This window comes from Carassius gibelio, chromosome B7 (genome assembly GCF_023724105.1).
Source record: "Carassius gibelio isolate Cgi1373 ecotype wild population from Czech Republic chromosome B7, carGib1.2-hapl.c, whole genome shotgun sequence".
Lineage (NCBI taxonomy): Eukaryota > Metazoa > Chordata > Actinopteri > Cypriniformes > Cyprinidae > Carassius > Carassius gibelio.
Window position 1 is genome coordinate 27086537 of NC_068402.1, and position 256249 is coordinate 27342785.

The 256249-nt window shown below is 37.2% G+C and overlaps 10 protein-coding genes across 15 annotated transcripts in view; 6 read left to right on the forward strand and 4 right to left on the reverse strand.

Annotated features, from left to right (window-relative positions):
* The window catches only part of m1ap (meiosis 1 associated protein), a 103324-nt gene extending 94535 nt beyond the window's left edge, over positions 1-8789 (forward strand). The window contains exons 5-10 of one of the 2 annotated variants that reach the window (XM_052560948.1): positions 1849-2037; positions 2211-2370; positions 3441-3582; positions 3711-3908; positions 4627-4812; positions 6328-8789. In XM_052560948.1, the coding sequence (XP_052416908.1) occupies positions 1849-2037; positions 2211-2370; positions 3441-3582; positions 3711-3908; positions 4627-4812; positions 6328-6495 (1043 nt within the window). In that variant the 3' untranslated portion in view covers positions 6496-8789. The remainder of the gene's footprint in view (positions 1-1848; positions 2038-2210; positions 2371-3440; positions 3583-3710; positions 3909-4626; positions 4813-6327) is intronic. The other variant, XM_052560949.1, reaches the window with a different exon arrangement.
* Positions 8790-9608: 819 nt separating this feature from the next.
* On the reverse strand, positions 9609-29960 carry dok1b (docking protein 1b). The gene is made up of 5 exons (XM_052560947.1): positions 29525-29960; positions 22344-22637; positions 21700-21790; positions 13979-14151; positions 9609-11300 (listed from the first exon to the last, which is right to left on the reverse strand). The coding sequence occupies exons 1-5, from the start codon at positions 29579-29581 to the stop codon at positions 10191-10193; spliced, it is 1725 nt and encodes a 574-aa protein (XP_052416907.1). The 5' UTR covers positions 29582-29960; the 3' UTR covers positions 9609-10190.
* Positions 29961-31495: 1535 nt separating this feature from the next.
* nagk (N-acetylglucosamine kinase) lies at positions 31496-36170 on the forward strand. Its single transcript, XM_052560951.1, has 10 exons — positions 31496-31585; positions 31775-31859; positions 31941-32039; positions 32124-32265; positions 32360-32470; positions 32711-32823; positions 32917-33004; positions 33081-33178; positions 33261-33339; positions 34012-36170. The coding sequence occupies exons 1-10, from the start codon at positions 31557-31559 to the stop codon at positions 34200-34202; spliced, it is 1035 nt and encodes a 344-aa protein (XP_052416911.1). The 5' UTR covers positions 31496-31556; the 3' UTR covers positions 34203-36170.
* On the reverse strand, positions 35626-43428 carry LOC127961723 (polyadenylate-binding protein-interacting protein 2B). Of its 2 annotated transcripts, none has more exons than XM_052560960.1 (4): positions 43267-43428; positions 38307-38467; positions 37030-37200; positions 35626-36351 (listed from the first exon to the last, which is right to left on the reverse strand). In XM_052560960.1, the coding sequence occupies exons 2-4, from the start codon at positions 38454-38456 to the stop codon at positions 36295-36297; spliced, it is 378 nt and encodes a 125-aa protein (XP_052416920.1). In that variant the 5' UTR covers positions 38457-38467; positions 43267-43428; the 3' UTR covers positions 35626-36294. The 2 variants fall into 2 exon arrangements, with proteins under 2 accessions (XP_052416920.1, XP_052416919.1); XM_052560959.1 differs by lacking the exon at positions 43267-43428 and adding an exon at positions 41941-42108.
* Positions 43429-46732: 3304 nt separating this feature from the next.
* Positions 46733-67211, forward strand: hspa12b (heat shock protein 12B). Its single transcript, XM_052560946.1, has 13 exons — positions 46733-47085; positions 49046-49117; positions 50078-50172; positions 51498-51622; positions 51726-51912; positions 52098-52202; positions 54308-54424; positions 59574-59751; positions 61211-61297; positions 63802-63906; positions 64910-65168; positions 65247-65350; positions 65440-67211. The coding sequence occupies exons 2-13, from the start codon at positions 49072-49074 to the stop codon at positions 66105-66107; spliced, it is 2076 nt and encodes a 691-aa protein (XP_052416906.1). The 5' UTR covers positions 46733-47085; positions 49046-49071; the 3' UTR covers positions 66108-67211.
* A 95-nt stretch (positions 67212-67306) lies between these two features.
* cct7 (chaperonin containing TCP1, subunit 7 (eta)) lies at positions 67307-75932 on the reverse strand. The gene is made up of 11 exons (XM_052560950.1): positions 75783-75932; positions 74804-74957; positions 74585-74691; positions 73982-74160; positions 73712-73883; positions 72825-72989; positions 71562-71750; positions 71237-71334; positions 69636-69768; positions 68052-68258; positions 67307-67953 (listed from the first exon to the last, which is right to left on the reverse strand). The coding sequence occupies exons 1-11, from the start codon at positions 75786-75788 to the stop codon at positions 67720-67722; spliced, it is 1644 nt and encodes a 547-aa protein (XP_052416910.1). The 5' UTR covers positions 75789-75932; the 3' UTR covers positions 67307-67719.
* A 2990-nt stretch (positions 75933-78922) lies between these two features.
* Positions 78923-143206, forward strand: slc8a4b (solute carrier family 8 member 4b). Of its 2 annotated transcripts, XM_052560942.1 has the most exons (10): positions 78924-79460; positions 80441-80615; positions 100829-101923; positions 103582-103845; positions 104013-104497; positions 132810-132916; positions 134268-134392; positions 134708-134807; positions 135649-135921; positions 139648-143206. In XM_052560942.1, the coding sequence occupies exons 3-10, from the start codon at positions 100877-100879 to the stop codon at positions 140025-140027; spliced, it is 2781 nt and encodes a 926-aa protein (XP_052416902.1). In that variant the 5' UTR covers positions 78924-79460; positions 80441-80615; positions 100829-100876; the 3' UTR covers positions 140028-143206. The 2 variants fall into 2 exon arrangements, with proteins under 2 accessions (XP_052416903.1, XP_052416902.1); XM_052560943.1 differs by lacking the exon at positions 80441-80615 and having other exon boundaries at positions 78923-79460.
* Positions 143207-147911: 4705 nt separating this feature from the next.
* On the reverse strand, positions 147912-204100 carry plcb3 (phospholipase C, beta 3 (phosphatidylinositol-specific)). 2 transcript variants are annotated; one of them, XM_052560496.1, is made up of 34 exons: positions 203526-204100; positions 188753-188836; positions 170248-170316; positions 170015-170155; positions 169665-169744; positions 168778-168831; positions 168569-168641; positions 167634-167734; positions 167029-167195; positions 166776-166922; positions 166532-166689; positions 166090-166172; positions 165920-166004; positions 165231-165378; positions 164017-164118; positions 163792-163871; positions 163610-163706; positions 163370-163454; positions 162601-162725; positions 162356-162510; positions 162073-162234; positions 161856-161955; positions 161646-161750; positions 160801-160895; positions 159132-159261; positions 158290-158325; positions 158067-158176; positions 156460-156569; positions 154693-154849; positions 154535-154611; positions 154357-154446; positions 153497-153557; positions 152098-152184; positions 147912-151220 (listed from the first exon to the last, which is right to left on the reverse strand). In XM_052560496.1, exons 1-34 carry the CDS (start codon positions 203622-203624, stop codon positions 150999-151001), a joined length of 3675 nt encoding a protein of 1224 aa, XP_052416456.1. In that variant the 5' UTR covers positions 203625-204100; the 3' UTR covers positions 147912-150998. The 2 variants fall into 2 exon arrangements, with proteins under 2 accessions (XP_052416456.1, XP_052416457.1); XM_052560497.1 differs by having other exon boundaries at positions 153497-153554; positions 203526-203971.
* A 7304-nt stretch (positions 204101-211404) lies between these two features.
* On the forward strand, positions 211405-231436 carry ppp1r14bb (protein phosphatase 1, regulatory (inhibitor) subunit 14Bb). The gene is made up of 4 exons (XM_052561336.1): positions 211405-212189; positions 228609-228692; positions 228806-228838; positions 229551-231436. Exons 1-4 carry the CDS (start codon positions 211983-211985, stop codon positions 229617-229619), a joined length of 393 nt encoding a protein of 130 aa, XP_052417296.1. The 5' UTR covers positions 211405-211982; the 3' UTR covers positions 229620-231436.
* Positions 231437-231703: 267 nt separating this feature from the next.
* brms1 (BRMS1 transcriptional repressor and anoikis regulator) lies at positions 231704-242536 on the forward strand. 2 transcript variants are annotated; one of them, XM_052561870.1, is made up of 11 exons: positions 231704-231833; positions 232827-233053; positions 233343-233433; positions 233627-233754; positions 235013-235092; positions 235566-235662; positions 238945-239037; positions 239439-239503; positions 239582-239621; positions 241350-241458; positions 241566-242536. In XM_052561870.1, exons 2-11 carry the CDS (start codon positions 232846-232848, stop codon positions 241681-241683), a joined length of 1029 nt encoding a protein of 342 aa, XP_052417830.1. In that variant the 5' UTR covers positions 231704-231833; positions 232827-232845; the 3' UTR covers positions 241684-242536. The 2 variants fall into 2 exon arrangements, with proteins under 2 accessions (XP_052417830.1, XP_052417831.1); XM_052561871.1 differs by lacking the exon at positions 241350-241458.
* Positions 242537-256249: the final 13713 nt, after the last annotated feature.

Consider the following 256249-nt stretch of genomic DNA (forward strand, 5'->3'; position numbering starts at 1 on the left):
AGGATACTCATGGGAAGTGATGTCTAGCCCATCTCGTTTGATCACACAGAAGAGCTGCTATAGCTCAAATTGCTGGAAATGTAATGCTGGCTGTGATAGAAAGGTGTTAGATTACACATTGCATCACAGTTTGCTGTGTAAGGGACTACATAGCCACTGACCAGTCAGAGTGCCCTTGCCTACAGTGGGCTTCAGAACTAGACCAAGGAGCAGTGGAAGAAGGTTGCTTGGTCTGATGAGTTTTCTTTTAGATCAAGTGGATGGTCGAGTGTTTATCTGGGGAAGAGAGAGCAGCAGGATGCGTGCAGGTAGTGTTATGCTCTACACAGTGTTCTGCTGGGAAACCTTGGGTGCTGGCATTTATGTTACTTTGACATGTACCACCTAGCAAAAATTATTGCAGACCATTTACCCCTATTCATGCCAATGGTGTTCCCTGATAAATTGTGTCCTCCCTCCGCAAGATAATGCACCCTGCCACATTGCAAAAATTGTTCAGGAATGGTTGAGGAACATGACAAAAAATTAAAGGCATTGCCTTGACGTCCAGATTTCCCAAGATCTCTATGCGAGCCAGATTCCACAGTACGCATTCAGAGGTCTTGTGGATTCAATGCCTTGATGCATCAGGGATGTCTTGGCAGCATGAATGGGACTTACTTGATATTAGGCAGGTTGTTTTAATGTTGTGGCTAATCAGTATGAAGCTGTTTTGATACACTATACTTTCATCCTTTTGTTGCTTGAAAGCTGTAAGTTCCATCTGGGGTGACTTTACAGCAGAGTGGCACAGGCAAATAAACCCAGAGGTCGATGGATGGAAAACATCCTCTGCTAAAGCTTTTTGGGGCAGCTGTGGCCTAATGGTTAGAGAGTTGGACTTGTAACCTGAAAGTCGCAGGTTCGAGTCTCAGAGGGGGAGTGAATGAACAGCGCTCTCTTCCACCCTCAATACCTATAGCTGAAGTGCCCTTCAGCAAGGCACTGAACCCCCAGTTGCTCCCCGGTGCTAGATATACTGTAAAGCTGCCCACTGCTCCCGGGTGTGTGTGCACTTGGATGGGTTAAATGCAGAGCACAAATTCTGAGTATGGGTTAACATACTTGGCAAATGTCACGACTTCACTTTTCCAAACTTTGGTTCCTGTTCTTTGCCACTGGATGGAAAATAGCATACAGCACAGTCTTCATTTCTCCTTTCATATTTCACCGAAGAAAGTTGAAAAGAGTGAATGTGTAATTCCATAATTTTATGCAAGACATTTAAAAGCATTAACTTACATTTATGCTAATGTCGGAAATATAAATATTTGTATTATGAGACATTAAATAATCAATAATTTACTGTCATAATTTCACTTTAATTTTAATTGGACCACTATATACAGTGAAACTGGATTCTGGTTCACATAAATCACAAATTTAGATTACTGAGCCTAAAAAAACATATTCGCAAAAATACATATCACATAAGCACAAGCACATCTTGAGATTTGAACCTTTTTTTTTTTTTTCTTTTTTTTTGGAAATGGTTAACCTTGATGGGATACAGAATTGATTTGACAGCATCCTCTACTGGTTGTTTTAAGTACCACAACCTTCGTCTGACAGGAAATAGGTTTACATAAATTGCTGTTCGCCAGATGTTTTCATCTGTAGAATGAAGCTGAGTTCAGAGGTTAAACATCTCAAAAGGGCCATAATAATAAAGACACAGGAGGAAGGTCAAGGTTTATCACTGTTTGGATTCAAACTGCCTTTTTATTATGAACTGATGAAGAATTATGTTGCCAGGAAACAGGAATGTGATATTTGTCCAAATCAATTTTATTTCTCTTCCTCGTGTAGAGAGCCTGATGCTGGGTACAGAGATGGACCTGCAGCTGGTGGAGGGCACCGTTGTGGCCTTGGAGAACTCTCTGAAAATGTGGCTGCATGATCAGGGTGGAGACAGAGAACACCTGCACTTGTTGTTACCCCCTTCTCTCACATCACAGGGTTCTACTCCACACCCTGCCAACAACAGGCCAAGCCCAGGTAGAAACGCACACATGGATTCTGCACCCACTAAAATATTCATTCGGAAATCATTTTTTTCTGTACACAGCTCCAAAATTTCATGTTTTAGTTAAGCATGTGTTCTGTTTTTTGTGTCTGCTTTTCAATGGATGGGTGGGTGATGTTGCTTATGCTCATGTGCCCCAATGCAGTCTGTTTGAAGTGTGACATGCAGGAGAGACTTCTCAGCCCAGCCCTACTTCCCAGCACACCTGACCTGGGAGTGAAGACTGAGAGCATGCAAGATTTCCAGCCCCTTAACAAAAGTCTGGCCAATCAGAACCCCTCGCCACAGTGTCTGCGAGTTGTCAAGTACAGTTATATCTGTAGTTCTATTTTGTTTAAGCAAATGACAATAGATTAGCCTTAAGCATCACTTTGACATTTTTTTTTTATGATTTAAGGTTTAATCACAGAGTCCCCAGACTGCTGTGATGTCTGTTTTTTTTAGCATCTGTTGCTAAAAAAATGCTGTTTTCACTCCACCGCTATTTACACTTAATAGATATAATAGTCGCTGCCATGTTTTTAATATATCACAGATCTAGGGAAGTCTACAATAGTGGTTTTGATAACTATGTTCATATACAGTATATTCAACAGGAACACAGTTTAACTGTGGCTTAACTGAAATATAGTTAATGTACAATTTATGCTGTGTGAAGGGAAGAAGAAAAAAACGGACTATGCAAAAGTCAATATGATGGAGTCAGGTTTCTATCAAACAGACAGCTCTGTGTTTGAGTCTTCTGTCTCCCAGACACAGTCATACATTGTATTCCCCTTGAGAGTTTTGCATATGATTTTCATGCACATGAGGTCATTCTTCCGGGCACTGTGATACTACTTGTCCCCACTTAGTCATTATGGGCCAATATGACATATACTTGCATAATTCCCTTTCAAGCATGTGCATCTTTTTATCAGTTTTACTCAAACAGGATTTGTGTGACGTTAACCTCTTTTAAAGAAATTAACTCTTGTTCAACAGGGATGCATTCTATTGATTAAAAGTGGCAGAAGTTAAAATGATTTCGGATTTGATGACATGCTGTTCTTTTCCAAACATTCAATTCTTAAAATAATCAGTGTATCATGGCTTAGACAAAAAATATTAAGCAGGACAACTGTTTTCAATGTTGAAATAATAATAAGAAATGTCACTTTCTTATTGTACCAAATCAACATACCTGTATAAGAATGATTTCTGAAGGATGGTGTGACACTGAAGACTGGAGTAAAGGCTTTTGAAAATTCATTTTTTTAAACATAGTAAAATAGATAGTAAATAGAAAACAACTGTTTTATTTTATTATTAATAGTACTCTGGGATTAATCTAAAAAATAAACATTCAGATCTACCTGTTGTGTGTGTTATGTAGAGTTCTTCATGCCGGTGGTGTGTGTCAGTCTGTGCTGTATGGATTACCACTCATCATCAGACCAACCTCATGCTGGCAGCTGGACTGGGATGAAATGGAAACAAACCAACAGACATTTCATGCTCTCTGCCACATACTAAAAGTCAGTGTCTTGACTGCATGTGTGTGTGTGTGTGTGTTTGTGTGTTCATAGAGCACAGCTGTGCGATAATCTGTTATGTTAGAGATCTGAAAATGTTGTTAAAAACCTGAACATTTTTGTTTAATTAGAACCGTGACTGGTTCCTTTTGGTGCGCTCAGAGTCGGGGTCAGGTTCAGGTTCTGCTATGTTCTCCTACTATATACTTCAGTCCTCTGGTTCACTCTCTCTGCTTTTGAAACCTGTGCTGACACGAGAACTTACACTACCCTGCTGCCTACCTGTCTCAGTGGAGGAGCCACCACTTCCTGCACTCGCCACTGTGGAGGTACCATTACATTATAGACTGATATTATAGACTAGAAATGCATGTCTCTGACATACAAACTTGGTGTAAAATTCACTGAATGGCTAAAACACAACTCAATTCTAATATTTAGCATCAACGAATGGATCTCTGTAATGAGAATAATGTTTTTATAGGCATAGTTCCTCCTAAAATGACATTTGTTTCATCATTTACTAATCTTCATGTCACGCTAAGCCCTGTTCACACCAAAACTTGTCTGTAAGTGCATGCTCTTATTTAATTTATTGATCTTGTTATATCAGCATGCTGTCTGATTGGCTGTCGATATTTTTTTCATTCATCAGCTGAAAAAAAATCATTCTGAAATTGGTTAAAACGATATTGTTTCTCTGTGCCTTTATCGTTATAGCTGTGGTGTGGATTCTCCTATTCTTTAATACTGAGAACTATTTTTAGTACTATATCTTAATTGTTATCGTTATAGTTATCATACTTCGTGTGAACGGGCCTTTAAACCTGTATGACTTGTTTTTCTTGATATGAAGAATGTTCAAGAAGGTTAAGTTCCAGTAACTTGAATGATATATTTTCATCTTCTACAGAAAAAAGTAAGTCATACAGGTTTGGAATGACTTGAGGGGAAATTAAGTAAATAAGATCACTTGCACTTTACAAACTTATCGTAATTATTTTTGATAAAACACCTCTATGATGATCATGTGACCACTGTTTCCAGAGCTCCCTGGATCAGCTTGAGAAAGACCCTGTCTTTAACCCTCTCTGTCTGGACTCCAACCTTTACCCACACCTTAGAATTAGAGGTTTGCTCACCCGTTCATCACAACCATTTGGAGCACAAGGCCAGGGCCGCGGCCATCGCAGGGGCACCAGTCGACCACCAGAGGGCTCCACACAGCGTCAGGTTAGAGGAGTACAATTGAACAATATGTCTTAAGATAGTAGAATAGAACAGAAGATGTGTGTTTGCTATAATTGGAGGTGATAGCTGTAGAATTATTGGTATTATAATGACTTTTGATTAACTTCTTAATGCTCTAGGGGAAACTTAAGAAATAATGCGGTTTTATTATACCATCATTATTAAAAACTGAGATATGATAAACCTCTCTGATATGGTTGTCAGTGGTGTTGACATACCATAAGTTGACCTAAATAGATTAGATTTAATCAGTTGAGATGTCAAGCTTTAGAAATGTTCAAACACTACTCTTCACATTGTGCCATTTTAGTTGGCCTCTAAATCTGAATACAAATTTTAGAAAAACTAAACTGCAAATAAATAGAGAGGAAGTGTGTGTGTGTGTGTGTGTGCGTGAGTGCTCTTGTTTTTGTGACGTATCAGGAAACAACTCTGTATAATGACATGGGTATGACACAGATATTACAAGGAGAGGGTGACTTATGAGGACATAACCCATGTCCCCATTTTTCAAAACGGTTATAAATCATACAGAATTAGTTTTTTTAAGAAAGTAAAAATGCACAAAGTTTCCTGTGAGGGTTAGGGTTGGTGAAGGGTGATAGAATATACAGTTTGTACAGTATAAAAACCAACAGTATAAAAACTTTTCACAAAAACAAACATGTGAGTTTGTGTGTGTGTGCGTGTGTGTGATGTTGAAAGGGGGAAATTATTGCCCCAGAGAGCAAAAACGAAACCAAGCACTGGCCTAATATTGAAACACCCACGCAAGGGGAAGACAAAAAGAGCGAAAGGGAGAATGAAAATGATAAAGAGCAGTTAAAATAAATGGGTCCCTATTTTGGAACTCTCCACAATCAGACTCGGCATGACCGATTTTCCAGCCACAAGCACTTTGTGATGTCAAACTATCATCATAAATATATTTGTGATCAATAGAACGATATGCTACAAAAAATATTGAGAGTGATTATGCTAGTGCACTGAGGAACAAAAGTGACATGACGTATTTATATTTTATTTAAAGCATGCAAGTTTCACCAGTTGATAAGGAGTTTGTCAAACCTGTTCTCCAGCATGATTTTTACGATGATTCAAAGAGCATTCTGTGCTTCAGTGGAAATGGAACATCTGATCATCAGTACAGTGTCACATGATCACGTGTAAATTTACTCATTTGATTAGTGTCCTAAAAATAGTGCAAGAACTTATCTTATGAACATTTATTTATAGATTTATACGTTGTTCTTTGTTTCAAAATGAGATTTTAACCAATTTTAGAAAATCTTGCCTAAAGGGGCTAAAGCTGCATACGCAATGACACTTACAGTTAGGCATGGAGGAGGAGCTAAACAGACATTCAATTCATTCAAGACTTTGGTTCCAGTCAAAAACAAAGCACACCAAACAAATCCTGTAATAGTTGTTGTTGTTGTTTTATGTTTTGCTGTTCCTTACTCTCTCCTTTTTCTCTTGTCATTTTTAATATGGAAGGTTCGGCAGTCTCAGAGTCGCGTGCGAGCCACAGTGGCCCCGCTGCCTTCCATCCCTTCAAACAAGATGCCTCGCCGTTTACTAACCCTCAGCCACTCTCGACCCTGTGCTCCTGCCCTCTTTTTCCAGGACAATTATGAGGAGGAGGACCCTTTGATGATCCAGTAAGGATAAAGAGAGAAAGCATAAAACTTTCACTATAAGAGGAAATTGCACATTCACATTCACACTCACACTCACACTGACTAAAAGCAACGGTTTCTAAACTCCCACAGACAGGATGTTACTTTCTTGCACATGACCAGATATACACTTATACGTACAGCTAATTTGAAAAATATATTTGCTATACAAATTTGGTTTACTATTCAGAGAAGACTGTACTGTGTAATGGAGAACAGTACTGAATTTAGATTAGTAACACAGAGCAAATATTAAACACTCAATATACAATATATAGCTAGCTTAATATATAATATTAAGCTAGCTATAGAGACCATTCCTTATTTCTAACAAGACGAGGGCTGGCTAGGTTAAGTTAATTATTCGGTTTTCAGAATACAGTTTAGTAGTGCAACATCACAGCTCAATTTATCTTCTTAAATCTGAAAACTATTACAGCACAGATTAAATAACTTTATTACTTCTCCAAATAAAAACTTCAGCAACTTTGAGACTGACACTGCAAAATCAACCCTCATATACAACCCTCATATTCCCAGACAAGCTGTTTTGTTACCCTGATGTTTGCAATTAAACCAGTCCTCATAGTAACTAGCATGATTTCACTCTTGGAGACGTAATTAAACTAACTGTTGTTCCATACGGTTTAACAAAGCCTGCAACGCAACTGGGGAAAAAATATAATTGTAAACTGCTGAGGCTGCTAAAAGAAATCAAACACAAAACCACAGAACTGTAAAAGGACAAGAAGAAAGGCTGTTTAAAGAGAGATAACTGCCTTCTCAGTTTAACTGCTGTGGCTAGAAGGCTCTGTAGAGAGTTGAGGAGGAAGAAGGCCGAAGTTGTGGAAAAGTAGAGCCATTGTCTTCCTTTATGGAAGCCTCCAGTGCAGCCCCAAGGGGGACACACTGTACTCATCTGAGCAGGAATTCAAGGCCTTCAATGAGTTACAGAAAGCGAAGAGAGGGGAAAAGAAAGAAAGAGGTCGCCCTGTGACCTCTGAGAACAAGGTTCTGCATTGGAGGCGCTGGTTTAGAGTTGCGAGAGCTGTGGGACGTGACTCTGAATGCATACTGAGGTCAGAGCTGTAATATTACTCAATGGGCCTCTCTTACTAGACCCCATCAGTATTGCCTCATTAAGTTTTCCGCCATTCCACCCACCTGGCACCGCCTACGCCTTGTCTTTATGACATCATGCTGAGGTTTGGCATTGTGCAAACGGTACAAAAAGCAGACATAGAGTGAGGATCTCACGTCATTTTCCCCTCCTTTTTTCATATTTTACGTTCACGATGTCCTAACTTTTTCAGCTGTTATGAAAGAGATTCAGTAGGGAGTTTTTCTCTTATTTTTAAATCGTTTTCCAAATGTGTCTCTACTTCTGGTTAACTAATGTTTTAAGCCTGCATTAAGAATATTCATTGTTATCAATTTTTAGTCCTGTTAATCTTTGTAAACTCTTTATTTAAATTTTACTTCTATATTTTTATTAACACTATATTGTAAATGGTTATAAAATTATTAATCAATGTTGTGTTTTGCTGTTGCCCTTTTAAAAATAAAACACCTTAACAAACTGACATTTTACATGAGAATGAAATCAAACAGACAAGCCTAAACATTGTAAAAACTGTTTGGAGAATTTTTTTTTCTTCTTTTTTTGTTAATAATCCATTAAAAAGAACTGGTAAAATTTGACCTTTTTTTTTTTTTTTTAAAGGGAACTGTTAGGAATCTGAGTTTTTCAAAATCACTATATAACTACATAACACATACATTAGAATAACAGTAAAATGTCTATATCAATTATATTATTAATTACACCAAGAATCAGTCAAAAGATGTTCAATTAAATGTTAAATAATATAATATATTATTTTCTATTGTGCATACTACAGCCTTTTTGTTAAAAGTTCATTTTATGTATTTAATAATACACATAGGTGATTAATGCAAAAATGTTCAATGGTGTGTACTTCAAGTACAGTACAGATTTTACTTTAACCTATGAGATTCTTGTATTTAAATTTTTGTTGAAAGATGTAACGAATGCACTTCCCCATCATTTGCTTCATACTTCAGAATACAACAGCTCAGTTCTGTTTTCCGTTTGGTTATCCAAGCATCAAGTGGCCAGCGGAACGAAAACATAAACGGAACATTCAAGAAAACAGGAACTAGTACAACATGAGAAGTGCATTCAAACTGAACCAATATATACCTTTTTTTTTATTCACATGTACACTATTTAAAGCTCAAGTGGAAACATAGGTCTCTAAATAGAAAGCATCTGTTGATGAACCAAGTGTACAACATTTTTTGCTTGTCTCAAATATTTATTCAGTATGTTTGTATTATATCCAACAACAAGTAACTAAATAAACAAATAACTGTCAAACTAAATTTAAAAAATACCATCTGCTAATGATAAGAAAAGAGGGGAAAAAAGTTGTCAATCCACTTCCTTTTTTAATACCTATGAGTTAATCCGCTCTTAAAATTAAACACTGCAACCCAGTATGATGGTAAACTATGCTTTTTAAACAAGTCAGACCTTGGACCAAATGAATGCATTCTTTTTAGATGAAGGACTCTGCTCTGTCAACACATTCACTGCTTTTCTGCTTAAGAGCACTAAACGTTGAGAAAATAAAGCAGAATGTGATGAATAGATCAGATTTTGGCGGTCCGCTCAAAAGAAAAAAAAAGCTGAAAGAAAAGACTTGGGGAGACTGGAGAGAGGACAAAAGGAAATGAGTGAGAGGGCGAATGAGAAAGAAAACAGGACAGGGAACAGTCTGTACCTTCACACACTGCCAGGCAGACACATTAACTCAGCCAACATTTAACTCCCATTTGAAGTAAGGCCCCTATTTTACACAGATGGTTAATATTCACTTTGCATCAGGATTATCCCTCAGATGTCGGACACCGTTCAAGACAACAGAGGACTAGATGAATAAGGGACTAAGAGTGAAGGCTCGGTCATTCAGGGTGATTTTATGCCCTCACAACAAACCAAGTCCAGATTTTTCCTTTGATATGTACATGTATTTGTACATTTTTGGAAATGGAAAAGTAAGAATAACTAGAGAATTCTCTTGTACTATCATTTTTATCATCATCATCATGTTAAACAACAGCACAGCTGCTGACTCATTCACATACATATAAAACACACACACACACACACACAGAGCAGTGGATTAGTATCCTTTTGCTACAATCCCCATGCAAAACAATTCAAGGTTTGTGCGTACAAAAACCAACCTTTTTGTCTTTGCACTTTAACCATTAAATTGGATCTGGCAGATAACATTCACACACGAACACTCAGATTCTTCAGGGAGCTAAGTATTATGACAAGTGCTTTATAATTTCTTCCGATACAAAAGTCACAGACTCAAATATGCAAAACAGGATTACTTTGCCCAAGAAGTGCAAAAATCTGGCATGTGCCAGTACAAGCCCTTTCAGAGGGCTTTATACATTTAAAGTGTTACAGTCTTAGCTCTCAGTCATTTTGACGGTCAGTGACTACATGACTGAGGTTTCAATCCGAGCACTACGCTCCACACTCACTGAACACTCCCTTGTTAACCATAAATGAATTTCCTTTAATGAAATGTCTAAGGGTTAAGAAAAAGGAGACCAGGATGCCTGAATTGAAAGGTTAGGTCAAATGTCACCTAAGTTGTCATAGATGATGTCTGGAGCCTGCATGGTAGGATGCCACGCATTGGGAGGCGGCTGATTTCTAGATACTTTACTGTAAAGCTCCATATTGTTTCCTGCACCAGCACCTCTTCTGCCACCTTCCATGTTGTTATGGCTGTTGCTACTGTTATTGTTGTTCTGGTTAGCACTGCCTTTAATTTGAGGCAGTGGAGGAAGGTCTTTCTTGGGCAGTGCTACTTTGCCTGGTTTGGGTGCTGTGACAGGTTTGGGGCCTTTTGGTCTGGGCACTGGCAGTGGTTGTTGAGCCACCTCGTAACCTTGAGGCTCCTCCATTCCTCTGGTTCTCCAGGGATGCATTTCCAACCGTGCTTCATCATAAAGCGTAATAATAGGCTGCGCAGATACGGCACGTCCCTCTGGCTCATCGTAGATGTGCTCTGTGGCACTTCCATCTGCAGGGTGCCTGCTTCGCCCATCGAGTCCCAATCCCACTGTTCTCTGCACCAAGTCCAGACTGATCTGATCATAGACGTCTGAATAGAATGGATCAGACTTGATGCCTGGGTGGCGGCTACCCCCATCGTCGCCAGTCGGTCTAAGACGTGGGTTAGGAGTGGGCATGACTTTGATGCTGTCCACCGGGTCTGAGTACAAACAGTCCCCTGGACTGGGCGGCGGACGGACCGAGTCAGCAGGCTCCGAGTATAGGCTCCCTTGGTCCTCTAACAGATTTTTGGACCCACGTGGCATGGGAGATCTTGGCGGGGTCCCACCAACAGGAGGTGGCGGCTCTGGAAGGCTTCGGCCCTTTAAATTTTTCCCATCATTTTCCTTTCTACCAAAGACACCGTCCGCAGACCCAGGCTTGCTACCACCAGAATCTCCATCTGGTTCACGACTGTTTGCTTCGGAGATGGCAGCACGGATTTGCTGGAGAGCTGGGCAGTCAGAGTCTAATGAATAACTTTGGTGTTGTTCTTCAGCTTGGGCTTTCTGCTCCCGAATGGATTCCTCAACAATGTGGAATATTTCATTTCCCTGCTTTGTCTCGAAGGTGAAGTTCCCCGGCCCAGATTCACATCTTCGTCCAGCTTCAAAAGAGAACATAACCTGCAGAGAATGTGACAAAGTTTTGGGATATTTCATTAGTTTTGTTTTATTCACTTATGGACATGGACAATAAAATTGCTTTTTGTATGAACCTTCTTTAAATAAATGTCATCAAGTTATCAATATTATTTTAGCATTATTTATATACTATTATAGATTTAATTATATAGATTGTTTTTTATATTTTCAGTTTTTATATTAATTTTAGTAGTTGCATTAAGTGATTTTGTTTCAGTTTTTATTTCTTATAAAATTTTTCACAACTGGGGAAAAAAAGGTCTCATTAATCGTTCCTGTCACATTTTATCTTGGGGACAAATTCTCACTATTGACTAACTATTAACTACAAATTTTGCCTCAAACTCTTAATTTTCTACTAATTAATAGTTAGTAAGGTAGTTACATTTAGGTGTGGGGTAGTATTAAGGGATCTAAAATATGGCCATGCAGAATAAGGAATTAATATATGCTTTACAAGTACTAATAAAAAGTATAGTAATAAAAAAGTACTACTAAGCCATTATTTGGGGTGCTCCAATGAGGATTTTTAAAGCCAATCACAGAAAGCAGTGTCTGCTAATATGATCACTGAAACAGATGTTTAAAGCCTTCTTTTTAACATGTAGAATTATTTATAGTGGTAATCCAATCAAGATTTGTATACATTTATTCAGGGCCTGAATTTCATTTTTGAAAATGAATTCCCCTTTTAAGTGACTCTTGTGTGAGGGATTTTTTTTTTTAATTTGAGGAGTGGGGGGGGTGGGTGTGAAGGTTGTTGACATTTTTTCAAAAATATATATCTATCTCACCAAAATGTTTGATCATGCACTGCTTTTGTGTTTTGACAACCGTGCAGTTGTGGCAAAATAGCTTACACACAGCACAAGCCTTATTTTGTGAGCTGTATGACCTGTATGTATACCAGGTTCACACATACTCCGTTTGCAGTGCACATGCAGTCCAGGTGCAGTACATAAGCAGTGCAGAAGCAGCAGGTGCTCACTGTGCTTTCACACAGGAGTCTGCAACTGAACCAGGGCTGTTTACAAACACAACATTTATCCATTATTTTGACTGTCAAATCCAAAAGCATTCTGATAATTATTTTTTTTTACACAGTATACTAATACAATCTTTCACAGACTTGTTTAAACACAATAAATATAAGAAACTAATTCTTCATTGCTTTTTACTTTTGCATTTAGGCTTCTAGATTGATATATTAAGTTGGTCAAGCAAGTGGCTTACATTATCATAGAAATCCAAAATAAAACTAACCATTGACAGAAACAGTCAATTCTACTGCCTTTTGCATTACATTTTTTTATTACAAGCAATCCGGCGCTTAAAAATTAACTCTTTTACTACCTCCACGTTTATTACTGCCTTATCTAAAAGTGGTCTGCTCTTTTCCTTTAAACCTTGCAAAAAAACATAGCCTGAGTGCTGACTGTGAAACACAGGAAACTTTAATTATAAGCATTTATTATGTAATTACAAAAATTTCATGTCAATCGATGTTCATATTTACTGCAAATAATGCGTTCTTACTTTAAAGCAGCGCTTGCAGCACAGCAAAAATAGACTCTGTGAGGAAACGATCTCTGCACTGCTGCAAACGCCCTGCTCCTGGAACACACTGCCAGACCACAACCATGTGCAGTGTGAACGCTTTAATCCGTTAACATGAACAAGGAACAACACAAACTGCAAATGGAGTAATGTGAACCTAGCCTTGTGTGTGTGTGCATGCTGCGAGTGTGCATGAGCACGCACTCTCCAGGAGAGCATGCGAGCGCTAAATAGTTTAAATACTAGCAAAAATTAAAAAGAAATGCGATTTATAAAATTAAGTGTCGATGCGACACTGCCTCGATTGTGCAAGTGACAATTCTTGTGTCAACTGTGCAGTGTGCAGCTCACTTAGTGCAGACGAAATGTTTTTTGTCGCCATTTGCGCAAAATTTTTTCAATTTAAATTATTTGTAATATATCTCTGGACAGAGATTGTACTGGTGCTGCTTTTTCGAGATCCGCCATTATAGAGACCGGTGATCAAACATCCCAAAGCGATTATCGGCCAGTAGTCAATCAGAGCACCCCTAGCCATTATGCAAGTAATATGCATGCTAATAATCAACTAGTTAATAGTGAAAATTGGTCCCTTAAATGTTACAATCTTTTCACACCATCATAACCTGCATTCAGTAGTTATTCACCGCATTAGCTCTGCCTTCCACCCACTCATAAAGGAGAGAGGAAGGCCAGCTTCCTGTACCAAGGCAGTTTCTATAGTAATGACAGGAAGCTGAGTTGGAAACAACAGTGGCTTAAGTTCCTACTTTATATGTCAACTGTAGTATGGGGCCAGCTGTCTGCAACTATGTTGGGTTAATGCAAACAGCTTTTAGATTAATTTAGATACACTGTAAGCAGTCTATATTGTAAGGAGTGAGTGTCTGCAAGCTACGCATTTTCAAAGTCAAGGCTAAGACTGAATGCAGTCAGTGTTGAAGGTCATCCATCACATTTTATCATCCCAAAAAAGAGATTTAGTGGTATTAAATGTCATCCAATTGATCATTGTTAGCAATTCACATTGAATCATTTCTAAATTTTGAAATGTCCTCAGTTAAAGCATAGAAAGGTTTCAAACCAATAAAAATCTAACTCACCCGGTCTCTTCCATAGCGCCGGAGAAGCTTGTAGGGCCATATGAGTAAATCCTTTTTAGTCTTGGGGTCCTTCAGGATAAGGTTGTCTATATTAGCCCTAAGCCAGTAATTACCAGAGAGACCACAGCGCTCTGATGCTTCTGTCCTCTGGACACTCACCCAAAACTCATTAACTGCAAAACAGAACAGATTCAAGTTAGTGTGTATATGAAATTCCTTGTTCTGAATTTGGTTCAAGTTAGAATTAATACCACAGGTCAGGTATAATTTGTATGTGGCTCAAGGACAAAAAGGACAAACCATGATAAAGAACTATTTAATTATAAAATCAACTTTACAGCTGCAGTCTGTAAGTCTTGCCTCTTTGTCGCCGTCTCTATTTGAAAGCTCCAATTGCAGATGTTTGCGGAATTATCATCTTTATGTGTATTGTGCATCAGTACAAATCCTCAGTATGGATGAATCTAATGTTTTGTGGAATATGTGGGACTGTCAGTCACCGCACCAGTTTGTATATTCACTGTATACAGAGTCACAGATTGTAGGTCTTGGAAGTATGATCAAAATAATTTTGTTCTGACCAACTGAGGTTCTGGTGTTATTCTGGTGATTAATTCTAACAATTGCTTAGCTCATATCACATCAGAATATGCAGATTATTGTTATACTTTGTTCTTAAAATGTTAATGTTTACTACATCAGCATTGTGTGACTACGTGTATTTAGTTTGTAGTAGGGTTACCTGTAGACTACTGGAGACTATGGGTGAATTCTCACAGATGATTGTTGCATGGACCTTTCTGGATTACAATCCACCATCAAAATTATAAATTCTATTATTCCAGCTGCTGTGAGAAAAGACTATAAATGATCCACCCCCAGCCGCATTCTCATGTGTGAAATAGTCTACTGCCAAGACCAGTGTTAACTTTGACAACAAATTTTGATTTAGTTTTAGTCATAGCCTTTTGACCATATTCCTTATTCTTTTCAAGCAGACTTCTGAGGAGATTTCTGTCTTTTGTTGCTTGATTAACATCAATGATTCAGACAATAGCAACTAAAACACACTGCTATACCTTTAAAACAAATGCACAGTTGCAATGGATGCAATGTACTGATACAAGTTCTCCCTACTGTTTACGTTTACTTTAGACCTATTCAACTGTGTTTATGAGAATACTCATCAAAACAGACAATTTGACATCATTTTGTGTGCAATTCTCCATTCATGCGACACGAGTACTCTGACTGAAGTTCTATCTCTTTTCTTACTCCCACATGTTGACATTTTATTTTTTATGTTTTATGCGACGTGCAGCAAGTGTATGTTTGTTAGCTTATGTCCCGCTAGTTCATATGTGCGCATCTAACCTCCGAACCACGCAGCAGATTTGTTCTGAATAAGCCTCTTCCCAAATCCTAATAATGTCAATAGATTTACATCATAGATTTTGTCATTCAAAAATAGTTTAAGTTCATTATCATCTCATTGTCAGAGAAAAAAATTTTGTTGATAAATTGTGATAAATTATTCATCAATTAAATTAACACTAGCCGGGACTCTTTCCTAATGTTTACGTACAGATGACAGGTAATGACGCAGAGACGAAAGGGACTCTGTATTTATAATGTACTTATATTCCCACCAAAAACCTACCAGTACCAGAAATTAGAGAACATTACAAGCTTGCCATTGTTAATTTGGCTATGGTAAGATGATTTAAACATTGGCTGATTATCTACTTGGGGCAAAAAAAAAAAAAAAAAGTAATAATAATAATTTGGGGTATAATTTTTAACCAAAAAACATTATGGACTGCAGCTTTAAAATACACACCAACAATTTAAATAATTTACATTTTTGGATGAATCTCCCTTTAAGAACTTTATTATTTGTAAATAAAAACACCTTATTTATATAAGACCATAATATTTATCTTTAATCAGGCCCTCATCAAATTAACATTTTACTTAAATTAAAATTAATTAGATCTAAACATCAAAAAAGAAAGAAGTTATTGCATAGAGTTTAGCTGACTAGTATAAGTAGGATGGTAGTCATAAGACAAAAAACCATGGTCCTCATTATGTTAAAAAAAGAAAAAGAAAAAAGTAATAATAAACTATAAAATTTGTAGTTAAAATAAACATCAAGAAACTACACCTATAACACCTATAAAATTAAAATATTCCCCAATATGTAATAACAGTAACAATTTTAATAAATTGTTTTATTTATATTATTGTAGAAGGTAAACATTGTTAAATTACTATGGTGCTGAATTGATAAGCCTAGTGCCGTATTCCAATATACCTCATTATTGTGGCTGTTTTCAGCCAGCATCACTACAGAACCTTTAATGTTCTCATATCACACAACTGTATTAAATCTGTGTCTCATCCGAGCGGAAACCTCCCGCTCTCTCTCCTAAAGCCAACAAGGAAGTGACTAAAAATGCAATTCACTGCCTGGCCACTGGAGGTTGGCTGCAAAAGGCAGCCAGTCCCATAGACTCCCCATTTTAAAATTCCCAAATTTACAAAAAAAAAAAAAAAAAAAACGTTTACAGCTTGGTTAAAAAAAATTATTTTGGTCTATCTCGCTAATTTTGCCCTTCATGACAACTGTGAGGGGGGTGACTTTTTTGTATAATTCATTTGTGTAAATTATATTAGGCCTTAAAGATCTGCATAATTAAGGGCATGGCCACTTGAGAGACAGGTGGATTGCCGCTGCTGACAATGCCATCGAGCTAGATGGGCGTGGCTTCAGCAACCAGCTCCCGCCTTTTTGCCCATTTTCGATTGTCTGGGAGAGTCGCGCGGTGATGCGCTGCCAAGATGGCGACAGACTGCTCTGCACACTTTGAGCTTCAAAAACGCTCCTCAGGAGTCTACAGGTGACGTCACAGACACTTTGTCCATGTTTTTCATTCAGTCTATGGTCACATCTAAATGGATCAAGCAACTTGCGCTGTTTATCACTTCTTATATATCGTGGCAAAATAATTTTCCTGCTCTGCTTTTACAGGTTGCTGGTGGATGCATCGGGTAGTGCCACTTTGCAGTTTCGCATGCGCTGTAATTTAAAAATGCCTAATATCTGGGAGATCTCCCTCATTTCGATGATCGGGCCACTACTGATATTAGAATGTCCCAGTGCTCCTGATGGCCAGTAGGCCTTTGCAGGCCCCTCTGTCACCCTTTTCCCCCAACTAGCGAGGCCCCTGACTACGGTACATTACATACTATATTTAAAAATATATATATAGACCTATAAATTATAAAAGTACAAATAAATAAACAATTATAAACATACACATGGCTAACCTACTTAAATAAGTAATCTAACTATACATATTCTTGACTTTATGATTTGGACTTATCTTTTGGGTTTTGCATGTAAAAACTAAAACTTTGTGGTACAAAGAACACACTAAATTTAATCATTCTGTAAAAAAGATCAATACACAATTTCAAAGCGTCTTTATAGAGTTTCATCATTGTCCACATTTAGCAGTTTAGACCAGGACGGTAATATAGTTTAAATTTTTGGTAACACTTTAGTATAGGGTCCAATTCACACCAATAAATAGTTGCTTATTAGCATGTCTATTATTAACATATTGGCTGTTTATTAGTGCTTATAAAGAACATATAATGCATGACATCCCTAATCCTACCCAATACCCTAAACTTAACAACTACCTTATAAACTATTAATAAGCAGCAAATAAGGAGTTAATTGAGGCAAAAGTCATAGTTAATGGTTAGTTAATAGTGAGAATTGGACCCTAAAATAAAGTGTGACCAAATTTTTCAATAATAACAAGCTACCAAGATGTTTTCTATACAATTTTACATGAGGCTTATAAGTAAAACTGAAAGTTCTTTGAATCTTAGGAAATTAGCCAACACTGGTCTTTTTTATATCACATAGGAACATCCACAATGTAAAAACAAAACTACAACCAGGATGTTTTTTTATTTGATGGGACTCATATGCTATTTCCCTGCTAAGTTCAGCAAGTTCAGATATGCTTCTGCTTATCAGAGACTACAGGCCGTGAGTGCCGATTACCCTATTTTCCTCTGCCTCTATAAATGCTCCCATGCAAACTGATAACATACAAAATGAGTTGCTCCACTCTAATCTTCTTTTATTTTCTTGTCTACCTCTGGATTGGCTTTCAAACAAAATACCAACAGACACTGGACATGGCTCAAACAACCATTATCCATGCGTTATACTCTAATATCCACTGTCATGCCAGAAAATGTCTATGCAAAGGAGATAATTGAGTGCCAAGACCGTATCATTGCAAGCCTTTTAAATGTCAACTCTCACACTCTTTGAGGAAGTCAGTGCTGCCCTTACTTAAAACAGAAGTGATCGCAAACTATTTCCCCAGAAACACTGGAGAATGCACAGCAGGAGCAGGAGGTAGTTTGCGAACTGAGTGGACTTAACAGTGACCCCTTGACTGTTGACCAAGCATAGCACTGGTCGAAGTGAGTGCCAGCCTTGAAGGAGGGGGCAAGGGAAATGGCTGAGATTTTGCACTCCATTTAATTTTTTAGCCCTTTTTGTTTTTTACTCAGGGACTATTCAAATAAAATTAGTGTGACACAGCCAGCTATGTCTTTTTGAAAACAGCCAAGTGTAACCACATTCAAGAGCTCTAAAATTTCAGTCAGTGTAACTAACATGAGCAGGGAATTTGCATGCGATCCATTTGCATCTAACAGAATATTTCTGTATATTCACTGAGAGCAGTTATGCTGATCTAGGTGTGCATATAAATTAAGTCTAGCAACCAAAAAGCAACAAAACTGATTAAGAGGTCGACCGATAGTGGATTTGACTGTTTTCGATAGCTAGGTTAGACCACACTGGCTGATACCGATTAATTAATCGATAGATGTTCAAATGGATACTGAACAAAAACTAAAAATAGTAGTAGAATAATAATAAAAGTAACAATAATAATAGTAATAATAATAATAGTAATAGTAAATGTGGAAATTACCACACTCTAATACGGCCCTATGAAATCAGTTTTTTATTTATTTTTTCTAAATTCCATTATTTCCATTTAATTTTTTCTGGATTATGTTTTTTCCATTTTTATTTTGTCCACTCCTTTTTAATAGTTAGTTTATTGTCATAAAGCAAGTCTTATTAATTAAAATAAAAAATGTACATGTTTCGGGCTCTATGAAATGTTTTATTTATTTATTTATTTATTTATTTATTTTTTATTGTTACCAAATTATGTGTTTTAATTTAATTATTTGAATGCATAAAATAACTTTTTTATTCTTAAAGAAGCCTAATGATTTTTTTCCCCACAATAATTGTGTGTGTATTAACATTTTTATTGTTATCAAATCAAGGCATGAAACATTAATTTATCTTTTAATTACTGAAAATTAAGCAAACTTTTTTTTGGCAAACAAAGGGGAATTACTATTCAAATTAAATCATGGAAGAAATTTTTTGTGATTATTCCTTTAAAAATAGTAGTAGACAACACGTAGTAGTAGTAGTAGGCTATTTACATTCTACTGAAAAACAGACTCCAAAACAAACTGGAATTTTATTTTGATGGGTTGCTGCGAGCAAACGGAAAGGGTGATCTATATTGCTGAAAATGCTCCATATACAATTCATTATGTACATTAACAACGTTTTGGGCGAATATAATGTAATTTAACCTGTTAACCTGAACCCCCCATTTCACAGCTGAAAGTGCTCTACCTAACTTAAAATTTTAACAGTTTCCTACTTCAGTGTGTTACAAACATAAATTCTTTGGAAAGAAGACACTTTGGGCTTTACTTTTTATCTACCAGATTTGATAATGATCGAAAATATTAAAAGTTATAGACACTGAAGTGCCTTGTATTTTTTTTACCACACTTATATATTTCTTATTTGATATAAAAATATGAAATCAGTCCTGGAACAATCTAGAAAAGTAATGGGTTGAAAGTCACATGTCTGTCTCATGAGTTTCTATTTCAAAGCTGAATAAGATATCATGAAAAATTAGACTCTAATTCAAATTAAATATTTACCAACTGTATTGAAGGCTTCTACAAACTATTTAGTCATTAAACATAACACTGCATAGAGTTTTTTTCAACTATAAAACACTAGACAGAAACGTAGACATCATATAAATAATTTATTTGAGCACTAGAAAAATACAATAAGAATAATTTGAGTAAGAAAAATAAGAATAAGAAAAATAAAAAAAGATTTAACTTTGTATTCCAATTACAGAAAATCCTGAGATTGCTAGAAATTCAGCATTTACAATGAATTACGATGCAAATAAGTGCTGATGTGCTTATGGCCACTTATACAAATGGTAATAACACAAATGCGCAATAAAGGAAATAATCCACTTCTCTATTCATATAGATGCGTTCACTTTGATAGCCGTGATCTTACAGTAATAGCGAGCTGATTTGTGCTGACTTGCATTCAAACAGAAGGTAATCATGCAGATACATTCACATTTAACATAAAAAACACTCTCACATATATAAAAACTGTTGAAAGATATAACAAATAAAGAAAAAGGCGATCGCTATAAGTTCCGCCTCCATCAGCTGACAGGTGCATCAGAGTGCGTCACGAGAGAGTGCCAGAATTCAAATATACTATCTTTCGCCTATCTTTCATTCATTCTCTTTCCCAGTGGATCATCTCATTCTGTTTGTGACACTGTATGCTGCAAAACCATGCTGTTTTTTTTTACTACAAAGACACAGTTTCTGAGCGTGAGTTATTCCATAACAGACACAAACAGTTCTGACACTGAAGAACTGAAACGTAAACAAAGGAATTATGATCCAATTACAACATTATTGCTTTATTGGACCAAACATGCTCCATGAGATGTCGTTCAGTGGACCCCAACCTTCCTGACTTAACCGGGATTTACAGCTGTGTTTATGACTCGTTATTACGACGAATTTGGTATGAACTGCATTACCATTTTGATGTGTTACACAAATGCAGCAAATACAGTCTTTATAAGCTTTCCATTGAAAAACAGCGATCTGTCGTCGATGCTTGAGGCTTAGATCTTTATAATGATATATAGTTTGTCAAGATTACATTTGTGCCATTTCATTTAATCTATTCGTAAACACTAACACGTGCGAGATAAGGGGCAATCAGGATGCCTGCGTCGGGGTGCTGGCTAACAGGTTAATGTAAAACAATGTGAATGGCGCTCTGTGGCAGGGCAGGATTTTCTGTCAGCTGCATTTAAATCTGGGTCTGAAGTTTCTCGCTCTGTTCAGCGTGCAGCATCATGTGCCTAAACGAATGGCACATGCTGTCAGTGATTTCAGCCACTAGAGGCCACTATAGCACTGTATAATGAAAACAGAGTCTTCTCAGCCGCTCTAGCAATTGACGCAATCCGGAAAACTATCAGCATGGATTTTTGCCGATAACCGATTGTTCCAGCAATCGACTATCGGTGCCAATTAATCGGTAAAACCGATAAATTGGTCGACCTCTAGAACTGATAGTGGATGTGACGTCAAGTCCTACGCTTTAAAAAAACACTCTGTTTATTATGAAAAGAGCATTTGGAGCCCCAAAAAAAATAAAAAATTGCTTTCATAATTTTAACCAGTTGGTTGGTAACACTTTAAACATGGGTAAATTAATAATGTCACACGTTGCTTCTTACCTTCCTCTCTGGAGAAATAAATGAGATTCTCTGCCATTTGAAGCTTTTGCTGTCCATTTGCGTCAATACTACCAAGAGAACCACTTCCTCCCTTAGAGCGATACAGACAGAGAAAGAAAGTAAGATCGAAAGAGAGAGATGCAGATTTAGTACAGAGGCAGCTGTGTCCTTCCCTTTGAAAATTATCAACAGATCTGAAATGGATTTCCATGTTTAAGAGCACCTTAAGACATGGTTAAAAGGTTATTATGCCTGTAAAATATTTTTTGTTGTTGTTTTCTTCTTATAAGTAAAAAGGCTCTGAGCTTTCAGGGGTATAAAAGCCTTAAAAGGTTGAATCACAAGAAGAAATGTCCTGGGCATATAAAACAATAATTAAAAGGCTATTATAAGGATTATTCATACAGTATTTTTTATAAAATAGTAATATTTAGTTATTGTCTTACATTATGCCTTCAAAATTAGCACTGCTGGACAATTTTATTCCCATTATTTATTTATTTATTTATTATTTTGTTATTTATTAAAATATTGTTAGGACCAAATACTAATATAATTTCTTCGAAAAACGTAACTCTCATTCTTCTCAGTCACAAGTGTTGACCACATTGAACTATTAAGAGGTCTCCATGATGTCATCTTACCTGAAAAGCAATCTCGCACATCTTCTCCACCCACTCGTTGGTCATATTTTTCTCAGCTGCAAAGACGTACGTCTTGTCATTGGTCTCCACACAGAAGGCAGCCATGTTTTCTTTGGGGCAAGTTTCAGTGACAGCAGGAAGTATGCTGATGCATTCGGACAGACGAATGATCTTCTTGTCCATTTTTTTAGTGCTAGGTTTATCACTAGCGCTGCCCGAGCAATCATAAAACTCAAGTCGTGCAATGCCGTTTTGACTCGCTGGGTAGAGTACAAACCAGTTCTTCTTCCATTTCTAAAAAGAAGAGGGGGACAAGAGGAAGTTTTTACTCTTCGATGAAGAACCAGCAGTGTCATGGGGGAATTCAACTATTATTCACTTATGGGTCTAAAAATATCTGAAAATGCATGCACACAGAACTATTTTTGTTATAGAAATATACACAGAATACAGGCTATGTCAAGCCATGTTGCCTCAGGTTGCTTCATAAGTCTTCATAAACTGAAAAATCAGTCCGTCCAAAAATCTTTTTTTTTATGTTTTTGAGTCGTCATTTTTCATCAAAATGTCAATTACACAATGGCAGACTTCTCCCTGCTAATGTATGTTGGACTTCTCCAATTGGTTACCTCAAAATGGATTTCATGATCACTGTCAAATCTGCCATCCAATCAACAACCAAAGGACAAAACCAAATCCCCACTCAATTTTTGTTTCGTTTTTCAATAATTTGTTTCACTTTGATATACTGTATGTCACAATATGGAAGAAAACTTGTTAAATTGTGACTTTTTAAAAATGGGAGTTGTAAATAATTGTTGATGTCAACACCCCTTAAAAAGGCCATAAAATCTTTGTGCAAGATGAGTACCAAAATCATGTCACTTTCTTTATTTAGCATCTGGATCATAATGCTGAGGTCAATGAAAGGAACTTGACAATGACTTTCAAACCCCTTCCTCCAGATGGACAACGAAAAGCAAATTCTGCAGCAAACAAGACATCTATGTGTATATGGGTGTGTGTATGAGAAAATGGGTTTGTGTCAGTTCCTCACATTGTTTGTAACACAACGAAAAAATTATGACCTTAAAAAATGTTTTAAGTTGATTTATTATTGAGATGCAGATTGTTGTTGTATTTACTAATGGCATGTACTAGTGCTGTGTATCAATGTATCGTCACAGAGATTTGGCGATACGAGTATCGATACAGCTGTCCCGTATTTGTGTGTGTGCTTGTGTTTGTGTGTACAGTGCCTTGCGAAAGTATTCATATCCATTATTTTTTGAAGCCTCATGTTAAACTGCTTTAAATTACTTTTTCCCCACATCAGTCTACACTCCATACATCATTATGGTAAAGCAAAATATTTTGCAGATTTATTAAAAATAACTTAAAAAAAACTTAAATGATTCTATTGCATAAGTATTAATTATCTGGGACAGTTTAAATTTAGCTCAAGAGCTTACATATTGCATGTAGATGTCACTACACTTTGAGTGAAGTTAACCTGTTGGCAAATTCAATTGAATGAGTATGATTTGGCACACACATACACACATCTTAATAAAAGGTCTAACAGCTGATAATGCATGTCTGAGATGAATGCATAAAATGACAGTCTGTACAGCTCAGAAACAGGTTTGTGTCAAGCCACATATTTTTGGAGTTCAGAAAAAAAATCTGCTTCACTGAAGGGTCACAGAAGCATGTAGTCTCGGTTACCCTTATGGAAAAAGTTTGAAACAACCAGGACTCTTCCTAGAGCTGGACATCTGTTCAAACGGAGCAACTGATGGAGAAGGGCTTTGGTTAGTGTGGTGACACCTGGTCATTCTAGTTCATATCATATGTGCAAATGGAAAAATCTACAAAAGGACAAACATAACTGCAACGGCGGTGTGGCAAGACTCAATCCTCTCTTCGGTTAAGACACATGACAACAATTAGCAAAAAAAGCACCTAAAGGACCCTCAAACTGTGAGAAACAAGATTCTCTGGTCTGATGAACCTCAATTCTAAGCATCATGTTTGAAGGAAACCAGCTCTGCTCATCACCTGCACAGTGCCATCCCAAAAGTAAAGTGTGCTGGTAGCAGCCTAATTTCGGTGGCAGGGACTGAGTCAGACTAATTGAAAAGCTCAATGTAGCAAAATATTGAGATAGCCTTAATGAAAACCCAGTCCAGAGCATTCAGAACCTCAGACTGGGCAGAAGGTTCACCTTTCAAGTTGTGACAGTTCTGTTTTTGCTTTGTCATATGGTGTATGGAGCGTATATTGATGTGGAAAAAAGTAATTTAACATTAGGCAGCAATATAAAATATGAAGAAAAAAAACGAAGCATTGTATATATGATTGACAGCTCAAGTGTTTAAAGGGAGAATTCTTTGATCACTGTTTTTACTTCGAATAACAATGTGAACGTTTTTCATTCTAAAAAACAATATGAAGTTGAGCATTCAGACGATGACTTCATTAACTGACACATAACGGAATTAAATTATTTTGCAATAGAACAGCAGATGATTCCTTAAATATAAGAACAATAATTTATCACAGATCAGGCTTTAGATTTAACCTGGTTACTGACATGTTATGGCATTATAGTTATTATATTCCACATCTAAAAACTGCACATTTGGACAACTTAGCATCTATATTTATTTTTATTCCAAGTTGTTGTTGGCAGCTTGGTTTCAATAAAAACTGTTTTTTGGACTAACAAGGAAGTTTTCATAGTACAGTGACTCTTATATTTCAAAAGATCAAGTAAGATTTCTCAATTCTCAATCTGAAGGTTTAGTTCACCCCACAAATATATAAATCACCATTTACTCATCCTCATATTATATAACCGCTAGATTCATATAGATTCACTTTATGAGCATAAAAGTTTGGGTGGAATGGACTGTTATCTGAAGAACATGAGTTTACAGTAAGTAATTTGCTATGAAACTCTGTTACACTTTCACTTTAATTACAATCCTACCTCACCACAATTCTATTCACAAGTCTACATTCCTCAGTAGTACATTTCAATGTTGTTGGATCATTCAAGCATCCATCTGCCTTAATTAACCCCTTGTACATAACAAGACAGTCATAATAGTGCACCCATCGAGTGAAGGGCTAATGTTCAGCTAATTACCAATTCCAAGGAGAAGATTAAGACGATACAATACAATAAATCGCAAATATTAGACAGAATCCAACACCTGACCATTGCACAATGACAAAAGCTACTGCAGAGACAGCAGATGTCAATGTGGTATAGAAGGTGCATGATATTGCCCAGCATGCGCTGTTTCCTCCACACTCTGCAGGTGTTTGTGTATTTATGTTCCTCTTAAAAACTGCCCCTTTTATCGAACTTCAGTGAGGACTGTACGAACAAGACTAAACCAACACTGATGGATACAAATACAAACCTTGTTTTAACTAAACGCTACATAAAATAAAATCACATTAGATCCTTAAATCAATGCCAAAATTAAACGAATCGATAATAAAATAGGGCCGTGTTATTTAATTGCAGAGCACCTTGTATAGCCATATAAGGCAACACTTGAGGAATATACTGTGCAGGATGGAAATTATGCAAATGATCAGAATGAAAGAGAGTGACTGATAACTTCCTAAAATCTGCATCCAAAAGTAATCTGATGAAAACAGAGTCTGCTTCTACTGCACTTTTTAAGAGGCTTCATATGTAAAAATTAAAAAAAATAAATTAAATTCAGCGACTTACAGTGCATTCAGGCTAACATTTTTACCTATCATGTGTTCCCGGGGAATCGAACCCCCAACATTGCGCTTGATAGCACAATGCTCTTCCAGTTGAGCTACAGGAACACTAAAAAAGAATATAATATACAGCTTATATATTCAAACAGGAAAATACCTTTAACCTGAAAATACTAGCAATTAAAAAATTGTTTATTGTTGGTAATGGTCCACTTCTTGCAAAGAATACATATGTAAAACAGTTTAACAGTTTCTAAACAGTGACTATCCTGTTAATATGTAGCCAATGTCACAATAAATGTGAATGATTCAGTAACTTCGCAGTTCATCGATCTGAGACTAGAGTCGTGTTCTGTCAGTGGATGTTAAGACGCTGCAGCTCTAAAAACTTTACACAGCCTTCCTTTCATGCATATCATTGTTTCATTGTTGCTAATAAAATCAGTACATACCTGTGTACATGCAGCATCTTTCATAACAAGGCAAGTAATAACAGTGTATGCTATTAAAAAACTATTAAATATAAAAACTATATATATTTTATTATATATAAAAACTATTCCCACTCTGAAACCCTGCATTATACAATAGAGCAGCATGCAAGACACATTTCACAAAGAACGAAGCCAAGAAGTGACTACAGTTCGCCCTGTTAAGGAAAGATCAGAAATGTGTAAAGTGCTTCTATTAATGCATCCATTAGGGCTTTACATTTCTTGGACAGTATGTCTTTGATTCTTTATTGAGAATCTCCTTGAGCTGTAGGAAAAAGTAAGAGCAAACGCCAAAGCTTTATGTCATCCGTCTTCTCTATACACAAACAAGGACTGGGACAGGGTTTGTCATGATATGTCTCACGCCAAGCAGTAGAGGCCATGTTTCAAACATGCAGTAATAGCCTACTGTTTATGTGAATGTGTATATACTCAATTCAATTTAGTTACGGTTTTAACTTTTGGGTTATAGAATGGCTCACACCTTTTCTTGGTTATTTCTCACCTTTTAACACGCAGTGCTTAAGGTGTATGGTATGAAACAGTGCATCATTAGAATGTTACAGAAACTTGTTTAGCAAAATTGGTTAACCCATTAAAAGTTGAAAAAAGTTTGAACGTGTTAAACAAAGTGAAAAAGTGACACTATGTTAAGAAGACTTATCTACGACTCATCTACTTAACAGACCTATGCTGCAGCATTTCCATATATGGACAAGCAGTTGTTGAAACAGGTTACATGGCAATGTTAAAGACCTTAAAAATATGAAAATACAAATTATTTTATGCAGGGTTGAATTTGAAATACTGAAACATGACTCCACTAGATAAAGAAAAAAGAGAAAATGTTTATTCATGTTTTACATAAAACAACATTTTCATGTTATTTTTTCCTATCCATCCTAATCTTTCCGACTTGTTTTGACAGTGTAAGTCACGAGCCTACAGCTGTAAAAGTGACATGCTTGTTCCAGCCTCCAGCAAAATGATCCAAACTCATTTGACTTTCATTACCAAACAAAAGCACTACATCAACGACAAAGAGCATGAGGTTTTAGGTTCCTCTAAAGTACTATCTTGTTTTCACGATGCCAGGGACTCACACTTGAATGCTTGTGCACAATACAACATCTCTTCTACATTTATTATTGACCCCGTCTCATTTGCTATGTTGGTCATACTTTTATCGGTTTCAGATGCATGTATAGATGGCACATTTGACTTTTAGACCTTCGGCGTATCAGTTCTCACAGCAGTATGATCCAGTGTGATTCAGTCATCACACTATGAATCTATCACCACCCTCTAAGCCTCCAAAAGAAGCATCACCATGCACACAAGATTATTTTTAGTAATGTGTTATTGTTGACAAGATATCTTGTACTTGCTATTAAACTTTGCTAAAAACCTTCATACAAGCTTACTGTGCTCCTGATGAATGAATGGCAGCATTAAAGTCCATCAGTGCTCAATTTGAATTTCTGCTGTTGCCTGAGGGTAAAGATATGTAGCTGTGCTCAGAATTTGCTTACTTCCACATAACAAAGAAGTTTCAGACAGAGGAAGTGAACAATAAATTAACGACAAACCATTGCTCCAGCAAATGTTTTTGATCCAGCAAAGGTCGGACTGAAGACATGTGACTCATATAAATGTCTAAAGAATGACAAAAATACATGCCTCACATTCATTCAGAGAGAAAACAAACAGAACCTTTTGTGGTCATGCGTCTGTGATGTAGCATTTTCCACTGCACTTGGACAGTCAAGAGAGTGGAAATTATTTAGACACAGCTGGCCATGTGTATGTGTATTCTCTTGGTTAGTGGTTAGATATCACTCACAAGAAAGAAAAGGTTGTTTGTCTAGCCTTAAATCTGTTAAATCGTATGTAGTTAGTGGCGTAAAAAACACAGAATATCCATGCTGAGAGCTGAAATACTCATTCATGTGACCACCTCATGCTGCACAAGAGGAATAGTCACTCCTTATTTAATGTTACATTTATATTTAGAAACATTAGCATATAAAATTGGGGTCTTTTCTGGTAGATGTTGTAGGTCCTCTTTCTTCCACTCTCTATATGCTTGGATCAATTTGAATTTGTAGATGTAAAAACATAAGTTTACAGCTCAGTGACGTGGTGCTCATTTTTTGCCTGGGCCTATAAAGTTACTTAAAATGCATTTAAAACATTTAGCTATAATTAGTTCTTAATGAAAAATCTTAAAAAAAAGTATATATATATATATATATATATATATATATATATATATATATATATATATATATATATTATATGCAGAATTTTTTGGAAAGAAAATGTTACCTTATGCCATTTAGCATACTTTGTAATTGTATTTCTAATTTAAAATCGATAAATAAACAGCCATGCAGGTAAGTTTTCAAATATTAGTGAAATTTGTTTTGTTGATGATAAGCATAAACACAGAGGACATGATTAGACCCTAATGACTGGTCAAGGTTTTTTATTTATTGCCACATATTAGTCTAATCATACATACTAATCATAAAAAACTACAAATCTTCTTGATAGTGATGTTTCAGACATATTAACAGATTTAAAAAAAAAAATAATATGTTAAATTTGTTAAAACAATTCTTTGAGCTTGAAAAAAAATGACATTTGCAACTTTGCATATTGACGTGCCTATTAAAGGTAGAAGAAACGTTTTGTATATTTATTTATTTATTTATTCAATGCTTACACCATATGACATTTTTGACTCACTGAATTAAATAAGTGAAAAAGTATAGAACCTTTTTCAAACGTGAATACAAATATTACATATTTAACAACTTGCACAAGTGTTTAAACTAACGTTAGTGTTTTGTAATGTTCTTCGGTTTATCATGTCAGAACAGACATCGGCATCTGTCAGTGCCTTTTCAATCAAACTCTGCGACAAGCTCTTACCTTTCCAAACTTCTGATGCTGGACGTACAGTTGTCCCTCCTTAACGTGAGTGTCCATTTTCAAAATACTCTCTCGCTGCACAGCAAGATAAACGATTATGAGATATTTCTCACTCTTTCGACTTTTTCCGATTTCCTACAGCGCGAACTTCCGCTTGGCAAACGTTTACATCAGGGCTGTTTCGACGTGAATTCATTAAAATTATTCTAGAAGTTAAATAAATGTTCGGATGGGGTTAATCTAAATGTTAAAACGAAATGTTTTCATGCTGCTGGTCCTGGATTTTTAGACGCTGCTCTGCTGCTGATCTCTCTCTCTCTCTCTCTCTCTCTCTCTCTCTCTCTCTCTCTCTCTCTCTCTCTCTCTCTCTCTCTCTCTCCTCGCGATAGAGGAAGCACGCGCCCACGGCCTTTCCTCCCACCTACTCCTCAGCCCAAACACAGGCAAAGCCTGACGTCTGAAACCCTTTCATTTGAAATGTTAAACATTTTTCAAAATATGTTTTCATCTCTGTTATAATGTTGTCACTGAGAAATCACAAGATAGGTGAAGTTACTGTGTTTACACCCATGAATTAATTCTGTAATTGCTTCAACTATTACCATTCATTTAGCATTGCAATAATTATGGATCTGTGATTGGCAAATACAGGGTGTCTTGCTGACTTCCATGACTGGTCCTTTTATTTTTAGAGGGGAATGCGCTGTTTGGTCTAAGACTTTGATCCATGACCTTCATTGGGCTGCTTCTCATAGTTTGCATACTGGTTTGTTTTTTCTATAATTCTCAATCTTGTACTGTACATGTCATGCAAACATTAACATTTGGTTTTCTGTTCTAAATTAAACACTGCATTACATAGCACCACATGCAAATTGTGGTGTTAATGTCACTGTGATAAAAATGTTGATAGTTACGGGAGTATGTATAGGCCTAATGGGTTGAAGCAGTAATAGGAGGCTAAAACCATCGGCAACAAAATGTTTTTATGATGTATAGCTGTCATAAAGATATTAAACCAGAAATCAGAATAAAAAGTAAAACGAAATCAAATGCGTCAATAACTTGCGAGACGTGGATAATTCGAAGAGAATCAAAAGCATCTGTACTACCACGGTAAAGCTGATCTCTGTGATTCACAGATTTCTGTAATTTAGTTCTTTACACAAGTACATGTCAGCAACTGTGGGTAGATAGTGTGTTTGGATTGTAAAATATTATTTCATCTTCACTGGATAGTAGAGAGACAGAATGTGGGACGACAGCAAAGAGTGAGTCACAGACGCAGTGGGAAGCATAAAGTAACACTGCTCACAATGACACATAAAGCCAGCTTGACACATTCGACTTTCCTCATTTAAACTGTATAAAATTGTTATTATCGTTACTTTTATATCTACTTTGAAAAATAATTCAATATATTCTGTAACTGTATTTGTATTTTTATTAATGTCTTGTATCAGTCAGCATCAAGGATGCATTTGTAAGTTTATAATAAAAATTATGTAAATGGTGAATAAAGTAAAAAAAAAAAAGTATTTAATGAATTGAAAAATCAACGTCACGTGATGATGGGACAGAAAGATTCGTTCATTCATGCTGCCATCTGTCGGTCTGATTGTGTCATCTAAGTTTATATATATATATATATATATATATATATATATATATATATATATATATATATATATATATATATATATATATATATATATATATATATATATATATATATATATATATATATATATATATATTTATTCTTTAAATATGTTTCTATCTATTTGCATTACTCCAAACAAATAGTTATTCTTACTTATTGTAAGAATGTGGGGGGGGGGGGTCAAAAAAACGAATCACAATCACGAATCTTATCTTATCTTTTTTAAATATAGACAGATAATAAAAATGGGTGTGAATCGAGATTTAGGTAGTAAAAATGGCTTTCTGTCAAAGTCCGAGTGTTCTAAACTGAAAGTCAACTCTAAGCAGCTGACTGAGTGGTCACGTGACTAAAGAGGAAGCAGGCGAGATGAGCGCAGTGTACGGAGGAGTGGAAGGGTGAGTTTACGACAAAAACATGATTATTTAAGAAAATATAATACATAATTTAATGACATTTTAACATATACACGCTTATTAAAATCCGTACTTAAAAGCTTCGCTCTAAGCGCGTGCATCATGCCAGTTGTTTGAGAGAAAGTGTCAGTAGCTTCAGATGAATGAGACACATTTTGTCTACATTGACAGCGGTGGGACACACTCTAAAGCAGTACTGGTTTCTGCTGAGGGACACATCCTCGCTGAGACAGATGGACCATGTACCAATCACTGGGTGAGATCAGAGAATGTGCTTTAATAAGTCAGCTTGTGTACTTGAGTGTGTATATTTGACTTTTTTTCTATTCATTTATAGTTGGTCGGTGTTGATAATTGTATTAATGGTATCAATGACATGGTCCAGAGGGCTAAAATCAAGGCAGGGCTCGACCCGGACACACCAGTTCGTTCATTGGTGAGACGATGCATCAGTCAATCATCCTCAACACATTCACCTTCATCGTGTTGCTTTAAAGTTGTATACATTGTGTGTTGAAAGGGTATGTCTTTGAGTGGTGGAGAGCAGAAAGCTGCTATCCAGAAGCTGATTGATGACATGAGGGAGCGATACCCCAAGCTGAGCCAAAGTTATTTTATTACCACCGACGCCATTGGCGCTATGGCCACTGCCAGTGACTATGGTTTGTGCAGGGTTTTTGCAACTGGCAGTAGAAGCTAATGGATTTCAGGGCATAACTGTCATCTTAACCCTTTCTGTCTGTCTTTTTGTCATAGGAGGTATAGTGGTGATATCAGGCACTGGTTCCAACTGTAAGCTGGTCAATCCAGATGGCACACAGGTTGGCTGTGGGGGTTGGGGTCACATGATGGGAGACGAGGGCTCAGGTAACCATATGGAAAGACAAACCCATTGACATAACAGCAATCTGATCAAACACACCCAGTCTTATCTTAGAGAAAGATGTTATCTTATCTAACAAATGAATTCCTTCATCTAACGTCAAACCAGGTATAAACGGCCGTCTGTATTGGCCATTTTTTATTTGATCACCTGAGATAGGTGTTATTACTAAATGTGAATGGGGCCTAAGCTTTTTCTTTCTCTCTGTCCTTATCTTCCTGTAGCGTATTGGATTTCTCACTTGGCTATTAAAACGGTTTTTGATGCCAGAGATAACCTCGTCACATCCCCTCATGATATCACCTATGTTAAGAAGGCCATGGAAGAATATTTCCAGGTTGGGACTCGCTGTTCTTTTGATTTAATCTTGTGCTTAATTTGATACCTAAATAGAAGTGATGGCGCTTTCTTGTTGTTTTTTCATCCCTAGGTGTCGGACTTGATGGGGATGCTTCCTCATTTGTACAGAAACTTTCAGAAGTCACATTTTGCAGGGTTCTGTAGGAAACTAGCTGAAGGTATGCTGCCGATGTGTGGTGTGAGGTTGTGTGCGCGATATGTCACACATTATGACTCTTTGTGATTGTGCATCAGGTGGCAACGCTGGTGATGCTTTGTGCCAGCACGTGTTCACAGAAGCTGGAAAAGCACTTGCAAGCCACATTGTAGCAGTCCTTCCTAAAGTACATCAGGTAAAATAAACTCACAGCAACACAGCCAGACTCACTCTGTTTCTTTTTCTTATTTGATCATTTGCGTCTCTTTTTCATTCAGGATCTGTTTTCTGGTGAGCTTGGCTTGCCTGTCCTTTGTGTCGGTTCTGTGTGGCACAGCTGGGAACTGCTGAAATCTGGTGCGTAATGTCTTTATACAGCTTTTTATATATAATTTTTATGGTAATATCATATGCCGATATGTTCCCCCATATATTGTGCATTCCTATTTCAAATAAAATAATTTTGATAAGAAATGTCACGTACACAGGTCTTGCTTGTTTTTGGACCAAAAAAGACAGATGTGTTAAGACCATATTAACATTAGGGCTTTGGCCAACATCATAATCTTGGTTGTGTCAATAATGAGATCACGAATATGTAACACAATTGTTAATTAACAGAACTTAAAATATAATTCAGCCAAAAAACAAAGTGATTAATGTAATCATATAAATTATACAAAAACAATTAATCAAAATATGGTCAATCAATTACATCGAGATACATATTAAATAAGATATAAAAAATTCTAAATGTCAAATATATTGTTGCAGCACACTCCCAAAACACACGGAAAAACTACTAAACCAGTAAAGAGTGAAAGTTGAGAAAGGTGCGCTGGATTTATAACAAAAGACAAAATGAGAGCATCATTGTGAAACAGAACGAGGCACAATCGTATTTTTATCATCTTGTATTCATAATCACTGGAAGCCAAAATCTTAATTGCAAACAGTATTTGATTACGGTAATCACCCAGCACTAATTCACTTTAACTAAACTTTGTGATGTGGTATTCTGTGCTGCAGGTTTCACTCAGGTCCTCTCAGAGGCTCAGGCTCATGGTTACGGTCACTTCCAGAAGTACAGTCTGCTGACTCTTCATCAGTCCTCCGCTCTGGGTGGTGCCAAAATGGGGGCACAGAACGCAGGAGCCAGCCTCCCTCTAAACTACTCGGCCAATGTCAACGTGTTTTTCAGCCATACCTTCAATCAGTGATCCAGAAGCAGCAGACCTTTGAGACGCGGCTGAAGAACTGAATTAGGAACATCCTGTTTTTAAACTGAAAGAGAAATGTGTTTCCAGGTTCTCCTCTTGTTGGGGCTGTTTCTCAAACACCCACATCATATTAAAAAAAGATTTGGAAAATGTTTTTTTACTTTGGTTAAGTTTTAATGTTCAAACAATGCAAATCAATATCATTTAAAAATAGAGTTTTGATATATACTTTTGAAAATAAAATTAGCAATGACATTTCAGTTTCTTTGTGTCGTGTTAGTCTTCTGGATGAAGAAAGATTATTTAAATAGCTTAAGACACCCCCCTTTCTTCTCTTCCTTGTGTGAACAGTTGTAAAAGACCGCCTCTAATTGTCCTCATTAGCGGAGGACTGACAGCAAGACAGTGCTAAATGTCCTGACACTTATTTAGAGAAGTATTTTAGGAAGGTCCATCTAATCTCTATTTAGTTATTATATCACATATCTGTATACATTTATCCGTTTTAGTTCAGACAATCAGAAGAAAATGTTCAAGGACCTTCGTATCAGTTTATTTAAATCCACCTTTTATTGAACCCTTTGAAATGACACACCACTGTTAGTTAATATGATGCCCATTTAAAACTGTCCCTTGACATGGCAGGAGAAACTGTGGAAGAATTAGCAATGACTTTTTTTTTTTTTTTTAATCTGTGTGGTGCTCACATGATACAAACACCTATGTTTTTTCATACCACTTAATTTCATCTTTCAAATACAATGTATCTAGCAGCACATAAAACAATTTAAACTAATGGATGTACTGGCCATATATTGGATGGCTGGCAGGGAATGTTATGTGAACAATTTTGTGCATCTTTGACCTCGGGCTAATGATCACATGAGCTGATGAGTTATATATATATAAATTGCTGATGCAAATGATGTAATTGCTGAACATTTAGTGCTGCTACCAGCAAGCAGTTATTTCTCAGTACCATTTGTGCCTGTCTTATAACCTTACAGGATAAAACAATTCTGTATGCCAAGGATAAAAACAAAGAAATAAAGTAGAATAGATGCAGTGCTGGTTGTAGTCTAATTAAACTCCCTACATAAAAACAGTTGAATCACTTTCATGAGCATTAAAAAGCAATTATGGCCTTTCCCATTCACTTTAGCAATTAAAAAGAAATCAAAACAGTTTTGTGGATGAGAAATCAGATATTTCCGAGTGAATCTCCTGCAAATAATAATGGATGAGGTTACATGACTGGCTGATTACTGAAGAGGCAGAGTAGTTCAGTCCTCACCCAAAAAATATGCACAATATATGAATCGATTCATCCATATGCATGTTAAATTGTTAATTTTTAACTGTACTGCTGTTAAATGTGACAATTGATAGATTTAAGATACAGCCATACACAAGAAATGGTCCATTTAATACAAACTTTTCTTCTTTATTTTGCCATCCTTCCATATTTTTTTTAAATGAAATTCAGTCCTGCATGTTACTAATTCAATTCAAAATCAAAAGTTGAATTCATGTGAATTCCCCAACACACTTTCCTTAGCATTCAACTCAAACCAAGGGGCTCACACCCCAGTCATTTATGACCACACCACTTTAAAATCGCAGGAATATGAACTGATGCATCGAAAAGAACAATAACAAAAATAAAAGGAAAAAAACAACAACAACAAAAAAAAAAAAAACCCACAACAACAACGGGAGGAGAAGCAAAGACCTGATCAGGCACAAACTCTGAAACAATGAAAGCTGACAAGAACAGCCCTTTCAACAAGGGTAGAGAAAATAAAACAGCCTGGTAATGAGTATGATATTATCTAGTCACAGCACCTCCTAGAGGTCATGTTTAAACTTAATACCCTTGGTTTATACACAACAGAAATATAAAGCTTATAGACAATCACACCCCACCTCCCTCCCATTAAAAAAAAAGCAAAAAAAAAAAAAAAATAACGCACTCATGCCCCTTCAAAAATGTGGTAAAGAGCACATTTATGTGACCATCCTAAACATGGGCACAAGAGTCTCTGCATATATGATCAGATGCGTATTTGAGAGAGGAGGGCAATGATGATCTCTAATATTTCACCCCTGGCACAAACTCCTTGGCTTCAGGGTTTAGGATGCTCTTTCGCTGAAAAAAAAAAAAGTTAAAAATCAATGAAAAAATATCTGTCATAACAATGAGCATCTCTCCATACAATGAAAGTCAATAGACTCTTGTGTGTTGTTTTGGACTACAATAAGGATTATAAAAAAGAAAAAAGTCCTTGTTTATAAACCATCCAGTTACAAGGTTAAATAATACAACACTACAAACAGCTTTCCCCATGTTTTCGCAGTGCTTCATGGGAGTGGGCGGGGCTACACAGCTCATTTGTCATGATTTACTTGTTGTGGTTCTGATTGGTGGAGAATCCTTTTCAAAATCATGGGTAATGTGGTTTTTAACCAAAAATTTCTACTGTTAAACATGATTTTGAAAAGTTTAAATAATGCAGGCTGATGGTTTCAACAAAAGCAGGTAACATCCATTACCAACTTTGTAGCTTATAGTAGGTCTGTTTTTAAGGGTTTGTACGTTATTGCAAAAAAATTGTTTATACTTCTGTAACACACCCGTTGCACTCTTTGACTTTCATTGTTTAAACAAAGACAGCTCAAAATATCTACTTATGTGTTTCACAGAACAAAAGGTCTTACAGGTTTAGCAAGATGTGGAGGTGAGTAAATTATAATAGTTCTCAGTTTTGGCTGATAAGTGGATTTTCCTAGTTTATAAACTGAATGTCTGCGAGTACTAAAAGCTTACCAAGATTTCCTCTGCATTGCCATCACTGACAGAAAGTCCATTGAGCTGCTGCTGTATCTGTCCGACTGAGGGGAGGTCCCTCTCTGGAATGAACCAATCCTGATCCTCCTCATCCAACATCTCTTGGAAACAGCGCTCCAAGAACTCCTGCTCAAGCAGTTCCTCCTCCACCTAGGATATAAACAAATAAGACAAAAGTTCTTGTGCAACAAATAAATAGTGTAAAACAATACATTCTACAATTTAACATCTCAAGAGCCATAGAGTGATATCCAATCAAACTTAGTTCACCCAAAAGTGAAAATTATGTCATTAACGACACACCATTAATGATTCCAAACCCGTTAGACCTCCGTTCATCTTCGGAACACAGTGTAAGATATTTTAGATTTAGTCCAAAAGCTTTCTGACCCTCCACTGAAAATGTATGTACGGTATACTGTCCATGTTCAAAGTAGTCCATGTGACATCAGAGGGTCAGTTAGAATTTGTTGAAGCAATGAAAATACATTTTGGTCCAAAAATAACAAAAATTACTACTTTATTCAGCATTGACTTCTCTTCCGGGTCTGTTGTGAGACCGTTCAACACACTGCAGTTTAGTGGTGTCTGGTTCGCAAACGAACCATTCGATGTAACTGGTTCTTCCTAGTGAACCGGTTGAACCAGTTCACCAAATCGAACTGAATCGTTTTAAACGGTCCATGTGTTCAATAAGCATTAATCCACAAATGACTTAAGCTGTTAACTTTAACGTGGCTGACACTCCCTCTGAGTTAAAATAAACCAATATCTTAGAGTAATTCATTTACCCAAACAGTACACTGACTGAACTGCTGTGAAGAGAGAACTGAAGATGAACACAGAGCCGAGCCAGGTAACAAACAAATGATTGATTCGTTCTCGAGTCAAGAACCGGTTGCATCGGTTTGGCCCTCTGATGTGACATGGACTACTTTGGTGATGTTTTTATTACATTTCTGGACATTGACAGTATACCATACATACACTTTCAGGGAGGGACAGAAAGCTCTCGGACTAAATCTAAAATATCATAAACTGTGTTCCGAAGATGAACGAAGGTCTTATGGGTTTGGAACGACATGAGGGTGAGTCATTAATGCCAATTTTCATTTTTGGGTGAACTAACCCTTTAACTGTGCTGAACACTAACACACACCTCAGATGAAAGTATAAAACCCATCCTGATCAACTGCTGATTTGTGTTTTTATGGTGTGGGCTTGAAAAGGCTGTAAGTGGGTTGGTGTGTACAGACCTGCCGATTGTATTCCTCCTCGTTCTCCATCCACATGTACTCTGCAAAGGGGTTGGACTCATTCTCTGCATGCCCATTGGCTACTGGGTCTTTTCCCTCACTCCCTGGAACACCGCTGCCCGTCTTCTTTCCTATGTCAGCCCCGTTCATTTCGGCTGGCTCTTAAAAAGATAGACACATATTATAGGGATTAATAATATAGAAATAAGTTCTGATTTTGATAGCAATAACAAAATTTAAAAAAAAATGTTTTTTTTTTTGGATAACCAATATATGCAACATTAGCATTCTGTAAATTAAGACGTAAAAAAAAGGGGTACTTTTGAGGGTACAAATTCAGCAACCTGTGATCTATACAACCAGTCTAATACAACTTTACTAAAGACACACACTAAAACTGGACAAAACCTATATATGATGCAATGTGAACACACATTGAGTACAATTAAGTCATACACATCTACACTTCTGTTTAATGATTTGGTATAATTAAAAAAAAGTCATGCTTTTGAACATTAAAAGTCTCTATACAACATTGCTGCATATATTTTATCAAAATACAGCAACATCAGTACTATTGTGAAAGTCACAATTTAAAATAACTTCATTTAAAATAATATTTTTTTATTTTATTGCTATTTATTCCAGTGATGTGAATGAATGGTAAATATAAAATGAAGAATAGGAGTATTCTTAATGAAGGACTGTTCCACAATACTTTGTTAGGATTAGAATTGAGCTGAGAAACCTGTTATGACAGAAAAATAAAACCAAGGCTGCTGAAAGAAATCACAATGTGTGTAGTTATTTATATACTGTAACACTTGACACAATAGCATGAAGCATGTCATAACCCTTAAACACAACCACACCTATTCGCTGTGTACATGAACTATTGGTGCCGATACAAGATCACTATTGACATGCAACAGATCGTTTAAGACTAAATTAATAAGAATAAACAAAACACACCAACAATACATGTAATGCACTTTTCCAAATATATAAACTAATAGTCTTTTGGGTATGAATTCCTCTGATTTTGAGTTTTTGGCAATAAACTATACATTCTTGCATGATTTAAACCCTGTACCCTGCCCCCTGCAAAAAAAAAAAAAAAAAAAAAAAAAAAAAAAAAAAAAAAAACACCAAACAACTCAAACCATATGCATGTTTGCTATCAGTTGCAAATGTTTACATTAATACCTGCTGTAAACACTAGAGGGAACAGTGATCCTGATGCTTAAGGACAACGGATTAATATAATACTTAAAAAGATTACTTGGTTATGTTTTATTGATGTGCAATAGATATACACTAGTAGCCTGGTAATACCAGACTCTGCTACTTCGCTTTGCTTCGTAGACAGAGTCTGGAATGGCATAATAGAGGAGTGTTTTCTCTCTCGCTAGGGGGCGTATGTCTGAAGTTTAAAATCATTGGTTACCCGTAAGCCAATCAGATACGTTTAGTTATGACGTATGTTATGCGCCTGTACAGCCGTATCTAAGCACAGACATCATGCATTGAACTCAAATCTATGATTGAACTTCCACTGTAAACCTGTTGTTAAACACTCTTCTTGTTCTGGCTTCAGTTTGAAAAAGAGTTGAATGTTCTCCATAACAGAGCGAATTGCATCCTGTGTCTCGTTTCCCATTTCCGCGGTCGTTTTGGTTTTCGATTTCTCTAACCTACAATGTAAAACTCGGCGCTTAGCATCTACGTCACGGCTCTCAGCCCGCCCTCTGTTCGTTGATTGGCCCGGCTGTTTCCAGACCGGTGGCAAACAGAAAGCTCGGACGCTGTATCAGACTGAGTACAGAAGCGAAATGAAATTGAGCGGAAGTAGGAAGTCTGACGTAGTCAGGCTAATACACTAGCCTGCTGCATGGCAAAAATCAGTCATGATTCTAAACATTTATTTTTTGACCAATAATTTAATGATCATTACTCTTATATATTTACTGCCAAATTTTACAGCTGATTTAGGGTAAATCTGCAAAAATAGCTGTTTTGACCAAAATTATAAGAGTCATGATGATAATTAAATACCAAGATGCCCTTTGCTGAATTAAACATACACGTAATTGTTAGAAGACTAGTATACATAGAAGAATACTAATGTTAAATTTGTGCGATAATGCCTTCCATTAAAATTTAACAGGCAGTATGCAGTGTACACAGTTGGTAGCAATTTCATTTGCAACCATCACAGAACATTTGTGGCTGCCTGGCTCATGTGTGTTACATTGGTGTATGACAGATCAGAGATTTAAAGCTTTAGCAGTGACATCACTGGAGGAAATGAGCTCATCTGTGAGTGATGACATGAGAGGATGAGCTACTGAGAGATCTACAGGAGCTTTAATCGCTCTATCACACACACACGACAGGTAACAGCTAACAGAGTCCATAACTTAAACAAGTCCATATGAGGTTTCAGACAAAACATTCATCTGCAATGCTGGACCCACTGTTATTTGTTATTTTGTAACTTGCAAGATACTTTTTGGGTTAATCCATTTAGATTTTGCAGCTTAAAAACAAATTAATAATACAAATAATAAAATCACAATCTGCCACCTGTCCAATTACTGGTTCAGACAGACAAGTAGGCCTTTACACTAGTAGGCAGATCTAGTGATCATGGCTGTTCTGAGCATTTACAAATGCAGGCATTGCTTCACAGTGTGTGAAGGCAAAACTAATCAATCCTGCAATCTCTAATGTCTAACTTAATCTCTAACATACAAGAAAACAAACGGTTGCAATGGATAACATACAAATACAGTTACTAATAAACTCATTAAAAAATAAATGTCCCTTTTATCTGCATATTGTAATATGAACAATTAGTTTAGTAAAATCCAAATAAGTTTATGCAACAACATGCTACGGCATGTTTTTATAGAGACACGACTGTCAGAAATATCAAAACAAGACTAGACACAGTTAACCTTCCTTCCAAACAAGTATTCGGATATTGCACTGGCTAATAAACAGGAAATGTAAACACACGCACATACACACACGAGCACATTCAACATAATAAATGAGTTTAAACAAAAACATCAAAACGCAACGAAGGTCCCTGAAACACAAAGATATAAGCTAACTATCCCGTTACACCGTTTCCTGCACGCGATTTATAAACACTCTCAAGCCAATTACGTAATCCACTTTTGCAGTATTACACCGAGAAAAGAGGGATAATTTAGAGGACAAACAGCTCTTCCTTCACGGCAGGCCAAAAGCACGTAACAATGAGAGTTAACTGACACGAAAGGTCGTGTTGAGAAATGCAATGACAGACCAAGAGGGCCACAACAACCCGCTGATATGACGGAGTTGTATCGGTTTATCTAAAACAACTTCAGACTCAGAGTCGCAAAATAACGCATTGTGAAACACGTAGGAGTAAAGCAATCCAAATTCACGTGAAACCAAAAAAAAACAGTTTGCACGACCATATTTGCAGTCGGAACCGCTTTTTAGACATTAAGACGGCGTCCAGTCGATAACGACAGGGACACGGAGAAGTCTGGTCGAGACGAGCAAATACACACACACACACACCGAGAGAGAAACAGTGCAAGCAAAAGACCGATCGATAACCGTGCAAACATCATACCTGGCATTGCTTGCGCTTATAAATGTCCGAGATCTCGTGGAAAGCTTCAGTTAACACTGTATGGAATGATTAAGCCCTAATTTGCAAGGTAGCTGAGCTGAGATGAGATGGCTGACTGCCATTAGAGAAACAACACATTACGCGCAAGATGGTCATGTGGTTCCTGCTTTAAACAAACATGCATCAGCCCTCCTCCCTCTCCGTTTGTCGCTTTCCAACACAAACGCATACATTAAAAGATGCAGTTAACCGATCATTTGATCATTCGGTATATTTATGAAAATATGCACGAACAGTGTCTGGAACATATTTTAAAAACATGCTTATTATTTGTTTAGAAACAACAACAACAATTCTGACATATTCAGTAAAAAGCTAACGCAAGTTACTTCTCAGAACAATGTGCGAAACGCGCTTAAAAATCACATTTAGTTTATTTGATTAAAGTGCAGGAAAACACATGCTTGATAAAGTACTAACGTTAATAGTAAACCAGAGTCATTCCAGCGAATCGGTTCCTTCGAGTAGTTTGTTTTCAAAGAGCTGGTTAAAAACAACAATTCATCTATATGTAGTTACGTGATTGCGTCATAACCTCCTGACACTGGGATGTACAATTTACTGCGGTTTTACTACTTCTACCACTACTATTATTATTATTATTATTATTATTATTATTATTAAGTTATGCTGCATTAAAAAGTGATTTTAGTCTTTCAGGGGTTTTTTTTGTACCCCAAAACAATTATAATAGCAAATTATTTTTGTTTTATGAACTCCGAACAAACGATATAATCAAATCGTACTCAACTTCAAATCAAATGTTGTTTCCTCTCATTATGAATCATGAACGAATCGTTTTGTGAAGGTTCATCGAAAAGATTCGAAACAACAGAAAGATTCAATCTTTTATGGGACATCGAAAACCTACACACAAACACAGGCATATTCAAATAATTTTCATTGTATTGAACTGAGAGTATGTGATAATTTTGCCATATTTATTAAATAAGTAAATAATGCTTTCTGGAATAGCTTATGGTGTGTCATTGTTAAAAAAAAAAAATGATTGAAACGAGTTTATGCAGGAAAACGAAATGTTTGTGGCTGCACATGACAGATTTATTTATTTTCCAAAATATCAATATGAAGCTAAGCAAGGAAAATTTGCATTCTCCATTCTCAGCAACTGTCATACGCAAATCCCACTATAAAACTGAGTATTTTAACACAAAACTGGTTTATAATGTGGTTTATACTGGCCCATATTCACATATCTAATGGTGTAATGTTTTAATTCTGTTATTATTCTCTAACGTTACTTACTTTTAGTCAAATCCTCCGTTGACCGATTGTAATAACTACATCAAACAACCACACCTGAGGAAATATTTCAGTAGAAAAGACAGCCAGGACGCGGGCCAGTCTCTGGTCGGATGTTGGCTTGTGAAAATGTGAGGACACAGTGGAAGAGTCGTGACAGTTGAACCGTATCGCTTTGTCTTGATGTTTTCAGTCAGTGTGCGGCGTAAATCATCAAATGTGCTCGTCACGTGACCGCAGCTGATCACACTCACAGCTCATTGATTGGAGATGTTTGCGCTTTGTTGCATTTTATAACTTTGCATTTTTATAAGTAGGCTACCGTTGTTTGCATATTGGACGTGGACTTTTTAGCATAACAGGCACCATTTATTAACTGTAAGATCATTTTACGGCGTCATTTGCTGAGCCAGTGGATTTATTTGTTTAACTTTCTGGAATGTTGCACTTCTTTTGTGAAGTGTTACGTTTTTTCGTCAACATTTTTTTTTTTTTTTGGTGTTTTGGTGTGTAACATACAACTTGACCAAGATTTCATATCTCACAAGGTTAATATTTTGCTGTCCAGCAGGTGGCGAAATGAAGTTGTTTACACTCATACTCCTCTGTCTTGTTTAACACGTAAAAGTAAAGTATAACTACTGGGGGAAAAGGCTTGTAGTTTCATTAATACTTTATTTCACCTTAGTAACATAGAGGACCGTTTTTTCTATGATCATACATTTAAAATTGCATAATTTTAAACCTTACCTGTGACCACTGCTCAATGCTGATTTGTTGGAAGAAGGCTTAAAGTTTACATAGACAAGACTCTCATTGCACAAACAAACTTCTCTGATTTATTTTGTTCTCCAAAACTCTCGACAGCCAAAAAGCAGTATGTTCACCAAATGCTGCTTCTCCCAGGGATTTGTTCCCATAGTACTTCTTATTTTCTGACTGTATCAGATGGTCGTTATTTATGAGAACCACCCTAATATTGGGTTTCCATGTATAAAGGTCCTCCGGCCTTTTCCAGTCTGGTCTATACAGTCTCATATGGGTGGGTGGATTTTGATAGGGTGACTGTAGTCATCTAGTAAAATCAGCTATTACAATAGAGTTAACATGGGAGTCTCACTGAAAATAGCAGTGTGTGTGTTACTGAGGTCAGCAGGGTGGACCCACCTTTTCCTCAAGTACAGACAACAGTCACAGGAAAGCCGAGGGTGGAAGGCATATATTCATGTGCACATAGTACTTACACACACATGGCCTTTATGCATTTATGCTAATATCACGGTAGGTCTGTTCATAAATATTACAGTTTATGAGTGACAGAACTAAAATCAATCGAAATCTTTCAACAGGGGAAATAAGCTAGAAAATTATATTTTGTCATTCTAATTGCTAAAGAAATGTTGACGCTCAGCAAGGTTATGAGCAGCCCTTTTGAAAGCGGAAGGGTGGTGTATAAAAGAGGAAGCTTTAGGGTGTGTTCGTGATCAGAGCCAAAGCACTTCCTGGTTCAGTGTGCAGCACGACTAGCTTAGTCGGGGGTTGTTCACTTCCTCTCCACTCACTTGGTTGCTTCCTGTCTGACAAAGAAAGCAATGTGTGGTCTGGAGTGTTTATACGTAGCCTGGCCAGAATATGCTGGAGTGGGTCAGCTGATAGTTATGAATGGATACTCCAACTTACAGTCAATTATGGAATGGAGAACGTGTGTCTCTGTCAGTAAAAAAAAAAATAGGAAAGAGAAAAAGTAGGTCTGTTGGCCCCTCACTTTTCTGAGAGATTGGCCCTGGTGGCTTAGGGAGGCAAATGCCATTGGTAATGTGGTCCAGACTCAGGGAAATTAAATTTGAGAAAAACAGAAAAATATGGATCCATAGAAAGTTTTCTTGTTAAATAAAAATGGATAGAGGGAGTGTATTTGTGAGCACATTTGAGCAATTCTGCCTTCCACCATTCAACTACTACATGAGCTCCACTGAAATGTACTAAATTTCACAAACGTATTGATAACAGGAATTATATATTTTGCTTTAGGTGTAGTATGCTATTTGTGTGCCTGTAGAACATCTGTTTGGGAAATCACTGTATAATGAATAACTACAACCAGAAACATTTCATTTCTGATATGCACAGTTTTATTTGAGTATTTGACTTACAATGCTACCCTAGTGAAAAGCAAATGTACTAAAATGTCTTTGAAATATGTATATTTTGTGCTAAGTATGCTACAAATATATTTACATGGTTCATAAAAATACCCTGCAATTGTACTTATGGTATAGTAAACTGCTATACTTAACGTCTGCTAAACTGGAACAGTTAATTTTGTACTAAATTTACTTTATTTGTGCAGATGCTGAAGTCCAACTAAAGATATGCTGAAGTATATTTGATTGTGCTAAACTGGAACTATTGCAAGTATACATTTTAGGAACACTTGAAATATCCTGCATTTAAATATTAGTCAAGATCATACAACCCTCATCTATAGTGACATTAAAACACATTTTAGGCTTAATAACAAGAAGTGTGCTTTTTGTACAGGTAATCTCAGTAAAGTGGTATTACAATTTTTATATCAGTAAATCTCGAGCAATATGTTAGCAATTTTTTAATAGATTTGAACTATACATAGGATGACATAAATGTATTTTAAATATATTACTTTTTACTAGGGCAGTAATGGTGCTTGCTTTCACTTTTATAAGTAAATGGTATGAATTTATAAATTACAAATTTAATCCCCTTAAATGTATAAATTGTCTCATATTTAAAGAGAAAAATTCATATTTAATAAGGAAATACATATACTTTTATAGTAAAATATGTTTTTAAGTAAAATACTCGATCACATAAAGAAAGAGGCATTCCTCCTAGAATTTTATTTTTATGTACAAAAGCTGTTTTTGTTGTTGTTGTTTCTTATTTTTTAGATTTCATGTATGTACAAAGCATAATGCAGTCTGTGTCGTGACCATGACTTTTTCATGAGCAATAGGCCTACTGTTCTGATTATGCATGTGTGAATGTCTTCTTAGAATAGCGGCCTTGAGTGTGCATTCAAGAACATTTACAATGAGAAGGTCAGACTAATGGAACACAGATGAGCTGGATTCATGCAAGGTTTTTTCGTATATTGAACTATTTTAAATTGGCCGAGAACATTTTTTTAAAGAGTGAAAAGGGAGTACAGCAAGAAATGAAACAGAGAGTGAGAGAAGACAGAAAGGAAAGAAAAAGGACTGAGCTGGAAGAGAAGCTGAGGAAAAAGAAAGAGTTGGATGCAGGGGGTGGGCAGGAGGAAAAGAGGGGGAACAGGACAAGGGGGGTCGGATGACTTAATCAGTGCACGCTGCCACTCCAAATACTCCCCACCCTCTCTCTCTCTCTCTTTCTCAGTCCAACAAACACACACCGATACACAGTGATTGAATCTGTGTCAGTATGAAGTCAGATCCCCCTCCCTCCCTTTCCCCCTGCACTACAGCAACCTTCATATCCAGTCCCTGTACATGTGTGTGCGTGCGGCTCTCGCAACCATTCCTCCCTGACATTCCACAGCAGATGTGGGATTGACTGCTGGGATACAGACACAAAGAAAGTCGCAGGAATATTCTTTGGATCTATGCAGTTTTTAAAACTACTCCGGACCAAACATACAGTGCTTTTCTTTGAAGTATTTAGCTGAATCGTCTGTTGAAACATCATTTCAACAGCATCATTACACGGACTCTGCTACTTAAACATCCCATTTCTTTGGGGATTCTGGACTTTGGGGACTGAACAACCCCTGGCAGTGTACAATAGAACGTCCTAAACAAAAGGGTGAGTAGGAATTTGACATGCTGAAACAGAGTGAAAACTATAAATGGGATTCGCATCAGGTGCAGTGCTTTATCTTGACTGGCGGGAGTGGAGTGGGATTGATGGGGGCTTTCCAGAGAGGTAACTTAAGAATGTTTGAGTATGACATAAAAAGACAAATGGGAGTTTAGTTGACAGTTTACCTGACAGACTTTAAATATGACTTTGCACATCCTTTAAAATGACTATAATTATAATGTCGTAGGAAAGGGGTGAGTCATACTTGACCTCAGCTTCTGCAAATATTACTGTTGCAGTGTCTCAAGGGTGGAAATTAATAGGAAGATTTCCCTAGAAAGCTTTTTGAGGAAGCAGGTGGTGTGTTTGTGTCCAACAAACGGAGATACAAGGTGAAATCATTTTAGGTGGCAGTCGACAATATGCCACAGATGCTGATGGATGGTGGAATATAAAGAGTTTTTATAAATATTTGATCATTTCGAATGTTTACGCTTTTAATATCTCTGTATAGTTTTAGTTTATAGTTTTACTCCAGTTTTAGTACTTTTAGTTTTTTTACTAACTAAACTTTTTTTTTTTTTTTTGTATTTCGTTTTATTGTAATGAAAATGTTTTTGTTGTTTAATTTTAGTTAATGGTAATAACTATGACTTTACAGTATTTAACAGTGACTGGGATGGATTGTATATATTATGTTTCTTTGTTCAAACGACTCAGACTCAGTGCCAGAAAGCCTCTTTGATGTCATTTGTAATCTATATGAAGTGTGTCTGAAACCATATGGAGAGGCACTGATAAGTCATTATCATCTGAAATCAATCAAGTTCAATCGGCTTGTATCATTTTAAAGCTTTTACTTTTTAAGTTTGCAAATGTGTTTATATTTCTACCTTTTCTGCCAAAGCCACTAAATATTGTTTGTAGCAAAGAGTGAAGTGCTATGATGTGCTCAAAATGTGGTACCATTTTCTTTGCTGCACTAGTGCAAGAACAGTGCAGATAGCATCTGGAGAGTATATTTCAGTCAGATCCATTTACTAAACAAGCATTGTGGGAGGCCTCTTACCTCTCCCCCTCCACCTTTTCTGCTTTTCCAAAACCATTTTTCTCTTCTGAGCAACATGCAAGCATACACACACACACACACACACACACTGTCAAGGGAATTCTGCTTCCCTCTTACCCTGCATCTACAAGCACTGAAAAGGTTTGAAATGAACAGTGGAAGAAAAAGAAAACGGGAAAGAGTCCAAAGAAAAGATTATGGCAAGTGAGATGGAGAAAATAAGGGGGAATGGAACACTTTGGGGGGTAGGGGGCATGAGGTTGAATTTCAGAAAGTACCACATTTCTTCTACTTCTGTGTTCATCAGTTAAAAGAAATAACTGTAAATCCAATATGTTGTTACTTAGCACAGAATTAAAGTACTTCTATTATCTCAGACTATAGTTTAACAACATTTACTTAACACATTTCAGTGTTTATTGTGTTTCTCTCCAGTTTCAGATCATTTGGTCAGGAAAACAGAACCCAACAAGAGCTTTGGGAAACTTAAAATCTAGTGAGACGGCATGACTAATACACACCCACCAGTATCATGTCATGATGTTGTTGTTGCAGCTGGGACCGAGCTATTATGATGTTTGAAAAAGAGAAAACATACATAAAAAAAAAAAACATAATACGGATATATAGTCAAATATGTTTATACTGCATGTGTAATATGTCTGTACCGTTCTAAGTCTTTTCAATTTAGTTCAAAATGCGTACATTCTTAGATCTAAGGTGTTGATTTCTTATGGTTCTTTTAAAAATGTCTTTAAAAAATGTAAAGTTCTCTAGTTTATACTATTGGACATCATAAAAGAACATTATTTCCATTGTAATAAAAAAGTTAATTTAAGAGAAAAAACTGTTTTACATGTCAGTTTTATTTATTTATTTTTTTCTCTCTCCTAGGCTGTAGAAGCCCTGTGACCTCTACAATGGCAGATGTCCTTCAGCTTGATACCAACAGTCTACAAGTGCCAGGTAACATTTCATTAAACATTTTCATTGGGATTTGATGCTTTAATTAAGACTTGAGGAAATCATATCTGAAGAGACCATGGAAGCTAATATATTAACAAGTACTTGCACAATATATAAGCAAAATTTATATACAGAAGACATGTAGAACAATGGACAGCTGAACAGAAACCTGTGGTCTTCCACATTTATTTTCACAGGAATTTTGCCTGTAATTCCTGTCTGTTCCATCAACAATACTGGACAGGGGTGTGACCCTCTCTTATCTATGCTCTGCACTCTTGAGAATATCTGTACGTGTCGATAACATTCCTGTCAGACCCTTGAGTAAATTCCACCCATGTTTGAGTATGTGCTCATTTGCAGGCATATTCAAGCGACCTTGATGGAGGGGTCACTACATCAGTATTCACCATGCATTTCATTCTCTTCTGGAAAATATACGTAAATTTTATCTTCCAGTGACATAAGCCAAAAAGTAACTGCAAACTGGCATTCAGAACTACCGCTATTGTTAAATGTAATGCCCATATTTCAAAATCAAATTAATATTCACATGCCTTTTAGATAAGCCATTGTGCACATCACAAAAGAGGGGAAAAGAGCTGTGGCTGCTTCTACTTGTTTTATCATGATTTTAAATACTTCTGAAAAGTAAGCTAGATGTATTTCCATTTCTTTTATGAAGGTATTAGGTCAATCAGCAAATACTGCCTCTATAAAATCTAATGTGATCCACAGTGCAGTTTTTTCCCAAGGAAAACCATCCATTGGAAATTCTGTTACTGGTAAACACATGCCAGTTGGGCTTAAATGCCTAGCCACCCACTATGGAATTTTCCAGAAATTCTTGATTTCTCTTCATTTCTCAACCACAATTACAAGCTCCAAACTTACATTTTCCAACAATGCATGAGTAACATAGCAAGTTAAAGACTTCTTCTCTCATGCATTCTCTTTCAGGTGAAGATAGATCGGCCTCTACATCTCCATCTGGTTCTCCATCTCCTTCCAGAAATGAATGCAGTATCACTCCTCTTACTCCATCCCCCTCTCCAGTAAGATCTCAACAGACACAGTGCACTACCATGCAACCTCTGTAGTGCTTTATGAAAGTGAAAGTCATGACATTTGCCAAGTATGGTAACCCATACTTGGAATTGGTGCTCTGTATTTAACCCATCCAGGTGCACACACACAGCAGTAAGTAGTGAACACATACACTGTGAACACACACTCAAAGCAGTGGACAGCTACAGTATTTGCTCCAGCGCCCGGGAACAATTGGGGGTTCAGTGCCTTGCTCAAGGGCACTTCAGCCATGGGTATGGAGGGTGGAAAAGAGTGCTGTTCATTCACTCCCCCAACCTACAATTCCTTACGGCACTGAGACTCGAACCTGTGACCTTCAGGTTACGAATCTCTAACCATTAGGCCACAGCTGCAAACATTGTCTTCAGAACTGGATTAAGTTCCAAAATCAGATGCTTTAAACTGCAGTAAAGTTGAAAGAGGATGTGGTACCACAAGAAATATGCAATTATGCTTCTTTACTTAGGACTCAGTCAGTTGGTTTAAAGTAGCACTATCATTAGCTAATCCTCCAGTCAAACTGCACTGCAATCTGTGCAGCACAAAACTGTTTTGTTTGAAAGCTTGAAAGTATCACTAAAGGTGAAGTATGTCATATCTGTGCAACTAGTGACACGAAAGGAATTGTAAAAAATAATTTCAAACAGTTCTCTTAAAAACTCACACGGTCTGCCATTGGTTGGACATCACATGGTCACAATTCAAACTCATGCCAGAGGTTGAGCAAATAACACTGTCCCAGTTGCTGTCCACATGGAACATCTCTTTGTTGTCAAAGTGCTGCTTTTTCGTTGTTTTTAATGTCTTTAAAAAACCTTGCTTTTCTTTCCAATTCCAATGTCATCACCATCACCTGTGCTACTTTGTCCATTATTTTATGATGTAAACATGAAGTAGACATGTTTGACTATCTTTTGCAGCTTCTTGTGCAAGATACAGTGTTCTAAAGTGTACTAGTAGAAGTAGTAGTAGTAAAAAAACAAAAAACAAAATGAAGTTACATTTTTCTTCTAGAGCTTGCATTTAATTTATTCATTACACTGCCCTGTATTTCACATTTTTAAACACAAATCAGCTTTACATGATTGATCCAATAGTCAAATGACCTGAAAAAAATACATTTAACACTCCCCTCTGAAGTTTTTGGTCAATGTAACACTCAGGTCAGGGAACTTATCTAGAGATAAGAGACGGGAGGGACAAGGTAGGTTTCAACCCATTTGAAAAGGTGATAAGGCAATAGATTTATTTTCTTTCTGTCTGCCTTGTTTTTCTTCGTTTCCCTCTGTAGCGGACAGAGGTTAGACCGCGTGTGGCTCGTCCGTTTTCTGTGGTTGTTGCTATAGATTTTGGAACCACCTCCAGTGGCTATGCATTCAGTTTCACAGAAGATCCTGAGACCATTCACATGATGAGGTATTATGACATAAGCACAAAAACACGGTCTAACTTGAAGTTATTACAACGCCCCAATCCACTTCTTACCCTACATTTCTCCTTACGTTTTATTTTTTAACAGACGGTGGGAGGGTGGCGACCCTGGTGTAGCCAATCAGAAGAGTCCAACTTGCCTTCTGCTGACCCCTGACCTCCGGTTCCACAGTTTTGGTTTTGCAGCTCGAGACAGCTATCATGACCTTGACCCCGAGGAAGCCAGGCATTGGCTCTACTTTGACAAATTCAAAATGAAAATCCACAGCACCAGTGTAAGCAGAGCATCTGTAATATCTTGACTATGTTTTTGATGTAAATGTTTGTTCAGGTAGAGTAATTGCTCAGCTTAGGGTGATCAAGCTTTTGTCATAAGATTGTCTAAATACTTAAGGAGCATAAGGAGAGTGTATTATTTATGTCACATCTTTGTAAGAAAGATCTCTCTTACTTTCTATAGGATCTCACTATGGAGACCGAGCTGGAGACTGTTAGTGGAAGAAGAGTCCGGGCTATTGAGGTGTTTGCTCATGCCTTGAGGTTCTTCAGAGAACATGCTTTAAAGGTGAACATAAACACACAAAACAGAGGCAAAGTAGTACAAAGACAGTCATCTAAACAAGTTCTCAACAAAAGTTCATGAGGATATGTTCAAGCCCTAAAGGAGCCAACTACACTAAGGACTCATATTAGTATCTAAAGTGTACTTCCCCATTGATAAGTGGTTGCACCACAAAAGGTATGATTTTTGTCAAATTGTAGGGGTAAACTGTTGTTCCACCACCACCACGACTATACTTTTATTTCTAATTATTTTAAGTGTAAAATAAACAGCATATTATTTTTACTAAGTAATTCATGTTGAGCCATCGATCATGGACATACATAAATATATATATATATATATATATATATATATATATATATATATATATATATATATAATTTAAATAAAATTACATTTATGCATTTAGCAGACGCTTTTATCCAAAGCGACTTACAGTGCATTCAGGCTATCAATTTTTACATATTTTACATATATATATATATATATATATATATATATATGTATATATATATATATATATATATATATATATATATATATATATATACATATATATATATATATATATATATATATATATATATATATATATATATATATATATATATATATATATATATATATATATACACACACACACACATACAAACCCAATTCCAAAAATGTTGTTACACTGTACAAATCTGTACAAATCTGTACAAGACTGTACAAATCTCATAACCTTATATTTTATACACAATAGAATATAGATAACATATCAAATGTTGAAAGTGATCATTTTTAGATTTTTAGAACATTTTAGATTTCATGAGAGCTATACATTTCAAAAAGTTGGGACAGGTAGCAATAAGAGGCCGGAAAAGTTAAATGTACATATAAGGAACAGCTGGAGGACCCATTTGCAACTTATTAGGTCAATTGGCAACATGATTGGGTATGAAAAGAGCCTCTCGGAGTGGCAGTGCCTCTCAGAAGTCAAGTTGGGCAGAGGATCACCAATTCCCCGAATGCTGCGGCAAAAAATAGAGGAGCAATATTAGAAAAAAGTTTCTCAGAGAAATATTGAAAAGAGTTAAAAGTTATCATCATCTACAGTGCATAATATCATCTAAAGATTCAGAGAATCTGGAACAATCTCCTCCCACCAACATGTGATTGGGGTAAAAGATGCCCATCAGTTATCAGCAAATAGTAAAATGCGTATCCTAGTATTTTGATTTTGAATCTGCTTTTTTCAGGCCAGAGCCCTGCAGGAATTGAGTTTGATACCCCTGGTGTAAATATAATATATTTGCACTTTGCGTAAATAGCATATCGCAAAAAAAATACTGATATTTTCACTTTGTGTAAATAGAAACCATTGATATTTGCACTTAGTGTAAATCGCATCTGTCGCTGTTTACACTACGTGTAAATAGACTCTATCGCTATTTACATTTAGTGCAAATAGCCACTGCTATGTTAAATACAGACTTTGGCTCAACAAGCTGGTATGGACTCCAGCATATATCAACAACATATACAGAATTTCCAATATGTATAAAATGTATTTTATTAGAAATATATATAATATATTTATAATTGTACTGTACTTACTCAATAACTATTTGAACATTTGTGAAACTTTTTTAAAGTGCTGTTAATGTCTTGGATAAACTTTTATTTATTTAGGCATTTGTTGCCTTTTTTAGTTGTGCAACTCAAATCTCCCCCCAGGGCCAGACTGAACATGAACCAACAGTATAATGTAGAACAGTAGTGCGCTGTGGCTTTGGTCCAAATCTTTCAGGATGCACTTTTCCTTCACTCATACAAGAACACATCCAGTCTCTGTGAAGAGTGGGGGTTGGGGGTCATTCTTGGCTGGACCCAAACCTTCTTCCTCCTTCTTCCTGGAGCCCCTGAAGGATGGGGGGAACATTAACATGGAGATTTTGCCCAAACCTCTGGCCATGCATGGGGGTCATGAGTGCGACACTGTATTTTTTCAAGTGGAACGGAAATAAGGATATCAATAACTAATAGACGTATGAAAATGTTATCTGTGGAATGTAGCTTAGATAAGAGTAGGAAAAGTAGTAATGTTTGTGTGTGTTTTTCAGGAGGTGAAGGACCAGTCTTCCTCTGTGCTGGAAGGTAATGAAGTACGATGGGTCATCACTGTTCCAGCGGTGTGGCGGCAACCAGCCAAGCAGTTCATGCGAGAAGCTGCATATTTGGTAATGTAGGATAACTGATCTGAGAAAATTGAAAAATTACACATTCAAATTTCTTTCTCTTTCTTGCTCTTTCTGTTTTTCTTCTCTTTCTCTCTTTCTTTTCTCATGCACACATACAGTACACAAATGCATACTCCCATACTGAACATGGCGTCCTGCAGCCCCCCAGTGAAGTTCAGGAAATGTGTGTATATTAAAAAGAATGCAAAAGTCACTGTACACATACAGTAAATGGGAATACTAAATTACTTTTGTATGAGCGTGAGAGGTATAGTGTGCCATGAAGGAACAATAACCTGATATCCAGTTTATATAAGTGTGTTTGCCCTTGTGAAATATACTGTTTTGCAGAGCCGTACATTTCCCTATGAGAAAAACATTAAGAAATCCATCACAGAGATTATTTTTGGCACAATATAAACATCTCGGGCCATACAACAATCAACAGTGCAGGAATTGCCATAAAAGAACAAATACTCTTGATTCGATCATTACCAGCTGCTCAAACACTAAGACCACTGAAATCTCCCTGAATTTATACCCAATCCATCCAACAGCTCTACATATCAAACAGGCTCATGTTAGAATAGGATTTGTTCTAGTAGCCTAAGATCTTTATTTCTATATACTGTACCTTATTGGAGGTAAGGCAGGTTAATTTCCTCTTTGCAGTGTCAAAGAGGTCAAACAACGCAAAAGACCAGCATACAAACACAGGAAACCACGCCTGTCCTAGCCAAGCAAGAGAGGGGGAATGAGGCAGCCCACCATCTCCCATCATAACTCCAACACCAATTGGGGCAGTTAACTGATACTTTCACAATGTGTGGATACTTTTTGTTCTGTTACTTTGGTTACCTTGCTACCAGTTTTTCTCATTGCTTACAGGTTTTCTGATAAAAATGTAAGCAGTACTTGCTCATATAAATTGCCAGTTGATGCTAGAGTGTCGTTTGTGGGTTCCAGGGTACTGTTATGCAGTTTCAAGGTGTTCTGAATGCTTTTAGCAAATTGTTACTTAGTTGCTAAAATGTTGTGGGTGGCTGCTAAGGCATTGCTATGGCATTTAATAAATGTCCCAAGTCCAAAGAACCCAATAGTGCTTGCATCATCTAGTATGAACTTATATCAGTTGATGTATTGGTGATGAGGATTTTTCAGTAACGCTTTGCGCAGGTTACATCATCACACCAGTAGGTGGCAATTTCAGTGTCTTTATGAGTGACTCAGTAAAACATTCAGCTACCTGATTTGTTCAAAAACTGATTCATTCAGAAAATAATAATGTGTGTCTGTCGTTGAACCACTCACTGAACCAATTTGTTCAAAACACTGATTCATTCGGAAAAGAAACACGTGACTCGTGGCATTACCCCTTCTAAGGCCGTCTTGACCTTCGACTCGACCTCCCATACGAGTGCTGAGACTACTAATCTCTCAGTCAAAATACACTCGGGAGTAACGGGACGGGCGGAGGGATCAAAAAGACGTGACAAAGAATCGGGTTTAACATTCTTGGAACCCGGGCGGTACGATAGGGTAAATTCAAAAAAAGTGCCCACCGAGCTGCCTGGAATTGAGTCTTTTGGCAGTTCTAATGTACTCTAAATTCTTATGATCGGTCCAAACAATAAAGGGAACCCCTGAACCCTCTAACCAGTGGCGCCACTCCTCCAACGCTAATTTGACCACCAACAAATCTCTATTGCCAATGTCATAATTACGTTTGGCAGGAGATAATCGATGAGAGAAAAACGCGCAAGGGTGGACCTTATCGTCTGAAGCAGCACGTTGGGACAACACTGCTCCTACCCCCACCTCTGATGCGTCGACCTCCACCACGAACTGCCGTGTGGGATCAGGGGCGACAAGGATGGGAGCCGAAACAAAGCGGTTCTTCATGTTAGAGAATGCAGCCTCAGCTGCATCAGACCACCTGAATGGAGTTCTGGGGGAGGTCAAGGCTGTCAGAGGTGAGGCTAGTTGGCTGTAATTATGAATAAAACGCCGATAGAAGTTGGCGAACCCCAGAAACCGCTGTAGGGCCTTACGGGAATCTGGAGATGGCCAATCTATCACAGCCTTTACCTTGTCAGGGTCCATTCGTATTCCCTCAGACGACACGATAAACCCTAGGAAGGGGACCGACTGTGCATGGAATACGCACTTCTCCGCCTTGACAAAAAGCCCATTCTCTAATAGCCTCTGGAGCACTCGTCTGACGTGTTGAACATGTTCCTGGAGAGGTGAAGAAAAAATCAGTATGTCATCCAGGTAAACATATATAAACTGATCTACCATATCTCTCAACACATCATTCACGAGTGCTTGAAAGACCCCGGGCGAGTTGGAGAGCCCGAACGGCATAACCAAATACTCAAAGTGCCCTCTAGGGGTATTAAAGGCAGTTTTCCATTCATCCCCCTTCCTGATGCGGACCAAATGATAAGCATTACGTAAATCCAGTTTTGTGAATACAGATGCTCCCTGCAACCTCTCGAAAGCTGAAGACATGAGTGGTAATGGATAAGTATTCTTAATAGTAATGTTGTTCAGCTCTAGGTAATCAATACAAGGTCGCAGAGAACCATCCTTCTTACCCACAAAAAAGAACCCCACCCCCGCTGGAGATGAGGAAAGACGGATGAACCCAGAGGCTAAGGAATCAGAAATATATTTCTCCATGGCCCTCTCAGGAATAGAAAGAGAGTATAACTTGCTTTTAGGCGGAGATTTACCTGACACTAAGTCTATGGCACAGTCGTAGGGACGATGCGGAGGAAGAGAAGCAGCCCGGGACTTACTGAACACTTCCTTCAGGTCCAGATACTCAACGGGCAAGTTTGGCAAAGCCATGGTCTCCTTCTGAAAAACAGAAACAGGAACAACAGGACAGGCAGAAACCAGACAAGACTCATGACAACTTTCATTCCACAATGTGATAGTGTTAGAACCCCATTCCACTCGTGGATTATGTTTGAACAACCAGGGGTGACCTAAAACAATGGGAGCAACAGGGGAGTCCATGAGAAAAAAGGATATGGTTTCTTGATGGTTGCCAGATGTGATGAGTGTGATGGGTTCAGTATGGTGGGTGACATGAGGCAGTTCCTGGCCGTTGAGTGCGGTGACATGGATGGGGAGAGACACAGGAAGGACAGGAATGTTCAGGTGATGTGCCAGTGAAGAATCAATGAAATTACCTTCGGCTCCGGAGTCCAGAAGAGCTTGGCATTCATGATGGTGATTCTTCTACCACAGTTTCACCGGAAGGAGGGTCGATGATGTGGGTGAGGACTTCTCGGCGGAGATCCCACCCGATAGTAGCCTCAGGTTTACTATCCGGCTGACTCTTTTACCGGGCAAGAGTAGTTGTTATGATCAGAGCCTCCACAGTATAAACATAGTCCTTGGGACCTCAGCCGTTCCCTCTCCCTCCGGGACAGCCGAGCTCGACCCACCTGCATGGGCTCGTGATCGTCGGCAGAACCGACCGTGTTCTCTCGACTCAAGCGCCCCCTACTGGGAGAGAATGGAGGTCTGGAAGGACTGTGTTGGCGGCCTAGGCGATTAAACCTGGCCTCCACCCGCAACGCCAGGTCGATGAGTTCGTTGAGAGTAGGGGGCAGCTCGAGGAGGTAGATCTCCTGCTGAACACGGTCGGATAACCCATGCAGGAATCTATCCCACTGCGCCGCCTCGTTCCACTGGCACGCGGCCGCCAGGGTACGGAACTTGATGAAAGTGCGGGGCTGCAGAGCAAAATGCATTGAGCACTTGTTAAGGAATGTTCTGCAAAAAGTTGGCTCACCAGCGTAGTTCTCCGGCGCCGGAAGTCGCGGCTCTGGCCGGAAGTGGTCCTGGGGAATCCCCGGGGGAACGGTCGGTGCAGGCGGCGCGATGGGCGCAGTGGGAGACGTGAGCTGATGGATCTGCTGGATCTGCTGGGTGAGCTCGGACACCTGTGCCACCAGCGCTTGGATGGCGCGTCCGGTGTTCGAGATGCTCTCATGCTGCTGATCCATTCTCTTGACGCTGTGGTGCATGAAATCGGTGAGGGTGTTGGTGCTCGCTGCTTCCATGTTTGGGTGAGATCGTTCTGTGAAGGCTGGTGAAAGGACAGTCTGGAAACAATAGCGAGTTAACGTATTTAATGAGATGATGAGATAAAGTTACAAAGACACACAAAGACGATGATACAGGAACACTCCAGAGGGATGATTAAGGCGGTGAGAGTCCAGACGGTAATGGAGTGCAGGTGAGGAGTCCGGGTGTTGACGGCGTGAGGCAGCAGGAGAGAGTGGCACAGGAACTGCGGGGAACAGAGCCGAAGGTAAGTGTCCATGGCTGAGTGATCGTGCGGAGAGTGGATGAGGTTCTGGGGAAACACAGACATCCAACGCAAACTACACAGAAGCCAGACGGGGGTAAACACAACGACATGAAACAACGATCTCACAAACACAAGACGTGAGACAAGCCATTATATAGGAGATGGGTAATGAGTGGCAGCTGTTGCTGATACAATTAACGGAGACGCCCACAACTAATCAGTGCAGACCCAGAACATACAGAATCCACCACAAAGTGTAAACAACCTGAGATCATGGTTTACCAACCGTGACACAAAACCAATTACTGTCTATATGAGTGAGTGAGTGAATAATTTACTCAACCAATTCATTGAAAATACGGATTCATTCAGGAACCAATAAAGTGACTGTATCATTTAATCATTCAGGTAGCTGATTTGTGATCCTCTCTGTGAAATCCAGGCTAAAGTGTCAAATCTAATTATGATATAACAAATATCAGAGTTTGATTTCAACCATTAATTACACTATGATTTCAATCTTAGACATTGTCTCAGTCAATATTATAGATATCAATGTTACATTTTCACAGAATGCTCTTTACCTTATGAAGGATGGTTTTACAGTAAACAGTAAATTAAAAATAAATGAATAAATAAAATAAAAACTTTAAAAAAAGAAAAGACTTTAGCTGGGTTTCACAGCCAGGGTCGCATTTATTCAAAACACTAATTCATTGAGGAACTAAACTCACCCTTGGAAACACTTGATAATAAGTGACGCAATGTTACCTCAAACACTATTAATTAAGGCTCATGTTTTTTATCTTATTATAGGCAGGTTTGGTGACTCCAGATTCTCCTGAGCAGCTCCTCATAGCTCTCGAACCAGAGGCTGCATCCATCTATTGCAGGAAGCTCCGTCTACACCAGGTCATTGACCTCAGTCAAAAACCAATAACTAATGGTTTAGATTTGGATGGGTCCCGATCATTTGATTCCAGTTTTAGGCAAGGTAAGTATTTTCTTATTCTCAACCAATTAGCATTATACAGTATCATAGCTTTTAGATTGATCCGGTGAAGCAGTCCAAATCTCTTGCTTTGAGTGTATAACATTTATCTGTAAACAATAAATGGGAACAATGCCTAAAGCATAAGGAATACGGGATTGTTTTTCATCCTTTGAAAACAGATTACTTTTTTTGTTTCCTGTGGGTATGTGCGGGTTTATGCCAGATTAGAGTAAGACTCAGAACCAAGCGGGTCTTAGTGAACATGAAAGCATGTGGTTTAGGTTAAGACAGAAAGAGAGAGATGACCTTTTCTTGAAAGTGTGAGTGTCCCCCAATGTCACAGAACTGAAAAAGCCTCTTTGAAGGGGTGACACTGTGTTTCTTATTGAGGCTTTACAAAAGAAGAAATGGTACTCGTTTACATACACTCTTTACTGTACAAAAAAAGAAAAACAAATTCTGTAGACATTATTCATTCTTGTTTTACACTCAGACAAAATATACTTACACTCATACACACACATTTCACATCATAATTGGAACAAGGTGCTGCAGACCATGATCTCACCCTCGTCTTGACTGCTTACATTAGTTGTCCTGGATTGATTTCTTTTGTTCTTTCATTCTTTCTTGCATTTTTGCTTGCTTACTTATTCAGAAGTATGCGAAAATATGTACGTTCCAAAAATGAAAATGTTTTACAATTGGACAATGTTCACTGCCAAAGGAAATCAAGGGACACAAACACACTTAAGCTGCTTCTTTTCTTTTCTGTACACTTTAGCATTTTCTATGGAGAGAAAAAATAGTTTTTTTTTTTGTTTGTTTTTTTTTTGCAGTGGGTGCATTATTATTAAATCTGCTGTATCAAATCACATGGGTTTTAGAGTAATTATAGTTAAAATTGGTTTGTTTCTCTCTTTGTCTTGTTTCACATGCTGTTTCATATTGTAATGGGTTCCAGATTGTCCCAAAAGTGTGGTTAGGTTTTCTCTTTGTGTGTTTGGTGCAGGAATGTAAGTGTTCACAGACTGTACCTGAAAGGAAATATTAGAAGTAACGCAGTCCATAAAAAGAGTTCTTCAGGAAACATAGCAACCAGTATAGCCTCAAAAGTGAAGCAGAGATCATTCTTAGTTTAGCAGGTCATTATTCACTAAAAGCACCCCCTATAAAACTACAGCCATGAAACACAGCCGGTTTTATTAGGTATAAGAGCAATACTTAAAAGTAAATTGTGCTCACATCTCAAAGATCATGTTTTATAAACAAAGGCTTTAAGTTCATTAAATCAGGGTCTTTTTAGCAGGCAGTTTTATTATTGATCCAGGTAACTGCAGTATCTCCCTCTCTCTTTCGCTCAAGTTCGAGTTTATTGCCTCTAATATGATAAGGTTTTGATTAATGCTGCCCATGTGTGAGTGATTCACAGATTAAAGGAAATCAATCTGTCTTTCAGCACGCGAGCAGCTTCGCAGAGCCAGGCATAGCAGGACTTTTCTGGTGGAGAGTGGTACTGGAGAATTATGGTCTGAGATGCAGACAGGTGAGCAGCACCTCCACTCTCTACACGCAGAGTACGCAGTTTGCATAGGACACCAACTCCGAGGGGGACACCATCACAGCTGCAAAAAAAAAAAAAACCCCATTCCCCCATCCGCCCTCGCCCCTCATGTTTGCGTTGAATGCTCATAATTGATGGATGGACATCCGGTGCAGAGAAATTTGCTCTAAAGTTACATGTGTGATATTGCTTTACACTTTGTATTTTCTAACGTCAATAGCATTTGAGGAGAATGACTTACAGTCATAAAAACAACTGTAAACTTTCATATAGGTGTCAACTATAATGGACACCTTTTACAGTTTTTATATTTCTTAAAATTAACTGTAAATGATATGTAAATTCTGCTACTTTTTTCGAATGTTTTGGAATGTTAAAGCTCAGTAACATTTGAGGATGAATGTACACCTTATAATTTTTTTAAATATATATTTATTAAAATAAATTGTAAATTATTTGTTAAAGGTAAAAATTAAGCCTGAGCATCACTTCCAGGCACATTCCTGTCAAACATTTTTGGCTGTTGATGTTAATAATGTGTTTTAATGTCGGAAAATAGTCTATTCTCTCACCAAACATCATCGTTCTTGTAGCCATGCTAACTGCAAAGTAGCCATGGTTTTGTTTCTTCAAATTAGAATTTACAAAGAAGTATTAAGATAATTTACTTTGGTTATAAAAACAGACCTAAGCCCATCAATAGCTTTTAAAATGACTTAAAATGCATTATAAACAATGAGGCAATAATTATTGGTTAATAATACTGTTAAAATAAATAATGCAGGCTAAGAAAAAATAAACAATTTATGTACATAACATATTATTACAAATGCATATGGGAGCCATAGGGTAATTGCTGCTGTTACATTTACAGGAGGATCTAATTCTTGTTTAGGCTATTGGCCAAACTTTTAATTCAAATATTCATTTAATCTTTAATTTTTGGATGGATGACACAGCACCTATAATTTCTTCCATGAAAAAATATGTGTACATCATAACCCTTGCAAAAATAAACCATGGTTTTATCATAGTAAAACTGCTTATTATTATTATTTTTTGCCAGATTTCTGAATGCTTGAGACTACAAAATAAATTAGACAACTGTATTAATAAAGTCGTGGCCATAGGTAACTGTCGAGAGCTACAATTGTAACTTGTAAATAATAAAATTCCTATTTTGACCCTTATAGTAGGTGTTTTTTTTTCTTCATATTATTTAAGGAAGGGCGGTACAGCAATAAAATCCTTAGGGAACACATTTGGCCAACAGAGGCCCTGCAGGTGAGAGATGGAGACAGACATCAAGCTATCATCATCATCACTTCTGTTATATATATATATATATATATATATATATATATATATATATATATATATATATATATATATATATATATATATATCAAGATCTGTTTCAAACAAACTATGTCTGAGGACAAAATTACTATCCATAGAAATTAGCTGAATACATATATATATATATATATATATATATATATATATATATATATATATATATATATATATATATATATATATATATATATATATATATATATATATATATATAGAAATTAGCTGAATACATACATACATATATATATATATACAGAGTGTTGATACTGTGACAAATTAAACATGAGGATGCTTTAATAAAGACAATTATTTTTTATCTGTGATTCTTGGAAAGTAACCACAAATAGACCGGCAAAAAGATTTCAAACAGGGAAGCAAAACTGAAAAGTCAAATCCCAAAGTAATAATTTCCAGCATTGTATTGTAATTAGCTACTTTATATGAGAAGTTAGATGAAATCTTCCATTCTTAAAATATGATTCCCCCCCATCACACTTTCTTGTTCCTTATGTGTATATAATATTGTTTATATGACTCTAATTGCTTTGCATATAAAGAGACGCTCATTATGGAGCAATCACTGGTATGTTATTACTGGCTGCACAGTCTGAGTGGATGGCTGCAGTGTGTGTGCGTGCAGTGCTCTCTGCATGACTGGCACAATGACAAGGTGCAGGGTCAAAATAATCTTCTTTAGCTCCAGATGTTTCCTGGAGAGAGAGAAGGATCGAGTTTATTACAATCTAACTCACACAATACTCAAAAACAGATCTCTTTTGCGTTCTCATAATGTCTTGCAGTTCTTAGTGGTGCACACATGTTTATCGACACACACAGAGGAGGCGATTTGCCATGAAACTGAGTTTCCACTGTAAACAAACAAGAAACACACTTTCCTCTCTTTTTAGTCCTGTGTAGTTGAGTAAAGTCAGTTGGCATGAGCCAAGCTAAGCCACTCTTATCTCAGACTGTATCATAAATGTCTGAAGGCTGTTTGGTAAAAGATCTTCCTGACTGCAGCAGGTCAGAGAGAGAGAAGAACAAGATTGTTGTTTAAACAAGTCTGGTAACAGTTACTAAGCAGGAAACCAATGACTGAATAAGTTTAACTGTGTGTATTCTCAAAGGTGACCGGTACATTGTGGCAGACTGTGGTGGTGGGACAGTGGATCTGACGGTGCATCAGATTGAGCAGCCACAGGGCACTCTGAAGGAGCTTTACAAAGCCTCAGGTTAGTTGAGAACCAAATCTGTTTCGCACTACCACCAATAAGACTTCCACCTCACAGATCTTCAGGACTAGAGTGAAATAATGCATGGCTAAAGTGAAGAGTCATGAATAACCAAGTTAAACTCATTACATGATTTTGCCAAGTAGGACATGTTCCTGGATCAACTGCCATCAAGCTGTCGCTCCTCCTTCAAGCAAACACTTAGGTGATGTAATGTAACATAGACTGCCATGTAGTGTTTGCTATGATGTGTTTGTGTGGGCTTAGCAAAAAGACACACCAAGGGCACATATAAGCATCCATCTGAAACCTAAGATCTCAGGTTTCAGGGCACCCCAGTCTTGTGGACTTCACACACACACACACACACACACACACCCAATGACATCTCAAGTACACATCATTGGGACAACAAACATCAACCTATTGTATTCTACAGGTTTAGGACAGGGTTGTCCAAACCTGCTCCAAGAAGGTCACCTTCCAGCAGAGTTTGGCTCCAGCCCTAATTAAACACACTTGGACCAGCCAATCAAAGTCTTCAGGATCACTAGAAATTTCCAAGATGGATTGTTGTAGCTAATCTCTACATAAAATTGACCCTCCAGGATCAGGATTGGATACCTCTTGTTTAGGGATAATGTTAGGCTGTGTGCCTCTGATTGGGGGTTCAACCAATGTTCTTATTATTCTATCATTTCCCCTTGATTGTAGAGATAGTTAATGGTTAGAGTTGGTGTCAGGGTTAAGATTGGTTATTTCAAGAACTGTTGATCCAGGAGCACATCCAAATCAAAATGATTACCATTAAATCAAATCTGGTAAATCTTCAGTGATGATGAGAGCCATACCCTGTTATTTCATCCTGACTGATCGGGTTGGCTGATCGTCAATCACTTATTCCAAAGGATTTGGTTAAGGCCTTGAAACAAACTGAGATGAGCATGCAAATCTAGTGGCATGTAGTTCTATCCAAAATGGTATATACATGTTTCTCTTTCAGGGGGTCCTTATGGAGCAGTTGGCGTTGATCTTGCCTTCGAGTCTATGTTGTGCAAGATCTTTGGGGCTGACTTCATTGAGAGTTTTAAAGCCAAACGTCCAGCAGCTTGGGTGGACCTTACAATTGCATTTGAAGCTCGCAAGCGCACAGCAGCTCCTGGCCGGGCCAATTCATTAAACATCTCCCTACCCTTTTCCTTCATTGACTTCTACAAGCAACACCGGGGGCAGAGTGTGGAGACTGCCCTGCGCAAGAGCAAGTACGTCTGACTGATTGAGAGCTTTATTATATCTTTGAAAATGTGTGTGTCTATAACAATGTGTGATGTTTCTGTCAGTATGAATTTTATAAAGTGGTCATCTCAAGGGATGCTGAGGCTATCAGCGGAAGCCATGAATGAGCTTTTCCAGCCGACTATCAACAACGTTATAAAACATATTGGTAAGACACACTGTCTTTCAAACAAACACAAAACCGCAGATTGATGGTCAATTCTCTAAAAGTCTTATTGTTTTCTCTCACTCTAACAGAGAACTTAATGCAAAGGGAGGAAGTAAAGGGTGTGCGTTTTCTCTTCTTGGTTGGAGGATTTGCAGAGTCGCCCATGCTTCAACGCGCTGCACAAAATACACTAGGGCGAAACTGCCGTATCATAATTCCACATGACGTAGGTCTAACCATCCTCAAGGGTGCAGTCCTGTTTGGTCTAGACCCCACTGTTGTCCGTGTACGGCGATGCCCATTAACTTACGGTGTTGGGGTTTTAAACCGCTTCGTGGAAGGCAGACACCCTCGTGATAAGCTTCTCATTAAAGATGGCCGAGAATGGTGCACTGACATCCTGGACCGCTTTGTAAGTATTGATCAATCGGTGGCCTTGGGAGAGGTGGTGAGGCGGAGCTACACTCCAGCAAGAATGGGACAAAGGAAGATCATCATCAACATCTACTGCAGTGACACTGATGACATAACCTACATTACCGACCCCGGGGTGAGGAAGTGTGGTGCCATCACACTAGACCTGCTTGAGTCAGGGGCAGTGGCAGCTAGCGCTGGTGATAACGATAAAGGATCAGAATTTGAACGCAGGGAGATTCGCACGACGATGCAGTTTGGAGACACTGAGATCAAAGTCACAGCTGTTGATGTTACAACCGGCAAACTGGTGCGGGCATCAATTGACTTCCTGTCCAACTGATCCTATTGTGCCGTTTCTGGAGAGAACTGGAATGCGAATGTGAAGGACATTTAACAACAGCTAATCTCATCAGTTAATGGCTTAAGTAATAGTTTTGAGGATGAAGATCTGAATTATAAACTGGAACATTACTGGGATTCCCTGTAATTGTGTGAAGCACTAGCTATGAGGACTGTCTCTGAATTAAGCGTACTGCAAGCTTTGGATAAGAAATATTCTAAATTATAAGCAATGAAAGTTTCAGTTACACGAGCCACTGACAATACAAACAAACAAACAAAACAAAAAAACACATGGACGGGAACCACATTTACTAGAATTATCAAAGAAGCATACATTTTTATTTTATTCCTATTAGTTTATTAGCAGAGGAGCTAGTATTAGTTCAGTTACTCCTTGTGGTGAGCATCACACATGCAGTAAGTAGACATTATATTCCTTCTAAATTAGCAGACACTTAGTATTTTATTTATCAGATAAAGCCACTTGACTTTTTTGTCTTTTTTTATATACATTCTCTAGAACTATACACTAATCATTTAAAAACTTGTATCAGGACACTCTTTTAAGTTTAATTAATAGTTGCGCCACCTGGAGGTAAGAAATTAAGTTAAAAATATCTGATTTCCTACAGAGGTACAAAAGAGGTAGCTACATTATCCAATGCAATTTGCAAACATTTTCCCTACCTGATTGTAATTGTAGTTTATTTGTTCTGTGCCGGATTTTTTTAGGGCACCATTAGATTAGCTAAAGCTTATGAAACACTACCTCTCAAGATGTTAAATTATTCCAGGTCTAAACTAAAATTATGACATTTAAACTTTTAGTCTTTCATCTGCCTTATATGAGCAATGTTGATGGCTTTTCACCCATCCAGAAGGAAAGAAAATATTTTTAACAAAAACCTGCTTCAAAGATTTTGGTAATATTACTATTTAGTATGCTAGACATCAGTCTGACATATGGGGATTCAGCTAGGGTTTAAATCACATCATATTGTTAGCATATAGTCCTATAATTTTGACTTTAGTTTAATAAATACCATGAAGCTGTTTGTATACTCAAAACAATACCTGAAAATAAAATGTATTTTCCTTTTAATGTTATGTTTACGATATTAATTCTTACGTCTGAAGTCTCTTACCACTCATGACTAAAAGGTTAAATCACAAATAAAGAAAGAAATCACACAAAAGTTGAGAAGGAAAAACACTGCTTTTAATGGTCCAATAAATAGTTCCACCGAATGACCAACACATGAACGTATATCAGCAGAGTGACTGCATATCAGTGCTTATACAGATCTACAAACTGATCACTCTTTATTTGAGTGTCTGTAAGGTTTGTGTGTGTTCTAAAGACTTTCACAAAACAACATTCAAATCTCCAACTATCCAACAGATGACTCAATACCTGGAACAATTAGCAAACATGACATTTTTATTCTGCTTTAGTCTTTGTAAACACATGGAAATGCTTGGATTTAATGGGACCAGAAAGTAACAAAATGGGTCAAGGAAACAAATCAAGGCTTATAAGTGGCCAGCATTTGTTTTGACCTCCTAAGTCCAGAGGCTCTGCCCAAGACACTACTGGGGATGGGTGTGGATTAGTGAGCGTGTGGGGGTCTACCGCGACCTCTTCCTCTGCCAGCAGATGGTGCTGGGCCATCAGCAGAAGAGCGAGGGTTCTTGATGGTCTCATCCACTGAGAGGATGAGACACGCAGCTTCAGAGGCAGCGGTCAGGGCATTGATACGCACAATAGAGGGCTCCCATACACAAGCCTGGAAGTTGTCGGCTATATCTTCATTATTCACGTCCACTCCATACCACATACCACCCTAAGGAAAAGATGATCATGCAAATGGCTTAATTTTAACACTGACATTTAATTTAGATGATTTAATGAAAAAGAAATAGGCATGACTTGTCTAAGTACCTGTGCATGCTTGGCCCTCAGTTTGTTCAGGATATTGGTAGCATCAAAGCCTGCGTTGTCACACAGCTGTCTGGGAATAATCTCCAGGGCTTTGGCATAGGCTCCGATCAGCAGCTGCTGCTTCCCTGGAATTGTTCTAGAATAATCCCTCAGATACTTTGACAGCTCCATCTCAATAGCGCCACCTCCAGCAACAATAGAGTCATTCTGTCATGGGGAAATACATGTTCAGTACATGAGTATTTTTGTAGCCTTCAGCAAGGACTATATTTGTTTTATTTTTAAAGGGGTCCTAATATGCTTTTTCACTTATAGTCAGTGTGTATGTTTGGGCATAAAAAAGATCCACAAAGTTACAAATATCAAAGTCCACTCCAAACTGTGATATTTAGTAAAAAAAATTGAATAAAAAAATCCCCTTTTCAATAACTACAAGGAACCTGTTTGGACTACACCGTTGTTTTCCGGGTTTTGTGATTTCACAAACCGGCCAATTAGAATATTATTAAAATAAATACCACCAACACAAATTCAAATGTTTGGGGGATGGGGAGGGGTGAGGTGTTGTTTAGAACGCTTGCTTGGTTGAGAGCACTGAATAAACATAAGCGATGCACGTTTTCAAAAGCGAAACCTGGTGCGGGTGTTCTTCATATCTTCAATGGAGGGACAGAAAGCTCTCGGACTAAATCTAAAATATCTTAAACTGAGGTCTTACGGGTTTGGAACGACATGACGGTGATTCATTAATGACAATTTTAATATTTGGGTTAACTAACCCTTTAAGATATGTTTTTTTCTTTATACATGTTATCTCAAGGAAACAATTTTTTCATTGTTTTAGTTCAACATTATAATACCATTCATAATTTTTATGTTGTATAATTTAAAGAAAAAAAAAAAAAAAACAACCCGATGTATAAGCACTAAATGTTTTTCAGAGTTTTTTCTTAGCTTGTTTATTTTCATATAAAAATACGGCATGCAGTTGCATTAAACAATAGTATAAACATCACTAAATGTAAATTGTGATAATCATAAGTCGCAATTACAATTTCAAGGGAATAATCAACAATTTTTGTCGTGCGGCCCTAGTATCCGCCATGGACCAATAAAAGCTTGAAGGTTTTTAGGAACCAAAACAAACTTCGCCATTTCTAACAGCCAAAATTAACTTGGTTTCGGCCTGAAATTGTTTGAATTGAAGTCATATCAGTTTGTTCTTTGATTCTGTTTGAAGTATATAGGGGCCTTAAGCTAACCAATCACATTTCGTTTTTTTGGGAGGTGGGCATGTTCTAGTAACCCCTAAAACAAAATCAAGACTTTGTAAAAGAGCATAATAGGACCCCTTTAATAGCTAAAGAAAATTGTATCCCCTTGCAAGCAGTTTTTAAAACATTCAGAAACTCCAGTGCATCATGCTTATTCAGGACTAGAGTACTATTTCTTTCATGTTATTCAACTTACTATACAATGTTAACACAAAGTTTTCAGTCTCTGCCCACAAGAAATACTAGAAATCAAAAATAAAATAAACCTGTATTTGTAGTCATTTATAGCAAGAGATAAAGTTTTCCCCACCTTGATTGCTCTGCGCACAATCATGATGGCATCGTGCAGTGAGCGATCAGTTTCCTCCATGAACTGCTCTGCACCACCCCTCAGGATGATGGTGCAGGTCTTGGCCTTCGGGCAGCCTTTGAAGAAGTTGTATCTGTAATGCAATACACATAGTTACATTGTATGTATGGAAAATATTTACATGAAATCACTTATTAAAATCTCCAGTTACATGGACAATTACATATTGTAGTTACTTTAGGGATGCACCGAAATTTCGGCCACCGAAAATTTTCGGCCGAAAATGGCCTTTTCGGTTTTCGGCCGATAGACTTTTATCACCGAAACAACACGGCCGAAATGTTGTGATGACGCAAACAGAAACCGCGACCTGCACGTGCACCTGCATAGCAAAGACCACGAGCTCCCCGCGACATTCACTTAACACCAGTGAGAACATTCTCGTATTCTTCGTATTCCTTTATTCGCAGCAGTAAAGCGTCTCCTAACAAAGAGATTAAGACGGACCACGAAGTAAAAACAAAGAAAAGTACAGTATTATTGAGTCTGTTAGCACACGTCTCACTGAGATCTTTTCGGATCCTCTGCACTTCATCGCGAATGTGCTTGATCCGCGTTATAAAGACCATTACTTGTATGCGGAAATAAGGCAGCGCGCACGAGAAATGATCCAGGCCGCGCTGTATGCGGAGAACCCGCGTGGAGACGGAGAAGCGCCAAGCGCAGGAGACAGATCAGAGCGCAGAAAAAAAGACTCGTCTCTGCACCAGATGAGTGGCATGCACCATCGTTGTCTGATATGTTCAGTGAAATTCTGCAAGAAAGTGCCTCAAATAATAATAATACGTTGGCTATTTTGTTCTTATACACACACACAAACATATATACATACATAATATCAGATTGTAGCCATATTTATGCTAGATTTTCTGCTAGATTTCTGCTTTAATTTGATAAAAATGTTTATTTATGCCCTGGCCCTATTTAAATACACTCTCTCAAATATGTCTCAAATGTCAGGCAGATGACAAGCTCAACTGCTCAACAGCTAGATGGTTATCTGTCTGAAGTCCCCATCCACAGAAGTGATAACAGTCTTGCCAACTGGAGAAGTAATGCACTTTCTAGTCCTACATAGAAAAATTTCAAATGCACTTCACCTAAATGCACTTTGTTTTTATGAGAGAACTGTTCATTTTAAAACCTTTCTGCAGGCCAGTAGGCCTGTACATTATTATTAAATATACACATGAGTGGGATACATTTTTGGTTTGAATTTTATTTTATACTGTGCATTGTTGCAATGTGCTTAATAAATATTTACATCATTTGTAATTATGTTTTTTTATGTTTTTTTTTTAAATAAGTTATGTAATTGTAATTATCTTTGAAACTTTAATATTAATTTATGCAATTGCAATGTCTTAATTTTAGTAAAGTTAGTACACGGTCATAGCAATAAATGCAATGGTACTAATAATTGGCATAATTTCTTTCGGTGTTTCGGTTTCGGTTTTCGGCCTTGGTTTTCTCTTTTTCGGTTTTCGGTTTCGGCCAAGAATTTTCATTTCGGTGCATCCCTAATAAAAAAACAAACATACCTTTCTCCTCCAACCTGCACTTCTTCAAACAGCTCACACTGTCCAAGCACATCATCAGTCAGGGCACCGACACTGGTCTGAATAGAGCCACCACAGGCCTGGAGGAGACATTACAGATGCTTCAACTGCTACATGGTCAACAACACATAACCACATACAAAACATTATTTTGTGTGCGTAAGTGATGATATATGGCATTCATTTAGTCGTCTGATTGAAATTGGACTATATTTACCCCAATATAAAAACAGATTGGAATCGAATCATAAAAGCACTGTACAAAGCCAAAACTAACTGACAGCATAAAGACAGGAAATCATCACACCATCATAGTTCTCTTAAGATCTTCCTCCACAACACGGCCTGCACAGAACAGATCTCTGTCTGCAAAGAATTGTGTAGCAACATCTCCAATGGGCAGCTTTGACAGCACCACTTTAGCACCAGATTTGTAGATCTTCTCCAACTTATCGTACAGGATGTTCCATTCAGCATCAACAATGGCCTGATAGTCCTGCAAACAGCCACAGAAACATGTGGAAAAACAACGGAGTTTGGCCATGATGGATTATTGACATGACAATCTCTGCAGGGTTTGTACAGAAAATGTAAAATGAAATTCCAGGACATTCAAACACTTTGAGCACTACCCTTTTGGTTTTCAAGGACTAAAATCAAGGATCTTATCAAACTATTTCGTTATTATGTATTAAATAATAATAATAATAATTTTTTTATTGAGCAGCCTATAATGATTCGGCTATCAAACTGCCCAGCAATTTCACTTCAGCACCGCATTTCACACACACACACACACACACACACACACAAATGAAGATTAGAGCCTGTAGAAAAAGTCTCCATCCATAAACAGACGCACATTGTCTGCAGATATTTACAAGGTATTTCATTGCACTTTAACAAGTAATCTGAAAGCCTATGTGTGTGCAATATTTTAAATGAGCCCTAACTGAGTTTAATGCCACAGTTATGTTAGAACGCATCTCATTCTTGTTTCTGTGGGGGTGCATCGGGCTCATCATGGGGCACGCTCTATGACGGATGCAGCAGTTCAATTCAACTTTACTCCAAATATATGAACTTACCTGTTTTTAAATACTTTATATTTAATGTGTTCGTTTACGTCCAACATTAGTGTTAAACTGTTGGGACTTCAAATGAAAGCTACTATCGATTTTCACAGTTGACTGATTTTGGAGAACATTTAGACTTGTCACAGGACCCGCGATATGACAGTTGCGTCCGACTATAAATGAACTAGCTCTTCTAAATACAGTATTTTTATTTAGATTATTGGTGATTCTATAGGCTCTCTCTTTATCGCACCTGCGCGGTTTAAAAAACCAAATAGTTATGCTATGACGAGAACAAAGAGTCTCTCAGCAAAATGGCTCTGAATTTATATCAAATGTGTTGCCTTGTTAATTTTGCGTTAAAGGATAAAAATGTTAAAAGAAAAAAAAAAAAAAAACATTATTTCACATATATACTGCACTTTAAAAATTCAGGTACTTTTCAAGTACCTTCCCAAAAATATACCCGTTAAAGTGTTAAAAACTGTACTGACCTCCACAGAGTTGACACGGACTTCTGCATTATCCTTCTCTGCCTTTAACTCCAACTCAATGTTGAGCAGTGCGATTTTCGGGTTCACATAGCGCTTGGGCTGCATCTCAAAGCCAGCGTAGGAGAAGGTCTTCTTGAATGCCACACCAGCTACAAGCTGAGAGTCCTGACAGACAGAAACAAAAACAAAGGGATGTAATGTTAAAGTCTACATCTGTTTATTTTGCTGCAATTCACTAGAGACCTTCTTCACCAATACTGCATCTCTGAGAGATTACTCTGGGTAAATTCACACTGTTCAGCTAATCCACAACAATGACCTTTATATGTAAAGGCTTTGTACAGACTGGCAACAAAAATTAGTTTTGTCTTATTGAGTACAGGCTGGAATGGCTTTTCCTCTGATATGCCATCTGGAGTAAGTCAATGCTGGTTGGAAAAGGTCAGAAGGTCTGCATATTCTCAGTAGTAAGATTAGACATTTCATCAAAAAACGTATAGTACACAAAGGACAGAATCTGATTTTCTAGCTTCAGACGAAGATTCCATCTAGTCAGAGATTATTAAACATGTTGAAGCCCATTTTTAACAAATCTCTCAGCATCAAGCTATACTTTGCATGAGTTTGTTTCAATATTTAAATAACCTGCCCAGTTGTTCTCCATTTACAAAAGTATGGCTGGCACATAGTGTTTTAAAATCTAATTTAAAAGATGTGAGGTGTACTAATAAAGATAAAGTAGATTTTGACTACAATATTTACTGTACAAACAGATCTGTAAATACAGAAAGTGATAGTCAGTCCAAATGATTTGTTCTCAGTGTGAACAAAAGTCTAAAAGAAATTAAATCAAATTCCCTGGAATCCAGAACCCAGCTCCCTCTCACCTCCAGAGCGCCGCCCTGCACCTTCTTCACTCCAATCATCTTCAGAGGAAGTAGATCATCCAGCATCATCACTGCATCCACCACCATCTTGGAGAAGAAATCCTTCTGTCCTGCAATCAGCTTGGAGTTCAGAGCCGTAGCAGCACACTTCTCCAACAACCCCCTCTGCTCACTGTGGTAGCAACAGACCACAGATGTTCACCACTGTGACATTTATGCAATAATAACACATGCATATAATTCACGACAGCACACAGGGCTGGGACTCACTGCTTGTCATCCTTCTTGATGGTAACAGCGATTTCTTTGATCTTTTTGACAGCGAGCTGTGTGGCGATGCGGAACGCTCTGATGATGGTCTGGGGGTGAAGACCCTCCTCTACGTATGGCTTTAACTGCTTCAGAAACTCAGCAGCAAGCAGAGTCACTGAGGTGGTGCCATCACCAACCTATACAAACAGACAATGTAGATGATACACTCTAGCACATTTAAAGAACCATAACATATTTATGCAAATTGAGCCCATCTTGTTAAAATTAAAACTTATAATTAAGAAACAGACATAACAGGCTCCTTCAGTCATGCTGACATTCACAATACTGTCTTTTAAGCACACAAAAGCTTTTGTGTTATAAAACAGGAAGTGTATCATTAAAACATTTAAAATGCTATTCTTCTGCTAAAGAATATAGAATCTGAGGATAAACAACAGAACATTTTATAAATATGTGCCCTGTAGTAAATAATGTTGAATAGGTGTTTCATTGCATATCTATAATGTTTTCAATCAATCAATAACAACTAAAACGATCTACCTAACTAACTACCCTTTAAGGCAGTATAAATATAGCCACAGAACGTGTCAAACCTACCTCAGCATCCTGAGATCTGGCAATGTCTACCAGAGTCTTGGCTGCAGGGTGTACAACATCCAAAAGCTTCAGGATTGTGGCTCCATCATTAGAAATAGTGGCTTTGCCTGCAAGAATAAATACGTCGTGTAAATCACAGCATGAAAAATCAGAACATGATGTTAATATGATACCAAGAAATATACCAGTCTGAGTTCTTCCCAAACAAACAAGACTTACCTCTGTTATCTACCACAAGCTTGTCCATGCCACGGGGGCCGAGGGTGGTCCGCACAGCCTCTGCCACAACCTGGCAGGCATTGATGTTACTGATGAGCTGTGGGATCCCCTGAGAGGAGTCTGTGCCCTCCTTCAGGAGGATGACTGGAGTGGGCTGAGGGGAGAGTTTTAGGTATCACTAGAATATCATAACTACACCATCTTTTGAATTCAAATAAAAGTGATAGATATTTTTTAAGAGCAGATCAAACAGCCAGTGTATTGACCATTTAAGGGTATATACGTTAATTAATAAAGTACTGTGATATTTACTTATACAACTTGTGCATACATACGTCCATTATCTCATTATATACACACACAGCACAGAGACATATTATAAGGCTGACTGTTATAGATAATAGAAATACCCGCTCTTGTTTTAGTTCTTTTCATTTGCTGTCATGCACAAAAGATGTGTCATGAATAACCCTTATATCTCTCCGTGTTTGTCTCTACGTGCTAAAAATAACGGTCTTTATTCTGATAAATAAAAACAATTGTTTCATCAAGGCACAGGTTTATCATGGCAACTAAAGAGACGAACAGTTTTGAAGGGTGTAACCGGTTCATTAGCTCTTTCTCCGTTACCGAAATGATGCTCAACTAAAGCCTCTGGCATCATTTAGCAACCACACAGATTAAAACTACGGAATGAAATATAAAACATTGTGTACACGACGTACAAACTCGACTTTCGCACGTGGCGTCGTAATTATGCCTGCAAATCTCATACATAAGAATGAATCATTAGCCACCAAGCTAACTAGCATCAATGTAAACCTTTAGCCGTATTATCTAATCTAAAACAGAAATATTCTCACAGACATGTTCTTTATGCTTTATTCTCCCTGGAAGTTTATCTCCCAGCACTAGGAAATGCGACAATAATTCAGATGATGGTGGATTTGAAGACAAACCAGGCATGAAAGTGACTCACCATCATGTTTGCAGGAAAGAAGAGGACGACGGTGTCGGGTGAGGTACCCACAATGCACCTAGAACTCTCTAGAACACGAGACGCGTTTGTTGTTAAACTGATGATGACCACCAGAGGGCGCTATTACTACAGTTTTCACGTGTTGCTGCTCTGCATCCTAAACAGAGTTTTTAAAAAGATTTATTTTCCCCAATATATCAAGCTATTAATTAGTTGTTAAATAAATAAATAAACAAACAGATGTTGCATTATGGAAGGTATATTTACATTTCCAACAGGAAATACACTTCGTAGTGGAAAGTAAGTGGTTTGTTTAAACACGAATAAATGAATGTAAACAAACAACAAACAATTAATAATACATAATAACCAATTTAAATAAATTAAGTAGCCTTGCACGCCACAATATGCAAAATGCCTGCTTAGCTGTCTAATGTAAAATGGTCATTAAAATGTTTCAAATATCCATAAGTTAACTATTTGATATTTCTATCTTATCCTAAACATTGAGTGACCAGTTTTCTTGCATCTGTTTAAACAAAAAACAAACAAACAAATAAATTAATAGTTTGGAATCACATTAGAGAGGAATGACATTGAATAGAGTTTATCTGAATTGTATGCAGATTACAGATCTCACTCTTTCTTTTAGTCCACCATTCCTCTACTTTGACATCATTATTTAAATCCTATATAGACCCATATGTATGTGTTTTTTTATTTTATTTTTTATTGAAATTTTGCATGGCTCTGTCTTATCACCACATAAGCTGTTACATAATGTTAACCTCCTTTAACATTTTTTTTCTCTCAGTGGCTGAACCACAGAGAGATTATCCTATTATGTTTCGATGTAAATTAAATCAAATAGACAAACATTAAAATAAAGTGTTTAAGACAAACAAATAACAACACTCAGACTTCAATAATTTATCTCTGTTTCCGACACACACACACACACACACACACACACACACACACACACACACACACACACACATCATGCTCAATAGCCTGGTTAATGCACTGTATTCTTCTCTGTATATTTAAGATGTCTTCGATGTAACAGTATATGTATACTTATTTTTTTTTTTAACCCAGTGTAACTACAGGCTTAGGCTGCTGTGGTTTACCAGTGGTTCTGCATAGTGAGGGTGGCGCATGTTTCTTTCTGTGATGTGTCTGCAGTCTGTGGCTGAACTCGAAGCTCTCAGGGTTCCCTGTTTTAGACACATGTAATTATCAGACGTTATATATACGCACCCTGCCTCGCCCTTATGGAGGGTACCTTTTAACTGGGATATTTCTGGCATCTATGGCAGCTGAGCCACCCATCTGTAAAACTGCACAAGATGAAGATCCAGCGCTATGTAAAATGTTCTAGGTCTCATCCAGATACACAGAGATGTATATTTTATATGTAAAATATAAAGAATATAACCTGCCTTGCTCCAGACCAAAAACACGACTGGTCAAGCAAAGCTCTCTGAATGTGATTGAACTGTCAGTCAAAGTCTTAAGAGCTGAGCCCTCACTAACAACCTTTACAAATTGAACTAGATCTCAGACACCCCGCCTTGCCATCAAAAGAGACCTACCACAGATCTCATTCGGCCTTTATGCCCTCTCTCTTTCTCCCCCTGTTTTTCTGTCCCTCTGTCATTATCAACCCTCTTTCCAATCTCTCCTCCTGTACTGTACCCTTTAATGTGGCCATGCCACTCCATATGTGTTCTCTGTGTGATAGAGTTCAGGCTGTAATCACAAACACCAGTGATGAATGGAGGTTGCTGGCAGCTTTTGGCACCGACAATCTTTTCCTCCTCTCATCTTTCCAGTCTATTATATGGACCACCAAGCACAGGGTGCTTCATGTTGACTTGATAATTCCTACTAGCACAGAAATGCAGCTATAGATTGGTGAGATAAGGCTGGGTAGTTCCGAATAGTTCCATTCTAAGAATACTGCAAACCGTAATTTAAACATGACACATTCAGGGACAACATTCAAGGAGATGGATGTGTATAGGGATCACACATCTTTAGACATTAATGCGATGTGCAGTGATTTGAATCCAAGAACTAGCATGGCAGGACTGAATCAGTTTATATGGCTCGATATTTAATTTAATTTAAGTGTGTGTGTGTGTGTGTGTGTGTGTGCATTCATACGTTAGTGTTTTTCGGACCCTTTTTAACTAATTTTCATGTAAATATCTGCACTTAAACAAGCAAATCCTTGGTCACTGAAAGTGTTGTGAATGTGCAGTACTAGGTAAGCCATTAATCTGAATGCTTGCATCATGCTTGACAATTAAAAAGCCAATCCATCACAGTTTAATCAATACCTTCTCACTCGGTAGGGAGGGAGTGTTTGTCCTAATAACTGTTTTGGGACCTGCCATTAATCTTTCGACAAACAAAATGTGTGAGTTAGTTTGCTGTATCGAGAAATCATGGCTGAAAGGGCTTTGTTGTATTAATGACATAGTACCTGATTTAGTTTAAACGGGAAAAAAATATGCTAACTGCTGCCAAAATAACCACTTCCAGTTACTGGAGCAATAGACTGGTTTGGACTCTCTGCAGAACAAAAATAACCACATTAAGGCTCTATTAATTAGAGGAACACATTTTATTATTATGTTTTATAAATTTTTGTCCTTATAGTAACAGCTGTTTTGGGCTTTATAGTGACACCTGTTGGCCTGGATGCATGAAGTTTATAATTATTGGTTACAGTTTGTCTGGTTTGTCTAACAGCCAAACACATTTAGTTTGTACTATATAGGCCTAAATACGTCCCTGCTTTGTAAGCGCCCTGAGCACAGAGAAGTGACTAAAAGTGTTATGTTAAAGACCCAATTATTATTATTAATATTATTATTATTTTAGCACATCATGTGTTGTCAACATGGCAGCACCCATGAGAGGGCGAATACTGGCATGACTGGCGGTATTTAATGGGAGTGTAATGGAGGTCATTTGATTTTAATTAATGTTATTGCACCGATGTTATTGCACAGATGAACGGACTCATTTTTAAAATAAGAACACTGCACCTTTAATTGTGTTACTCATTAACATCAGCTGTAGAAACGCACAAGCCTAAGCATTTTTTACGAATGATGTAGACCAAGTCATGTATGTGGCACTGGCACTCTCTCTTTCTCTCTCTCTCCCCACCCTCGACACAGCGGCTGATGCTGATGCTGATGCGAGGACGCTCATTCTGACTCTCACATCCTGAGCGGCGACACACCGTCACCTGCTCCTCCTGTATTCTCTTCAGTGAACTTTGAGCAGCGCATTCATTCACAGTCAGCAGCGGTCAGTGGAGAGGTGACAAGAACAACCATTCACGAGAGGGATTCCTTACAATGACGGTCATCAACGGAGGAGACGTACGTGGAAACTAGATCAGTTTGAACAGAGCAGGATACGGTTTCTGAGTCTTAGGAGGAAGCGAGAGCTATTTCCATTCCCTAACAGCTCAAACCATTGACAAACGGGAACTGGCTGATTATTGAAAACAGATGGTGAGGGCGACTATTTTATTTAGTCAATACAGCAGCATCGAACGGAGAGAACACTGTGCTGCAGGAGCCAGAGAAGACACTGAAAGTCCGTCTGAACAAAAGACTTCAACTAACGGAGAGCTACACTGAAATTTGGAAGGTCAGTTCATGCTGAAGTGAACAAATGTGTTATATTAAGTTTATTTCTTTCTTGTCTTCTTTCTTTCTTTCTTTCTTTCTTTCTTTCTTTCTTTCTTTCTTTCTTTCTTTCTTTCTTTCTTTCTTTTTAAGAAGAAGGCGCACGCTGTGGAAATGTAAAAGAAATGTGACCAAGTTACCAAGGCAAAAAAGGGTGAATTCCTTGATAAGTTAAGGCGAAAATGTATTGTTTATAAAGAAAATATGTGTATATTATGGTACAGTGTTGTTAAAATTATGCTTATTTAAGTAGCCTTGAATGGAATTATAAATTGAAATAACTGTAGGCTTAAAGTTATAACACCAAGGTGGGTTTTATTCTCAAGAACAGGCATCAAATTTATAGTTCATGCAATTAACGTAAATTTAACGTGCGCTAATTTAGCCTAATGACACTGAGAAGTGTCGCCAAACGGTCATACCATTCACTGTGTTTTTATAGTAGGCTTAAAGTTATAGTTTTAAAATATAGTTAAAATATAGCTAGGTAAGGCTTAGCTCAATCCTAAATTGTTATTGTTGACGAATTTACGACTTTTGATATATGTATAGGCCTTTATGATGGACGCATATGATAAAATATGTAGGCTTTGTAGCCTATACAAGCCACATACAAGCCCATCACCACCACATTCTCTGCTCTTCTGCCTATGCTAACCTTGATTGCTTTGTTTCACGTGATTTCAGTTTATATGCGAGCATTCAATTAAAACAAAGAACTTGAATATGAAATTCTTGAATATTGTATAAAGACATGGATAAGTAGCCTAGCCTTTACTGTATGCAAAACGCGCATGGTGACTCATTCATTAAGGTTAGGCGACACAACTTGTCTGAGGCGCACCGCATAACACGCAACCATCAGCGAAATGACCGTCTCAGTTCTGTCAAGCCAAGGTGATTAAGTTGTTTATTTGCGTTTTACTTTGGTTACACTACCAGGTCTCCGCATACTAGAAAGCTAGTTGTCTGGTTGGAAACCTCCTTGGCTCGCACGCGCTGGGGAATAGATTCCTGACATGAGCGACTAACATCATCGACAAACAACAACACACACCGGCGGATAAACCACACTGATCCCTGCGAGCGACCACCTGTCTCCAGAGCAGACCAACCGGTAAGCGCTTCACTTTACCGAGGGGCAATCCAGATAGAACAGAATCCTGTTTGAATAGGCTACAAAATACAACACAAGAATACAAAATGTTCATCTGATGGCTCTTCATTTAATTATTGCAGTTTGAGCGCCCGCTATGCGTAAATGCGCTTTAGATATTAAAGTGCTGCATGCTGGGATCTTGAATATCTCCTTGTCATAGTTCTCGTGCTTTGTTATGCAATCACTTTGAAATGTAGTTTAACCACTGAATTGGTTAAATACATATGAATTGTTAATTAAGGTCAAAGAATCACACATAAACGGTGTATTTTGAGGATCCAAATCCACTTTTGTTTCCATGTGCTCGCTGATCCCTTTCTTCTTCTCATCCTTTCACTCAGACTCTATATCAGTCACCAATTCCTGTCTCTCGCTCAGATTATTCTCCTGTAATCCAACTGAAGTCTAATTTGAACCTGCGTAATGCAACTGGCAATACTGGTCAGGACATAGTTGTGAGCAAAATGTGTGTTTCCTTTGTAGCAAATCCCTCTAAAATGGCATATATTGTAACAGGGAGAATTATTCACAATTTTGTGTGTGTTTTTGTTTATGCTACATTGTGGGGATCAAATATCCCTACAAGGATAGTAAAACCTGAAAATGTTGCTTTGTGGGGACAGGCCTGTGGTCCCCTTGGAGGGGGAAAAAAAATAGTAAATTATGTTTATCTGTAAGGGTAACAATTCAAACAGGTTTTCTGTAAGGGTAGGTGGCAGTGCTTTTCAAACCGGTCCTGCAAGCACCCCTAGCACCTCACATTTTATATGTCTCCCTATTTCTGACACACACATTTCAGGTCTTGCAGTCTTGAGCGGATGAGTTGAATCTGGTGTGATAGATAAGGGACACACAGAAAATGTGAAGTTTTGGGGGTGCTCGCAGGTTAGGGTTAGGGGATATAAAATGTTGTTTGGTCAGTATAAAAGTAATAGAAGTCCCCACAATTTACCAAAACAAATGTGTGTGTGTGTGCTCCCGCGCATATGTGTTTTTTATTTTATTGTCACAAGGGAATAATTGATTTGCATCATACCTATAAATGTCTCACTTAGAATACCTTATTAGTCACAGAAATTTTTCCAGTTTTGCTAGATATTTTGTCCTTTGCGTGTCCTTACTAGTACACTGCCAGCAATCCACAAACACAAAGCAAAATGATTTGACCAACACACCCAAACAGGCAGGGAGAGACATTCTGTTTTAATAAACAATTATACTGCCAGATGCCCTTCTGACCCTAGTTTGGTTTGAAGGAACTACATCAACCCTCGGAAATCTATGCATTTGCTGTGATGTAAAAGGTAAGAGGTTGAAGCAAAAAAATAAGTTTGTTTCTTAAAAGCCCCCCCTAGAAAAATATCGTCACTGGCTTTGGTATCATCTTTGTGCTATTTTATACGTTCTTAAATGCAATTCAGTCTTTAGGAAAGTGTCTTCATAAGCAATGAACCAACCCAGCCAGCTACAAGGTGAATCACAGTGTTACAAACTTTGATCAGAAGGAGAATATATTTGAAAATCATACAAAAAGATAAAGATACAAGACTGTCTACTTAATAGAATTAATGAGGGAATAAACTACAATCCCATGCATCATCACAAATGAAACAAATTAAAATGATGGATAAATATAAAAAATATGCATTTAAAGATATTGATTAGAAATTATATATGTTACATTTATTGTACACAAACAGGATTTTTAAATAAATAACATTAAATAAGTTTCCACATAGCGACAACTGTCGGATTTAGGGAACTGAGATTATGTTGAGTAACCAAAGTAATTTTAGCAGGAACTATGTGAATACAGGAAAGGAATCTTTGCTTGTCATTAATGCTCCAAAAACATACCTATATCTACAATTTACAGCAATTCTATCGGGATCGACCACTACTGGTATAGTGAAACACCAACAAATTTGATTCATGTTCACGCAAATTATGATTACTGCTGAAGACTAGACTAAATAAAGCCTTGCAAATAAAGGCTAATTTTCACATTTCAGTTTGAAAGTGTTGCTAAATGTGCAAAAAGCACATAATATCATTTTTCGTGAAATGTCACCACAGATAGGGTTTTCCAATGAGCTAGGGTAGCATGCAGTGGGTTGAGATACATTTTGCAAATGAGCATAGGCTAAAAGTTTCTCAAGTCACTTTACTATTTATTTGAGACTGGGCAAGCTTTTTCTAGACCAGGTCACATTTTTTATTAATATAGAGCGTAAGTGTGCCAGGAAATGTGTCTTATTTGACCTGCGGGATTGGTGGCTGGAGTGAGTGAGGAGAAGAGGTAATTAAAATAGATGGGTTGAGGAAATTGAGATAGGCTAAGAGAGGCTAACGTTATGAAATCACTTGTCAAAACCAGCGCTGCCATTAGTCACAGAGCAGGCCTACCTATTTGTGCGATAAAAGAGTCACCAGCAGGTTATGTGTGGTGACAATCATAATAATGTTGGTGAATGTTACGTTAATGAAAGAAACAGAAAGCACTCAGGTTTACAGTTGTGCTAAAATCATAAAAATGTCCAACACTCTCTTCTTTTTGTCAGGTGGTACCATATCTTAAAAGCCTTTAAATGGGGTATCTGGCATAGTTCAAAATCAATTAGTCTAATGAGATACAGTGAGAAACAGAGCTTAATAATACATGTATAATCCATATCTGGTAATGACAATTAATGACAAACAGGCCTTTCCAGAGGTATTTGTTTGTCTGGTGTGTAATTAAAAAATTACTACAAACTATTTACAAACTATTGACAATTCAATTGCTTGTTCTACTCAAACCCCTAAATCCAAAAGTTAAATGAGCATTTACTGAAGATGTGCCAGTTTCACGATAGGAAGTTTTTTTTGTGTGTGTGTGTGTGTGTTGTATCAGTTTTAAAATCAATGACTAAATTTATTTTGTACACACTCTCTGCAAAATAAGGTACAAGAGCTGTCACTGGGGCGGTACCCTTTCAAAAGGTACACCTTAGGACCCTTTTTTATCCCAAAGGGTGCATATGAATACAATAAAGGTACATATTAGTACCTACAGTAAAATATGTGTATTAGTACCTTTTAAAAATGTACTGCCCCAGTGACAGTTGTTGTACCTTTATTTCTAAATTGGTGGTTCATCTCTTTAGATCACTGATGTCAGTGTCACGTGGAAGGGACATAATGAGGTCAAAGATGAAAGAGTGGCAAATGTAAAAGTGTGGGACGATCTATGATTATCTAAGGGGAGACAGTCTCTCACATACATGTCAGCTGATTAAAAAGTGATGTGAAACGTCTGGCTAAAGATGGGGAGAACATGAGAGAAGCATAGAAGAGTGTGAATGACAAGTGTGAGGAAGAAATCTATGTGAAGATGTGAGAAGAAAGAGAAAGAAGGGGATAAGGGAGAAGGCATGGCTGGGGAGGCTTTTTTTTTTAGGTCAGATTTCTCCCACAGGCTGGTAATGTTAGATACCACTCTTAGACACTCTTGAGAGGAAAATCTTTTGAATTAGGGACCTACATCTCTTTGAGAACTCTTAAACAGCAACACATAAACCACAACAGAAACTATAGAGGTGCATGCCGTGGCCCCAAAAATAATTTGAACACTTAAAAATGTATGCATGTTATTGCAACTTTTTCGCTCACCAGTCAGTTTGGCTACTCAGTTTTTAAATTTAGGCCTCACACATCATGTCTTAGATTTAAATATATTTATTATAAAATCTGTTTATGAATTATTGAACTGATTTAAATTTGATCACAGTCAGTCTTGTTTGCAGATAGAATAGAAATGAGTGTAGAGTCTAAATCCTAAATCCTACCCATCACAAAATTGTCCGTCACTTCTCTATTGAAGCTTCTCTTCCACTGACATGCAATCAAAAATCCATCAGATAATGATCAGATCATGCCCCAAAATAAAATAAAGACATTTTTGGGCACTTCTGGCATCTGCACAGAGACAGGTAAAAGTCTTGAATAGCCAACATTTATCAGATACTTATGTAGTGAGAACGGGTTGAAAAGGTGCTCTTCTTCCCAGGGAATTAGTGTTATGCAATGTTATTGTTTTTGCTAGTGTTTTTAGTTTGTTAATTTTTTTAGATATTTATTTTTGTCATTTGGCCTTCATTTAGACAGTATAGCTGGAGAGAGGACATGAAGCAAAGAGGTATAGAGAGGGGCACAGGACCGCGACCCTGTCAGACCCTGCCAATCAGCTCCGGGATGTTTTCCTGAAATTGGCGGTTCTGATAGTGATGCCATGCAAAGCATAATAATCATAACTTTCCAAAGTGGCTAGTTCATAGCATTACAATCCATGGTTGATTTTCAACAATATTTGGCGGGTTGGCAGTTCATTTCAAAACATGATTACATTACATACAAAATATTAAGACAAGTGACATCTTCTAACAAGTTGCGTTAGAGCTTTTCTTTGAACCTATTTTACTTTTTTTTTTTTTTTTTTCATTCTTGCAATTTAGCTGGTGCCAGTCTTATTTTTACTGGATCTATGAAGTCAGTTCCTCACAAATTCACACATAATAACCTATTTACTTGATCCACTACTGTTAGACTTTTGCTCAGTATATCTTTTGATTGAACATTTGATATAAATATTTTTTTTTGAAATACTGTCTGAATATTTATTTGAGGCTACTTTATATGTCTCTTTTAATGAACATGTCAGATAACCCCTTCTGCTTCCTGTGTCATATTATTCATATACACATTTATAAAAAAAATTACTCTACCAGATGCTGTCTGTCACACCACCAGATGTTTTTTTGTTTTGTTTGTTTTTTTTGCATCATTTTCTTTATCTTAATGAAACATGATGTTCACAGACCTTTCCACAGCGAGCCCAGATGTTAAAGGACAGAAAAAAGCATGTCTTTAAAACTCTTGAGTGAAATGGAGAGATTAAGTGTAAGAAATATCAAGAGGAAGATCTAAGGGAGGTATGGAAGAGACAACAGTGTAATTTTAGGTGATGTTAAGGGTTCAGAGCTTGTAGCCACTGTCCCCTCGAGGGCATTTCATTTGACACTAGCAAGCTGTGACTCTGAGCATGTAACTCAGCATGCAGACAAATATGTGGGACCATAGGGATGTAAATTGCTCATGGTTAGATGCCACTTCACAAACCATGCATGTGTGTGTGTGAGTGAAGTATACCCTCCTACTGTCTGCTAATGTCACGCTGGCTGTTTGGCTGACGATGCTCAGCATGGCACAGGGCGGCTCTGCCTCAGCTCTACAGGAACCGTCCAACAGTGACGGCAGTTCCAGCGCTTTTACTCACTGAACTCAAAAGCCTCTGAGAGCTCTGAGGGGTTTTTAGGAACTCAGACGACTCACTTCCGTGGAAAGGTTTTGAAAGTTGATCTGAAGTGACAGAGTTTTAAAGCTGAGGCTGACATCTCTTTCCCTGCTGGATTCTGAATGAGTATTTTTAGATCTCGTTTGTAGATTTAATGTTTACTTTCTTGGAAGTAAAATCAACAATGTTTCTGAATATATTAAATGAGAGTATAGAATTGGCCCATTGATAGCGGTAAATAGCCTTTAAATAGATAAACAGACCTTAACAAGCTGATCAATGTCTTCAGGGTTACTAGAAAGTCACTGGCAGTTTGATCATGAGTTTGATCAAGGTTAGAGGTAAACTCTGCAGGAAAGGGGACCTCGAGTGCTAGGTCTAAAATGTGCCTATTCTTGTACATTCTAAATCATAAAAGCACTTCTGAAAACAGAAATGGAACAGGGCTTGACATTTTGAAACATCATTGCACCTTGACAAGCCAACCACAGTGCATATATTAAAGGTAGTCTTGTCTCATGACAAGAATGCAGTGACATTTTTGTTACACTAGATTTTGTCGCTTCTTTAACATTGCAAGGCAGTTTTAAAGTCACATTTCTAGTTAGTGCTTAAATTGTGTTGATATTTATCTGAAACATATTTTATATTTTATTAATTTAATTGTTTCACATATTGCAGAGTTCAGAAATTAAATGTCACCAAATCCTTCCCTAAACCGTAACAAAAATGAGATGAAATATATTTGCTGAAGCAACCTCAACATTTGAGATTGCTTCTATAAGGCTTTGAGCACTTCTGTTGAATGTGGTGATCTGTGATTTCATGGTACTTATGCCAGAGTGGTTGGCATTGCAAGTGATTATTGTAGTGATATAAACTTCTGGGTAAGTTTATGGAGTGATTATAATGTGTTAATAGCCAAACATTAAAATGTATCTGTTTACAAACCATCCAATATGGTAAAAGTGTTTTGAGGTCATAACATTATTGCTCAAGGACAATGCATTATAAACATCACAGACAGACATACACATCATTTTTAATATCAGCCAGTTAAGTTCAGAGATAAAAATGTCACCGTTGCGAGCAGACAACAGTCAACATTGGTTTTATCTTTTTGTTATATTTGTTTTGTATGAGGCCACATTGACCAGAAAATCTCTTAGGAGTTTTATGTTCTGCTTCACAACAGGACATATTTTTAATCAGTGAATTCATTTTTATCAGCAATATTAGAACATGTAATTCTGTTTTTCCTTTTGTTTCTTCTTCTCTCATCCACCCCCCACCCCATTCTTCCCAGAGGTTGTGTTGATACAGTTGTTAATTAGAAGCAGTGAGGTTTAATTATTTAGGCTCAGTAATTAGATCCTTCCCTGTATATCAGCATACTTGGTTTTTACTCATGTACATTGTTGGTCTTGAGTGTTCAGGTGTCATCTGTTACCTTAGAGGCTTTCTGAACAGATGCAGTGTGCTGGATGTGCTCTATATGAGTTTACATTTGGCGAGAGAGTGCTGCTCTGCTCCTTTTTTTTTTTAGGCTGGCAGCCTATATGTGTGTGAGTGTATATGAAAGTTGTTGAGATGTGTGTGTAATGAGGTGAAATGGAACAGTGCATGATTAATTTATTAAGGGACAAGAAGCTGTGCAGTTCTGTGTAATCTCATTTGATCATCTGAGAGATTCATGGAGGAAATAAGTAAGGGACAATGTTATAAAAGAAACATTAGTGTGATCGTGACACAAGCTACACACCAAATAAGTATTTACACTTACATTTTGTTTATTTATTTATTTTATTTTGTAGGAAAGAAATCAACTTTAAACATTTGACCGGATTTGTAAAAGGACATGAAATATTGATTTGTGATGGAATTGTTTAGCTGGAATTATTATCATGTGAGAAGAAAGAGATACTGGAGTGATACAGCACAGTGTAGTGATTTCTGTAGTGTAAAAATAATTTTCCTTTAGTCAGGTTCATTAAACACCACTGTAAATAGCTGTGCGTAAGCAGGAGGAATTCATCAAACCCATTTGATTGGTTTTTCTCAGAAGGTTCCTGTGGACCCCATTTTCACAGCTCATCTCAGAGGTTTATGGGATCTTAGAAGGATGTTTCCTTAGAAGGATGGGACATAAGAAGGTCAGCGTTGGTATAGAAAAATTATACTGCACCTTTAATTGATTTCTTCTACCCACAATAACATTGGTCCAGCTTACATTCTTTTATGCAGTAGAACAAATTAAATTAATCGATGAGACAGCCAGTTAAAGACAAGAAGAATAAAATATGGGACATGCTCTGACTGAAATCATAGCTGTTTTTTAGCCTATGGGCTGGTGATAATGACATCAGGTTGAAGAACATGTATGTTCGGTGAATCGAAGATGAATCCTGTCAAATAAACCTCAAGTAAATCAAACGCTTAGTGTCCACTGGAGAGGTGACATGATCATTGAATCAAAGACAGAGCAAAAACAGAGCAACAGCTTGTCTCCTTTAGCTCGCTCTGAAACTATTCACAATATCAGTGGGATTAGTATTAAAGTAATGATTGAATGAGAGGACGAGGTTAAGCCTAGTTTTGTGATTGCTGTTTTGGGATTGATTTACCGAATTAGGTCACTGAGCCAGTCATTTCATTTTTGAGACCCTGCCCTTTTTGTTCATGCACAGAAAAACTGGGATGAGGAGGCAGTGCTTTGAGACAGACAGAGAGAAAGAGTTATAATGTGTACACTCTTAAAATAAAGGTGCTTCACGATGCCATAGAAGAACCTTTTACAACTAAAGAACCTTTCTGTTTCACAACAGAAGTTTTTTTTTAAAATATATATTATAAAAAGGTTAGAAAGAGATATTTCTTTAAAGAACCTTTGACTAAATGGTTGTTTGTGTAACCAAAAATGGTTTGTAATCGCTGTGAAGAACCTTTTAAACACCTTTATTTTTAAGAGCGTATGAATACTGAAGGGCACTGGGAAGCCATCACCTTTACCTTTTCTTAACAGATTAATCAGGGAAAACAGACAAGGCTATAAACTTGTGACATCTCAGAGCTGTCAGTTGCCCTGCAGCTGCTAATTGATGAGCTCGTGTCCGTGTGGAAGTTTGGCCATCTGTGATCTCCTGTGAGCCAACACAGACCATACACTTCATCAGCCAGAGCACTCTTGAATTACTGCTATTCAGGGTGAGAGGCTGAGAATACAGTCCAGATTTACTAGATATTACCACACATGGCCCTCTGGAGCACTTAATTCTGGTTAATTGTGACTTTTTGTGGTTTTGTGTGTATATACAAGGGCTGTGCAGAAAAAATCCATCCATGTGATATTATTAGAATATAGAAACATTTATTTATCTAAGAAGATACAAGAAGCATGCCACAGTCCCCTTCAAATGTGATTTTAGTTTCAGACCGCCAAATTTGAGCTGGAGGCTAAGTCACCTGTCGTTTTTATGTTTTGTCAAAAAAAAAAAAAAAGATTCGAAAATGTTCATCGTTATGCTTTATTTTTAAAAATTTATTATAACAGAATAGTATAGAATTTTGGCTATAATACTAATTGTAATATTAGACTATATCTAATTAACTTTCTCCCAGACAACATATTTTCCTAATTGTATTAGCTTCATGTTTCTTGTATCACTCTGCAATGTTTTTCTCACATAAAAAAAAAAAAAATTGTTGCAATTCAAATGAATATTTATTGTCAATTTATTTATTTATTTGGTCAGTGTAACATGTGGCTTATTAAGCTTCAAGAAAGATTATCTAGAAAAGGGTTCCTCAAATCTTGCCCTGGAGGTCCAATGTGCTGAAGAGTTTGGCTCCAACCCTGATCAGGGTCACCTGCCTGTGATTTTCTAATAATCCCAAAGACATTGATTGGCATTGATTGGCATGCTCAGGTGTTTGATTGGGGTTGGAGCTAGACTCCACAGGAAAGTGGATCTTGAGGTCCAGATCTGAGGATCCCTCAGATTTGATGAGAAATCAGGTTTGGAGCTCTCTGAGTAGGACTAGATTAAAATGAATCGAGGCTGCTTTATCTCCTCTAAATTTGGCACCTTCTCTTTCACTCTCATTCTATGTTATTTTCCGCATCACTTTCATTTTTACACCCCATGTCTCCTTTTTAGCGCTGACTCTCTCACATTTCTTTCTTTTTCAACTATCGGTGTCATCTCACCACCCTCAGCTCCTGACTTCATCTCTCAACCTTCCTCTTCTGGTACATTTTAGGACACCTTTCTTCACACTACCATATCATTCTCACCACTCACTAATCCTTCACTTCTTAGTGATCCCGTGTGTTGAAATCTACAAGGACAATTACTTATTGTGATATGCCTTATGGACTGTTCTGGCACCTGTTGTTAGCTGGACCATCAAGACTACGACAGATCAATTGTCCTATCGGCCATGAACGGTGCAGACCGCCACAAGAATAATGAGGTTTCAGCAGTAGTGGTTAGATGACTGGTCCCAATGCAATCAATTTAACACTGTAGTGTGAGATACTCTGTGTTTAATACCATTGAATCTGACTCTGTGTTTATCGACACTGATTCAGTATTGACCTATTCTGTTTTTAATCTTGGCAGTCTGACAAGTATTGGGTAAAATATAAAAATGTCTGAATGATTATAAATTCAAATTTCACTTTCCCACTATGCATAGATAATTTGAACATAAAATGGATTGTACTGTGTAAACGGAGGCTTTTGATATAAATATTGGTTTTCAATTTCAAGGGCACACGCACACACTTGCGGAACGGTCTCCTGCTGAGCGGCCAGCTGCTTGTTTTGTTCGTAGTTGGCTGTCTAGTTCAGAGCTTGCTGTTCCTGTCCGACAGGCTCAGGATTCTGCTGCTGCTGAAGGTCACCATGCATAAATTGACTGTATTTACTCTATTTACTAAGATCAGTCTGTGTAGAGGTCAGAGAACTCGAGCTGCTCTGACCGCTGATGTGTACCCTGCTGGGATCCAAATGACTGTGAGCATCATTTACTTACTGCAGATATAGTCAAGATCCACTGAGTTATTCTGAGCAAATTAAGTTATGTAATATGTGAAAATAAGGGGGAAACAATAAGACCGAACCAAAAATGCTTGTATAGTTTTGCACAGATCCCTCCTAGAAATCATAAGATTTCAAAACAACAACATAGTGTACAAATAGCCATAAAAGAAAAACTGAAATGTTATGATTGGGTGACAGGGTCAGTGTTTCATACAATGGGTCAAAGACTGACCTTTCTGGTAAATGTCACATTTACACTATATGGCATTTTAATCTGATTTCCTTGAAACACTGCATTGAATTGCTTTTTAAAATGCTCTCAAAACTGGATTTTTTTTATTCCCAACAGTCCCAAGCTGGCTGATAACTGGCCACTGTTTGTTTCCAAGTGAAGGAAATCCTTTTTTTTTTTCTTTTTTTTTTTTTTTCTTTTTTTTTTTTCTTTTTTTTTATGTTCAACAGCTGTGCATTTTGAAGGTGCTTTCATTACTTAAATAGTACACCTACATATCACATAATTGTTGTTGTATAGTCATACTAAACTGACAAAGAAACAGGTTTTCCTTCTTTTTTCCCTTCATTTTCCCTTTTTCTTTCATAGATGATCACATGCTTACTGTCCTCAATAGATTATGATGCATTATTTTTTGTTTTGTGAGCACATTATGTAGTAGCCAGTTTTGTCATTATTTCACTGTAAACATAAGTCAGTTAGAGGTTCAAAAAATCCACTGACAGAGGACTAGCTATGCACTGGAGCCAACAATAAATCTCTCTCTCTCTCTCTCTCTCTCTCTCTCTCGTTTACCCTCTTGTTCTCTGTCTGTCTATCCACTTTTCTTCCATGTCTCACGTCCTATGGTGACCTTTCTTCTCCTGTTGCTCTTCTCACACACACAGTCTTTCTCTGTGTGTTTGTGTGTTGGTTGATCTAGTATGCACTGCAGTGCTTTCATCCATGAGTGAACATGTTCTGATAGAGCTTCGTCAGTGTACTACACACAAGTGTATCCACACACACACCACAGGCCAGTCCTTTTTACGATCCTTGTGGAAACATCATAGACAAATACACACATACACACACACACACACATACATAGAAACTTCCATTCACAGTTAAAGCTGATCTTCTGAGCTCTCATTTTCAGTGAGAATGCAATTCATGATCATGAAGACATTTATCTTCCGTCTTATTTTATGTTAAAGCATTTCCCACAACAATTACCACAAGCATTTACATCTGTTTAGCATGCACGGCCATGGCACCCACACAAGACACCACTTGGCCATCATCATTAGCTGCCAAGCATGCAATTAGCTAATTATGAAATATAATAGCCTGCTTCTTTCAGCACATCTGACTGTGAGACTGATGGGCTGAGTCCTTTATCTTGAGTTTAGAGGGATATATTATGAGCTACACAGTGGTTACATTTGGTCTCCATCACCCATACATCCCTATTATGGATGTACTTCTCTCCGCCCCATTGGTTTTGCCTTCAGAAGACAGCAGGGATCACAGTCAGTAACGGTGCGTCTGTGCCTGTAAAACAATTGAGAGAACAATGAAATATGCATATTTTGGTGTGTTTTTCAGGTTTGAAGGAAAATCAAACATTTGACTCCTTTGTTGTTTAAAATAGCAGATGTTTCCTGCTCCTGAGAATGTGAATTTGAGCACTGTTCACTCTGAAGAGATGTTGCATAGCAAATTTCAAGCACTCAAAATGATCGGCAGCCAGTAAAGATAATTTAACTTTAGAACTGCCTGGCTGACATGATGGCATTAATGCCAACAAATATGAATACATCACACAGAGGGTTGTCAAAGTTTTTTAAGGGCAGCAGTGACAGTCTTGGCTCTCATGGTGCCCTAGGTGTGATAGGATACGTACAAATAAAAAAAGCACTTTTAACTACTCACTCATTCGTTTGTGTTTAGAATATAAGGAGACCAGGTTTTAAAATGCATATAATTATCACACAGCTCAATTTTCAAAGATAGGCTACTGTTGATACACTAAAGTTTTTCTATGCTTTTTGTGCAAGGATGCAGCTATTTTATACAAAATTACAGTAAAAAAAAGTAATAGTATTTAATTTTTATGATAAATATTATTACACTATTCTTTGCAATTTATATCTGTATACATTTTTTGATTTTATAAAATGTATATTACGATTAAATATAGATTACAAATATATATTTTTTGGAAGTTAAGAAAAGAAAAGCTTCTTATAACAGTATTGAATTTAAAATCTTAAAACATTTCAGTTAGCACAAGGTAATGTCTTTTATAAGATTTATCATTTACTTATCCTCACTGTCATTCTAAACCTGCATGACTTACTTTCATCTGCAGAACACAAAATAAGGTATTTTGATTTTAAGAATGATGGTAACCAAACAGTCTTGGTTACCATTCACTTTAATGTGGGTAAAACAAAGATATTTCTTAAAATATATTCTCTTATGTTCCTCAGAAGAAAGCAAATCAGATGATGGTGAGTAAATGATGACAGAATTTTCAGTTTTCAGAGTGAACTATCCCTTTAAAAACTCAATGTAGTAATTCAAAAGTCTTGTATCCTGTATAGAAAGAAACAGGTGCTGTGGCTGTCCGGCAGGTCCTGAATCTGAATGTGAGCCAGCTGGTTAGAGACAGGTTCAATGAGAGGCTGTTCCTGGGTCAGACCAGACTGTGCTGGCGTAGAACAGGTGTAACCTCTGAAGCCTCTGACTGTGATTAGGCTTTTAAAGAGGAAAATGTGGGAAATACAGGTGATGAAGAATGGAGAATGGTAGAAAGGATCACAGGGCAAACATAATGGGGGAAAAAATGAAAAGGATGAGTGGAGAATAAGCCACACCATGATGAATGCCTTTTAAAAACAGCTTATAAATTATTAGCTATTGAACCTAAAACCAGATATGCATCAGTAGGTCTTCACTTCATCTTATCTCTCCCTTTTATTTCCTCCAAACTGTGTCTGATTAATATTACACACCTATTGATTACCGCTAATAGAGTAACCGAGATAAGAATCAGTCGGCGCACTCCCAGTGAAACTCATGCTAGTCAAAACTTGATAGTAGCAGGTGTGCAGATACAAAGTTTAAAAATACAGATAAAACCATTTTTAACAATGTTTATTTTGTTTTGAATTTTGACTTTTCTTTATGGGCCCAGACTCTGACACACATGTTAAGTTTGAACAATGTAGAGTCATGTATAGTCACGTTTATGAAATTCAGTGTTCATGGTGGCTGTGTACAGGAAAAATACACAAGGAGGTTGATGGCAAAATAACAGAAATGTAAGCAGACAAAGTGGTCACTGATTTGAAAACTAATGTTAATGGTTCCTGATTTGAAACAGCATTGTTTGCAAAAATGATGTTTCCCTTTCTAAACTGCCTTTTTCATGATGGAAACATGTGGAACAGGGCCAAATAAGACATTTGGAAAAGTGTTATTCTTATGTCTTCAATAACTTTAAATGAAAAGATTAAAAAGGTGGGTTTTTTAAAGAAAACCAGTCATTAGTTGAAACAAGATAAAAGCAATTCATCCCAAAATGTTTCTTACAGAACTTTATTCTAATAGAATCTTTGCTATGGTGGTTTTCTGTCTCCTCATTAAACTCAGACCTCATTACACTCTCATCCCTACTGGAGTTCTTGTCAACAAAAGATACTCCTGATTGCCAATTCGAGTCTATTACTTATTGACAAGAGCTCATGTCAAGCTCATTTTGATCAATAAAAATTCCCATCTGTTTGAACCTCTAACAATTACTTCAGGGCAAAACACACACACACACACACACACACACATACGCGCACACACGCACACATCTCTGGTCAGCTATCGTTGTGGGGACTCTCCATAGGCGTAATGGTATTTATACTGTACAGACCATATTTTCTATCGCCCTACACCAACCCTACCCCTAAACCTAACCCTCACAGGAAACTTTCTGCATTTTTAGATTTAGGGTTAGGGTTAGAAACTTCATTCTGTGTAATTTATTAGCTTGTTTACCCGTGGGGACCTCAATTTAGGTCCCCACCATGACACAAATCCCCATCGGTCTGTGTGTATTCAGGTTTAAGTCCCCACCAGAATAGAAAAACAAGTACACACACACACACATTACTGTGCAAAAGTCTTGGGCCACTAGTATTTTTTCACCAACAAGAAATGGTTTTAAGTCAGTTATTTATATATGTTTTTTTTTTGTTTTTTTTTTGCTGTAGTGTATCAGTAGGAAATATAAGTTTACATTTCCAAACATTATTTTTGCCATTAATTGTAATAATCCAGTGAGATTTTTGTTTGCACAAGGAGTCTGAAAGCAGCCAGTGCTCCACACAGAGATCTGATCTCACCATCATTCAGTCTGTCTGGAATAACATGAAGAAACTGAGAGAGACTCAATCCAGAAGACCACTGTGACAATGTCTCCAAAAAACTTCAAGAAACCTACAAAGCTACAGTACTGTGCAAAGTTTTAGGCACTTGTGTAAAAATGTTGTAAAGTGATGATGCAGACATTTGTAGGAATTCTAGAGGCCCTTGCTATGAATAATTTCAACACATCTTCAACACAACACATCACTAGTCTTTCACACTGCTCTAGTGTGATCTTGATCCACTCTTCTTCCAGTTTCTTCCATATGTAGTGGATTTCTTTGCCAGAGATTTCAGAGAGAAGTCGGGTTCAGATCAGGACTCTGGCCCTGCCATTTAATTATTTTAATATTCTAAGCTTCACTATTCTTATTTTGTTGTCTTATGTGGGCATGCATAAAAATTTCTGGCTGATTGGACAATGAATGCAGGGGAAGGTAGTGCATGTTCCTGAAGGAGGCTTTGCTAAACATTTGCATTCACTCTGCCAGGTAGCTGTATAAGAGTCCCAATTCCTGCTGTAGAAAACATCCCCCTAACCATGACATTTCCTCCTTCATCATTCACTGAATGCTTGGGAATGTCTTTCCCCAGTTTGAAGCCATGATGTTTCCCATCAGACCTAAATAAATTAAACTTGCTCTCATCACTAAAGTGAACTTTAGACCAGATCTCTCTCCACACAGCATGCTCCTCAGCAAAGGTTAGTCTATGAGGCAGATTGCATCAGTATATCAACTGGGCAAGTCTTTCTTTCAAAGATGATTTAAAATTCATCTGTAGATCAAAACAGAACTAGTAACATATTTCAGTATCCTCTTTTGTGTTCAGCAGAAGAAATAAATTCATACTGGCTTGGAAAAACATGAGGGTGATTACACAATGACAGTTTTATTTTTGGGGTAACTATCCTAAATGGAAGTTTTTGAAACTGAGTCCATAAGGTCAGAGAGGGTGAGTGTGATGACGAACCTTTGGGCAGTCTCAAGGGCAGTCCTTTGCCTCCTTGTTAGTGCGTCCGCCTCCCATGCCGGAGACCCGGGTTCGAGCAGTCGTTGCTGCTGCTGCTCTCGTTCAGTTTCAGCCTCGGGATCTGATTCTGGATCATAAATAAACGGCTGAATCTGACTGTAAGCCATGGTTTGTTTTGGATGATGGGTTTTCCCTCACGGTAATGTCACAGCATCCACATGCTCCCAACGCAAAGGCCTACTGGCGCTCGTGATTCTTTAGCTCCGCCCACACGTCACGCCTCCAGCCGGTCGTGTTTTTCCGGGAAAAATCGGTACAGACTATCTTTCTCTTATGAATATAATAAAACTAAAGACTTGTTGGAGTTATGAAGGATGCAGTACTACTCTATAGGTACTCAAGATTAACAGGATATTGAGTGAAAACGAGCATTTCACCCCCCCCCCCCCCCTTTAAAGGTCGTGCTATAAGCCCTTTGTAATTATAGTGTGAAATGTTGGTTAATGCAGGGATAAAAAAAAAAAAACTGAACTAAAAAATACATGAACATTCATGCAATATTGCTATCTGTTTATAGATTTAATAAATTCATGCGTTCCCTTAGAATCCGACCCATGACCTTGGCATTGCTATCAGCAGCTATGTTGATATTTTAGCTAATATTTGTATACAAACACTTCATACAGGTAAAACGTTGAATGATTTCTAATTACCTTGTACATTAGCTTACTATAATGTTCACAACCGTTCGGCTTGGGGCACATTATTCCAAAAGCATTGTTAGTTGAAAGTGAACTCCTTTGTTACCAACATACAGTAGTTACAATATGATTATTTAATTAATTAATTAAATTGATTTTATTTTATTTATTTACAAACACTGTTTACATTCAGTTTGGTTGCTAAGCAACTTAAGCATTAAAAATGAAATCAAATAAAATGTAAACATTTATTTATATGTAATATTTCAATGCAAAAAATGTCATAATTTAAACCAAAGTTAAACCAAACTTTATTGTAGTGAAGACCTTTGGCATTGTGTGTGTATTTGACAATAGTTTTATGAATTCTCAGAGAGTTCTTTGATTTTTGGAATGTCCTCATAGTAAGATGACATTGAAAGCATCACAAACTGAGTATATTTATTTTGCAATCAATTAAATACATAAAATTCAATGACTTGCCACTTACATTGTAGCATGCAAAAAGAATAAATGAAAAATTCTCATTACTAATACAATGTTCTGCTGTGTGTGTGCAATATTCTGAGTATACAACATTTGTATAATATTAGATGGAATGCGACTGTTGTGTTTTAACAGTTCCCAGTGGTGTATCGGTACAATAAACAGTGTTTGCCACTTTTTATCTTACTGGCACTTTACCCTGTGTAAACATAAAATGAAACATTTCAAATCACCACTGAATAAGTGGTGTGAAAAACACTTTTAGTAGGATGTAATTCCGGGTAAGCGCCAGCCAAAGAATCACTATTATTTTCATATCCTCATTACAGTGTTTTGACTTTCAAATATAAAACAGTTTTCAAAATAGAATGCAATTATCAGTGAACCAAAAAGATGTCTCAAGGCAAAGTACATATTTTTTTTCTAATCTTGGTGGCTTGTTTAAACACTGTAAAAATACACCAGATGAGCCTGTTTCAAATGGGAAAGAATGCCACATAGTATAATCTTTTTGTACAAGCCTACACTATAACCCACACTCCACCCTTCTGTGCTCATCATCACTATTTAGCCTGTGCCTCCCTGCTTTGGTTCAACCTCAGCCCTTTCATTGGGGTGGATTCCTTAATAGGGAACTCTGAACCAAACCACACTGGGTTCTAAATACAGCCGCAGCAGAAACTAGAACACCCATGGATAGGCCGGGAAGATCATACTTGCAGATGTAAGCCCGAAACTGACTAGTACTGAAAACACCAGCTGCTATATTTGGTCTCCTCAGCTTTGCATGGTTGCTTGCTTCTTCTTCAAGGAAAAGAGGGCAAGATATGACTGCATTTTCAGAGTCTGTCTGCGTGTGTCTGCATATTCTAGAAGATTGAATAGATTTTTGGATGGAATCAACAGTGTGTTCAACTCCCCAGTGTGTCTAGCAGAGGTGTTAAAATGGGAGGGTGCACGGCCTCCAGCACCCATGTGTGTGTGAGTCTGTGTTTGTGTGTGTCAAGGGCAGACAGGACATGTGGTGGGATGGTAATGAGGCATACGCTGAGAAGATGTCAACCCTCTCATAGTGAGGGCACAGTAAAAATCATCTACACACACAGAAAATCTCACACTCATACTACACACTCGTCAGAAAATATCATGGCTGAGCAGGGTTTTTTTTTTATGGCATCAGCTTTACCTATAGTGATGAACCTGGGATATTGGTTGTTCCTAATGGGATCTTGGTTGGTTTTAGCCCACTGGTTACCTATGGTTGCTATATTCCATCTATGATCTCAGGAAAAATGGAAATCTTTGGTTGTGAGAACATTGATCTGTACCAGTGAATTTCATTATTAAAAGTCATTATTAACTGTCATTATTAACTGATGAGAAACTGAAAATAGAGTACAAAACAAACACTAGGAGGCATCTGCTGAAGCCAATAATACTCCAACAGGGTTGTTGACCCTGACAAAATGGAATGTAATATGACAGTACCAGGATTTCCTGAAGCACTAAAGATACAGTTAAATTGAAGGTTAGTTGCACAAAAGTAGTATCTAATCTCTAGGAAACAAAACACATGGTCATTTAAGTCAGATAAGCTGAAACTATTTTTTTTACAAATGCTTTTTTTATATATATTATAATTCAATATCATTGTCATCAATGCCATTTACAGAACTGTGTATTTTCCACCACAGAATATTATTTAACATAATACATGTATATAATTTGAGATGTGGTGCAAATATTCATGCTACAACCATATTCCTACTTGAGAATGAAAAAAAAATAATAAAAAGATTTCCTGTGCTGCACATACTGTATATCCATTGTTGGACAATACTATTGAACAACTAGTAAAAATTTGAAAGTGTATTTTAAGAGTTTATTTTCTGAAAGTCTAGAGAGCCAACAGTGCCTGTGGTCAAAGAAACACCCCCTCAGCGATGACCTAACCAACTAATCTTCTTTAAGGTTCTATTTCCTTTCTGTTCAAGTACACTCAGCCTGTAAGATCTCCTTAATTTATCTCATGTGTCAGTGTGTGTTTTGTGTGTGTGTGTGTGTCTCCTGAGTCAGCACAGTGCTCTCTGCATTAGAAAGCTCAGGAACACCAGCAATCTCCACTCATGCTGTGTCTATTACAAACATACATTACAAATCATAATGATTTCATTCTACAAGCCTGTAAAAATGCTCAGATATCCCCACCTGCCTACACACTCATCAGCCAGTCCAACTGGTTACTAACACAATGATCATAACTTACTGATGACATTACAGCACATTTCTCTATGTTTATGTGTGGTTTGTTTGTGTTGGTTTTGAAGAATTGATTTATTGATTTTGCTGGTGGTTAAAATGTTCATTATTTATTTATAATCCATGAAGACTGAACACTGTTGTATGCCAATATGTTTACTTAGCAATGGTAAAACGTTAGATAAATGGTCAAAGAAATCTTAATATTGTTAGACTTTGGGTGTGTTGGTATGTTTTTATGTTCAACCAAAGTAATTGATTTGATAAAGGGTGTCAAGAAAGGTAGAGAAATAATAAAAATAAAATAAGATAAATTCATAGGATGATGAAAAAAAAATATAATCTGGAGCAAAAAAATAAGTCAGCTCTGCAAAAGGTAGAGATGAAAAGAGTAAGCTAACAAAATGTGTATGAAGGGCAGAAAGAGGAGGGATGTATAGTACTATAGTGTAGGTGTGTTGAGATGAAGGGGAATTAATGTGCTGCGACAAAACTACAGAGAAAGCTGGAACAAACACAAATGAAGCAAGAGAAAGATGGATTTTCACACCAAAGGTCTCGTAGAGATGGTAAAAACCGCAGCCTATACAGCAAATTTCTGGATTCTTTACTGCAGTGGATTTGTTTTTAAGTATATCTATATATTTACAAGGTAAATATTTTTTTTTAAATTATTTCTCTTGAATAGTGAAGAGTAATATCATTTCCTACACACACACACACACACACACACACACAAAGGTGGATCAAAACAGAACTACTGACCATTTATGAGCTACAACCTACTAGCTGTAGGGGACTTTTCTGTGCAGCAAGGTGCTGCATATTTTAATGTCCTTTTTCTTACAGCATCTCGTTTTCTTTTCCAATGTCTTTATATGAATAAAATCTATGCCAGACTGTAAAACCAACTTACATTCACTCACCCAGTGTCTCTTTGTCTCTCTATTTTTCCTCAGGTGGTGTAAAGTTTTAGGAATCCACAAACAGACCGTCCAGACCTTACCATGCCTTTGTCCTTCAGTTCATATCGCCGCTTCCCCTTCTCCTTCATTTCCTTGATCCTCCCCGTCCTCCTCCTGTCTTTCTCCATCCCTTCTCAAGCTGACTCCCAAGATGTAGGCCAATCTAAATCTAACTGTTCTCAAAATGACATGTGTGAAGACGGGGTCCTTTTACCAGTGTGGAATCCCCAGAATCCCTCAGTTGGTGACAAAGTGGCCCGTGCCATTGTGTACCTAGTGGCACTAGTCTACATGTTCTTAGGTATGTCAATCATTGCTGACCGCTTCATGACTGCCATCGAAGTTATAACTTCTCAAGAAAAGGAGATCACTACAAAGAGGCCTAATGGCGAAACGGTCACCACGACAGTTCGCATATGGAATGAGACTGTCTCCAATCTGACCCTCATGGCTCTGGGTTCATCGGCCCCTGAGATTTTGCTTTCTGTCATTGAGGTCTGTGGGCATAATTTTGAGGCCGGTACTCTTGGTCCCAGCACCATTGTGGGAAGTGCCGCTTTCAACATGTTTGTGATCATTGGCATCTGTGTCTATGTGGTACCTGAAGGTGAAAGACGGAAGGTCAAACACCTTCGGGTGTTTTTCGTGACTGCGGCTTGGAGCATGTTTGCTTATATCTGGCTGTATCTTATCCTCTCCGTGTTCTCCCCTGGTGAGGTGGAAGTGTGGGAAGCAGTGCTGACATTCCTCTTCTTCCCTCTCTGCGTGGTCCAGGCCTGGGTTGCTGATCGACGATTGCTCTTTTACAAGTATGCCCAAAAGCGGTACCGAACTGAAAAAGGCCGTGGAATTATTGTGTCCGAGGGCGGCGAAGAAGTTGGCAAGGAGGCAGGATTCACAAAGATGGACATGCTGGAAATTGATGGAATCACAACACATCTGGACGGAATGCTGGGAGGGGAAAGTGGGATTGGTGGACGTGATCAAGAGGAGGAGGCCAGGAGAGACATGGCCAGAACTCTAAAGGAACTGAAGCAAAGACATCCTGACAAAGACATGGAGCAGCTCATAGAGATGGCCAACTATCAGGTAACACATTTCGTTTCTAAATTTACTTAAATAAATTTAATGATGTATAACATATTAATAAAATTTCTTGTCTAAAATTATAAATGGTATAAAATTATATAGTTATTGTAATAAAGACAAAAACTCCATGATCACAGGAAGAAGGAGGCGGGAACCGTGGACATTCAAATTAAGACTTTAATACCAAAATAAACACAAACAGTGCGACAGCCCCTCACGGATGACTGTCGCATACAAACAAAAACCAAACACAAAACAAATCCCAGGCCTGGTCCTCTCTCGTCCTTCACTGTCGTCGCTCCTCTTTTTTATCCTTCGGATCTCCTCCGTGGGACTCAAGACCGGTGGATCCAGCAGGTGTCGCTCATTTCCCAATCACTCCACCGGCCTCGCTCTGTTCCCACGTTTCTTTGGCCCCGCCCCACTCGTCACGGTTATAAATATTATAAACATTTATTGTTTTAAATATTATTGGTTTCTAAATTTCTCTGGAATGTTAAGGAGTCACATACTCAATGGTTGATCAAAACAGCTTGTTTTTCATTTATGACCTACTAATTGAGAAGCACTGATCAATGGAGTTTTGTCTATTTACGCTGAAAGAATGGAAGTGAAATGTGACAACATGCCCCATAGGCAATGAGCACATTGTCACAACTTTACAAAAACGTAAGATTTTACCTGATATAATAAAAAGGGACAAACTAAGATATCTACAAAATAGTTTGATGATAAACACAAATACCCCGTAGTACGATGTGAGCAGATTTAGAAAGACATTCAGAAAATCACAGAACTGAACACAACACACTCTTCCTGCCTCCACACACAGCTTTTAGAACAGGAGACATATAAATGAGCCAGTAAGAATGTTTAAAATGTCTTGAAATAATAATCACATTTTTTTATTCACGTTTATCATGTTTTCTCAATAGAATTCATAAAAATTCTTTATGAATTACATTGCTAATGTCATGGAATAACAATAATGTAGGTAAAATATTTCCTTTTGCTATGAATGTTTAGTGATATCTTCTAAAGACGTTTGTTTAGTGTTAATGTGGCAAGTAGTAAAATACACAAATTTTCGTTATTCTAGCACGAGTGGAAACTTTCCGACCATCTGTCTTATGTGTGTTGCAACTAGCCCAGTATTAGGTTGTGCCCCCCTGTCCCCTGCTCTCCCAGTTTAGTATGCAGAGACATTTGTAAGATATCCATAGACCCCCCCCCCCCAAATACTTACTGTCTTTGAACTGCTTTAAACATGGTTTGTTATCTTTGTTTGAGTATGGTATATGTACATACACTTTTAAAGTTAGATTTTAGCAAGACTGCAAAAATGGTCTTGTTTTAAATGTTGTGTAAATCACACAAGTACTTTTGTTAAAAAAAGTTGTAACTTGTAGCATTATACACAATAGTCAGACTGTAGCTTATTGTGCTCTATACACATTGACTCCTGTTTATTCAAACAGCTGAAGACAGAGGAATTTTTTGGGAAACCTATTGGAAAATTCTATTTAATGCCTAGTCTGGTTCAGAATGTACATGTAGCAAATATTAAATAGCTATTTTACGACTTAAGAAATTGATCTGCAACTAAACTGCAAACTAAAGAAAGAAATAAAAAACCCTTCTCAACCTTAACTCTGCAGGTTCTAATACAGCAGCAGAAGAGCAGAGCTTTCTACCGCATTCAGGCGACAAGGATGATGATTGGTGCTGGGAACGTCTTAAAGAAACACGCAGCGGATCAGGCCCGCAAAGTGGTCAGCAGTGGGGAACCTCGGGAGCAGGAGGATGACCCTCTTGTCACAAGAATAGACTTTGAACCTGCCCTCTACCAGTGCTTTGAGAACTGTGGGTCCTTAAAACTTACTGTGCAAAGGCATGGAGGAGATGCTGGGTGCACTGTTAAGGTGAGTTTAAAGTAAAACACTCATTAGTTCAGTCATTTTATGAGGGGAATAGGATATTCCTTAATTCATCGTCTGATTTTGTCTATTAAATTTATCAGTTCTGTTTATTTAATGGAAACAAGGAAGATCTTTGATCTTTCTAAATGTTTATTTATGCCCAACTCTAGGTGGACTACCGAACAGAAGATGGCACAGCCAATGCCGGTTCTGACTATGAATTTGCTGAGGGCACACTCGTCTTCAAACCTGGCGAGAACATTAAAGAGATCTCCGTAGGCATTATTGATGATGACATCTTTGAGGAAGATGAATACTTCTATGTGCGCCTGAACAATCCCCGTATTGTCGGGTGGGCTGATGGACATCCTATTAGTATGGAGACTGGTGCACCTGCTCCTAGCGCAGCCCTTGGTGAGGCGCACACGGCGACCGTGACGATCTACGATGACGACCACGCAGGAATTTTCACATTCGAAAGCGAGTCGATGCGAGTTAGCGAAAGTATTGGCATCATGCAGGTGAAGGTCATGAGGACATCAGGAGCACGTGGTCTGGTGGCTGTACCGTACCATACAGTGGATGCCACAGCTTGTGGAGGGGAAGACTATGAGGAAGTGTCGGGAAAACTGGAGTTCCAGAACGACGAGACAATGTAAGAGGTTTCTGTCAGCTAATGTGTTTCTGTGTGGGAGAATGTGTGTATCTGTGTGTTACTACCTGTGTGTTATTTAGCTCTTTCTGTCCAAAGATTGTCCCGCTTGAGTAAACCTTCACAATGAAATGCTTTTAGTCCCGCAGTAAAGTTATTAGATTGTGTGTTTCTCAGGCATGTCAGACGGCTTATTTCACGGCTAAGGGAAGAGCTACAAGAATTTAATTTGAAAGAACACATTGTCACAAAAATGTGAAGACTTAGTAATTTTTTTTTCCTCTTATACATTTTAGTACATCTTAATGCATCTTATACATTTTTACATTCCATGTATTTCTTGCCATATGGAGAAAATGAATATGGTAGACATCCTTCCATAATCGGATTGTAAATTTTCCAGTGAGGTAAAGACGAGCAAGTAAAGACAGATGTTATCTTTAGTATACAGATTGTTTGTCTTTATCCTGTTTCACACATACTGCACTTTTGTCACATTAATGGCACCAATTTTTAGGGGGTTACAGCGTTGTACAGTGAACCTGCTGTTGCAGTTATATTCATGACTTTGGTAATGATTGAATGTACAGTACGTGCGCAACCATGCATGAAGTATAAGACTGAAGAACTCAAATTCTTTTTTGTAGTATGATATATACAGTGGGTTTGCGAGTTTGATATGATTCAGGCTTATGAGGCTTATATATACTGTATAAAATAGTGGGTGAAATGCAAATTAAAGTACTCAGGTAATGGCTGTGAAAGTTTAGCTGCCAAAATGGTTATGCTATGTCCTTGTAAATTGACCTCTTTCTGTGTGTCCATTTATTGTTGGTAAATAACTTAAGGGTGTGTGTAATGGTTGGCTTCACAGCTAGAAATCTTGGGATAGTGTGTAATGCAGTTTCAACTGTGTCTGTGTTTAACGTTTGTGTCATTCAAGCCACAGGTAACTGCAGTAGTTGTCTGAGTTGTCACAGAGATCAGCTGTGAGAGGACAAAGCAAATGGCTTCTATCATTTGTGTTTCAGTTGGTCTCTGTTGATTTACTATCCAATAAGTCTTCACAACAGGGGCACACAGCAAGTAGACCTACAAAAATGAAACAGAAAGCACTGCCAAAAAATGAAATACACACACACACATAGAGCCGACTCACACTCACACATCATGGGGTCTTTGATGGACATAGGCTGGAGATAATCAGCAATATTCTGTATTTCAGCAGTGAAACAGTCCCCTCTCGCCGTATCTCTGCTTTTCTGGCTCCTGTCTCACTCTGTCTCCCTTCTCTCAGTCCACAATCTTCCCTTGCTCTTCTCCTTTTCAATTCACCTCACTCTTACTCTTGTTCCTGCTGGAAAAACCAGGTCATACCAGCTTAACCCTCATAAAAGTAATGAAAATAATTTTTAAAAAGAACCTCTTATTTTACCGTTACATTTTAATGTTCATCTGATCTATCAAAACCCAGAAGAGTGTTTTTTTTTTACCTGACCAAAAACACATAGTAAAAGAATTCAATAAAATAAATTAAAATAAGGACATAGTGCCGTAGTATATACATCATTCAGAGGATTTGAGAATATTAACATTAATTACATGTAATGATCACAATGTAAATAAAATGTAAATAATAAGTACATCATCAAGTTTATAATCATTTTAAGATGTTCTTTTTGTATTACGGTGTCTCATATTAAGGTGTTAAATGGATTAAATTCTTTATTTGTAAACATTTAGAATTTTAATTTTTTTTTTTTGAATTTTAAGTTTTGGGGTGAACTAACCCTTTAACAACGTTTTACAAGATATTAAATGGCTAGAAACAGAACATTGTCTCATGTTCTCATTCTTTCCCCCTTTTATCCTTATTTCTCCACATTTTTGTGAACAAATGTGCTCTTTGAAAGCAAAATACTAATGCCTTTAGTACTTTTATTCATTCTAAACATCTTCTGTTTACTCCCCTTTCTCAGTTCTGTCTTCCAGCCTTCAATGAATCTATCACCACTCACTTAATGCATCTCTTTGACTATATCACATTTCATGCATTGTATACCGCTACACTCCAGCTTAATATAAAATAAGTGTCTGTGTGTGTTTGAGAGAGAGGTTCTGGTAGGTTAATATTCGTATAGCCCCAGTGAAACTCTGCAGCGCCCTTAGATTGTCATAGAAACAGAAACCATTGAATGAGTGTAGAGGTGGTAACACATAATAATTGAAATACAGAGAGGGGTCAGCACTGAGGCGCGGATGAGATGAAGACAGACAAGGAGGTCTGGCGGATTAGTTTGTGTGTGTCTGAATGTGTCTTTGCCTGTTACCTTCATGCTACGATTTACTGAGGGCTGTGCCTTGATGTCATTCTACCGTTTCACACTGATTTATTGCTCATATTTCATGAAGAATTTATAAGGTACAGAGAAGCATTCTCACATATTTGTGCTCACATATGAACTGTTTTGCCATCCTGTCTCTTTGTATTCCTATAATTTTATGCTCAATCTGTTTTTTTTTAATAGGAGTTTCTTTAGGTGTGATTGCACACATTCCATATTTCATGTACAAAATTAATTCTGTCCTTTCAATTCACAGTTTCAGATTTTTTGTTTTCATTGCTGACTTTTTCTAACTAATTCAACCCCTCTGTTTTCCTTGCCATACCAAATGTTCTTTCTGGCCTCTCTCTTGTGACGTGGAGTTTTTCATTAGGCCTTTCCCTAGGGTGACCCAGAATCTACTGTGAGTACTAGAAATGTGTTCCAAGTGGACCACAGCGTGAAATCTCAGTCAGTGCTCATCTTTGAGTATGTTTGTGCAAAGCAAAAGTAGATCACTCACCCATGAGCAATGTTTTTGGATGGGCAGATTCCTCCTGTATCAGACTCAAAAACCTGCTCATCATGTACACTTTCTTCCAAGACTGTAAACTACAGGAACACAGAACACACAAATCTAGATATACTCTAAGAGATAAAATGTTCAAATGTATTTTAAAGAGATAGTTTACTTAGAAATGGAAATTATGTCATATCTACTAAGTGTCATGTTAAACACAAAAGGAGATGTTTAGAAGAATCTTCACACTGCTGTTTTACACACAGTGATGTGTTGTATGAAATGGTGCAATGTTGGGCTTGTCAAGCTCTAAGCACCATTCAAGTCAAGTTCATTTGACTTGTGCACTATATACCAAGTAGTTTAAAGTCATATGGTAGCTTTGTGTGAGGAAAATAAGTTTAATTTCTGTTTAACGTTCATCTCAAATCGCATTTGTCTGAGTTCAATATGAGTTGTTTGAAACAATCATTTATGAAACACATTCTGAATCTCTGATATCACTTTAACTTGTTCTTAAATTTAACATTCACAACTTAAATGTTGGTTTGTTGAAACCAAAATTATAGCATGACATCCGAAAACGTAAATTTTTAAATGAACTATCATTTTAAGTCTCAGATTTCATGGGATGATTTCATGTGATTTTTTTTTTTAACTGCACAAATAACAATTTTCCTCATACTCTCAGATATCTTTGTAGTTTTCTTTTATTATTTGCTCTGTTCCTCCTGTGATGTTTCAGAATATTCTGGGTTTGACATGGATGTGGCCTTGGGCTTACCAGAGCAACCTCTGATTGTACCTTTTGGTAAATATAACAGGGAAAGACAAAAGAGAAAAACAATCCCAACTCACTCTCAATGTCTGTCTCTCAGTGTCAGGTCTCGTATCTCTGGAGCTCTGAGTCTGTCTGTGTCTGTATTTGTGTGAAAGACAGAATAGCATCACATTTTTAATTTGACTGCTTTATAGCAAGTCATCATAGAAGATTGTTAAAAACAAAACATTGGCATACATAGACTCAGATGCACACTATGCTATATTTTAATTTGCAATTATACAGGAGCTGAATAATTGTTAACATGTATTTCTGTCTCTCAGATGATAATTTTATGGCATCGCTTAACTTTTACACTGTGACAGAGCCTTATCATCAGCGTGCCTGCCATGTCACTAATTTCAACATGTGTGTTCCCTGCCCTAACCTCATTCTACCACCGGCAATCTATGTAAAACCACATTACTGGACAAATACAGAGGTCTACTGTGTTTCCTCCAGTTGTGCTCTGTAGATAGTTTGGATTTAGATGCAGGAGTTGTAATTGACTTAACTTGAAAGAAAGTTGTGTTTATAATTTAGGAAAATAGCAGAGGACTGCATAGCATAATAATGTCTGTGCATGAGTGTGTTTACAGTTGATATAGTCAGAGAAACAGCAAAATGGTTTGACTTATGAAAAACCTGCCGTAAGCTTCTTGAATTTTGCAGAATAATTCCTCTTCACTTCAAGGTGTAGTGTGAGATAAGCAGTGTACTGCAGATAAGAGCCACATTGTCCTTAAAAAAAAAAATGTCTGAATTTTTTTAGGGAGCAATTTATTTTAATTGAAATCTTGTAATCTTGACAAGCACATTCTTTCTCTATAAATTAGTAAAAAAAAAAAAAAAAAAAAAAAAAAAAAAAAACATTTTCTGTGACAGGTTGATTTGCTTGTTTGCTCAAAATTTTATGCAACTTCTTTGTGTTTTTTTATAGACAGTTGACTGTTTCTGCCATGAAAAAGTGCTTTAAATTAGCGTTGAACGATTAGTTGATATTATCGACAACATCATCAATAAAAGATTGTCAACAAATATTTTTGTTGTACAGTAGTCGTTTGATCTCATATGACCTAATGAAAGAGCCTGCAATAATGTGGTTTGACCAATGTGGCACTGTAAAGCAAGACTGTAATTCAGACGTCCTGGATGCAATTCAAGAGACTGATTCAAGATACAGTGTTTCAGTTATGATAGGAAGTTCGTTTCTTTTCTGCGAACCGCCTCTTTCGAACAGTTTGTTTCAATGAACCGGTTCAAAAATCCAGTTCATAAGTTCTTTTACGCCCTAAAGTAATGATGTCATTTGCGATGATGTACTGTTATCTAGTCCATTGTCCCAAACATAACTTCAGTCAGTTAAAACATCATAATCATGATCTGAAAAGTTTACAATTAAGTTTTGCAACTAAGCACCTAAATACAGAAACAGGCAGTGATGTTCACACCAGGATTTAAGCCTTGAAGATATAAAGTAAATAAATTAGTTGTCATCAGCACAGAGACCATAATCCATTTACTGTACATAATCCATTGCGATACGTTTCACCAGATTGCCATTCATTCAACTCTTCGGATCCCACACTGATAACATTGGCACAGTTGTCCAAAAGAACCAGTTCGGTTCAGATGTGCTGTGTCAGTCATAGGAGGCAATTTGCTAGGTAGCTTCACGCTGAATCTTACATGTGTAGTGTCATCAGCTCATCAGTTCTCAAATCGGACGTGTTAGAAAGAAACGGTTCTCAGTTTAGTGTAGGTATCGATTGGGTTTTATCCGATACCGGTGCCATTTCGATACTGTTAAAACAGGACCAGTGCCTAAACGGTGCCTGAACCGATACTTCTGGGTCATTATTTAATACAAAAGCACACATAATGTTTCTACTGTAGGATCTCTGTCAGTCAATCTGATATTAAGTTAAAATGAGTGCCTTTAATCAGTTCTGTGAATGACTGTATGGTCATTCTTTATAAAGTAGCAACAACGTAGTTTGTAAAGTACAGTCTTAGGCATATCGTATTTTCACCCCCCAAAAAGTTTTTAAGCCAGTTATTTCTATCTTTTGCTGTAGTATGATAGTAGGAAATATCAGTTTACATTTCCAAACATTAAGACAAGATGGGGAGGAGACAGGTCGGCCGCCGTTTTCATATGAAATTTAAGGGGACTGGCTCTGAGGCGATTGCAAATTTGTGTACAGTTTATGAAGCTAAATGCTATAGCCCCGCTAAACAAGCCTAGCGACGCCCATGGTTCGTGTATACATTTTGGAGAACCAGGACAAATATTTCAATCGATCGCTCAGGCATTTAAGAGGCACCGAATTGAGGCACCAAAATCTGCATTCTTATTTGGTTCAGTGCATACCTGTTCCACTCTAACCGGCATGCTGCAGTTCAATATATCATCAGCTGCTTTACTCGTGTTCATGTTCATGTTCTGTAATAATTACAGTAAAGGGATTTCATAAATCATCCCTTATTCCTATTAAACAGAGTCTTAATTATTGTCCAACTTCCCTTTGGCCTATAACCTAACATAATCTTCAACTGAACAAAGTACCCAGATTAGATACATTCATCTTTTTTTAAAAAGTAAAATAAAATATGTGAAAATTATCACACTTTCTGATGTTTAACAAAATCATGCTTTTCGTCCTCTAGAAAAATTACACACATGAGTAGTATTATCAGCTCGTCAGTTCTAAAAAAAAAGAGGGAGTGTCAGCCACATTAAAAAAGTGAATAACTTAAGTAATTTGTGGATTATTGCTTACTGGAGACGCGAACCGTTTCAAACGATTCAGTCTGATTTGGTGAACTGCTTCAACCGGTTCACTAAGAAGAACTGGTTAAATCAAATTATTAGTTTGCGATGTGGACATCAGAGCAAATGCATCCTGCTGAAACGGAAGCTCCTGAGAGGCGTTTATATACGTTTTTTTAAGTCAGTTATTTCTCTTTTTTTGTAGTAGGTCAGTAGGAAATATCAGTTTACATTTCCAAAATTCACTTTGCCTTTAATTGTAATAATCTAGTGAGATATTTATTTGCACAAGGAGTCTGACAGCAGGCAGTGCCCCACACAGAGATCTGATCTCATCATCATCCAGTCTGTCTGGAATAACATGAAGAAGCAGAGCAAACTGAGACAGACTTAATCCAGAAGAACTGTGGCAATTTGATGATTATATTTAAACTGTTTGTTGTTTTTGTGCTTTTACTTGCCAACTATTTCGTTTTTTATTTTAAATTAAGTCCATGAGCATTCAAATGGCTTTAGACTTGGTTTTATACTTTGTTAACTCAGACTGTGTATGGCACAGCAATGGGATGAAACTTGATCATGTATTGTCAGAGTGCGCTGCTTACTAAATTTAGCTTTAAGCATCTGCATGTCATATATTGTAATCTACTCATTTGCTCTGGACCATTTCACAGGAATCTTCCAAGCATCCCAGGGCCCTGGGCGACTGGCTACATCACCTATAGCCAGCCCAGCCTGCACGCATCCACATACAGTACATTCTTCGCACACTAACGTACACAAACACACATGAACACACACATGAACACACACACAAACACACACACACACACTATGAAGCCCTTTAATTAAAGGGCAGATGTCCAGGCAGAGGGAGACTGCAGGCCTGTTGTCCCAGCCATGATTAGAGCCTTCACAGCTGCCTCATTGCTCTATCAGACCCCTGGAGCCACTGCAGAGGGCCAAGGCCTTCTCCCCAACTCAGCATCTCTTAATATGCATGACACCAGCACACATGCCAGTAAAGTCCTCAATGCATTAAGTTTATGAGTAAAGCTGGCATACAATACAATAAAACTTTGATTGAACTGTATTAAAATGCATCTAAATTAAAGTGCATACTGATTTGATCCATTGTGTACTTTTAAGTGATGGAGACAAGACAACCACGCCCCGTTGCCATAGCAATGTTTCCTGTGCCAATTTGTTAAAGTAAATGCAAAAACTAATTTGGTTTATGTTGAGATGGAAACTCGGATTGAAATACATTTAGATATATACGCCGATAATGGTGAGTGTACTTGGAATATGAAAAGAAATGCTGCCAGTTGAAAGAGCTCCTTCTGTTCCTGACACTATCTTTCACTATCCCTGTTTAGTCTAAATTTAAGTTAACACAAAGACATGTTTTTAAAAATGGTAATGACAATGAAATGAAACAATGAAAGTCTGTTTTTTATAGGAAATTAATCATTTTATTCAGGGACTATCCTTTAAAGTAAAGCAGTGGCACAGTAGAAAGTGTTTTTTTTTTTTTTTTTTTTGTTTTAGTGTTTTCCCTTTTATTTATACAGGTCAGTACAATGAGCAGAAAGGAATCAAAGTGACAGGGAAAATGAGGAATGGTTTGGAAAGAACCAAATTGCAAGCACACTCTGACACGTCTTATTAAAACGTATCACACCCTTGTGTAATTAAACACTAATACAGTCTGTCCATCTGTAATTATACGCCAGATCAGACCTAAAGTGGTTAACTTCAAGCTTTGTCAGTGATTTATATCGTATCTTATTTTCTTCCTTCCTTTTATTTCTTTCTGCTTTCTTTTTTGAATTCTCTTTCTGCTTATCCACACACTGAAAATTGATCGACATTCTTATACTTCGAGATAAAAATGCTTGATTATTGAGGGAATATTTAATTGCATGCTTAAAAAAAGCTTTTAACACTGTGTATATCATACACACCAAAGAATGCTGAACGTTATTGTTCCTTCACTACCACTGCTCTCATCTAACAACTCATTCGGTGACCTCTTTTGTATTTTAGTTTTTTTTAAGTATTCTCTCTGCCTTGAGAGTCTCATCCAGAGCATTTATTATCTCTAATCTGGAGCCTTGTTAGCTGAATTCATGTTGCAAGTATGGTTTGGGATTAGTCTCATTACTCAGTTTGCATTGTTTTTTTATTTTGATATTGGTTAGTGATTATGAAACCCTCTCTGTATGCACTGTTTAACTTTGCCCTGTTTGTGTTTAGAAGATGACCTACCCTCACTTAGTTTTCCCCCTTTTCTGTTTGTCATCTAAATCCTCCACTCCGAAATTGGAAGTGGCTTAATTAGCACTGCAAAGACAACAAGTTGTTGAGGCGTTCCCTGGCGATTAACTTGAAGTGACAGTGGATTGAAGAGTTATTTATCAGTATGCTAAGTACCAGTCAAACTGTTTAAAAAAAGATGCTGAGAGAATGTTTAGGACAGTTATAGGCCAATTGTAATGTAGAGATATAGTATGAAAGACAATATACTGAAAAAAACCCCAATAAAGATACAACCCCCAATAAAGATACACAACCTCTAGCTTTTGGGTGCCTCAGTGATCAGTTCTTGGACCACTTCTTTTCTCTGTCTACATGGCATCACTAAAATGAATCAGAAACAAAGGCACAGATGTAGGAAAACAGCTGCTAATGCCAAATGTTGGCTCCATGAGCTAGTGTGTTTCTAGCATGATGTGCTGACAGACTGGCAGCAGCTGGCATGTCATCCCATATACCTCAGCCAATCACACAATCACCTTCAACTTCTAAAAAGTGCCAGCGGTCCACTGTGGCACATGGGTGGGTAATGAGCCATAACGTTCAAAGTACGCTAAATAGATAATGATGACATGAAAGAAGAGGAGAATGACTGATGTGAGGATGTTAAAACATACATGAGAGGAAAGAAAAAGAACCAGGAGATGATAGATGGCAAATTAGGGGGTGGGAAACTAATTTTTCAGAAAAAAGATAGAAAGTTTAATGAAATGGGGGTGGGGGTTGGGGTTTGGGCTGACATTTAAGCCAGTTCATCTCTTTCTCTTTGTTTCTCTTGATATGGGTTTGAAATAAGCATGATTTTTCAATTTCCACATTGCATAGGCTGAGATAATGAAAGAGTCAGACTGTCTGTCCTTGTGTTTTTGTTTGTGAGAGAGAAACAGTCAAAGATGTGATTATATGGTTATCAAACCTGTTAGAGCTTTCACAGGTTTGACTTGACAAGAAGATCTAAGAAAATAAGTGAGAAAGAGAGATTTTTGGCTGATACATAAGGAAAGACGTGACACTTCCCAATCTTTCTATAACACGTTCAGATGGGATTTTTTTTTTAATTATGTTAGAATTATATATATATATATATATATATATATATCACATCAATGATTTCAGGGAATAATTCAGATGGGATTTGGATGTAGTTTTTAGGAAGGTTGGCATCGTGAAATTCATTGCCAGTGAGTTTGACAAAAAGTTAAGATATAATTGTAAGATTATGTGAATAATTACAGGTGGTGATCACAGCTGATTTTGATATAGTTTCTGTTCTAATCAGATGTTACCTTTTTTTTTAATTATACATTTTTTGAGAATTCTCCATTCTCAAATTTTTTTTTCGATTTCTAATTTTAATATCATATGGGATTCCAGCAGTACTTTAACTGATTTTGCACAGAGAGCTGGCACAAAGGTCTAAATGTATAATAAAAGTGCACCAGGCAATTTAACAATAGCTTTAATTATGTTGTTTGACCAAGGTCAGACACCCCTGACATCACTGAAAAAAGGCCTATGACATTGGTGAGCAAAATTTGCAAAGCTGGCTATGCCCCGACACCCTGGTATAAATAGGCCAGTGTGGCATTTGTTCTGTTCATAAAAACATATCAACATACTCAGAGGCAGGGCCGTTTGAAGGAATTTGGGGGCCCCAAGCAAAATGGACATAGAGGCCCCCCGACAACCCCCCCCCCACACACACACGCAAAGCCTATAGGAACCACAGCATAGCCATACAGTTTAAGTTCACCCGCACTTTATATAAATTAAATTAAATTAAAAAGTTTACAGTGCAAATACTGCTTGAAAAAATAGTTTGGTGGGAATTCAATAGTGATTTGCACTGTTTTTTTTTTTTTTTTCTTCTAATAATATGACAGCACATACTTAGTTTAAACTCTGGGCTGTGCAGGATCTCAGCTATAATTATAGAGCTTGTGGTACCTTGTGCTTTATAGAGGAAAAATCAGCACTGAGAAGTGATGCATCTGTTGATGTTGAGGACGAAGTTGATGGTGTAGCTGGGAAATAATTGAAACAAAAATCTGAAATTACCTGTGAAGTACGTTTTACAATTTCACTGTTTCCTTTTTTTTAAATGCATAGAATGCAATGCATACATAAAAAAAAGACATTTAATTATTAATAATTGTTTCTCTGTCTGTACTACTTGTACTTTGAACAATTGAATTAAGTGCATTTAAGTGCCATTCAGGTGGGTTTTTAAATAAAGCATTTTCTGAGATGCACATTAAACACCAAACATTAATTTATCTTTTAATTATTGAAAATTAAGCAAACTAAAGTTTTTGTTAAGAGCAGTTCTGTAGATGTTGTTCATGCGTTCACATTCTTATTTAGTGAGACATCAGACGCGAGACTGAAATCACCGCGAGCGTCACGCGCGCTTCAGTGCGTCTTCAAGGAAGACGCGCTTCTGCTCCTTTCATAACAGAGACACACAGAACATGCAGGATTCATATTTAAACAGACTGTTCCTGCTTAATATTTACAGATATTAGTCCGTATCGTGGTTTGATGTAAGCGCAATGACCTATTTTTAATCGGTCAGCTCAGGGCCCCAAGCAATTGCTTGGTTTGCCTGCCTTGTTGCGACGGGCCTGCTCAGAGGCAGTTTAAGTTGTGGCATAAGGTACAGCATGTCTCTGTTTCCTCCATCCGGGAGTTAGGCTAACAATACTTGACCAAAAAAATCCCATTCATTTGACGTTGTATCAAAGTTTACACTAGGGGTCCCTATACTAAATGCCACAGCTTCTGAACTGAAAGTAAGAAAAAGTAACTATTGAAAAGTCCTGGATCTTAACATTGGGAAAGCATCCTATTCTTGAGGGGAAAGGGTGCTACAAAGACCACATCCTAACCGAAAGTTCCATTTGCAGAGTGCAGAATCTTGCAAATGTATTAGGTGTAGCCCAACCTGCAGCTCTACATGTCTGCTAGTAAAGCATCTTTCGCTAAAGCTGACGAAGCAACAATGCCCTCACACCCAATGGGCTTGATAAGCCTGTGGCCTGATTGGCCATAAGGATCACATCCATAATCCAGTTGGAGATCCTTTGTTTGAGACAGCATTCCCCTTTTGCTGACCTCCAAAGCAATGAGCTGTTCAGACAGGGGGCGATTTCTGGACGTTTCTTTTGGACCATTCCATACAATAATTGCAATTTTATACGGCTAGTTCGTGACCTCAAAAAGCCTGTCCTTTGAAGACAAATCAAAGAAACGGCCTGTATCTTTAAAGGATCATGCCATGAAAGTACACCTCCTTCAGGTCTTTTGTTGCAAACTAATCTCGGTGCCTGACACATGTTAACGTGCTCGAGGGTCAACATTCTGAACAGGAGCTTGTGAAGGGCCCGGTTCAGCACCCTCATGTCCAACATTGGTCTGAGCCCCCCACCCTTCTTGGGTACAATGATGTAAGGGCTGTAAAACACTTTTTTTATCTCAACCAATGGACAGGCTCTATTGCACCACTTCCACACAGCAGCATTTGCCTCACATGGAGATAAACAGAATGCCACTAAACTTTGGCAGACTCCTGATGAACTAGACCATATAGCCCAGCCGAACGATCCTGAGGAGCCACCAGGAAGGATTGGGGAGCTTTAACCAAATATCCAGATACCTTGCCAATGGCCTCAGTGGAACTATGTTCAATGTACCTGGGGGCAGGGTTCCTGTGGCTTTGAGATGTGATAGGCCCAGTGGCAGAGCACATTATATCCTTCAGACACAGAGTGTGTTGTCTGCTAGGTCTGTCAAAGGAGCCCACGACAAATATGGGAAGTGCATTTTGCCTACATGCAGCATACTTGCTAGATGACTGATCTATTGCATTAGCGCATGAGGAGGCAAAGAACCGGCATCCAAACAGGCTCTGATGCGCAATCGTAGTCCCTGGCCATCATACATGGGAGGGCCAGAAAGTGAGTATGAACCAGGGAAGTAGGAAATAGCTTTTGGTGGCTATCTGCCAAGTGGAAGTCGGAGTGAAGCTGGTGATGGTGATCCACTATGATACAGCATCCACTAATTGAAACAAAAGACACTGCTTACATTTTGCAAGATGTGGGACAACATTCCCAGTTTTGTAACTGTCCCACAAAATTGAGTTGATAAACACTGAGAAATAGTCACACTCAAAGATGCCAGATCCATCAAAAAAGTATGTTGGTTCAAGAAGTACAAGATGCATTGAATCTGGTAAAATGCATTTAATGCTTGCATAGTATGATAAAGTTATATTTATTTTAGTATGAGATTTGTGTGATTATGTGATTTATACCTTCTGACCTGGTATTCAGATGATTATATTTAGTGTACTGAATCAGTTCTTTGGGATGAATTACATGCTATCACACAAACCTGGGTGCCAATTACAGAGCCAGTCACAGTAAAAACAAAAGCTTATTGCCAATTTAAATCAACAGTGCTGGCATGAAACTCTAGATGGTGCAGTCCAGTAAGTCTAACTCAATCTAACATAATGACACCATTATCACATGGCTCTGCTGATTGGTTTCCCCTGTGTCGGTAGCCAATGTGTTGCTGCTCAACATTCAGTAACTTGGGTAATGCTTGTTGTAGCAGTTGCAGCTCATTTCAAAAACCCTCCAACTTCCCCAGCTCCACCTGAATAGATTTGCTATGAGGTGGTCATGTATGCTATGAGGGTTCTTTCATTTATGTTACATGTGCAGCAGCAGTATTTTTTACATGCTCACAGCAGCATGTTGTGGATGTATTGGCAGTAGCAAGTCTCAGTAATTGCAGCAGCAGCGTAGCAGATCTTTTCCACCAAGACCAAACACATTAACATAGTCAAGTACATTACCATACCAATATGTTATGGCAGAACATCTCAAGGTTATGCATGTAACCATTGTTACTCAAGGGAATGAGACGCTGCGTAGAAAACACCATAGGGTGCACGTTTAGCATGAGAGACTCTGAATATCATGTGTAATCTGTCCAATGGAAGAGCATGACGTCACGGGCAGGGTGACGTAAGCAACCAGGAAGCTATAAAAGCATGTGGCAGCTGACATCAGCTTTGAGTACCAGCAAGTACCGGCAGGGGTGCCGGGGGTATGGCATCAAAACGCAGCGTCTCGTTCCCTCGAGGAACCATGGTTACATGCGTAACCTTGAGATGTTCCTCTTCAGGAACTCGAACTGCACCAAAAAGACTATGGGGAGCGAGGTGTCCACGCTGCCAGACTACCAAATCCCTGCCTTGTGTGTATCCGAAGAGCACAGCTTGGGATGAGAGAACAGAAGCACCTGGAGTAACTGGCACATCTAGGCCATAAAATCTTGCAAATGTGGAGGGCGTGGACCACCTGCATCTGCATTGCAGATGTCCAGCAAGGATACACCTGCTAAGAAGGCCCCCGAAAGGGAGGAGGGCAGAAGGCCTGCAGCACTATAGGTTGTGTCGTGACAGAGGGAACTTTAGGAACATAACCCACTCGAGGGTACATGAACCCTTTGGTCAAACTGGCCAAAAGGCTGAAGTGGGGCATCCATAAGGCAGACCCTGTCCTTCTCCTTCATTTCGGAGAGGGTCAACCATAAATGTCTCTCCGTGGCCACCATAGACCGCCCAATCGCTCGGGGGGTCTCCTTGGTGGCACTGATAGAGATCAGCGGTTCGTCTTAATTCTGATATATCTCCGGTATGCCTGTAACACCGCCATGGTATGCAGACATGCATCAGCCTGACCTGCTGCTGCATACCCTTTGCCCACCAAAGCTGAAGTTGTTTTAACCCTTTAACTGCCCCACCAAGAAAAAAGCATTTGAAAAATGTTTTGTTTGCATTTCTTATCTCCTTATGTCATTAGTTACCACACTCAATGTATTTTTTTTCAACACGTCCCATAATTTTTTAAATATCTGCCTCTACCAAATGGTTGATATGTCACTTTATGGCAAAAGTACCGGAATTCATACACATACTATGGAAATCAGAAAATATGAACTATAATGAATGATCAGAAAGTTATATTTCTCAGCAAATAATACATTCTGACAGCAGAAAGGATTATCTGAAAACATTAGCTTAGCTTTTCTACGTTTACCATAAAGTGACAAATCAACCATTTGGTTGAGCAGGCAGTTAAAGGACTAAGCAGCTTGAAGGGCAATGCCGGGGCCTTCAGAGATGATGCAGGGGACAGATATATGCAGGGGACAGATAGCTCGCAAGCGTCTGTCTGTTACACCTGTGGCAGAGCTCTATAGCCACGCTCTCCCATCCCCACCACGTTGGCATAATAATCAGATAAAGGGATGTAGAGGCGGGCTGAAAACAGGCGTTTCCACGATCTGGTTATTTCTTCACACAGATCGGGAAAAAAGTGAAGGCCCCGGCTTGGAGGTGGTTGGTTCACCCGCAGAAAGTGTTCATCGAGATTGCTTTTCTGCGGTTCAGATATTAAAGGGGCCAATCGATGTTGAGCTTGGCCACCGCACAAGTAACCACCTCTAAAAGCTCCTCATATTGTGGCAAGTGGGATGGCGAATCCCCGCGAACAGTTTCCACATCAACCTCCTCAGAGTCAAGTCAAATCAAATCAAGGAACCAAAACTGCAATGCTGACAGAATGAAAAACATTGGGAGAAACCAGGCTCAGTTGGGGGCGAGTTCTCCTCTGACCAGGCGAAACCAGCAGTTCAATTCCAGGCGGCAGCAAAGTCAGATTGTGCAGAAGAATCCTCTGTTTCCTGTGGTCTTGTCCTGGTGGTTGTCTGAGACAAGGTCTTTGCAGGGGATCTGTATCTGGGGCTCTAGTTGTCCTGGTCTCCGCTGTCTTTTAGGGCTATAGAGGTCCTCTCTAGGTGCTGATCCACCATCTGGTCTGGATACATATTGGATCTGGGTGACTGCAGTGACCCGCTGATATGGATACAGACTGAATCTGGTGGCTATGGTGACCTCGGAATAAGAGAGAAACAGACTAATATTAGCGTACATGCCATTCTTCTAATGTTGTAGCAAGTACATTGGGTTTTATGGGAAGTGTTCCTGGTTCCATTTTACCTAATTAATGCAGCCTAAAAATCATTTAATTAACGGATTTGGATATTAGAAGCACATTAGTGTGTTATGTGTAAGCCAGGTTAAAGAGATGGGTCTTTAATCTAGATTTAAACTGCAAGAGTGTGTCTGCCTCCCGAACAATGCTAGGTAGATTATTCCAGTGTTTAGGTACCAAATAGGAAAAGGATCTGCCGCCCACAGTTGATTTTGATATTCTAGGGATTATCAAACTGCTTTGAGAACGCAGCGGACGTTGAGGATTATAATGTAACATGATCTCATTCAAAAACTGAGGTGCTAAACCATTCAGGGCTTTGCAAGTAATAAGCAATGTTTTAAAATCTATACAATGTTTAATAGGGCCGTGCTAATATGGTCATACTCCCTGGTTCTAGTAAGAACTCTTGCTGCTGCATTTTGGACTAGCTGTAGTTTTTTTACTAAGCGTGCAGAACAACCACCCAATAAAGCATTACAATAATCTAACATTGAGGTCATAAATGCATGGATTAACATTTCTGCATTTGACATTGAGACCATAGGCCGTAATTTTGATATATTTTTGAAATGGAAAAATACAGTTTTACAAATGCTAGAAACATGGCTTTCTATGGAAAAATTGCTATCAAATAGCACATCTAGGTTCCTATCCTAACTGATGACGAAGACTTGACAGAGCAGCCATCAAGTCTTAGACAGTGTTCTAGGTTATTACATGCAGAGTTTATAGGTCCTATAATTAACACATCAGTTTTTTAAAAGAATTAAGCAGTAAGAAATTACTTGTCAGCCAGTTTTTTATATGCATTCCATTAGTTTTTCTAATTGGTTTGTTTCACCGGGCCGCGAAGAAATATAGGGCTGAGTATCATCAGCATAACAGTTAAAGCTAGCGCCATGTTTCCTGATGATATCTCCCAAGGGTAACATGTAAAGGGTGAAGAGTAACGGCCCTAGTACTGAGCCTTGAGGTACTCCATACTGCACTTGTGATTGATATGATACCTCTTCATTCACTGCTACGAATTGATGGTGGTCATACAAGTACGATTTAAACCATGCTAATGCACTTCCATTAATGCCAACAAAGTGTTCTAGTCTATGCAAAAGAATGTTGTGGTAAATAGTGTTGAACGCAGCACTAAGATCCAGTAGCACTAATAGAGAGATACAACCATGATCAGAGGATAAGAGCATGTCATTTGCAGTGTTGTGGGTAACGCGTTACAAAGTAACGCGTTAGAGTACTCTAATTACTTTTTTCCTGAAATTTGTAACTTAACGCGTTAGTTCCGTGCGTAAGTAATCAGTAACTTAGTTATTTTTTAAAAAAAGTAATCCGTTATTTTAAGGAAAGGAAAATCCCGACTGCAGCCTGCTTTTTGTCAGACAGTATGCCTAGGTCTACTGTGCCACCTGCGGATGTATCAGCGGAGCCGAAGCTCTGTGATCGTAAAGTCAATGGCTGTGATGCGTCTGTGCCCTGCGCCTGACCCTGTGTGTGTGGGGGGGGGGGGGGGGTTTCGAACTCCCGGCAAGATGGCAGAGAGGACAGCGTTTGGTTTATGGAAGTACGCACATTATTTTCAATTTGTCAACGAAAAAGAAAAGAACATAACGGTAAAATGCACACTCTGCTTTGGTGAAAAGCTTCTGTCGACCGCCAAAAATTCTACCTCAAATTTAACGCTACGTTTTAATCACGACTTTGAAGAGTAAATGTAAGAGGACTGTGTTCAAGCGAATTTAGGCTTGTGACTGTGAGTGACACTTTAATAATAATTAGTTCGGCTATTAAGCGATTTGTCATTTGCCTGTGTGGCAGTGAAGGATTTAATTCGGTTTGTTATCATTTTTGTTTGACAGGCAGCTGTTAATTTCTGTTAGATCGTTGGCTGGCTGGTTGTTCATCATTTCTAAATGGATTTAAATCTGCAAGCCTGTTTAAGGTTGTGTTTACAAGTAAGCATACTTGTACTTTGATAACTGCATTATTTAAAGTTAAAGAAAAATCAGGAGTTATCTTGTGGTGCTCATAATATACAGTAGCCTAGGCTACCCGGGCTGGGTAACGTTAGGTGCGAATTTTGATTAATAATATGTTCTGTGATAATAAATAAATAAAACGCCATGTGGAATAGCCTATTGCTGACTGTCTTTCCTTTTATTGTTATCCTGCAGTGTTAATTTAGTCGGATGACTGACGTTATTCATTGTCGGGAGTCACGACTTCTAGGTGCATTTAAAGGGGCCGGGGGCTGTGTCTGTCATGTGTGAGTCACTGCAAACGGCTTTTAATTTTTGGTAACGCATGAGTACTCTAACGCGTTACTTTTATGAATAGGTAACGCTGTATCATAACTGATTACTTTTAATTGATGGTAACGTTGTAACCTAACTAACTACTTTCCAAAGTAACTATACCCAACACTGGTCATTTGTAACTCTAAGAAGAGCTGTCTCAGTACTATGATACGGTCTAAATCCTGACTGGAAATCCTCAGAGATACCATTTTTTTTCTAAGAAGGAATATAATTGTGAGGATACTACCTTTTCTAGTATCTTGGACAGAAAAGGGAGATTCGACATCAGTCTATAATTAACTAGTTCTATGGGTTCAAGTTGTGTTTTTTTGATGAGAGGCTTAATAACAGTCAGTTTGAAGGTTTTGGGGACATATTCTAATGACAATGAGGAATTAATAATAGTCAGAAGAGGATCTATGACTTCTGCAAGCACCTCTTTTAGGAGCTTAGATGGAATAGGGTCTAACATACATGTTGTTGGTTTAGATGATTTAATAAGTTTATACTTCTTCCTCTCCTATAGTAGATAATGAGTGGAACTGTTTCTCAGGTTATCTATAGTGCACTGTCTGAAGCGATACTGTAGCTGATGGCTGAATGGTTACAATTTTATCCCTAATAGTATCGATTTTAGAAGTAAAGTAGTTCATAAAGTCATTACTGCTGTGATGTTGGGAAATGTCAACACTTGTTGATGCTTTATTTTTTGTTAATTTAGCCACTGTATTGAATAAATACCTGGGATTATGTTTGTTTTCTTCTAAAAGAGAAGAAAATTAATCAGATCTAGCAGTTTTTAAAGGGACACTAAGTAGGAATTACTCCCATCTAGTGGTGAAATTGTATTTTGCATTCAAACTAATTTTGCTCTCCAGCGCCTCGCTTTTTCAAATGCGCGTTGCATCTACGGTAGGCGATATGTACCAAAAAGCTTTGACGGGATGTCTTCTAATAGCACTTCGTCGAGTTTTCCTTCAGGTGAACAGGTGTGTTTTTTCAAACAAACTGCAACATGACTATAAACAAACGAATGTTACATAAAGAATTACTGACTGTGGAAAACATGAAATATTGTAATTAGTAGTTATGTCTTCTTTATTCGTTATATTTTCTGAATAATGTGCATTGTTAGATATAAAAAAAATATTGTAATATAGATTGTAACACTGACTTACCTGTCGAGAAGAAAACTGGCCACTTCAGCGTCTCTTTTGAAATCTTTATCCAGCATTAGCTCTTTCCACCTAGAAAAAGCTTCCCCGACATTAACTCTTGTTTTCTGTAATCTACGGTCACGTTTCCTTTTACGTTCTATTTTTGACTGTTTTGGCGACTATGTTTTCTTCTCCTGTGGCGCGGCATATGTATGGTCCATAATAAGAATGCAATCCAGACTTTTAAACTTGCCGGTGCAGTTTCAAGCGCCTCTCACTGCTCTGCACCTGCGTTTCTGGCTCTGACCGAAAACGCGTTATGGAAACGCGTTGGCTTAGTACTTTTTGTCCCTCTCTGCTATTATAGTTTTGCAAGATGGCGGAACTACATGGAAGCCTCCGTCGACCTACCCGTCCCATGTATATAAAGATAATAAATTCTTCATTTACGAGGATTAATTTAAACATTGGCATAGGTATTTGTACACCATTGAGGGCATATTTATGAACAAAAATATTGATTTTAGATAATAAAATACCTAAAAAGTTACTTATTGTCCCTTTATTTATTTTCTGTATGATAAGAGGAACAGAGAAAGAGAGGTGGAGTGTCGATCCCTCTCCCTGGGGGGAAGAAAACGCAGAGAGTTCATGCGAACCAAGGGATTGGGCACCGGATCTGGCTGAAGTGGAAGGAGATAGGGACTCGCCCATCATAATTCCCTCTACCAGATCCAGAACCCTACGAGTGCAGCTGCTGCTCTGCTTCGGCAAAAGCGGGACCAGCACCGCGGGGAACGCTGGCAAAGGCTCCCTCCTCGAAGAGAGCCATCCGGGATCGAATCTAAATGCTTAGATTTCGCCTTGCTTTTAGACATGTTTCTGGAGCTCTACTGAGACAGATAACAGTAAATAAGACTCACAAGACAAACTGAGGACATTCACACACAGAGCGTTTGCTGAAAGACACAAAGCTGACGCCAGCTGCGCGACACATGCTTTTATAGCTTCCTGCTCGCTTACGTCACCCGGCCCATGACGTCAGGCTCTTTCATTGGACAGATTACACACAATATTCAGAGTCGCTCACACTAAGCGTGTTCCCCATAACGTTTTCAACGCAGCTGGAGTTCCTGAAGAGGAAATCATATTATCATCCAGTGTCACAGCAGGAAGGCTTTCCAACTAATGTAAATACAGACTATGTAAATAATATTTATGTAGTCTAATAGTAGTAAAATTAACTCTCAGATGTGTTCTTTATTGTCCTGCAAAATCACATCTTCTGTCGTGCAACTGATAATATCATCTTTCCAAGCAATTCAGATGTTTTCCTCCATATTAGTCCAAAACATTAATGGGACAGCCCATAGCTTTAGTTACATAAACTGAAGTGAGCCTAAAGTATAAGGATGCATTATGTGACCTACATTATGCATTATGATGATTGAACTGTTACCATTGTATAAGCACCCAACCTAGGTTGCTCAAGACGAACTAACCCAGTAAAAAGTGTACAGTATGTTGATAAGAATCATTAGTAAATTGCAGTATTTTAGTTAATATTACAGTTTTCTCTAAGTGTTATCATTTCATCAGCTAATTATAAGACTATTTATAATTTGTTTGAAATTGTAAGAGGCTGTGTGGGCGTTTCATTGTAGTAATTTGTCTAACAATCCAATTTACTCCACACCCTCTATTATATCATCTGATAATCGTCATCAGTAGTCAATCGTCATCATCTACTGTCTTCACCTGTGCTGTCTTCCTCCTCCACTATGTTGTAAAATCATTCAGACAAATACAAATGATCTTGGCAAAAGAATCTTCAGAAGAGGAATGAAGAAAACCAGGGTGTGAGGGCAAATGAAGAACGTAGTTGACCTGTGCCTGTATAGCACTTTATATACTGTAATTCTCACTGTTTGATCTGCTGCCAGAAACAATATCCATGATCCCTGTCATCTGCATGCCTAATTCCAAGAGACACTGTGTGTTTCTCTGTGAAAGTGAAACTACTTTGTTTGGACTTCCAAAAGAAGACGATTTCTGCTTCATCATGCCTGGAGCTGATACGCGCTGGTCGCTGAGGAAATACATCAACTTTGCACTGTGGATTGTTGAATCTGCTTTCACCGTGGATGAGTCCAGCCTGGGGTCGTCACATGTGGTTGCGGCAAGCCCAACGGACACTCCTTCGTAGAATCCTCTGGCCGCGCCGTTCTCAAGTCCGTCCGGCTCTGCTCATTTAAGCCAGTCTCCGCTCACTCTAGGCCTCCGGCATCTGCTCACTCAAGGCCGCGGTGTGTGACACTGTTTAGTTGAGAAACCGAAACTACTTTGTTTGGCCTTACAAAAGAGGACACGACTAGAAATCATCTTTATATCACGTTTATAATGGGTTTTCTTTTTATGTGTCGTCGCTCCGGATGAACAGGGCATCAAAATATGTTAAGGGTGTACATAACATTTCCATCACACGCTTGAGTAATTCGGCCAATCATAATGCACTGGATAGCTGGCCAAACATAGCACACCTCACTTTTCAGACTGATGTGCCTTGTAAAAATCTACATGTTTCAGAAGGCAGGGGATAGAGGATAAACAATAATGTACAGTATGGATTTTTTTTCAACCTTAAACCAAATAAACACATTTCATTACACCAAATGCACCAAATAATGTTATTTTTAGCAGCATCATATGACCCCTTTAACCAATTAAACCTTATTGTAAAGTGTTACCAGAAATACTTCTCCAAGCCTTCTACGTATACATGATTTTGTACAATTGTTCAGATTCTGTGGCTTGTGGCGGAACTTCTGACAGGCTAAGAATCATGTCTCTGTCTGTATCATAAGCTTAAAAGCTAATTCCTCAGCATTAGCTCAAAGTTCAGAGACAATGCCTGTGCCGCCCATAAGCTGCTCATCATTGTTTTTTAATCAGAAAGCTGTTGTTCAGGAACCACCAGATAGAAACACGTGCATGACAGCAGAAAACAGACTTTACTGCAATTTAAATTATGACTAAATACGGCCGCCTACATCTAAACACCTGACTCCACCCAAGATGGTGTCACTGCTGATCATGAGGGAGTAGAGCACACACGTGTGGAGTGGCCCAAGCAGCTCTGCCCCTGTTTCAGTGCCTGCTGTATGTGTATGTGTTCAGAGCAGGGAGCAGGTGGCGAAATTTGGAGAACATGACCAACTCATAAATGATGAATATCTCAGTCCCATTGCCTTGCCTGGATGCATCACATCTATGATATATAAAGCTGCACAACCTCATGTCTCTCTCTCTCTCTCTCTCTCTCTCAAGCATGCAAATATTGTTTTGCTGAACTAACAGATGCTTAAGATCAGATGCTTCTCAGACATGACCTTAACCCAAACTCTGTGCTTAAGTTTATATGCAAACAATTCCATATCAGATTATAGAAATTAATATAGTTCTAGTAGGAATGCCAATTCAGTTTCATCAATAACTATAAATAATGAATACATTTGTTACACAAGTTGGAATCTAAATGACGACATTAAATTAAACAATAGCTCAGCTACAATTTAAATGGCTGGTTTGGGATTAATTGAATCAAGTGGTATTAGACTGACAACCCTAGGTTGAAGTAATTATGAGAGGATGTGATCAAATCACTCCTCTTTAAATGAAGAAATTATCTCAATGCACACTCACCCCCTATGGTGGAAATGTAGATTGCATTAGCATGTGATATTCATTGTGCACACTCACCCCCTATGGTGGAAATGTAGATTGCATTAGCATGTGATATTCAAGTGTTTTTGATTTGATGGTTATTTTGATTTGATGCTTCATAAATTACATTGGAATATTTATCATTTTAATCTAAAGTGACGCTGCTTAAACTCATACTGCATTTGTGGCTCAAGGAGAGATTAGCAGGTCACATGATACTCTCACATGTGTGTCTGCCTCACTTTGAATATGAGATTAGATCTTAATTCAGAGGGTGTATTTTATGACTGTATGTGAAAGTGTGCATACATATGTTCTTGTCTCTGTGACTTACAGTATGGCCTTTGTCTAAAGAATAGTTAATACAAATAACTAAGAGTTAATACTAATTAAATATTTAATATTAGTTGAATGATTCACACCATGTAATCAAACCATGTGGTCATGCCATGTGAGAACCTTTCTTTGTAGAGTTATGACTGTGTATGTCCCCCTTATATAAAAACTCTTAGATCCATGTGAATGGGGATCTGTATACATTGTTGTTTTGTAAACAGTTGTAAAAATAACCCAAAACTTCAACATTTAAACATTTCATTAACATTTAACATTCAACATTGCATTACATTTTATATGGTTTATCAGAGTGAGTAAATTATTCAATTTGGGTAAATCATCTCTTATAATGTAAATAGTTTTGAAATAACACAATACCATGATCAGAATGATCACTATATTCATAAACAATGGTAGTTGCATGGTTTTCCAAGCTACTTACTGTGCTAATACTTTTGTATTACCATAGTTTTATGAAAATAAAACATAATTTTTGTCATTCTTCTTCAGACATTCACTGTATTCTTCTCTACTCTTTTGTTAGTAGGTCAGAAGTAATTTACTGGCAAAATACAGATCTGTCTATGGCATCCAGCTTGCATGTTCTTTTCAGTTCATACAAAAGCTCTACCACATTAAATTTTTTTTCTCCTTACTCTCTGCTTCTGTCAAGCCAATACTTTTCAGAGTGACTGACATTTAAATCCTTTTTATTCCACATCTTGTCTTTCGTTCCTTCTTTCCTCTCTATTTGTGGCATTTGTTGACTAAAATAATAACTGTAAATGTCCATGACTGTTATGTAAATGATTCTCTAGACTCAGACAATCACATCTGCCCTCAGCTTTGTCACCCTTGAAGGTGAAGGGTGTAATATTTTGTGAAGTTAAAATACTTTCTCCTAACACAGTCTAATGTGCAGAGACAACTATAAATAAGCTATTCATAGGTGGATTTCCTTGAATAGTGGAAACATGTTTGCTCCATGCCACTTTCAAAACATTGCTTTATTTGAGCAAGTGATACTGTTTCATCAGTGCCACTGTTTCATTTGTCAAAACGGTCAGTTAGGTGATGGGGTGATAGAACTGGTAGAAGTGTTAGAGAAACCTGTTCGTAAACAGTGATTATTTTTCAATGACACACTGCAGATTTAACTTGATTTTTGCAATTCTAAATGCTTATAATAATGAAATGTATAAATCATTTTCCTGATCATGAAATTATAGGTTGGTGTGGAGCATTTATCTTTTTTAATCAGCCTCTGTTCGTGTGTGAGTTGCATTAATTAAATCAAAGTTCAACATACTGAACATGATGGTCCTTGTGTCTTATTAATTATCACTAACCACAACCTGCTAATCACCACGATAAGCAAACAACAGGAAGACAAGTGTGGAATTTTGATTAGACACTGATTATTGGTGTGAGTGTGTGTGTAGTTGATAATCAGGTGTCTTCATCTGACGCTGTATACACAGATTCCAGTTCAATATTTCCAATATCGTTACTATGAAGCGAACTGGCTGTGATTCTGTGTTATTTATTATGAATCTCCTCTCTGTGTTTAATTTAATGCTTCGAGGCTTTCTTAAGAAATAAAAAAAACACTCAAGAAAATGAAAGTGGAGTGTTTTAGGACCTGCACTTAGAGAAGGAGCTCATCAATGCTTCACAATGCAGTTGAAGTGGAGAAAACAGTCAACATACCTTTTTATAGACACCACCCTGACATCGTGAAACACACTGGGGCAAATTAACATATTTCAGTGCCAAATCTTGCGTTGCACTATTCAATTTTAGATCCAATTTTATAGTCTGCTGTAAGTCATCAGTCATTAGCCACTTTTCCACAATCAGGCCGAACCGTTCTCGTTGCCTAACCATTCCATTCCATACAGAAAACATAACTGGAACCATTCTTTAGCATTCTTAGAAATGTTTGACCTGACGGTGGAAAAGCTGCTTTTGATTGATAATTGCGATGAAGTTCTGACAGAGTTCCTATTACACCTGTCTATTAAAGAACCAATAAAAGAACAGTAATTGATGATGATGTGTATGAATTTAAAAGAAAGAGAGTGAGAGATGTTTTGTTACAAATATTAATGCTAACTTGTCTGTATGATATGCTGCATGGTCCAACATAAAAATTTTTGCCCAAAGCAGCATACATCATTTTCAGGGTCTAAGATGAAGGCTACATTTCTATCAATCCTTCCATTCTCTGTGAATCTAACCTTTGACCATGTTGTTGATGGTCTGCTGTGTGAGCTATACAGGAATGCAATACAAAATGTCATTGATAATGTTGTGGTATTAGCTTGTACACAAGATCTCACCAGACTCATATAATACAATTTGATTAATTACAACATAAAAGTCAAAGTAATCTCATTTAAATTCAATAACAGTGTGAATGTTGCAAAGTTCACATATATGAGACAAATTCAATTTGTCTACACTGAAAAACAAACAAATTTTGCAACAATTTTTAATCAGAAATTGCAAATATTTGCAAATAATTACAAAGGAATGGCAAGTAACACACTGAATTAAATGAATTGAAAAAAGGAAATGGTATTCTCTTGTAAACTGTATTCTAATACTTGTATTGAACATTTTTACTACCAACACTACCAGCCACAGTTAGGGCTGGTGCTATTAATGTGTGCAAAAATAGGTGATAAATATACGTTTATTTCAAAGGGATATTTCACAATCTCCATATTCCTGTAGTTTGAACAATGCATAGATCATGGGTTTGAGTTCATAGAGAGTGCATGAACTGAATAAAGGGTACACCTTGCATGAAGGTGTACGCTGCTTTGTCTAAAAATGCAGAAATGTAAAACTAGGTGTGCACTTTCTGCATGTTAAAGAGCCTCTTTAAGTGGCTATTTTGGAGTGATGCTGTAAAGTACACCAGTTCATGCTAATCTGCTGAACTCAGAAATGACCTGAAAGTTGGCAAATTGTGGCAAGCAAATTATTTTCAGCACAGATGTTTTGGTCATGCTTGCGGTGTTACCCAATTTGCATAAATCATTTAGTGAATTAGTTGTTAAAACAAAACAGGCAGCATGGCTAAATAAACAACGCTATCAGCAGACACGGTTCAATCTTAGTTCATTTGCTTATTTTTCTCTCACTTACTTTTTGTCCTTTATTTCTACCTCCTTCTTTCTTAGTCTTTTACAATATTAAAGAGTAATGTGTGTGTGAGGGAGAAGCAGCAGGCAAATGCAATAAAACACATAGCTGACAAGATCTTAATTGAGCTGCTGGATTCAGCTCAAGAATACACACAGAAAAATCTAATAAGAGCCCAGTGGGAATGGGATGAGGGCATAAAAAAATGTACTAGTTGGGAGAGAGATAGAGAGCGGGAATTCAAGAGTGTGTTTATTTAGGAGGAGAGCAGGAGTTTGAAAGCTAGAGGACAAAGAAAGGCAAAGAAAGGTAAAAAAGAACTCAACTGTATTTCATCAGTCCTCGTAGGAGAAGTTTGAATCTCAGCTCATGAATAAACTAAGATATAGTTTGAATTAATGGATTGAGCAAAACATGAGCATAGGAAAAGTGTTGAAATTGCTCCATTGGGAACGAAGATTAAATATAAGAGACATATGATCTGTAATACTTTCAAATTCAGAACTTTGCTTCTGAGTTTGTGCAGTTGCACTTATATACTTGAATGTATGGAATGTACATCCCTTTTTAGAGCAGAAAATCACACGGTCAACAGAAGAATTTTTCATCCTCCTTAAAAAATGTATTCATTCTCTTTGTCTCTGTCTTAATTTTTTTTTCTTCACAGAGAAGAAGATGAGAGCTATTGATTAAGCCTGCTTTAATTTAATGTATCTGTCAGTTGTAATTGAACAAAGATGGATGAATGTGTAATGAAGTCAGTGGGTGGTGAAATTGGGAACACTATATAACACTATAACACTATAACCTCTTGCGTATCCATACATGGACACACATAAACAGTCTGTGAGTACTGTTGAGACTCTAAAAAGTATAAATATATAATATCTAAATAAATAATATATCGCTCTTCCACTCTTTAATTTTCTTTTTAGTCTGTCCCACATTTGATATCCCCTACAAAATACAACTGTGGTCCTGAGTGGACTTCTGGTAGACCTTTCCATATTCTTTCCACTATGAATATTGCAGTGTTTTTCATAACTTTTTTTTCTTATTTTTCAAGACCTTATATTTAAAACTCATTCAAGTTGCAAATGTACTTTAACATAGTGTGCACCAGGTAAATGGTTCACAAATATTTGCAAACATTTAATAAAGAAATATATATATATGTTAAAACAGAAACAGTTATTTTGAGTTATAGAAATATTTCATAATATTACAGTTTTACTCTATTTTTAACCACAGCATGTCACATGTACCACAAAAAAACTACTGGTATTATCATGGTACTGTATTTTTGTAAGTAATTTCTGTGCAGGATTGGCTGAACAGTTTCACTGTGCTTGTTAAACTATTGTGCAGTTCTTATTATAGCACAATATTATTATTATATTATATTATATTATGTTGGTTGTCTGAGGAGAACAATACTTTAATATCGCTCTATGGGAAGAAGATGTTCTCACTTTGTTTATTAATTAAAAAGCAATTATTCTGAAACCTGTACTTAAAGTTTCCACCCTCAGTGACATTTACATTTGGTGAAACAAAACATCATTAATAATGCATGAAATGATGATGTGTTTTGGGTGTGTCCTTGTTTACTTTACGTCAGTGTTATGCAAATTCTGGTGTGAATCACAGATGAGTACACACAAATTAATTCAGCTGAAATTCTTGCTGTTTAGAGTCATAGTTTCACAGCATGTGTGTGCATGTGTTAGAAAAATTAAAATAGAAATCATGTAAGAGTGATTAAATAAATAGCACTGTTTCACCATGTCTCTATTTTCCTCTCTCTACAGGAAAATAATCGAGGTGAAGATTATAGATGACGAAGAGTATGAAAAGAACAAGACCTTCAGTATTGAGTTAGGAGAGCCAGTCCTACTAGAGATTGGACAGAAACATGGTAAATTTGCATCTACATTTAATCATTTAGCAGATGCTTTTATTCAAAGCGACTTACAAATGAGGACAATAAAAGCAATCAAAGCCGGAAAAATTATAATATGTATGTACCGTGACAAGTCTAACACAGTAAACTTAGCACGTTTTTTCTTAATAATGAATAGAAATAAAACAAGTAGATCAAATAGAATTTGAATAGAGAGTTCTAGAGTTAGAGGGTGAAATGAAGATGGAAGGGAAACATTTTAGTTTTACACTGTGTGAAATGTGTGCACGTGTTTTTAAACATCTGCATGTTATGCAGTATTCAGAGCTGAATTGAAATGCCTTCACAATTCAATTCACTTTCTGAACTGGAATTCTGGATGCAGGATTTTAATTTTAATAGGATCAGAGAAAATTAACGTGTGGCTAAATCTGGCAAACTTACAAGATTCTCACGTCAATTAATGTAAATTTCCTCCTTTTAAAATAAAGAATAAGAATGATGTATAGTGTATATATACCCATAATCAAAAAACTACTACTCAAATTGGCCTTTAGTATTGGTAAAATTTGTTTGTGTGTGTGGATCTTCAGCTTACTATTTATTAATCTCAAGATTTCACACCTTTGCTAATGTCGCAGCCTTTTTTGTGCCACTTTTAGCTGCTCATTCTTAGATAATAACTAAAAACTAAACCTTGCAAATGAGCAGTGCAGTCGAAGCAGCAAATAAAACGATCATGGAGGTCATTTAATGAAGAGAGCATGAGTGATAAAAGATAAAAGGTTAAAGATAAAAGAAAGTAAAAAAGCTAAATTAAAAAACAGGAGTGAAAGAAATTGAGCGTTCACGATGGGCAGTGATTACATAGTTCTCTTTTCAGCTCAAAGACATTTTTAATGGAGTGAAAATTATTACTTTCTTTCCCTCATAGCATGCATCATTTCACATCCACTGGCTTAGTTAATAATGTGTACTGTAGGAAATATGTTTACAGTAAAGGCTTAAACAGGCTTTGAAGTTTGTTACCTCAGAAAATAATTGGCTGTCTCTGTATCACCTTGTGTTAGCAGTGTGACTATCACTATTCTCTACATTATTTATATAGCCTTCTCTGGCAATGACCCTTCCATTTTAAACGCCTTTCTTTACAATTCAATTAGCACAATGGCACAGATAAGATTTATGAAATTTCCTGCTTGTCAGTTTCAGAAATTGCAAATTGTATTAGTCTATCCAGCCATCAATCACAGTTATACCTGTTCATTTTTGTTCACGCGGAGGTTTAATATCTGCATTGTACTAGCCGGACAAATATAGGGAACATGTTCCTAATAAGTTTTTCTTTGTCATGTTTTATGTTTAGGAGATTCTAATGAGAATAAGCCAGAGATCGGGGCAGAGGAAGAGGAAGTAGCTAAGATGGGATGTCCTAGTCTGGGAGAACATACCAGATTGGAGGTGGTGATTGAAGAGTCTTACGAATTTAAGGTAAAACTGCCTCTTTAACCCTTAAGTGATGCAATAATGCAACAAGATGATTTACAAATAATTTTTTTAGCAACACATACTGATTAATGTAAAATATTTAAGCAATATCACCAGTCATACTAATATAGCATTATTACTGTGCATGTGATATTATGTTACAGCTGAATATGAATTTGAATATAAATATGAATATAAATATTTTCACCAACAAAAATAATTCCAAGAAAAGTCAAAGGATCAAACTGTGCAAGACTGAGTGAAAGCCAGTATGGAACAGTTCTTAATATGTGGCTGGATCTGTGTGTGTGTGTGTAGAACACGGTGGATAAGCTCATTAAGAAGACTAACCTGGCTTTGGTAGTCGGCAGCAGTAGCTGGAGAGAGCAGTTTGTGAGTGCTGTAACTGTGAGTGCAGGTATGCTACTTCCTGTTTGTTCACCCTTTACATTTTGTACATTGGCATTATCATTCTTCATTAAGATGCTTCTACAATTCTGAATATGTATTAATGCATTTTCAGCTTCTGCAAAAATAAGTAATGGGTTTGATTAAAAATATACAAGAATGTTCCAAATCAGGAGTCAGTACGTTTTATTTAAATAAAAAATTTCAATTTAACATTTTCAAAAGTTACACTGAATACACACATAAATGCTGTTAATATGTGCTAAATGCAGAGAATCCTGCAAAAAAGAAAAAGCAAGTTTACCCATCAATATATTAAGTAGCACATCTATTTTCAACATTGGTAATAATAATACGCTTTTATTTGGGTACCGATTCAGCATATGAGAATGAAGGATTCTAAAGGATTCATGGCTTCTGAATTCAATTACAAATAGAGAACTATTTAAAAATATAACTGTTTATACTGTATATAAATTCAGCAATGGTGATCATAAGACACTTCATTTAAAACATAAAAAAATCTTACTGAAACCCAAAGTTTTTACCCATAGAGTGCTGTGTCTGTTTGAATCTGTATGAAAATATCAAGCATATTTACTTGAACAATTTTCTTTTATGAGTCAGGATGTGTCATTACACAGCTGAGTTAAGACTGCTTTGTACCTGCTCAAAATTCAGTGTAAAGGTGGAATGCTGCCTAAAAGCCAGACCTGTTCAGACCCACCTCTTGTATTCAAACATACAGTAGTAATTACTGTGGAAGTGCATTCATGTCACCTCTGAGCAGCATTAAACAGTCTGTGTAAAGACACAGAAGGAGTGCTTCTAACATATATTGCTTGTCTCAGGTGACGATGATGAGGAGGAGAGTGGTGAAGAGCGTCTTCCATCCTGCTTTGATTACATCATGCACTTCCTCACAGTCTTCTGGAAGGTTCTCTTTGCCTTCGTCCCACCCACAGAGTATTGGAATGGATGGGCATGCTTCATCGTGTCCATCTCTCTGATTGGTGTCCTGACAGCAGTCACAGGCGATCTTGCTTCCCACTTTGGGTGTACTGTTGGCTTGAAGGATTCAGTCACCGCCGTGGTCTTTGTTGCCCTGGGAACCTCTGTCCCAGGTAAGTCATGTCAAGTCAGTTTTATTTATATTGCACTTTATACAGTACAGATTGTTTTAAACCAAATTTATGGTGATAAACAAGAAAAAAGTTTCAGTGATGCAAACAAAATTCAATTCTGCTGTAAAGTAACAGTTATTATTCAATTGAAATAAGTTCAGTGTTCATTTGTTTTGGTTCAGGGTCCAAATAATGTGCTTGCAACCAAGTTTCAAATAATGCAAAAACAGCATCTGAGGCATTCCTCAATTGTTTATTTTATCACTAAAGACATAAAAAAAGGCTTACCTTATTTTGAGGACTATAAGTCGCACTTTTTTCTCATAGTTTGGCTGGTCCTGCAACTTATAGTAAGGTGCGACTTATTTATAAAAATTAATTTGACATGAACCAAGAGTAATGAACCGAGAGAAAACATTACCGTCTACAGCTGCTAGAGGGCGCTCTATGCTGCTCAGTGCTCCTGTAGTCTACCACTGAGCATTAGTGATGCGTGGGTCTGGGTTTTTTCCAACCCACGGGTCCCGCTTTTATGAAATAATTTGGCCCGCCCCTGCCTGCCCCGCAAATAAAGTAAAATTTCTTGACCCGCCCCGAGTCCCGACCATCACTACTGAGCATCATAGAGCGCCCTCTCGCGACTGGAGACGGTAATGTTTTCTCTTGGTGCTTGGTTCTAATTAAATGCGACTTATAGTCCAGTGCGACTTATATGTGTTTTTTTCCTTATCATGGCGTATTTTTGGACTGATGCGATTTATACTCAGGTGTGACTTATAGTCCGAAAAATACAGTATATATAAATATAGGAAGCTGAAATCTTTCAAATAAATGTATTAATTCAGAAATGAAATGTATTTATAAAATATTTGTACATTTTCTGAAGAACATACAGAACTCATACAAATCTAACCTTCAGTGTGACACACATTTAACAAAAACCCACCAATTCACTGTCTCAAGAAATTAGAATACTTCATAAGACCAATAAAAAAAAAAGTTCATTTACTGTTCATGTACTTAATACTTTGTAGGGGCTTGTTTTGTTTTAATTACTGCTTCAATTCAGCGTGGCATGGAGGTGATCATTTTTTGGCACTGTTGAGGTGTTATAGAAGCCCAGTTTCTTTGACAGTGGCCTTCAGCTCATCTGTATTTTCTGGTCTCTTGTTTCTCATTTTCCTCTTGACAATACCCCATAAATTCTCTATGCTGTAATGTAAAAAATCTGTTTTCAAAATCAAAAAAGTCAAGTCAAGTCAGTCACCTTTACTTATATAGCGCTTTCAACAAAATACATTGCGTCAAAGCAACTGAACAACATTCATTAGGAAAACAGTGTCAATAATTCAAAATGACAGTTAAAGGCAGTTCACCATTGAATTCAGTGATGTCATCTCTGTTCAGTTTAAATGGTGTCTGTTGCTGTTCATTTGCAATCAAGTCAACGATATCGCTGTAGATGAAGTGACACCATTTAACAAGCAGAGGCGACAGCGGCAAGGAACCAAAACTCAGAATAGACAAGAAAAACCTTGGGAGAAACCAACCTCTGACCAGACAAAACCAGTAGTTCAATTCCAGGCGTCAGCAAAGTCAGATTGTGCAGAAGAATCATCTGTTTCCTGTGGTCTTGTCCTGTTGGTCGTCTGAGACAAGGTCTTTACAGGGGATCTGTATCTGGGGCTCTAGTTGTCCTGGTCTCCGCTGTCTTTCAGGGATGTAGAGGTCCTCTCTAGGTGCTGATCCACCATCTGGTCTGGATACGTACTGGATCCGGGTGTCAGCAGTGACCCTCTGATCTGGATACAGACTGGCTCTGGTGGCAATGGTGACCTCGGAATAAGAGAGAAACAGACAAATATTAGCGTAGATGCCATTCTTCTAATTATGTAGCAAGTACATTGAGTGTTATGGGAAGTGTTCCCGGTTCCGGTTTACCTAATTAATGCAGCCTCAAATTATTTAACAGATTTGGGTATTAGAAGCATATTAGTATGTTATGTGTAACAGGTTAAAGAGATGGGTCTTTAATCTAGATTTAAACTGTAAGAGTGTGTCTGCCTCCCGAACAATGTTAGGTAGGTTATTCCAGAGTTTAGGCACCAAATAGGAAAAGAATCTGCTGCTCGCAGTTGATTTTGATATTTTAGGTATTATCAAATTTCCTGAGTTTTGAGAACGCAGCGGACATGGAGGATTATAATGTAACAGGAGCTCATTCAAATACTGAGGTGTTAAACAATTCAGGGCTTTATAGGTAATAAGCAATATTTTAAAATCTATACGATGTTTGATAGGGAGCCAGTGCAGTGTTGACAGGACCGGGCTAATATGGTCATATTTCCTGGTTCTAGTAAGAACTCTTGCTGCTGCATTTTGGACTAGCTGTAGTTTGTTTACCAAGCGTGCAGAACTACCACCCAATAAAGCATTAAAATAATAACACAATGGACCAAAACCAGCAGATGACATTGCAAAACAAATCACCACAGACTGAGGAAACTTAACACTTGATCTCAAGAAACTTGGGCTATGAGCTTCTCCACCCTTCCTCCAGACTCTAGAACCTTTGTTTCCAAATGATATACAAAACTTGCTCTCATCTGAAAAGAGGACTTTGGACCACTGGGCAACAGTCTAGTTCTTCTTCTCCTAAGCCCAGGTAAGATTCCTATGACTTTGTCTGTGGTTCAGGAGTGGCTTAACATGAGGAATACAACAACTGTAGCCAAATTCCTTGACACGTCTGTGTGTGCTGGCTCTTGATGCCTTGACTCCAGCCTCGGTGCATTCCTTGAGAAGTTCACTCAAATTCTTGAATCGATTTTGCTTGACAATCCTCATAAGGCTGTGGTTCTTTGGATTGGTTGTGCATCTTTTTCTTCCACAATTTTTCCTTCCACTCAATTTTCTGTTCACATGCTTGGATACAGCACTCTGTGAACAGCCAGCTTCTTTGGCAATGAATGTTTGTGGCTTACCTTCCTTATGAAGGCTGTCAATGAATGTCTTCTGGACAACTGTCAGATCGGCAGTCTTCCCCATGATTGTGTAGTCTAGTGAACCAAACTGAGAGACCATTTTAAAGGTTCAGGAAACCTTCGCTGGTGTTTTGAGTTGATTAGCTGATTGGCATGTCACCATATTCTAATTTGTTGAGATATTGAATTAGTGGGTATTTGTTTAATAATGTGAGTCAAAATCATCACAATTAAAAGAACCAGAGACTTAAACTACTTCAGTCTGTGTGCATTAAATTAAGTTAATACACGAGTTTCACAATTTGAGTTAAATTACAGAAGTAAATGAACTTTCCCACAACATTCTAATTTATTGAGATGCACCTGTAGGTGTCTGGTTGAGTATTTTTTTTACTTGTTGCTATGAGGGTTCTAGTCACTGAGTTTATCTCTATAACTAAGTGCTGTTATTGTTAACTTTACATACTGTCTGTTTTTTCCTTTGATTCTGTTCAGTGCACTCAACCCTGTCTGTTTTCTCTTCCTCCTTCTTCTTTCTCTTCCTTTTTTCTCAATTCCTCCTTTGCTCTTGTCTTTTGCCTAACCCTTCCTTTTTCGTTGACCCCCCTTTCTGACACTTCCCACTTCTATGTTCAGTCAAAACTCGTTCTCTGTTCTCTTTCAAACAATAACAAGATTCATCAGTTCAAATCATAGTTTTATTAGTCTGAACATTATTTAATTCTGTCTCTCCTTTGCACAGACACTTTTGCCAGTAAGGTTGCTGCCATCCAAGACCAGTATGCAGACGCCTCTATTGGTAATGTGACGGGCAGCAACGCTGTCAATGTTTTCCTGGGCATCGGTGTGGCGTGGACCATAGCTGCTGTATACTGGCGTACCAAGGGTAAACGTTTCTATGTAGATCCAGGTTCTCTGGCCTTCTCTGTCACCCTCTTCTCTGTTTTGGCCGTGGTGTGTGTCAGCGTGCTGTTGTATCGCCGGCGCCTCTCAGTGGCTGGAGGAGAGCTTGGCGGTCCTCGGACTTGCAAGATATTGACGTCCTTGTTCTTCATCTCCCTCTGGCTGATCTACATCCTGTTGGCGTCATTGGAAGCGTACTGCCACATCGCTGGATTCTGAGGCAACGAGGCCTCATATGGTTTCTGTTTGGAGAGGAATATAAATAATGGCCAGTGAAGTAGCAATTTTTCTTTGTATTTATTAGATATTTATGTTTTTAATAAGTCTGATAAGTCCCAAAATTAATAAGTATGTCATCATTCACAGCTTTTATGTTGTCCCAAAGAACATTAAAAAGTGTAGATTTTTGTTTTGAGGGGGAACTATAGGACATTATCACAGATTTTCCTTTTTTTTTTTTTTTTGTATGAACTGTCCCTATAAATGAGTTAATGTAGTATCTTAAACATCATTCCTTGTTCCCTTGCCTTGTATCTGTCTCTCAGTGCTGTCTTAAATCAATCCAAAAGAGTAACCAATGAATCATGTCTTTTTTCTTTTTTTCTTTTGTACTCCTGTTTGAGCCAATCCGAGCCTTCTGTCAATGAATGAAGGTTTTTTTTTTTTTAAATATATATATTAAGTGTCAGTATTACTCTTGTGTAACTGTAATGATGATATTTTAAAAGATATTTAAATGGACAGAATTACCAAACATGGACATTTAATTGTTAAGAGAAGACTGAACAAACGTGCTGAACTTAAAATTGCTTGTGTTAGAAGAAAAGCATGTTTCAGGACTAAATATGAATCGGACAGATGGTCTGAAAAGCATGTCGAGTTCATAACTAATCATATATCATGAATGAATGGTGACATTATTGAGAAGTCAAACAGCGAAAAGGAAAAACTCAGAAAATGGACTGAAATAATTCTAAAGTGGACAGACGAGCAATTGGAAAATAATGTCAGTGATGGTGCTGCATATCATTAAAAATAATTCTCATTTAAATATGTATGTAATGTGTGAGTGTGTGAGTGTGTGAGAGAGAAACCACTCAACCAAGAATAAACAGCTCAGCTGATGTTCTCTTGAAATAGCAAACCATGTAATTGATGTAATTAGCTGTCTGTATCTATCTGTATTTGCCTTGTCCCTTGATGGTCACACTCCTTGACATCAAATGTTCAATAGGAGATGCTAGCCTGTTAACATGATGTGACATTTGACATGGTGACAAATGCTCTTACTGACTGTTTACCAAACTGTATCACCCTAAGTTCACCTGAAAGTTAGAATCCTGACAGTATTTACTCACTCTCATGTGATTCTAAACCCATATGACCTGAGAAACATAAAAACAAATTGTTTAGCAGAATCTTGATGCTGATCCTTATCATACGACAAAAGCCGAAAGTGACCACCCATACAAAAAGTACACTTCATTTAATTAAAAATAAATGGACTGAAACACGCCATAAAAACACTGCAAAATAGTCTAATAATAAATACAAGCTAATCATGTATCTTCAGGGTTCATGAAATTCAGTACACAAGTCACATTGACTACTTTTATTGATTCATTTGTTTTTTGTTTGTTTTTGGACTAAATATATGGGTGTTTAGAATGTCATGGGGGTGTACATGATCGAAAAACAAACTTTGAACCTTTATTTATCAGTGTTGGCTGTTTTATGATGTTTGTTGTAGTGAATTTTCAGTTGTCACTGTTTCGGTGTTCACTGTCTGTCTATCTGTGTCTGACTTCTGTGTAATTATTCTGTGAGACATTCAGGAAGACAGTGGGAGGGTGGCAGGCATTGACTCTGGCAATGTTTGATGGAGACGGAGAGCACAGAAAAAGAGTGAATGAGACTGATTTAGCAGTAGCGTAGATATTTAACCCTCGGAAGTAGCTGCTCTCAGACTAGTATAGTATTCAGAGTGAGAGAATGTGCACCCAGAGTATTTTTAGTGTTATCTTGTTGCTAGGCGACCCGCCCAGAGAGTCATTGTCTTGTCTGGACACAGTGATGGGTGCTTGTGTGTGTGTGTGTGTGTGTGTGTGGGTGTTGCTGTATGTGTGTAACACCCCCTCACTGGAGTCTATTCAAGGCTGAAATCTCCGCATAAAAAATCTTTACCAAATTAACTTCTTATACAACCTTAGTTTACTGGAGGTTTGAGTTGAACTGAAAAGATTTTGGTAAAGCAGTTGCAAAGGTAATTATAATGATCTTCAGTTATGATCATGTAACTGATATGATTGAATTGATGATCATTACCGATCATGCCAGCTCATGCTGTCACAAGGATCATCCGTCATCAACGCAGTGAATCCCACATCAGACTGACATACAGCAGAAGAGTGTGCATGTAATCGCTTTATAGGGTCACCGCTTTCTCTCTCTCTGCCAGGCTGCTCTTGAAGCACAATAAATTGAAGTGCAATCGCAAATGTCACGCTGAAAACAGATATCGTAATTGGATTAAGCAGCCTGCCCAGAGAAAGAGAGAGAGAGCGAGAGAGAGAGAGAGGACTGGGGAATGTAAACACTTCTCCATCTACACAATTTCACACATTCCTGATGAAATTGCATGTAAAGGTTGTTTAATACAATTTAATACTGCAAAAGAGACTGATTATTTGTGTTTTATCTGCTGGCTTCTTAATCAGTTTTGTGATTCAATGCATGTCTAAGTTTCTAACATGCAGATACAGTTTATACAGTATATGACCATTTAAATCACTTAACACTAAAAACATAGGAATGTCATTAACATAAAAAAAAATGATGTGCAAAGAGCGATGTTAAATTTTTTGCAATGACTAGCTCATCACATTATATAAACATTTTCAACATTATATCTTTGAAATAAAGCCAAGTCTTTCTTTTTTTTTTTGAAAAGTATACTTGTGCTGTCTTCAAAGCAGGCATGAAATAAAATGTACAGAAGATATACTAACAGAAAAGGTTAATATGAAAAGCTAACAGTTCATATGAAGTGCCCTGAGGAAGCAGTCACCATGTCATCCTGTATCAGTGTGTGTGTGTGTGTGTGTTGCCCTTGACTGGATCTGTTCTGTGGTGTCTGGTCCTTGCGTGAAGCATCTCTCTGATCTTTCTGTTCATTAGTCTTTTGATTATTCCTTCATTAATGCTTTGATTGATTTCATTGTTAATCTGTTTCTCATAATGAGTGAATCACCAAGTGCTTTTCTTTTCCGCCATGTCTCTTGGTTTGATGCATGAAACATTCTCTTACCCTTGTTAAATGTTCTAGAATGTGTTGTCCTGAAATCTTTTTTAAAATGTCTTTTTTTTTTCAAATTCTGAATTAAACACTACATATTAAATGACTTGTGTCTTTTAAAGGAATGGATGATTTTATGTGTGCATAAGACCTTAGATGCACTTTAACTTAAGAACTTTGTTAGACACCGCTATGAATGAGTCATTGAATTATTCACTCAAACAATTTATTAACATGGTTTCGAATGAAACACTGTGTTGCTCTCAGACACTTGTGAGGAAACATTAATAAAATGCATCTAAAATGCAAGGTGCTTGTTTACTAATCTGATACTGTATATAAAAGCAATGACACACTCATTCTCAGCACTGAACCTGTGAAGCTTATTAACTTACTACAGTTTTCTAGGCTCATGGTGTCCCGGGCAACAATATTTTAACATTTAGAAAAGGTGAATCATTGTCTGGTCAATTGATTGGTATGGAGATTAGGATCAGGATTTTTTGCGCACAGAGAGTTTGTTTTTGCATCAGCTTTTTTGACCTGGAAATGGTAAAGTGTGACATTAGACTTAACAAGTGGATGCAACCAAATCACAGCCCGAATGATTTCTGGAACAACAGCATGATTGCTAATGTAATATTGCTTAGATGAACTTATTCAGATGAGTTACAAAAGGCAGTTTGGATACATGAGGAGTTCCAAATGAGGAAGAAGACTGGGACATATACATGTTTTGTTGTAAACTGAGTTGATAGATGTCAGGCATGACAGTTGGGTGCCTGTGCTCCTCTCTCACTTTCATGAACCTATCCACTGGAAAGAAAGAAACGACAGAACGAGAGCAGAAAGAATGAGGCAGAAGCAGATGCTCACTGGGGAACAAAACAGAAAAAGGGAGAGCAGAGACAAGCTTTGTGCTTTAAATACAAAAGCTGGAGATAAGAGAGAGAAAGAATGTGAAGGGTTCAGAAAAGAAGAATGAATGAATGGGAAATTACATGGAAATATAATTAAAGATTGACTGGCTGCTTGGGCCATTAAGAGGATGTGAGAGAACCTGAATGCGCAGGTTATATTCCTCAGATATGGAGGGAATTGGATTGTTCAGTGTACAGTGGGGTTCGAAGGTCTAAACCAACATCTGGGATTTCAAATCTAATTTAAACTTTATTTAAAAGATTTAGTATTTTGAAACATTGAAAGAGGCATTATGACAAAACTTGTTTGAGATTTAACAAATATGCGTATCTGTGAACTCTTTTGTACAGACCGTTCAATGTTTCTGCTTTCATTAAAGCACAAGATGCTCTTTAGATCATCTCAGATTATGCTGGAGAACATGATCAACTGGTTTGATGCAAAATTGTGAAGGTTACGCAGCTTGAGGTTTGCTGTCATGAAAGCAACATTACAGTAACATACCAAGACAGTACAATGTACATGTGAATATTTCAACTGTTTAGTTAATAATATCATTTGTAATGACTATTGCTATTTTAAATAACAGAAAAGCTAAATAGAAACATTTGCACTGACAGTTTCCCACCATGTCAAATAATAGAAATTAAAGATTGACATGCTTTCATGGTTTGTTTTGTCCTAATGTTGAAGTACTGTCTTATTTTATCAAAAATCCAAAATTATCCAAAATTGTACCCACATTTTTATGTCAGATTTATTAATGTCAGAAATAGAGCTCCAAGCAGCATTTTTCCAACATCATTGTACCATCACAAAAACAAGTGTATCAAAGGAAACAGGCCCTTTTTACTGTCACTATCTTCAACTATAGAAGACAGGAGATGCTTGTGTACTTAGAAGCTATTGAAGGGTCCTAGGAATTGCATTAATCTCTCAGGCGCTTTCATAAGCCTCATAGTTATTGTCCATTTTTTGAACAGTTGTTCTAAAAAGGAGACAAATCCCCTCTTCCATCTCAAACTCTAAGGTAAAACTGAAGTAACTAGTCAAAAATGCCACAAAGTTTACTCTGAAAATCATGTTTCACAGATGCCTTTCAAAAGAAACCATTAGAAGACAACTGAGAAAGTACTGTATTAACTCTTTAAACAGTGTCATACAACAATAGACTAATCTATTTATAAGCAATCACTGTAGCAATAATATTCAACACTAGTATACTGTATGTATGCAACACCTTGCATAAATGGAGGATTTCAAAACATTAAGACTCTAGTGCTGCTTGTGTGGCATTTTATTCCCAATGAAATTAATGTTATATTATTTCTAATTAATTGATGTTCTATTTGACCATATACCTGAACATGAAATTTCCAACTATTGTAAATGTTGAATGCTTTGAGGTACAGACTTAAGTGGTCTCTTTTAAAAGAAGACACTTGGCAGATTGTGTAAAGTGAAAAATAGTTCAAAAGTTCAAGTTCAAGTTATATATATATATATATATATATATATATATATATATATATATATATATATAAATGCGCACACACACAGACACACAGTGATATATATATATATATATATAGTGAGATAATTCTTAATATAAACTAGTTGCATATTAGCATGCCTATTACTAGCTTACTTGCTGTATATTATTAAAAAACATATTTAAGGATTACTCCACCGCAAAATAAAAATTTTGTGATTAATCACCTACCCCTCGTCATTCCAAACCCGTAAAAGGTTTGTTCATCTTTGGAACACAATTTAAGATGTTTTAGATGAAAACCGGGAGGCTTGTGACTGTCCCATAGACAGCCAAGTTACACTGTCAAAATCCAGAAAAGTGTGAAAGACGTCGTCAGATGTCGTGTACTCTTTGTCTACAAAACGTATTCTCGTCCTTTCATAACATTACGGTTGAACCACTGATGGCAGATGGACAATTCTGAAGGCGTCTTTTTAATACTTTTCTGGATGATTCTAGGTGATTAATGGCAAAGATTTCACTTTGGGGTGGAGTATCCCTTTAACACCCTATTCTGCATAACCAGATCAATCAATCAATCACCTTTATTTATATAGTGCTTTAAACAAAATACATTGCGTCAAAGCACTGAACAACATTCATTTGGAAAACAGTGTCTCAATAATGCAAAATGATAGTTCAAGGCAGTTCATCATTGAATTCAGTTATGTCAACTCTGTTCAGTTTAAATAGTGTCTGTGCATTTATTTGCAATCAAGTCAACGATATCGCTGTAGATGAAGTGACCCCAACTAAGCAAGCCAGAGGCGACAGCGGCAAGGAACCGAAACTCCATCGGTGACAGAATGGAGAAAAAAACCTTGGGAGAAACCAGGCTCAGTTGGGGGGCCAGTTCTCCTCTGACCAGACGAAACCAGTAGTTCAGTTCCAGGCGTCAGCAAAGTCAGATTGTGCAGAAGAATCATCTGTTTCCTGTGGTCTTGTCCTGGTGGTCCTATGAGACAAGGTCTTTACAGGGGATCTGTATCTGGGGCTCTAGTTGTCCTGGTCTCCGCTGTCTTTCAGGGCAGTAGAGGTCCTTTCTAGGTGCTGATCCACCATCTGGTCTGGATACATACTGGATCCGGGTGACTGCAGTGACCCTCTGATCTGGATACAGACTGGCTCTGGTGGCAACGGTGACCTCGGAACAAGAGAGAAACAGACTAATATTAGCGTAGATGCCATTCTTCTAATGATGTAGAAAGTACGGTGTTATGTGAAGTGTTTCCGGTTCCGGTTTACCTAATTAATGCAGCCTAAAAATCCTTTAACGGATTTGGATATTAAAAGCATATTAATATGTTATGTGTATGTCAGGTTAAAGAGATGGGTCTTTAACCAGATTTAAACTGCAAGAGTGTGTCTGCCTCCCGAACAATGTTAGGTAGGTTATTCCAGAGTTTAGGCGCCAAATAAGAAAAGGATCTGCCGCCCGCAGTTGATTTTGATATTCTAGGTATTATCAAATTGCCTAAGTTTTGAGAACTAAGCAGACGTAGAGGATAATAATGTAAAAGGAGCTCATTCAAATACTGAGGTGCTAAACCATTCAGGGCTTTTTAAGTAATAAGCAATATTTTAAAATCTATACGATGTTTGATAGGGAGCCAGTGCAGTGTGGACAGGACCGGGCTAATATGGTCATATTTCCTGGTTCTAGTAAGAACTCTTGCTGCTGCATTTTGGACTAGCTGTAGTTTGTTTACCAAGCGAGCAGAACTACCACCCAATAAAGCATTACAATCGTCTAACCTTGAAGTCATAAATGCATGGATTAACATTTCTGCATTTGACATTGAGAGCATAGGCTGTAATTTAGATATATTTCTAACCTGCCTCAATTCTAACCTGCCTAAACTGAACAGCCTTACAAACTATTAAGAAGCAGCAAATAAGAGTTTACTGAGGCCAATGTTTTTGTTAATAGTTAGTAATATAGCGAGAATTGGTGAGAACATATATTTACATTATGCATTTTTGACATGACATGTACTTAACAAAATAAGAAAATGTGTGAAAAATTGCAATAACTGAAATTATAAAAATGACCCTGCTCAGAAGTTTACATTACAATAGGATCTTCAATACACACACACAATTACACAAAAGCACCCCTAATAAAAATTACAAAATTGCAAAAAAAAAAAATATATATATATATATATATATATATATATATATATATATAATTCTATAGTAAAGAATGGAATTTTTCATATTTGAAGAGGTCTCACACTTTCATCATGTCACGTAATCTGTCTTTAATTTAAGAACAAATCCATTTCACAATCTGAAATCCTGTTCTCACCCTATTAAATGAGAACTGAAAAAGGGAAGCACAAGCAAGACATTTCTGACAATGTTTTGTATTTATTGAATGTACAGTAATATTATTTATCGAGGCAATAAAAATTACATCCAGAGTAATAATGTTCCCTTTAAACAAGGCAGACCAGTACATTATCTACATACAGTGTTAACAAAAGAGTGTTTCGGTAGGAAGGTGATAAAGAGACACATGCAGAAAGAGATGACATATGTACTTGGTTAAAGCTGTAATTGAGGCAGAGCACAAGTTAGCCCTTGGGTAAGCATGTTTTGTCCCTTAAAGTCTGACTACAGTCCTCACTGATTTCAGTACACACACCAGCATCACTCAGTTTGGCCCACATGTGTGATGGACCAGCCTGGCTTGTCCCCTGAGGATGTCTGATTATAAACTGAACTTGGCATGCTAATGTCTGCTTTGAAAGAAGAAGAAAAAAACCTGTACCAACAACAGTCAATTTACAGGACATGCTTTGCAAGCATTAATAAAACAACAATAAAAGGTGCTAAAATCAAAAGAAAATTCAAAATCAGAACAACCACCTGAATTTCGTCCCATTTTAATACAATAAAAAGTGGGTTTCTAAATTACATGATTTCAAAAAGGAATTGATGGGTTTTTAAATGATAAAATAGTACCATTACTACAGTCTATAAACAAAACCGAACCATAATGAGATATACAGTATCATAGGAACACTACAGAATCATGCCACTGTAAAGAACAAGACGACCATAAAGTGTCATAATCATAAAAATAAAAATACAGGCCATAAAGTACTGGGGTGTTTCTCAAAAACAAACAAACAAAAAAAAAAAAACACCTGCACCTAATTTAAGGTAAGAAATCAAATGCCGGACAGGCAGCAGAAGACTGAAAGGTGCTTAGGTTGACTGTACAGTGCGCACGTGTTTTTGGGACACTAGATCAGCCTAAGATGCAAGCAAAAAGACACACGTCACCTTCAACTTCTTCTCTAGTCAGTAGTAAAATTCATTTATGTCTAAAATGGAATGAATTCTATGTAGATGGATATAAACTTCTATGTGGTTTCGACTGAAATACACACTTTAATATTTCCTGGTAGAATGTACAACACTAATGTCCCTCTCCAAAGATAACAAGACATGGAGAGAGGAAATGTTTCCATGCAAGTACCATTTATCCCTGTCCATATGGGTAAATAAAGCTATTGACTTAACATATGAACACATTATACTGTGTGGGCTGAGTCACATAAGCTCATGCTCTCTTCTCATAGCAAACGATAGTGTTGTCCATCTCATCTCTTTCAGCCCTTTGGCTTCTGGCCTTCTAAACTCTACTGTGCAGTCTTCATTCTCACAGCCAGCGCTTACCTCACACACACACACACACACGCTTTGTAAATTACACTAGAAATGTTACCATCCAAGCATGCAGAAGAACCGTCATGTCCATGATGCATATTATGTTACTCGCTCAGCAAATGTAATTGTTTGATTATCATAAGTGCTGAAATCACTGTCTTTCTCAAAGTGCTTCCATTGAGATCATTATGCACCAAGCACACCAGTGAGAATGAGGCTCGCTCAACTCCAACTGCCTTAATATTAAGCCGCGAAGCCCTGAGAGACACGAAGAGAATGGAAAACAAGGTGCGGAAAAGATGCACATGGACATCAAACTAAAAAACTGACCAAATATATGAAAGTAAACAGGAAGTGGGGGGGGGCAGCTGACCAGATTACAGTACGAGAAAGCAAAATCCAAACATCATACATTCTAATGGATTAAAAAAGCCCTGGATTGTGGTGATCAGAGCTAAGCTATAAAAGTCTTGCTTCAATCTCACATTAAAAACTCATCTCATATGCTCTGCTTTGCTGCATGTTATGCAACACGACTCTGAATAGACCCCGATAAAGCCAGACGAGGGATTTGTGCACAGTGTTCCTGACACCGCACCCAGAACGTGACAAGATTCAAAAGGGTTCGGCAGGTTGAAGTTTCCTAGACATCACTGGATTTGTTGTGAGATGCGGGATCACTGCCAATTACACTGAATCTGGATTAGATTAGATTAAACCAACCGATAGAGAGACAGATACGGGGGAGGTAAAGGAAAGAGAGCGGGGGATTATGGGATTTTAGAATGCATTAACTGGGTGAGAGAGTTCAAGCGAAATACATGCATATGTGAGGCACTTAAACATTTTAGTGTCATCGGACACAAAAACAATATACACTTTTAGGAAAATATGTGCAGAAATTGCATTTTAGGCCTACAGCATCTTGTCACTGAGGCGGTACCCCTAAAATGGTCAATTTAGCACCTTATTTAGCCCTAAAAGTTATCACTTTAAGGATACTTATTAGTTTTTATGAACAAATTGGTACTAATATGCACTTTTTGGGGGGGAAGATTAGGTACAAAGTTGTCCCTTGAGGGTATTGCCCCAGTGAAAAGCTGCGTAATCTGCATTTTTCAGACAGTGTGCTCATGGCCTGATCAACATTCACAAGACCGATGTTTCGTCGCTGTGGAAAAATGAATTGTGTTGGGGGGAGTAAGAAATAGTCCATCTGTGCATTATGTAAACATGTACCTTTAAGACTAAGCATGAGCCTTGCTAGCATCACAGCGTCAGAATTCACTACTGCCAAAATTACACTGCCACCTATAGGACAACTCGCTGCACTACCAATAAAGCTGCAAAAGTGCACAATATACATCCGAAAATAAATAGAAAAGCCCCATCCCTCTGGTTTCCACAGGTATCTTGCATACAGGTGGTAGTATGAATTAGATAGAGCCCGGATTATTAAAGCTTGATAAAATCCACTGTTTATGGATTAAAACAAGATTTTGGTTAAAAAGAACTGATTCAGACAGACAAGGTGGTAAAGTGTACGCAAGCTAAAAAAAAATAAAAACAATCATAAGAGAATGCATACAACTTTTAGTAATACTATATCTATTCTTAAAATCCACTGCGGACAGAAATGGATTGGAAAGAGTGATAAGAAAAACAAATTAAACAAAGATAGTATCACTAATACACTCCTGTAGTATCCGTCCGTCTTTGACTAGACGGGAGTGTTTGAGGTGGAGGAGGAGTCCAGCACTCAGGACGAGATATTGGAAATGTTGCTCCAGCTGTGGTTAGGGGAGGAATAAGGGGGCGTGCTGGAGTTCGAGGCGGGGCCGGAGCTGTGGCTGTCATTGGCCTGACCCATCAGAGTCTCTTTCCGGGAGCCACTGCTCTCGATCTCCTGCAGATACTGAGAGACCTCTTCCGGCAAGCGCTTCAGCTCTGCCTCGCAGTCGCGTGTCAAACGGGCCTGATCCTGCAGAGACAAGATGATCCCATTCAACATTTGAAGAGAAATCTTCAAGAATCAGGGGTGGTGATATGGCCAAAGATTTCTATGATAATAAGAGCTATTTAATTTAGTGTTAAAAAAAATACATATCCCAATATATTTAATTATGCTGAAAATAAGGTTGTTGCGCTATCAAAATTTTCGATATCGATGAAATATCACCGTTCTCAATACCAATTTGGATATCACTGTAAAAACTAATCCTAACCTAATGTAATTAAAAGGTTCAGTATTAAAAAATAACTGATTACAACTATTAAGGCAATGGAGGGACAAAAAAGTATATCTATAAAAGGTAAGATATTTACACAAAAGCTCAATCAATGATTACAGCTGGACAGGCATATAACTTGGTGTATTGGACCTTTGAGAATCAAAACCCATGGAAAAAGCCCCAATACCTATACACTTTATTATAGGCACCTCTCTTTGTGGGTGCTTTGAGTGTTTATTCTCAGAAAATTGTCTGTTAAACAATGTTCACATACAGAACGGAGTTCTCTTTTACTTTTACTTTTACTTTTAATCTTATTGCACTTTTAAAATCTGTTAATGTTTGAAGTGGCTGGCTTGTAAAAGCGTAAGCTACTGTGACGAATTGGCATAACTATGACCATTTGAAATGCAGACCGGTTGTCAAATTTCTAAAGGGTTATCATGTCCAGTATATTGTCCACCCCTACTTAAACAGTCTAAAAAGCTTTCAGAATCTGATTGATTTCTTTTTCATGATGACAGTGGTGACATTTCCTCTTGTAACTGCAGTATTATATTGTTATTGTTGTACATTTCAGTAAGGGACATTGATCAGTAGAAGAAAATAATCAGTGCACGGACTGACCATAGGAACCTCCTCCTCAATTTTCTGAAGGATGTCCTTGTGAAGGGCTTTTAACTTCTCTTGACGCTTCCCTTGAGACACTTCCAGCTACACAAAGAGAGAAAGAATTAAGGAAATTCATGAGGAAGACTGACCTTGTTTATTTTGAACTTTTGGTTGGCATGGCTCAGAAACACTTCGTCCTAACAAGGTTTCGAGCAACAGCGATGAGTTTCTGTCCAATATTGATGAGACAGTCTGTCGAGTGCTTGTTTACTAGACAGATTTGTGGAGCAGGTCCGCTCAGAAGCATCTGATATCTACTGATTGCCTACGATGTTATTGTCATCTGCCACTGTTGTCCATCATTAAGTATTAAGTGGTTGTGCAGCGTTCCACACCACTGGCACTAGTCAGACCCACCTGGGTGGCTTTTCGGACAACGGAGAACGTCGTCAGAGCTTGTCGGGAGAGACCAATCTGACTGGCTGTTTGGCTTAAGGAGCCAGACCACAACAAGATAATATCTCAGATGACTATGCTTAGTAAATCGAGAGAAGCAGAAATTGTGATGATGTTCAAAACACCATTCATCGCGCAGGCCTATCTGAACAAGCAACACATTTGCTTCTGTAGAGATCCTTGCAGTGTTTTTATTAAAATTGTTTTTAAATTCAGTTCTTTTGAGGCTGCTTATTTGTCGCATATGGTATCAATTCAAAGATATTACATTCTGGTATTGGACCAAAGCCAAAATTGTGGTATCAAGCCATCCCTACAATTGTGTCACCACTAATATTCTGTACATACTGAAAAAACTTAAAAACTGAGCATGAAATCTTAAAGCTGCGGTAGGGAACTTTTGACGCTCTAGCGGTTAATAAACAGAACTGCTTGCATCTTGCGGAAGAACATCGTAGCCGGAACTACTTCTCTCTGTTTATGTCTATGAAGAATCACAAAGGTACTCGGTTACTCCGCCGCAGTATCCCCGAAGTAATCTAAAATAGTCCGAATATAAACACTTATTATAGGTGTACCCTAGTGATTCAGGACAAGCCAAAAACACGGTTTGGAAAATGGATTCATGGTGTACTCGCTTATTATATACATTTTTCTACATTTTGAACACAAACAAAGTTACGGACCGCAGCTCTGATTGGTTATTTTTTACCAGGAGCGATGGAGTTTCTGCAAATGGCAATAGGACCACTGCGAGGAGCCAGAGGAGCTTGATTTTTAGCTTCATATTCTACTGTCAGGACATAATGACAGGTTTAATAAATATGTAAAAAAATATTTTTTTTACAAAAGTTCCCTACAGCACCTTTAAGTGACACTTAATTAGAACAAGGTGTCTAAAAAGAGATATTTACACAAATAACACCACAAACATAAACTTTTCCAGAACTCCACTCACCTGGCGGATTAAGTTGACCGAATCATTGATATGTTTTCTATTGATCTCATTCAACTCCCTGCTGAGTGAGAGAAAGACAGAAGGTTATGTTCATTGTACACTATCATCGAGGTGCTGAGACCAGTGCTGACCTTTCCAAAGTTTCCAGTGACGTTAATGGCTGGATGAGCCTCAGCAGCACATTACAAATGGTCTCATTTCTCTCTATTTCTCCCTAACATTTTATCTGACAGTTTCCATAACAAGAAAATGAGAAATATGGCTGCTTTTACAGATATCTTGAGGCATCTTAGAACATCTCTAAATAAGATATAGTCAGATTGTTCTTATAGGGCTACAACCACCAAATATGGGGATGTAACTGTATTTGTCTATATAATTTTACCGTGTCTACACCAGACGCGAGCAGTGCGACAAAATACTACTACTATAGAACTCATTATATTTATTATATCAGTCTACAAGGACGCGGCGGTCGCCGTGATAAATCCCTGACAGAAAACAGCTGATGCGTTTTTATTCATGATGTATTGACACAAATTTCAAATGATTTTCAATTGTCGCTTTTTCACGTCCAGTGCAGACAGATTTTAGCTGTTGCGACACAGTGTTACTTTCTTCTGTAAAACACACAAATTATTATCATATTTTTTTTACAGTGAAAGTCCATGGTCAACAAAACTGCGTGTCACCAACATTCTTTAAAATATCTTCTTTTGTTTTCAGCAGAAGAAAGAAAGCTTTCCGAGTATGGAATGATAAAAGAATGACTAGAGGTGAGGGGTGTGTGTGTGCGCTAACCTTTTAACCCTAGACTGTCACTGGCACTGTCCTTGAGATAAGAAAAAACTATTACTCACGCCTCAGCCTTGTCCTTATCTGCTTTCTTGGCCTCAATGATGCTGTTCAGCCTCTTCCGGTCCAGCATCTTCTGTAACTCTTTCTTTTCTCTGCGAGCAGTTAATGTGACATTTTAGCATTTGTCCACAAACCCACAAATGCGCCTCAAACACAAAGACACAAAAAAAAGTTTCTCACTTGTCACACACATCCTTGAGCTTCTTGATCTGGGCTGCTTGGCATTCTTGGGCGATTTCCTTTAGTTTCTGATTGGCCTGGAACAGAAGCACAGAGTCAGCAGTGTGTACAGAGCAGCTGTGATCGCTGTGTCTTTGGGCTATTGTTGTGTGTCATACCTCTCTGAGGTGGAATTGTTTAGCCTCTTTCTCTGTCTGATGCTGTGCCTGTCTAAGCTCAAGAACCTCCTGCATGTGCTCCGCTTTGAACTGGTCCATCTGTTTCTGCACCTCCAGATCCAGCTCAATCAATTCCCTCTGACTCTCCTCTGACCCACTGCACACACACACACAAATAACAAACAGCTGTTTAATGAATTCAGACTCGATCGGAATCGGACGTTACCTCCCAATCAGGACTCGTGTGTATATATATATATATATATATATATATATTCTCATTATTTTTTAACACATCTTTAGTTATGCGGTGGCACAGAGTTAGACCCTTTTGACTCCACACAGAAACAGCAGCGCGTGCGGCATGACATGTTTTCAAGACCTGGTGTGAATAAATATAGATTCAAACTCAAAGAGACAGGATAGTCTGCGCATGAGATGAACATCACAGAGCGCTAAACTCTCATGCAGTGTGTGTTTCATTCATAATAGAAGCCAGAGCGCACTCTCGTGCTGACAGTTATATCAGGAAACTCCTAATATGGACAAAAGCGTCCAGCTATCGTATTTACAGGAAAACAGAAACTAATGCAAACACGAAGACATTAATATACGATCACGACAATAAATTGTTTTTCAAGTCATCTCCAGCAGGTCATAAATAAAGTATATGAACAATGCAGTGCTAATTAACATATCATTTAATACAGTATAGAAACTATTCTGCCTTATTATGTGATAAACCTTGTTTTGTAGTATATAAACAAATCATTATTATTTGTTAATGTCCAGCATTTATAGATTCCTAAGACAATTAAAAGACAGAAAATAAGAGAAAATTAAAGCTGCCTATACTACAAGTCAGAAGTTTTTTGAACAGTAAGCTTGTTAATGTTTTTGTTTTTAAAGCAAGTCTCTTCTGTTCACCAAGCCTGCATTTATTTGATCCAAAGTACAGCAAAACAGTCAAATTGAAATATTTTTACTAGTCTATTTAAAATAGCTTTTATATTTGAATATATTTCAAAATGTAATTTATTGAACATCCTGGATCTGTTTTTTCGCTCTTCTTTATTCTTTTTGTTATGTATTATATAGAAGTATCGGATCGGGACTCAGTATTGGCAGATACTCAAAATCCAAAGACTCTGACTCGAGGGCAAAAAAAACCTGATTGGGACATCCCTAAATTATAATATTAATAATAATGAATTGCAAAGAAATTATTTAAAGCAAACCAGTTTCCAATGTTCTTTTAACCAAAGGCCAGCAACTTTTCTGACATTAAGAGAGGTCTCATTCAATTTTTAATTTCTCTTCAAAATCTAATTTGACCACGGAAGTGAACAAAGTTATAGGATTTTGATCAATGTAAAACTAAGAAAGGTTCTGCTGTAAAATGTAGCAACCTTTCTGATTCTACACTATATCTAGTTAATTAATAAAATAAGCAACTTTTTGACAGTGAACTTATAACTAAATCAAGCAGTCTGCAGTTTTAAAGCAGTTTAACCATTGGTGTTGCTCCCTGCTTGTAAAATATCTATCAGAGAGTCTGATCACATCCCCTTCCATTACTCTCTGCTAAACACAATGTTCCTCATGAGAACTGAACATTGGCTGCTTCACCACTCTGAGCTCCAGACCTCTTGATCTCTCTATGATCACCGTATGAATTACAGCGAACAGTTGGCACTCAAGCACAATATCCACCTGGCCAACGCTGACTGAGGTCAAACAGTCAATGCTGAATCTAAATGTCCTCACTTTTTCTTCAGACTGGAGCGCAGACGCTTCTCCACCTGACTCCGTTTCCTCTGGAGGTCAGAGTTCAGTTGACTACAGCGAGTCCTTTGTTCCTTACTGAGAGCCCACACCTGTAACACACAAAAACATATTCTTTAAGTTATTGTTGAAAAGAGACTAGCATAATTGTGGCATCGTCAGAGCGCTATGGCTCTGATATCAGTTCGTCATACTTAAGCCAAATACTGTTGACTGCTCAATACATATTGGCTGATTCGTGTTGATTCATTTTTGAAAATTGCATGGCTAAGTAATTCCAGGTCTTGAGCATAATTACATACCATATTACTTTGATAAATGATCTGACCTTCAAATAGACATACAGCTCAGAAAATCTACTAACTCCATTGCTATTTACTGAGAACTGTGGTCGACTCAAGTCATGCTCTCTCACTCAATAAAAGTGGTTCCCAATCCTGGTCCTGGAGAACCCCCAACGGCCAACACGGTACAGTTGTGATGTCTCTCTTATCTGACATGCACATTTGTTGATGAGTTGAATCAGGTGTGTTTGATTAGCGAGGTATCTAAAATGTGCAGTGTTGGAGGTTTTCCCGGACCGGGATAAAGTGAGGCTTTCAAATTTGTAATGAAAGATTGGTCGTTTTGACGATTAAACGTGTGAAAGAATGCTTTACAGAGTTTTAAAGATGGAAAAACAAGCTACAACCACCAAATTACTGCAAATTTTCACGGACAAAAAAAGTTTCACTGTCTATTGAAAATAATGATGAAATGTATAAAGCAAAGATTACTCTCAAAGCAACCAGGCTTCTTCTGTTGGTCAGTGCAGCAAATCTCAGTGACCAACTTTGGGAAATCTGCATGAGATAATCTTTTGCCTTCATGCAGAATTCACAATTGCATGGATTTTCTTGTCTTGTGGAATAAGGCATTAATATGTGCTTAATTAGCACTAATAAATATCTAATATTCTAGTAATATGCATGCTATTAAGCAACTAGTTAAGAGACCCTAAATCAAAGTGTTACCATACATTTATAACACTATAGTTTGTAATATATCACCTTTGCCCAAATTAAAAAAAAAAAAAAAACCTAGTTAATACTAATGTGAGGGTGTTTCTAATGCAGCATCTATGTTTGGAATGGTAAATTTGACGATTCTCTCTTCTGACTGCTGTTATCAGTCTCTTTCATTTTTTTTAAGTTATTACTATCATGGAGATTTTTTTTGCTATTTGAGCAAACAGGGAAGCAAAAAATAGTTAAGCCAACTACGACGACTTGCACATTGGATTGATCTATTTGTCTATGTCCATTTACCACAAGCAAAGCCTATTAACTAAGACATGCTACTATAGCTACAGTGCATGTTCAAACATACGAGCAGTGTTTGGCAATGTGCTTAAACACCCTTTCCATCAAGGCTTTCTCAACCAAAAATCGAAGCTGGTCTTGAAGAACTGAACTTTTTTTTTTCTTTTTCTTTTTTTTTTATCTAGGCCAAAATATATGTGCATATTATTTGGTTAAAAGTGACCCTAAGGGAATTCTCTACATAATACTTAACTACAAATGGTTTTGCAAGAATAGAGTGCTTTTTACCTTTTTGAGATGTTTCTTTTTCAGCTCCTTGAGTTCCTTGCATTGCTTCTTCAACAGCTTAAGGTAGGAGTTGTGCTGTTTGAGCTCATCAATAGATTGAGGTTCGATTACTGCAAAACACAGAAACAAAAGCTTGTCCGTGATCTGCAACACCTCTCAAGCCTTCGCAGGGGACTGATGAAGATGAATGTACAATGGTTAGATGAGGGTGAGTGAATCTTACCTTTAAGAACACTGTTGACAAAATCTTCTTTTTGGCCTAAAATATATTACACACAAACACTCAGTTCACTTAATGAACATGACATGGATACTCAAAAATATACATTAGAGGCATAACGGTTCACGGTTCAGTACGTATTGCGGTTTTGAGGTCACTGTTTTGGTACAGTTTAGTTTGGGAGTGGTGTATTCTTAATTGGAAATTTTCATAAGAATTCACTAACACTTGGTAACGTTTGTCTTTTAAAAAAACGTTTTAAATTAATAAGTAAACATTTGTATTAAATAAGCAGGCTCTATATTATTATTTCATTACAGTTAATGTTCTTCAGAGAAAAAGATAAATCAAGCTACATTTAGAAGTCCAAAAAGAAATATGTACATTTGAAAAATACATATTTTAGTAAATAACACTGTGCTCCTTTCTGTTGCGCTCCATTTTGCACTTGCATAGTGCAGTTTAAGTTTAACCATGCCTCACTTGCTGAAAAAAATAACTAAATATTAACTATAAATAATTCTAAATATACAAAAAAAATTTATATGAATAAAAAAATAACTATTATGAAATGAGAACTAAATTAAAAATGGAATTCTCAAAAAAATCTATTTATTAGAGCTTATAAATGAGATGAACCTTGCACTGTGCATTAATGCAAGCTGTCACTCCAAATGTCTTTAACAAAAGTGATTATCATCATTTTTTATTACAACAACCGCTATACCCCTAATAGATTTCAGAAATGAAATGACTGGAACATTATGGCCAAAATGCCATAATGTGTGGAGAGAATGATCGTGAGCAAGACAGCAGGAGAAAGAGTTTCTGAGGTGAGACCAAACCTGATGCAGGAGGGTTCATGACCTCAGTGACTACAGAAGGAAGTGTTGGAGATGACAGAGGACAAATAGGGTCAAAGGTCACAGAGCCACTGTCAATTTTGTCTCCTTCATCTTGTTTCATAGGTCCACCCTACAGAAGCAAACACACACAGTATGTATTCACTTAATGGCTGAAATATCTACAAGATGTTAGATCATGTAGCAGTGAGCTAATAATAATAGGAACCGATCACCCAAAACAAATTTATTCCAAACCCATTAAGGAGAAACTTATTAATAATATATTTGTCACTATTTTTAATGTAGTTATAATAAATGGGAACTGGAGCTTTCAAGATTCTAAAAATATGCTAAAGTACCATAAAAGCATCACATGCAGAAGCATAAACTCAATCAACTGATTAATTGAAAATATATGAGTCAAAAGAATGATTTGCAGAGGAATAGGACTGAACACTGATGAAGGAAGACTTTTATGTCAGGATCTTCAGTGGACAACTAATGTGTTCATTTTAGGGTGGGCTGCAAGTTTAAATGGGAGATCACTAAAGCTGGGGACACACTACACGACTAGAAGAAACTTTCTAAGACTTGACCTCAACACACTTAAAGACCGTTATCATCGACTGGAGCAGATTCTAGTCGCTGACAGTCAGAAAGGAGCATAAACTTAATGACTGCAGTCAGTTCACTACACGACTGTGGGTCACTCATGACTGGACAAATTGGAATAAAAAAACAAAAACTCACAAAACCGGCAGCATCTACACGCGCCCCCTCAGCCGCCCCCACCCCACCAAAGACAACACAGATCTGTTTTACTTTCTTAGTTTGTGCTTAATATAACTTATGGCTTTCCTGCTTTGTTGGTGTTTCTAATAAATGCAATTTCCTCATCCATTTGACACAACTAGTATATAATTAATATATATATTATATATATATATATATATATATAAAATTTTATCATATTTGTGATTTATGATTTCTTTATAAAACCTTTATAAATTCTTGAAAACAAATTTTAAGTAGTAAAATGTTAAGAAAAAATAGCCTCTAATCTACAGATAAGATACAATTCTTGATAATTAAAACAAAAGAAATGACATAATTTATTGGCTATTCTATACTTTGCATATAAAAACTAAACCATTTAATTTGCAGTGTTAACTTATAAATTAAAAGAAAGACCAAAAATAAATCAATACGATACGAATCATGATTTTACAAAATTACAAAATGAATGCAGATGATGTTTGACAGTGAAGACATCTTCATTGCATAGCTGCATACAATTGCTGGTGTCAGTTGCAAATATTAAAATGTTAAAAACATATTTGCGAAGCCGACTGGTAATGACTGGTTCTTGAATTCTAAGATAATAATCTTTAGACACCACACACTATGCAACTTTTTCTGCCGACTGCAAACAGCGACTGAACCCAACTGGAACAGACTCGATCTGACTGGGCATGATCAGTTGTCAATAACAAATTCCAATCATAATCGGCATGAAACTCGTGCAGTGTGTCCTCGGCTTTAAGGGGATTGGTTGGTTGCAAAAATTCTAATTGGACACCAGTCACTATTAGCAGAATTGTGTATAGAATACTGCCAGACATTTGCTAAGTGACACCTATCAAAGGTGAAGTAGACAGGCATGACTGACCTCAGTGAGATCCTCCATAAGTGCTAAAAGCTGTCTTTCTCTCTGGGCCAGTAGAGAGAGATGTTTGATGGGGTTTGTCAGAGCCTCTGCATACTCTACACAAAAACAAAGACAGAGGGGAAAGAGTAAGACTGTACAAAGGTTGACAATGAAGGGCTCATACCTGAAAGACTACTGGTTTGAATTAAACTCAGAGTGACCCATTAACCAACTTTGTTTTATTAAATAATTTGACTTTATTTTTTCAAATGGTTCTTATTTTATCTTTGTACTGCATATCCCACAATTCCTAGTAAACTACATTTCCCTATATGGTGCACTACATTACCCATATTCCCCTGGTCAAGGTCTATAAAGACCTTACTTTCTTCCTTTGTCCCTTGGTGAGGTGTGGGTGTTTGAATGGACACCCAACCATGTCCTTTGAACCCTTTCCTTAGGATGCATTAAGTTTGCATAAGTTTGTTTGCCAATTATATCGTTTGAATTTATTTGAATTGTTTATAGATATTAGTTTGTTTAGACTGAGTACAATATGGATGTTTATTGATGAATTGATTGTATGAGTTTGATTTTCTCTTTTGTATTGTCTGTAGTGATTTAAAACCATCCTGTTTATGCTATGCATCCTGTTCATCATGTCCATCCTAGTAATCCTGCTCCATGTGAATTTGTGAACTTCATGTCATATGAATAGCTAAAGATTTTTGCTTCTTCAATCCAATGGAATAAATAAACAGTATTTGCACAGCAATATTGTTCACCAGCTTCTAATATTACATCTAAAGTAGCAGATTATGAACTCACTGTCATGGCATTCATAGTGCCACACAAACCTCTCCTACCTTGGTGTTCATTGGGAATGTAGTCTTGTGCCTCAGTGTACACAAGTAGGGATGACAGCATGAGCGGTTGGTTCAGCTCATTCTTCAGACAGATGTAGTGATATCCTAAAAGACACATAAACACACATATGGCAGATGTAGGACTGTAGAGATTTAGTACAGCATCAGACTAACAAGTCTGGTAGATCACTGCCTCGTACTGGAACTAACCTGGTCGCATTGCAGATACTGGCAAGATGCGATGGCCAATAAACTTTCCATTTTCTTCATACACTGCTATTCGCAGAGATGCAAGGGTGGGCAACACCACCTAGAAAGATAGAAATGAACAGCATTTCATTTAACCAAAAGGTGTAGATTAGTAGATTTTTAAACGGCTTCACAGTTTTACGCATTTTAGGACAAAATGTTTCTTTTCAGTTGTTACCTTGTTGAACAAAAAGGTTTCATCATCCCAGACCGGGTCCAGAGAGTTGTTGTTAGAAGTTTTCGTTCGATATTTCCTTTTAGTGTCTGCGGGAAGCCCAAACATGTCCACCTCCACGTAAACCCCAACCTTCTTATCGTTCAGAAACTGACCTGAGATGATCTATGTATATGAGGGAAAAGTGAGAAATGACACGATTGTACATATCACATGTGAAATTACAAAGTAAAATAGCTGACTATCACTATATCTTTAAACAGCATACTACATGTGCACAAAATACCCTGATTTTAACTGTGTTGGCTACGATGCCATCCACAATGTCCATAGTAAAGGGGTCGAAGTGTTTGTCCGTGCGTCTCATGAACTCTGGCTTCAGGAGATAACCACAGTGGCCGTTATATTCAAACACCCCCATGTTCAGCTGCATCGGCAAGTCTGAGACAGAGAAGAAATCAGCTTATTTAAAACTTTTCAAGGCTAGAAGAAGCAAGAAGACAATAAAATAGTGCTGTTTGCATAGCTGACCGAGAGTTTGGAAGTTTAGCGCCACCATTTGGCAACCCACGTTCCAGAAGAGCTGTGGCATATAGTTACTGGAGTCCACACGAGTCCCTTTGGGGTAGATCCGACTCAGCTGCTTCTTATTGTATCTGAATACAGACATTTTGCTCAGGAAGAACAACATTACTTGAATATAAAAGCGCAAACATGCACAAACCAAGCATATAACTTAAACCATTGCCATATCCTGATTTGTATATTTTCCAACCTAAGTAGTACTCAGAATTAGATTAAAGAATGTTGAAATGAGTATGTCAAAAATACCCTGATGGTCTATGATTTCTGGTGAATACAGTATATTCGGATCAGAACCACAAACACAAATTAAGAAAAAACACTCCAAGCTGGATTACATGGATCTGCTTTTTAAATGTCCACCAGTAATAGCCGGTCTAAAACAAAAAAAAACACAGCGGACATGAAATACTGAACCTACAATATGGTAGAAAGAATTAATGAGTAGTATAAATAAACAGAAATGTGGAGTGTACTGTATATATGAGGAGTTTATATATGACAGTATGATTGAAAGGTCAGTTCACATTGAAATGATATGCGTAAACTGTACAAAAGATGCTATTATGATATGGTAGTATGTACCAAAACTTGCCTACTCCTCCGTTACATACAAGATTTTTCTTCACATACTTTTAGGAGATATTACAAGTAGGTAAACTGGGATGCAGCACATTATAGCAGTCATTATCTGCTGACTGAGGCTGATGAAGGATACTCAACAAACTCGCTGGGAGAGTTCTTCAATGTGTCCATGCCTTTGGTTTCCACAAAAGATGACATCTCAAAATATTTATTCCTCTCTGAAAAGAGAGAGAAAGGGATCCAAGTTAAACTCTAAATGAACAATGATTTTATAAGACAGACGGATAATTCTGTCCTGGCTTCTAAATGGTCAACACAGACACAGAATACACAGCATAGTAACAGCTACGATGTGAAAGGCATCACGACTCACTGGTTGCCACCTCAAAGGATTTGAATTTGACAGGTTCAATGTAGTTGACCAGCGTAGACATCTCTTCTGTAGCATTCACCTCACTGTACGCAGTGCCCTGAAACAGAGAGACACGTCAAAGATGCACACAGAAAGAGAGACAGAGAGAAGAATAGCAAACATGACAGACTGATTGGAGTTACCTCATCAGTGTTGTTGTGTTTCTTTGGATCTGGAATGGGTTCCTCTTCCTCCTCTTCTTCACTGTCCCCATCTCCCCGATCTAGTAATTAATATAAAAAAATAATACAGACAAACAGAGAAAACTGAATACACACTTTAAGTGCATTAACCATGATCTTCCAGACAGGTGCCTTAGTGACAATCCTGATTGGTTGAGACCTCATGTCAACTAGGCACAAACCCACCAATAGACTTGCGGATATCAAGATCTTTGGCCATCCTCTCTGCAAGCTTCTCGCCCCCATTGGACATGAGCTGGCCCACCTCCCCATCAGACAATGGACAATCTAAACACAAATCTCATGATGAATGGGTTTGGATGTGAAATGAAACCGGTAACAGAAAATTGTAATGTGTGCATATGAAATTGCTTGTAAATGAATGGGCCAGAATGATTTCAAGACGACAAAAAGAGTGAAAACTACAACTAAAACACAACCTTATGCATTTTCAGTGCAGAAGAGCTGCAAAATGTAGCTAATGAAAGAGTTAAAATTGTAAATGTCATCATTAACGACCAAGAAAGAGTAAATGATGACAAATAATGACAAATGATGACATGGTTCAATAGCTAACTATATAATCATGCAGATATGATAGAGATGTGCAATAAAATGGACCTTGAGAATAAGTGATGAAATAAAAATGATTCCAAAATAAAAAAATCATATAAGATCACATGTGAAATGGATGTTGAAGACTGCAATACTAGTTAGGACAAAGCAGTTCACAGTAAAAGTTCTTAATTTTTTTCACTGTTCAGTGTATAATTTTGCTGTCAGACTGATTCAAGCTAACGTCATGGGTTTGAGACTTATGCACTAAAAAATCTGGTTGAAAAGAGCCATTTACTTGCAATTCAGACATCACATACATACTTACATTACACCTGTTGCTGGGACAACAACAAGGACAATGCAATAATGCTGAATGCTGATGGAGGAAACTCGGACATGCACTCTAAGAGACCATTCACACAGAGCATATTTTCTGAATTACACTATGTGCATTCTAGGTAAAGCAAGTTTAAACATTTTAAGGGTTTAAGGGCCATTGATTTCCCAAAAAAATATTTTAACATGATCCTTCACTTATAAAAGCTTTATTTATAAGCTTCACATAAAATTAACTTCACTTGTAAAGTTTTTGCACAAAAACAGTCTTATGTATGTTTGTAAAAAATACCTTTACAAATTACAAAGGCTTAGGCATGGTGTTTTTTGTTTGTTTGTTTTGTTCCACTGCCCTGAGTCTCTCTTTTTTTAAATGTGAAACAAGTGTGAATGGACCCAGTGTGTGAAGATACCCCATCTTGACACAAGTTGCTACAGTATACATACTTAAATTATTGTTGTAATTGTTTTGATACACAGTCACTTTTGTGTTAGAGTGGACACACCATTCAAAGGTGAGGACTGCTCATCTGTCCCGTCCTTGCGTCTGATGCTCCCACCATTTGAGGCCCTGTGCTGATGTTTCTTCTTGTTCTTGATCAAGATCTTCCCCATGAGTTCCTGGGGGCTTGGCAGCGATTGACCAGGAACCAGCTGTAAAAACAATAAACACATAAAAATGATTCTCTTCATTATAATTGCCAAATCACTGCATTCCATGGTCAAATATTTCTGTAATAGCAAAAACTACATAATTAGTGTAATTATATCACTACATTGGTCTGTTTCCTTCTACAATAATGCAGTGATTTCAGGTCAAAACATGACTTTCATTTATTATTTTATCTGGTAGTCACTTAATAATTTGGAAACAAACTTTATTAGGATGATACAGAACGCCTTCACTTTTACTGGGATCCTGAGTACCCTTGACTAGATATTCTAGCGATAATGGACCATCCTTGAACCACAAGTAAAGTTAGCATAAGTTTAACTTTGACCTCTGCTTTAGAAAACTTAGCTTGAAAGTTTATAATGATTGTAAAACCTTTGAAAGTTTTAAGGTGACAGACAGATAGATTGACTGATTGATCGATTAACTGATTTGTAACAATTAAAGTTGAACTTAAATTTTATTTTAGAATTATTGAATGGTTTTTGAAGTTTGGCTTTTTTAAGGTGTTGAAGAACTCACCGGATATTTCTCCAGGGGTTCAATGAGCAGCGCATCCCCGAACATAGAGCGACAGTACTCTGCCATTTTAGCCTGCTGCTTTGCCCTAAAAGAACATAATCAAGATACAAATTAACAGGATAAAAAAAAAAGAAAAACAAGAAATAAGCATTATTCACACTCATACTTACGAGTCCACGTGATTTTCGAAGGACAGGATGAGAGGGTAGGGAGACGTCTTGAACGCACTTTCAGCGATGGCCTCGATCACTTCCTAAAATTACAAATATTGAAACTTTGTCTCTCACTGCAGTTCAGTGTTTGTGCGGTTTAAATGAAGCGGTTTTCATTTGACAGTAAAGGTGCAGTCACATTAGGGAAGTTTTGCGGTCAAAAAAAGTTCCTTATGTCAGTAGTGCTGCGATGTATGAAGCTCAGCTCAGCAGGAGCTACTTTCAAACCAAGCAGCTTTCTATTGGTCAGCAGGCAAATCCATGTGACCTACAGTACTTGAACCCTTGGCTAAATCTTCACACGGAAATCTTGCAAAATTGCAAGGATTCCAATTGAAGTCACTGTATTTTTCCCATAAACATTTGCAGAACAATGTTAAATGTGAGGCCATAAACACACCTTGAACGATATCTCAGTTGTCATGGTAAAACCGTGCGTGATGATTGGCTCTTCCTCAGGTGGGCGGCCCTTCCAGCAGTCCAGCTCTATACAGCGGCATCCTGTCAGCAACACCTGCCTGTACATCTCCACTGAAGACAGGCCCGTCAACTGACCCACTGAAGCGGGAAAACACAGACAGAGTTCACAAATGTGTGTTTATTACCATATTTGCATCTATGAGAGTGTTTATGCATCTGCGTACCTGTGAGGTATGTGTTGTGTGAGGAGTTGATGAAATAGTGGGACAGGGGTTGGTTCATATCATCGATGATGTCCAACCTCTCAGGAGGAACCACAGAGTTCTCATCACCTCCAAGATATTTTGTGAAGCCCATCAGGGAGATCTGATCTGCTCACACATGGACAGGTGAAACAAACCACCACCATCAGTCTCTTCGTCACCGTGTCTAAATTTGTGTGTGTGTGTGTGTGTGTGAGAAAGAGTGCATCTGTACCTCTCTCCAGCTGGCTGGTGTTGGTCTCATATCTCTCCATGAGCTGGCGGACCTGATCTCGCTTGAGTGGTGGGTAAAGAACCTCATTTAGTCGAGAATCTCTCTGTTTGCGGTTTATAAAGTCCATCAGCTGATCCAGAGACAGGAAGGGCTTCCCTTTGGAGCCACTGTGAACACAGTGAAGAATTAAACGAGTCAAAAACATTTCACAAAGTATCTTTACAGAATTGTTAAGACATGAAGTGGCCCAAGACATATTTGGACACACTTAATAATGTATAAATATCACTTTATTAGAAACAAATATTATAAACAAAGTATCAGTAGCATTTCTTTTTCGGGGCCCTTTTTACACAGATATGTTTCAATACTTTATTCTGAATAGCATATCTTTTGTTTTGTAAATTACAAACCTAACAAACTTCTTTTGTGAAAACTAGCTTGAAAGTGTGCCATTTATCTTCAATATAAATTCTATTTAGTTGTTATATTAAATCAGAGAATATCGGTCATAAATAATTAAATGTGGCTTAATTAAATAATTAAAATCGCTTTTTTTGGGGCTACTGTAACGTTGTCATCGCTGTTTGACTCCGTTCACTCACAGCTCCACGAAGATACGCTCCACCTCCGGTCTGGGACTGAGTTTGTTGAGAAAGTTCTGGAACATTTCCCAGGTGAAGTCATCTGGCTTTATACCATCCGCCTGAGGACAATAAAGAAATGAATGAATGACAATGAATGAATGAAGATATGAATCTTAATAAATAATCTTGTAAAAAGCTATTTTATCATTAAAAGTAATAGAAGAGAAAATTTTGTAATGATTTTTAGCGTTATTTTGTGTCTGCAGTGCATTTTAAAAGGGAAATTACCAAGGAAAACCGGATTTATCTTGTGTTGAAATAAAGACTTTTATGTACTATATAGGTACATATGTTCACAACATGAAAAATAAAATGTAGAAATGAGACCCACAGTACAGCTAGATAGCACAGTTCAACATTTGCTCAGCTCTACATTAGTGAATGTGCTTGTTTTGGGGGTTGATGATATTGATACAATGACTGACTAGAAATGTGTTTACTTCATGTTAAACAGGTCATTATTTGTTGATGTCTGGTGTAGAATATGGCCTCTTTAAGTTTTGCAATTCACACTGAAGTTCAACCAGCAGAGGGCAGCATAAGGCAGTGAACAGATTGAGGTGGACATGTGCTGATCTAAGACCAGCTCCTCTGTGTCCAAACTGAACCATAAAAGGACTGACCACAGATCACCAAAAGAGTGGCAAAGAAAAAGAAATAAGGAACATGTGACGTGAAGACAGAGTGAGACGCAAAACAAAAGAGATTGGACTAAAGAGATGATGGTTGTGGGTTACATATATATAAAAAAAGCATTTATATTGAAAGAACAAAAGAGACAAAAACAGAAACAAACATGTCACATGGAACCACAGCAGACAGACAGTAAAGGATCAAACTGAAACTGGCTAAAGGTGTAATAACTTGTGATTGGTGCATGACTGATTGATTACCCTGTTATTGACCAGACCGCTGTGCTCCAGCGCCATCTCCACACGTTTCTTATCTGAGAACATTTTCAGGATGCTGAGAGAAGTGAAAGAGAAAGAAAAAGAAAAGAAGTGAAAGCAACGATGAATGAAGAAGTGGCAAATTAGCAACGACAGCCCTGAAGAACTGGAAACATCGCTATGTTTGAGTAAGAGAGCTTGTGTTTACTCACTTCTTCACTGGGATTTTCCCATCCTGATTTACCTGCAGCTTCAGCTTGGTGTAACTATGAAAAAAGACAGTTAACAGCATCACACTGGTTTCATTATCCTTGATCTTTTTCATTAGCCTACACTGATTATCTGCAGTTATAAATTAACTAAATCTTAATAAAACTACAGACTCTTGGAACAACAAACACCTGACATTAGCACCGTCTCAGACTGATGCAAAGACTACGACAATAAGGGGTATTTTACATTGCCTCCATGGTATTTTATATTGGCATTTGGCCTGGTGGGGAGTTGACCTCAAATTCGGTTTGTAAATGAGGATTTAACATTAATATCTCACCCAAAATTAAAAACTCTGTCGCTTACTCATCATCAAGTCTTTAAGACTTCCTTTCTTCCATGACTGGGAATGAGAGTTTTCAATTTAATTTTTGGTGAACTGACCTGACCACCCATGACCATCAATTACAAAATCAACCCATTTGTCAAGTCTTGAGTTGAGAGGATTCAGAGTGAAGTCAAATTGTGAGAAAACAGGTCAGATTATTAATAAGTAACAATTATGATAAATAAAGCTGCAACGGTAAGTTGCAGAGAAAAGGAAAGGCAGTAGCATTGGAAAGATATAAAGTAGTGATTCAATTTTGAGATTTAATCACAATTGTAAAATATTCACAAATACGAGAAATAAAGTTGCAGTGTGAGATATATAGTTCAGTGAAGTGGGCTGGCACTTTTTTGTATTTGTGCTACACCAACGTGTCACTTGGCATCAAACAACAGCTTCAGACACACACACACACACACACACACACACCCCGAGAGAGAGAGAGAGAGAGAGAGAGAGAGAGAGAGAGAGAGAGAGAGAGAGAGAGAGAGAACTCACGCTTTGAAGAAGAAGGTGTTGCGGGAAGCATTCTGGGAAAGTATGTTTGTGGCAAGTTTAAACAGCTCATCAGTCCACTCCTGGAAACCCAATCATAACACCAAATAAACGTTCATAAGTGAGCTCATACATTTATTATGCAAATATGATGATCCTTTAAAATCAGTCAAACTTCATACAAAATCAATCAAACTTCAATATTAGTCTCAGATGAGAGTCATCTAATGTACAGTGGGTCATTCAGAGCACACTCCAGCAAAGGTAGAAAGAGGACAAACAGGACAGAGAGAGAAAGAGGGAACGAAAGCATGGACATGGTATCTAGGTGATGGGCCTGTTGTCGTGGTTACCTTGCAATAGCCTTCCTGCACAGCTTGGAAGTTGAGGAAGGAGATGTTGACCAGGTCATTGCCGTAGACGATAGTTAGCAGCTTTGTTTCTGGGCTGCTGTCTGCTTTGTTGAAACCCAGTGTATCACGTATACGTTGGTCCTAAAAACACAGGCAAACCTTACCACCCACGTGCACTGACATATGAACCTTTCCAAACATAACCTTCAACACAGGCTCACATAAAAACGTACCTTTGGCATCTTGGCAAACCTCCCAGTCCTGGTGTCCCTGATTTGACTGATGTCCAGGATTTCCACATCCTATAATAATAATAATAAAAAAAACAACAACGACAGATACACAAAGAGATAAATAAATCATAATCATTGCTTCTCAACCAGAGAACCGGGGCCCAATAGTGTGCCTCAAAATTTGGTACGGACAAAATAAGCATTAAATAAGTACATAAATGAACCCTGTCAACAAACAACAGTTTTATTTTCTTTGAAAGAGTTTCCCTCCCTAAACATGTGATTTTATTTACTTGTCTAATCATTTGTCAAATACTGCTGAATGAGTTTAATGGTTCAAATTAACCCCGGTAATGATAATAATAGGTTTGTCATTTACTTTCATTTCCTCAGAATTAATGTCAGTTAGACAGAAAGTGGAGACAGGCATACATCCGACATTTCAAATCAAAAGTTTTGTGGTTTACTGTCTGTTTCTCTTAAATCCAACCGCAGCTATATACGCAACAGTGTACTCATAAACGTGGACACTGTCACAACGCAGACATACACTTTAACTCTCCTGGGAAAAATACTGACGACTCATTATGAACTGCACAGATTTCGGTCCAATCTGATTATTTTGAGAGTGATAATGCCCCTCCCCCATTACCACCTGTCACCAATTAGGAAGTAGCAAATAGTGGCTCCTAGCTGTGACTTTTTACAACTTAAAAGAAGAGCATTTAATACGTCTCGTCTGTTTAAGGTAAATGTGTCAGCAAAATATAGAAAAAGGGTGATTTCATGGGGTCTTTAAGAGTAATGGCGAATGAAATAACACTGAACAGATGTCCAGAGAATCCCTGACACCGCACACACACAAACACTGACAAAGCGAAGGATGCGGTCACTTAAGTGGAGAAGCAGTCATAAGTTAAGAGTGAACTTTATGACAGATTCCCTCAACACTTCAGGATTCACATCTCGGATAAACGTCTCTGCTTCATGTGCTCTGGAAAGAGAGTCGATCTCGTAAAGAGAATAGCTGAGTAAATGAGCTGGGGCAGTGGTTGGATGACTGTGCTTGTAAACTTCAACAATAAACAAAGCAGATCTGGACTGTAAATACTTGCTCTATAGCCGAGGGCTCCCTCCCTTTCTCTCTCGCTCTTTATCATCTTCCGCTTTCCTGTACTATCGTCCCCTCCCACCATGGTGTGTGACCGTGTGGATGAAACTCAAGAGTGTGTGCGAGGGTCATGGGTTACTGGTCAAAGTCTGCTAAGGACTGGTTCCAGTCCAAACAGGCCCAGCAGTATGGACCCGGACATACACACACACACACACACACACACACACACACACACCTCTCTATATTTTTCTCCCTGCAGCTAATGACTCATCATGAAACACTGGCTCCCTAAAGCGATACTGGGACAATTTATTTATATTTTAATGATTCATTTTCAGATACTGTGAACTTCCTAAACCAGTAATGTTTGTTCTTTAAAATATTTTAACAAAACAAAAACTAGCGCTATCTGTCCATATGTGCACAACATGGTGTCCTTAGCATTACTTTAGAATGAATAAATAACAAAAATGTATAAAAATATATATTTTTTATAACACTGAAATACATCAAAAATAATACAAGTAAAAATACATAAAAATAATAATAATCCCATTTTATTTAAGATATGGAGTTGACAATAAAATTAAGGAAGTAAAAGTTGTAAAGCTTTCCGCCCTGCCTCTTCCCCATTCTGTGGGTGTGACTGTAAATATAAACAAGTTATCTGAGATTTCTACCAAAACAAAAATAAAAAATAAAACAATTATTAAAAACAATGACACAAACAATGAATAAAACTGATCCAGAGACACAGCTATTTTTATATGAAGATATATTTACCACAGTTCAGCTGTAAAGTAATGTAACATTGATGGTATCAACAGGCTGCATTCGACTAACCGCTACAGGCTTAGACTTGTGAAATATCTTCCTGAAAAAATTAGGCAAGCGTTTCTGCACAAGGGTGTATGCAAGTGTGCGGCAGTTCCTAGCATACATGCATTCCCCTCATTCCTGGCCAACAAAGAATGTTGACCTAAAGTTTAATATTTAGCCCACAATGTCACTGTAGTGTTATTATGTCATTTATAAAGTTCAGAAAGAGGAACACAATATACACACTAAATAGACACAAGTGGTTCTTGTACTGGTGACATCACATCAAAAAACTGTTTCTCTATTTATGATTCAGCATTTTCACAGGTACAGAGTAAGTCCCCTTCTCTGTTTAAGATTATGGCTTTTACCATGCAGCTGCCATACATCTAACTTGCATCGCTGTGACAAAAGGTGATAGAATATAAAGGCAAATGGACACCATGTTTCCAAGTAAAACGTCTGTGTACAAAACGTTGTTTTCAAAATTCTTGGAACACCCTAACTGCTCATTCATTCTGCAATCAAATATATCTGAATAATGACAGTTGCCCTGGGTCCTGCTTTATAACTGACAGGTTATTTGTTCTTCAGGTAATCTGAAACATGCATTTCCTACATTTCTGTGCTCATGTTCTGCCTCTTTAGCAGTTTGCACAAAGAAGAAAATATAATTTTAAACAATTGTTCCAGTACATATACATACATATACACAAACATGTATTATGTAAACAAAAACTTATTTTCAATGCAATTAATCACGATTTCTCGTTTAACAGCACTAATATACACATACATATATGCATACACACTCACATAAATAAAATAAAAAAATTATATATATATATATATATATATATATATATATATATATATATATATATATATATATAAATAAACACACACACACAAACAAACACACACTAGGGGTGGGGCGTTATCTGCGTTAACGTGAGACTCTTTTTTATTGGGCGATAAAAAAAATATCGCCGTTAATATATTCTCAAAGTTGGGTTGGGAGCTGGGTCTATACTAAGCAAGTTATGATGATTTTCACCTTGATATTTTATATAACCAACTGGCTGAGGCCAGCCTAAAAAGATGCTCAGGACAGTTGACGGGCCACTGCTGCGCATCATCATGAAAGCTTATCTTTTTCACATGTTTTTAAGCCTTACCGCTTGTCGATTTAAACATTAAAGCATCCAAACACAAGACGCAGAGAAGCTGAACAGAGTAGCTGGTTACTCGCGCGCTGTGTTCGGTGCGCACGAGAGAGAGAGAGAGAGAGCCGCGTATCACGGACAGTGACAATGAACTGAGTTCTCTTCTGTGAAGTTCACCTCGAAGTCCCTCTTGCACCTGAACGAACAAATACAAATCGCAGTTTGAACAAACAAAATATGTGAAAGAGCCCAATTCAGTACTCGCGGTGTTCTGGTGTTCAGGGTTTACGCAGAGAAAGGCGTCTCAAAACACTTGAACATCGAATTTGCTTATTTTTGCTCGTGCCGACAAATACATACAAAATGTGTCAAAATATCCACCTTGGAAATTACGCAAAAAAAAAAAAAAACAGTTATTTCTTAAGTGAAAGTAAACAGTTGAGGAAAAATAATGGGATGTGTATTATATTGGATGTGTTCATCGTCTCTTAAAGTGACCGCGCCTAATTTAGCTACTGGCTGCTGTAATGTTAATCCAAGAAAATGAAAATGAAAGTCACTCACTGCTCTTGACTGAATTTGTAGTATTAACAGTCAAACCAAAAATTATTCAGACACCAGATATAATTTTTGATATATATAGCAAAACTGTAATAATGTGAGAAATGTTGAAGGTGTCTGAATAAATGTAGGTTTGATTGTATATTTCATTTTTACACTGAAGACTATCCAGTGCTATTTTACATTTAATTATTTGGTTTCTGTACCTTGACACCTACAAACTTGAAAAAAAAAACTTGAACATTGGTGTGAAACAGGCATAAGGTTGTTTGCGCCTTGTGCAATGTGGAATTAATTTACAGCTTTTTCAAGCACTTTGTGATGCATTTTGGAAACAGGAGACGAGCCCCTTTTCTAATGCACCACCTAGCTTGATAAACCCCTTCTCAAAGACTTACGGTTTGTCAGTTTTATTTGGGTAACACACATATTCTGAATGCCTTCGGCAGAATTCGAATGAGCCATTTTAATCTAGATAAATTTCACAGTGAGATTAATCTAGATTAAAAAAAATTATCTATGCCCACCACTAATATATACACAAACACACACGCACATACACACGCATTTTAATATTATTATTATTATTATTATTATTATGTGTGTGTGTATGAATGTATAGTAAATATAATGTATACACAACATTTAAATTTCCAAAGTTGAACACACTTCACAAATATTTACAAAGGTTTTCACAAAAAAATCTGTGACACACACCACAGTTTATTTATGAAAATTTTATTAATTTTAAATTATGAAAAAAGTAGGAAAAACTGAATGAAACTGCATACACGAAAATCACATGCCCTTGGAGACCTTATAATCATGTTAAGATGAAATTGAATAAAAAATTTCATCTTAAAAATATTTTGTTATATAGAGTAAAAGAGTAAGTTAAACTGAATTATATCTTGAGCTGTGAGGTTTGTCTGTATAACAGTGCAGATGCATAAAAGGTGTTTGTTATGTTTGAACCGGATATGAGGACAATGCTTTGCTCAAGGATCTGTTTCTCAGGCGACAGATCGTCCTTAGAGAGTGACGAAAGACTGTAAAAGAAAAGGTTGTGTGGAATTTTTATATGAAGATGGTTTGGGTGTGTTTTTTTGCCAATGACTAGCTTCGGGCATGCGGTCACTCATTTAGAATGCACAAAAACATTAAACTAAGGTTAAGAACAAATTAATGTGCGTATGCATGTATTGTGAATTAGGTGGAGATTTTTCATGGCAAGTTCTTCTGTGTGTACAAGTAAGAAATATGAGTCTGTATGGGAAGGTGTGCCATTCTCATTTCAACAAAGCTACCCAGTGCCATGGGATTTTATCATTATTAGTTCAGTTGTCACAAGCACACTTTCTTACTATCAACACCCGCATACACACCCCAGTGCCAGACACGACAGGAAGTGACCGTTGCCTGGGCTACACAAGGAAGTTACAGCAAGATATGTTCACTGTAACACATATGGTAGTTTCTCTTTAACCTTAATTGTCTGTGTGCATGTCCTCCCTTGTGCTCACGACTTTGTTCATTTATCAGCATGGGAAGCTCGAATTAATTTTGAAGACTTTATGTATTTGGAGATTAATTGTTTCCATAATTAAGGTCTGACCCCACAAGAAGCCACAAGAAGGTCAGTCACTCACGGGGTGCAGGGCAGGGAACAGCCCCTGGGGCTTTGTTGGCAGATCTAGTGAGAGGCAGTACAGGCCTCTGCTCTCTCTCTTTGTATACATCACCTTTTAACATGAAAAATCCCTCTTTATCTCACTGGCACAGCAGCAACTGAGGAGTGTAAATTAGGCTCCGGGTGTGGTGGCTCACTATTGTGTTGCACTGTTTTGCTTTGTAGTAGCTTGAATGTCTATACCCTGGAGACTTTTTTCCCCTCTCAGTCGCTTTCTTTCACTAAGCTTATTTTTTTCCAGTTGCTGGTGACATTAACATCCTAACTTTGTTGATACTTTGGAAGGTTAGTGAAATTGCACCACTTTCTGTTGCAGGACCACTTTAATCTGGAGATCACATTTTATTCTACACCTGAGATTTGCATCTCAATTAAAACCAGTATTCAATTCTATTTCAAATTGGGCCAATTGTTTAGTTTAAAAAAAGCCTAAGCATCAATACTGTGTGTGTGTGTGTGTGTGTGTGGGCATGTTTTTGTGACATATCAGGACACAACTGTGTATAATGACATGGGTATGACACAGGTATTACAAGGAGAGGGTGACTTATGAGGACATAACCCATGTCTCCATTTTTCAAAACGCTTTTAAATCATACAGAATGAGTTTTTTTTTTGAGAAAGTAAAAATGCCCAAAGTTTCCTGTGAGGGTTAAGGTTAGGTGTAGGGTTTGTGAAGGGCGATAGAATATACAGTTTCTACATTATAAAAACCATTACGCCTATGGGATGTCCCCACTTTTCACAAAAACAAACATGTATATGTGTGTGTGTGTGTTTGTTTATGCTATATTGTGGGGACATTGATGTATGTGTATGTGTTTTTATATGATAAAGCAAATAAACCAAAAAGCTGGCTTAAGAAAAATACTCTGTCTTTGTCATGTAATCCAGACACTTTTTTTAGGAGAACGCCTGATCATCGGTATCATCTGAAGCTTCACTGTAACTGTATGATGCATTTCAATGATTCCAAATACAGAAGCAATTCCAAATCTAAATGGCTGACAAGAAACTAAATTAAGGTTCTACAGTGGCCTAGTTCAAGTCCTGACCTGAATCCTACAGAGGTGATGTGGCAGGACCGGTTCAAGACTTATCAAAGCGTCAAACAGTTTCGGTGCGAGGAAGAACAAGCCAAGATTCCCCTGCAGTAAATTGCAAGACTATTATTAAATTACATGCAGTGTTTAGTTACAGTGATTGCTGCGGAGTGCTGTCAAACCAGACATTAGGCATTTACTTTTTCACAGGGTTGATATGAAACTATGTTAGTGGTTTTCACAGAGGCGAAAAAAGGCTATTACAATCTGATAGGCTGATTACACAACTTCTGGAAATCATCAGTCCACCTGGAAATGAAGCATAATGAAAAACGAGCATTTATGAGGAAGAACAAATCACCAGATTTTTGCAGAGTTAGTCAATATCCATGAGCAGAACTGGATATAAGTTGTGCAATAAAATTTCAGCATCAGCAGTGATATTTAATCTCTATCCCTTTAGTTAGAGCACAAAATTAACAAGAATCAAAAGCCATGTGGAAAGAAGATGTTAAATTTAAATAATGGCATGTTCCATGTAATCATTAATTTGCTTAAAAGACAACTGTAATACAGCTTAAACAAATGGTCAAGAAATTTTACATTAAATAAAGTCAATAGAAAAGTTGCATGAAATATGCAGTTCCAAATTTTGTATAAATAATTTTTATTACTATTATTAACTGAACAAATGGTTTATTTAACAAACATTACTTTTAGTGATGCACCGACTGTTCGGTAACTGAAATTATTCGACCAGGGTTCAAAGTCCAACGGAAATTCTGCACCCAAACAGTGTTACTCGTCAGTTGCTCAGTCACATTTTTATGAAAATTACGAACATGAAAAGGCATGTGACAATACATGCGACAAAAATCTGCTGCGGTCAACAAAAAGGAGCCCTGAGGTCTTCATGCGGGATTCCGCCAAAATAAAAGCTGAGAGAAAAAAAAACTCCACCAACATTCATAAATGTTAGTATTATAATTTTACTGTTGCTCCGCAAAATAAAATAAAAAAAGACAATAATAAATGATAATAATAATAATAATAACATTAGCTCAATGAATACATTTATAATAACATACAAAGAGTGTGTTCAGATTGGGATCTATAACATTGCCTAATATTTTAAAAGAAGACTCCTCTGCTCCGCAAGGCTGCATTTATTTGTACAGTAAAAAAGCATGCCTGATTCAAGAATGTGGGTCTCTAAAATGGGCAAAAACATTATTTTATTAACTTACTAAAGTTAAATTGTGCTTTGTTGGTATAATGTCTGCTAGAATGTTAAAAATATTTTCAGTGTGAAGTAAATATTTCTAAATTGTTGTTTTGTAATTGATCTTTTCTTTGAAAAGCAAGACAAAACCAGTAAAAAGCTAAATCTGGCGTGAAAATCCGTGTTTAATGTTGTTTGGCTTCAGCCAAGAATTTTCATTTCGGTGCATCCCTAATTATTTTGGGTTTATTTTGGATTTCAGCTAAAATAATTAATTTCAGTTTCAGCAAAAAAAATTAATTACTACTGTATACATTAATGCTTGTACAACAATCTCTTCCCGTCTAAGTGGGCAGATTTTGGCCAGAATGAGCTGCAAAATGGACCAAAAGTCAAGCTACAGGAATCAATTGAGCATTGGGTGGCTTTTGCATGGAAAGTCACACAGAAAGGTGAAACAGACGAATAAAATACAGTAACACAAAAGGTCACAGATCTGAGGAAAGGAGAGATGTATTTCTCCAATCCTGTAACCCTGCCTCTATCATTCACCCTTACTGCCCCACATCAACACAGAACAGCTTTGTTAACCTGTCGCCTGTCTGTCGCACAGCTCTACCCTTCCACCCCCTCTCTCTGTCTCTTGTTTTTCTGTTTCTTTCCTCTTTTTCTTTCTTCAGTGCAGATAATGAATTTGGCCTGGGTCAAGAGTTTGTGATTCTTGTCATTCCTTTGCCACATAAGGATGAAAATCTTCATTCAGTTGAGCAGTACAGTAAGTGTTTTATATATAAAACAGAGAGAACGATGACAGAAACACCTGACTGCTGAATATTAATAATGGCTTGTACAGGCTTGCATTTTAGGCATGAGTCCAGAGCCATCTATAACAAGAAAATTAGATGTCATGCATAAAAGCCCACTTGTGGAGGAAGAAAGAAGGATAAGGATATGGATGAAAAGGAAACTATTATATAATCAACTCAAAAAACACATTTCCTGTCTGCGTGTGTAAATGTGTGGATTTGTTTCATTTTACAGTGGCTTTAAAAAGTATTTGCAAACACCCAATTATTAACAATTTTATGTTTTGGCGTATTTATATAAATTTGAAAAAATCTAATTTTATTGTTTTTATATAATGTTTAAGCACCACAACCGCTACGTTTAGGGGTTAGGCTAATATTTATTTTTTTAATCAGAGAATATTTGTTTTTAACATGACTAACTTCATTTAATAATAGACACTTCCAGCTTTATATACTGTATTTCTCATGTAATTTTTGTTCATTTTAGTGACTCATTTCGTGATGATATTCACAGAGACTGAGAGTGCAAAAAGTGCAACCATGGTTTTTTCTGGTTTTTTTTTGTTTGTTTTTTTAGCAAAATTGATGATATTGGGAGACTATACAAATAATACTTTTTTCAGTGAATATTAAAGAACTATGAGTTTCCCTTTGTAGCGTGTTTTGTAGGTTTGTTAACTTGAAAAAGTAATCTTGAAAGTAACTTGAAAGTAAAGTTATTTGTAATCTGATTACTTTTTAAATGCAGTAATCAGTAATCTAATCAAATTATAATTTTAAAAGTAATTAGTAATTTGTAGTTTTTTTTTTTTTTTAACTTACCAAAAATTGGTCACAATATATATATATTTTTATTTCAGTCGATATTGACAATTTTAATGCTAAATTTAAAATCTTTCTTTTTAAAAGACAGATTTTTGTTCTAATTGAAAGTTGAACAAAACCAGACTGTTAATTGAGGTTTTAAACTACTCTTTATGGTCAGAACATGACAAACCCGATTTGAGTTCTTTAAACTCTTCCACTCATTTTCCCTTAAAATAAGTGCCGTTTGAACTTTGAGCTGAGCGGATAAATGGTCAGTGTGGCCTGGTTCAAATGAGAAGTGCTGTTTTGTTCTGCTTTTGGTGCATAAACTCTATACTGAACACTTATTGAACTCTTGTTATAATTTTAATGAGGAAAATTATAACTGGGAACCTGGAGGAGTCCATGAATTAAAGGGGGACACTTTCTAAACAGGGATTGTAACAAATATTTGCAACAGGACATTGTGTTACACTCCAGGGCTTCTGTTTTGTTGGCATATAAAATATACACAAGTCCAAATGCTAATACCATCATCGGCCGCAGCATTTCTAACCTGCAGCTTTCAGGTTTTTGTTCTTTGTATTGAGTCAAAAGATCAATCTGTGACATTTAGATCCTCTGTTTTTCAAAGATTGGCTGAACAAACGACAAAACTTCTGAAGGTCTGCTTGTATTTTGGCTCTCCCATGTTCACAGGTATGACTGGAAGTGAACGGAGCATAGTGTAACTTTGCACTTGAACTTATTGGTGTTATTTCAGAATATCTTGAAATTACGTCTTTCCAAAACGCAAACCAAAAAGAACAACAAAACCTCTTGAAACATTAATATTTAAACATGTAATCTATCCTGACAAAAGGGATCCTTGGAATGGATTTTAAAGAATGTTGGTAACCAAACAGTTTGGAGACCACTGCATTGACATCCGTTGCACTGGGGAAAAGAAGCACCGAGACATTTCAAAATATCTTTTATTATTCTCATACAGGTTTGGAATTGCATGAGGGTATGAGGACCACGTCCATTTTTAATTGCACCATCCCTTTAAGTGTCCAAGTACCTTTTGGAGCCACTGTGTATTATATGGAGTTCTATGAATGTGCTGTTAGATTAATTAACCATTCAAAAATAACTAGCAGCAGTCACCAATGTGACTCTTCCTTATGATTGAACTATGAACAGAGCATCAACAATGAACTAGCCAACAGACGGAGATCTACTAGATTAATACATAACGGAACAAAGATTAGAGATAGATCAGGCCTGACATGGACAGACATCTTTATGGAGCTCGCTCTGACTGACATCTCCTCCATTATCTCTCCTACACACTCTTTTTCTGTGCGGTTATGTGGTTTGGTTTCATTAATGGGCTTTGTTTTTCCTGAGGTATTTTGAAAATGTGCTCTTATCTTTACTCAGTCTACCGGGTATGTTTTAATGCTGTGTCTCGAGGCAGTTAAAAAACCACAACCTTTTGAAAGGATGGCAATTTCTTTCAGTCAGACTATTTGATGTTCACTGTGCATTTCAACTCATGAAAATAAAAAAAGAAAGGAGAGAGAGAGAGAGAGAGAGAGAGAGAAATATTTAAGATGGTTGACTGGTCTCCCAGCCTGGATACACTGGTTAGATGACTGTTTATCTGGGTTTAGAAAGCCTTTACACACTTTTGCACACAACGTGAAAAGGTACGTTTACAGCATGGTAAAAAATGTTTTGTATTTGGAAATTTTCTAATAACACAGAATGTGTATTCAACTTAAAATTACTTTTCCATTTTGTTATTTTATTTTAAAATGTAATCCTGTGATGGCAAAATTCAATTTTCAGCAGCCATTTCATCAGTCTTCAGTCTCCCGTGATTCTTCAAAAATCATTCTAACAAACTGATTTGATCATTAAGAAACATTTATTATTATCATCAATGTGCAAAACAGTGCAGCTTAATATTTTTGAGGAAATGATGACAGATTTTGTGTTTCAGGATACGTTCATGAAGAGAAACTCCAAAAGAACTTTTATTTGAAGCAGGAACCTTTTGTAACATTAAATTATATTTGCTGTCACTAATGCTGCCTTAATAAAAAAAAATATATAAAACAACAACATACTGACCACCTTATATAATTTATATTACAAACTATAGTAACAAAATTAGAGTACAAGGAGTGCATTATATTTTGAATAAAAATTCACTAATTAAATGTTATCAAAAAATACCCATGTTGTGTTATACATCTTAAATACCCATTTTTAATTTCAAGATGAACCTTTTCACTTCTTTCCAGTTATTTAATCCCAAAAATTTTAATCTGGACCATTGGATCCCACTGTAAATAAAAGTATTGTCACTCTAGGCCATTTGTTCACTACCGAAAGGCGAAAGTGAGAGAGCAAGAAAGAGGAAGAGAGCATGAATGAGTAAGAGAGGGAGAGAGAACATGAGTGAGGTTTTTTTTTTTTTGGAGGGCATGCTATTGGTGGAGGGCACAGGGCAAGTTATGCTCCAAAACTACCCTAACAGTCTGAACGATTTCCTGTATGCTTTCCCACGCTTGCAGAAAGTCAGAGGGAGAGAGAAAGAAATGCATACAAGTGAAAAGAACAAGAGCAAAGGCGATATTACAGAAAGTGATATAAAGAGGAGAGAGGAAGTGTCATGTCACCGTTTACAGTTAACGGACACACTGACGCCTTTCTGTTTCTCCCTGATGACAACCAGCTGTCCCTGACAGAGAATGACAGCCCTTAAGAAACAAAAATGAAAGGCAGAGAGCAGGGGAAGAAGAGAAAGATGTATGAGGAGTGGAAACAGACACATGATGAGAGCAAGACCAGTCAGAATGAGCCTGTGAGCTAAAGTGAACCAGAGAAGAGAGGCTAATGCAGCCTCAATCCCATCGTTAGCCATTAGCTTCAGCACAGATGGGCTCCCCATCCTGCTTTATCACAAATAAATTCTGCTAATTGAAGAATAGCGAAAGCAAGAGTGCTGTTACCCTCCAAACACAATCTGCCATTAAGGACAACGATACCACTGTACACAATCCCACATCCTTTAGAGAACCACAAATTTACTAAAACTGACCAGATGCATGTCTGATGGAGCTTTCTGATGCGAATGCTAATCTATTATTGATTCTTCATAATGGCAGTGGTTTACACGCATTATGTAAAGCTTCCCTCTATTGGAAAAACATTAGCTCAACATGTCATTGCTCAGCTAACCATCTTTATATGATACAATCACCTCACACTGTCCCTAATTCAGTTAGTTTTCTAGTTTTGCTAGACGCTCTGCTCTTAAAACCATAAAATGGATGGTTAAACTTCAGCTGGTCAGACAGTCAAAAAACGATTTCTTTAAGCACCCATTAAAACTATACTAGACATTTTGTCAATTCAATATAGATTTTTTTAAATGGCTACACTGGACAGAGTCACAGACTGATTTCTGTTGTCTTACGGCCAGGATACAGGATACTGACACGCATTTGGTTTACACATGCCGTTATAATCGAGGTGCAGTGTGTTTTTGCGTAGTTAAGCTACAGTTTGCATATGTCTATTCAAATAAACATGACAAAATCCTGAATATTTGAAAGCGCTAGTCACTTCTGTATTTCGGAGCGTGTTCACAATATCAAGGCCAACTGTAGTCTGATTGACACATTGACAAAGACAAGCTACTACTCATTATCCAGGTCTGTTAATCTGGCAGTTTGAAACGACAGTTATTGCTTTAATCTGACTGCAATTGGACTTTTATACTCTTAACACAACAAACTTTCAATCTACCCCAGACTATATCAATAATAAACTAAAGTAACTACAATAGCACAAATATAGGACACTGATACTGAACAACCTAAAGAGCACAGTAGGAAAATTCAACTTTGTCCATCTTTCAACAGTTATGTGAATAAGTTCCCAAATTAAATTGGTTCATTGTAAAAAAAAAAATATAAAAATAATTATCTGTATATACACTGTATATACAGTTTTTTATATTTTTGAAGCAACCAATATTTTAATGTAACAAGCTTTTGATGGAGGGACAGAAATCTCTCAGATTTCCGCAAATTATCTCGTTGTTTTGATTTTTTTGTATATATAAAAAAATATATATAAAAAATAATTAATTATATATATATATATATATATATATATATATATATATATATATATATATATATATATATATATATATATATATATAATGAATCTGTTATATATATTTATAAAGTTGTATTTATGTAATCAACACCTTTTTGTTTGCCCGCAAATCAGTTCATTGTGAAAAATTAACCTATGATCGTGTGTCTTCTCATCTAAAAGTCCAGAGAACTAGTCAGTAATCTGTTGGTAGGCTGAAAGTTCATGTCATTAACTAATCATTGAAGTGTCAGACTACACATGACCAAAGTCTAATTCAAGGGAAGTCTGTTCACACTGCCGCCATATTTACAATGCCTCCAGGCATCTGCTTTGGGCACGCAAAAGTACTAAAATCTCCCAAACAAAGTACAAGTCCCTGCACGACATCATATTTGATTTGATTCTGTATCTACATCTATTGTGACACCCTTTATTATCATGGTGGTTATAAGTGCATTTTAAGGTAGAAAGCAGATTTTGGTACTTCAAGTGGCTTGGTATATTTACAGTACATTGTATCACTTGAAGAAATACAGTTCTAAACTGTAAAATAGAAAAGCACCAGTATGCAATCTTGTAATACCTGAAACACTGTCATTGTATTTTTCTAAACATTTCTGGCAACCAGTCTTCTTTTTTTCTTTTCTTTTCTTTTTTTTTTAAATGTACATTATGTTTAATATATGTTACAAACTACAATAGTTTAATATATAGTACATTTAATATATTTTATTATATATAATATTTAATATATGACAGGTAATAATATTTTATTACATAAATACTGAGGCTTCTCATTTGTAAATTGCTTTGGCTAAAAGTGTTTGCTAAATGAATAAATGTTAATGTTAATACAAATGTTAATTTGAAAAAATGCAAATGCTAACGTTGCCCTTTAGAACAGTAAAATTTCTCTAGTAAATTTTTTATTGTTTGCACCGATTCCTGCAGGTAAGTATAGATTATGCAACATTTTTCCTTTTTTTACAGAACACATATAAACTTAAATACACAAACACAACAGACAACAATGTGTTTGGTTTATAAGGAAGAACAGCAATGCACTTTTACACACACACACACAGTTTCTTTTTCCCTCTTTCTCTACCTATGGCATGACCTTGCTTGTGAACGAAAGTAAACTGACAATTAATTTTGTATGCGCCATTTTCTTACCTATGCAACTTAATATGATGAGCCTGTGCATGTGCCAGGGAAATACAAGGAAACCCAGGTAAGGAATTGGACAGGATAATGGTGAAAAGTTCTAGAACACAACTGAATCCTGCCATTTACTGTATGTCACTGCCTGTAGAGCTCAAGGCTATATGTGAAATCTAGTATCCACTAACCAGGTACTAGATTTGCCTTGAAAATAGACCACACATGCCGAAACGCCCACAAACGTGTTACACAGAATAACAGGGCATTGTGATGGACACACATGCAAACCTGCACTGTCAATTCAGTGGGCAGCACAGGGACTTTGTGGCTCGGGCCACACACAAACAGCACAACAACAGAAAAAAAAACCTCAGGAATACAGTGCAAGGGTGTGTTTTCATGCTCACAAAACCTGTTCGACCACAACGTTGTGTGAATGTGCCTCTCCAAAAACAAGTTTCATTTCTTTTTTTGTTCCTGGCAAAATCAAGCTTGACTGCGCATGTGCTGGCAAGCCTGTGAGAACGTGTGCGCGCTCTACAACTTCATCCCAAAAAAAAAGAGAGAGAGAAAGGGAACTGAGAATGACATAAAATGGATTCATGGAAGTGAGGCTGACTTTTAACAACCTTTCAGTACTTAGAAGGAAAAGAAATGAAGTGTTTGACAATGGCATCATTAAATATAATAATAGCGACATTAAATATAAATGTGCCTGAATCTGCAAGCAAGTTACTGAAGAGACGAGATGAGATGAGATGGCCTCTTTACTATTAACTGGAGAGGACAGGCTCCCCAGAGCCAATATTCCCTACGCCAAACAAGGTTACTGCCTTTCCTCCGGCGAAGATTGGCCTAGTGTCCTAATACCATACCGCAACACATTCAGCGCAACACCAATGCAACATCCATATCGATTCAAATATGCAGCTCTCAGCTTCTTGCACCAATGTTAAAGAAATAAACGCATTAGCACCTTTGGCACATGGAGTAACCTCCAAATAAAATACTCAGCTAGCAAAATAAACAATCCGTTTTGGCAACTGACATGAATCTGCTGCTGAGTTAATGTGAGTTTCACACACTGTGCTGTGTCTCCTCAGACTGCAGAAAGTCCCTTCTCTGAATTTACTGGATCCAGCTTGAGCTGAGTCCCCATACCACACATACCACACTGATCAGTACGAGAACAAGAGAAAAGAGGGAAAACAACATATCTAATAACTATAGAGAGAGGATGGGAGGATGCCTTGATTGAATTTTACTGGCTAAAATTTAATTTGATTCATGAGCACTCACATGATAAGCCCACATGGCAGGAGGAGAGGGAGGGGGGAGACATACAGAAACAAAGAGATGACGCAGACAGGACTGATAATAGATAGGGCAGAATTGGCAGGACAGGTAAATTAAGTTACCATTAAAGACGGAGGGATATGTGTAGTCAGAAAACATTGCGATATCGATGCGGAATCTTCACTGTATAAATTAGGCTAAATCTAATAAATCTGTGTTAAAGCTACAAAATCATCATCACACACTTTTTTTTTTCCTCAATTGACCTATCGGTAAGCCCCGCCCCCCTTAGTTACTGTTGCTCACTCTGACAAACATACGGATTTGCTCACTGTCTCACAATGACAGCTGTCAGTGAAAACCTTCTTCCGAGGGGTTTCTGATAAATTTGGGACACAGATGGACCTTCAAGTGGGACTTAAATATGCCATAGAGGGATATATAAAAGATATTAAAACTAATATGTAAAAAAAAACAGATCACAATGCAAATGGGAGAATTACGTTACGGTCGTCACAATCGCAATGACAACATCCAAGAACAACACTGTTCCATATTTACGGTACATGACGTTAGAACAGTTTGCCATTTAGGTTTGTATGTTAGCATGGACTCACTAACTTTAGCGCTAATGTTAGCTAGTTTTAGCTGGAGATACCTGGCTAAAGCATAAGATGACTTTAAATGTTCTGCTTGTGCAGATGAAAAGTATAACTTAATGAGGGTATGACATCCAGAAAATGAATGTTTTCTTCTTCATTGTGATTGGAGTTGAATGTTTAGGGACATTTTGTTCTGTTTTGGTTGGACTTGGAAATGGAATAAAATTAAATGACATTGCCTGTCCTCTCAGGATAACTGGAATTAGTGTTACAAGTACCCTTGGGACATCGTATTTCCATTTTAGTAGCATATACATCATTACACAGATGCAAGCTTCGGATCTTCCTCCATGGCGCTGAAACCTAAAAATGTCAGAGTTCCACTCACCGTGCAACTGATACTCTACTGCCATTGGCTCATCTGCATTCAACGGGAGGAGCTTAGCGATTCGTAAATTGTTTATCATCACCTAAGCCATAGGCAACTGTGTTTACAAGGATACTTGCAGAGACATCCATTTTGACAATTTCGCACGTATGTGTATATTTTTGCACGTATTCATTAGACATGAAAGTGACAAAATACTATGAACTAGTGATGTGTCGTTCTTGAACGATTCGTTCATTTTGAACAAATCTTTTGATGTGACTCGGGAAGAACAAGTCTTCTCGGGGGGTGATTTGTTCAGTCGCACATGCGCAGTATTCTATAGGTTCTGTTCTGCTAGTAGTAGGCCTAGTTCACCTGTGTCGGTCAATGCAGTCTTGAATCGGAAAGAGAATTTATTAGTTCATCTTTCGGGTTTTTGACTCATTCCTTAATCACGTGACAGACCCCTACACTAAAACCAATGCAGTCTGAGCCAGAAAGAGAATTGATTAGTTCATCCATATGATGGCAAAATCACTTTGATTTGTTTGTTTGTGTTTGTTTTTTTACAGTGGATTCTAATCTTCAAAAATGACCTTGTATGATTTATGTCTTTTGAGTTCACCCTTCAGATTAGACTATAGAACTGTAGTGTTTATTGTTTAGGATTCAAAATGTTATTTCATATTCATATTATATCATCTTATACATATATTAGACCAATATGTCGAAACTGCTTAGGAAAAGCAATTATTATATCGGGAAACTCAAAATATAGACGGTTTCATCGGGAACACGCGCCTGGACCTAAGTTAACTTCCGGTCTGTGTTGTGTATATCGGTCTGGCTGCGGTGCCATCTACAAACGCAGTTAAAGTCAAGGTGATGAGTTAGACTGAAGTTGGGCTCAGGTGGCTGTGCTGCGGGATGTGTTTCCCATACATTTATTTATTTTTGGAGACACAATTTTAAAACTGATCGATATTCAAAAAGGCTTCGTTGAATAAACATGAGTAACGTAACGTTACATACTGCACGTTTAATAATAATAATTCCTTACAATTATATGTTTAAATATCAAAACGAGGCACGGGTGTTTTTATATCGCTGTATTTCTGAAGGAGGACTTGCATGTTATATATCTGATAAAGCAGCATGTGAGTGAACCAGCTCTGCTTTGTTTACAGCTGTTACTGGGGAAACCTCTATTTCTCGCGCTTTAGGTCTATGCTTTAAGGTCTATGCTTTTTTTTATCTCCTGCTGGCAAAGAATGAATTTGCATTTTCATTAAGTCCGCCTGATCCACGCAGCAAACATATTTTGTTTGTTATCAAAAAATATCTACTCTAGAGGGACTTTGCTGTTGTTATTGATTCTATTTGGAGTCTACCGGAAGTCAAGTTAGGTCCACAAAAACGCGCATGCACAGTAACGTTTGCTTATGTTGATGCCGTTGAAACCGTCTATAGCGTGAAGCCCTAACTTGTAGAACCTCTGGATACCTAGTGTCCTAATTAGTTATAAGCAAACTAGCAAAAGTTTTTTGCTATATTTTATGAAAATTTCTGCTAAATTCTGTTTAAACACAAAACACACAATACTTTGATAAACCTACATTAGAAGAGACTTGCTTGCTTAATACTATTTTAGAACTAGTGTTAAAAGAATATAACTGACCATGTTGTTCCCTCCAGACCAGTAGAGGAAGAATCCATCTGGGTCCACTTTAAGGGTTACAAGGCTGGGTGTGCTGTTGGCCTCCTGAAAGCACAGAAGTGAAAGAAGCAATTAGGGAGAATTCAGTACATTCATACAGTTTTGCTAACAACATCAGTACTTCTACAGAGACCAGCAGAAAGTCAGTCACTTATTGATATGAAAAGTGACGTGACATAGGCCACGACTTCCCCAACAGTTTAAGCAACTGAGATGGCTACAAATGAAGACTAATCACTGAGAAACAGACATAGTTTAGAACATTTATTACATAGAAATAATTGTTAATTCCATTGCAACTTCATTAAACTGATACTATGGTAACCAAATCACAGTAGCAGCCATGCCAATACTACATGTCAATGATAAAAATACAGCCAATCATCAGAAGAATGGCAGAGACAAAACATATGCATAAAGACCTGAACCTAAGTTAGATAAATGGGAAGTGCCCGGAATGGGTGGATGGTCCTGAGGGACATTGTGATTTAGAAATTAATGTAATGACTGAAACCAAAACCTCAAAAGGAACAAAGAGAGACATTAGAGGAGTTTAATGCACAAGTAACAGAAGCTGACTGCTGTCTACATTTGACTGGATTGATATATTGGCAAAATGTACACTTGTATTTATTTGTAAGCATGTTGGATGTACTGTATACTACACAAAATACTAGTTTTGTCAAATGATTGATCGTGATTAAATCGCATCCAAAATAAAAGTTTCTTTACATGATATATGTAATGTGTACATTTCATATACAAATGTAATATTTTTCTCCAATGTATACATGCATGTGTACATGTACAAACACATTATGTAAACAAAAACTTTTATTTTTGATGCAATTAATCGCGATTAATCATTTGACAGCACTACAAAATGCACTACAATTCGAAATTGAATAATATTTTAATAAGCAGTATATACTGTGCAGTTCAAAGTATGCTAACATTTCATACCAGTTTCAGGTGACATGAAATGTGTTTGGACAATCAGTTAAGAGCTAATCTTATCTGTGTGTGTTAGAGGTGAGACAGAAGTGACATTCAGCTGCTGAGCTGTCTTGTGGACTGTTTGCACATGATTCAATTAATCAAGGAGCACAGATTTCCTTTCCAACTTCTCTGAAATACTTCACCCAGTGCTGGGAGATATGAACATACACAGACACGCACAACAACAACAACAACAGTCGCTGAACACAATCACATACATTTGCCTGTTGACTGGTTTTAATGTTTGCATAATCAAATATATTAGTGTTGTGAACCTCCAAGTTTTATTTAAAGAACCGTTTCTTCTCTGTGTGCACAGACCTCTCAAAGACATCAGGTGATTATAATATAAAAGACAAAGCTAGAAAAAAAAAAGACAATCAGCATATGAGAAAGATAGAGAGAGAGCAGCAGACCTTGGTCAGGGTAAACAACATATTTCATCTGTCATGATTTAAAACAAGGATATGAAGGATAAAGTTCAGCGCGTTCAACAGGTCCTATGCTCTTAAAGGGAGAGTTAACCCAAAAATTCTCATTAAACTTTGGAACACAGACGAAGATATTTGTATTGTAGTGGCATCTGTTCCTCGACTGACTGCCTACGCAACTATCACTTTCAAGGCCTAGAAATGTAGTAAAGACATCACTGAAGTAGTCCATGTGACTCCAGTGGTTCAAATCACATTTTTATTAGGTAACGGAAATTATTTTTGTGTAATGCTTTTCCATACAATGGAAGTCATCTAAAATTGTTTGGTTACCAACATTCTTCAAAATATCTTCTTTTACAGTATGTTACAGAGAGAAAAACAACAAAAGTCATACAGGTTTTAGAATTACATGAAAGTAAAAATGATTATCATTTTGGAGTAAACTAACCTTTAAGGTCCTAGGTTACTAATCTCCACAAATAGGAGTTGTTCATGCACTGGTAATAATAAACAGGTTAAACAACATCACAACTTGAATGAACTGAATGAACTGTGGGAGTGTATATCATATTAAATGTGGTGTTGACCCTAACTAATGACCAGAGAGAAGGATTCAAACTTTCTTTTAGGTGAAATTTTGTTTGATGAACCATTTAAGCCAGACTGTGTCTGTGTGGAGGGGAGTGAGGTGACCCCTACCCTGCAAGAGTCTCATTAGTGTGTGAGTGTACACACAGGCTTACAAAAACCTGTTAAACTTCTCAAGGTCAAACCCTAATGATCTGACACATACAGACACAACCGAAACATTAACAACACACACACACACACACAGTGCCCTCTATAAGTATTAGAAAAGTAAAGACAAAATTGTTCTGTTTGCTACGGAGTCAAGAAATCTGTAAATATGATTAAAAGATGAATATGAGACAAAACTACAGAATGACACATTTTATTCTTGGGTGATTCAACACAAAGCTGTTTTATCAGCTAAGAAGATCAGCACTTTTAGAGTCTCATCTCCCTATCTGTCGTGAGCATAAGCATTGGAACAGTTACCTCACAGGTCTTTCAGCTGTGTTCAGTGTTCAGCTGTGTCCTGTTGCAGTCATTCTTCAGATATCAAAAGCAGGGAATGTGTCTTATCAGTTATAGCCATTGCTTCTGCATTCTAAGACTTGTATTCAATGAAGCCAACTCTAAAAGAAAAGAAAGCAATATGGATGCTAAAAGAAAAGAGGACGTCAATTAGAACTATAGGAAAAACAAAGGGCATGGAGAAATCGAGAATTTGGAAACTACCGGTGACATCAGCAATTATTAGCACACCGTTATTTGTGAGTACCGCAAACGTCTGTGCCGTCAGAGCGCGTTTTCTCCGCGGCCGGCCTTATTGTTAACAGTTAGGAGGCGACTTTCCCCCCGATCATGTTTACATCCCCGTATTTCTTAATAATAATAAGAACATGTAAAACAATAGGAAAAAAGCAAAAAAGATTTGCTGACAGTTTAAAAGTTTCAAAGTTAAGAGCAGGCTGTACTTTTGTTTGTTTGCACGCATTGTTAAAGGTTTTCAGCTACAAAACATGCTCAAAAATTTGAATGTGATATCACATCAAACGTGACCTGCTAACATGGATGCAGCTAAGATGCCACCGGGTTTGCTTCAGGGAAATTATATATCTATATTTTTTAAAGAAGCTTCCAAATGGAAACCTCGACAAGACGAATGCCTGTTTCACAGATACTCCATCTGTAGTGCGTATGCAGTCCGAGTGCGTTACGTATGTGGTGCAGCACAGACTCGATGTGCTTTCACACAGGATGCATTTGCAGTCCGCTAGTCGGTACGTGAACGATCGCTGCACTACTGCAGACGCACCACTCCTGGAACGCACTGACGGACCGCAACCACATGAACGCTGGAATCAGTTTACATGGGTGCATAAAAAAAAATGAAATGCATACGCACTGCGGACGGATTATGTGTGAAACAGGCGTAAGGTTGTTTGCACCTTGTGCAATGTGGAATTCGTTTACAGCTTTCTCAAGCAGTTTGTGATGCATTTTGGAAACTTTTAGTCATTATTTTATTTGGGTAGCACACATATTCTGAATACCTTCAGCAGAATTCAAATGAGCCATTTTAATCTAGATTAATTCCAAGATTACAGTGAGATTAATCTATCCCACCTCTAAAATAGATAGATAGATAGATAAAATAGTTTTTTTTTTAATGAAAATTTCATATATTCTAGATTCATTACAAGTGAAACAAAGTCAAAGACAATTTACAATTTACCCCAAAATAATATTAATACCTCAAACATAGCCAAAGCAAAAAATAAATTAATAACTTCACTTAAGAACAAAAAAAGGACAATAAAGGACAAAGAAGATTAATTCCTGGTGTTTCTTCGCTCTACTCTCTTCCCTCATGATTTGCTTCATCGTCCTTCATATAGCCACTTGAACCGCGTGCACAACTAGATGCAGGTGCACTATATATATAGTTGAGCCAAATTACAACTTCATCTTTGTGTGCACAGTTGACATTTGTGCATGTCAGAGGACTCCAAATGGTCATCTGAGTAAACCATTAAAAGTGAACTGAAGCTTGTGGCCTGCACACGACAGCAATGCATTCATTCTCTCAGACACACAGCTATTGCATCAACAACGTCAGTTATTTTAGTAGGTGAGTGGCCTGCTCTCTTGGCTCTTGGGTGTATTTGGCTTACAGTATTTACATGCTTTTATAGCTCTTACATAATACACACACACGCAGACACACACACACACACACACACACACAATCTACAACATGACTGACTTGAAAACCTTAAAGTCTGGAAATGCAGAAAGACAGTTGACAGAGGCGAAAAAAAAAAAATATTGTGAAAATGTGCATAATCAAAGCTACCATTATTAAACCAGGGTTTTGTGTGTCAGCATGTAAATTTTATGAGCCATCTTGACAAAATGCAGCTTTTATGTTAAGACGTTACCTTTGGACTTATCAGGGCATAGACAAACATTACCCAGGAGTTAATTTTGTGATAACCAACTGACTGTACACTACCCCTCTTATCCAAGGTTACTTTTCAAAATAAATAAATAAATGGACAGTATATACTGATTTGTGTAGACAATTTTGTATTATCTTATTTGTAGTTTTGATTAAAGCTTTAGTTAAGAATAATACTCAAAAATATATGACTTAAGTAATAGATACAATGTGTTTAATATGTTTAAAATAATAATAATAATTCATTACATTTATATAGCGGTTTCCTAGGCACTCAAAGTGTTTTACATAATCAGGGGGTTTCTCCTCATCCACCACCATAAATGGATACAAGCTGTACATATTAAAAGGGGTCATGAATTGAGACATTAAATTTACCTTGATGTTTTGACATGTAAGAGTATATTAGTAGTTCAAACCTTACCTGTTAGTCCAAAAATTGCTTTTATTGAAACCAAGATCAGAAAATGACTCATTTCAGTGATCAAAAGCGATCAAAGAATGCTCCCGTTATAATCGATGAGGCTGTCAATCACACAGCGCAAGTTTATATTCAGTGAGGAAGTCTACACTGCAAAATTATTCTCTTATTTACATTGTTATGATGAAAGAATTTGTGAAAGTGCAAAACTGAAGTTGCAATGATAATAAGATCACTGAATTCATGCACTCAACAGTCTGTCATTGGGTACAATGCTCATGGCTGTATCATTTCATTAAAAGAGAGTTAATCTTTATATTATGTAATCACCAAATGTTCAGCAAACAAAATTATTAAGCAAAAATAGCAAAAAAAGCTCTTTCGTTGTTCGGGCGAATAAGCGAAAAGACGAATATGTACCAAACAATGACACGACCCGATCAAACAGAAACGCTCACTAGTGCAGTAAATGTCACAGTGTAGAAGCATTTAAAGTGTCCGAGAAAGAAGCAAAATCAATACAAGCATAGAGAAGCGAGAGACTGATTACTGTTGCATCTCAGGTCTCCAATAAGAAATGGAAGGGTGGCTGTTGCTGGTTACTGTATGATGATAGAAATCGTGAAATGGCCTTAAACAAGTAGAACATAAACTGCAGAATGTTATGTTTTCAAATACACGAACAAAATACTCTTCATGAATGCCATCACGTACAGTATATACAGCGCCTCAGAGCATGTGACCAAAATCTTATTGGTTGCCCAGTTTTCTTGGCAGTATGTTAGAAAAGAAAATAGTAGATCTCTCCATAAATAAGAAGAAAAATAAGAAAAACTCTGCAACATGCAGACAAATCAACAATAGTTTATTTAAGGCCTGGTTCACACGGGACGATTTTAAAATTGTCGGCCGGTTTTCCAAACCTGAGAGACCCCACACACAGCGATAAAAAAATCACGGGTCTAACAGTTTTGGTCGTTCAGTGTGTGGTGTGCAGCAACACGGCAATATCAACACATCACACACGAACCGATTTGACTCCCGAGCATTCCCAGGTCAGACGGGAAATCTCGCAAAATCCCTCGAGATCAAACGTGGCTTCAGAGTAAACAATCATGGCGGACAAAGAGGATGCAGTGGCCATAGTTTGTGCTTTGTTTTTAACGGAAAAACATAAGAAAAACAAGAAAAGGCGATGGTCAAAGAGGTGGAGACAACGCGATCATGGACTATACTTGCTACATCATGATATGGAGGTAAGTTGTTGTTTTATCTCTTAGAAATGTTGTTACGTACTACACAGATTAATAACCGTTGAAATAAACGTTCATATTTGTTTCCATGTACTCTGGTGGACTGCAGTTGTGGATGTAGTTATGCCCATCGACTTTATTTGTATTTGTTATATCCGTTATATAATATTTGCCGGCTGTTTTGATTTTGTTTCACGGTACTTCCTCACCCCTCGTCACCTCGCTTTCTGATTGGCTACACGCCACAGTCCACAGGCTGCGTGATTGTTTGTCCTCGGGGGACACCACACACGAGAAGAAATCGGGCCAAATAAATCCAACATGTTGGATATCCCCGATTTGAGATTGGAGCGGTCCCGACGTTCTTCCAAGAAGAGGAGAGCGGTCTTAACACACCACACATGGCAGGAATATTTGATCCGATTATTTTACGATAATCGGAGCATCCTAAGATTGTCGGAAGGGGTGAATCGGGGCTAAAATCGGCCTAATTATCCTGTCGTGTGAACCAGCCTTAAAATAAAAGGTTTCAAATCACAGGATTTTCATACTAAACATTTGTCTGTGTGAACAAGTTTTTATGGGAGCACATTTATGATATTTTCTTCATTTACTATAAATTAATAGAAAAGAGTGACCAGCACGGTCTGTTCAACAAAATAATGAAAGCCATACTGATTCCAGATTGGAACAACACAAGTATGAGGCAATGACCAATGAGCAAATGATGGCAAGTTTAATATTGGAGTCAACTATCCCTTTAGCACATATTACCAAGAGGGATAAAAAAAACAACCACATAAGTAATGACAAAGAGTGGAAAGAAAATGCCAAAGAAATCCCAGGTTAAGGTAAATAAACAAAGAAGGGAGAAAGGAAGGTGGAAGTGAGACATTTTCTAATGCTCTATAAAGGCTGATTTACAGCAACCTTTCATAGGAGTGAATGACTTGGTCTGAACTACACAGACACAGAAAGGTCTCCTTCCTGAATAAGAGGGTTAAACCGAAGGAGAGGAAGGGCTGGAGGGGGTGAGCAGAGGTCAAACACACCCATATGTGAACTATGGTTCATCGACTCGGACACATGTTCAGTTTGAGTGTGCAATAATTACTCTGTTCTTCATGTTCCTCTTCAAGCTCTGTTTTCTCCTTCTGAACGTGTGCGGAGGCTTGTTTTACAGTGAGGTGAGACTCCATTAGCAGTGTGGTAAGAGTCAACAAACGCAAGTACAGCTGCACTGGCCCACCTGGATAAGTGTTCCCCTCTCAGCCCTTTCCAGGAAACTGTTCATAGACAGCTCTTATCCTGAATAATCAGCACAGGTGACAGTAAAGCTCCCGAATGCATGCATTTTCTTGTATTTGTGATTTGCCACTACTTGTTTCCTATATATCCTTTCAAATCAGTTGTTTTCTGGAAGCTAACCAAAACAGCATGCTGACACATATAAGATGGTATGAGGCCGGTCGAGTTTCACATGTTGCAAACCACATCAACCACTTGCAATGTGCATCTGTGTGCACTTCTACAGTAAATTTCTGAAGAAAAAAAAACTAAACAAATATTACAAAATATGAGATCACAGCACTTTCTTCTAAAGCAATATTGTCCTTAAGTAACACTGGCTGATCAAGTTTCAGACAAACAAACCCAGTCATTTGCCTCCTTTGAGATCAGTGCATTCTCAATGAGGTGCAAAAGTGTGAAAATGGAGGATTTTGATTGGAGTTGGAATCAAAAATTTGATCACTTAATGATCAGCCAGTGAGCCTTACTTTCAGCCATCAATTTACCATATTTGATGTGCTCTATGTATGTACAATATGTGGATCAATGTTTATATGTATAAAAAAAAGAAAGAAGAAAAAAAAACCTAAAATATATGTTTATTATATATAGTGATTGAGTTTCTTCTGAAGACTTGGACTAAAATGCTCAATTCCTATGGATTAGGCTACTTTTATGCTGTCTTGTTTTTAATCCTAAAAGTTTTGGTAGAATAGACTTTCCATGCAAGGACTGAGTTTTCATTTTGGGGAGAGTATTTGATTTTAATATGTAATATGTAATATGAATATGTTATAATATATAACCAGTTTTAAGCCTCACGGGTATATTTGCAACAATAGCAACAATACATTGTATGGATCGAAATGATTGATTTTTCTTTTATGCCAAAAAATCATTAAGATATTACATAAAGATCATGTTCCAGGGAGATATTTTGTACATTTCCTACTGTGAATACATCAAACCTTAGTGATTAGTGATACGCATTGCTAAGAACTTCATTTGGACAACTTTAAAGGCAATTTTCTCAATATTTTGATTTGTTTGTACCCTCAGATTCCAGATTTTCATATAGTTTCATCACCAAATATTATCCTATCCTAACAAACCATACATCATTGGAAAGCTTATTTGTTCAGCTTTCAGATGATCTATGACTCAATTTTAAAAATAATTGTACCCTTATGTTTTGTGGTCCAGAGTCACATATGCTAATATACACAAACTAGAATCATTACATTAACAGTTATTTTTTTTTATAGTGTCATGCTGTTCCATATGCTTTTTTCTAGAAAAAATGTAAGTGTAAGGAGTTTAAATTGGATTATTATACCAAACTCGAAAAGAAGACTTTGCCTCCACATTTCAGAAGACCACTGGTGTTCATGCACATGTGTTCTGACGGGGTGTGTGGGCTTTTGTGTGACAAACACTGGATAGACATGAGAGGAATGAAGAAATGAGAAGGGGAGGAGAATGCGATCAGTTTGGAGAGAGGACAAACAAAAAGTTAAATGAAAAACATAAGGAGGAAATTAACGAGGGAACACATTTGAACTTACACTAGCATGCACAGTTTGAAATTAGTCGAGAATGCTTACAAGAGTAACATGTTGCTAAGAGGTTGGTATGTATGATTCTACATCCTCCCCAGAAGCCTGTGGATGGTAAGTGAGCAGCGCCACATGGTACCATCACAGAGACAACAAAATATATCTGAGAATATTCAAGAAACAACAAAAATCTAAGGGTAATCCAAGGGAAAGGTACAATTTGAAACCTATTTTTTTCTGTGTTCTATGAGCACCAACAAACACACACTTGTTTTTCTATTCTTTCTTGTAGCTTGAAAACTTTGTGTTGCAAGCGCTTCATGTGTCAATACATCCTACTTATGATAAATCACTTGTTTTATTACTCATTTAAGATGATTTGGATAAGAGTCTGCTAAATGAAAAGGCCTAAATATATATGTAAATTCTGTGGTGCTCTGGTTGGTTGCTCACTAGCTAAAGTAAAAGCGGACCAAAAAATTTAACACAAAATTACCCAGATTCTTCAACACCTGTACGTTTCCTAGGCTAAATGTTTTGTCAAAAGTTAAATGATCAGCATCGCTTAACTTAGTTAGATTCATTCTGTATATATTTTCCAGAAAATGTGAAAAAAAAAAAAAAACGAAATTACATTGATTTCATAGTTTGAGCATGAGTCTCTATACACAAAAACAAACTGCCTAGGATATTTAGGGAACCATAAAAAGGTAAACTACATTGATATTATAATACATAGAGCAATTCCCTTCACAGGATGTGCCAAGCTCTTGTGTACACATGCGCACCAGACATGACTAAACATGCACAACTCCTTTCTTCCTCAAAGTCAAATAGTCTCTTAAACACACAGACACACACAAAACACAGCTCGTCACCCTTGATATAGTCAAAACATTAATATTAATATTTAACTTGTGGGCTTAACAGTGTGAGATTTCCAGATTTACCACAGCTCATACAAACACAGTTTGGTGCCTGCTAAACAGAGCAGTTAGCATGAGTTCACAGTGAAGGATGAGAAAGAGTTGACAAGTGGGTCAGCGATAACAGAAGTAGACTCTAGTGTTTGTCAGTTGTTGTTCTGTGTTTTTCCTGTGATTTTCTCCTCTCTGCCTACATGGTCTCTAATTTATGTGTGCCTCAGCATGCCTGGCGTCACATCTCAATATTTTCCCCCATGCTATCTCCTTGTTTGGCCTCCGTGTACGAAACCTCTCTCCGCTCACGCACAGTTCACCCTCCCCTCCCAGAATTATCCTCCTACACCAGCCAATCCCTCACTCAAGTCACCCCGTGTGTCTAAGTCACTGCTGTTTTTCTGCTCCATTGAGAGAAATGCTTGCATAGTTGCTTGCAGTTCACACAGTTAATCACAAACCCTAAATACTTCCTGTGGAATTCCCTTGGAGAGAAAAAGATGAATATTATAGTCCCTGTGAATCATCTGTCAGATTGGTTTGTTTAGACAGAGGGTATGTTCATTCCAAACCCAAAGCATCCTTACTGGGTTTGGACAACACTTATTCGCGTTTGAAAAACATGCAAGAGAGCTACATCTGTCTGTCTTTCTCTCTCTCAAACACACACAAATAGGATCGGTCACTATATCCTATGTTTGACGGGGTCTACGTCCTCATGGCTCCAAAATATTCCCCTAACAACAACCCTAGGTTCTCACTTTCATCAAAGACACCTGTCAAGCGGAAGACTGAGGATAAATTTGCAAGTCAAAGCTCACAGCTAGCTGATTTGCTCAGGGGCATCAGTACTACAGCACGGTCTTCACTGAACTTCATGCAAGGTCTTAACATACACATCGTTTTTTAATGTAAGTAAATATAAACTTATTTATGTCATTTATTCCAGTAATGGTAAAGGAGAATTTTCACCAGCCATTATTCCAGTCTTCAGTGTCACATGATCTTCTAGAGATCAGTCAAATTAGCTGAATTGGCGCTCAAGCAGCATTGTTATTAATAATAACAATAATAATAATAATACTGAAAAAAGTTTTTTAGGATTCTTTGATAAATATAAAGTTAGAGAGAACATAACTGATTTTAACTAGAAATACTTAGTAATATTATAAAAGTCTTTACGAATATCACTTTAGATCAATTTAATGCACCCCTGCTGAATGCAAGTATTGAGTTTTTTTAAATAGCGAAGCCTTTTCTGCTTTCTAATTTTAATTACATGACTCCATTAAGTTGCTCAGTTGGGTGTTGTAATCAGGAGAAAATTCTCTTCATACATTTTTCAGCTATATATTTAGCAATGCAACACAATGTTAATTTTCATAAATAACCAAACTCCAAGTGAGCACAGTGAGACTGATCAATCAGAAGAGGAGTGACAACTGTATTTAAATGCAGCCAGAGAGGCAGGTGTCTTGATGAATGGTATTAAGTTTAGCTGCAGTCCATTCCATGATCAGCTGGGATCCCGTCCAAGTCGGCTTTCAATCCCAGACTAGCCGAGTTTTGGTTAATGGTTCATTGAATGTTTAAAGGTGCACTAGAGCATTGCGTCTTACTGTCCGTCTCACACCAGTTCATTCTGAGAATCAGATCATGTATTATAGATCATTAGATCACATCAGTAGCCACAATGTTTCACTACAATTTCCTTCAAAGAGAAGGAGAGATTAAGAGCGCACAAAAAGGAGGGTGGTAAAGAGCCAGAGCTGAACAGAAAGTCACTGTTGCATCAGCTTCTTCCTTGTTGAAGTCTGACATTCAGCACCATGTGGAACTGAGCCCTATGCTGTTTCATTTCCTCAGTGCACATCATCAGAGACAACTGCACAGTGACAGCATGCAAGGCATGAAAGGGACTTAAACACATGGCAGACTGTTACTTCACAAAACAAAAAGCCATACCTTCACTGAAAGAGTTCAGGCCCTGACCTGACATAATTCCATATTGTGAGTTTGTTTGCTCAGCTTGAAAGCTTTTATCCATGTCTGTGTTATTTAAAAAGATCATTCAAAATGCATTATGACATCAGAAATGCTATGTGACTTATACCTTTCATCTTAGAGATAAAACTGTTTCTCCCTCTTATGTAACTTAACAGCATTTACCGATGATCTTTGAACACCATTAGTAATCCATCTATTTTTGAGTACAGTAATATGGGCTTCAAGACCCCCTTAAAGGCACAATATGTCATTTTCGCCGGTGGAGGGCAGGTAATCAAGATAAACAAAGACCAGGTGGCAACGTTTGATGATGCTGTCTGTGACTTTAGTGTGGTATCATGGGAACTGTCATCTTCATCCCCACGGCTGATGCAATCCGACGGGACTTGGGCAGAAATCATGTTCATGGATTATCTAATAATTTATTAACATAGCAGAATGAAGCAGGGTGAGACTGAAAGGAGGCTGCTGAACGAGCGTGACACACAGCTCGAAAGCAGCGGAGCTTTTATTATCCCACAGTCGACCGCTTCTGCTCCTTCTGGTCATGCGTATGTGGGGGGAAATAAAAGCAGCTCTGTTTTATCATACTAGATACGTTTGAAAGGTCTGTTAGAATGCTACTCTGTGCAGTCACCACCGGTCTATTAAAACACAACATGTTAAAGGGTCTTTGGTGTTTCCATGTTTTCTACAAAACAAAACCGGAAACCGAGGGGTTATGACATCATTGGCAGATGACACAATGAGACTAGGGACACGGAGTCCATTTCACTAGTTAAAATTGCTTATTTCTCTGGATTTGAACATTCATCAAAACATTTGGTATAATGCAAGCACACAAGTCAGCAAAATATATAACACTAGTGGTTTCTGGATAATTTTAATATAGAAATCTTACATATTGTGCCTGTAAGGAAAAGTATTTTTATCTAGACAAAATTGTATTATAATAGGGAAAAAAAAGATATATTCATTATTTTATTTTTATTAAATTATATATTAGATTAAATTATATAAATAATGAGTCACAATTTGAGTAGCAAGAGAGTTTAAATAACTTTTGAGACACAACTTCCTGGTTAGCTTCTTCATTAAAAGATAAAAATAATAATAATCATAATAATATTTATTTGGCTCAGAAATTGCCTCTATTGCCTAGACAATAGAAGGTTAAATGGCCTTTCTGGTAGATGGACTATTATGTCCTTAACTATAGCTATGACCTCAGATAAGGATATGCTAAGATCTCATTATCTTTAAATACAGCTAGTTATTTATTTATGAATGCCTCTAAAGACAGGCTCATCTGCCAATAGATGTACTAACACGCACTCTTCAAGTGAAATGCTGTTTTCTATCCACAATGGTCAGAACAGTTTTATATTATTGAAGGTTTATGACAGCCCCTCTCTCTCTCTTACAGACACAAATCTGAAGCATGTCTATGTAGCGTTAGCCCAATACAAACTACTCAGCATTTAAGGGCTGCTTAAGTTAATTATTGATGACTTTTAAGACATGAAGTGCATCAAGTTGTACAGGCCACATTCTCCTTCCTCAATGTTACTCTTATCAAAAGGTGTTGGCTCTTTGAGCTCCGGTTAAGAGCAGTGGGGATCTGCTAAAGCAGTGCTCAGTGATTTGATCAAATACACCCCCCCCCCCCCTCCCAATCCTTAAAGGTAATTACAACTGTAATGGCTGTCCAGTGCAAGATTTGAAACATGATCTGTACACCAACACACACACACACACACACACACACACAGGCCCTTGTTGCCAGGTGAGAAACTACGCAGAAGAATTCAGAGATGGTGATTTCTTATAAGGTTAAACATATGGGTTTATGTGGCCATAAGGGGGGATTTTTTTTTTCCTGTTTCCACTGAACGCATGCATTATTAATTTAATAATTTATTCTAATTGCCTTCATATGAGCAGAATTTATGTGATTCTCAAACCGTCCCGACCGTTTACGTTCCGGAAGTCTTCCTTCATATAACATACCTAAATCAACTCATGATATCATTACACGCTCCAAAACCCGAAATGTGAAAACATGTTATTATTTTATACATACAGCAACTACAAATAAACATCTGCTGTTCATCTGTGAATGTCTGAAGGTAGGTGTTGGATCACGTTTTTAAAAGTGTGATGTGTTCAATATTATTTACATTTTTTTTTACAAACAGATATGATGTTAATCTCCTAATATCACTTACCTAATGCCTAACAGCTTTCTGACATAATATTGTGAGGGTGCTTTTGAACTTCTTTTCTTCCTGAGACATGTGAAAAAAGTTTAAAAGACCCCAACATCAACAAAGTTTGCGGTCTAATGGCACTACGGATAGGGTTTAATAATCATGGATCAGAAAATGCTCCTGATCCACGTGTTTTTGTCTGACACTAAACTGCTCTACAAATCAGTCGAGAAACTGCATTAAAGGGTTAAACTCCAATCCAAGCGACGCGACTCATGGATTTCATGATGTTACACATTTAGCACACTTCAAGAGAGACCGTTTCTGTCTTTGTTTCTGTTTCTGAGTAGAGAATAATATTATGATTGTAAGCAGAACAACTTAAAAGTCTTTCGAACTCCAAGGTATGAAGAAAAACACAGCAAACAAAACACAAGCGGAGTGTTAATAACATGAGACTCAGCCTGAACACAATAACTCGAGATCTAATAGAAGAGCGTTGAACTCCTGATCCTGGGTGTCAGATGTTCCCCTGTAAATTACTTCAATGTGTAACACTAGTCGACTATCACGCCACATAAAATCACAGACAGGCGGACGGACGATATCTTCTTACCTCGTCCCATTTAATAAACTTGCTCCCCCGTTTGAGCACCTCATGGACAGACACCGGTTTGAGTTGCAACGCGTGTACTCCCGGTTTCGCCCCGGCCATGGCTGCTGAATCGACGGGTGGCGACGCCTCTGCTTCTCGGTTTGAAGTCTCTGACCTTCAGTGGATAGAACTTGAGCCCTCTCCAATGCCTCGAGTCCGGCTGGCTCAACGCACGCGGGCGCGACTGTCACACATTCACGAGCGAGCGCAGTTTATGACTTCAGCGATTGTTTATTCATCTAAGCGCTTATCACGGCAAGGACTTGAATTTATATTTCCCTTCCTGTCCGTCCATCCGCTCGGTAATGATGAGATCCCAGTTCAGGAGAAACTTTTATTTGACTTTGGTCCCCGCTGGAATTTGCTCCTCTTTTCCTTCATGTTTTCTCCGAACTAAATGAGTGCGCGAGAAGGAGAGAGAGAGAGTGAGAGAGACGGACGGACGGGGGGAGTAAGGAAGTGAAGGAAGAAAAAACGAACAGACGAGGAAGTGTTTTTCTTTTCTTTTCTTTTTTATTCTTCTGTCTTTCTGTTGTCATTCCATTATTTAGAAACGTACTGCTGCTAGGATGTGTCTAGCATGAGGAATCATAGTTTTCGCTCTCCTCTTGTACAGATTTCCCCTCTTGTTTATGCTTGTTTTTCCTCTTTCCAAGGAAGAATGTTAAACACGAATCGCGCTGTGAGCCAAAGAATTTGAGTTCTTATGAAAAAACAAACAAAACTCATTAACTAGGCTATATGGTTATTACCTCTAGTTATCATATAGGCTAACCTAGGTTTGTTTGTTTGTTTTAAAAAGTACATTATATTACAAAATCACATTTTACTATCTAGACAGAGAATAATAACACAGCATACCATAAGTGATACGTATATATTGCAAGATGAGTGACAGTTGAATAGATTTATGTTTTGCACATTTTCCTTCCTTTTTATCCCTAAATTGGGCAAGTGATGGCTTACCCTCATCTTAATGAAAGTGAAAATTAAATTAGAAGTGTTGATTGTCGGCATTAGTTCAAAACTGCTCATGCTGCCATACTTTCGAGCGTTTTTACAGCGGTGTGCATTATAATTAATCACATGATTCTGTTGAGCTTATGACGGCCAATCAGAGGCGTCCAGATGAATCAAAGCTGGAGTTTTGTTCAGTGCTCTCAGGCAAATTCTCTCATAAACAACAAAGTGCAGATATAACGTTAAGTACAGTAAGATATTTACTAAACAATGTAGACAGCTTCAATGATTATAAAGGATGTTTTTAAGATAGACTTAATTAATTTAAGCCTAAATGTTCTTCATTAAATTCCTGTATATTTAATTTTATTTTTATTTCAAATTCAAATTTTAATATTATGATGAACATTTTTGGTCAGAGAGCCTGTTTTTTGAGCTGCCCTGTGTATATGCCTACATTCACATATAGTGTGTGAAAAACGGTAGGCCTACGTGAAAAGTAGTGTGTTCGAATGCATAAAATAGTAGGTGAAAACTACCCAGATGACTTACTACTACCGGCAAAGTTCAGAGATGTATATCTAGTGGACACTAGGCCATCCCGTGAGGTCACGGGAGAGGAGTTGTAAATGACAAAAGTAGTTTGTCCAGTTTACATACACGCATTCATACCATATAGAATTGGTCTCAAACTCAATTCCTTGAGGTCCACTCTGCAGAGTTTAGCTCCAACCAGCTCCAACTCACCTGCTTGTATGTTTCTAGTAATCATAGTTAGAAGGGAGAGGTTATTATGTGAGTATAGGAGAGCATACTGTAAGTCTAAGTGGACGTCCATGACATGCTGTGTCCCACAAGGCTCAATTATTGCTCCACTCTTGTTTAGCCTGTATATGCTTCCACTAAATCAAATAATGAGAAAGAACCAATTTGCCTATCACAGCTATGCTGATGTTACCCAGATTTACCTAGCCTTACTGTATCTCCAAATGACTACAGTCCCATTGACTCCCTCTGCCAATGCATTGATGAAATTAACAGTTGGATGTGCCAGAACTTTCTTCAGTTAAACAAGGAAAAAACTGAAGTCATTACATTTGGAAACAAAGATGAATTTCTTTTGGAAACTAAAAATCAAGCCAGGAAGTGTGATTCTGGAGACAGACCTTAGTTTCAGTAGTCATTTCAAAGCAGTACCTAAACAGCATACTATCATCTAAAAAACATTGCAAGAATTAGATGTATTGTTTCCAGCCAAGACTTGGAGAAACTTGTTCATGCCTTTATCACCAGCCGGGTGGACTATTGTATTGGTTTCCTCACCGGCCTTCCCAATAAGACCATTAGACAGCTGCAGCTCATTCAGAACACTGCTGCCAGAATTCTGACCAGAACCATAAAATCTGAGCATATCACACCAGGCCTCAGGTCCTTACACTGGCTTCCAGTTACATTTAAGATTGATTTTTAAGTACTTTTACTCATTTATTAATCACTCAATGACCTAGGACAAACATACATTGCAGATTTGCTCCCTGAATATAAACCTAACAGAACACTCAGATCATTAGGATCGAGTCAGTTAGAAATACCAAGGGTTCACGCAAAACAAGCCAAATCTGCTTTTAGTTATATGCCGTCCACTGTTGGAATCAGATTCCAGAAGAGATCAGATGTGCTAAAACATTAGCCAGATTTAAATCTAGACTCAGAACTCATCTGTTTAACTGTGGATTTATTGAATGAGCACTGTGCAATGTCTGAACTGATTGCACTATATTTTATGAAGTGACGTGACATACAGCCAAGTATGGTGACCCATACTCAGAATTTGTGCTCTGCATTTAACCCATCCAAAGTGCACAGTGAACACACACACACTATGAACACACACTCGGAGCAGTGGGCAGCCATTTATGCTGCAGCGCCCGGGGGGCAGTTGAGGGTTCGGTGCCTTGCTCAAGGGCACCTAAGTCGTGAACTCTACTGTATTTAATGCAAACCGAAATGAGTGCACTGTCTTAAATTAATTTTAAATATATAAAAAAAATCATTTTCAACTTTTTTAAATTCCTTGTTTTATTTTTATGTTATTATTATTGTTTTTTTTTTGTATTATGAATATTATTATTATTATTATTTATGTAAAACACTTTGAATTACCATTGTATACGGAATGTGCTATATAAATACATTTGCCTTATCCTGAAGACCTTGACTAGCTGGATCAGGTGAGATTGATTAGGGTTGAAGCTAAACTGTGCAGAGCTGTGGCCCTCTAGGAATGAATTTGAGACTCATGATATAAAAATAAAATTCAGATAAAGTACCTACTCAAAAAGTATGTTATTTCGAACATAGCCATAAGGCATTCAGGTTAATTCTTTCTCAAACTGGAGGAAATAGAAGTGACATGCAAAGATTGATGTTTTAGGGTGTGTGTACAACAATGTACACTGAATTGCTGGGCACTAAAGAATGCATGCACTTTTAGCATTGTGCCAAATGAATTCCAGCATCTCCAGAAGACAGCGTTCAAAGCACTTTCGGTATACTCAGCAAATCACTCGATTAAATTCTAAACAAACGAACTAACCGCAGTTAAGTTAATATGTTGTTAAGGTCAAATGAATCAGCTGGACTAGGGCTGCACGATTATGACAAAAAACAATTGCAGATTATTCCCTTGAAATTGTAATTGCGATTATTAATTACTATTATAACTATTTACACTGAATGACGTTCATACCATTGTTTGATGCAACTGCATGCCATATTTTTATATGAAAATAAACAAGCTGAAAACACTATAATTGAAAACTATACAATTGATTTGTTTCTTCTTTAAATTATAAACAAGTAATGAAATAAATGGTATTATAATGATATACTAAAACTAAATTTAAAATAATAGGAAAAACCCTTAAGATATCATTTAGAAGAAAAAAAAAATAGAATAGCGCAAATGGACTTTGAACGATTACGTAATTGTGGCATCCGTAATTTTTATCCCGATTAGAAATTCTATTAATTGTGCAGCCCTAAGCTGGATGTTTGAGATACAGATGATAGTCCTCATGTAAGCTTTCTCTGTTTCTTTTGGTGCATACAGGAAGGTTCCAGCTTGTCAGCACCCATTAATATTGCCGCCCTTCCTCCTTCTCATTCCTGAACAGGTGTCCTCTTCCCAGATAAAATATACAGAAATTCTCCTGGGAGAGCGAGAAAGTTCTCAACTTTTATTACTTTTTGGGACACTCACCGCACACAGAGAGCCACACATTTTCAATGTCAAGTCCAGCTAGGCCTCTCATTCTGTGCTCTGAATGTGTCATACAACTCTGGCTGTGAAGAATGAGATTTGTGGACTCAAGAGGGCATGCAACTTTGGCAAAGGTGGAAAAAAAAGAAAGTTTGATGCAGAATAATAACCACTGCAGAGAGAGGGACAGATGAGAATATAAGGTCATGAGAGGAGAGATAAATGAAACTTCGATAAGTGAGTGATTCAGTCACTCTAATCCGAGACTATTTCTGACCAAAAGCCAAGCACTTACAAAGACACATTGTGTTTTAGCCCAGACACACAAGTTAATAAACACACACACACACACACACACACACACACACATCCTTAACCAGAACATATTTGATTTTAAATATGCAATTTAAAGATGTCATCCGAATGTTCTACAAAGTTCCTTCTTTATTATTTGCTTTGTCATTCCCCCCTGTTTTACCTAATGAGAAATCGCTGACACAGTAGCAGCAAAGGCAGATCACATTACTTTTTAGATAGCAGAAATGTGTGCCAAAAGCTCTGAAACCTCCTCAAAAGCTTCTTTGTTAAAGTCAGGCAGGACTGACTTGAGGTCTTGCACAGTCCACTGTTGCCATCTAGTGTTATATCACACACATGTAACATGCAATCAACCATGCAGGGGAATGAGTGAATCTTGTAAAAAAAAAAAAACTAAAAAAAACACAACACAGGGCTACATGCTATATAGTATTCAGAAAATATACATGTAGCATGCACTTGCTATAATATTTTAGAAATGGTCTGAATAGAAATGTTTTTCAACCAGGGGGCTTCAGTAAACTTCCAAGGGGCATCAAAATGACTTAAAATTATAAACAAAACAAGCATTGAGCGTTTCTTAATTACAACAACATTTTTCTTCCCTCTAAAGAACCATAATATTTAAGTCAAGCTCTCGCTCTCTCTCTGTTTAAAATCCTTATCCTTAATCCTTATCCAGTAAATTATAAACAGCTGGAAAAATCCCAAGGCCTTTGATTATTGTAGTGAACAATAGAGGTCTAGGACTCAAAAAGGCTTAGAAGCACTGTGCTAGAGCCTGAATTTTAACACAAATGCTAAACACAGCAGCTGTGTTATAAATGCACTGGTTTCCTCGTCGTTCCTTCAGTTTCTCTCAGTGGCCACAGCTGTGGTCTCATCAAACTAATCTCTCATCAAAATGGCGCTTTTGTTTCCTCTCCCCACCCACTGCAGGCATCCTCACTCCGTTCCTCTCCAGATCCCTATCTCACTGGCTTTCTGTTGTTATACCCCTAATCAGTTTCAGTCTATCTTGTTTGTTTTGATGCCATCTTTCACATCCACCAGGTGGCAGCCGTGACACCACTGAGATTAATGTCTTGGTTAATTTACACCAAGTATACAGTATGTAGGCCTACTGTCTTTCCCTGGGCTGTCTTTTCCGGTTGTGTAATTTGATACGTGTCGGTCAAATTAATTTTGAGGTAGTCATTTGATATTGGGTCAGCCATAAAGACCATGAATCATGGATAAATTATTTTTAAGGAGGGGTTTGACGATCAGAGTCATAGCAAACTACAATGTTTATTTTCATGAATAATGTTTTGAGAATGTGTTCTGTAAATCTGCACAGGACAATATCAAATGAAAGGCAATTCAGACTCCTGACGGAACCACGGATATTGCACATGCGTTTATTTCAGCCTGGTACTGCTGCTATTTTTGATTACTCAGGAGGACTGAATGTGCCTGAACTCTCACCTTGAGCTTTTGCCTGGGTGACTGCTTGCGGAAATCGAGGAAGACAAAAAAAAGAAAAAGAAAAGGCTTATTTTGAGTAATTTTACCTCCCACGTTTTCGTCCAACCTCACAATAATTTCACCTTTTATAATACAAGTATTTATCCCACACTACACACCACAACACATAAGTAAAATTATAAGTGTTTAATTTCATAAGGTGGATCTGACATTATTAACTGTTTTTTAGCTGTTTGAGTATTAACTCTTCTTAAGAGATTATTACAAGTTCACACAAGAATCAAGTCACAGATGCAGCACATGCACACCCACTTAACCCTCACACACCTACTGCATAAGGATTGTGAAATGCAGAGAACATAGCAGGGTTGCAAGAGACAGGTACAAACTTGCTCAGTAGAAAATCAGTTATCAGTAATAATGTCTTAAAGACGTATTCAATTATTCAAATATTTGTGCATATGTCTAAGTGTATGAATGCATGTAAAGTATGAGAAAAACTGTGTCACAGTAGGCTATGCAGTGTTTACTGGACTGTAAGATCCAGACACAGTATTTTGAATAATTCATTGTCTTCATGCCACTGGTAAAACATCAAAGAGGTAGGAATGTTATGTAGCCTCTATAATCAGCCTATAGCTAACATTCAACTTTTTTATTATTTTGTGTTTTTTTTTTTTTTTTTTGTATTTTAACTTAAGATAAGTTTTGACGTCATTTTAAATGTCTTCTGTCCTAACTGCAAGAGTAGTAATTTTGCATATGATTTCATATTAAACTGTTTAGCTGACCTTTTTGTCCCAATAGTTTCAGTGGTTTTGGACTAGATGCATTCAATTTGTTTAATGTTGTTACCTCAGTGATGTTGTTTGGTTATCTTTTTGTTTGTTTTCATACCACACATTCACATATGGGGCTTTTTTTGGATTCAGTCACAATGAATTGTTGTATGATATTGGCGGTTTATTATTAGTAACCCAGTCAACGGTTTGAGAAGGCTAGTTATGTGATGTCAATTTGGTAGCACCCATGAGGGGCGACCCGCTCCACATACAGCTTTTTTCTAGAACAGGAGTTTTAAAACCGCTCCTGAGAGCACCTCCAGCACTGCATATTTATTTTCTTTATGTCCCTTACCTATCACATCTGATTCAACTCATCAGCTCATTAGTAGAGACTGCAAGACCTGAAATGGGTGTGTCAGAAATAGGGAGAGATACAAAATGTGAGGTGCTAGGGGTGCTTGCAGGACCGGTTTGAAAACCACTGTTCTACGTAGAAGACTGGTTTGTCTGGAGGTAACAGACAAAAATGATTATTATTAGTGTACACACAAACAGACGATAACGTGCTGTGTACTATGAGTGAGTTATGTCTTCTACCACATGCTCAAGCTCTTTAAAGTTGGACGGATTTTGATTTAATTTGAATGTTTTTCTATCAACTAGGGGGAAAATAATTCCAAATTCCAAAAGTGATTCCAACACATAATTTCTTTAAGTGTAAAACTTTTAATTGAGCTGTTTTTTTTTTTTTTTTTAGCTTTAACTAGTTGTTACCTTTATCAAATGAAAAGTTCTGGATTGGCTAGTTAGCTAGATGCTTCTGTAACAGCCATGAGAAAAAAACAAAAAAATAAAAAAAAATAAAAAAAGCTAGCTATTGATGAGTACCCAAAATCTAGGAGACATCGTTTTAACAGTGCAAAAGTATCACTTGTAGAGGGCATTATCAAAGAAACATTGTTTTTCATTTCTCACTTAGCCTATTTTAGCAATTTACTTGAAATAACAGGATTATCTGGTTGGAGCCTGAAGTGAGGGATGGTGAACTTAGTAGTCAGCAATAGAGACAGCGAGACAGCTAGGGGAGGGAAAGGAAGAGAGAGGCAGGCACAGAGGGAGGGGGAGAAAGGACAGCCGGCTCAGAGGGGGTTACACATCACTCGGGTGAGGGAAGAGTAGGAAGAGAGCGGAGGGGTAAAGAAAGGACAGAAAAGAAGCAAAGTAGGGGGATACTGCACTGTTTGTTTTTGTTGTTTTGTATTAGAGGGGGAAGTCTGACTTTCTCTTTAAATTAACGGATAAATCTTTTTAAACGGCTTCCATCTTTATTTGAACGAAACCAGTGGGCCACGAGGAAGACGCTGGAGTTTGAAGTGATTTGAGCGTTTGTGGCTTACTTTCTAAAGCAAGACACGCGGTTTGTAGTCCTGTAAGTGCTTAGCGACTTGATAGATTGTCAGAAGACCGAGCGAAACAAATATCCAAGTAACTTTATATGACTTTAGAAAAATTATTAAGAAGTTGCCAAATGCCATTGAGTTCTGCGAGAAAGAATAAACAATAGCTCTATTAGTAGCCTTTTAAATCACACTGATCTACAAACACGGGGAAGAAAACCTGATCTATATGGCGGCTGTAGCAAGTCCAGAATCAGAACCGAGCCAGCCAGCTCGCGTTTACTTCCAGACGCCCCCCGGTTCGACCGAGGAAGCCGAGACCCCGGTCCGCAAACAAGGACGGGTCACAGTGAAATACGACCGGAAAGAACTGAGAAAGAGACTTAATTTGGAAGAGTGGATTATTGACCAGCTAACGGATCTTTACGACTGTGAGGTAAGACTCGTTTGTGAAACCTTTACTGTCTGAGAGTAAGCTAGTTGTTTAAAAAACATTATTGGGGGTAACGTTAATAGCCTATATTAATACACAAAAGCCGTGACAAAGTAACCAGCGGGTCAAAAACCCATTGTATATTCATAGATTAGTGCGCTTTAATTGCAGCAGCGCTTAAATTATCTTGCGCAGCCACTGTAATATCATTACCAGCCAATGGGCAGACTGTAAGTGTGTGTTTAAGCGTCAATCTGCAGTTGACCCACATTCTATTTCCAGAGACTTTAAGCGCTAAAGGGAGAGCGCATTAGTTACTACGTTAACTGTATTTCGACTTCTTATCTACCTGCGCGAGTGCGCGTTTTCCAGTATCTAGCGGTGACGTCACAAACACGAACGCCATGATCGATAACGTCAGTGAGGCGATGGACCTGGAACTCGTAAGATAATAGTTACATATGTTACATGGCGCGCAATTTAAATGAAAAAAAAAAAAAAATTGTCTAAAGTCTGGAAAATGTGAGGAGGACCATATGTTGTATGTCATATGACTCCAATTTTAGTAACTTACATGTATTCATTTATTAAAGAGATTCGATTCTTTTCCGTTCACTAAAAATAATTCAGACCGTTTCTAAAAGCTACACCGAGAATTGTGTCCACGCCTCCAGAAATGTGCACACTTCCTATTATGCGTATTATATGCAAATATCTTTTGACCCTGTTATATAGGCCTAGCTTCTAACATCCACAACAAAAATAATTCACTTCAGTGTAAGTAAAATACTGGTTTGTTAACAATAAGTCACATTTGAGCGAAGAGGTTAACTATAAACCTGTCTCAGGATGAAACCTCCAGTACCTTGAAAAAAAAAAAAAAAAAAGATGAACATGTGGTTTGGTATACTCATGTCTGTGGTACCCTCCCCCAGTCAATAAACCACACCACTTGAAACAAATGATCTTGCTTGCTTTCTCACGTTATCTAAACTCATGTCAGCATGTTAAATCCACTTTTCCAACTTTCTTAGCTTTATAGTAATCAATAATCCATGACGTGGCAGTCTCTTCAGAGTCTTAATCCTTTTAATTTGAAAACTACTTAAATTGTCAGAGGCAAGATACCAGTTTTGGCGTGGAAGGAGCCGGTGTGGCATACTGCCATTTAGGGGGAAGCAGTCAAGTCATTATAATCTCACTTTCCCCACAGCAAGTGTTTGGTTTCCCTGGATATGGAGTGTATAGTATTTTAAAAGACTAGACAGAAATGCTTTAGTAACAAAGTTACAGATGTGGCTTGGTGTTAAGGAAAATTGCTGTGGATAATAAAAGGGAGGAGAAAACAAAAATACAGACTGGGAGGGTGAAGCATGAGGCAAGAAAACCATTTTTTTTTTAACTCGGCTACTGTGCTTTCTGGGCATGATTGACTGAGTCACTGCATTCAACTGAGACATCCTCCGTTAATGATGTTAAGTCATTTAGAAATTGGGAACTGATGGTAGTGTTAAATGAAGTTTACAAAATGAGGATGCAAAAATCAAGGGAGAAGTAAACAGACAATCATTGATGGAGACTAACAGGCGGTCTCTGAAAGAGTTGGAGGGAGGGAGGGAGGTATAGAGAGGGACAGCTGTGCCTTTGGCCAGAAGCACAAAGATAGCATTTTTTCCCCCCTCCTTCCTCTCATTAACACTCACACAGTGTGTTAGACTTTGCCACATACAACTGCACTTTTAACACATGCTGTTATTGCAAAATAAAGGTCTTATTTGGACTTTAGGTTTAAATGACAAGTGTCAAGTGTGTGTATTTAAACACTCACCTTGCTGAAGTAACAGGGTTTGTCCACAACTCACGTTTGTCACTAGTTCATTCACATGAATCAGTGAATTTGTCCATACAAGAAGGAGAAAGGCAAATGGGCAAAAGAAAAAGAGGATGAAGGATCTTCTGACAGGCTTGGGAGGAGAAGGAGAGGCATAATTGCAGTTTCTGGGATCATCGGGTTGATGCCACATAATGGAGACTGCTGAACCGTGAGTCATGACCAAAGGAAATACCAGTGACAGGCGAAACTGCAGGAAGCGTGTGCATATGTTGTCGTGACTCTGATGTTTTAAGAAGGCAGTAAAGGTCACAGTGTTGCTTGACCTCAGCTTTGGTGTAGTCCTGTGTGTGTGTGTGTGTGCACATTGATACATTGTGTCAGGATGTTGAGCCACTCTGTTTATTACCTCTATATTTGCTTGATGTCGAGTTCTTCTATCTCCTTACTTCTTTACACTTACTCTCAGACTTTATTTGAATATTTCAGTTCCTCACCTGCTAGTGGCTGACAGGAACACCCCCCCCCTCCCTTTGCACCTGTGTGTTTGTGTGCTACAGTACATGTTTCTGCATGCATGTGTGTTTTTGTGTATAGGAGAAAGAACAGGTTTAGGCATGTCTATGTTGATGTCACAAAATACATATTTAAATAAACGACTTTGCATGTCTGTTAGAAATTTGCAAAAACAATATGCACACCTAATCTACACTACCGTTCATAGGTTTGGGGTCTGTATTTTAATTTATTTTTTGTTCAGGGATACTTATTTAGTGACAGTAAATAGTTATTTTAATCTTTAACAATACTTTACAATATAACTCATTTGTTTTATTTATGATCAAATAAATGCAGCCTTGGTGAGCATAAGAGATTTACATTAAAAATTATATCAACCGCAAAATTTTGAATGGCAGTGCACATAATTCATAACAGTCCGCAGATCATTTCTCTGCATTTGACTCCAAAGGTTCTCAGTTGTTTACTGACTGTTTTCACTTCTGAGGTCAGTGCACTCCCTTTAAGTAAACAGTTTACTCATAATTACTGTAAGCAATCGTGAATCATTCAGTTGATTTATCATGCAACATATTACCTGCCTGTTTTTGGATATCATGAACAAGGCCAAACCTTTTTCATATTTTAAAGATTCACATTTCATGATTTGTCATTTTCTGAAATGTTACCTTTTTTTTTTTTTTATTACATCTGTTTTGGTTTTTAACTTTAAATTGTTTAATTTTACTTTATAATTACTGTTGACACATACATTATAATTTTAGATGCACTTCCTCATAATCATATCATGCACTGTGTTTACATTATGGTACATACTAAAGAGCAGAAGCAGCTTCTGTTTTATTGTTTTAGACCTTTTGGTTAAGTGTCAGGAAACATGAATTGTAACAATTTATTAATGAATTTAAAGGTAATGAATTTAGCTAGAAGCCAAAATGTATATCAAGCAGATATAGATGTATAAAGATGTTGATTATAATGTAGTAGTAGCACAATATTGGTGCACTTACTAAATTCTTAAAAGTGTCCCATCACCAGTGTAGTATATGATTTTTCTTAGTGAAAGTGTGAATTTGGATGCAGCCATCGTCTTAATTTGCTCAACATCTAATTCAACATTCTACTAGTTACATGACTGTATATTTACATACCCACTCTAATTACAGAGAGGGAGAGGTGAGTATACAGTACACACTAATGCTGATGCCTTACTATATTCACTCCAATCTAAGAGTTAGCATCCTCTCAGATGATCTCAATAAAATCATCTTGTGTGTTATAAATGATTTACATTTATAATGTTCTTTTCTCTAAAAGTGAACCACAAACCATGTTAAATGGTCCTCAGTTACGGACCTAGAGAGACTTATTGATCTCAACATACACACAAGTATGTCTTCAGTTCTTGCCTTTTCCGTTGGTCACTCAGTGATCATTATGTAAAAGGGACTGATCTGTTCTGGAAATAGCTTTGCTTTTTGTACACAGCCTAATTCAAGAGCAGGGGATTCAGCAAAGTGAACCAAGATAACTTCTGGAAACAGACAGACTGTCTGGCTCTTTAGCTTCTTTATAATCCAGTTAAGTAATTCTGTGTTTCTTTTGAAAGTTACTGTACATTGAAGCCAACTAGCAATATAGTGAACTATACTTTCATATTATCCATGCGTTACAATGGTTGACCACACAACCATTTTGTGCAGTGGAATAGTTGAGCAAAAGAAAAAAAAAATGTGGATAGCTTTAGCATGCCATGCTTTAAATAGAGCAGTACAAATTCAAAGAGGGTCTTTAACCATTACAGCAGAATTTTTTTTTTTTTTTCACACCTAATGTGTGTTGAGTTTTTTATTCTACATGTGACAAATGTGTTTAGAGAGCTAGAGGGGGCATGTAAAGCTGCCTTCAGATTGCCATTGGACCACTAAATTAAGAAGTAAAGAAAAAAAAAAATATCTATATCAGTTCTCCTCCCTTCTTAAACATGCAGACCAATCGCTACAATACAAACTCATCTTGGCCTTGGCTGTACCTGTGACATCAGCAGCCATATGTTAGGTCAATGGGTGTAGTCACAGCAATGTATATCCTTAAGTCTTTTAATGATACCGAAACACTTTCATTACTGTAAAGGGTTTCGTTTTAATTACCACTAGAAACCTGTAATTACAGAAACGAGAGCAGCGGAGTACAGTGACAGTTTCCTGTTTCCCTCTTTGATTTCTAGCTTCATGTAAAGGCTGGATTATGCAGAAGTGGATGTTTCTTTTCAGTGTTTGTCGGCCATATTTACTCTTGTTAATGGAAGTGCCCTGTTTTGGAAGTACTTGGTGGATTAGTGGAATTGTGGGTGACGTAATGAATTGGACTTTCAATCAAGTGTGAATAAAATACACATGCGCCAACTCTTACAGGAGCCCAGACAGAATATCCTAAAGTGCTCTAATCTAGGGAATTTGATGAATGCTTGCCTGCTTTATTCCGCTCCAGAAACGACAGACGAGAGAAAGAGAGAGAAGCTAGCAGGTGTTGCCCTGTTGGGTGTTTCTCTTATCACCTCTTGTCCTTTATCTCTTTTCCATTGCAAAATGTTCTACTTTAGAAGGAACAACCAAGTAGCCAGATTTCAATAGACTAAAAAAAACCCTCTGTGCACTGTATTTGATTCAAGGTCTCATGATATTTTGTAAAATTATGTAAAATAGCTCATATCGTCCATCAGTTCAAATTTTTGAAGCCTGTTTATTTAACACAGAAAGTTTTTTTGTCAGCACAGATTTACCTGAATTATCTTGTGAGATTTGAAATCAGTATTTGAATATTTACCATTACATGTTCATGGTTCTCTTATGTTGGTTAATGTTCACTATCAATATCTTTTTTTGCTGAATAATCAGACATTTACTTTGGTGGCACATTTCCTGAAAGAGAGGATGCCAGAGAGTCTAAATGATTTCCATTCAGATTAATGGAGATGAATTTAGACTGAACCAAAACATATTGCTTGCTGTGTAGCAGCCTTAAATCTGTATAGTTCTGTGGGCTTGCCAGTTGATTAAGCTTAAGGACTGATTGTGATTTCTTTCATTGTGTGAGGTCATTATGGTTTATCTTAATTAGGCCTCTCTGCTTGTCACAGACTTAACAATCCATCCAATCACTACTAGTTCTTACATTTTTCTTTCTGTCACTCCAGACTCTCTCAGTGCATCTGGATTCTTTTCTCTAATGGCTGCTTGTGATTTTTCCTTTTCTTAAATTTTTGTTTAGAAGGAAGTGGAAGGTCTGATGTGTAGTGACCTGTTGATTTTGTGTTTGTGCTAAGATGAGCTGCAGTATCTCTATGGGAACAGCTCCCATATGATTTTGTCTCTTGTATAAAGCATGCGCTCCCTCCCTAGAGGTCATGGCATTTGTTACATAATGTGAAAATTCAGAGACACTGAGTTTGTTTACAATAATTCATTAATTTCATTTCCACATAGGGGTTTAATACTGCTACACAAACATGACTGTTTGGTACATACCTCAGTTTTAATGTCGTGGTTTTATATGGTTTCGGTACAGCACAAGGAAAGATATGTATGTATGTATTTATATATATATATATATATATATATATATATATATATATATATATATATATAATGTGTGTGTGTGTGTGTGTGTGTGTATGTATGTATATATGTAGTGTTGGGGGTAACACATTACAAGTAATGCAAGTCATGTAATCCGATTACTTTTAGTAACCAGTAAAGTAATGCATTAAAGTAATGCAGTTACTTTGTTTTCCTATTTATTGACTCTCCTGTGTTCTGTACAGACTACTGTTCTACTTTTCCTTCAGCCTGAGGCTTATTCCTTTCACTTTTTGGTGTAAAAGTGTTTTTATATTTGCTAAAAATATCACTTGTTATATTAAAAACAAACAAACAAGCAACCTCATCCCAGATTTAATAAGTAATGCAAAAGTAACACAAAAGTAATATAACGCAGTTACTTTCTATAAACAGTAACGAAGTAACGTAATTTTTAGGGAGTAACGCAATATTGTAATGCATTACTTTTAATGCAAGTAATAAGTAACTTTCCCCAACACTGCTCACAGGTAAAGTAAAATATAGTATATATTTGTTCATTCATGATTATTTTGCGTTAAAACTAGTAAAGATGGAGGGATGATCGCACTCACTCGTGCTCTGCGCTGCCATTAGAATGAGGTGTTTATACAGCGATCTGGCGCCACAGTGTTTGAATTTCCTGAAAAAAATGTAATGACCCAAATTTTTGGTACGAATAGCCACACGTGTCCCATTTCACTCAGTGGTCAAATTGTAAAATAATAATAGCCTATTAATAATAATAATAAAAGGTGGGGTTTTAATTTCTTTTGTAAATTTGTCTCCATTTACAAAATTTACAATAAATATGACAAAACCACCAAAAGGTAAATGATTAATTGGATCATTCAAGGCAAACTGCTCATTCAAAATGGCTAATTTATCGAAATGGACCTTTGAATCCGGCTCACTTGATTCGTTCAAAAACCGCACCATTCAAACCATACTTTTAAACTCTCAAGAGGAGTTTTGGTTTGTTTGTTTGTTTGCAAGATACTGTTAGCTCTCATATCATCTCTAAGTCCCCGTCACGCATACAGAACAATAACATTATGTCAGGGGAATGGCTTTAAATTCTAATCAAGAAAAAAAAATTGTATATTCTGTTGTCTTCTTTTTAAAGCACTTAAAAAGTTGTGCTTGAATCATTTTGCAAGACAAATTATGAAGATTTGCTTCAGCTTGTATGTTACAGTACCGAGTTCTGATTGGCTAATGGCCAGTTATCATAAGTTGATAACTTTAACATTTGCATGATACATAATGAAGTAATGTACATAATTCGCATTATTACTGAACCAAAGGGGATGGTTAGGGGGATGGTAGTTTTACAGAAGGGATGCTTTTCTTTTTTTCAAACAGGTGGGTTCCATCCCCCCCTTAATTGGAGCCTTGGTTTACACCCCTATAACACTCTACAATCATAGCTACTTGTGTAATAAATAATGAAAGATAGAAACTATTTTTAAAGAAAAGACAACATAAGATCGGTTCCTTTCTCTTTATAGCATTGCTGATGTTTAAATAAAGGTAAAATCTCTTTTCTTTTTTGTTGTTGTTCTAATGAAAGGAAAAAGGCCTGCTTACTCAGTGTGTATTCATCAGTGTGTTATCTGCTGATAAGCCCCCAGTGTGTGATGATAGTCAGCGAGTGTGTAGAAATACACCCCCACACCTCGCTGGCCCAACCAGAGGCCTCTCTCCTGGGGCGGCGTGTGTCCCTAGTCCTCCTCTCCCAGCTTTCTGTCAGCACCATTGCTGTCTATCATACAGTCAGATTGCAGCCAGCGCTTAGAATAAATCAATAGTACAGCACTGTGTGTTTTACATGAGATAGATCAGGGGTTAGGTTAGTAAAGTGAGCTGTTTGAGGTGGAGAGTTAGTGATTCAGAGCAAATATCTGTACTTGACTTGAGACCTCTCGTCTCTCCCATTTTCATTTAGAATTCACCTGAATGTTCTAAAACTAGCAATAGTATGTATTATTACTAGAATGGAGTGAAATGGCATTTGCTGAGCACAGCTTGCTTTCTTTGTCCAGTTATTTTAGTTATAAAATATACTGCACTTTTTATAATTTTATTATTTAGTGCACTGTTAATCTTCTGGTTATTTACCCACTGACCTTAATTAGTTTTGATGCCATATTGAATTTATCACAGATTAAAACGAAGCTGTTAGGGGTAGACTTACAGAAGGAAATGCACTGTGAATCTTGCTGTACAGAGAGTTGTTGTTAAAGGGGGGGTGAAATGCTCGTTTTCACTCAATATCTTGTTAATCTTGAGTACCTATAGAGTAGTACAGCATCCTTCATAACTCCAAAAAGTCTTTAGTTTTATTATATTCATAAGAGAAAGATAGTCTGTACCGATTTTTCCCGGAAAAACACGAGTGGCTGGAGGCGTGACGTATGGGCGGAGCTAAAGAATCACGAGCGCCAGTAGGCTTTTGGGTTGAGCGCGTCTGGAAGCTGTGACACCGTGAGGACAAAACCAACCAAAACAAACCACGACTAACAGTCAGATTCAGCGTATATTTATGATCCAGAATCAGATCCAGAGGCTGAAACTGAACAAGAGCAGCATCAGCAATCATTCTCTATGTGGTATGTACTGAAACTGTATATATTTGCTTAGCGGTTTTGGAAAATGACTAAGTTCCACTTTGTCGTCTTTTTTTTTTAAGCTGTACATGTGGAAAGTGCAGTTTTTTCATGACAACATCGCATGTTGTTTACTTGATGTGCTTACGCGCCGATAGCTAAGTTAACAACACAGAGATATTTGAAGCAGTTTTACTCGTGCAGTTTGATGACAACATCGCATGTTGTTTACTTGATGTGCTTACACGCCGATAGCTAAGTTAATAACACAGATATTTGAAGCAGTTTTACTCACCGCATGCGGATCCAACACACGATCCTGACCCTTTTTCGTTGGGACTGCATTATCCTTAAGAAATAAACGATGTGCAAATCCGGCGTCAAACTGGACCTTGTTTGTAAAACAAGCATCTTCGAAATGCAGGGGAACAAACAAAAACACTTGCACAACTCCGTTGATGCTCTGTAAAAATAAACTCCATCCCATGGTCCCTTAATGCTGTTTCTCTTTTGGTAATCTGTGCAGGGTTGTCTTGCCCTGGCAACCAAAAACACACTTCTTTTGTGACATTTCGCGACGCTCTGATCAGTGAAGTCTGTTGTGCTCTCAGTGCTGTGCTATACAGGAGCGCGCGCTCTTCCGGCATACGCACCCTCAGGACCCATATAAGGAAATTCCGCTCCATCTAACGTCACACAGAGCCATACTCGAAAAAAAACTTTACGAAACTTGTGACAAACCGGAAGTAGTATTTTTGGAACAGAAATACTCCTTCAAACGTACAACTTAATTTTTGAAACTTTGTCCATGTTTAGCATGGGAATCCAACTCTTTAACAGTGTAAAAAACTCAGTATGCATGAAATAGCATTTCACCCCCCCTTTAAACAACTTTACGAACTTTTGACCGCACTGTACTTCTGTCCCTCACAGCTTCGGTTTCATTCCTGTCAAAAAATAAATATGGCGCTACCCTGACTAAGATCTATAGGCTTTAATGAATAAGAATTCTCACACATTCACAGGTAGTAGCTTACGTTCATGTTGAAAAAGAACACAAAATGTAGCTTATTTAATTTAGTTGACTATATAAATGAAAGGATAACTATAGTAACCAGAATTAGTTTGCTTCTCCGTTGGTGGGCAGAACCTCCTTCTTGTGGACCGTTTTGGTGGCACTATTGTTTATTTTGCTCTTACTCTTAAAACTATGAATGTCCAACCTCGATTGATAGATTAAACTTTTATACACTTATTTAAACACTTATTTTTAAATGTACCCATTTGAAGATTCCTAAATGTGAATTTATTTTCTATTTGTAAGCGTTCTTTAATTTTTCCCCTCAGATATCTTCATGCAAAGCCTGTTTTGTGTTAAACTTCCTACTTTTGTCGGACTGAACTCTTCCCATTTTCAGATTAGCCATTTATCTCTACGCATTCCTGGTCTTTAAAAGAATCTGCTGTGTCTTGTTCCTTTGTTTCAGACAGCTATGACATCAGCTACGTTCACGGTCATGTCTCTTTTCTCAGTTTATCCACACGTATTTACTCACGTAGTCCACACACATCATGAAATGAATCATTTTTCCCCCCCGCGTATTGCTCTTGCAGTTCAGGATGTTGTTTTAATAGATAAAATATCTAAAGGAAATTCCCGATTTACTCCTCCAGTTATGTTGGATATTGTTGTGCAATGATGAAAGCTGTTGAATGTGCACACCTGGACTGGAACATAATTTGTCTCCTGAGTAATATTAAGCAACTTTTAGCATATGCTCACAGTACAAGACTGAGAGAAAGCGAGAGAATGTGTGGGTATAAAGACTTCAGATGAGTGGAACTGATCGTCTGATGTCTGCTCATTTCCTTTTCCTGTCTGATCACAGGTTCTCACTCTCAGTCTCACTCTTCTCTATCATCTTTATCTCTATTCCCTGATCTTATCATGGTATCAGAGTTTAACCAACTCATGCAGAAACCCCTTCAGTCATCAGCCACACGTAGAAATGGTGGCACTTGAATATGTGATCCGATATCAGGCATTAATATCTCTGTCAGCGCTGAGCAAATATACACTTGCATCAGAGTGTAAAGAGTGTAGAACAACATGTGCTCTGATTGATGAAACACTTCAAACTCACCTAAACAAAAAGCACATTGACAATTCAGTGAGAATTTTAGGCAAGAGTAGGGTAAGATGAGGGTATGCGCTCTCTGTAACCCTTTTAATCTAACAAATTGTGCATACTTTTTGTAATATGAATACTATATATCCATAGGTTTATGTAGGACATTATACAATATAGAAATTAACATAAAAACCAGTGTCAGTATTGCGTATTCAAGAATCTGGGATTTTGTTTAGAATTGCTTAAGTTATTAAGTTCAGTTTTTAACTAAGGCAGCTTAGTGTCATTTAGTTCAATTATTCAGCTAACCTCATTCAATTAGTTTCAGTTGATAAGTTTTACTTATGATTAATTGTATTTTGTGACAGATTATTTATCCAGGCAATGAACAAAGTGATTCGCTTCGTCTTCTGCATGATAAATGAGGTAATAATCTCTCTGTGATTACTGGCAGTTGAATGTTGTTGATCTGTTTTGCCCTTCATGACGTCAGTCTCTGTCCTTCTCATTTGTCATGTGAAACTCAGAGGATGTTCTGGGGTTTCATTACAGGTTCTGTCAATGGCATCTGTGGCACAACGTTGATAATACTGACCAGTCCATTAGTATTTTTAGTATTAGTATTTGAGAATAGAGGAGTTCACACCCCACCAAAATCCAACAGTTCTGTTAAAATCACTTTTCAGAAAATTTGATGATTAAAGAAAATATTAACAGTTAGAATCCAACCAGCTAGAATCCAAGACCTCAAGCATTTAAGTTGCAGATGACATAAGTGCAGTGCTTTTAATAAACGGAGCGTTCATTCTTGTAGGAGCCTAAAATAGTTCTTGTTCTTCATGTCAACAGGCCTTAATATAATAGAATTGTTTCCTGACCTTGTCTATGTGAAGTTCTGTGCAATTTTGACTTCATGATGATGTAACTTTGCAAAATACATCAATAATACCACAATAGCATGTGAGGTAACTCTGTAAATCACAAGGAGGCCTAAAGCACTGTTTACATGGAGTAATCTCTACTCGTGGGAACTCTGTATACACAGAACTAGAAATATATCTATTTAGACAAGTATTTCCTCCTCAAAAGGATGATTTACAAGACTACATGCTTGACATGTCAAGGTTGTGTAGGAACTCAAAGCATTTTGGGTAAGTTTAAGTTATGTCTGGCACCTCAAGGTCCCCAGTAGGGAAGCCATATTGCCATCACCCTCATCCTCAGTGATGAAGACGGTTGTGTAATGTAGGTCAAAGCAGAACTGATTCCAAGACCCTCCTGCTCTCATAATGTCGCATCAGATGACGATCACGAGACCTGCAGATGCTCATATACACACATGCTGAATTATAAAGGTCACATGAACACAGACATGAAGGCAGTCATCCATAAAGCCAGGGTAGACATGTTCTGACTAAAGCAGCTCAACACACCTGCACAATGACCGATGCATTGACTCACATGGACACAAAGCACTTAGTCTTAAGCTCAGACAGGCAACAGACCGCCCACAGTTCATTCACTCGCTGGCTGATGAATATTATACACATAAATAACAAGAACTGTCTGGAATCACCAGTTCCAGTCTGGTCCCTCGTGCTTGTTTGTGTTATCAATTACAGATTTGAGAATCAAAACAATCAGTTAGTAGGATCAGACTGTATTCTGAGAGTCAGAAGTCTGGTCCTGCAATGCACACATGCTCCATAACATTTTTGACTTTGTTCATTTGTTACGTACAGTACAGTTTTAAAATGTATTTATTTATTTTTTTCGGTTAAGATTTCATATGATCACATTGGCCTTATTTATTTGATAATAATGGCAATATTGCTAAGTATTATTACAGTGGTCTTTTATTTTAATAAAGTTTGAAAAGTCATTTATTCCTGTGATGACAAAGCAGAATTTTCAGCAGCCATTGCTACAGTCATCCACCAGTAATCATACTTATATGTGCGTTTGCTGCTCAAGAAACATTTAGTTTATTATTACCAGTGTTACAAACATTATTCTTCTTAAAGGGATACTCCACCCCAAAATGAAAACCCACATAAAAAATACTATAGTAATTTATAGTAAATACTATAGTGTTTTTGAACTATAATATAGTACTTGATTTAATTTGTTGTGGTAATTCTACAGTTGCCGTAGTAATATAACAACAATACTAATATAATCAAATCAATTTACCCAATACTGTACTAAGTTTTTTTACAATTACAAACAAACACACACACCATGACACAATTTTCAAAAATCTTTTTTTTAAAATGTTTTTACTGTTGCCATTGATCAGTTTAATGTGTCCTTTCGAATTAAATGTATATGCATTGTGGTTGATTTGTTGACTTACGGATTCCAACCTTTCAAAAGGTTGTGTGTATATGTGGCTCTGATCACTGTTGGATCTCATAAATAGTTAGAATGAAATTCTATTCCCCTGTGTCTGAGTTGCTGACAGCACTGTTTGATTTAGGATTATTTAAAGAACAACTGGGGTCTCCTACACAACAAGTGTGCATTGCAAGTAAAATATTATGCATTTAAACGAAATATTTTAACAATATATAACTATTTTTTTCTGTCTGTAGTAATTGTAAATGTATAGGATCTGGGCTGGAAGATGCCAAATGTCATGAGAACTAAATTATTGTTTGAATAATTACAAATTTTTTTTTTCATCTACAAATTTCTAGCTTAAAAATACACACAAAAATTAAGTTGGACCATCAGTATCAGTATTACATTATATTCTACACATTTTAATTTGAAACCATAAAGGCACTTTCTAATAATATATCATATAGAAATCAGCTTCTTCTCTCATTCCTGTACTTTTTTCCCCTTTTAACTTCTGTTCTAGTTTTTGTACTAGTCAAGTTGAGCTTAATCCTGAAATTTGTGCGGTACATCACCTATTGTTGTCATTTACTACCATTGCTTGCAAAGTTCCTCATTTGCTTTGAATAAAAGCATCTGCTAAATGACTTGCCATAAATGTTATAGGCCTCTTAAAAAAAAAAAAATCAGTATCAGTCATAAAACAACAATTGGAAACTGCTTCTAGCAAGGTACCGAACCCCTTTACCCAGGGGTCTGTGTTTCTTATAAGTAAGTCTCTTTGGATGAAAGCATTGGCTAAATGAACATTAATTGGTTGTCTGTGCATTTAGCTCTGTGGATTAAATGATAAATAAGTTGATAGTGAGAAGCTTTTTGGTTTTATTTAGGTTGAATTTCCTGTCTTTTGCTCGGATTTCTGTTTCAGCTTTACTCCTTTTATCTTTTTCCCTGTCTCTCTGAGTGACTAGTAGCACATGGTGCCCACATGTTGTGCCTTGCATTCTTTGTCTTAGTGTCTACACACACACACACACACACACGTACGGTTTCACATTCCAGCCTCTAACAGCCAGCTCAAGTGGTTTTTACAGCTCATTCGCTCCTGTGTACTCATGCACCCTTTAGTCATATGTGCACTGCTCAGTCATAGACACAAATTGAAGGTTCGTAGATTCAGTAGAGCAATTAAAGCTTCCATTCACATGTGATGGTGCCATGGCAATATCAGTGTGCCTGAATGAACTGTAGTGTGTGTGTGCTTGTGTTGCTGAGAGAGAGAGAGATTTGGGCAAGGGGTATTCAGGCAGGTGCAATGACAGCTGGTCTGGGCAGCTCAAACCAAGGGGGAGGAAAAGAGTGGTGACAAGATGAAGTACTGATAGTAGCATTGAGCACAAGAAAGAAAGAGAGCATTTGAATGACAAAAAAAAAAAAAAAGCATCAGCTCTAGAAATAGACCTGTTTTTGCAAGTGCCTTTTGATTATTTAATTGTGAAGCAATGGGCAGTTTTATGTTCCTCGCTTCACCGCTTGTTTCTCTAGCCAGACGATATTTTAATATGCCGTATGAGTCACTGCACCAAAACCACTGTGAGCTTATACTTGTTCATAAGGCTTGTGAGTGTGTGTGTGTGTGTGTGTCTGGAAGAGGAAGATGAAGTGTGTTTTGGAAAAGGCTTTGAGGGAGCAAATGTTTGCAGAATAGGGGGAGATAAAACGTGTGAGAGAGAGAAGGGAGGTGGGGGTGCTACGAGTCTTGTGAAGACCATTTATAGCTTTGTGGAGAGCGAGATATATAGTCTTTACTGAAAGAGACCACTTTATAGAAAGAGACCAAATTTGGGAGGCCAAAAGGGCGACACGATAAAAATACAGTAGCTATAATTGAGGTTTGGAGCCTCCACTGGCACAGTTGGATTTTTGCTTTTGGAAACACAACTAAAACTCACATTAGAGAGATAGTGTTTGAATTTTTATTTGAATCAGGGTTTTGATTTGATTTAAAGCTATTAGGGAAGTTGGTTGTGAGTAGAGACAAAGGCGTCTGACTTGAGAAAGAGAAGCAGACAGATCTGTTTCATGGCCAGTGCCTTGCCAACAGCCCAAGGCCAAATTTGTGAACTGGACTGATAGAAGTAGCCAGACACGGCAATATTTCTCAAAACAAACATGCTTATCTGAATCTGTGCAAAATCACATTTGGTCCCCAAAGTTTTTTATTACTGTATTCAATTCCTCATCTCTTTTTCAGTCTTGATTTTCTGTCTTGCTAATAATTAGATGATGCTGGAACTTGCCATTCTGGATAAAGTAGGAGGCATCATAATTACATCTAACATATTAACAGTAGATTTATTTTAAGATTGATGGTCAGCCAGACAGCAGGATTATTAGCAACAGCACACTACATGTTAACAGCATGCTAGTATGTTCACAGATCCAATCATAAGTTGATGTGGAAATACATATTTTAGTAAACTGTAAACTCCAATTTTAAACCTAATCTTAGGATAAAAAATAAATAAAAATCAAACCTAAAAACAAAACATGGACACAAACGTTCATTAATATCTCACAGAGCTATTGTTCGTATTGTATTTGTTTGTCCTGTAATAAATGCAGACTTAATAGAACTTTAAAATTCATTTAAAAAAATCTTACTGACTCGACCCAAACTTTTGAACAGAAGTGTTTGTAATTTTATTATTGATTTATTATTGATTATTGAACTTTATGATTATTGTATAAATCATTAATACCCCTCAAAATGTTACACTATCTAGACATTTGTACTTCATTCCAGGGCAAGTAGACACGGATCTTTGCACACATTGAGTAACATACCCATCATTACCATAATCCACGGAAGTGATTAAGTGAAAAGTAAAGCAAATGGAAACATAACTTAATCGAAACTGAAAAACAAAACAACAAACAACAACCACGACAAAACTGCAAACAACCTGGATAACTTTATTATGTATGATGATGCATGGTTTTGTCCAAAGACTGTTAACTGTTTGTGTGACACAAGAGATACCCCTAGTGGTGAAGAGGCAGCATTACACCAACCTTCATCATCTCTGGTGGGAACAAGGACATGCTATCTAACAAATCTCCATACACACTCACATACACAAACAATTCAGAACCCTCTGTGCAACCAGCGTCACGTTGTCTTTGCCTAGCTACTCTTTCCTCATGGGGTTTCTTTCCTTCTGGGAATACTGCAGAATTTCTTAGAGCTGTAGGGAATTACTAAGAATAGTTGTCATTTCCATGTAGATTTTCCTTGGATTATAGACGCATCTTTGATCCAAACAGATAATTACCTTGTAATTCATGTTGTTTATGCTTATGTTTCACAGGAGGAGGCGATTCCAGAGCTGGAGATTGATGTGGATGAACTGCTGGACATGGAGAGTGATGTAGACCGTGCCGCAAGGGTCAAGGTATCCTTCGCAAGAATTACAGATTCAACATTTTAGAACATTTTCCATTACATCTTCAGTTTTAAACAGATTTTACATTCGTATGACTTTTTTTTTCTCATATTGTCCAACAGGAACTGCTGGTAGACTGTTATAAACCTACTGAAGTGAGTACATTATCATGTATCTAAGAGCAGCCAAATTATGCACAAATTGTTAGCAAAATCAAATTAGGCAAAGATATTTCACTGTAACTCATTTAAAGAACATTAAGTAAGGAATAATTGACAACAGGCCATTTTTCTAATAATTCAGTGTCCCTTCATCAATTATTCTGCTTATACTATGGTAACCTGCTGCTACTTCTAATGGTAACTATGCATTTCCCTGAAAATAACTGCTCACCTTAGATTGTTTTATCAACCAATTAGATTCAAGCATTCAATGGCCCTGTAGTAATGATAAATACAGATAAGTTATGTGTACATATTTAGGACTGAAGGTCTGTGCACAATGAATCTAAATTTTTGCTCGTCAAAAAATAAATACAAGGTCATATTGTGTCAATCATGTTTACACACTGCCTCCAAGAGTTTTGTCCATCATAAAAAATTTTTTTTGGATCAAGTTTAGATTTTTCGCATTTTTGCATCCGTATCAAGCATTATGATAGGAAGGGATGACGAATGTGAAATAATAATAATAATAATAATAATAATAATTAAAAAAAAACCTCAAAATTTCTGACTCTGTGTGCAAGGACCATTAGTCTGTTGTAATTGTGTGAAAATCTGCAGAACTGAAGTGCCAACAAACAACCTCTCTTTTACATTTGTTAAAAGATTCTTATTAATGATAATTTTTTTCTCTCCTCTGTAGGAGTTTGTAGCTGAATTGCTGGACAGGATCCGTGGCATGCAGAAGCTCAGTACTCCTCAGAAGAAATGAAGCTTCTCCCACCTCCACCTTCCATCAACCAATCTCATCCCTCCTTTTCCAATTTTAGGGGTGTGACCTTTCACCCCTGAGCAGGTGCTCATCCAATCCCATTGCCTCTTTTGCATCCATTGGGGAGGAGGTGGAGGCAAAATGACGGGAGATTCAATCAGATCCTTATAAGCAGGGCTTATTTTTCTCATTTTATTGGTTTTATTTGTATTATTTTATTCTATTTCACTTTGAAAAGGGGGAAAATGTCATTGTTTTAAAATGTTTTGAAATGCATTTCATGTTACTATACATTACTGTGCATATGATCTTTGTGCATAGAATGGTTTTATTTTATGAGTTTGTATTTTTGTTAGAATTTTGTTTTCATTCGGTTCCAAAGCTCCCTGCTCTGTCTCAGTGAACACATGGACTAAAAACCTTTTGTGAAACTGTGACGATACTTGGTTAAAAATGACATCAGAAGAAGTTAGAGAGAATCTCTTGTGGATTTTTTTACCCTCTGTTTTTGATTTTCCTGTTGCTTGAATAAGTGTGCAGGAACATTCATGGAAATTTTAATTAAAAAAAAAGGAAAACTAATAAAGTGAGTGATTAAAGCTGATTTAGCTGAGTGAGGGAGTTACTTTGGATTTGTGGTATTAACGGAAAGGGAGCCGTGTGTAGGAAAAATTGGGTCTTTGATTCTTGTCTTTAATTTTCCCCTGTCTTACACATACCACAAACACACACACACACACTGAAATTCATGGGCACCACCACCCTCAGGGATCAAGAGAAATTACCACACACACACAACCACAGCTGTGCCTCTTGGGCCTCACATACATCCACAGATGTGCACACACTGACTCTTCGAAAGACCGATAGGGAGGAACTGGAGAGCAGGCTAGACAAGCTGCAGTGCGTCACAGTCACTGCCAAACGTACGTTTAGAATTAATCCTCCCACATGACTCTCCTAAATCATCTTTCCCAGGAAGCCATCTGCTCTTTTAGTCTCAGCCAATCAAACATTATAATAAGAGGGCTAATAGTCTCACTCAGTGCTCTTGAAAATCACCAATCCAACATTTCCAGCAGGTGTTTTAGGAGAGCTTTTCTCATAACATACTAACACATCACTAGCATCTGTAGATATGAATCATTCATAGATGCTCCTCCTCATCCCATCTGAATTCACTTATGAATTACTTCAAGTCAGGTACAATGACAACTGTCCTGGATGTTTAACACATGTCTTCTCTCTTTCTCTGCTCACTCTTTTTTCTTTTCTATTTTTTATGGGCCCCACATTTTAATTTTCTGTCTTTATTTCACCTGCTTCTCAGCATTTGATTTTACATGAGTCACTCTACCTATACTTTCAGATGTTGCCTTAGGTTACATTTATGTTATGACCACCAAATTAATTTAATCTTGATTGAGGAACGTACAAAAACAATAGCTGCACAGTGGAAATCTTTTTGACATTTTAGAATGAAAGGTTCTTGTACTTTCAATGATTCTTTTTCTAGAAAAGGAAGTTATATACTAAGCAATTTTTAGATGCATTAACTATTAACGTAAAATCGAATCAGTGCTGTTGGTTCTTTTCTCTCATTGGACACAGGAGGATTGAAAAAAATCAGTTGGATTTAAAAGAGAAACAATAATATGAATTTAGGATAAATGTAAACAACTGAGTAAGACTGTACTAAAGGTCATGTCGTTTGGGGAAAAAAAGTATCTTGTAGCAATACTAAACTGTCTTGTTTGTTTTTTTGCCCAATTTTGTTACACTTTTATGCAACTTTAATAAAAATATGTTAACTGATATTTTGTGTGGCTGTTTCTTTTCTTTGAAAGTTCTAAAAATGCTAAAAAAATATATGTTTCTCTTCTGTCCATTATGCAATAGTTCAAGTCGGTCTTTTTAGGGAAACTTTGTCAGTTGTAAGAAAATTCATGGATTTTCAGCTCCAAATGCGATTGGTCAGTTTGACCACCTTACTGAAATCGATGAGACTGCGATTCTTCAGCATCGAGCTTCTGATTGGTTCGCTGAAGTACCGAGGTCTGCGTTGATTGGCTAGCGCCTCAAAACGGTAGTGTGTTTCAACAAACGTATAAGCGCTGAGGAAGTGGACTTGTCCGATGTCAACTTGCCCTGATATGCAAATTCCGTCGACAATATGTAATATTTTTCACGACTTAAACAAGAATTGACGATAAGGTAAGCTGTTTAGCTGTTGTTTATGCACTTAATACAGTTTGTTTGTAAGATCGTCGTGTATTGTTAGCCTGTGCCTTGCATCGGTTAATTTGCGTACATTCATGGAGCGGTTAAGAGATTCAATACAACGTTACGAAGTAAATTCATCTATTACTACATTGTTGTTGAGACTTTTTAGGAGTCGCAACCGTTTTTTTGTTTTCACTCTTGTTCTTTAACATTACTATTATGCCTCGTTATACTGGACAACACTTTATGTTTCTGAATGAAGTGTGGAGTTGTTCAGTTGGAAACCGAGTTTATACAACAAACGTTAACTTAAATCCGCAGTTATATGTAAACAGCACGAGACTGTAACTAATAATGTCTCTCACATCATATAATGGATGAGCAATGGATGAGCAGAGTGAGTAATGAGCTTGTAATGTATCTCAGTCAATGCAGTGCGGCCTTTAGAGGATGTAACGTACATGATACAGTCGAGACTGCGAGAAGAGTGCTAATCATCATATTACGAGTTGTATCAGACGAGCGCGTGGAGTTTCCTCTTTCTAATTAAACATAAAGTGGCTAATATGGTCTTAAACAGCTCCTGCTGTCTCCGGATGCTGTGCTTTTATAGCTGTTAAAGGTCTTTAGTCTGGTCAGTTGTCTTTACATGCACATTCATTTCCCATCTTCCGGTACGTTACTGATAGACGTTGCTTTTTGCTTTTTTAAACTTTTTAAATCATTATACAGCTTAGAAAAATACAGCTAAGGTAACCATTGATAAGATAGTATAAAAAAAGGGACATTATATGACAAAATATGCAGTATTATTTTATTAATTAAATATGTATTATATGTAAATTCTAAATAATTTCAAACATATATAATAAATGTATTATGATTATGTTGTATTCATAGTTTATATTATGTAAATGTGGATTTTTTATTTACTGCATCAGCCAGCCTGAGATCTTACCGCTGTTCTGTTATAATACTATTCAGTACAGTGCTATAAACAGTCATGCCAGCTCAGCCGGCTGCCAGAGAACCAGAGGAGGAGATGGAGACCGAGGCTGACCCGGAGGTTCCTCAAACTAACGGCGAGGTGGAGGAGGAGCGAGAGGGAGGAGAGGCAGAGGAGACGATGGAGGAGAGTGGAGAGGAGCGGGACAGCGACCTTGAGGAGAGTGAACCAGAGGAGGAAGAGGAGGAAGAGGAAGAAAGTTCAGGTCTGCCGATTGAATATTGCATAGCTATGCTGAATGTTTGATCTGTTTTTGCTTCTGTGTCTCACCTCAATCGTGGTATTGAGGGTGGAAGTACATTCACTCCCTCCACCTACAATCACTGTCTGACCTGAGCTTCTGACTCTCTATCCATTAGGCATGACTGCCCCCAAATAACCAACATTGATCATATAGTGATGTGAAGTATAGGAATGTGAACACTGACTGGAATTGATAGGAAAAGAGAATAGAAAGAACAACATTGAATCAGAGTGAATTTTCTCTTTTTTAGAAATGGATGATGAAGATTGTGAGAGAAGACGATTACAGTGCCTAGATGAAATGTCTGACCTGGAAAAACAGTTCCTGGAGTTAAAAGACAAGTAAGATATGTCTTTCTGATTGGTTAAGGTTGGGTGGCATTTCATTTTTTTTTTTTTACCAATAGGAACAGGGCAGTCATCTGGGATGGATGGCCACCAATAAAAGTAGTCTGTAGTGTATTGTTGTGACAAAATTGTGTTGTTCTAAGAACTGATTCTAGAGCTCTATAGATGACTTCCTCTTTAATTTCAGGCTTTTTCAAGAACGTCTGAACCAGGTTAAAATGAAGCTGGATGAGGTTTTGACAGGAAAGGCGGGAGAGTACAGAGAACCCTTGGCAACACTGCAGCAGAACCTACAGCAGAGAACACAAGTGGCAGGTGATCAGTGTTGTAACTGTTATTAAATGACTTATCCACTCATTTAATGCTCATTTTAGGTAATTTAAATAAAAGTTACTTATAAAGTGCTTGCAGTACATACAGTTAATAATTTAAACATTTCTAAAATCAATATTGAATTTGAAATCTAAATTTACCGTCTAAAGATAAAATTGAATGGCAGTGTCTTTAACCCTCTGCGTGCCAGCGCATTCACTTTCAGTTTTTCCTGATTCACAGAGAAACCTTAAATACTCAGATACAGATAAGACTATAATCAATCGAATCTAAAAAGGGCCTTCTTTTATTTGTGTACAAATGACAATTACAACAAAACATTGTGCTTTTGTAAAATAAACAAAACAAACAGGGTGCACTTTGTGCTGTCTAGGTCTCCGTGAGCAACTTTATAGCCGTCACAAACTCAGTGAATATTTGACACAGAGACATGAGAAATATATCTATAGAAAGCTTTTTTCTACTTTTAAATGAATGAATTAAAATCTAAAACAAATATTCTCTGATAATCCGTATTAAACTAAAGCGAGGCAGTCTTTCCCTTATCTGAGCTCATTATATGCAGTCACCTGCGCACAAACACCCTCATCTAGATACAAAAAATGGATTAAAAAAATATCAAAATTCGTCCAATTTTCATAGTTTTTGAAAGAAGTCCTGCTATGAGGAATTTTCTTCAGCGCGATCTGACACGGTTTTATTCAGCAGAGAAGATAATTTATGTAATCTATTCTAACCTACATAACGTGTTATTTTTACATAAACATGTACAGATTTTACTATTTAGGCTTTTCCTGAACATCTTGCCAAACTGAAATGCATTGTTTAACTTTCCTTAAGCTTTTTTGTGTTGTTATTCAGAGTATTTCTGTTTGTTAACCAAATATTTGTATATATTTATATAAAAATGGTTAAGTATTACAGTTGTTTTAACGTTAAAAGGCTCAATTATTCTGTTTAACTCAAATTGAGAGAATAAAGAGTTTAATTTCTATTAAGTTTTATAGGGATTTTAAGTTATGTTACTTATTGAGTAACTAAGTTATTTTTCAGACAGAGTAATTAGTAAAGTAATTAAAATACAATATTGATGATGTAATTAGTAATAGTAATTACTTTTTGAAAGTAACTTACCCAACACTGCAGGTGACACACATCAGGATGCATATATCTGCTTTATGATATCTCTCTTACAAATGAACCACAGGTCTCAGGTCAACTGTTAATTCTCATCCTGTAGGTGTGTACAGAGAACTTTGTCTACAAGTGGTCCGACACAAACATGAATGTGAAGTGCAGGGGGCCAGACAGCATCTAGAGGTAACACGGCTCAGCTGACCCACTTATTTAGATGCAGCATCCGTTCAAAAAGATACGTCTGCGTTACTGTGGTATTAAATGATGTGCCATATTCGTGTTCCATGAAATTGATATGGTACTTCAGGGTATTTCAGAAAGTTCATGGTACAAAAAAGTTATTATGAAATTGTTATCATGCTTAAAAACCTTGTTAATACCATAGTGCTATTGTATGAATCAACAAACTTACATACATAGTAGCAATTAAACATTGAAATATGCAGATTCATACACAAACATGCACATACCACATTTATCATAATCTGGAAGTATCACCAAAAACACACCACAGTGAAAAAGCACTGTGGTAAATAAATACTCCCATGTCTCTGCCAAAACAGTTGTGTTTGTTTGTTTGTTTGTTAACATTGCAGTGATGATCATGAATCATATCGAGTCAGTGTGTGTATGTAATCAGTTGCTTGTTTCTCTAGAGTGAGAGGACACTCTTATTTGATGCCATGAAAACAGAACTGTTGGAGAAGATCCGCAGACTGGAGGAGGACAAACAGAGTGTAGACATCACCTCAGGTACACGCACAGGTGTATACACACACACAGACCCATACACTGTATTAGGGATGCAACATTACCATTTTTTCAGAACCGATCTGATCCGATACCGATCCAATCCGATACCAGTTTTTTTTTTTTTTATCAGTGTAGAATTTCTATACTCTGTGTTGACCTGATCATCATTCTTTTGTGTTAAACACAATCTGCTACATATAGACAACTTCATTTTAATGAAAAATAACAAATGAAAAAATATAAAATTATAATCTATGACAAAAATACTATTATAAACTAGGTTTGTGGATTATTCAGCAGCAAAAGATACTCTAGATTCTAGAAAAATCACGGGTGCACGATAATTGTATAAAATCTAGTTAAATATTGTATTTACAAATAAAAGTTAATAAGTCTTAAATCTGGTAATATGTTACACATTGCTCTTTGTATTGTTGTAAAATACATTCATGTACATACATTTATATAGAAATATAAAATATATTTATTTTAAATGTATAGCACTGTAATAAAGGCAGCAATATCATAGATAGGACAGAAAAAGAATTGACTATTAATAATCTTTGATTGCGCAGAAAGGTATTATAATACTAAAGGTGCCAATACAGAGTGGTACAGAGCGCTTATGTACATCCCGTGCGCAGAATGATGAGCTTGAAACAACACTGAGTCACAGTGTGCTGGCTGGGCAGTCCTCCGAGTCCACATAGAACAGTTAGTACAACACACACACAAGCTGCTCGGCTCGTGTTCATCTTCAGTTCTCTCTTCACAGCAGTTCAGTCAGTGTACTGTTTGAGTAAATGAATTACTCCGGGATATTGGTTAGTTTCGACTCAAAGGGAGTGTCAGCCACTTTAAAAAAGTGAATAATTTAAGTAATTTGTGGATTAATGCTTACTGGAGACACGAACCGTTTCAAACGATTCAGTCCGATTTCATAAGGAGAACCGGTCAAATCAAACGATTCGTTCGTGAACCGGACATCACTAGGACAAAGGGAAGAGATATTGATACATAGTGTATTAAATATGTGAGTTAATTTAATGAGCCTTTTCTTTAAACAGTTTTAAACCTCAGTTACTGTGTACTCTTGAAGCAAGTTCCATGGTTTTGACTGTAACCGAACACGACACGCAGTTTGATTGCTGAATGGAGGATGACAGACAGCCGCAGCGGAAAGAGTTTATGTGAACTGAATTTAATGACTTAAACATTATTCTGTACCTCACATTGAACTATGGAACAGCTTCAGAACACTTGAAATAGAGTGCACAAAAACGTTTTGGTGCTTCATAATGTTTTTGTTCCTTTCGTGGAGCTCAACAATAACACTGAATACTACACAGGATCTTATGACTGGTTTTGTAGTCCAGGGTCACATATGTCTGCATAGATGTCTTTTGTTTCATATAAAACTTAATATTATTACTACTTCTGAATCCCTAATCTCGATAGAAAACAGGACTCGTCGATTTATTTCACGACAGTTTTTTATTTTTAAATTTATATTTAGGTTTTCCTTTGATCTTTGTTGTTCAAGGTTTGTTTATATAGCACTTTAAAAGTAACACAAGTTCTAACCAAAGTGCTGCACAAAAGACATAAAATAAACATCATCATCATGCAATGAAACAACAATAGATAAAAAGAATAAAGTATAATAATAGTATTAAATGAAGTATGGATAAACATTGAATAATATGAATAAAAATATAACGGTGGATAATTATATAACAATTTAAAATTATCTAAAGACAATGCTATAGACGGTTTCAACGGCATCAACATAAACAAACGTTAATGCGCGTGAGCGCTTTTGTGGACCTAACTTAACTTCCGGTAGACTCCAAATAGAATCAATAACAACAGCCAAGTCCCTCTAGAGTAGATATTTTTTGATAACAAACAAAATGTGTTTTCTGTGTGGATCAGGCGGACTTAATGAAAATGCTAATTCATTATTTGCCAGCAGGAGATGTTTTAAAGCACAGACATAAAGCGCGAGAAATAGAGGTTTCCCCAGTAACAGCTGTAAACAAAGCAGAGCTGGTACTCTCACACGCTGCTTTATCGCGCATATAACATGCAAGTCTTCTTTCAGAAATACAGCAATATAAAAACACCCATGCCTCGTTTTGATATTTAAACATAAATTTAAGGAATTATTATTATTAAACGTGCAGTACGTTACGTAATGTTACGTTACTCATGTTTATTTAACAAAGCCTTTTTGAAAATCGATCAGTTTTAAAATTGTGGCGAATCTCCAAAAATAAATAAATGTATGGGAAACACATCCCGCAGCACAGCCACCTGAGACCAACTTCAGTCTACTCATCACCTTGGCTTTAACTGCGTTTGTAGATGGCACACAGCCAGACCAATATACACAACACAGACCGGAAGTTAACTTAGGTCCAGGCGCGTGCGCCCGATGAAACCGTCTATACAGTATTATAGTGTATGATGTTAATAAAGCAGAGGTAAGATGAAATTCTAACAGCTTGTAATGTAAATCAGTTAGCTTTCTATAACCATATAACAGACTATTTACATAAAATACAGTTGTCACATATCAATACTCACTCTGTCTCCCAATAATATGTCTTAATCAAATTACATTCATATGCTTAGTTGTACAATCAGAGCTCTGCAGTTCTTATTGTGGGGGGCAAAAAATATAATGCAATGCAATGTTATGATCAGATGTAGAAAAATGCTTATCTAAAGCCTGATGTATCTTATTTGGTGCATTTTAATGTGATTATTATATGTATTTATATGTATATGTATCTTCAGTACAGTACTTAAGTACATCTTTAGTTCAGTTATTCTTACATTTATATTGATATTAGATTTTAAAGTAAAGATTTCACAGCAAAAATACAAGTGTACTGCAACCTGAAGGGGGACATGTTTGAAATCATAATAAACTTGCTAAAAAAGTATAAACAAGTGAAAGTGATGTGGCCAAGTATAGTGACCCATACTCAGAATTAGTGATCTGCATTTATCCCATCCAAAGTGAACACACACACCAGTGAACACCACGACTCTCTAACCATTGGGCCACGACTCCCCCCGATAAAGGACCTTGAGACAGAACTCGAACTCTTGTCAACATGAGCACACAGTTGCACTGTATGTTAGTGCACTAAACACTAGGCTATTGGTGCTGACCGAAGATTTTAAGCATAATTGTTCACTAGGAATTTTTAGGTTCAAAACCCAAATAATCACAAGATCCATAAACACACATACTTACTCTTTATCAATCAGAGTGGTGGAATGATGAAGTGAGGATGAAGAAATGTAAGAGAAGGAGTCTCCTGATTCGCCCAGACAGGAAGAAGAAGGCAGCTCTTGTGTCAGGTAATAAAGTTTTCTCTTTAGATTGAGATCCATCTCTTCCCCTCTCATTTAGTCACCACTTCTGTGCCCACTTGCCTTCTGGATTAAACCTGGTTTCAGAACCACCTTTATTGAAAAGGTCTTAAAATAGATTTTAAAAGTTCACCAGAAGTTACAGGAATCACACATGGCTTATTTTATTAAATAATGTAACTGTCTTAACATTATTAATACAGCTGTAGAGTAGACTGTCTCCTGAAATGGTATGATTTTTTTTATTGTTTGGACTTTTTCTGGGAAAGACATTTTTAGGCCAACCAACAGCCTACTTTAACCGGCATGCTATACCTCTTATCTTCACTGGGTTTGAAGAAGTTGTGTTCCTCAAAATGTCTTGCTCAACATGTCTGTCTGTTTTTCAGGGCCATACATAGTGTATATGCTAAGAGACACTGACATACTAGAGGACTGGACAGCCATCAAGAAGGTATTCATGATGAATGATCAGCTCTTCACTTGCGGTGAACGTGTGATGGATTGTGACTTCTATCTCTCTGTCTTCCAGGCAAAAGCGGCACTGATGCCTATGAAGAAGAAAGCAGACAGTAAGTCAGTTATTAAATGGCACTGTGTTCATTTAAGTACTTTATTGAAGCTTTCCTGTCAGTCCCTGTCTTTCTCAGGAAGCTACACTGGGAGGTCAAGGACCTCATGGTAGTCAGGTGAACCTCATTAAACTTTGACTAAACTGACTGAATAAACTCATTGAAATTTTATTGAAGGCAATCATGTGCACTGACCATCAGAGACCTTGCCTTGGGCTAAATATATTCAACCAATGATTTCTTTCTCACGACAAGATTGGCATAGATTTCACTGAGTAATATAGGATTCTCTCTATCTTTAACAATATTACTACATAATGCTGTATAATCATTTTTAATTCGAGATTCAAGTTTGTTTTTGAAAATCTTGTATGTGTTGATGCATGCTATAAAATAATAGGGTCTATATTTATTAAAAGATTTAGAAATAGTAAACATGCCTTCACTGATACTCACACACTCGGAGACAAACACACACAACATGTATAGAGTTACTGTCTGTCTCTAGCTAAAATGGATGCTAAAGCTTAAGCATGTTCTCGACTGGCATCTCAGTTGCTTCCATTAGCCCTGACCCTCACTCACAAGCTCTATCTGTCTGGCCTCTGATTAAGTTAGATACAGAGGTTTGAATTATAGCCTTTTCCCTCTTTCTGTCACTCCAGACTGATTGACTGAAACTTTAATGTCACACTTAGAGTCTTGTTCTGTCACTAAGAAAAATGGTTTGACATGTAACATTTGATTCTGCTCTGTCTCTCATTTGTCTTTTTATGTCTCCCAGATCTCACTCTTACTCTCACTTTCATCCCTCCATTTCTTTATTTTGTTTCCTTTGCATCATAGGAGTCAATTACAAACAAATGCTGTACACCACTGTTATAATACTGCACCTGTGAAAAAGAAGTGTGCTTAATTGTTTTGAATGTGCACTTAAAAGTATTTTTAAAAAGAACTGTACTTGCTGATAATATATTATTATCATTCTAATTATATTCAAATATTTTTTCATTTACCATAAATTCCTTTCAGTAGTTTCAGCAGTATGCTTAATACTTCTTTTTATAAAGGGTGTACAGATCTAATGATCCAGTTTGCATTTGATAAATAATCAACAATCATCTCTTAATACCTAACTATTGTACTAAACAGTAAGCTTGCAGCAACAAACCACCCTGAACATGAAACAATGAGAATAAATGAGCACAAGATATTAGATGTATGCTGTCCTCTTATGTGGAGCAGGATTTTGGACCATTCAGATTTCAATGTTAGGCAGGGTTAGTTAATGCAGCCCCAGAAATGGAAACTTATCAACAAAATCTGTCTCTCGTCTCGTCGCGGTAACAGCTAGTTTAACAGATTTACTTGGAAGAGATACACGTTTTATTACACGATGAATGCTTTCACTGGGAAAAAAGGGTTTTCAAAAGGTACCATTTACAATTTAATATGTACACTTTAGGTACTAATTTGCATCCTTCAGAGCTCAATAAGGCACAGAGGTATATTTTTGAAAAAGTATCGTCCCAGTGACAGCTTTTGTACATGTACCTTTTTTAGAGTATTATCTTGTCGCGTATGTGAACCATTTAATGACAGCAGTTTAACTTCAGCCAGACAGCCCTATATGTGACAGAAACTGTCTTGAAAGCAGAGCGTTAGAGCACTATGAGCTATTAAAGCACAACATGTTTAAGAGGGTGTGCGTGTCTGTTTGTCTCTCAGACAGGCAGGTGCCCGTGCGATGTGAAGGTGGGGCTCTCTTCTATGATGGAGAGAAATTCTCCAAAGGCAGCAGTGTCGTTCTAGAAGTCAATGACGACAGCCCGGCACAGTCAGTAGAGCATAAGACATAAGACAGCATCTGTCTTCGCTTTGGCTTTGTTTGCCAAAACATTTCAATTGAAATGGTCTCCCTGTTTTCTTGTGTGTTTCTCTCAGGGCCGTGATAACAGGGATCAGCACAGGAGAGGTCTGGTTCAAGCGAACAGATGGCACCAAAACCAAAATCTACGTCTCCCAGCTTCAGAAAGGCAAATACACCATACAAAAAGCTTAGAGAAGATAAACGTTACAATCGGAGAGTGTGTGAACCTACCCTTTAATAATTAACAAATAACACACAACACTCTTAGAACAGCTTATAACAATCCAATTTAATGCTATGCACTGGTATTGATCAGACCAGAGACTGTATGTATGATAACTTATGATCTCAGATAAATTAAGCCTTTTTTATATACATATTTTATTATGATTATAATAATAAGAAGGATCTGGTTCCAGAGCAACACTGTTGGCATCAAGTAGGCAATTTCTGGTGCAGCTAAAGTTCATTCATTAATTTAAAAAGCCTATTGACCAAATGCTTAAAGTCATATAAAGTCTTTCTGTATCATAATGCTTGTCACACTGTATACATGTATAATACTTCATACTGACCTTATATGAAGTCTGATACACACTTAGATCATTGTGCATTTGTTTGTTTGTCATTTTCATTTAAAATTATTGTAAAAGTCCATTTAATGTACACTAAATACACCACGGGAAAAAGGGACTGCACTCACATGAGCTCTTTCTATCTTGTGCTTCAACTGCTTCTTTAAACTGATGTTGGATCTTTTTTTTAATAGCCAAGTTTGTATATTAGAAGGAAAAGCACTGTCTATACCCAGAACACAAGAGAACACAATCAAACACCTTGAATTGTGATTGCACTCAGAAAAACAAGAGATGTAACTTGTTTTTCAGTACATTTTGAAAGACTGTAATTGTAATGCATAGTATTTATAAACATCTGTAAAGTGATCTGAAACAGAGGGTGCTTAAAAAAAAACTATTTATAAAGTGTTCGAGATAATCATGTATTTATAACAATAAGCATTATTAAAATCTAAACTTTTCTTACATTTGCTGTTTAATGGCTCATTCATTAAAACTTTGCAGGACTGTCAAAGGCTGGAGGCACCGCTTGTGCCCTCCAGGGGGCGCAGGAGTGTAACCAAGCGCTATCTGAGCTATATAGTTTACAATGAGCCACTAGATGGGACTAACACCTAACGAAACAATGAATGGGAAACTATAATTTTCTCTCTCTGCCAAATGGGGGATTAGAAAACTCGAGAAGTTCTCATTTTAATTTAAACATTCGAAAATGAAAAATTTCAGCCCTGGTGTACATCCAAGTACAGACTTTCAATTATTGAGTCCTTGAGATTTAATGAATCTAAAGATTCAAGAGTCTCTAAGTGATTCGTGATTCATAGAGTTTGAAGAGAGGAGGTGCACAGACAGATGAAGAAGAGGCAAGATCTAGGGAGATGATATGTTCGGTTCACTTAGTTTTGTCGTGGCTACGAAATCATTTTGTCGAGGTAGCGACATCCTTATGTGTTGAGGGAATGACATATTTTTCTTGTGGCCACGAGTTTAATGCGTAAACAAACCTGCGTGACCATAGCAACCCAGGATTATCAGAGAAGGATCATTTTTTATTTTGAATTGAGAAATTATTATATTATTTATTATAGAAGTTATTACATTATTATATTAACAATAGGGCTTGGCTACTGGATTGTATTGCGTGCAATAGTCAGCATTCAAATGAAGTTTATCAAGAATAAATGTTACATAAAATGCACAATATAAAATAGGCCTACAAGGAAACATTTTTATCCATCCTTTAGTCTTGTAAAAGTTCATTAACTGGTCGTCTTTTCCTCGTAATATTTGTATATTATTATTAGCCTATTATTAATGGTTAGATTTTTTATATTCTTTTATGTTAATATGTTACTCCTTCATTTCGACCTCTTTACTTAACATCTGAATACTTTTGTAAATAATAGCCTACTGTAAAATGCTCGACATGCCAAAAAAGATTTGATTGTCCTGACTGGAACTTTTTAGAATGCAGTCTAAATGGGACATATATTTCATTTATTTCAGCTTATCAGTTGACCGTTATTATAAATACTATGTTTCATTGAGGAATGAATCATTCACAGTTTCATTGTAAATGAAAACACAACACGCTCATTTATCATTACACATGGGCATAAATACAATGATACAATCAAAACATTTTTGGCATAATTTTCAGGCGTTTATTTGCAAAGTATATGGTAGGCTAGCAAATACTAGCATAGTTATACAAATGTTAACCAGGTAAAATGACACAAATATAATAAACATATAAAAAACATATAAACATATAACAATAAATATAAAAAATATAACTCTAAAAAGTTAATTTCTATATTATATTAATAATATACAAATATTAAATAAAATGTTGCTATGGCCACGCAGGTTTGTTTACGCAATCAACTCCTGGCGATGAGAAATAGATGTTGTTCCCTCAACATAGCATCTCGAGGTCACAACGTATTATCACGTTCCCACAAGTTATTATGTCGTGGCCATGATGAAACTAAGCGAACTGACCATGTCACCTCACGGGCACCGTATTTATGAACCATAAACAGGAGAGCTGTAAAGCGTATTCTTTTTAGCTATTGAAAGTAACAATCAAGATGCCATGTTTCCGCTGTTTAGCATTGGCAGCTATTTTTACACAAGCAGATAGACAAAAAGCATATTATTCCATGATTCCTCAAAATCAGACATGTGTAGGCCTGTACTAAAATAAAATTCATTTCATTCTCCCTGGTAACTACAGTATTTTTCGGACCATATGTCGCACCTGAGTATAAGTCGCATCAGTCCAAAAATACGTCATGACGATGAAAAAAACATATATAAGTCGCACTGGACTGTAAGTCGCATTCATTTAGAACCAAGCACCAAGAGAAAACATTACCGTCTACAGCCGCGAGAGGGCGCTCTATGCTGCTCAGTGGTAGACTACAGGAGCACAGAGCAGTATAGAGCGGTCTATCGCGTCTGGAGACGGTAATGTTTTCTATTGGTTCATTTCTCTCGGTTCATGTAAAATTAATTTTGATAAATAAGTCGCACCTGACTACAAGTTGCCGGACCAGCCAAACTATGAAAAAAAGTGTGACTTATAGTCTGGAAAGTATGGTAGTCACTGTATGACATGAAACATAGGTTCAGCATGCTTCTGTGTATATAATGCGCAACACCCACCTCTATTGACCTATCAGGGATTATATCCAAGATGACACATTATATCCTGGACACAGACACCCTGTTGATCTTAATCATATAAATGTATAAATATATTTACTCAAATTAAAGATCAAAGTGTGCACTTCACATATACACATATCACAATACACAGTATTTTTCACACAGTTCACCTATCTGTATACCGCTGCTTTCACCGTCATAAAAATGGGCTGATGACTTCATTGTTCTATGAAGTCCCTCCTTCAGAAATACGTAACAAGTTCTGATTGTGCCAGCGTTTCCTGTGTTGTGATTCGACATCAGCTTAGGGCACGCTGCCCTCCTGGAAATGCGGCCCTACTGGAAATGCTAGTTTTGAGAAGCAAGTGGGCAGGATTTGTTTTGAAAACCTGCCAATGCTGATCTGAACGCATGTGCTGGAGATGTACTTATAATCACAGGAGCGTTTTTACTGACGAGATGCGCATGGAAATTGCATTCGATTTTTTTTGCACAGCTCTAACATCTAGTAAACAAAGCTAAACAGCGTTGCCCTTTGTGTAATAAGTTACAGAAACTGTTAAACGCACCAACTTAAATAAAAAAATACACGGTTGTGGTCCATAAACAGTGCCTTCTCCAGACAAAGAGGAACTGCTCCATCTTTCAGGAATAATCTTTGTGCGAATCCGGCATTAAACTGATTGAGATTGAGGAAGCTGTCCTCAGCTAAATGTGCTGCACATAGTTTTACATGTGAATTATAATTTTCGGGAACCGAGTTAAACATAAATTGTAACCATTGATCTCTAAGTACAGCATCCCTTGGAAGCCCTAACAAAGGTGATTGGACTCCGAGATGAAAATAACTGCGTTTCGATGACATGGCGACAAACACAAACGCAGCTCTTCTTCTTCGCAACAAGACCACGTCCCCTTTTTTGTGTATTCCTGTGGGCGGAGGTTAGTCCAAAAACTGTTTTAGTGTACTCCAAACTGGTCGTTTGTTGTAGGCGAATTCTGTTAAATAAAATATCTCGTTTGGCATTGAACTTTGAGCTTTAGAATTTTACAGATATTATTTATACTTTTAACAACAACATTACACACTAACTAAAGTTTAAAACATGGGATCACGAAGAACGGGACCTTTAATAAATGACGAATCAACCATTCCTTTACAACCTCAGAGGGCTTATTAAGAACAGTTTTTTAATTATTAAAATTAAAAATAAATATTATAAATCAAATTCATTAAATGTGTCATCTTGGATGTAATCCCTGATAGGTCAATAGAGGTGGATGTTGCGCATTATATACACAGAAGCATGCTGAACCTATGTTTCATGTGGCTAGTTACCAGGGAGAATGAAATGAAGAATTAAGTATTTATTATATTTATTTTAATTTTATTATAGTATAGGTCTGATTTTGAGTAGCCATCATGGAATAAAATACTTTTTGTCTACTTACAGTGTGTAAAAACAGCTGTCAATGTTAAACAGCGAAAACATGGCATCTTGATTGTTACTTTCATATATTTTAGCACTGGTTAAATGCTTAATTGACCAATCAGCATCCTGAATTACAGATCATACTTTTTGTATGCTTTAAACCAAGTGTGCTATCACTGTGCGCCATTTTGTTTTACCACACATTTCTCTCTGAATCCCTTACTTCCAAGACATGTCAGCTTGACATGCAAAATGATTCACTGGCGTTATTGAGTGTTTCTGACTGGCTAGAGCTTAGCACTGTCACATACTGAGATCGGGTGTGATTTCCCAAGAAAAGAGTGATATTTGTCAAGGTACTAGGGACAAAAATGCTTGTCCAACACCTTTAAAGGGATGGTTGATTTAAAAATTCTGTCATCATTTTATTTCAAACTCATTTCATTTTTTTTACTCAGACTTCTGTTAATCTTCTGAGCACAAATTAAAATATGTTATATTTTCAGCCTCTTTGGTTCTTTCTCGTTAAGCAAGCAGGTCTCCGTGTTTTTTTTTTATAATGGAAATTAATTTCCTTTTATTTTCCAGTTACACTTAGGTCCATATTTATTTGGACAGGCACATAATTATTATTTTAGCTGCTGACCATATTCAAGTTGCAGTTTTATAATAAATACAGGTTTTAAGTGCACACTTTGATCTTTAATTTGAGTAATTTGAGAAATTTATATGATTAAGATCAACATGTACAAGAATGATGGGAAGAAAAAGTATGGAGAAGGCTTGGAACAGCTAATGATCCAAATCATACAACCTCATCTGTGAAACATGGTGGAGTAGTGTGATGACATGGGCATGCATGGCTTGGGTGCCACTGGGTTACTGATGTTTAATAATGATGAGACAGAGGACAGAAGCAGCTGGATGATTTCTGAAATGTATTTATATACTATAATATACTGATATTAATATACTGTCTGCTAGTGGTGGAAAGAGTACTAAGAAATTGTACTTAAAGGAACACTCCACTTTTTTATAAAAATAGGCTTATTTTCCAACTCCCCTAGTTAAACAGTTGAGTTTTACCATTTTCAAATCCATTCAGCCGATCTTAGCTATGCTGTTTGATGCTATGTTAATCAAAAATACTATCCCTCTTGTCAGGAGCAACAGTTTTATAACTTATTTTGACAAGTAAATTCATTATAGGATTATGTGGATGTTTTTAAGAAGGGCAAAAGCAAAGAAGGGTAAGTGAACGAAAAAAAAAAATATATATATATATATATATATATATATATATATATATATATATATATATATAATGTTTTTTTTTTTTTTTTTTTTTTTTAACACTATGATTTGAAAGGTGCCAGTAAAAAAAATAAAGTGGCATATGGGTAAGATTGGGCATCGATTGAATTTTAATAAGGTAAATAATAATAATAATAATAACAAAATTAACATTTTTTTTTAAATCATTCACATTTATTCAAACTCTTAAATTGCTAAATATTTACTTGTTAGCTGAATACTATGAATGAAAATCAACAGGATAAATAACACTTGAAGAGTTTGGTTTCAAAACACAATAAATCCATTTTGATTAATTTGAGTAAAAATGTGTTTCCTTTACCAAGAAAGTGGCAAAATAAAAAACATTATTTTCTGTTTCAAACTTTCACATTGCATCTTTAGGTTATAATAACATAAAAAATTTGAATCCAGTTTTTGATTTTCAAAGAATTATTATAAAATTGTATTATTATTTTCCCAAAATGCAATAAATCCATTGAATCAATATGAAAGTTATTTTTCTGATTAAGTCACACGACATATTAAGTTGATCCACATATGACAGCATCTGAGTTAATATTATATGTAGACACCAGACTAAAAATGCATTCATCAGTTATTGCTTCCAAAATTAATTCAATGGGTCATTGTGTTAATGCTATAAATTCATAAAAAAATTTCATCATGAACAAAAACATTAACAACGATATCACAAGTGAATTTCACACATGAATGAAGTGAATTTCATGCGCCAATGAAGCGAGTAAATTCAAAATGTTCAAGCATCCAACTACACGCGAATAGCGTGATTTATTTGCGCAAGTCTCGTCTGGTGTGAACGCCCCATTATTACCACAGAAATTCCAAGATTACATTTCCCTTACTTTCAAGTTCCAAAAGTGCATTCATCTTTGCCATGTTACATTCATTTAGTTGACTAGTGCTATGTGCTGTATTAACAAAAACATAAATGGCATTAATAAAAGCAAGCTACGCAATATTGCGTTCATAATCAAATGTGATTCAGCAATAAACGCAATATAGTTTAGCTTGTCAGTGATCTAAGGCTCTGTGTATTAAATGTCACTCCATCTAAAAGCATGTGATGGTAATTTACCAGTACTATTAATCACAGAATTGGCATTGACAGATGACCCTCCATTGTGCCAGTGCCGAAACACTCCAAATGTGCTTAAATGACTACCGCCCCATAGCACTCACACCTATTGTCATGAAGTGCTTTGAGCAACTGGTTCTATCACACCTCAAAGACTGCCTCCCACCCACACTGGACCCACACCAATGTGGCTACCGTAAAAATAGGAGCACAGAGGAGGCAGTATGCACAGTGCTGCACTCTGCACTCACACACTTGGACAATAATAACACATATGTACGGATGTTGTTTGTTGACTTCAGCTCAGCATTTAACACAACGAGACTGCCTACAGGGAGGAGTTACAGCACCTGGCCTCATGGTGCACTGACAATAACTTGCTCCTTTACACCAGAAAGACAAAGGAGCTCATTGTGGACTACAGGAAGAAAAATTGACTTTTCAATACCGACCAGAAACAATACTGATTTTGGCAGAAACTAATTTTTTTTGGAACCAAACTCCTCACTTACACAAGGATTTTTGTGCAGCAGAGAAAACAGCCCACGAGTCTTCTTGAATTTTATGGTTTGAAATCACATTAAAAGTGTTATAATAACAAAGGTGGACTCCAGGCACATTTTTGGAAGGACAAAAAAAATAGAGCTATTTAACATGTTAACCCATACCTAGGCTTGGGAATCCAAAATCTACAAACCGGATTCCAAAAAAGTTGGCACACTGTACAAATTGTGAGTAAAAAAGTAATGGAATAATTTACAAATCTCATGACCTTATTTTTTATTCAGAATAGAATATAGATTACATATCAAATGTTGAAAGTGAGACATTTTGAAATTTCATGCCAAATATTGGCTCATTTTGGCTTTCATGAGCTACACATGAGAGCAATAAGAGGCCGGAAAAGTTAAATGTACATGTAAGGAAAAGCTGGAGGACCAATTTGCAAATTATTACGTCAATTGGCAACCTGATTGGGTATAAAAGAGCCTCTCAGAGTAGCAGTGTCTCTCAGAAGTCAAATCACAACATGGGTTCAGGAATACTTCCAGAAAATTGTCGATGAACACAGTCCATCGTGCCATATGCCGTTGCTGGCTAAAACTTTATACGTAAAAAAAAGAGCCATATCTAAACATGATCCATAAGCTCAGGCATTTTCTCTGGGCCAAGGCTCATTTAAAATGGACTGTGGCAAAGCGGAAAACTGTTCTGTGGTCAGACGAATCAAAATTTGAAGTTATTTTTGGAAAACTGGGACGCCGTGTCATAGGGACTAAAGAGGACAAGGACAACCCAAGTTGTTATCAGCGCTCAGTTCAGAAGCCTGCATCTCTGATGGTATGGGGTTGCATGAGTGTGTGTGGCATGGGCAGCTTACACATCTGGAAAGATGAGCACCATCAATGCTGAAAGGTATATCCAAGTTCTAGAACAACATATGCTCCCATCCAGACATCATCTATTTAAGGGAAGACCTTGCATTTTGCAACATGACAATGCAAGACCACATACTGCATCAATTACAACATCATGGGTGCGTAGAAGAAGGATCCAGGAACTGAAATGGCCAGCCTGCAGTCCAGATCTTTCACCCATATAAAGCATTTGGTGCACCATAAAGAGAAAGATATGACAAAGAAGACCTAAGACAGTTGAGCAACTAGAAGACTGTACTAGACAAGAATGAGTCAACATTACTATTACTAAACTTGAGCAACTTGTGTCCTCAGTGCCCAGACATTTGCAGACATTTATAAAAAGAAGAGGGGATGCCACACAATGGTAAACCTGGCCTTGTCCCAACTTTTTTGAGATGTGTTGATGCTATAAAATTTAAAATCAACTTATTTTTCCCTTAAAATTATACATTTTCGCAGTTTACACATTTGATATGTCATCGATGTTGTATTCTGAATAAAATATTGCAATTTGAAACTTGCAAATCATTGCATTCTGTTTTTATTCACAATTTGTATAGTGTCCCATCTTTTTTGGAATCAGGTTTGTATTCCAATTCTGGAATAGGATGCTTTAGGTCAGGAATCATCCAGTTATAAAATAAAAATTTCTATTCCTCTTACCGATTCCTGTGTGTACATTTTAAACTTTATGACTTTAAACAATTCAAGCACAAGAAGACTTATGCACTGTTTTCTATACTGCAAACATAGGGGCAAAGCCATGATTTCAGAAGTGAAAAAATTCGAAATTACCTTTTTTAGCTACAGCAATAGGGGATGCCTTTGTCCATTGCTTTGACTTGCTGCCTCGGTGCCGTATGAGGCAATGACTTTTCAGGCAGTGTTTTTGCACAAAGGTTCCCCACCAAACTGATTTCGGAAAGGCTTCTGAGGCAGCATAATGGTTTAATGATCTACAAATAAATAGAAAGAGGTTTGGTGATAACTAAATTAATATTTAATTACTAAAATATTGATTTCTCACTAGAAGGTTAAAGTTAGTCAGAAATATGCATATACGTTTACACACAGACTGACCACCAAATGCAACTTTAAGACGCCATCTTTATTTTTTAGCTCAACAGTCACGAAATAGAATGCACAGGATTGTGGGATATCAAAGGCAGTCAAAACATCATTGTCATTGTCTGCAAAGGATTCTCAACTAAATATAAAAAGTGAACATTTTATTTATGATTATATTTATGTGTGTACTTAAATTTGAACATCTTAAAATGGAGGGACTGAGTATAATATGGTTGTAATTCTTAAGCATTTTATGTTTCAATTTTGGTTAACCCCTTGAATTAAAGCTTAAAGTCGTCTGCACTTCAATCTCATCTCAATTATTTAATTGTAATTATGTTCAGGTGGAATACAAAGCCAAAATTATGAAATTTTGTCAGTGTCCAAATATATATGGATCAAACTGTATGTGTTAATCAATGTTTTTATATGAATAAAATATGTTCATTAAATATGTTCATGACATATATGGGTTGCATCTGTTCAGGAGAATTGGATTAACCAATTTGATTCATACAGAGTATTTTTACATTGTATTTTTGGACATTTTCTTGTGTGAATATTTTGGTTACATGGACTATTAATGGATAGAAAAAAATAGATGAAAGATTATTAAAATAGCTTTTTGTGTTCTAAAGATGAACAAAAGTCATATGGGTTTAACATGAAGGTGGGTGGGCTAAATGATGACTGCATTCTGTACATCATACTATTCACAAGATTCTTTTATTTTTACAATTACATTTACATTCTGTCTTTCTATAAATTCATACAGCTGACATCCTATTACTTGCTTTTTTTCATACAAACACATACAGTATACACACCTGCTCTCATGCACATGACCCCTTTCATTTCTGCTCAAACAAGTCAAGCAAAAACAGAACATAAAGTCTCACATATAATTTGTCCCTTTGTTCATCCTCCAGTTTTTTTTTTTTTGGCCTAGTTACATGTTCTGAGCTCCCCATCATTTATAGAGTATGTTGTGGTGTGGTGGAGAGCCAGAGCAGAACGTACAGAGACACTCCAGCGAGCGGAGCGGAGAAGAGAAGAGAGGAGAGCAGGCTTGACGGAGAGAAAACAAAGCCTGGTTGAAGGTACCGGACGTGGGCAGCATCCCGTTAAAAACACAAAGTCAATCAGAGTCTGTGTTTATTAGCACTCCTTTCTTTCTCACTCTCTCCTGTTTGTTCTCTGTCCTCCACAGTTTTCATTGCACTCCCTCCGTCTTATCTGAGCATTTTATGTTTATCCATTCTGCTCTTGCCATGTGTTTTTCTTCCCGGTTTCTTTGGCTGCACTAAACATCCTGCTGTAAAGACCATCTTAGATAAGCATGAATGGTTTATACTGGACTGCTGAAACTGTCATTCAATATATTTAAAGTATAGGCTAGTTGTCTGCTAGTTTAATTTTTACTATTTTCTCTTGCGTCTAGGTCTCGACAGATCAGTAGTGTCCTGGGAAATCACAAATGTCACAGTTATAGTTCAGTAAGATGGTCTATGTGATTATCCAGAAATAATATTTTAGAAAAATTTAATGTGAAAAAAATTAAATCAGGCTTTTTTTATTTATTTGTACGTCTCAGGCCTGATTGAATTACATTGCATCATAAGTTTTGCATTATTCACATTCACATCTGCTTTAAATAGACTAACGTCAACTACCATTTCTCAGTCCTCAGTACTCCTAGTCCTAGTGTGATTCTTGTTGTAAACTATGATCTCTGGGTTCTCCATATTTAAATAACTAATTTTATTGATTTTTTGCGTGAACTAACTCCCTTAAGAGTTTTTTAGGAAGCCTGGTGAGGACACCAGCATCACAATACAACACGTAGGCCTACTGGTGACCAGATATGCTGATGTCTTAAAAAGCTCCAGGCTTCCTTTTCTCATTAACATATCCAGTTTCGTGACCTCCTCTTCTCTCTGATATCTTTTGCTGTGCTAAATATCATGCCACTGGAGATGCTCTCGCTTGCTCGCCCTCCCCCTCTCTCAGTCTTTTAGCACTTCCTCTTTCCCACTGCACACTCTCCATCTTGCCAAGCTTCAGACGCAACGCTATTATCCCAGCTTGTGGGTGTGAAGAGTAGGAGACAGACAAAGAGAGAGAGGGAGAGCTGTATTTGAGAAAGACTGAAGGAAAAATAGTTTCAAAACCTAGTGAACTCTATGCAAGAAACTACTGAGCATCATACATAGTCATTTAAGAGAATGAGTTCAGCTGGCTGGCTAAATATCAACATTAATATAAATTTGCATCGTCATTTGATGTAAAACATAGGGCTTACATAATAAAACGTTGGTAATACGTATGTAACTGTCCGTAAATGATTTATTTGTGAAACAGTGGTAATTTTCTGCAAATCTGTGCCAATTATAGAGGAATTTAGCTAAGTGGATCCAAAAACAGCTTTGACCCCTGTGCTTTATAGCCATGTATCATCAATATTGTTCTGCATTCTCATTGTTTTGTCATATGTGGCTTATTTTGTGTGCAAGAAAAGCTGTTGTTATGTGTAACAATCGTCTGTATTCTGTAAAACAGGTTGCGTCATTTCCGGTTCAGGTATTTTGTATGTGAATACATAGAGATAGAGCCGTCTAACTTAAGATTTTTGCATACCTGGTTAAAGAAGTCACCACTTGCCACTAGTAGCCAAAACATTTCCCAATTCACAGTATTTATAAAACAGCAGGCAAAAAAAAATCATGACCTAATACTTTTGATGGGATTTTGAAATACACATTTAGCGCATGAGGTCCTGGGAGAGTTGTGAAAGGCTGATACTGTAGACTACATCAATGACAAAATGTAGTAAATCTGGATTACATTCACGCTATATACTGTTGCACAAACTTTTAGCGTGATTACTAGTTGACAAGAAGTACAAAGGTACTGTTTTTGGATGCAGACAATTGATTAGAAACCTTGGTGTTAGTAAATTGCTAAACGAACAGCGTGACACTTAGATATGTCTCGCATTATAAATAGCTCAGAGATGTAACATACACACACACAAAAACACTAGACACAATTCATATTTATTTGAATGCAGCCAATTTGTTATTTCTCCCACATAAATTTCCATCCAGTTTTTGTTTTTGTATGTCTTCTTTTGTTATCGACAAAGAGAATATGCATAAATAAGACTTTGCGAAAATTACAGCCTGTTTCCATCCAGCTGGCCTTTTACTGATAAAATGGTGCACATGATGACATCATCCCTAAAACAAATGAATTGTTGCACTGGTTTTGGTGAATCGCAAAAATAATAATTATAATAATTTGCCCTTGAACTATTTCCATTCATAATTTCACCTATTGCATAAATTATATAGGCTACTAGCCTGTTCTTCATCCATATGAAACAAAATGTTTGCATAATTGTATTTTCAACATTTTAAGTGTCCTATGAGTTTCTTTTTCTTTTCTTTTTTTCTTTTTTTTTTGTACTTTGTTATAGACTATTTAGAAACTTGATCGTCAGGTATTATTCATAAATAGGTGCAGTTGTATTAGCCTATCATTATTTTTCTTATTAACTTTTAGAGGAAATGTTCCTTTCAGTTATTTTATTTCTCTTAACCAACAACCGACGTATTCATAAATTTAATAATTCATAAAATTACTTGAAATACCTAAATTAGTTTTCCTGGGATCAATTTTAAACTTGCAAAAAGCAGCATAAATAACAGAACGTGAGGATTCACATGGTCACGTCATGCACCTCCAGCACTTCTGCGAGTGGGGAAAAACATAATAACGCTAGGGTGAATTGCCCTAAAGTGGGACACCTAAGGTCTAGTGTTTGTAGCTCCCCATAAATATATGAATGCCGGTGAAACTATGGGTTAGCTGTGGTGTCATGTCATCAAAATCACATGACCTCTCAGATGTCTAATCATCAGACAGGAAGCACATTGTGTGAAGACCACCTAAAGGTCAGTGACATAGAATTTTGACAAACTTTATATTAAGGAGTATAGATTAATTTGAAACAAAACAGTCCTGCTACTTTTTGGTCTAATGTGCTTATGAAATGTTTGTCCATTATATATGTATAAACTATATATATTTTTATTAAATTTACTAGTGTCTCACTTTAGGAAATGTGGTTTTGAAAAGTGGGACAGTATGATAAGCCTAATATGCGACAGTACTTCAGTCAGTCAAAAATGTGTGGTGGGGCATGTTTTGTGGGACAAACATGGTTATTTTATATATATTATATATTATGCAATATTAGAATGCTGTTACTGCAGTTGTTTAAGGTCATGGGAAGTTTTTATTCTTGGGGGATGGTTTGGAGGCTCTTTGTGGTTCTTGTGTGTGTGAGCGTGTGTTTGTGCGTACCTGGTATCCCCTATGTCAGGACCAGATGTCCCCACAAGTATCTCGTATGGAAATTTTTTGGTCCCCATGAGGAAACAAGCTTTTAAATGTTTTATTATATAGTCTTAACAGATTACACTGAACGAGTTTGTTGTTGTTGTTTTAAAATAGTAATTTAAAAGCATTCTATAGATATCTTTATCATTTTGGTAAAGCGTTCCTGGTCAAGACCAAGACAACAGAAAGCACATCCAGTTTGTTTTACTTATTTTACAAAAGTACAAGCTTTTGTTGATATTGTGACAGAGTGCACACAAATAATAGTAAAGCCTTTACAGTTCCAAATGATCTATACTCTTACCTCTATGGGCAAAAAGACAACGGTTTTTTTTTTTTTTTAGGTTCCACTGTTATAAAAAGAAAAAAAAAAATGCAATTGATTGCACTGGTGCCTTCATGTCCTGCAAAGCACCCTTTAGCTTACACTCTCCACACAAATGATTGGATATGCGTCTAACAGCAATCATTTATATAGGTTAATGTTTAAATTAACATGTGAAATGCATGGAGTGTTTTATGTCTGTTTATTTTAGGTAAGTCGTGTTGGTTTAAGAAGGCTAAATTGCAACATTAAATTGCAACATTAAAATTTAATACTCAACAGAGAGCGAGAGAAAAAAGACACAGTATCCAGTCGGACTCGGGCCAAGAATTCTCATAAGCTGTTGGACAAGGGCTGGGCCCATGCAGGGCTCTATTCATTCCCTCGTTTCAATTAAAAGTTCCCTCCAGCTCGGCGGGGCCCCAAACTTCCCGAGTCCATAT

Excerpts from the sequence above, each read along its gene's own strand:
- dok1b (XM_052560947.1), bottom strand. The coding sequence starts at position 29,581 with ATGGACACTCACGTTAAGGAGGGACAACTGTACGTCCAGCATCAGAAG. Across the intron at positions 21,791-22,343 it reads TGTGCGAGATTGCTTTTCAG|GGAGGAAGTGGTTCTCTTGG; the intron begins GTAAGATGACAT and ends TATCGCTCTAAG. Across the intron at positions 14,152-21,699 it reads TTATTTCTCCAGAGAGGAAG|TTAATGAGTTTTGGGTGAGT; the intron begins GTAAGAAGCAAC and ends TCTGTTTTGCAG.
- nagk (XM_052560951.1), top strand. The coding sequence starts at position 31,557 with ATGAGCGCAGTGTACGGAGGAGTGGAAGG. Across the intron at positions 32,824-32,916 it reads CCATGGAAGAATATTTCCAG|GTGTCGGACTTGATGGGGAT; the intron begins GTTGGGACTCGC and ends TTTCATCCCTAG. Across the intron at positions 33,340-34,011 it reads CTGGGAACTGCTGAAATCTG|GTTTCACTCAGGTCCTCTCA; the intron begins GTGCGTAATGTC and ends TCTGTGCTGCAG.
- LOC127961723 (XM_052560959.1), bottom strand. Across the intron at positions 37,201-38,306 it reads AGGAGGAATACAATCGGCAG|GTGGAGGAGGAACTGCTTGA; the intron begins GTCTGTACACAC and ends TTTATATCCTAG. Across the intron at positions 36,352-37,029 it reads GCAATGCAGAGGAAATCTTG|CGAAAGAGCATCCTAAACCC; the intron begins GTAAGCTTTTAG and ends TTTTTTTTTCAG.
- hspa12b (XM_052560946.1), top strand. The coding sequence starts at position 49,072 with ATGGCAGATGTCCTTCAGCTTGATACCAACAGTCTACAAGTGCCAG. Across the intron at positions 54,425-59,573 it reads TGCGAGAAGCTGCATATTTG|GCAGGTTTGGTGACTCCAGA; the intron begins GTAATGTAGGAT and ends ATCTTATTATAG. Across the intron at positions 61,298-63,801 it reads ATGGTCTGAGATGCAGACAG|GTGACCGGTACATTGTGGCA; the intron begins GTGAGCAGCACC and ends GTATTCTCAAAG.
- cct7 (XM_052560950.1), bottom strand. Across the intron at positions 71,335-71,561 it reads ATCTTAAGAGAACTATGATG|GCCTGTGGTGGCTCTATTCA; the intron begins GTGTGATGATTT and ends TGTCTCCTCCAG. Across the intron at positions 67,954-68,051 it reads TGAGGGCCAAGCATGCACAG|GGTGGTATGTGGTATGGAGT; the intron begins GTACTTAGACAA and ends TCTTTTCCTTAG.
- slc8a4b (XM_052560943.1), top strand. The coding sequence starts at position 100,877 with ATGCCTTTGTCCTTCAGTTCATATCGCCGCTTCCCCTTCTCCTTCATT. Across the intron at positions 101,924-103,581 it reads TAGAGATGGCCAACTATCAG|GTTCTAATACAGCAGCAGAA; the intron begins GTAACACATTTC and ends TTAACTCTGCAG. Across the intron at positions 103,846-104,012 it reads ATGCTGGGTGCACTGTTAAG|GTGGACTACCGAACAGAAGA; the intron begins GTGAGTTTAAAG and ends GCCCAACTCTAG.
- plcb3 (XM_052560496.1), bottom strand. The coding sequence starts at position 203,624 with ATGGCCGGGGCGAAACCGGGAGTACACGCGTTGCAACTCAAACCGGTG. Across the intron at positions 170,317-188,752 it reads GGTCTGGAGGGAACAACATG|GATGTGGAAATCCTGGACAT; the intron begins GTCAGTTATATT and ends TTATTATTATAG. Across the intron at positions 166,690-166,775 it reads ACACAACACATACCTCACAG|TGGGTCAGTTGACGGGCCTG; the intron begins GTACGCAGATGC and ends TTCCCGCTTCAG.
- ppp1r14bb (XM_052561336.1), top strand. The coding sequence starts at position 211,983 with ATGGCGGCTGTAGCAAGTCCAGAATCAGAACCGAGCCAGCCAGCTCGC. Across the intron at positions 228,693-228,805 it reads ACCGTGCCGCAAGGGTCAAG|GAACTGCTGGTAGACTGTTA; the intron begins GTATCCTTCGCA and ends ATTGTCCAACAG. Across the intron at positions 228,839-229,550 it reads ACTGTTATAAACCTACTGAA|GAGTTTGTAGCTGAATTGCT; the intron begins GTGAGTACATTA and ends TCTCCTCTGTAG.
- brms1 (XM_052561870.1), top strand. The coding sequence starts at position 232,846 with ATGCCAGCTCAGCCGGCTGCCAGAGAACCAGAGGAGGAGATGGAGACC. Across the intron at positions 233,755-235,012 it reads GCAGAGAACACAAGTGGCAG|GTGTGTACAGAGAACTTTGT; the intron begins GTGATCAGTGTT and ends CTCATCCTGTAG. Across the intron at positions 241,459-241,565 it reads AATGACGACAGCCCGGCACA|GGCCGTGATAACAGGGATCA; the intron begins GTCAGTAGAGCA and ends TGTTTCTCTCAG.